At 36.8% G+C, this 288358-nt stretch overlaps 1 non-coding gene across 1 annotated transcript; it reads right to left on the bottom strand.

Moving 5' to 3' along the window:
- Nucleotides 1-103176: 103176 nt before the first annotated feature.
- On the bottom strand, nucleotides 103177-103283 carry LOC138093319 (U6 spliceosomal RNA). The gene has a single exon (XR_011146052.1). It is a non-coding gene; the product is annotated as a U6 spliceosomal RNA (small nuclear RNA).
- Nucleotides 103284-288358: the final 185075 nt, after the last annotated feature.

Below are 288358 nucleotides of genomic sequence, written 5' to 3'. Positions count from 1 at the left end.
ACCCACTCCAGTGTTCTTGCCTGGAAAATCCCATGGACGGAGGAGCCTGGTGGGCTACAGTCCATGGGGTCGCAAAGAGTCGGACACGACTGAGCGACTTCACTTTCACTAATTCTAGCCTTTCTCTACTGAGCATATTGATTAACTTATAAATCCCTCACTGAGTTCCTGTGTTTTCTTCATGATACCCCAAATCAAAAAAAAGACAGTTTAACATCCTCACCACTCATCTATACCCTACAGCTAAAATATCCCCTTCCTTCTTCACTCTGATATCCTATCCACAAACCACAATTTCTGCCTGCCAGCAATTTCAGAATATTGTGTTTTGGAAGAAACCTATCTCCAGGCTTTGGCTATTTCTAGACCTGTCCTTTTACAATGAAGCTACCATATTAGCCCCTATGAAAACTAAGTATAATGAGTCACATTTTATCCACTGCAGCTATTGAGTACAGTAGTGAAATTAAAATGGGTATTTTATTGTAGATCTAGTGTTCTTGCCTGGAGAATCCCAGGGACGGGGGAGCCTGGTGGGCTGCCATCTATGAGGTCGCACAGAGTCAGACACGACTGAAGCGACTTAGCAGCAGCAGAAGTTCAGTTTGGGTATCACTTTTTTTTAAGGACTTATGAAGTGATTTTACTGCAGCCATGAAATTAAAAGACTCTTACTCCTTGGAAGAAAAGTTATGACCTACCTAGATAGCATATTCAAAAGCAGAGACATTACTTTCTTGACTAAGGTTCGTCTAGTCAAGGCTCTGGTTTTTCCAGTGGTCATGTATGGATGTGAGAGTTGGACTGTGAAGAAGGCTGAGTGCTGAAGAATTGATGCTTTTGAACTGTGGTGTTGGAGAAGACTCTTGAGAGTCCCTTGGACTGCAAGGAGATCCAACCAATCCATTCTGAAGGAGATCATCCCAGGGATTTCTTTGGAAGGAATGATGCTGAAGCTGAAACTCCAGTACTTTGGCCACATCATGCTAAGAGTTGACTCATTGGAAAAGACTCTGATGCTGGGAGGGATTGGGGGCAGGAGAAGAAGGGGACGACAGAGGATGAGATGGCTGGATGGCATCACTGACTCGATGGACGTGAGTCTGAGTGAACTCCGGGGGTTGGTGATGGACAGGGAGGCCTGGCATGCTGCGATTCATAGGGTTGCGAAGAGTCGGACACGACTGAGCAACTGAATTGAACTGAACTGAACTGAACTGAAGTGATTTATTTTTACAGTGTATAAACTATTGATACAATGAAATTATTAGGGAAGCCATAACTGAATAAACTATAGCTGAAATAAATCTTAGTTGCAAGCTTACCATATAAAAGTAGATGTCAGAAATTATTATTCTGTTTCCTGCATGAAAGATTTAAAAAAGCAAAGATACATTTTCAGAAAAATATTCATTATTTGCAACAACTTAAAATTAATAACAGAATATGATTGCAAAAAGTCACATATTGATTGCTGAAAAGGATTTTATTCCAGTAAGAATGAAGTGGAATATGATACAAGCTTATCCATTGAGATATCATCCAGAGAGTAAATGAGGTTAATTGCCACAGCGGGTGTAATTTCCACCTGACAATACAGTAATCAACAAGGGACAGATAAATTTGTGACACTGGAATACTAAACTATTTCAATAAATTATAAATACAACATGTGACTGACAGCTATTTTAAAATTTAACATAACATTACCTCTTATTCCAGGTGAAATCAACCACATTAGTATGAAAATTCCCTTGGGTTTAATTATCCACTTATCACTTTAGGGTTAGTGGCTTTTGAAAAATGTGTATCCCAGAAGTTAAAATTGGATGGAGACCTGGGTTTGATCCCTGGATTGGGAAGATTCCCTGGAGGAAGGGAATGGCAACCTACTCTAGTACTCCTGCCTGGAGAATTCCATAGACAGAGGAACCTGTCAGGTTACAGTCCATGGAGTGGCAGAGAGTCAGATATCACTGAATGACTAACACTTTCACGTTTGATAAGATTCTAACCAGTGTGAGACAGAAAGAGACAGAGTGAGTGAATAGGAGAAAGTGGTAAGGAAGGGGAGATAGTAAAGGGTCAAATGGAAGTGGGGACCAGGAGAATAAAGGGGATAAGGAACCTTTAGAATGTCTTTTGACTTTGCCAAATGTATCTTTTCCTCCAGAAAGTGAAAGTAAAGTGTAAGTCACTCAGGTGTGTCCAACTCTTTGAGACCCTATGGACTGTAGCCTGCCAGTCTCCTCTGTCCAGGGGACCCTCCAGGCAAGAAAACTGGAGTGGATCACCATTCCCTTTTCCAGGGGATCTTTCTGACCCAGGTATTGAAACCCAGTCTCTGGAATTACAGACAGATTCTTTACAGTCTGAGCCACCAGACAGCTCTCAGTGATTTCTACTGGCTCAACGAAGATCAACTTTTTCTTAATTTCAAAGGCACGATGACCAGCTTTCTCACACCCACAGCAGGGTCATGACTTCTCAAGGATCCTTATTTGAGCCTAGTTCCCACATGAATGGGAAACTTTGGAATTTGGCATTTCTTGGCTATTAGATCTATTATGTCAGAGGCTTTGTTCAATTCTCACTGGCTCACATCATATTTTAATCTCATTTTCCTGTACTACATTTGTGTTCCAAACACAGAATCTAGTCATAAATTGTAATTATTGATGCCTTTCCTAAGAGATGAAAGCGTATTTATTATCTTGTCATTTTCTAGAAGTATTACACTTTTTTACTCCTAGAGGGGACAGACTGCATTAGAGTGGTTCCATTTTGTTTTTCATGAAAGTGTAAAAATCAGCCTTTTCTGAAATCAATAGTGTTCTATTTGTATCACTCCATGCTGTGGAAGGAACCCATAGTTCTTTAAGGAAAAAGAAGAGAGAGAAATGGGTCAAAAGGAAAAGTGGCACAGAAGGAAGCAGGCTCTAGTTAAACACTGTGTAAGTGTAGTTTTAGAAAAAAAGAATATGTCATTTGAGTAACTAATGACACCATCCTTATGGCACAAAGTGAAGAAGAACTAAAGAGTCTCTTGATAAAAATGAAAGAGGAGAGTGAAAAAGTTGGCTTAAACCTCAACATTCAGAAAACTAAGATCATGGCATCCAATACCATCACTTCATGGCAAATAGATGGGGAAACAGTGGAAACAGTGGTATACTTCATATTTGGGGTCTCCAAAATCACTGCAGATGGTGATTGCAGCCATGAAATTAAAAGACGCTTACTCCTTGGAAGAAAATTTATGACCAACCTAGACAGCATATTCAAAAGCAGAGACATTACTTTGCCAACAAAGGTCCATCTAGTCAAGGCTATGGATTTTCCAGAAGTCATGTATGGATGTGAGAGTTGGACTGTGGAGAAAGCTGAGCACTGAAGAATTGATGCTTTTGAACTGTGATGTTGGAAAAGACTCTTGAGAGTCCCTTGGACTTCAAGGAGATCCAGCCAGTCCAGCCTAAAGGAAATCAGTCTTGAATATTCACTGGAAGGACTGATGCTGAAGCTGAAACTCCAATCCTTTGGCCACTTGATGTGAAGAACTGACTCATTTGAAAATACCCTGATGCTGGGAAAGATTGAAGGCAAGAGAAGGGGATGACAGAGGATAAGATGGTTGGATGGCATCACCGACTCAATGGACATGAGTTTGGGTAAACTCTGGGAGTTGGTGATGGACAGGGAGGCCTGGCATGCTAGAGTCCATGGGGTCCCAAAGAGTCAGACATGATTGAGCAACTGAACTGAACTGAATAACTAATATTTTTTTAAAAATACCACTGAATTTGGAACAATAGAAACCAAGAATATACAATGTATCTGAGGCTGTCCCCAAGGCCATTTTAAGGGTATGTGTTTCTATCACCAAGTTTCATTCCTGCCTCAAGTTAAAATGTCTTTGACTAAGTTCCAACTATTAAAACCCATTGCTGGAAAATTTACTGGGAAAAAAGGAGATATAAAGATTATTCTGAAAGGCAGAAAGGCTGAAAAACATTAGTAAAACACCAGCTGGCAGACAAGATAGAGGGGTACAAGAAGAAAAAGGCAGGTGATGGAGACAGATGGAGAAACCAGGATGGAAAATGGTGTTAGTACAAATATGTCAGGGGCACAAATCCTGTAATGTATAAGGAGGACTTGCAAGTTAGGTATGGGAGGTTTTAAAATTATTACAATGCAATGAAGATTATATTGCCAAGTAACTGACAGTGAAAAGAGAAGCAGACAGGTATTAGCAAATATATGAAATGTAGATAAAAACAGAATGGAGGAAAATTGCATAAAAGCAGAAAGAGAAAACAGAACGATGCATAGGCTTCATCTTTCTTTACTAAGGGAGCCATATCTAAGACAGGATAAATAAAATCTGATGCATGATGATTCTCCTCGTGTAACAGCATTCAGATAGATAGTCCTATTCCATTTAGATAGGGCTGCATATTTTCCATTACTTAGAAAGGAACTGAGATCAGATCCGTTTTAAACCTATCAAGGAACAATTCCGTTCTGTTTAAACTTCAGCTGAATCTTTAGTCAGTGCGCTCTTCTCATTATGGAAATCTATTTATAAGCCCCTACATTTCAAGTTGCTACTAAAGACATCATCGCACATGCCAACAAGAAGCTGAAGAAATATTGCTGAGTAATTACTATGGGTCTGACATGGAAAGTCAGATTTTTGCCCGTATTTATTGATCATTAATAGTTCTGCTTTTTGTAAGTAGCTGTTAAGTCTGTTGCCCACTTTTCTATTGGGTTTCCTGTTATCTTCCTAACATGTATACATAATTTATGCAGATCAATTTATATATTATTGATATTTCTTCACTAACACATATGTCGGAAACATCTTCCAGTCTTAACTTGGATTTTAATTATTCTAATGGTGTTATTTGAAGAGATAAATCTTTATTTTTTAATCAAATTTATCAAACTTTTCTTTATGGATAGTACTTCCTTGTTTTGCTTAATGAAGATGTTTTCTTATAAAATATTACATTTCTGCCTTTTACACTAAGGTTTGCTTACATAATCTTATCATCTATAATTAGTGACGGAAGTAATATTTATGTATTCTTTTACTAGAATAAGAAAGTTCTATTCTATGACTAGTTGCTATAAGATTGTTTTCCATTTGCTAGCTATGTTCACATGATTTAGTATTCTTTATTCTGTTTATGTGGGCTCCCCAGCTGACTCAGTGGTAAAGAATACAGCTGCCAAGCAGGAGATGTGAGTTCAATCCCCGGGTGGGAAGATCCCCTGGAGAAAGAAATGGCAATCCAGTCCAATGACTGAGAAATCCCATGGACCAAGGGGCCTGGAGGCTTACAGTATATGGTGTCACAAATAGATGGACACCAACAGCAACTAAACAGCAGCAGCATATATTTATGTAGTGAATTAAATGCATTGCTTCCCTAACACTAAATAAACACTTGTGTACCTGTGATAGCCCTAACTTTGTCTCAATGCATTTTCTTTTATATATTTATCATATTTACTCTGTGATATTTGAGCTAAGATTTTTGTATCTAATTTTATGAGTAAATTTAGTGTGTATTTGTGTGTGTGTGTTTTATAGTCTTTGTGAGTTTTAGGATCAAGGTTATGTTAGCTCATAAATGATGGGAGAATATATATTGCTTCTCTTCTCTCTGAAAGAGTTTGTAAAAAGCAGTATCATTGGCATTGTTTATTCCTTAAATATTAGGTAGAACTTGGCAGTGAGGCTCTGAGTTTTTATTGTGACAAGATTTTTAGTTATAGATAATTATAAAAATATTTCTAGGACTATTTTATTGTGTATACTTTTTTATTGTGGTGAAACTTTATAACATAAAAATTGCTACATTAGCCTTTTAAGTGTACAAGTCAGTGGCATTAAATTACATTCACAATGGTGTGCAAGCATCAAGACTATGTCTAAAAGATTTTCATCAATAACTTTGAGTGGGCTTTGGGTTTCATTTGCAGAAGTATGGGGAAGGCTCTGGTCCCATACTGGGAAGGCAGAGGGCTATGACGGCACCAGGAGCACCCTGGCTGCAGCCTGCTTTGGTACACTAGGGGTGTAGGCCTGTCCAGAGACCTGGCAGCACGTGCCCTTGGCCCTTAGCCAACAGCAGGAGCAAGACAGGCAGAGCCTGAGCATCTGATGTGGGCAGGTCAGAAGGGTTGCCAAGTTCCCTCCAGACAGCCCCAATGTCCTGCAAGGCAGGGGGTAAGACTAGGTCAGGCAGCACAGACTCTACCTGGCCACATCTGAGGGCCTTGTCTGAACCTTCAGGGAACACAAAGTGCCCTCCCACACAGGCAGCCTCTCCTCTGGATCCTACACAGGCTGTGGCTTCAGTGCAAAACTGCTTTCCAGCTGGACGGGTCCCTGAGTACTGCCTCTGTATCTGACTGAAACTCCTCAGTGTCAAAGGACTCCTGCCCAGAACTGAGGAGGGGCCTGATTTTGGTTTTCTCTAGTTTTCTTTTGATAGTTTATGTATAGGTTTCTTTGTGTTCACCCTGCTTAGCATCATAAAACTTCTTGAAACAATGGACTAATACAATTCAGGAATTTTGGAACATTCTCAAACGCTACCTCCTATACTACTTCTGCCTCATTAGCATGCATCTTTACTTCTGAAACTCTAATTAAACATATGTTATTGATTGTTTGGTACCTTCTCTGTTTTTTTTTTTTTTTTCCTCTCCTATATAAAATTTTCCAGTTTCTGTCTCCAACTGCTGCATTCAGCTTTTGTTTGTTCTGGCAAAATTTCCAATTCATGATTTCTCTTTCATCTTGAATAATCTGTTATTAAGCATGTTCATTGAGCCCTTCTTTTAGATTATTATATTATTCACAGAAATAAATCCTATAAAGGTTTTTCTTCAATGTGCTTAAGTTCCTTTTTACTGTTTATGGTACTCTGCCCAGTTGTCGAAGCTTTGCTTTTATCTCCTTTAATGCATAAATACATTTTTTTATCTTCAGTCTGAGTCTGATATTTCCAGTATTTATAATTTCTATATATCACTTTGTTCTTACTTCTAAAGGTTTAGTTCATGTTGTCTTGCCACCTCTTTATGTGGTTACATTTGATCTTGTATATAACATGTAATTGAAAAATATTTGTAGAAGTAATTTGAGGATTAGAATGATGTCATTTGTGATCATTGTTTTACTCTAGAAAAGCATTCTTATTTAACTTCTTGTCATCTGTAGATTTTAGAAACTTTGTTTAACCTAATGCAGCCACATGATTTGAGATTTGTCTGGGATATTCATATTTTTTTCAAAATAGACTTTACTGGATAAAAGCCCTGTTCTCAGATAACTGTAAGATACTGATGAAAGAAATCAAAGATGACAGAAACAGAAGGAGATACATATCATGTTCTTGGATTGGAAAAATCTATATTATAAAAATGCCTATACTTTCCAAAGCAATCCACAGAGTCAATGAAACCCCTATAAAATTACCAATGACATTTCCCACAGAACTAGAATGTTAAAAAACTAAAACTATAACTATCATATGACCCATCAATCCCACTCCTGGGCATATTCCCAGAGAAAAACATAATTCGAAAAGATATGTGCACCTCAATATTCATGCAGCATTACATATAGCTCCAACATGGAAGCAACCTAAATGCTTATCAACAGAAGAATGGATAAAGCAAAGGTAGTGACAAGTGAAAGTGAAGCCACTCAGTCCCGTCTGACTCTTTGCAACCCCATGGACTGTAGCCTAATAGGCTCCTCCCTCCATGGGATTTTCCAGGCAAGAATACTGGAGTGGGTTGCCATTTCCCTCTCCAGGAGATCTTCCCAACCCAGGGATTGAACCCGGGTCTCCCGCGTAGTAGGCAGATGCTTTACCATAATATATACAATGAAATATTACTTAGTAATAATTTTAAAAAAAAGGACAAGACAATACTATTTACAAGAACATGAATGGACCTAGAGATTGTCACACTGAGTGAAGTAAGTCAGACACACAAAGACAAATGTCATATGATATCACTTATATGTGGAACCCAATAAAAGAGGGGTACAGATGAACTTATTTACAAAACAGAATTAGAGTCACAGATGTAGAAAACAAATTTATGGCTACCATGGGATAAGTGGGGAGGGATAAACTGGAAGATTGGGATTGACATGTACACACTACTATATATAAAATTGATAACTAATAAGAACCTGCCACATAGCACAAGCAACTCTACTCAATACTCTGTAATGGCCTGTATGGGAAAAGAATATTTAAAAAAAGGGGGAGTGTATATGTATACTTATAATTGTTTCATTTTGCTGTGGCACTACCATAACACTGTAAATCAACTATACTCCAATTTTTTTTTCTTTAAAGATGACTACTAATCACAAAGGAAAACAAAAAAAAAAGACTTTACTTTATATGAAGGCTGATTTTATTCCATTCAACTTTACACTTAGAGTCAAGACTTTTTGGAGTGTAGAGGAAAATGGTCTACCAAGATCTGTTTTTTAAATTTGCTTCATTCTGTTTGCTCTGTCTTAGCTCTATGGTGCTGTATATTGTAGAATTAAAGTTTGTATCTCCCCCCAAATTTACATGATGAAATCCTAACTCAAATGTGATGATATTCAGAAGTTAGTGATAACTAGATCATGAAGGTAGGTAGGTAGAGCCTCAGTGAATGGGATTAGTGCCCTTGCAAAAAGCCATGAGCACTTGCTTTCTCTTCCTCTGCTCTTTGCCAGGTGAAGACACAGGCAGAGGATGGCCACCCATGAACAAGGAGGCAGACTCGCACCAGACACTGGATCTACCAAAACCTTAATCTTCAGTTTCCCAGCCTTCAGAATTGTGAGAAATAAATGCATATTGTTTAAGCCACCCAGTCTGGGTAATTTGTATGGTGGCCCAAATGAAACGACACTGTCAAAAACAGGGTTCAATCTCTCAATCTTCTCTTACAAGCTGGCAATATCATGTTTCTTAAATAACATCAAGAATATATTTAAGATTTTTTGATCCAAAATGTTCTTCTCAAAAATATTATAGAGCACACTTTCTGGAAACTAAAGCTCTTTAAAATTTTTGCTGCATAATTATGTGTCAGCATTAACATTATTGACTCACTGCACAGACACATCAAATGATATGACTTATGTTTATAGAGAGTCAAAAAACTCAGATGGATTTATTTTCTTCTTCAAGGTCAGAATTTGAGTACTAATTTTATTTGAATTACTAAATACTATCACTTTGTAGATCTAAAATAAACTAAAACAGAGAAAAAAGAAAAGGACAATCCTTCATTTACTGACTCTGCATCAATTTTTAAATTATTTAGATGCATTATCTCAATTAAATTGCACAATCAACATTTCATTCATTTTATAATCTTTTGTTCCTCAATGCAGCTTAGAGATGTTTTAAAAATTGCCCAGCATCACAGCGTTATAAGAACCAGTTATCCCATTCCCCAACTCTACCATTTTGGCTCTCAAATACAGACCACACAGCTTGTTCAAAAAGCAAAAATAAAAATATACTGTTTAAGGTAGCAAAAGCATTGGTTTTCTGTACTCTCTTTACCATTGTTGTGCAATTATTAATTATACCACACATATCATGATTTTTTTGTCTTATCTTCAACACTATTAAATGGGATTTCTATTTAATGTAAATTATAAAAGTGGCAAGCTTACTTTCTACATTTTATATAGAAACAGTTTCTCAAAGAGATGAAATTATTTATAGCTAGTAAAACAAGAGCAACAATTAGAGTCCAGATCTCTAAGACCTGTTATTTTCCTGCCTTATATATTAATAGATCATGGTGGTTATCAAGATAAGGTTGATTCTTGATATGACACAGAAACATGTATGATGGATATGGAGCTCCTGGGCAGAACTGTATATCTTTTATTCAACGAATAATTGTTACTAAAAATCCCAAATATATTTCATTAGGAAGAAAATGCAATCATACAATTCAAGCCAATCATACAACACCTCTTTAACCTTCTGATATAAGTACCCTTCTGGGTTACCAACTGCAAAGCATATTTAGCATTTATTCTGTTAATTCATAGAAGAAATATTTTATATAAATAACTAAGTGAACTTTCTTTTAGCATGTCAGAATGATTATAGTTATTGGAAAGGACATGAATACTTTGTGTGTTGGAATATCATAGTCAATCTTAGAGAAGGGTACAGTGCTGCTGAACAAATATTTATCTTTTACTTTGTGCCATGTGCTGAGGATACAATGAAGTGGATGCAGTCTTCATCCTTTAGGATGTCTTACTCTGTTAGAGAGACTTTCATTATTTAAAAATTCTAAAAAGGATGGTAATAATTTTTATATTAGAAAGAAGGTTTACTTTATTAAACAAATATATAACTATGCTAAAGAGGGAATTTCATTAATTTGTCAGTTTTTATTTGCTGCTGTGAACATTAAAAACAGCATAAACAAAAGTGTATACAAGGTAGAATTAATTTTTAATGCTAAATCATATCTCAGAGCTATATAATTGAAAGCATACTGCCTAGGATTCAAGAGTCCTAACGTTTTGCCTTAGCTTAGCCAGTTAATAACTGGCTGTGTGATGTAGAAAGTTATTGGGTCCCATCTCACATTAAAAACTGAGGAATATAAACTAGATACTACTTAAACATTTGTAAGGAATTCAAAAGGTAACGATAAAATATTACAAGTCATCAGTTAAACATGTATGAACATCTAAAGACTCTATCATTACAAGGCAGTCTCTATGGTATTTCCATAAATTAATTCTATTTTTTAGAGAAAGATGTCATGTTTTACATGCTTTTTCTATGGTATTTCTGCATTCTTTATGTATTCCTGCATACCCTATGGTTATTCCTGCAAATGAATACTCTTTCTTACAGGGTGGTATTATGTCATATGTTTTTTGGTTATTCAGTACTATCTAGTGCCTAAAGCATTGCTGACTGCAGAAATATGAACAGAATAGAACTACACCCTCTTTCTCTATGATAGGAAAAACTTTGATATCTTCAAAGAAAGATCAAAAGATGTTTGACATAATTTTCTCCAAATTTAATGACTTTATTATTAAAATTTGAAAAAACATGACATCCAAATAAGCATTTCACATGATTGGTTGCAAGTGTTAGTAATAATGAGGTTGCTGGTTTTCTCTTAATCATTATTGAAATATACTTTGCCCTAGTTGAAAATTTCATAAGTTTAATATCTTATCTAAATGATCACCAATATTTGTGGATATGGAAAACGTATTTTATGTGTGTGCATATATATGTCAGTTCAGTTCAGTTCAGCCACTCAGTAATGTCTGACTCTTTGCGACCCCATGAATTGAAGCACCCCAGGCCTCCCTGTCCAACTCCAACTCCCAGAGATCACTCAAACTCACGTCCATCGGGTTGATGATGCCATCCAGACGTCTCATCTTCTGTCGTCTCCCATTCCTCCTGCCCTCAATCCCTCCCAGCATCAGAATCTTTTCCAATGAGTCAACTCTTCGCTTGAGGTGGCCAAAGTACTGGAGTTTCAGCTTCAGCATCATTCCTTCCAAAGAAATCCCAGGGCTGATCTCCTTTAGAATGGACTGGTTGGATCTCTTTGCAGTCCAAGGGACTCTCAAGAGTCTTCTCCAACACCACAGTTCAAAAGCATCAATTCTTTGCTTCTCAGCTTTCTTCACAGTCCAACTCTCACATCCACACATGACCACTGGAAAAACCATAGCCTTGACTAGACGGAGGACTTTTGTTGGCAAAGTAATATCTCTGCTTTTCAATATGCTATCTAGGTTGGTCATAACTTTCCTTTTCAGGAGTAAGCATCTTTTAATTTCATGGCTGCAGTCACAATCTGCAGTGATTTTGGAGCCCTCAAAAATAAAGTCGGACACTGTTTCCACTGTTTCCCCATCTATTGCCCATGAAGTGATGGGACCAGATGCCATGATCTTTGTTTTCTGAATGTTGAGCTTTAAGCCAACTTTTTCACTCTACTCTTTCACTCTCATCACGAGGCTTTTTAATTCCTCTTCACTTTCTGCTGTAAGGGTGGTATCATCTACATATAAGAGGTTATTGCTATTTCTCCCTGCAATCTTGATTCCAGCTTGTGCTTCTTCCAGCCCAGTGTTTCTCATGATGTACTCTGCATATAAATTAAATAAGCAGGGTAACAATATACAGCCTTGACGTACTCCTTTTCCTATTTGGTACCAGTCTGTTGGTCCATGTCCAGTTCTAACTGTTGCTTCCCGACCTGCATATAGGTTTCTCAAGAGGCAGGTCAGGTGGTCTGGTATTCCCATCTCTTTCAGAATTTTCCAGTTTATTGTGATCCACACAGTCAAAGGCTTTCGCATAGTCAATAAAGCAGAAATAAATGTTTTTCTGGAACTCTTTACTTTTTCCATGATCCAGCGGATGTTGGCAATTTGATCTCTGGTTCCTCTGCCTTTTCTAAAACCAGCTTGAACACCTGGAAGTTCATGGTTCATGTATTGCTGAAGCCTGGCTTGGAGAATATTGAGCATTACCTTGCTAGCGTGTGAGATGAGTGCAATTGTGTGGTAGTTTGAACATTCTTTGGGATTGCCTTTCTTTGGGATTGGAATGAAAACTGACCTTTCCCAGTCCTGTGGATAGCATATTCAAAAGCAGAGACATTACTTTGCCAACTAAATTCTGTCTAGTCAAGGCTATGGTTTTTCCTGTGGTCATGTATGGATGTGAGAGTTGGACTTTGAAGAAGTCTGAGGGCTGAAGAATTGATACTTTTGAACTGTGGTGTTGGAGAAGACTCTTGAGAGTCCTTTGGACTGCAAGGAGATCCAACCAGTCCATTCTGAAGGAGATCAGCCCTGGGATTTCTTTGGAGGGAATGATGCTGAAGCTGAAACTCCAGTACTTTGGCCACCTCATGCGAAGAGTTGACTCATCGGAACAGACTCTGATGTTAGGAGGGATTGGGGGCAGGAAGAGAAGGGAAAGACAGAGGGTGAGATGGCTGGATGGCATCACTGACTCGATGGACATGAGTCTGAGTGAACTCCAGGAGTTGGAGATGGACAGGGAGGCCTGGTGTACTGAGATTCATGGGGTCACAAAGAGTCGGACATGACTGAGCAACTGAACTGAACTGAATTGTACTAAATATTCAGTACATCACATTTACTGTGAAGAACTTGCCTTCAAAAATAAAAAGGAGATTGTATTATTTCTATCTTACATGGAGAAATTTTATTTTGAAAAACTGTCTTATTTTCTTTAAAAATATCTATTATGAGTTGAAAAAAGTGATAGAAACTGTATATGCATTTTATAGTAAGATAATCACTAAATGATGTAGCAGTAAACCAAACATCAATAATATTTTATCACTAAGTTTAATTGGAAGATTTTATATAATAACCAAGTGCATCTCTCATTTTGAAATGTAATACATTTGATGTGAGGTTAGATGGATAAGTCCCTGTAATACTTATTATTATATTATCAATTTGTGAATGTTATTTTTTTCAATAAATGATTTTCATGTCAAATGCTGTTTTTTAAAAACTCTTCCAAAGTCTTTTTTTTCCTCTGAAAGTATTTATTTCTCAATAGAAAGCCAACTTTATATTATTTTCCTACAATATATGAACATTTATATCAAGTAATAAATGGAGCATTATTCCAAAACCAGACTTTGATTTGTATGACACTGTGAAAATTAGGAGGAAAAAATAATTGGATCTTTAAAATATGCAGGTCAGGAAGCAACAGAGAACTGAACATGGAACAACAGGCTGGTTCCAAATAGGCAAAGGAGTATGTCAAGGCTGTATATTGTCATCTTGCTTATTTAACTTCTATGCAGAGTACATCATGAGAAACGCTGGGCTGCAAGAAGCACAAGCTGGAATCAAAATTGCTGGGAGAAGTATCAAAAGCCTCAGATATGCAGATGATACCACCCTTGTGGCAGAAAGTGAAGAAGAACTAAAAAGCCTCCTGATGAAAGTGAAAGAGGAGAGTGAAAAAGTTGGCTTAAAGCTCAACATTCAGAAAATGAAGATCATGGCATCTGGTCCCATCACTTCACGGGAAATAGATGGGGAAACAGTGGAAACAGTGTCAGACTTTATTTTGGGGGGCTCTAATCACTACAGATGGAGATTGCAGCCATGAAATTAAAAGACGCTTACTCCTTGGAAGAAAAGTTATGACCAACCTAGACAGCACATTCAAAAGTAGAGACATTCCTTTGCAAACAGAGGTCTGTCTAGTCAAAGCTATGGTTTTTCCAGCAGTCATGTATGGATGTGAGAGTTGGACTGTGAAGGAAGCTGAGCGCTGAAGAATTGATGCTTTTGAACTGTGGTGTTGGAGAAGACTCTTAAGAGTCCTTTGGACTGCAAGGAGATTCAACCAGTCTATTCTAAAGGAGATCAACCCTGGGTGTTCTTTGGAAGGAATGATGCTAAAGCTGAAAATCCAGTCCTTTGGCCACCTCATGCAAAGAGTTGACTCATTGGAAAAGACTTTGATGCTAGGAGGGATTGGGGGCAGGAGGTGAAGGGGACGACAGAGGATGAAATGGCTGGATGGCATCACCGACTCGATGGACATGAGTTTGAGTGAACTCCAGGAGTTGGAGATGGTAAGGCATGCCTGACGTGCTGCAATCATGGGGTCGCAAAGAGTTGGACACGACTGAGTGACTGAACTGAACTGAGAGCCAATTTAACTGAAAATTTCTACATTTCTTTATAATTTTGGACTCATATTTTTAGAGACATTGTAAAGCTGGCATGCTTCTTCTTTTAAGAAACAGCAATCTCGCTGCTGGGAATATACCCAGACAAAACTATAATTCAAAAAGTTACATGTACCCTTATATTTGAAGCAGCACTGTTCACAATAGTTAAGACATGGACACAACCTAAATGTCCACTGACAGTTGAATGGATAACGAAGATGTACAATATATAAAATAGAATGCTATGGAAAATGTACAAATTATAAAATGGAATGGAATACTACTTAGCAAAAAACAGAACAAAATAATGCCCTGGAGAGCAACATGGATGAAACTAGAGGTTATCATACTAAGTGAAGTAAGTCAGAAAGAGAAAGACAGTTATCATATGATATCAGTTACATATGAAATCTAAAATATGTCATAAATGAACCTATCTAGAGAACGAAACAAACTCATCAGCATAGAGAAAAGTCTTGTTGCCAAGGGAGAGGAGTAGACGGAGAGGATGGACTGGGTGTTTGGGTTTGGTGGATGCAAGCTATTACAGTTAGAATGGATAAACAACAATGTCCTAATGTATAACACAGGGGGCAATATTCAATATCCTGTGATAAACCATATAGAAAAGAATATTTACAGAAGAATATATATATGTATTTGAGTCTCTTCGCTATACAGCAGAGATTACACAACATTGCAAATTAACTGTATTCAGTAAAACAGTTGCAAGAATACTACAATGAGCATTTATGTATTTATCATTCATACATTTATCTCTTTCTTATCAAGATTTTGTTATTTTTGCTCTCTTTTTTCTCCCTCTTTCTCTTCATAAATGTGTGAGTGTGAGTGTGTGTATATGTGTGCAAACAAACATCTTTCATGGAATGGGAGTGCATAGTGGTTAATATCAAAGCATATATTATCAACAATCAAGAATATCCTCCAACATAAAACAATACAATGTGCACAATCAGCAAATTTAACATGGATGCAATACTCTTGCTCAATATAAAACCCAAATTCTAATTTCTCTAATTCTCTTAATAATACCACATACTCATTACATTTTATGACCAAAGACTTAAGCTAGAATCATTTATTAATTTTACTTGTCATGAATTTAATTCTTCTCTAATCTAGAATAATTTCCCCAAGAATTTTTTGTCTTTCATGACACTGAAGCCATAAAAAATATGTAATTGAAGTTTTAGAATCTATTCCTCCCACAAAAGCATGCTTGTTTATTTGTTTAATATAAAGGGGAATCTGTATGTAAATTTAGTGTATAAAAATTTAGAATGATAGAAGCCAGTTCTTTCCAGTTTCTGCTCAATTCATTGGGATAGCTACATTTAAAATGATAATATTTTTCCCCTAAAAATCCCATTTGTGATCACATAAACATGATAGGTTTATGCACAGTGATATTTAAAGAGAAAACATAAATTCCTATCATACAATCTGTCTGCACTATTCACTTTCCCACAAAAATTAAGCTGTTTTCTTTCATGAGAAAATAAAGGATTTGGCTTGAAGCAATTTCACTAATATGTATGAATACTAAAACCTGATTAGTGTGATTTAGTGTATGCTTTCCTTTTAAATGCGATGAAATATAATTATTGGATTTTCTATACTGCGCTTTAGTATGTAAAAATCAGCATGCATTTATCTACCCTATAATTTCACGGTGTTACAATGTTATTACTCAATAATGACTTAGGAATTACTCTATAATTGCTCTATCACTGAATAGTAATTATCCCATAATTAGGGGATCAATTTCCAAAGATTGGAAAAAATACAGCAATTTATGCCCGGTAAACAATGATCATAAACTTAAATATATTTATAAGATCATTGCTTGCATGTAAAATGAAACCAATAAACATAATTTATAATCCAATAACTAGATTGTAAGGCAAGTTGAGGATTAAGTTCCTGAGAAATAAATAGTAGTGTGCTTATATTTATAGGGGCACTTCCCTGGTGGCTCAGACGGTAAAGTGTCTGCCTACAATGGGAGAGACCCGGGTTCAATCTCTGGGTTGGGAAGATCTCCTGGAGTAGGAAGTGGCAACCCACTCCAGTATTCTTGCCTGGAAAATCCAATGGATGGAGGAACCTGGTAGGCTACGGTCCATGAGGTCGCAAAGAGTCAGACATGACTGAGCGACTTCACTTTCTTTATAATAATGGAGTAATTATTTACTTTTCATTAAAAACTTATTAGTAAAACACTTTTTGTTATTTATAATAAGTAATGATGTACAGGCTTAAGAAATAGTTGGCATTAGAAATTAATGTGATAGCTTTTATTAGTAGGAACGCAATAAATAAAACACAGCTGAAGAGGATTCCTCCATATGTCATTTTACTAAAATAGTACTTACAAGCATTAAATAAGGTGGTAATTTGAATAAAAACTGAAGTAGCTTAAAAGAAAGAATTTGAGTTGCACTGCTTTTGTTGCTATTCTGCTTATGCATCATGCTACTGTTGCTACTATGTGTCTACTGATGTGATTTCCTTCTAAATTAAAATTGTGAAGTAAATAAAGTTTTATGTCATTCTACTCAAAATCCTATTGCTCCTTCAGAATAATTATGAATTCTAGAATTGCACACTTTTACTTTGCACTTGAAATCTCCTTGATTATCTATAAAGTGCTTTCTTTTTTCTTGAGGAAGTGAATATATTTGGTAATGAAAATGTCTTACAATTCAATAATAAAATGATGGGGAAAATCTAGTAAAAAATAGACAATAATTTAAATAGTCAATTGACAAAAGACGGTGTAAGTATGGGCAATAAGCACCAGAAAAAGTGTTCAATATTATTATTATGATAGAAAAGTGAATAAAACCATGATGAGATACTACTAAACACCTCCTAGGATTTCAGATGGACGGATTTTAAAATACAATAATAACACCAAACATGGAGCAAGTGAAACTCTTATACATTGTTCATGCAAATATTAAAAAATACAACTGCTTTGAAAAAAGTTCTGTCAAGTTTCTTACAGAATTAAAAATCTACCTGTTCTATGACCAGAAATACAAAATTGAGTTGTTTATCCAAAATAAATAAAGACACATAAAAGTTGCCCAAAGTAATTATAGCAGCCTAAAAAAACAAAACCTGAAATATCCTAAGTTTCCATTTAGATAGAAAGATATTCACAGAAGGAAACATTTTTCATCATTATGAAGGCACAGATGATTGATCTGTGAATCTCAAAGTCATTTATCAATCTAAGTGGGAAAAACATTACACAAAACAGCGCATAGTCTCTTTTTTTCATTAATTTTTGTAAGGGTTTGGAATAGGGTATTAGGAAATGTTTTGTGGTTACGGAAATGTTACATATCTTTTGTGGTGATAGCTAACCGATCATATGTATTTGTAAAATCTATTTAACACCACACTTTAAATGGGACAATTTTATTATGTAGAGTATAAAAATATAATGATTAAAATGAAAAGAAAATGCTAAAAAATATTTAATTGGCATTGGCACAGCAGGGGGATCGGAATCTTGCTCCAGGTCTATGCACGTCTCCTGCTCTGTCATAATGCAGAAATATGGAAATCACGTTGAACTGTTAAATAAATGACACATGATAACTGGACAGGATGAGCAGCTTTGGTGACAAAAATGGACCACAGAGAGTGGATGTATCCTATGATTATTTAGGCACCTGAAACATAAGTAAGGTCTTAGGAGTCCAGCTGTAGAGTATCCACTATAAATTAAGGAAAAAAAAAAAAAATCCTGAATTATGTGTTCTTTGCCCCAATAAGGGAAGCAAAATCCTTGGTATGCACACATAAATTCCAGAAGCATATATATGTGTGTGTGTGTGTTTTGACTCTTGTGAGGCCATGGACTGTAGCCCACCAGGCTCCCCTGTCCATGGGATTTCCCAGGCAAGAATACTGGAGTGGGTTGCTGTTTCTTTCTTCTTTACCACTAAGCCATCAGGGAAGCCCATTTATATAACATTATATCTGGGTATTCTGTTCCAGCTTGTGCTGGAACACAAGGAAAGAATTTTGCATAAGATCCAGGCAGAAGTGAAAAGAATTTTGCCACCTGAATCAGGAGATCTAATACATTTTTTTGGATTTAATCCTATCTTGCTACCTGTTTTGCAGAACATCTAACTTGATACAGCATGGCTTCACTAAGTTGAAATAGTGTCAGATCTATATTTTAGTCTGAGGCCCACCCTGCCCAGTTTTGTTTTATTTCTCTTTAAAAGTTCTGGTACAGGGAGGGAGGAGGGAGGGGGGTTCAGGATGGGGAACACATGTATATCTGTGGCAGATTCTTGTTGATGTATGGCAAAACCAATACAATATTGTAAAGTAATTAACCTCCAATGAAAATAAATAAATTTATATTAAAAAAAAAATTTCTGCAGTCCAAAGTTTCCCCCTCCATAAATCTCACCATCTGCAGAACCCTTTATATTTTCATAGGTACTATCTCCCAACAAAGTGCTCACACCTCTAACTGTCTCAGTAACCACTCACTGGAAATATGCAAACTGCAAAACCACATCTGTATAAAATTTATATGGTGTGTGTGCATGCTCAATTATGTCCAACTCTTTGCGACCCCATGAACTGCAATTTGCCTGCTCCTCTGTCCATGGGACTCTCCAGGCAAGAATGCTGGATTGGGTTGCCATTTCCTCCTCCAGAAGACCTTCCTGACCCAGGGATAGGACCATAACTCTCCTGCATCTCCTGCACTGTCAGGTGGATTCTTTACCACTGAGCCACCTGGTAAGCCCAAGATTTAGACATGATTATTCAAAGCAGTTTTCTTCATAATATCCTAAGACTGGAAACAAAGTACATGTCCTTTATCATTGAAAGCATAAATAAAGGTAAAATACTGGCACCCTGGAACACTACTAAACAATACAAAGTAATGGATTACATATACAAAAAAATGTGGATAGTGTACCAGAATGTTAGGCCTGATTGAAAGAAATTGGACCTAGAAGAATGCACACTGTATGATTCCATTTATATGACTTTCTGTAAAAGAAAAATATCATCCATAGAGTCAAGAGATCAATGGTTGCGTGAAACCAGGTATAGAGTAGGGAATGACTGGGAAGAGCCTCAAGGGAGCATTATGAAGTAATGAAAATAGCTTATTTATTGATTATGGTGATGGATAAATGAGTATATGAAATTTTTTGAACTCGTTAAAAAGTTCACTTAGAGTGGGAACATTTTCTAATATGTAGATTATACCTAAATAAATGTTTCACTTTTTGATAGCATATGTCAAGCCAGATTTTAGTTCACAGTGGCAAATAAATACATGCAAGCATACCAATACAGGAAACGTAAAAGACACGGGTTTGATCCCTGGGTTGGGAAGATCCCCTGGAGGAGGGCACGGCAACCCACTCCAGGACTCTTGCCTGGGAAATCCCATGGACAGAGTAGCCTAGCAGGCTACAGTCCATAGATTTGCAAAGAGCCAACATGACTCAAACGATTTAGCAAGCAGCAAGCATGTATACATATATACAAAAATATATAAATAAATGATGTATCTATCCCTAAGTCCTCCAATATTGAATAATTATTTGTGAAAATATGATTATGTGATATAAATTTTTGAGCATCTACTTTGTTTCAGACAATTTCCTAGGTACAAGGAATATATTGATATGCTAGAGAGATAAATCCTTTATCCTCAAAATCTCCACTTTAAATGATAACTAGAGTTTAGTATCAGAATAGAGAATAGTGGGGTGTCATTTAAAATGGGCTACTTATGGGAGGTCACTACAGAAAGAAACTGTTAGAGAAAACACATTTTTAAGTCAGGAAATTAGAACTGAAAATACTTGGGAAAATGTTGGAGGCAGGGGAGACAAGCAGAAAAGCTGAAGTTGTAATGTATTGAAATGTTCTAGGAACAGTAGGAGTAAAGAAAAAAAGTGGTAAAAATTCAAAGAGGAGATTATGTCAGCCATGGCAGGATGCAGAAAGTACTTTAGACTGGGAACCCCAACGCCTGGTCCATCACCTGTTAGGAACCAGGCTGCACAGCAGGAGCTGAGCAGCAGGCAAGTGAGCAAAGCTTCATCTGTCTTTACAGGAATTCCCCATCACTCTCCCATCACCCCAAGATGGGATGTCTAGTTGCAGGAAAACAAGCTCAGGGCTCCCACCGATTCTGCATTACGGTGAGTTGAATAAGTCTTTCTTTATATATCACAGTGTAATAATAAGAGAAACAAAGTACACAATAAATATAATGTGCTTGAAGCATCCTGAAACCATCCCCTTCCCCTCAACACACACAACTGCAGCTCATGGAAAAATTGTCTTCCCTGACAATGGTCCCTGGTGCCAAAAAGATGGGATCGCTTCTTTAAATCATGCATGTAATAAGAGTTCCTTGAGCCAAAGATTTCCACTGACCTTCTTCAGGAACCATCTTAAAAACAAAAGTGAGGTCAGCAACTGGGTATCTTTATAATTCACCTCTGTTTTCTTAACTGACTGCCCAGAAGATCTCTGCTTGTTTTTTATTTAGGGATTTGATATAACATTTCATCAAAGTAAAAAATTACAAACGTGAGATTAATAGTTCATGTTTGTGAAATAAATATCAGGGGCAAGCCAGTATACCAGAACTTTGCTTATCATTTTAACAAGTGTATGAGATAAATGCTGTTATTCATATTTTTAAAAAGAAGATGGCTGAACTCAGAAAACCTAAGTTAATATATTCAAGGTCATACAACTATTAAGAACCAAGTGAGTGAGTGAGTGAAGTTGCTCAGTCATGTCTGACTCTTTGCGACCCTATGGACTGTAGCCTAACAGGCTCCTCCATCCATGGGATTTTCCAGGCAAGAATACTGGAGTGGGTTGCTATTTTCTTCTCCAATCAAGAGCCAAGGAAGGGTTCAAATCCAGGACAGCCTGATTTTGAGACTATTAATATATTGATTCCATTGTAATGACATTATTTCTGTCACTCTCTAGTTTAGACTTTCCCAAACCTGGCCACATTAGTAAAAGTGAAAATGTTCTGGCCAGTGATAATCATTAACAAAATCTTTTGAAATTATTCTTAACAGATGTCTTGACCAGAACATGGTTTTTAGTTAGGAGGTTATTTACCCACCAACACACATCCAGATAGTGCAGGACAAGTCCTGATGGCTAGTGAAAGATATATATATGAGGGAAGGTATCTTTTATCAAAACGAAACATACAAAAATAAAAAAAAAAAAATCACCCACTCTTACAGAAAAGATATAGGATTCAGTACCCCTTTGTCACAGGACGTTATTAAGAATTTTTTTCATGTGTGTGTGTTTGTGATATAGAAGTTAGGTGAGCTTCCCTGATAACTTGACTGGTAAAGAATCTGCCTGCAATGCAGGACCCAGGAGAAAGGAGCAATGGCGCAACAAGAGACTGACCCAGACATGCCTGTGAGTCTCCAGGAGTCTCTGGTGGAGGCATGGGTTGGCAGTGGCCTGCTGCAGGGTCAAGGGCACTGAGTGCAGCAGTGCGAGCACGGGGCCTGTTGAAGGAGGTCACCATTATCTTCATTACCTCCAATGTAGTCTTGTATCAGGTCAACAATGACAGAGGATGAGATGGTTGGATGGCATCACTGACTCAATGGGCACAAGTTTGAGTAAGCTCTGGGAGTGGGTGATGGATAGGGAAGCCTGGCATGCTGGAGTCCATGGAGTCTCAAAGAGTCAGACAGGACTGAGCTACTGAAATGAACAACAGGGAGGGAACAGAGCCCCACCCATCAACAGAAAATTGGATTAAAGATTTACTGAGCATGGCCCCGCCCATCAGAAAAATAACAAATTTCCCCCACAGGCAGTCTCTCCCATTATGCTTCCATAAGCCTCTTATCTTTGTCATTCAGAGGAAGAACAAAATGAAAAACCACAATCACAGAAAATGAATCAAACTGATCACATGGACCACAACCTTGTCTAAATCAATATAATTATGCCCTGTAGGGCCACCCAAGACAGACGGGTCATGATATCTGACAAAACGTGGTCCACTGGAGAAGGGAATAGCAAACCACTTTAGTACTTTTGCTTTGAGAACCCCATGAAAAGTATGAAAAGGCAAAAAGATATGACACTGAAAGATGAACTCCCCAGGTCAGTAGGTGCCCAATATGCTCCTGCAGAAGAGTGTAGAAATAACTCTGGAAAGAATGAAGAGACGGAGCCAAAGCAAAAACAACGCCCAGCTGTAGATGTGACTGGTGATGGAAGTAAATCCAATGCAGTAAAGAAAATACTGTATAATAATCTGGAATGTCACGTCCATGAATCAGGGTAAATTAGAAGTGGTCAAACAGGAGATGGCAAGAGTGAACATCGGCATTGTAGGAATCAATGAACTAAAATGGACTGGAATGGGTAAATTTCACTCAGATGACCATAATTATATCTACTACTGTGGGCAGGAATCCAAAGAATAGCAAGGAGAGATAAGAAAACCTTCCTCAGTGATCAATGCAAAGAAATATGGGAAAACAATAGAATGGGAAAGACTAGAAAATTAGAGATACCAAGGGAACATTGCATGCAAAGAAGGGCACAATAAAGGAGAGAAATGGTATAGACCTAACAGAAGCAGAAGATGTTAAGAAGTGGTGACAAGAATATTCAGAACTATACAAAAAAGATCTTAAATGACCCAGATAACTACAATGGTGTGATCACTGGACTAGAGGCAGACATTTTTGAATGCAAAGTCAAGTGGGCCTTAGAAAGCATCACTACGAACACAGCTAGTGGAAGTGATGGAATTCCAGTTGAGCTATTTCAAATCCTCAAATATGATGCTGTGAAAGTACTGCACTCAATATGCCAGCAAATTTGGAAAATTCAGCAGTGGCCACAGGACTGGAAAAGGTCAGTTTTCATTCCAATCCCAAAGAAAGGCAATCCCAAAGAATATTCAAACTACTCTACAATTGCTCTCATCTCACATGTCAGCAAAGTAATGCTCAAAATTCTCTAAGGCAGGCTTCAAAGGTACCTGAACCATGAACTTCCTGATTTTCAAGCTGGAATAAGAGAAAAGGCAGAGGAGCCAGAGATCAAATTGCCAACATCCATCAGATCATCAAAAAGCAAAAGAGTTCCAGAAAAACATCTACTTCTGCCTTATCAACTACACCAAAGGATTTGACTGTGTGGATCACAACAAACTGTGGAAATTTCTGAGAGATGGGAATACCAGACCACCTTCCCTCCCTCTTGAGAAATCTGTATACATGTCAAGAAGCAACAGTTAGAACCAGACATGGAACAACAGACTGATTTCAAATTGGGAAAGGAGTATGTCAAGGATGTGTACTGTCACTGTGCTTATTTAACTTATATGCAGAGTACAGCATGAGAAATGTCAGGCTGGATGAAGCACAAGCTGGAATCAAGATTGCTGGGAGAAATATAAATAAACTCAGATATGCAGATGACACCATCCTTATGTCAGAAAGTGAAGAACAAAAGTACCTCTTGATGAAAGAGGAGAGTGAAAAAGTTGGCTTAAAACTCAACATTCACAAAACTAAAATCATGGCCCCCAGTCCCATCACTTCATGGCAACTATATGGGGAAACAATGGAAACTGACAGAATTTATTTTTTGGAGGGCTCCAAAATCACTGCAGATGGTGACTGCAGCCAAGAAATTAAAAGATGTTTGCTCCTTGGGAGAAAAGTTATGACCAAACTAGACAGATTATTAAAAAAACAGAGACATTACTTTGCCAACAAAGGTCCATCTAATCAAAGCTATGTTTTTCCCAGTAGTCATGTAAGGATGAAATAATTGGACTATAAAGAAACCTGAGCACCAAAGAATTGATGCTTTTGAAGTGTAGTGTTGGAGAAGACTCATGCGAGTCCTTTGGACTGCAAGGACATCAAATGAGTCAATCCTAAAGGAAATCAGCCCTGAATATGCATTGGAAGGACTGATACTGAAGCTGTAAACTCCAATACTTTGGCCACCTGATGCAAAGAACTGACTCATTGGAGAAGACCCTGAAGCTGAGAAAGATTGAAGGTGGGAGGAGAAGGGGGCAACAGAGGATGAGATGGTTGGATGGCATCACTGACACAGTAGATATGAGTTTGAGCAAGCTCCGGGAGTTGGTGATGGACAGGGAAGCCTGGAGTGCTGCAGTCCATGGGGTAGCAAAACGTCGGACAGAACTGAGTGACTGACATGAACTGAACTGAGAATATAGGTATCAACAAATATCTCAAGACATCTTTCCATGTAAAATAAAATTTACAGATCTCATTATAGAGCTCCATTAATTACTACATAAGCTTACCTGTTGTATTTGCCCCTCAGTTTCTTGAGAATCATTAGCCATGGAATCCAGTGCTCAAGCATGAAACATGCAAATAGTCATTATCTCTGACAGGTATTACAGCAGTCTTATAAACCTGAAGTTTATTGATCTTGCTCAAATATGATGGACATGGACGCTTCATTAATTCCTGAGAGGCAAGGAAATACTAGTGAGCTCCAGAATATATTTCAAGACAAAAATCAGTCTTTCAGGTTAATCTCTGTTACAGTTACCGTGGTGAGTGTTTAGCAAATGCGCCCTCAAATTTCCCAGTTCAGACTAAAAAGCATTGCATTCAGTCTGTTCAACTCTCTCACGAGAGTTAAATTATAGATTGTATTGAATTTAGGTCTGAAATGAGAGCAGCAAAATTGATTAGATGGCTGTCCTATCAGGAAAGATGAAAGGGAATACATATTTACAGCTAAGCTGAAGGATGTGTGTGTTTAGTCACTAAGTCACATCCTACTCTTGTGGTCACATGGATTGCAACTTGCTAGGCTCCTCTGTCCATGGGATTCAGGCAAGAATACTGGAAAAGAAAATGAAGTTGCTCAGTCGTGTCCAACTCTTTGCAACCCTATGGACTGTAGCCTACCAGGCTCTTCTGTCCATGGAATTTTCCAGGCAAGAGTACTGGAGTGGGTTGCCTTTTTCTTCTCCAGGGGATCTTCCTGACCCAGGGATTAAACCCAGGTCTTCAGCATTGCAGGCAAATGCTATACCATCTGAGCCACCAGGGAAGCCCAGAATACTAGAATGGGATGCCATTTCTTTCTCCACGGGATCTTCTAGACCCAGGGATTAAACCCATTTCTGCCACAATGCAGGCAGATTCTTTACCATCTGAGACCCCAGGGAAGTCCCACATTTTTCCATATTCTAAGTTATTTTAGTGTTAAAAATAAGCAACTTTTATATCACACAATCTTTAAATACAAGCTAAGGGTTGTATCTGGTACTTGTTTGAGGAATAAAGATGTGATTTTTTCAATGGAGGAAATGGGGGCTGTCTCGGTCATATAGTCATGACTAAGTAATTTGCTTACTTGGGACAATGAACTGTTCAAAACTGGGAAAGCAGAACAACAAGACTGTATATTGTCACTCTGCTCATTTTACTTATATGCAGATTAGTGAAACTGAAAGTGAAGTCGCTCAGGCGTGTTGACTCTTTGTTGCCCCATGGGCTGTAGCCTACTAGGTTCCTTTATCCATGGGATTTTCCAGGCAAGAGTACTGGAGTGGGTTGCCATTTCCTTCTCCAGGGGATCTTCCCAATCCAGGGATCGAACCCTGGTCTCCCACATCATGGATAGATGCTTTTAACCTCTGAGCTACCAGGGAAGCCCATATATGCAGATTATATCATGCAAAATGCTGGGCTGATGAATCTCAAGCTGGAATCAACAATGCTGGGAGAAATATCAACAACCTGAAGATATGCAGATGACACCACCCTTATGGCAGAAAGCAAAGAGGAACTAAAGAGCCTCTTCATGAAAGTGAAAGAGGAGAGTGAAAAGCTGAATTGAAACTCAACATTCAAAACACAAAGATCATGGCATCCAGTCTCATTACTTCATGGCATTTACTATTGCTAAATTTTTGATGAAAATAACAATATGCTGAATAAGAAGCAAATTAAATGAGCAATTTTTAATAAAAACATGTAATAAACAAAAGTAAAAAAAAAGTAATAAACAAAAATTATATTGGGCACTGTCTCCTTTTTTGAAATGTAAACAGGATGTTTGGTTCTCAAGATGGTAGATGGAGAGAGATACAGAGGTATGCTGCTGCTAAGTCACTTCAGTCATGTCCAACTCTGTGCAACCCCATAGACGGAAGCCTACCAGATTCCCTCATCCCTGGGATTCTCCAGGCAAGAACACTGGAGTGGGTTGCCATTTCCTTCTCCAATGCATGAAAGTGAAAAGTGAAAGTGAAGTAGCTCAGTCATGTCCAACTCTTTGCGACCCCTTGGACTGCAGCCTACCAGGTTCCTCCGTCCATGGGATTTTCCAGGCAAGAGTACTGGAGTGGGATGTCATTGCCTGCTCCTATACAGAGGAATAGGTATAAATAAATCTATAAATATAGGCATAGATATAGGTAAGATTCAGGCATAGATATAGAGATATCTAACTGCATATGTACGTGTGTGTATATCTATGTGGGTCAGTCTCCCAGTTATGTCCAACTCTTTGTGGCTCTATGGACCTACCAGGCTCCTTGGTCCATAGAATTCCAGGCAAGGTATTGAAATGATTAGCCATTCCCTTCTCCAGGGAATCTTCCCAACCCAGGGATCAAACATGGGTTTCCTGCATTGCAGGCAGATGCTTTACCTTCTGAGCCACCAGGGAAGCCCTGTCTGTATGTACACCCACATCTGCATCTGTGTCTGTGTCTGTATCTCTAACCTTCAAACTAGACTTCAAGAGTGTGTGAAAGAAGAACTTCCAGATTTACAAGGTGGATTTAGAAAAGGCAGAGGAAACGGAGATCAAATTGTTAACATTTGTTCGATCATAAAAAAAGCTAGAGAAATCCAGTAAAACATCTACTTCTATTTCATAGACTATGCTAAAGCCTTTGACTGTGTGGATCACAACAAATAATGGAAAATTGTTCAAGAGATGGAAATACCAGACCACCTTACCTGCCTCCTACGTAACCTGTATGCAGGGCAAGAAGCAACAGGTAGAACCAGACATGGGGCAACAGACTGATTCAAAACTGAGAAAGGAATACGTCAAGGGTGTATATTGTTACTCTGCTTATTTAACTTATATGTAGAGTACATCATGCAAAATGCTGGCAAGATTGCAGGGAGAAACATCAGTAACTTCAGATACACAGATGGCACCACCCAGTCCCATCACGTCAGGGCAAATAGATGGGGTAACAATGAAAACAGTGACAGACTTCATTTTCTTGGGCTGTAAAATCACTGTGGATGGTGACTGGAGCCATGAAATTAAAAGATACCTGCTCCTTGAAAGAAAGGTTATGATAAACCTATACAGCATATTAAAAAGCAGAGACATTACTTTGCCAACAAAGGTCTGCATAGTCAAAGCTATGGTTTTTCCAGTATTTCTGTACAGGTGTGAGAACTGAACAATAAAAAAGACTGAGTGCTGAAGAATTGATGCCTTCGAAATGGAGTGCTGGAGAAGATTTTTGAGATTTTGCTGTATATATTTCTTTCTATAGAGAGATATATATCTCTATATCTCAGATTTTGCTGTCCCTTGGACAGCAAGGAGATCAAATCAGTAAATCATAAATGAAATCAACCCTGAATATTCATTGGAAGGACTGATGCTGGAGCTCCAATATTTTGGCCACCAGATGGAAGAGCAAGCTCTTCAGAAAAGACTCTAGTGCTGGAAAATATTGAAGGCAGGAGGAGAAGCGGGGTGGGGACAGAAGATGAGATGGTTGCATGGTATCACCAACTCAATGGACATGAGTTTGAGCAAACTCCAGGAGATGGTGAAGGACAGGGAAGCCTTGAGTGTTGCAGTCCTTGGGGTTGCAAAAATTTGACATGATTGAGGACTGAACAACAATATCAACAACATCTATATCTATAGAGAGAAGAGAAATGATTGTATATTTAAAAGACAAAATATTTAGGGTAAGCATTTTGCATCTTATTTTATGTTCATTAAGGTTACCATATCATCATACTTTAGGAAGTGATATGCACACAAGCAATATACACTGTACAGGCAAACATGGTGGCTCTGCTATATATTTTTGAGATAGAATTATTGGAACTGGAAATTGAAGTTGGTTTATAATTATTAAAACACATATGTGTCAAAATACATTTTTAATGTTAAACTTAACACACTTATTTTCAGAGTCACAAAATGATGTTTACCACACACTTTTCAGATTCATGCTTATTGTTACATAATGGATATCATCACAAGGATTCAACCATGGGACATTGGGACTATGGTCTAATTTGAAATTTGCATACCTTTACTGTCTATTTGTTTTCTTCTTGTAGTAGGTTTTATAGACTCTCTCCTTTAAGGGTTGCTAAGTGGATCCTTCTTTTCAGAAATAATGAATCTTCAGAAAACTTGATGAAATGTTTGAAGATTTCATGGTCAATTCACGGTTAACACTTCTTTGAGCTTCACCGATTAACTGCCTGCATTGAAAGCCATCACAAAACATTTAAGCTTCTTTTGGTGACAAGAGATGAATAAAATATCTTAGCTTTTGATTCCAAATGCACAACATGATACAATTTGGAAAGGATGGCAGACTCATTGCTTTTTGGCTCCAAACCCCTTCATTGCTGGCTGCTGTGGAAGAAGTATGTTTTCAGCAGGCAGAAATTGACAGGAATACATAAGCCGCTTTGGCAAGCACTTCTGCATTTGGCCTTTTCCAGTTGATGCACCAAGATGATGAAAGGCCTCAAATAAATTAACAATCTCCTTTTTTTTATTTCCTTGCCACATTAAAGTCTATGGAAATATAGTACAAATTGAAAAAAGATTTTAAAATGGAAGCAAATGATGACTAAACAGGAAAACTGAGATAATGAGTGGAACATTGAAGTAAATTAATTTCTACCTGATAGAGTGGAAAAATAATTCAACATCTGTTTATTAAATGCTTACTATATGCTGGGCATTTGGCTGATAAAAGTTTATACTATAGCTTTTGTTTTAATGGAGAGACAGGGCATATTAACCAGTACTTATAGTGTGACAAATGGTATTTTTGGAGTATGAGCAAAAAACAAAGAGCAGATAGAACCATGTTAGTCCCTACTCTGTGTGGACATGCTCAGTCATATCTGACTCTTGCAACCCCATAGCCCATTAGTTTCCTCTGTCTATGGGATTGTCCAGGCAAGAATACTGGAGTGGGCTGTCATTTCCTCCTTCAGGGGAGCTTCCCAACCCAGGGATCAAACCCAGATCTCCTACACTGACAGGCAGATTCTTTACCAATGAGCCACCTGGGAAGCCCACTTTGCTGCGTATCTATGGGCAAAACATTTCTTCACTTTAAGACCCATTTATTTCTATCTCTGTCACACTGACTGATGACGTGAAGAAGTGCAAAACCCTATCTATCTCTAAGTTTAGTTGAGTGATAAAAATATTTCCTTTCTGTATGCTAAGGAATGGGTATAGAACGGAGTCTTCAAACTTAAGTAACTGCAGTGGTCAGAAGGAAAATAAATGAAATAAGTAAAAGCCAATGGAGGTATTAAGGATTCTGCTCAAATGGAGAGCGTTGTGCCCCTTGTGAATTAATGTAAGATAAATGCACTCTCCATGTACAAAAGCAGGAGATTAACATGTACCAAAACAAACAAGTGAAAAGAGCTGTTTTCCACAAAGCCTCACATGAATTTTATAAAATAAATAACATAAGGAGGAAGAAGAGTTACTACTGACTGAATAGTCAAGAAAGGTGTCGTAGAGGAGGAAGAGCGTAGTTCAGCTTTGACAGATTAGTGTTTAGAAGGTCCTACAGGAACAGGAATATTTTAAGTGAAAGATATGACTGAAAGACACACTAGTTCAGAAACTGAAATATTTGTGTTTTCTTTTTCCAGAAGAGTTTGAGTAGACTGAACAAAAAGGATGTGGATAAAGTTGGTTTGAAATGAGTTAAAAATATAGATCTTGTTGAAACTTCATTGAAACTAGCAACAGGAACTTTAAATTGTCAGGGAATATTGAAGATGTGGGAGATGGAGGAGATGGAGTTTTATAAAAGTGACAGCTTGGATGTAAAGAAGTATTATTTATCCGGATCTTCTCCTTAGGCTAAATTTACTATTTCATTTTTTGAATTAAACATTTTTTAAAAAATCAAAGTTAGTTAAGGAGACTTAGTATTCTTTTATTCTGTACATGACTATTATTATAAACATTACAGAACTTGAACTAAAGAAGGAAACTGTTTAGAATGACTTGAAGAAAGTTCTGCCTCAAAGAAGGGAGCTAAAGTAGATAAAGACTTGAAGCTGATTTTAGCACTCCAAATACAAGAATTTTGGTCTTCTGCATGAAAATATATATTGTACCTGCATAGACCATTTTCCTTTCATACATAATGTGAATTTCCATCTTTTAATATTAAAAGTTAAAAAGGGACCATTGATGTACATTATAAAAAAGTGGAATTATGTATAGTAATACTGACATATAAAATGTATTCTACTAAAACTATCTTTTGTTACATAGAGTTTTAAAAGAAGCATTTGGAAATCTTTGTTAAAGGAAAAAACTAAAAAATCGCAAATAATTGTCTTAGCTTATATGTAAAATTATAGTCAGTTTGTCAAAAGAACTTATTGAGCTGCCAAACTCACCATATTTAATTTATATGAAAGATAATTGTATCTTTAAAAAAATTGCATTCCTCCTCTTCTATTGTCATGCTTAGAAGTTAAAGTAACAGTAGTCTCAGATTTACTGTTTTATTAAGCTCCAGATATGTTTTTCCCAACCTGTAAATATTGTCAAGAACAAATGAAAATCAAATAAGCTGTATTAATTAGAAACCAAAACCAAATGAAGGGATACACTAGAATCTAGAAATGTAATATCAATAGCAAATACTTGCAGAGGTTCAATTTAATTAAAGACTTAAAAGTCAACAAATGAATCTGCTCTGCATATCAACTGCTCTGCTCTATCTCTACCATTACTGCCTAATCCATGTGCCATCATTTTCACCTAGACTGTGCCAAGAGCTCCCTAAATCGTCTGCCTGCTGCCTTTCTTGTTCTTGCATAATCCATTTTCCATGTAGCTGTGCTATTTGCAAATGTATTTCCATACATTTCCCACACTCTCTGTGCTACAGCCAGTGGTGCTTGCTTTCTGTTACTCGAACACGCAAATTCCTTTGAGTGCCCCCAGATTGCGGTGCCTTGCCACCACATACTCTCATGCTTGGCTTCTTGCCAGTCTGGTCTCTGCTCATAGCTCACCATTTAAGAAAGGCTTCCCTGACCATTCCATTTAAGTTAGCCCCGACCCAACTCACATTCTCTCACATTATCCTTGTTACAGTCTTCCTAACAATTCTTTATGTCTATTTTGTCTTGAGTGGACATAAGCTCTATGAGAGCAGGGCTTTCCCTACATTATTTACTGCTAGAGTTTGAGTCGAAAACTTTAGTGACATATAGCAGACTCTCACAAATATTTTCTAAACTAAGGAACAAGCTTTTTGAGGAGACTCTTAGAAAAGTAGGGCTTCCCTGATAGCTCAGTTGGGAAAGAATAAGCCTGCAATTCAGGAGACCCTGGTTCGATTCCTGGGTCAGGAAGATCCGTTGGAGAAGGGGTAGGCTACCCACTCCAATATTCTTGGGCTTCCCTTGTGGCTCAGCTGGTAAAGTATCCACCTGCAGTGTGGGAGACCTGGTTTGATCCCTGGGTTGGGAAGATACCCTGGAGAAGGGAAAGGCTACTGTTCCAATATACTGGCCTGGGGATTGACTATAGAATCCATGGGGTTGCAAAGAGTCCAACATGACTGAGTGCCTTTTACTTTCACTTAGAAAAGTGGATATTTTCATGAGATTTAATTTGCTGATTCTGAGTATTAAACACAATTGCGGGATTGGGACTGACGTATATACACTAGCATATGTAAAATCGATAATTAATAAGGACCTGCTGTATAACACAGGGAACCTTTCTCAGTATCCAAGAATGACCTATGTGGGAAAAGAATCTAAAAAAGAGTGGAGATAGGTATATGAATAACTGATTCACTTTGCTACATAGCAAAAACTAATATTATAAATCAACTGTGTACTCCAATAAAAACATAGTTTTTTTTGGGTTTAGAAGAAACAAAGCACACCTGGACTGTCTTTCATCTCTATTTTTGACCTTTGGAGGTAAAGAAGCATAGAAAATATTAATGATGATTATGATTAACACATCACATGACTTAAAAAACACAATTAGAGTGCTATGAATAGTTTTAAATAAGATTTTAATCATTTGTCATGTTTAAATATCCCTGCATATTTAAAATCTGGATAACTATAAAAACAGTAAAATGATCTCACTCTCACTGATTTTTTCTTAAATTTATCTTTTTTTTGGTTAAATTTATTTTTCTTAAATTTCTGTTCTTATAATTACACTTTGCCTATTTGTATTTTATTTTTATTTACGTGTATAACATAGTGACCCTTATTCATTTGATTATATATTTCCAATTTAACTTTTTAATGAAATATATTTTAAATAAAATACATTTTAAATGACATAAGAATATGTAATGAATATAACCGATATAAGTAAAAAAAAATCTTTCACAAGCATTTTTCCGAGAGCATCAATATTCTTTTTAGATTAATGGTTCTTACTGGGTAATTTGTTAAAAAATTGAAAGTGAGTAGATACTTTTAGGAAGTCAACAAAATACAAGGTATATATTATGGCTCCAAGGGATATAAAATATGATTCTTTGAATGAGACCTGGAAGGTTTAAGCGTCTATTCCCCCCGCAATCTCAAACCTTAGTTACATAGTTTGTTACTTGTAGTAGCTCTCTGCATTTTTTAAATTAGGTCCTAATTTTAAACACTGTGATGAAATATTCCAAATACTAACATTTTCAGAGCATAAAATGTAAAAATAAACATTATTTCTTTTGTCAGGGCTTTTTAATTTTCAGAAGTGTAAACTGAAAGTCGAGGATGCTAAGAACCTAGAAGAGACTGTCACTACTTATCTCAGCATAGTTACAGTCCACGTGTTTTCAAAAGAACTCTACTTGTTTTTAAAGAAATCTAGTGTTTTGCATTTCACATGCTGCATCAGTGTTGTTGTTGCTATTTGGCCACTAAATTGTGTCCAATGCAGGAACTCCACGTCTCCTACGTCGGTAGGCGAATTCTGGGAAGCCCCATGCTGCATCAATATTAGCTCACTAATATTCTAACAAGTCATGGAAAAGTGAGCTTATGCCTAGTACAAAAATCCACAGGAAAAATTGGTATCAGTTTAGTATTAAGTTGTAGCAATTAGAATATGTTAAATAATATTGTAGATGGCAAAATGAAAAATATAGATCAATGCCATTTCCCTTTCCCCATCCTAAACTAATATGCAGTAAATGTAGCCAAGATTTTACTTTCATAGGAATACTTCCTCCTAGACAGAGAAAAATGAAGGAAAACTTTGATATGATAAGTCAGAAAGTAATGAGGCTGCAAGGAATGGTCTGCATCAGCATCCCTCACATTCAGTTTCTCATCTGCCAAATATTTTTGCTTTCTTTCATCACCCTATCGAAACATCTTTTTGGCACCCCACTCCAGTACTCTTGCCTGGAAAATCCCATGGACTCAGAAGCATGGTAGGCTGCAGTCCATGGGGTCGCTGAGAGTCGGACACAGCTGAGCAACTTCACTTTGACTCTTCACTTTCATGCGCTGGAGAAGGAAATGGCAACCTACTCCAGTGTTCTTGCCTGGAGAATCCCAGGGATGGGGGAGCCTGGTGGGCTGCTATCTGTGGGGTCACACAGAGTCGGACACAACTGAAGCAACTTAGCAGCAGCAGCACACTCCTGGATGGTAAAGAATATGCTTGCAACACAGGAGACATGGGTTTGATCCTTGGGTTGGGAAGATCACCTAGAGAAGGGAATGGCTACACTCCAGTACTCTTGCCTGAATAATTCCATGGACAGAGGAGCCTGGCTGGCTACAGTCCATGGGGTTGCAAAGAGTCAGACAGAACTGAGCAACTAACGCACACATACTAAAGAGATTAAGAGTTGATATTGACTATTCACTAAATATATGACCTGAAGCAACTTTATCGTTTGTGCTTTAGTTTCTCATCTGCAAACTGGAGACTGTTGTAGTTTTCTCTTAATAAGACTGCAGTATAAATCAAATATATTAAAATATTAAAAGTTTAATAATCATGCTGAATTCATTGTGTGTGTCCAATAATTATTAACTGATAATTTCAATGGTATAAATAATAGTAGTAATAGTAGTACAAGCATTAATAGTAAGTACTAGTAATAAGTACTAGTAATATTAAAAGTAGTAGTATGCCTACCATGTTAAAAAATTATACTAGTTGTTATATTTATAGTGGTGAATCAAGCAAGACAATCTTTTTTTCAGTTGGGATATTATCTTTTAAACTGTCCTCCTTATCACTAAATCTCTGTTCAGTTGTGCCCATTGTAGTCTTGTTATTTATGGCATGATTTGTTTTCAAAAACAAAAGACAAGTAAAGGTGGTGTAAAAATGACACATTAATAAATCCCATATAACAAGAAGGCTGCTGAAGGTAGATGATGCAAGGATTTGTTAAATTGCTCAGCAATATCAAGCAGGCTTTCTATAACATTCCACTCTGCCTGCTAGTCATAAAATATCAGCTATATCTCTCCATAGAGTAGAGATGCCTGAGACAGCTCCAAGCATCACATCCTTACATGACTGCATCAAATATTAGAGCAAAATGAGCTTTCCCTTCAGTCCTCAAAATGAGTGATGAGGCACCATTGTAGATACTGAGAGTGCCACAATGAACAAAATAGACCAAAACCCCATTCTCAAGGTATATATATTTGAGGTTGGAAGAAATATATGCATAAAAAGAGAGAACTAAATGAAGCACAGAGCCTTCTAGTTAGTGAAAATGTCAACAAGAAAAAGAAGAGAATGGAATTATAAATAATAGTGTGTATATATATATATATATATATATATATATATTCAGAATATATAAAACATTTAATCCAGAAAGAATGGAATTGGATCAATATGATGTTCTAAACAAGTAATTTTACTGTCTCTCCTGCTTCACATTCAATGAGGTGAAAGAGAGAATAGCATGGGAAAGATGCTACAATGAGACAAATGTTTAGTCTCAGAATATAAAAAGCATATGAAACACAGTCTTCAGAAACACAGAGGAAGAAGAAATGGCAACAGAACACATGGAGAAAATACTGTTGCACAATTACAAGTAATTCTAGGAGTCAATCTGAGGACTTCTCCTTAAGGAGAAAGTGAAGAATTATTGTCTCTGATACTGGAAAAGTGAACTGCCAATGAAAATGAGTGTTATCAATAGACTTGAACAATCACGTATGCCAAATTTGTAGTCATAAATGTAAAGGCAGGCAAGTCAGCATCTTTGCTTGTTTCTGTAAATTACGTATAGTTTTGAAAGTAATTATAGTTGAGGTTTTGCCAATTAAGAAACATGGAAGGAGAGTGAGTTATTTATTTGAGCGTATTAAGCAAGAAATTCTTAGTCATAAGAACCAAGAAATATAAGCTGTGTGCACGAATAAAGAATAAAGCTGTATACAGACCTGCGGACAGTAGTAGAATATTTTTTAAAAGCTGGTAAAGTCCCTGGGTTATGATGCAAGGAATTAAAAGAATTTTTTTAAATGTGTGCAAAATGAATTGAAATGTTAGAAGGAGATAGTAGAAGTCTCTTTTAAATAAAGATTCTGAATGCCATATATTTAAAGAAGTCTAGGAAATGACTATGAAATGAGATGGATACATGGCATGGAGCAAAAACTTATTTCAAGTAAGCCAGAAAGAAAAACACCGAAACAGTATACTAACGCATATATATGGAATTTAGAAAGATGGTAACAATAACCCTGTATGCAAAACAGCAAAAGAGACACAGATGTATAGAACAGTCTTTTGGACTCTGTGGGAGAGGGAGAGGGTGGGACGACTTGGGAGAATGGCATTGAAATGTGTATAATATCATATAAGAAATGAATCGTCAGTCTAGGTTTGAAGCATGATACTGGATGCTTGGGGCTGGTGCACTGGGATGACCCAGAGGGATGGTATGGTGAGAGAGGTGGGAGGGGGGTTCAGGATTGGGAACATGTATATACCCGTGGTGGATTCATGTTGATGTATGGCAAAACCAATACAATATTGTAAAGTAAAAATAAAAAAAAAAAATAAAAAAATAAAAACAAATGAGGACACCAAGGACGCAAAGTTCCCAGTGGCATGTACCTTTAACCAACCAGATGTTAAAGACCACATAATAAGAAACACCTATAAGCAGTAAAGAGAAAGATGACAAGTTTTAAAATGTAAGTGAATGTTTTATATTGATGACAAAATTTAGAAATAGAATGGAGTGTATTCTGATAACATGAGTTTCAAGTGTGTTAGTTGCTCAGTTGTGTCTGTCTTTTTGTGACCCCATGGACTATTGTCCACCAGGGACTCCTTCCTAGCCAGGGATTGAACCCTAGGTCTCCTGCATTGCAGGCTTATTCTTTACCCTCTGAGCCACCAGGGAAGTCCATGATTTTCAAAAAAAAATTTGTGATTTAAGAGGGTGTTATGGATTTAATGTGTGTCTGTTCCCCAAAATGTATTTGTTGAAGTCCTGACTGCCACTGAGATGGTATTTAGAGAGTGGAGGCCTTTGGAAGTTAATTATGATTAGATGAGATGGTGATAGCCTTAGTGCCTTTATAAATTAGAGAAGAGAAAGAGACAATGGAGCCCTGTCTTGCCTTGAGTGCACAAGCAAGAGATCATATGAGCACACAGTGAGATGGCGGCCATCTGAAAGCAAAGCAGAAGGTCCTCACTAAGAACCAAATCTGCTGGCACCAAGCTTCCCAGACCCCAAAGCTGTGAGAAGTAAATGTCTATTGTTTATGCCAGCTAGTCTATGATGCTATGTCATAGCATGCTGTGTGTTGCCTGCATGTGAAGTTGTTTCAGTCATGTCTGATTCTTCATGACCCCCATGGACTGTGAGCTATCTGGCTCCTCTGTCCGTGGGATTCTCCAGGCAAGAGTACTGGAGTGGGTTGCCATGCCCTCCTCCAGAGAATCTTCTTGACCCAGGGATCAAACCCAAGTTTCTTACATCTCCTGCACTGGCAGGTGGATTCTTTATCACTAGCACTCCTGGGAAATCTGGTGTGAGTGAAATATACCTCCTAAGAGAGGTATAGGGGCAACATTCCTCAGGTTTCGCTTAGAGTTGTTATGAGAAAGGACATTTGGAGAGGAGCTGTAACAGGTAGACAGTCTGACTGGTGAAGACCATATACATTAGAGGGCATCACGGAACAGTCCTGGGGGTGAAGAAGCATCTCAGACTAAGAGATGTAAAGAGGGAACAAAAGTCCAGGGGAGGGATTAGAGCATTGAGTCAGGACTGGGTTACATAAGTATGTGCACCAAGACTATCTTAATTGTCTTGCAATTAAGTGGTAGGGATATGTTATTCTATTTATAGCAGACGGGACACAGTGTGGAGGTCTGGTACTGGGAGGTGGCTCAGTAGCTGGCCCTACCATGGAGGATATGAAGCTCTGTTGGCCTCTCTTCTATGCCACCAAGGGTGATGACACAGGTGGAAATGGTGGTTGCACGATGGCGCTCAGAGCTCAGTGACTTCACATAACTTCAGAACATCTGGAACTTGGTAGTTTGCCCTTAAATATATGTTTGGGCTGATGGTTTCTGGTGCACATTGGCATTTTGTGTATTTAGTTACTAATGATTGTCTCAATACGAGCATGGGCTTCATTTGCTTTTCTTAGCATGCCTATTAGTAAAGTGGTATTTGCTTCTGATAAAATTTTACATGAACTTAATTTTTCTCAGTTAGCTATTTGAAACTTCTTATAAATGTAAAAGAATGTATTTTGGGCTATGTGTAAATACCTGAGGACATTTGTATAAAACAATCTGATGAGAAGTATTGATACATCTCTGCAGAGCTTCACAGGTGGCACAGTGGTTAAGAATCTGCCTGCCAATGCAGGAGACACAAGAGACAGAGGTTTGATCTTTCAGTGGAGAAGATCCCCTGAAGAAGGAAATGGAAACCCACTCCAATATTCTTGCCTGGAAGACTCCATGGACAGAAGAGCCTGGTGGGCTGTAGAGTCCATGGGGTCTCATGAGTGAGACATGACTTAGCGATTAAGCAACAACAATGATGTATCCATACACATATATACACACATATATGCATGCATGTGTGCATGCTAAGACACTTCATTCATGTCTGACTTTGTGTGACACTATGGACTGTAGCCCACTAGCCTCCTCCTGTCCATGGGATCTTCCAAGCAAGAATGCTAGAATGAGTTGCCATGCCCTCCTCCAGGGGATTTTCCTGACCCAGGGATTGAACCTGCATTTCTTATATATTCATATATTACATATATGTGTGCTGAGGTTATCTATGTAATGTAGAGTATGAAGACTTCAAGTAGCAGTACCAGAATTCACACACACAAAAAGTATATATTTGCAGAAGGGCAAGTAGATAAATTAGCTAAAGAGCTGGTATACATGAAAAGGAGTAATGGTCAATATGAATAGAAAAATAAATAGAGATATCATTGAAGACTAGGATAATATGCTAATTTTAGAGTATTTAATATAAAATGGAAATCTGAAAATATTTTATCAGAGAAGTTCTGTTTTGAGAGTAGTTGTATTTTGGGAAGAATAATCTGGAAGAGATTAATTATATGAATCAGCACAAGAATTACTCAATTTTAAAATCATTAACAGGCATTCCTATAATAAATATTGGAAAAGTAAGGAGGATCTTTTTATACTTTGCTCAACTTTAAACAGTAAATTCTGTAGCTTTAATTTTACAATGACATGATCTTAGTTGGGAATTACTTATCTGATAATTCAAATACTTAAAACTTCTTGCAGAAATTTAAAGACAAAAATTAAACCTGAACTAATATTAAGTGCTAATGTACTAAATATATAAAATATTCTTAGAATGTATTCCTCAGTTTAATGTTTCCCATAGGTCTCTCTTTGTGTACTTCCAGGAGGGTTATAGCATGTGATGAATATCACTTTGCTTACATTCTGAAAGAGGCATCATATATAATAATGAGGAACTCAATATATTTCTTTTCTTTCTTCACTTCACCTTTAACTTGAATAAATACTTGTTTAACAAGACAGACATAATATGACTAAACAGCATGTTCTGCAAGGGTAGCTAAAGATCTTTCCAATCAAAACTGGTCATGTAAGGAGAGATTTTGTTGTTATTTTTCAGTTGCTAAGTCATGTCTGACTCTTTGTGACACCATGGACTGTAGCTTGCCAGGCTCCTCTGACCATGGAATTTTCCAGGCAAGAATGCTGGGGTGGGTTGCCATTTCCTTCTCCAGGGGATCTTCATGACCCAGGGATGGAACCCGAGTCTCCTGCATTGCAGGCAGATTTTTTATCACTGAACCACTTGGGAAGCCAAATTCAGATCTAGCAACACCTATATCCATTCACTATTTTCAAAAATTTTATTAAAACTTCCATTTTTATCAAGTTAATGATTTATATACAAGAAATGAGAAATTTTGACATTATTGACAAATCACAAATAGACTAATACCCGTGAGATTCAATGATTCATGACACCAATAATTTGACATAATTTGTTGCACTATATGTTAGGTAACTCTACATCACCTAAGACTATATTGACCTCAAAATATGTATAATCATTTACAAAATCTTTCAAAATTAATAACAGCTTGAAAAGTAAAGCAAGTCAATTCACTTCTTTTGAAGGAAATGAAAAGCCACTTCAGGTCAGAACTGAACATTTCTTTCTCACATTAGTGAGCAAGCTTTTATTTTTGGTCCATTTATTATCCCCAAACTTTTCCAGATCATTCCTGTGGTTCAAGATATTGCTGTAATAAAAATTAGTCATAAGAAGATTCACTGTACCTTTAAAACAATCCTGGCAAACAAAAATTACTTTGCTTTATAATATTCCATGAGTATGCAAGCATGGAGCATAACAGAACTTGCAGAATTTATAGAAAAACAAAGTAGTAGACCTCCACCTGATAACTGAACTATATGCGCCCCTCTACATCTGTATCCCCTTCTCTCTCTGGGGTGAAAGTGATGAGACATTCACTGTGTCTTATCATTTCTGTGCTTAAGTGTGTAATTTTGAAGTAAGAACACATTGTAAATACGGCTAAACAAAACCTTCCTTCTGTATGGAGAGGGGGTAGTTAGGCATATGCTGCAGACAATTCCGAAAGCCCAGAAGAGGGGTTTCTTTCCCAGGAATCTAAACTTGTCAAATATATTTTTTAAAGAAATGTTTCCCTGCTTCCCTTGTTTTGGAATTCAGAAAGTTGTTTGCATATATTAAGTCCAAATATCTAAACGTGTTGAAAATGATGTTTGCAGTATCTAAAAATATTTGTTTTTAAGGCAAGCAGCATACATATTTAAATAAATCAGTTATCCACTCCTTTTTTAACAGGTCTGTTTCTAGATACAACAACTAAATCAGTCTCTTCTTTAAGCAACAATCTTCAGCTGGAGCAGGGTATTCTCTGAATGCCCTGAATGTCAGGATTCTTTTTGGCTCAGTGTAACTGAACAGTTTTCATAACAAAGTCTAGGGTTTTGCCAATTTTCTGAACTATTGTATAATCTTTTCCTAGGAGTAATCTATAGACCTTTTAAATCCCCACCAAGCTACTTGATGCTGCTAATATTTTGGGAATGCATAGTGTCCAGTTGTTCAATTATGTTCAACTCTTTGCGGCCCCATGGACTGTAGCTCACAAGGCTCCTCTGTCCATGGAATTTTCCAGGTAAGAGTATTGGAGTGGTTGCCATATCCAGGGGATCTTCCCAACCTAGGGCTCAAACCCACGTTTCTTGCATTGCTGGCAGATTCTTTACCTCTGTGCCACCTGGGAAGCCCTTTTCTGAAGATAAGATTTCCTGCAAAATTAGCCAGCCAACTAAGACCCAATGTCTGCGGAGATTCCCCAACCATTCAATCTTATTCTTCTTTTTTTTTTTTTTTTCACCAAAACCCACCTGCTTTATTCTAGAAGACTCTTGCCTCTCACTCCAACCTTAATTTCATGACTCTATTGGAATCATCTTACCGCACTTCTTTTGAAATATTCTCTTCCACAGAATACTATAGAGAATGAATTAGAAGAATTGGCAGAAAGTTACACTGAGTACTAAAGATCCTAGGCCCAGCAGATGAAACGGGTGGCATCCTGATCAAAGGAACAAAAAGTAAAGACCATACACCAAGAGCATTTAGCACCATAGCAGCTGGCTTCTCACTTTCATCACTGCTGACAAGATCATAGCATGTATTAAGGCCTCAGTCACTTTTGTTTCTCATAACCATGAGTCATTAGAGAAAAGTGAAGTTAGGGTCCATATATTATCTTTAAAGAGACATGGCAGTGTGTCAAACATTAGAGATTAATATCTCCCAGGAGAGAAATAAGCTATTCTTTCAAGCTTCATGGCTTAAATGTGTCTTTAGGGAACTGTTGCACAGGTTAAAACAAAGAAAATCATCTCTCAAAGATGCAGCAGTAAAGTGGTGTTTGTGGGGTGAATATGCCATTTATTCAAAATTGAAATTGGAATGATTTATTACTAATCATGCTAGCCAGCAGTCAGCGTTTGCATTTTGAAAACTGTTAGAAGACATTGATTGCATTTGATGACTCTGAAGTGTTTGTTCAGATTTTACTCACAGGGAAACTGATGATCAAAGGGATGAAGGCAATCACAAAAATTCCAGAGCTGATAAACGGTAAAATATGACCTTAGATTCAAGTGTTGTGAAACTAAATGTGTTAGCACTTCCTTTAAAACCTGCCACTTCCTATTTCTCCAGATACTATGCATATCAGTATGAATATCTCACATTATAGATTAGATAACATCCAGCAGTTAAATGAAAGTCACAGCTTACTACAGTAAATTGTATTATTCCTTTGAATTTTAAGATGAAACTGAAAATACTTTCCCATGGGAAAGACAATCTGCATTATTCTGAGTTTCCAACTTTTGTTCGAGAAGCTTAGACTGAATTTAAGTCATATTCCTTTCAGCTAATGCAGTACAAGTGGGACTTTTTTCCAGTTTCTAGGAATATAAAGAATGACACCACTCCTGACTTTTTCAAATGGCTTCAATATCATTGCATATTCCTACAAAGAGAGCATGGAGAGGTAGTGTGAGTAAGTGGTTAAGAGTTTTCTAGAACCCAGATTCTCTAGTGCAAATCTAGTCCTTTCCATTCCTTAGATTTGTGACCTTGAACAAATTATTTTCTCACTCAGAGCCTCCTGTTTTCATATGCAAAAAGGATAATAATATTGCTTACCTTAGAGTTCAGTGTGAAGAATAACCATGTGTAAGCTTATTTACATAAGGTTTAAGCTTTGTATAAAATGTACTTTCTGGGCTTCACAACAACCCTAAGATATAGGTGTTTTTAATCCTTAGTGTAGAGATGAGTTCACTGAGGCTTAGAAAGTTAATTAACTTACCCAATGTCAAACAGGTGTGTGTGTGGCAGAGCAGGAAATGAAACACAAGTGATTATAAAGACTGCTTTAACCAACATGATACATTTTAACCTGGAACTAGCCAATGTGTAAAATATCATATTCCCTAAAGTACTTCAGTGGTCATGTATGGATGTGAGAGTTGGACTGTGAAGAAGGCTGAGCACCGAAGAATTGATGCTTTTGAACTGTGGTGTTGGAGAAGACTCTTGAGGGTTCCTTGGACTGCAAGGAGATCCAACCTGTCCATTCTAAAGGAGATCAGCCCTGGGATTTCTTTGGAGGGAATGATGCTAAAGCTGAAACTCCAGTACTTTGGCCACCTCATGCGAAGAGTTGACTCATTGGAAAAGACTCTGATGCAGGGAGGGATTAGGGGCAGAAGGAAAAGGGGATGACAGAGGATGAGATGGCTGGATGGCATCACCGACTCGATGGACGTGAGTCTGAGTGAACACTGGGAGATGGTGATGAAGGAGGCCTGGCGTGCTGCGGTTCACGGGGTCGCAAAGAGCTGGACTCGACTGAGCGACCGAACTGAACTGAACTGAAAGTACTGCAATATTCAAACAGTTCTGAAAAATGTAGAATTATATTAAAGGAGTTTTTTTTTTTTTCTTTCAAATTAGACATTCCACTGATTTCATTATTTTTTTTTTTTTTAAGTTTGTTTTCAAGGGGGATCATAGAGTTCAAGGCTAGGTGGTTTACCAAAGACAGCAGAGTATTAGCAAAGATCGCCCTCATCAAATAAATAAGGACCTGTTATATTTTAGCACATTTCATACATTATATCAAGACCTTATGACAACAATATAACATAAATGCCTATGTTTGCAGATGAGAACACTGAGGCTTTTATAGGCTAAAAAGTGAACTTACTGTTATCTAGATATAAAATTGCAGACCTGTGAAATGAAATCAATTGAGTTAGTTTCCAAGCTTATACTTTTTCTTCTATGTATAACTACTTCTTATTATAAACTTACGCCAGCAGCCAAAATAGTACCCTTACTATGTTCCTGCCTATCTCAGGGTCCTGTTCTTATTCACATAAGACAGTGTAGCCTGCATGTCTCAACATTGTTCCTCGCTTATTTTAAACTCAATAATATATATGTGTGTCTATGTGTATGTATATATTTTACTTTCCACTTATGTTCCTACTTTATTTTTTTTCATTTTTTATTGAAGGATAATTGCTTTACAGAATTTTTTTGTTTTCTGTCAAACCTCATCATGAATCAACCATAGGTATACATATATCCCCTCCCTTTTGAACGTCCCACCAATCTCTTGCCCCATCTCACCTCTCTAGATTGATACAGACCCCCTGTTTGAGTTTCCTGAGACATACAGCAATAACAATTTAATGTAGTGCCTTCTGTTTGTCACTGATACATCCATCCACATTTACTCATCTTTTATTTCACCATCCATTCAAGAAATGGTTATTGAGCATCTTCTTTGTGGTAGTGGCATTCTGCTTAATGTTTAGGAAGGAGATATTATTTCAGTGTTGTGTGCATGCATGTATGTATGTGTTTCTATCTGATGGACTGGTTCTTCTAAAATCTGAATCTCTTTGAATATATTTTGCAAGTACAATCACATTCTCTTGAGTACATTTGTTTCAGATTCTTTCTTTTACACATGAAACATTTTTACAAATATATATTCTACCATATGATCTACTCATATATTCTTAAAGAGATATTCATCATGCACCTATCATCTATAGATGCTAATCAGATGCCTGGTTACAGAACAAAGCAAAACAAAAAACGTTGTCTTCATGGAACTCATATTCTTCATAGAAAAGACAGAAAATCAACCAGTAAGTACGTTTGCTTTGTCAGGTGGCACTATGGAGATAATTAAGTCCAGGTAAAGAAAATGTGATCACAGGACAAGTTACTAGTGTAAATAAACGACCAGAAGAGATTTCTCTAAAGCGTAGCATTTAACTGCTGCCTGAAAGAAGTGAGTCATACAGCAAATGCCTTCAAAGCAGACAAAGAGCAAGTGCAAAGGTTCTGAGGTGGGAGCTTGTTTGGTACATACAGGAATATGTTCATGTTGGCTGGGAAAAGGAGAAGAGAGGTAACAAGGTAGATAGTGGGATGATAAAAAAGTAGGGATATGGAGGGTGTAAGTCTAATCCTTTTAAACCATTATGTGCCATTTCAAGAACTTTGATTTTCAACCTAAATAAGTTGAGAAGATGGCAGACTGATTTAAGAAAAGAAGTGACTTGATCAGACTTATATTTTTAAAACATCATCTTAATGGCTGTATTGAGAACAAACTGTATAGAAAGGAATACAGCTACAGAAGAGGTGGGGGAAGGGTGGACCAGGGTAACTGTAGTAGATACAGCAAAATGCAGAGAAAGTGAAACTTGTTTCCTATGGGGATGGTATATGATATATGAGATTGACAGGAGTCAATATTCCAGGTTTGGGCTGACTAACTGGAGGAATTCAATTGCCATTTACTAAACTCAGAAAGACCTTCTAAAGGGAAAAATCAGGAAAATTAGAAGCAACATCCTTATTATATGCCAACACTTTTTATATATTACCCACTTTAGTCCTTACGTAAAAATTTATAACTCTATTATTATCAGTTGCCTTTTATAACAGAGGAAATCAAGAATAAATGAGCTTAATAATCTAAGTTTGCACAATTAAGACAGTGAACAAGAATTTCAATTCATGTCTGTTTCATTATCATGCCATTTCTGTGTGGATTATAGCTTTATCCCCCCTATTTGGCATTCTGTGTTTACCTGACTTTATGATCAAACATTACTATTGGAATATATGCCATAAATATATATACTGGGGTTCTTTGGCTTTTTGGGGAGTGCTATGTTCAAAATAGATACCCAGTAAAAAGAGTTTTAAACAGAGTATACTATGATTGACCAAGAAAAATAAACCCTATCATATGCTGCAAGCAAGGTGACCAATGTTGTCTTGATGTGGCATGATGTGATATTTAATTGTCTAGAATAGACATTTGAACCTTTTTATTTTATTTTATCCTTACTTTTACAAGGCACCATTTTTTGGTTCTGAATGCCTTGATTATCCCAAGCTTGATGGCACAAATTTTCCCTTAAAGTAGAAGTCATATAAAGTCAGGTTTAATTAACAAATGCATATCTTTTCTACAGAGCAAATAAGTCATTTATTATAAATTATCCACAAAGGGCATTTAGAAAGTCACAAAAATTAATCATTATGTTTACATTTGTGTTTATGTGTGTATAAATCTTTATTTCCTTCACTGACTAAAGCTCTGAAGGTTAAAATACTGTTAGTGGTTTTTTTTTTTTTTTAATTTGTAAGAAAAGTTATTATGACTACTGGAATATATTGAGTACAAACACTGCAATTTTATTCTAGCAGCATTAAGCTTACTGGAGTCAGACTGCCTGGGCTTGAACGCTGACACAAATATTTGCTAGTTTAGAATTTTTCATATTCATAAATTGCTTCTTTTTCCCAAAATGTTAAATGAAGTCGAGAACAGTACTATGTCATAAGGTGGTTGTCATTATGTAAATAACTAATGCATATGAAGTCATTAGAACATACATCTATAGTTGTAACACTTATGCAAATGTATTGAATAAATCACTGACAGCATTTTTTTATTGGTTTTGACATTATTTTCTTGGACTTTCCTAAAGAATATCTGATTTGACCCTATTAGATTCTCTTATGTTAAATTGTAACTCTTCTATTTGGTGTCTAAAATATTTTGTGTATTTATAAAATACATATTTACTGTGCAAATTTTGGAAATAAATTTATCAATAAGGAAAGAACAGAGTCTCAAAAATTAAAAAAAAATCATCATTATTCAAATTTGGTAATTTTGTTGATTTCTTGTCATTCATAGTTTTCATCAATATTTCATGTTTTAAGTCATTCTATATACAAGCTTTTATAATATAATTATTCACTTAATATTTTTTTAAAAGCATTTTGGAAAAAAGATGTAAGGCAAAACCAATACAATATTGTAAAGTAATTAGCCTCCAATTAAATAAATTTATTAAAAAAAGCATTTTGGTATATCATCACACTAAAGAAATATCTCAATGAGTGCACAATATTTCATCTAGCAATCAAAGCATAGTTTGACTAATCATATTCCTATTGTTGGTCATTTAATCTGTTTCCATTTTATCATTGTAAGTAACATATGTTATTAATTTGTTAAATTAACATTTGTTAGGTCATGCCCCGAGGTGCAGAATGTTAACAGCTAGTGCAACAAAAGATCAGGAGATAAATTCAAAGAGAAAGATGTATCACTCACTGGTCCTGGAAGAAGTACTAGATATGGCTTGAGGGACAACACAGAGGGTCATGACAGGTACAGCCAGAGAGAGCTAGGACCCAGGGTGCATGCCTTAGGGCTCATGAGTAGAATGCTGTGGAGTTCCTGAGCTAAGGCCTGTTTGGTCAAGTCAAACCAAAAAGTGGGGTTTCGTTAAGCTCCAAGGGGGTCTTATCTAAGTGATATATGGGAAAGTTGAAGAATCTATTTATCAGAGGGCAATTGGGGAAGTCATAGCAAGTGACATTTGCAGGTGAGTCGGCAGGCTGTTATCGAGACTATATACTTGGATGAGGGCAGGTATTACTTTAAGACTCCCTGAAGTCCACTTGACCAAACAAAATAAGGCACCAAGGAAGCAATATCATGGAGTTGCTTAGCTAAACTCTTGACACCCTTATAATGGTGGCAATACTCATAAACATTTGTTTCTTCTTGTGCATTTTTCTTTATGTCAGATTTCTGAAAGAATTAGGGTTTCTTCCATTGTAGGCATATTTTTAACCAACTGAGCTATTAGGGAAGCCCAATTATTAGGACAACTGATAAAAATACATTGAGGCCTTCAGTTTTCCATATAAAACTGAACCAAATTTTAATACTACAAATGAAATCTCATTGATATTCCCACTTTTAGTGTAGTCAATTCTTAGAAAACAGTTATAATCTAAATCAAATAGTAATTATCCATTTTACTATTTTAAAAATTATGCATATGCTAAAGTAGAAATATGTATATTGTATAAAGAGATGCTATAGAAATATTCTGGAAGATAGTGAAGGACAGGGAAGCCTGGCATGCTGCAGTCCACAGAGTTATAAAGATATGGACACAACTTATCAACTGAACAACAAAAACAATAGAAATATTCAATAAAAAAGTGTCTATCATCCATGAGATGCAGCCAGAACCACATCCCATGGTTAACCACAAGCAAAGAAAATTAGTTCTCAATCTTTAATGGTCAATATCCTCAATTCCTCTCCACTTTTCTTTTGTCCATCCCCTTGCGTGGCCTGCAAGCCAGTCAAGGAGATGGTAAGAGAACTGGCAGCAAATAATAGGCTTCATCCTTGGCATACCATTGCTGGCAACTGAAAAGTAGTGGACCCTAACTCCACACCACACCAAAGCAACTCAGAGTTGTTGTTTAGTCACTAAGTCATGTCTGACTCATTGTGACTCCATGGACAACAGCACACCAAGCTTCACTGTCTTTTATTATCTCTGGAGTTTGCTCAAATTCATGTCCATTGAGTCAATGATGCTATCTAACAATCTCATCCTCTGCCACCCCTCCTCCTTTTGTCTTTAATCTTTCCCAGCCTCAGGGGCCTTTCCAGTAAGTTGGTTCTTTGCATCAGGTAACCGTAGTACTGGAGCTCCAGCTTCAGCATCAGTCCCTCCAATGAATATTCCGGGTTGATTTCCATTGGGATTGACTGGTTTGATCTCCTTGTTGTCCTAGGGACTCTCAAGAGTCTTGTCCAGCATCACAACTTGAAAGCATCAATTCTTTGGCACTCAGACTTCTTTATGGTCCAACTCTCACATACATAATCACTACTGGAAAAACCATTGCCTTGATTATATGGACGTTTGTTGGCAAAATGATGTCTCCGCCTTTGTCTAGGTTTATCATAGCTTTCCTTTCAAGGAACAGCATATTTTAATTTCATGGGGTAGCTTTTATTATCCCCATTTTATAAGAAAGCACTCATCATCATCAACAACAGCAACATTAAATTGTTTGTCCATCATCACATAGTTGGAAAATATAGGGCTTAACTTTATTAGTTTGACTCCCAAGGTCCTGCTTTGTGAAAAATGTAATCATTCTTCACAATAATTTTTTTTTTTTAATAAAAACTTTACCAATCAGTTTGGATTTGAATTTAATTAGTCAGCATTACTATTGGGCTTCCCTGGTGGCTCAGACGGTAAAGAGTGTGCCTGCAATGCAAGAGACACGGGCTCAATCCCTGGGTTGGGAAGATCCCCTGGAGGAGGAAATGGCAACCCACTCCAGGATTCTTGCCTGGAGAATTCCATGAACACAGGAGCCAGGCAAGCTACAGTCCATGGGGTCACAAAAAGTTGGGACATGACTGAGTGACTGATACTTTCAGTTTCATTCACTACTATGCTTGATAACCATGTATATTTCCTCTTGTTTCTGTTAAATTTTCAATACCAGCTTTATTTACATACACTCCTCATAATAAATTTCCACTATATAATTCCAGAAAACTTTCTTAACCACAAAAAGAAGAAAGACCATACTCCCTAGCAGTCAGTCCTCATTCTCCCTTCCACTCAGCATCTAGTAATCTCTCATCTGCTTTCTATCTCTGTGTATTATTTCTCTATTCTGGAGATTTGATACAAAAGGGATCATACAACATATGGCCTTTTGCGTCTAGCTCCTTCCATCTAACATAATATTTTCAATCACATCTATGTTGTACCAAGTATTAGTATTCCAATCATGATTATAATAAATAGTTTTTTAAGTCAGGTAACTGTGATGTAACATTGTTTTCCACCATTTTCCTTAGAAAAATTGTTTTATTGGGGTATTAATTGGTGAAAGGACTTGGAGTAAAACATGTTAGAAATTCCGTTGGTTAAGCAAAGTTAAGTTTGTCATTGTGGAAATTCTTGGAACCTTAATAACAGTCCTATGTTGTGTACATATCCAAGAGGATGAGTTTCTATGCAGCATTTCTAAGATATATTTGATTATGGAACTCTTGGGGAGTGTGGAATACTCAGTAGTACCACTAATGTACGAGTATACTTTTTAATACCTTTAACTGAGAAGGACGTTGTTTTTAGTAAGATAGTCTTTGAATCATTGCCAGTTCTTCAGTGTATTAGTTAAGAAATCTGGGCAAGTTGCTGAAACTTTAAGGCAGTCTTTCATCATTTGAAAAATTAATAATAAACTGTATTTAATAAAAGTAAAATAAAAATGTGATAACATATTGTCATATACTGACTATTTATATATATTCATATATTGTCATATAATGACTGCTATAGATTTTTAATTTACTATTTTGTGAAATATCAATTTAATAACAATATGATAAAAATAGCATATTATTTTGATCCAAAGAGTAACTAGATAAATTTAGAAAAGTAACCAAAATTTAATTAATATTTAGTCTTGAATTTACCAAGAATTCATAATTTTAGAAAATATGTGTACATTTTGTTACTGTTGTTCAGTCACTAAGTCATATCTTTGTAACCCCGTGGACTGTAGAGTCACTTTGCAACCCCGTGGACTGTAGCATGCCAGGTCTTCCAATCCCTCATTGTCTCCCAGAGTTTGCCCAAGTTCATGTCCATTGAGTTGGTTATGCCATCCAACCATCATATCCTCTGCCACCCTCTTCTCCTTCTGACTTCAATCTTTCCCAGCATTAGGATCTTTTTCAATGAGTTGGTTCTTTGCATTATGTAGCCAAATTACTGGAGCTTCAGTTTCAGCATAGTCCCTCCAATGAGAATTCAGGATTGATTCCTTTAGGATGGACTGGTTTGATCTCCTTGCTGTCCAAGGGATTGCTAAGTCTTCTTCAGCATCACAATTCAAAAGTATTAATTCTTAGGATCTCAGCCTTCTTTATGGTCCCCTCTCACATCAATAAAAGACTACTGGAAAAACCATATCTTTGACTAGAAAGACCTCTGTTGCCAAAGTAATGTCTCTGTAGTTTTATTTTTAATTTTTTGAGAAACGTTCATACTATTTATCACTTTTAATTAAACAGCTCCTCATTGCTTTAAAGATGCTACTACTGATAAGTGATTGGATAAACTTGGATGTTTAATGATGATATTCATGTTAAAATAATAAATATGGAGATATTAGAGAAAATAACAAAGGTATCAATACTATCTGCATTGTGGAACAAGCAATCATATACACTTCAGCAGTTATCAAAATTTGCTTTTACTATATTGTTAAATAAAGACAAGATTACTATTATACTGTGGAACAATATCCAACTGAATTAATTAATGCTTAGGCAATAGGTGGTAAAAAATGGAAAACTGAATTTATATTACTAGAAAAATAAAAGTGCTTCACATCTTAAACTCATGACAAAAAATAAATTCAAAGTCACCTAATTTCTAGAAGGACTAAAAAGATGAAGATATTTACTGAGAGACACATTTTTAATAAATGAGTGAGAGTATTTCATTTGGTAATAATTCATTTGTTAAATATATGATTAGTGTTTAGCATTCAACATTCTATGCACTTCCATCTAAATATGCATAAATGTAAGAGCCAGATGGATTGTGCTAATGCCAAGATTGCAAAACATTATCTCAAGCAGAAGCACTCTATAATAACTATATTAATCATTAATAGCTTTGGTGTTCATCAAAATATCATTAATCCTTATGAATTAAATTGTTATTAATGCACATGAAATATGGATTTAAAAGAAAAAAATCTTTGTAATTATTGCCTTTATTGTTGTTCTCTGGATCTAAGAGTCATTTTAAAGAGAGAGATATAACATTCGCAAAGTCTTTAAAACATGCATACTTAAAATCAGAGTACATCCATTGTTGATTTTAATTTCTGATCCCTTTCTCTGTAGCACAACCTGTCGTCTCTAAATGGCTTTGGCATTTTTTTCTCACAAGACCCTAAATTCATCTTTATTCCAAGTGACACCTCTTTTGTTTTGCAACAGAGGCAAATCCCATAATATTCAGTGACAGCAAGGCATACCACCTTGTTCTAGATTTTCTAATTCCCATTTTTTCCTATTTTTACCTAATGCATTCTATTTTTAAGTTGAACTATCACATGTACAAAGTGCACAAGTTTAAGCCTACTATCACTGACATAAATACATTCATGTAAATATCACCAAAGTTGAGAAATAAACCACTGCCAACACCCAAGAAGATAGACAAGCCTCCTCTAAGCACATGCTTATTTTATGCCCCAAAGGAAACATTCTCTTGATTCCTAACAAAATATATAAGCTTTGCTTATCTTTGAACTTTCCGTGCATGCATGTGAGAGCTGGACCATAAAGAAGAGTTGATGCTTTTGAACTGTGGTCCTGGAGAAGACGTTTGTGAGTCTCATACAGTGGAAGAGGGGCTTCCCAGGTGGCACTAGTGGTAAAGAACCCACCTGACAATGCAGACAGGAGACATAAGAGATGCTGGTTCAATCCCTGGGTCGGGAAGATTCCCTGGAAGAGGAAATAGCAACCCACTCCAGTAATCTTGCCTGGAAAATCCCATGGACAGAGGAACCTGGGAGGCTATCATCCATAGCATCACACAGAGGTGGACATGACTGAAGTGACTTTGCACATAGACTGGAAGGAGATTAAAGCAGTCAGTCCTAAAGGAAATCAACCCTGAATATTCACTGAAAGGTCTGTTTCTGAAGCTGAAGCTCCAATACTTTGGACACCTGATGTGAACAGCTGACTTATTGGAAAAAATCCTGATGCTGGGAAAGATTGAAGGTAAAAGGAGAAGAGGGAAGCAGAGAATAAGATGGTTATATAGCACCACTGACTCAGTGGACATGAATTTGAGTAAACTCCAGGAGATAGTGGAGGATAGAAGATGCTGGTGTGCTGCAGTCCATGGGGTTTCAGAGTCAGACTTGACTTGGCAACTGAACAACACTAGCAATCTTTGAAGTTTAAGTGGAATCATAATATGTTTTGTTTAAAGCCTGCACAGCTTGATTATTGTTTTCATCACAGTTTAGTATTATTATATGACTATAACATGATCAATTTCTCCATGCTATTCTTAACGAATGCTTAGCTTGTTTCCCACACAGGGTATTAAGCCTACTATGACCATTCCTGTACATATCTGTTGGTCACAGGTTCAATCATTTCTACAAGATACATTCCTAAGTATGTTTAGTAGGTTATGCTAACAATTTTTCACAGTAGTGATTAAGAATGCCTGTTGCTCCACATACTCACCACTACATATGTTTTTAGTCTTTCAAACTTTAACCATTCTGATCCTCATGTAACAGTAGGTCATTGTGATTTTAATTTTTATTTACTTGATAACTCACAAAGTAGAGGAAGTTTTCATGTCATATATATTTTATTGCTTGGTATCCTTGTTACACATACATATATATGCAGTATCCATATATATATGTAAAACTTTACAAACACAAACATTGATATCTATTTATCTATTAGGTATATCAGGGGAAAAAAAGCAAAAAAAAAAAAAAAACCCAAAAAACACTAAATAATGTTGACACTATTTCCCTATAAAGACTTTATTTATAAGAATGGAATATGGGGAAACTAAATTTTGAAAATATATCTATATCTATAGTTAGAAGTTGGGGGAAACAAATATTTTAATCAGATAATAATTTCTCCAGGATTGCTTTAGAAACTCAATGTAATCCCCTCATCTATATACGCCCTGTGGAGTGGTCAGTGATCTCAGGCTAAGAGGACGAGCAGGTCTAGACAGCACTAATGTGATAGATCTTCAATCTGATTAGTTCTATCAATGACCCAGGGCATTCACTGATGTTAGAAGAATTTGACACAGTAGAGCAAGTCTACATTCAGGCGAGAAACCCCGAGAGCACAGTGGCCGTGGCATTCACAACCACTGTTCTGCACTGCAGCATGGCCGCCGTTATTGGCCAGTCATGGTTCATTCATTCATTTCCTCAGCATTTCAGGATGGACATGCACATTATAACAGGGACTCGTGACTCAAAGCATGCAGTGACCAAGCACCCTGGGAATAATGAGCAGATAGCAGCTGCCCTAGGGAACCCACCAGCTGGGGTCTGTGACAGGCTCTCTCTTCAGGCTGGCTTTTAACCCCCAGCTCCAGCCAGGGCTCTTAGCCTTGTTATCTTGAATCATTGGCAGTGGGAAACTAATATTTTGTGCTTTGTAATAAACCCTTAAATTGTATTTTTCAAAAATTAAAGTTTCATGACCAGTTTTCTTTTTGATTATTGTCTTAAATGTTACTGCTTTGCCAGAGTTCTTTCTGTAGTCTGAATACAAAGTCATTGCTGCTGCTGCTGCTGCTAAGTCGCTTCAGTCGTGTCCCACTCTGTGTGACCCCATAGACGGCAGCTCACCAGGCTACCCCATCCCTGGGATTCTCTAGGCAAGAATACTGGAGTGGGTTGCCATTTCCTTCTCCATACAAAGTCACTACCAGATGTTTATGGAAGACTATTAGTCTTTTTAATAAATTATTCTAGGTTAATTAGAAATCCACATAAAGATACAATCTGAATCATAAATCATGATGTACACAAATAACAAAATCAGAAATATTTAAAATCAAAATGTAAGTAAGTATGGAAAATAAAATAACATGCATTAAAAGATAGTCATAGTGTAAGAATCATGGATTTCTTATCATGGGTGAGAGATTTATTAAACAGAGCATTAAAAAGTTAAAATTCAGGATATCCCTGGTAGCATAGTGGATGCAAATCCACCTGCCAATGCCGGGGACACAGGTCTCATCCCTAGTCCAGGAGGATTCCACGCGGTGCAGAGCAAGTGAGCCCATGTGCCACAATTACTGAGCCTAAGCTCTAGAGCCCACCCGCCACAACTACTGAGGCCACATGCTACAATTACCAAAGCCTGCACATCTATCAGGGACCCAGGGCATCCACTGATTGTACAGGCTGTGCTCTACAATAAGAGAAACTGCTGCAACTAGAAACCCGCACACCACAACTAAGAGTAGACCCTCCTCGCTGCAACCAGAGAAAGTCTGCGCACGGCTATCAAGACCCAGTGCAACCTAAACAAAAAGTTAAATCTTGCACATTAAAAGTATAAAATGCTGTTAATGCAGTTCAGTTTCAGTTCAGTTGCTCAGTCATGTCCGACTATTTGCAACCCCATGGACTGCAGCATGCCAGGCCTCCCTGTTCATCGCCAGCTCCCAGAGCTTGCTCAGACTCATGTCCATCAAGTTGGTGAGGCCATCCAACCGTCTCATCCTCTGTCGTCCGCTTCACCTTCTGACCTCAGTCTTTTCCAGCATCAGGGTCTTTCCAGTGAGTCAGCTCTTCATATCAGGTGGCCAAAGTACTAGAGTTTCAGCATCAGTGCTTGCAATGAATATTCAGAGTTGATTTCCTTTAGGATTGACTGGTTTGATCTTGCAGTCCAAGGGACCCTCAATAATCTTCTCCAACACCATAGTTCAAAAGAGTAAATTCTTCAGGGCTCAGCTATCCTTACAGTCCAACCCTCATATACATATATGACTACTGGAAAAACCATAACTTAGACTAGACAGACCTTAGTCATCAAAGTGATGTCTCTGCTTTTTAATATGCTGTCTAGGTTGGTAATTGCTTTTCTTCAAAGGAGCAAGCATCTTTTAATTTCATGGCTGTAGTCACCATCTGCAGTGATTTTGTAGCCCAAGAAAACGAAGTCTCTCACTGTTACCAGTATTAATTAATTAATTATGTTAACTAAAATTCTCAAAAAATTTAATAGTTTCTTGCTCTGCCTAAAGCAACTAGTGATACATCCCAGGAGCAATAATTACAACCAGTGCCCAGATACTGGTTTCTAATATCATTCTTCAATACAAGGAAATACAGTTCTTTGGAGAGATAGTGAATTCTTGGGCTAGGATAAGGGATGTATAAGATAGGCCTGGGACATCTTTTAGTTCCAGAAAACAACACATTCAAAAATACAAACAAAATAGTATGTCAAAGGGCACAGGAATCAGTTGAAAGGTTTCTCAGTGACCAAAGCTGTAACAATCTAAGCAACAAAATAAATAATGTATTGGATGGTCACCCAAAGTTAATATCCATGCATTCATAAGAGATAAATAAATGATTAAATACATAAATAATTTAATGTTGGTATCTTAGTTTATTCAGACTGCTGTAACAAAATGGGATTCTCAGGTGGCACAGTGGTAAAGAATTTGCCTGCCAATGCAGAAGACGGAAGAGAGGCAGATTTGATTCTTATGTCCAGAGAAACCCCTGGAGTAAGAAATGACAGTATTCTTGTAATCCAGTAATCCCAGTATTCTTGCCTGGGTAATTCCATGGGCAGAGGAATCTGGCAGGCTACAGTTCATGGAATCACAAAGAGTCAGAAACGACTGACCAACTCAACACACACATAACAGATACACTATAAACTACAGTGTTCTTGACTGAAGAATTCCAGGGACGGGGGAGCCTGGGGGGCTTCCATCTATGGGGTCGCACAGAGTCGGACATGACTGAAGCTACTTAGCAGCAGCAGCAGCAGCAGGCAGCTCAAAAATAACAAACATATATTGTTATACTCCTGAAGGCTGGGAAGTCCAGGATGAAGATGCCAGCAGAATCACTGTTAGGACTTGGTGCTTTACAGATATCTATATATCTTTTCAGTTCTGAATGTTCATTGGAAGGACTGATGCTGAAGCTGAAATTCCAATACTTTGGACACCTGATGTGAAGAACTGACTCACTGGAAAAGACCCTGATGCTGGGAAAGATTGAAGATGGAAGAAAAGGACGACAGAGGATGAGATGGTATGATGTCATCACCAACACAATGGACATGAATGTGAGCCATCTTTGGGAGTTGGTGATGGACAGGGAAGCCTGGTGTGCTGCAGTCCATGGGGTCATAAAGAGTCGGACACGATGGAGTGACTGAACTGAACTGATATATCTTTTCATCGTGTCCTCACACAGCAGAAGAGGCTAGAGAGCACTGTGTGGTTTCTTTAATAAGACACAAATCCCATTCACGAAGGTTCCACTCTCATGACCTAAGCACTGCCTAAAGGTACCACCTTCTATCCACCATATTGAGCATTAAGATTTCAACATATGAATTTTGAGGAGACACAAATATTCAGATTATAGCACAGTTGCAGACAAGACAGATTTCTTATTGAAAATAATTCCAAAACATTTATCTATATAGTTATTCTGCCCCCAAGGATTTTGAGCATATGAGTGTAATTCCACACTCTTTGAAATATGCTGCTTATAGTGATTTTCTTCCAAAGAGTACAGTTTGGAAAGACAGGAAAAACAATGACTCTACAATGGAGAGACCTGAGAAATATTCTCTCAGCCAGATGATAAGTGTCAACATCAACAGGATAAATCATGTTGATAGTATATACCGTTGATATAATGCAAAAAGAATGGGACTTTACCTCTACAGTTTTCCTCCAAAGAATACATAATCTCAGAAAAAAGGAAAACATCAGAGACATCTCAATTGAGGGACATGCTACAAAATACTGACCAGCACTCCTCAAAACTGATATGGTCATCAAAAGCAAGGTCCGAGGAACATCATGGCCAAGAGGAGCCTAAGGGAATATGACAGCTAAATGCACTATGGCATACTGGATTCTAGAACAGGAAAGGGCATCAGATAAAACTCTAATGAAATATGAGTAAAGTACGCAGTTTGTATAATGATAATATATAAACATTAGTTCATTAGTTGTGACAAATGTACCATACTAATGTAAGATAGTAATAGGGAAAACAACCTGTTAGATGTATAGAAACTCTCTTTGCAACTTTTCTGTTTCTAAAATTATCCTCCAATAAGAAGCTTACTAAAAATATTCCCAGAAAGTGAAAAGTCCAGTCATTGAATGTGAGGCTATCTTAAAATACACATAAACAACAAAAGCCTTATATTTGGCATAATGTAAATAAATAACTTTTAAAGTACACATTTTGGTGAATAAAGTGTAGGATATAGTTTAGATTTATTTTAGGATATGTTTAGTTTAGGATACATTTGTTTTTAGGATACAGTCTGTTTAGCTTTTGACAAAGGTATGTAACATTGAGCAATATTTTAATCACTCCCATGTCCCCTTGTAATCAAGTACATTTGCCATCCTGATTATTCCATTGGTTTCTTTGGTTTTTTGTTTTACTTTTATTAGTACCTATTCTTATCTTTACTATTTTGTTTCCACTGCTCACTTTGAAATTAGTTTGCTCGCTTTTCTAGTTTCCTAAGGTAGAAGCTTATATAATTAATTTTGATTCTTTTTTCTTTTTTCATATCAACACTACTATATATTTCTCTTAAGCTGTGCTTTAGCTAAATACCACAAGTTTAACAGTGTGTGGTTTCATTTTCATTTAGTTCAAAACATTTTCTAATTGTTTATGATTTTTTTTCTCCAAAGCATATCTAATTTTAAAAAAGGTGATGTTTAATTTTAAAATGTATTTCAATTTTGCCAGTCATCTTTCTGCTATTGATTTACACTTTGATTTATTGTGGTTGGAGAACACAATTTCCGTGGTTTTAATTCTTTTAAATGTATTAAGACTTACTTTTATGCCATAGGATATGGTTTGTTTTGGTAAATATTCCATGTGCACTAGAGGAAACTATGCGTTCTCTCATGAGCAGCTGAAGTGTTTTTTGCTGATATTTTTCAAGTGTGTTATGATTATTGATTTTTCATCAACTTGATCTTTCAATTACTGAGAGAGGAGTGATGAGATTATATACTGAATTGTGTATTTTCTATGTCTTCTTTCAAGTAATATCAGTGTTTGATATTTTCATATATTTTGAACCAATGTTTCTAGGGTTATGCACATTTAGGACTGCTATGTTCTCTTGATGAACTGACTCTTTTATGAACATAAAGTAGTCCTCTTTTTCATCAGTAATATTCATCGATGCATTATTATGTCACTGTTTAAATATATAGAATTGGACCATAGTTCAGCATATCTATTTATAGTTAAAACAATCATTATTTGTCATCCAAATCACAACAATAGCCTTCTAATTAGTCTCGACACTTTCACTTCTCCTATTTCAGGGTAGGTGGAAGTTTATGGAATAATGAGGAATGGATCTGGAGAGACAGTAGAAGATAACTAAAATATTCATTGCTATATCCCTAATTAAAATTTAATGTATTTGTCTTTTTAAAAATCTCAATGGAAAAAAAGACATAGAATATATGTGTGTGTGTGTGTGTGTGTGTGTTTGAGACATATTAACTTCAAGTGTACTACATAATAATTTGACATTTACAATACTATGCAATGATGTCCATGATAAACTCAGTAATCATCTATATAAAGTTATTATAATATTATTGACCATGTTCCTTATGCTGTATGTTATAGACCTATGGCTTATAAGGGCTTCTATGGTAGCTCAGATGGTAAAGAATCTGCCTGCAATGCGGGAGACCTGGGTTCAATTCCTGGGTTGGGAAGATCCCCTGGAGGAGGGCAAAGCAACCTATTCCAGTACTCTTGCCTGGAGAGTCCCCATGGCAGAGGAGCCTGGCGGGCTATAATCCATGGGGTTGCAAAGAGTTGGCACAACTGAGTGTTAAACACACAGGGTTTATAAACTGAAGCTCTGTACATTTTAATCCCCTTCGTTTATTTTGTACCCTCAAGAACCTCCCCTCTGGCAACCACTCATTTGATCTCAGTATCAATAAATCTGTTTTTGTTTTGTTTATTCATTTTCATTGTTTTTTATATTCTCTATAGAAGTAAAATCAAAGGATATTTGTCTTTCTCTGGCCTGCTTCACTTAGCCTAATACTCTCTAGATCTGTAAACACTGTCACAAATGACTAGATTTCATTTTATTTTTTATGACTATATATATATATGTGTATATATATATATATATATATATATATACAAACACACACACATATATGTATTCTTTATCCATCCATCTATTGATAGATGCTGAAATTTCTTCTATGTCTTGACTATTGTAGATAATGCTTCAGTGAACATTGATATACATGTATCTTTTCAAATTACTGTCTTGTTTTCTTTAGATAAATACCCAAAGTGAATTGCTGGACCACAGAGCAATTTTGTTTTTAATTTGGGGGGGAACCTCTATACCGTTTTAGAGGCAATAATTTACCATCCAACCAGCAGTGCATGAGGGTTCCCTTTTCTCCACATCCTCACCAACACTTTATATTTGTTACCATTTTTTATAATAGCCAATCTGACCGGGGTGAGATAGTTTTGATTTCTATCTCCCTAAACATCTTTTAATGTGTGTTTCTTAATTTTGGCATCTTTTCATGTGTCTGAGATGCAGAATATTTTTGTGAAATCAACCTTTGCCTTGAGTTAGAAACAGGAAGTATATTAGGTCTGTATTTCATTTGTTAGCATAAACTTAAAAAAAAACAAAAAAGCCATGGTTTATTATATTACTAACTGTGCAACTTGAACAAACTTCATTTGTCTTATTCCTTTGTTTCTTACACAGTTCTAGAAAGTAATTCTAGGCCTTAGATTTTATATTAGCCCCCTAAAGGGACAGGGAGGCCTGGTGTGCTGCGATTCATGGGGTCACAAAGAGTCGGACATGACTGAGAGATTAAACTGTATAACAGTAAACTGGAAAAGTTGGCTTACAGCTCAACAGTCAGAAAACTAAGATTATGGCATCCAGTCCCATCACTTTATGGCAAATAGATGGGGAAACAGCAGCTGACTTTATTTTGGGGGGCTCCAAAATCACGGCAGATGGTGATTGCAGCCATGAAATTAAAAGATGCTTGCTCCTTGGAAGGAAAGTTATGACCAACCTAGACAACATATTAAAAACCAGAGACATTACTTTGTCAACAAAGGTCCATCTAGTCAAGGCTATGGTTTTTCCAGTAGTTATGTATGGATGTGAGAGTTGGATTATAAAGAAGGCTGAGCATCGAAGAATTGATGCTTTTGAACTGTGGTGTTGGAGAAGACTCTTGAGAGTCCCTTGGACTGCAAGGAGATCCAACCAGTCCATCCTAAAGGAGATCAGTCCTGAGTTTTCTTTGGAAGGACTGATGTTGATCCTGAAACTCCAATACTTTGGCCACCTGATGCTAACAGCTGACTCATTTGAAAAGACCCTGATGCTGGGAAAGATTAAGGTCAGGAGGAAGAGGGGACAACAGAGGATGAGATGGTTGGATGGCATCCCTGACTCAGTGGACTTGAGTTTGGGTAACCTCCAGGAGTTGATGATGGACAGGGAAGCCTGGCGTGCTGCAGTCCATTGCGTCACAAACAGTCGGACACTGAGATGACCGAGTGACTGAACTGAACTGAACTGACATGAAAGTGTTGGGGCTTCCCTGGTGGCTCAGCAGTAAAGAGTCTGACTGCCAATGCAGGCAGGAGATGTGAGTTCAGTCACTGGATCAAGAAGATCCCCTGATGAAGGAAATTGAACCAACTTCAGTATTCTTGCCTGGAAAATCCCATGAAGAGAGGAGAAAGGCAGGCTACAATCCATGAAGTCACAGAGAGTAGGACATGGCACAGCAAATAAACAACAGCATGCGGTTTGGAGGGCTTAAACAAATAAATCACAGTCACAATCAGGACTATATCTTTAAAATATGTATGATTTCCATTATACCATCTTGTCTTGCTAGTGGCAGGACATTTTTGCAATAATTCAGATTTTAAATAATGAGGAGGCTAGTTGCTGGCTATGGGAATGGGAAATTTCTGTAATTAGAGGATCAAATTGAAGGAAGAATCTATAGAACTTGATGAACATACACAACAGATAATGAATTTAGAGAAGGCAAGACTGATGGTGGTGATTGTCTTGGCCCTGGGAGATGTATGCCCAGTTTATCATAGAGGCACCTAAGATTGTACATCATTATTCCAGGTTTAGTTCAATTATTGATTTGAGGAGTCTGTGCAATTACTCTCCTAATTATAATTCACCTGCTGCTGGTTCTATGCTGAAAAATACCTACTGCATTCCTTAACCCAATGGAAGATGAGAACTACCCTGATATATTTGCTGATTTTGTTGTTGTTGTTGTTGTTGTTGTTGTTTTTTCTGTTGCTTTGTTATTTTCATTTTTCTTTGCAGACTCCAGCTGTCCCTAGGTCCATCTGTTTTTACTGCATTCACCATATACTGTGCAGCATGAAGCTTATGGAAGCACAGTCATGTAAATCTGCAGGTGCAACTTTGACACATTCGGCACCTGCCAACATTTGCAAAATTCACCAAGAGGCCTCTTCAGCCATTAGAGGATGGAGAAAAAAAAAAACCAATTAGTGGATAACATAAACCCTTAATATTGTTACTCTTATTATTTTTTCAAAACCAAATGTCTTCTAATATGTCTCCTAGAGGAACAAATCTAAGCCAAGTTTGAATTAAAAATAAAATAATAACTTGTTTTGGGTTCTCCAAGCACATTAAACCACTGGAAATTCTCTTAGCTGCCTGCAAAAGAAAACCATTCTTCTTAATGGTCATATAATTAAAATTGGAAAAATACATTTTTACAGAGCTCTTTGTAAGTGAAAATTACCTGTGGGGAAACAATATGAGGTATTTCCATCTGAAACGTTTTTCTTCAAGTAAAGTTCATTCTCTCTTTCAATTCCTTCATCAACCAGCATTGAAAAGCATTTGACCAACCACTTATTAAAAGATAAGCAGTAAAAAAGTAAAAATTAGAATTTCTCATCCCTTTTACTTTTAATTAACCATGGATCATTCTAGTGTGTATTCATCCTTTCATACATAGTGTTGTGCTAGCCTGTGCTAAGTTGCTTTATTCACGTCTGACTCTGTGTGATCCTATGGACTGTAGCCTGCTAGGCTCTCTGTCCATGGGATTCTCCAGGCAAGAATACTAGAGTGGGTTGCCATGCCCTTCTCCAGGAGATCTTCTGGACCCAGGCATTAAACCCAGGTCTCCTGTATTGCCAGCAGATTCTTTACCATCCTAGCCACATACAATTATACCTGACCTTTTAAAGTGTACAGAAATTAAGAAACACACAGCTACAACTCATTTAGCAATCAAGAAAATTGACTCATTTTTTTCATTTATTTCATCTCTAATGTCCATATACATGAATCAAATAAGTGGAGAGAACATCAAGCATTTTGATTGAGCTGACATTCCAGGAAATACTTTGGAATTGATACTTGGCCCCTTATGGCTGAACTGAAACAATGTTAAGAGTCTAATAAAAAATCTACCAATATTTGCCTTATTATAGGAGAAGGCAATGACACCCCATTCCAGTACTCTTGCCTGGAAAATACCATGGATGGAGGAGCCTAGCGGGCTGCAGTCCATGGGGTCGCGAAGAGTCGGACACGACTGAGCAACTTCACTTTCACTTTCATGCGTTGGAGAAGGAAATGGCAACCCACTCCAGTGTTCTTGCCTGGAGAATCCCAGGGACGGGGGAGCCTGGTGGGCTGCCGTCTATGGGGTCACACAGAGTTGGACACGAGTGAAGTGACGCAGCAGCAGCAGCAGCAGCAGGCTGAATCGCCTTTACAATCAAAGACAATATAGATCATTGTGCATCACTATTTCTTCATATGGATAAGACTTTCACTAACCCGCCACAAAAATATAAGTTGAGAAACTTTTTATTATATATTATTATTCTTACAATGGAAATGGCAGAGTAAGAAAAGATATGTTTCACCTATTGGAAACATCACAGACCATGTACTTTATTCAATTCTACACAAGTATCCAGAACATGAAATCATTGACTATATTTTGCATATAAAAAAAGACTCATAATACTATGTCCTTAGTACCTATTACATACTCTAAATCACTTACATATATTATTTTTTAGCATGCTTAATTATTTTCCCTTTTATGAATGAGGATGCCAAGGCATAAAGGAGTTATGCAACTTAGCCAAAGTCACACATCTAGTATGTGGTAGAGATGGAATCTGAAACCAGGGCCCCTTCATCAGCATTTCCATACTTAGTCAAAGAGTGATAGCACTTACGACCCTGGTGCATCAGTCAATTAAATTTACAGAAAATGCAATAGATGGCATTTAAAAAATCAAGGTAATACCACTTAGTGGTTCTGTTCACATGCATACTAGGGAACCACAGTATGTTCATTCAGAGCAGTAGGGGGCTGTAGCATTGTCTAAACCTGGAAAAGCTGCATCACCAAAACACTTCAGAATAATTTCCCTACTTCTTGATATAATCTAAATTCAGCATGTAATCAACATGTAATCCAAAATATAACCTAGCAGGAAGGGCCCAAATTGAGAAGTTAAGTATAGGATCCTTCAGTGAGTACAAATGACAAGTCTTCAAGTGTAAAACAACTGTAAAAATATTAACTCATCACTTCACTGTTTTTTTTTTTTTTTTTTTCAATTTTGCTAAAATCTAGGGCCTGGAAAATCCCATGGACAGAGGAGCCTGATGGGCTGCAGTCCGTGGGGTTGCTAGGAGTCGGACACGACTGAGCAACTTCACTTTCACTTTTCACTTTCATGCATTGGAGAAGGAAATGGCAACCCTCTCCAGTGTTCTTGCCTGGAGAACCCCAGGGACGGGGGAGCCTGGTGGGCTGCCGTCTATGGGGTCGCACAGAGTCGGACACGACATAAGTGACTTAGCAGCAGCAGCAGCAGCAGGGTCTGTTTAGTTCAAGAGAAGAAGGATTCAAACAAAAAATGCAGGAATTCATTGATCTTTGAAAGATGGATTTATCTCCCTTTATTTCTAATAAGGTCAGAAGTTTATCTTTGAATTCAACTTACTTTATTTTGTTTTAAAATGGCAAAGATAAAAAATATATTTACATCATTAGTCATAGGGAAAAGCAAATTAATATCACAATAAAATACAACTATTCCTTCACTAACATGGCTAAAATTAAAAAGACTATCCATACACTGAATTGTCAAGAATGTGGAAAAACTGGAACTTACTGAGGGAAAGATTGAAGGCTGGAAGAGAAGGGGCGGGACAGAGGATGAGATGTCTGGGTGGCATCATTAACTCAGTGGACATGAGTTTGAGCGAACTCTGGAAGATAGTGGAGGATACGGAAGACTGGTGTATTGCAGTCCATAGGATAGCAAAGAGTCAGATACAGTTGATCAGCTGAACAACACTGCATAATGCAGTTGGGGATATTAAATTATATCACCAAAACTCAGCAGTGGCAACAGGACTGGAAAAGGTCAGCTTTCATTCCAATCCCAAAGAAAGACAATGCCAAAGAATGTTCAAACTACCACACAATTGCACTCATCTCACACACTAGCAAAGTAATGTGCAAAATTCTCTAAGCGAGGCTTCAACATCTGTTGGATCATCAATAAAGCAAGTGAATTCCAGAAAAACGTTTACTTCTAGTTGATTGACTATGCCAAAGTCTTTGACTGTGTGGATCACAACCTGTGGAAAATTCTTAAACAGACAAGAATACCAGAGCATCTCACCTGCCTTCTGAGAAATCTGTATGCAGGTCAACAGGCAACAGTTAGAACCGGACATGGAATAACAGACTGTTCCAAACTGGGAAAGGAGTATGTCAAGGCTGTATATTGTCATCCTGCTTGTTTAACTTATACGCAGAATATAGCATGAGAAATGCTGAGCTGGATGAAGCACAAGCTGGAATCAAGATTGCCGGGAGAAATATCAATAACTTCAGATACGCAGGTGATACCACCCTTATAGCAGAAAGCAAAGAAGAACTAAAGAGCCTCTAGATGAAATTGAGAGAGTGAAAAAGCTGGCTTAAGACCCAACATTCAAAAAAGGAAGATCATGCCATCTGGTCCCATCACTTTATAGCAAATAGATGGGGAAACAATGGAAACAGTGACAGACTTTATTTTCTTGGACTCCAAAATTACTGCAGATGGTGACAGCAACCATGAAATTAAAAGATGCTTGCTCCCTGGAAGAAAAACTTTGACCAACCTAGACAGCATATTAAAAAGCAGAGACATTATTTTGCCAACAAAGGTCCAAATAGTCAAAGCTATGGTGTTTCCAGTAGTCACATATGAATGTGAGAGTTGGACCATAAAGAAAGCTGAGCATCAGAGGATTGATGCTTTTGAACTGAGGTGTTAGAGAAGACTCTTGAAAGTCCCTTGGACTGCAAGGAGATCCAACCAGTCCATCCTAAAGGAAATCCATCCTGAATATTCACTGGAATGACTCAAGATGAAGCCAAAGTTCCAATACTTTGGCCACCTGAGGCGAAGAACCAACTCATTTGAAAAGACCCTGATGCTGGGAAAGATTGAAGGCAAGAGGAGAAGGGGACAAGAGAGGATGAGATGGCTGGATTGCATCACTGACTCAATGGACATGAGTTTGAGTAAACTCCAGTAGTTGGTGATGGTCAGGGAGGCCTGGTGTGCTGCAGTCCATGGGGTCTCAAAGAGTCAGACATGACTGAGCACCTTACTGAACTGAACTGTAAATAAAGTCATATTCTAAGTATCTGAGTGTACATAAATTTTCAGAACATGCTATTCAACCCTATAGGGTCCACCCCGTGGCCACCAAAATTCACATCCATTCTACATGCAAGATACGTTCATTCAGTTCCAAAATCCCCAGAGTCTTAATCTCTTTGAGCTTTAACTCTATACCAAAATCTCACATACATATCAAATTTAAAAGTTTCAAACTTCATCATATAAGTAATTGAAATTTTAAGAAAAATTAATGATAGTCTAAATTATCTACAGGTGAGATTCTGTTTATGATCAATCTTGGAGCAAAATTTAATACCACCTCTGGACCTGTGAAACTGGAAATACTATCTGATTCTAAAGTACAAGTAGTGGGACAGGCATAGAGAGACATTTATATTTTAATGGGAGAACTTAAACAAATGAAGGGATTACTGATATACATAATATAGAATCCAGCAAGATAAATTTCATTAGGTTACACAGTTTGAGAATAATTCCCTTGTTCTATCCCCCTTGGATTCCTGGAGAGTCTGTCTTCTGGGTACAAGGAGGTCTCAACAATTCATCCTCTGGAATTACAGAACTAAGTCCATTATCTTATGTTTCTGGGTCACCAATCCTGGCTTTTACCTCTTTCCTCAAAGTAATTTTTCTTTTTCTTGAAGAGTAGCACATATTTGCACCTGGGCAATTTTCCCAACTTATTTCTTGCCTATAGACCAACAGCCTTCCTTCATTTCATGCTGTCTTTGCCCCCATTCAGTTCAAGCTACAGTGCCTCTGCTGATAAAACCTTCTCAAATATCTTTTCAGTTTTCCATGTATATTGCGGCAATCCATACCATACTACAAGAAGCTTCTCTACAGATTCTGTAGCGCATAATTGATCTCTATTCCTAGCTTCTTTTGAGTTGAATGATTGTATCCATATGTCACATAATCTCCTCAGCAAAGTTATTAATGCCACAATCATGAACATGTCTCCATAGCATTCTATCTGGATAGGGTGAAATTTTTCCAAAATATCAAGGACTGGTTCATTTTTGCTTAATGAGTCCTTCCTCAGTTTCTCTTCTTCTTTTTGCATTTTGCTATAAACTGAAAGAAGAAAAAAGCTACCCATTTCAGACACTGGTGGGAATCTCTTTTGCTAAATATTGAAGTACATAGCTTACAAGTTATACTTGCAACACAATACTGCAACTCAATTCAGTCAAGTTTTCTGCCCCTCTATCAAAGATCACTTGTCATCTAAGGTTCAGTAATTTTCTTCTTTCCTTATGAGACCTCATTAGAAACATCTTTAATGTTCATATTTCTATCTGCTGATTTTGTTGATGATGATATATGTGATTCTTTAAGATAATAAAGTATTTCTTTTACTTCTTTTTGATCTCTTACCAGATTTGCCTTTATATTCATATTTCTATAAACTGTCTCCTCAAAGCAATCTAAAAGGTTTTTAAATCACACATCTCAAAAATTTTCCAGCCTTTCTACCCATTACCCAAACTCAAGCTACTTTCACATTTTTAGGTGTTTGTGTATAGCTATACAGCTTCTGTTACCAAGATTTGTATTAGTTTCTGAGAGCTACTGTCAAAAATTACCTAAAATTAGTAGACTTAACACAAGAGAAATTTATTCTCTCACAGTGCTGGAATCTAGAAGTATGAAATTTGGATCTAATCAAGGCCAGGCTCTCTACAAAAGCTCTAGGGAAGAAGTTCTTGCCTCTTCCAGTTTCTACAGACCCCAGACATTCCTTTACTTGGGACACCATCACTTCAATTTCTACCTCCTTCTTCAAAGGTTCTCTTTCTGTATTCAAATTTCCCCCTTCATAATAAAGACATAACTTCTCAAGTTTAGAGTGTATCCTTATCCAATATCACCTCATCTTAACCATATTTGCAGAAACTCTAAGTAAGGTCACAATTTTGAGTTTCCAAATAAATGTGAATTGGAGGGAAGGTAAGGGGAAACATGCAACCCAGGACAAACACCAAACAGAATCAGCTCCCCTCATTTGAATGTTCTCATAATATCCTACATGAAATTTTGCTATACAATGCATATCATATAATTGTTTAACTATCTACTCTATAAAACAATAACACCCACTAATGAGATTTTAATTTTTACTTCATTGCATCCCCATTGTGTAGCATAAAGTCTAAGACATAATCAATAAATGATTATTTAATGACTTACAAGTGAAGGAATGCTCCATATATTTTAGAGCTAAAGTTTAATTAAACAAATGGTTTACAGTCACTACAAAGGTTATATTGAATACATTTTAGTATCAAAGCCCTTGTTGGCTTTAGACATAAAGGCTTAAAAGACTGTTTTAAAAAATAAACACGAATGCTGCATCTAAAGTAAGTGAAATTATAATAAAAATAGACAGGTTTTATTTTGCAGTAACATCATTTTATTTCTGTCAAGTGCTTTTCTGTGAAAGAATATTTCTTCAGAAACATATTAAAGGTCATTTTTTTAAAGAGCAAAATTTCAGTATTAACAATACCTCAAACTAATTTCACTTTTGTAAAATATATCTCCAATTCATAAATTTTAAAGATTTGGTTTTTTATTGCCTTTTTCTGTCTATAATGACCTTTTGCAGGAAGAAGTTTTCACCATATAAATCATGTTCACTTATGTCTTTGACTAATAATTGGCTTGTTCATGTAAAAAAAACAATAACAACAAAACAAAAACAAAATCTAAAACTCTAACAAAAGCCAAAAAATCTTAATAAAAAACTTACAGGTTGTCTCTTAATTTTTTTTTTTTTTCAGTGAGAAATGAAGGTTTAAGGAGTAGCAGTCTTTTTACTCAGCAGTTCATAGAATTGATTCTCCTAAGAATTGTATACTCATAATGTGAGTTTTAAAGACATTTTCCAATATGCCAAGGGCTAATGGAAAGAGTATGATTATCTGTGGAAAATCTGTACAAGTCTATGTATCTTAGTAAAGTGCAGGGTCCTGTCATCAAATTGCAAAGGATTTAAGCTTATAGCACATTCACTACATCTGGAATCTTACAAGATATGTTCTCTAAGCCTCAGTTTCTTCAACTCTAAAATCTCTACAAAAGCAGTGAAAGTGTTAGTTGCCCAGTCATGTCTGACTCTTTGTGTCCCCATGGATTGCAGCCCACCAGGCTCCTGTGTCCACGGGGTTTCCCAGGCAGGAATACTGAAGTGCGTTTCCATTTCCTTTTCCTGGGACCTTTTCCAGGGATCGAACCTGGGTATCCTGCACCACCCAGGAGAAGGAAATGGCAACCCACTCTAGTGTTCTTGCCTGGAGAATCCCAGGGATGGGGGAGCCTGTTGGGCTGCCATCTATGGGGTCACACAGAGCTGGACACAATTGAAGTGACTTAACATCCTGCATTACAGGCAGATTCTTTACCGTCTGAGCCACCAGGGAAGTCAGAATGTGAACGTGAACATTGCTCAGTCATGTCCAATTCTTTGTGAGTCCATGGGTAGTCCATGGAATTCTCCAGGCCATAATACTGGAGTGGGTAGCCTTTCCCTTCTCCAGGGGATCTTTCCAACCCAGGAAAATCAGTACTCAGTTCAACTGGTTGATGGCATGACTCAATGAAATCATCACTTACACTGCCTGTTACACAGAAGAGCTATTTTTCAGTTCCTTTTATTTCTCTCTTTCATGACTTACTAAAATATTGCATTTATACTTGTAATTAGTAAGATTCTTATCAGCTGGTTTTATTACTCTTGATGGTAGAGTTTATTGAGGTGGCAAAAGTGGTGATCTCATTCTAACCAAGTACTGAGATTGACAGATGTATAAGGCTTTGACAAAGAGAAAATAAGAAACAAAGTTGAATGTTACTTAATGATTGTATTTTAGTAGACTACATTTTTCTGATAATAACCTGAAAAGAAACAAAAATAAATACATCATTGGAAAAATTGGGAGTGGTAAAAACTTTTAAAATTTAATTCCTCAACATTATTCATGCATGAGAAAGTAACATCTAATTTTTCTCTCTCTTCCTCTTTTTGACACATCTCTCACTTCTTGTGCAGAGACATATACAGTGGAGACACCTGTTGTTGAATAATGACATTAATTACAGTGGAGAGCTTGATCCAACATGAAATGATGAAAGCAGAGGCATTGATAAGTGTGTCTTCGCTTGTCATAGAGAATGTTACCTTGCTTGACTATATTTTAAATCCAATGGCTACTTCTCCAAACCTCAATTAATGTAGTTATATATAATAACAAAACACAATTTTGCTTGAATATTAGCATTACGTTAATATGAATTCTGTTATCTGAGTCTGTGAATTTTTTCTTAGCTATTGAACTTGTTACTCAAATCAGAAGTGTTTATCAGGAATTCAAATAGATTTTTAAAGACATTTCCTCTAATTGGCTCTGTAGAGTATGCCAGTTGTGAACATGCTTTTACAAATAGAAATATGTATTTCTTACCTGTAGGGGAGCCATTGGTTTTGTCCTAATTACTAGGTAAGACTTAGAATGAAATTTGAACTAGGTATTCCAGCAGTCTGTATTTAATTTCAAACTATCAGAAAAGATTTCCATACAATCTCTATTGTAACATAAATAAGAAAGTGATAACTTGAAAAACATTCTAGTGTCTTCCCATTCTTCAAAAAAATAGTTTAGACTAAAAGACTGGTTCTTTCTTAAGACGTACCAAGAGGGAGATGAAAATTACCACTCAAGATCTTTAATAAAAATGTGTTTATATTTGCTAAGAATGGAATTATTGCAAGATGATGTTCCAGTTGGGCTTCTCAGGTGGTGCTAGTGGTAAAGAACCCACCTGGCAATGAAGGAGACTTAAGAAATGTGGCTTCAATCCCTAGATCCAGAAGATCCCCTAGAGGAGGCCATGGAAACCCACTCCAGTATTCTTGCCTAGAGAGTCTCACAGACAGAAGAGCCTGGTGAGCTACAGTTGATAAGGTCACAGAGTCATACAGGACTGCAGTGACTCAACGGGCACGTAATGTTTCAATTCTAGTTTCTAACTTTTAATTATATCAACACAATTACTATAAGGATAATATTCTACATACTTACTTTAAAATTTTGTTGGATAGAAATGGAAGAAAAGCCTATAAGTGAGAGTTTCCTGTAATACTGAATTGCTATTTCGGAAACCTTGTTTTGTTGTTGCTTTTTGTTTTGTTTTGCTGGGGAGACAGGAAAAGTTTACTGTGCATTCAGGAAATTTAAATTTCCCTACAAATAAAACAAGAAGATTTGCTCCAGTGAAACTATTGTAGGACTGCATGCTCTTTCAACGCAGGGAATAAATCACCTTTCTATTTCACCTCCAGTAGTTCTCCTAACTGAAATGCAATGGAGAGCCTTCAGGTACACAAACAGTAGCTGAGTTATGTAGCTTTCAAATCCCTTTATTTCACCCCTCTGATAATTTGTTTCCCTCTGGAAAAAAGTTCATAAAGACTCAGATTAAGAAAAGTAAATTTTATTTAATTTTCCCACAAATCTCACAAATACTTCCCCTAGTGAAGACCACATTTACAAGAAAATATTACGGATGTATGGTAATGTAGATTACAGAGACCAAACAGGCAATAAGCCAAAACAATGAAAAAAGTAACTTGACTGGATTGATCAGGAAATTTAATTCATATTTGGGGATGGAGGTTATATTATACTTGTTTTTGACAATAATAGGTTATTATCAACTTTTTAATTATATAACCATACTCTTTTAATTTTGTCTCCCTACTTTGAAGACATGGCAAGGACTTAACAGAAGCAGAAAAGATTAAGAAGAGGTGACAAGAATACAGAGAAAAAATTATGTTAAAAAGGTTTAATGACCTGAATAACCATGATGGGGTGGTCATTCAACTAGAGCCAGACATCCTGGAGTGTGAAGTTAAGTGGGCCTGGGGAAGCATTACCACAAACAAAACTAGTGGAAGTGATGGAATTCCAGCTGAGCTATTTCAAATCCTAAAGGCAACGTTGTAAAAGTACTGTACTCAATATGCCGGCAAATATGGAAAACTTTTCAGTGGCCATAGGACTGTCAGAGGTAAGTTTTCATCCCTATCCCAAAGAAAGGCAATGCCAAAGAATGCTCAAACTACATTACAACTGTGCTTATTTCATATGCTAGTAAGGTAATGCTCAACATTTTTCAAGCTAGGTTTCAGCAGTACATGAACTGAGAACTTCCAGACGTACAAGCAGGACTTAGAAAAGTCAGAGGAATCAGAGATCAAATTTCCAACATCCATGGGATCACAGAAAAAGCAAGAGAATTCCAAATAAAAAATCTACTTCTGATTTATTGACTACGCTAAAGCCTTGGACTGTGTAGATCACAACAAAATGTGGAAAATTTTTAAAGAGATGGGAATACCGAACCACCTTATCTGCCTCCTGTGAAATTGGTATGCAAGTTAAGAAGTAACCATTAGAACCAGACATGGAGCAACAGACTGGTTCAAAACTGGGAAAGGAGTACATCAAGGCTATATATTGTCACACTGCTTATTTAATTTATATGCAGAGTACATCATGTGAAATGCCAAGCTGGATGAATCACAAGCTGGAATCTAGAGTGCAGGGAGAAATGTTAATAACCTCAGATATGCAGATGACAGCACTCTTATGGAAGAAGGTGAAGAAACATTAAACTGCCTCTTGATAAAGGTGAAAGTAAAGAGTGAAAAAAGCTGGCTTAAAACTCAACATTCAAAAAAGGAAGGTCATGGCATCTGGCCCCATCACTTCATGGCAAATAGATGGGGAAACCATAGAAATGGTAATATACTTTATTTTCCCAGGCTTCAAAATCACAGTGGATGATGACTGCAGCTATGAAGTTAAAAAACACTTGCTTGTTGGAGGAAAACAATGACAAACCTATACAGCATATTAAGAAACAGAGATATTACTTTGCTTACAAAGATCCTTTAGAGTCAAAGCTATGGTTTTTCCAGTAGTCATGTACAGATGTGAGAGCTAGAGAATAAATATTGCTGAGCACCAAAAACTTGATATCTTCAAACTGGTGCTGAAGAAGACACTTGAGAACAAGGAGACAGCAAGGAGATCAAACCAGTCTATCTTCAAAGAAATCAGCCCTGCATATTCATTGGAAGGACTGATTGTGAAGCTGAAGCTTCAATACTTTGGCCACCTGATGCAAAGAGCTGTGTCACTGGAAAAAGATCTTCATGCTGGGAATGATTGAGGGTAGATGAAGGGGATGACAGGGGATGAGATTGGATGGCATCACTAACTCAATGGACATGTGTATGAACAAACTCAGGGAGATAGTTCACACAGGGAAGCCTGGTGTTAATGAGTTTGCAAAGAGTCAGACACAATTTAGTGACCGAACAATTTTTAGAAGATGAAACTGGGACTGCTCTTAAGAATGAGATGTTTTGGAAAATTTGGGAGCATTGGGGTCCAGGGAAGTTCACCCCCAAATATGCCTCAATGACATAGTGATTCAGTTCAGTTCAATCTCTCAGTCGTGTGGAGCCCATGGACTGAAGCACGCTAGGCCTCCCTGTCCGGTGCCAATTCCTGGAGTTTACTCAAACTCAAGTCCATTGAGTCAGTGATGTCATCCAACCATTTCATCCTCTGTTGTCCCCTTCTCCTTCTGCCTTCAATCTTTCCCAGCATCAGGATCTTTTCTAATGAGTCAGTTCTTTGTATCAGATGGCTAAAGTATTGGAGTTTCAGCTTCAGCATCAGTCCTTCCAACAAATATTCAGGACTAATTTCCTTTAGGATGAACTGGTTGGATCTCCCTGCAGTCCAAGGGACTCTCAAGAGTCTTCTCCAACAATTTTCCTTTATGCCTCCCTGAAAAGAGGAATTAAATCTCCCATGTGAAAGGTGCATCCCTATATCTGAGGCACCACCTTGGAAGCCCAGACTACACATTTCTTACCAATGATAGGGAATTGGGTGTCAGAAGCCTCTATAAAACACCTTGTTACTTCATTAATTTACCACCTGATAAACAAAGTCTGTTCAGATTCTTCATTAATTGGACACCCAAAACCTAGATTTCTTTTTTCCTGTTAAATGCTCACAAATTTATTGTTTCTTTATCTAAAAGGTATAAAAGCTGCTTGCTTTGGTCACTTCTTATGACCTATTTCTTGGGACCTCCATGAATATGAATTAAAATGTGTGTTTTTTTTTTTTTTTTCTCCTGTTAATCTGTCTTGTGTCAAATGTATTATTAGTCCAGTCACAAAGACTCAAGATGGGTTGGGGGGAAATTTCCCCCTCCGTGACAGAGAGTTAATGTTACATGACTGTTCTAAATTTCTTGGTTTAAGTCATGAGTTCCCTTTCTTTGAAAATTAGCCTTTAATTTACATATTTTTTTATTTTTTGCAACTAAGCCTCTTTATAAAATTGATGTGAAATTAAAGCAGGGTTTTCAAATATGAAAATAAATATTTTCACTTAGCTATGCTTTTATATGCTCATTTTAAATTGTACTTGGAAAAAAATATTGCATACTGTTGTCTTTTAATTGACTTGAAAGGTTCAAATCCCCCAGGTTTCAGTTTTTGATGAGCTGTGAAGAAGGCTTTTTAATGAGTTGGTGAGTGACATTGATTACCATTAAATCACATTAAGTAGAGGAAACGATGCTATTAGCTTTAGTTCTCTGGATTCCATTACAGCTGGGCAGTCTTAAAGATTAGCAACACCGTCCCCCCCTCCCCACCCTGCCCCAGGATACAGCAAAGTAGTAACTCACTCTAAAGAGTGATAGAAAAAATATTCTTAGACACGATTTACTGATATCCTCAAACTTGGTTATAATCTGGAAAAAAAGTTAGATATAATTAAAATGTTGGGGTGATTATGATGAAATGATAGTTCTCATTTCATTATCAAAGGAAATGTTACCAAATAGAGCATGTTTTGTAGATTTTCTACACCCCATGCAGAGTTGGATCTAGCTTGTTGTAGCTTTTATAGACATTCCCTTCCATTTTATTCCTTCAGCCATCTCTTCTATTTAAGCTAATAGTACTTGCTCTCAAAGACAATATTGTAATGGAACACCTTGTCTTTGGTTTCTCCATTATCTTAGCTTACACATTATATTTAGCTTCATAGATTAATCTTAAAGCACAGTTCGGGTAGACTGTCTCCTTGCTTGATTGTATTTCCTACTGCTTAGTAGAAAGAATTTAATTTTCTTTGTCATGCATTCAAGAAACTTTACAACCTGATCCCTTTTTATTATTATTCAAACTTCTACTACTCCACTTCATATACACTCAACCATTCAGCTTCTGAAAGGTTTCAGATGAACTGAACTTCTCAGCATGCATTAAATATAGTACAGTGTTTCTTCATCACTGAGCAGCAATTTTTCAGATGTATGCAGTGAAATTTTGATCCACTTAAAAATTTATTTTGGTATAACAAAAAATATGCACTGCTATGATTTGGCCTGTTTAGTAGCGGTCATGCAATGCAGGATAGAAGAGAATGTGATTAGCTATAAGGAAGAGATAAGAAAATGTCGAATTACGGTAAGATGAACCCTTGCTCCTTGGGATCAATAATAACTGCATTATAAGTATATAAGAAAGCTTGGTCAGGGTAATTAACAGTTCAATTCAAAGAGCAGTACAATACTGAAAGACCACCAATTCAACAGCGCAGTGACTGTGGATACCTTCATAGACAATTTGGGATGCTGTTATAGTGTATGGTGATTGTGTTCTGTTTGTTATTCTCTCATAATATGTTTTTACGAGACTTTTAATCACTTTATGCATGCTAATAAAAAAGTATCTTGTATTTTAAAACGTGCTATAAGTGCAAAGTTTCTGCACGAATGCTTTTAATTAACTCCTTTTTCATGGAAATTCTTACCTCTACTCTCCTACCTCCAATCCCTCCCTTGACTTCTCATCCTCCAAAGTGTTCTGCCTCAAAATTGCTTTCTTCATTAGCTACTCATCATCTAAGTTTCTAAAGTACTGTTGTAGAGACTCTCTTATGGGGGGTACTTCTCTCAATTTTCCTGCTTTGTTTTATAATCTTCTGCTTTTATTTCCTTCTTTAATAAAGTTGAAACTTCTTAGGGGTATGGTTTTGTCATAATATGTACTTCTGTATTTTCAATATTCTTCATGTTTCATGGCACCTATTGGGTTTTTGAAAAAGGGCTGAATTAAGTATGAATGAGTGGATATCTTTTTAAAAAATAAAAATAAATACATAATGTTTATTTCAAAAAGACTAACTTTTTGAAAGGTAGAAAATGCAGGAGACATACAATGCACAAGTAAACAAATAATAAAGAATCATGCACAGGAATGAAAGTAATAGAAGGTAAAACAGAATTGCTTTGCTCTGGATTAAGTGGGTGAGAAGGGCTCACTGAAAAAAAGATATTTGTGTTCAACCAGTAATGAGATTAAGAAGAGAGACACATGAAACTCTGATTATAGAGCACTGTAGGCAGGGGGTAAGGTGTATAAGCCTTAAGTGAAAATTAATTTAAAGCATCTAAGGAATAAACAAACAATCAGGACATTTTGTGTGGGTGGAGCACAGTAAGGGTCTGAGCTTCATTTTGGGTGTAAATGGAAGTATCTAAGATTTTATAATAAAGAGTATTTGTGAACTAACAAAGTAAGGAAGTACTGAGGAAGAAAAAGGAATCTTTTGGGTGCTGGACAGCATTGAAGGAAGGTCTTGAAGAGCTCAAAATAAAGAATGTCCAAAAGATGATAATAATGGCTTATGGTTGACTGAGATGCCTGACACAATTAGGGAATTTTCTTGTCTTGCCTCCAAAATTGAATCCTTTATGGCCATATGAACAAAGATCATTCTGTCCTTGTTGACATGATCTCTGTTCATTACCAAAGTATAACCATTCAATATCACAGTAATCCAAGTCTATGCTGCAACCAGTAATGCTGAAGAAGTTGAAGTAGAATGGTTCTATGAAGACCTACAAGACTTCTAGAACAAACACCCCCAAAGATTTGTCATTTTCATAAAAGGTATTGGAATACAAAAGCAGGAAATCAAGAGATGCCTGGAGTAACAGGCAAATTTGACCTTGGAGTACAAAATGAAGCAGGGCAAATGTTAACAGAGTTTGGCCAAGAGAACACATTTGTCATAGCAAGCACCCTCTTCCAACAACACAAGAGAAGACTCTACACATGGACATCACCAAATGGTCAATATCAAAATCAGATTGATTATATTCTTTGCAGCCAAAGATGGAGAAGCTCTATACAGTCAGCAAAAACAAGACCAGGAGCTGACTGTGGCTCAGATCATGAACTCTTTATTGCCAAATTCAGACTTAAATTGAAAAAAGTGGGGAAAACCACTATGGCATTCAGATATGACCTAAATCAAATTCCTTACAATTACATAGTGGAAGTAACAAATATATTCAAGGGATTAGATCTGATAGACAGAGTGCCTGAAAAACAAGGACAGAGGTCTGTGAAACCATACAGGAGACAGTGATCAAGACCATCCCCCCGAAAAAGAAATGCAAAAGGCAAACTGGTTGTCTGAGAAAGCTTTACAAACAGCTGAGAAAAGAAGAGATGTTAAAAGCAAAGGAGAAAAGAAAAGATATACTCATTAGAATGCAGAATTCCAAACAATAGCACAGAGAGATAAGAAAGCCTTCCTCAGTGATCGATGCAAAAAATAGAGGAAAACAATAGAGTGGGAAAAACTAGAGATCTCTTCAAGAAAACTAGTGATAACAAGGGAATGTTTCATGCAAAGATGGGCAGAGTAAAGGATAGAAATGGTATGGAGCTAACAGAAGAGGATATTAAGAGAGATGGCAAGAATACACAGAAGAACTATACAAAAAAGTTCTTCATGACTCAGATAACCACGATGCTGTGATCACTCACCCAGAGCCAAACATCCTAGAAGGCAAAGCTAAGTGGTTAACAGAAGCATCACTACAAACAAAGTGAGTGGAAGCGATGAAATTCCAGTTGAGCTAATTTGAACGCTTAATGATGCTGTGAAAGTGTTGCACTCAATATGCCAGCAAATTTGGAAAACTCAGTAGTGGCCACAGGACTGGAAAAAGTCAGTTTTCATTCCAAATCCAAAGAAAGGCAATGTCAAAGAATATTCGAACTATTGCACAATTGCACTCATTTTACATGCTAGCAAAATAATGCTCAAAATTCTCCAAGCCAGGCTTCAACCATAAGTGAACTGTGAACTTTAAGATGTTCAAGCAGGAGTTAGAAAAGGCAGAGGAATCAGAGATCAAAGTGCCAACATCTGTTGTATCATCAAAAAACCAAGGGAGTTCCAGAAAAACATCTACTTATGCTTTAACAGCTATAGCAAAGCCTTTGACTGTGTGGATCACAATAAACTGTGAAGAATTCTGAAAGAGATGAGAATACCAGGCCACCTGAACTGTCTCTTGAGAAATCTATATTCAGGTAAAGGAGCAACAGTTAAAACTGGACATGGAACAACAGACTGGTTCCAACTTGGGAAAAGAGTACCTCAAGGTTATATATTGTCACTCTTCTTATTTAACTTATATGCAGAGTCAGTTCAGTTCAGTCAGTTCAGTCACTCAGTCATGTCCGACTCTTTGCGACCCCATGAATCGCAGCACGCCAGGCCTCCCTGTCCATCACCATGTCCCAGAGTTCACTCAGACTCACGTCCATAGAGTCCGTGATGCCATCCAGCCATCTCATCCTCTGTCGTCCCCTTCTCCTCCTGCCCCCAATCCCTCCTAGCATCCGAGTCTTTTCCAATGAGTCAACTCTTCGCATGAGGTGGCCAAAGTACTGGAGCTTCAGCTTTAGCATCATTCCTTCCAAAGAAATCCCAGGGCTGATCTCCTTCAGAATGGATTGGTTGGATCTCCTTGGAGTCCAAGGGACTCTCAAGAGTCTTCTCCAACACCACACTGCAAAAGCACCAATTCTTCAGTACTCAGCCTTCTTCACAGTCCAACTCTCACATCCATACATGACCACAGGAAAAACCATAGCCTTGACTAGACAGACATTAGTTGGCAAAGTAATGTCTCTGCTTTTGAATATACTATTGAGGTTGGTCATAACTTTTCTTCCAAGGAGTAAGCGTCTTTTAATTTCATGGCTGCGATCACCATCTGCAGTGATTTTGGAGCCCCAAAAAATAAAGTCTGACACTGTTTCCACTGTTTCCCCATCTATTTGCCATGAAGTGATGGGACTGGGTGCCATGATCTTCGTTTTCTGAATGTTGAGCTTTAAGGCAACGTTTTCACTCTCCTCTTTCACTTTCATCAAGAGGCTTTTTAGTTCCTCTTCACTTTCTGCCATAAGGGTGGTGTCATCTGCATATCTGAGGTGATTGATATTTCTCCAGGCAAACTTTATTCCAGCTTGTGCTTCTTCCAGCCCAGCATTTCCCATGATGTACTCTGCATATAAGTTAAATAAGCAGGGTGACAATATACAGCCTTGACGTACTCCTTTTCCTATTTGGAACCAGTCTGTTGTTCCATGCCCAGTTTTAACTGTGGCTTCCTGGCCTGGATACAGATTTCTCAAGAGGCAGGTCAGGTGGTCTGGTATTCTCATCTCTTTCAAAATTTTCCACAGTTTATTGTATTGTGATCCTCACAGTCAAAGGCTTTGGCGTAGTCAATAAAGCAGAAATAGATGTATCATGTGAAATGTTGGGCTGAATTAAGCACAAGCTGGAATCACCATTGTTGGGAGAAATATCGATAACTTCAGATACATAGATGACACCACCCTTATGGTGAAAAGCTAAGAAGAACTAATGGGCCTCTTGATGACACTGAAAGAGGAGAGTGAAGAAGTTGGCTTAAACCTCAACATTCAGAAAACTAAGGTCATGGCATCTTAGTCCCATCACTTCAAGGCAAATAGATGGGGAAACAATGGAAATAGTGACAAAATTTATTTTCCAAGGCTCCAAAATTACTGCAGATGGTGACTGCAGCCATGAAAATAAAAGACACTTGCACCTTGGAAGGAAAGCTATGATCAACCTAGACAGCATATTAAAAAGCAGAAACGTTACTTTGCCAACTAATGTATGTCTAGTCAAAGCTTTGGTTTTTCCAGTAGTCATGAATGTATGTTAGAGTTGGACTATAAAGAAAGCTGAGACACTAAGAATTGATGTTTTTGAACTCTGGTGTTGGAGAGAACTCTTGAGAGTCCCTTGGACTGCAATGAGATCCAACCAGTCCATCCTAAAGGAAATCAGTCCTGAATATTCTTTGGAAGGACTGAAGCTGAAGCTGAAGGTCCAATCCTTTGGCCACCTAATGCAAAGGACTGACTCATTGGAAATGATCCTTACACTGGGAAAGACTGAAGGCAGGAGGAGAAGAGGATGGCAGAGAATGAGATGGTTGGATGGCATCACCAAATCAATGGACATGAGTTTGAGCATGCTTCAGGAATTGGGGATGGATAGGGAAACCTGGCATGCTGCAGTCCATGGTTTGCAAGTGTCAGACATGACTGAGCAACTGAACTGACTGATGGCTATCCAAAAATTGTTTCCTTTATAAATCCAGTCTGAATATATTTCCACCTTCATGAAACTTGGACCTATCTTTAGACTGATGTAAATATTCAAAATGTGTCAAGATAAGGTGAGGAGTAGACCATGGCTGGGTAGTTATCTGGATGCAATGCTTCTAAACTTATTGAAAATAAGTATTATAAGTATTATAAAAGTTCTACTACAATATTTATATTATAATATTATACTTAATAATATATTATTAGAATAAATTAATCTATAGTAAAAAATATACTATAAGATCCATTAAGTGAATGTAATACATCATTATTTCAACTAAAAAAATTTGTAAAATAAATCAGGGTACATGACATGTGCAGACAAAATGGGAAATAATAGTAAAATAGGGGAAAAAAAACACTTGATTTAGAATCTGAAAACCTGTTATCAAGGTCTGCTCTGCCTTGTATGGATCTGAGGGATCTTTAAATCATTTACTCTGTGATCTTAGTTTCTTTACATGACAAGTGAAAATAATAATGCAGCCCAAATTCAGTTTTAAAACTGTATAACAGAAGTCTACTTAGAATATACTTCCAAGGTATGTGGAGGTCTGCAAGAATCCCTCTCAAGATTTGTTATTTAATCAAAAGAAAAAAAAATATTAGCATCAGATCAGTTCAGTTCAGTCACTCAGTCGTTTCTGACTTTGTGACCCCTTGGACTTCAGCATGCCTGGCCTCCCTGTCCATCACCAACTCCCGGAGTTTATGCAAACTCATGTCCATTGAGTCGGTCATGCCATCCAACCATCTCATCCTCTGTCATCCCCTTCTCCTCCCACCCTCAATCTTTCCCAGCATGAGGGTCTTTTGAAGTGAGTCGGTTCTTCACATCAGGTGGCCAAAGTATTGGAGTTTCAGCTTCAACATCAGTCCTTCCAATAAACACTCAGGGCTGATCTCGTTAGGATGGACCGGTTGGATCTCCTTGCAGTTTAGGGGACTCTCAAGAATCTTCTCCAACTCCACAGTTCAAAAGCATCAATGCTTTGGCACTCAGCTTTCTTTATAGTTCAACTCTAACATCCATACATGACTACTGGGAAAATCATAGCCTTGACTAGATGGAACTTTGTTGGAAAGAAATGTCTCTGATTTTTAATATGCTGTCTAGGTTGGTCATAACTTTCCTGCCAAAGAGTGTCTTTTAATTTCATGGCTCCAGTCAACATCTGCAGTGATTTGGGGTATCAGATATTTTTATCTAGATGAGACTTATCAGGTAATATGACAAGATTCCCTGATTTTACATACGAGAGGTGGAGAGTACACCAAAGTAATAAACTGCCCCCTCAAACTGCTCACATTATAGTCAGAGACTGAGGCTAAGTCTTTGAAATAGTTTCAGACAACGTTTGTGTCTAATGTCTCATGATGTAAAGAAAACTAGAAGGTATGTGATGCTACAGAAGCAAAGAAAAGGCCTCCTTTTAGTATAATATGAGAGGAAGCTGAAGATGACCAGGTCTCCATAGATGGAGAAGATTCAACATGCACACCCTGCCTACATAGATAATCTCTTGCCAGACAGATACCCGGAATGGATGCATTGGATTATTTTCCTGGTTGTGTTTTAATGTTAGATGCTGTGAATTTCACTTTTATAAAATCTTTTTACTCTATGATAACTCAAGCATTAGTCACAAATTATGTTACAGTAAATACTTCACTTTTGATATGTCCTTGCCTCTGATATGTACGGGAAAATAAAACTAAAGACAAAAACCATTTCATATTCTGTCTGAGACATGTTGAAAGTCTCTGAAACAATGTACCAAGAACACATTTCGAAAAGAGGTGTAGAATTAGAGATGTAATGAGGAGGAAGCCCCCAAAGAATAACTATCAACCCTTTATGACCCCAATTACAGTAGCTTCAATAATATTGTTTCAAGAAGCAAAGAAAGCTCATTTTTACTAGCTTCCCTGGAGACAATATCTCCAATCAAAATTGATTACTTTTCCATGCTATATATAATGCAGAACTGTTAACAGGAAAACTACTACTCACTCATTCCCTTAGCCTACTTCTTGGCAGTTACTTTACACTGTACTTAATTTTCAAGTAAATAACATATTAAAAATTAATCAGAGGAAAGAGTAATTTAGAATTTAGAAATGAAATAAAAGTAAAATGATGCAACCTAAGTTGTAAGAAATTCTGCCCTGGTATAGGTTTAAATTTTAGGCCTTAAAGGGAGGGAAGCATTCAGAAAATCCCGCTTAGGGCATTTAACATTTCAATACAATGGCTCTCTGGTTCAAATTCTGAGGCTCAGGCCAAGATTTCCTTAGTGGACTTAAAGAATTCTTTCTAATATTTCTGCTCCAGACATTTATAGGCCAACATTAGTGTGTGCATGTACACACTAGATCATTTCAGTCATGTCAAACTCTGCAACCCTGTGGACCACAGTTCACCAGGCTCCTCTGTCCAGGGGATTCTCTAGGCAAGAATGCTGGAGTGGGTTGCCATGTCCTCTTCCAGTGGGTCTTCCCGACCCAGGGATTGAACTCATTTCTCTTACTTTTCCTGTATTGGCAGGCAGGTTCTTTACCACTAGTGCCACCTGGGAAGCCCAGTGTGTGTTTATATACATACACATATCTATATATCTATATCTATATATTTATACACACACATATATATATATATATATATATTTATACACACACTCATATATGTATATATTTATACACACACTCATATATGTAGAGAGACCTGAGTTTGAGCAAACTCCAGGAGGTAATGAAGGACAGGGACCTTTGCAGCCTCATGAACTGGCATGCTGCAGTTCATAGGGTTGCACAGTCAGACACAACTTAGCTACTGAATAACAGCAATACACTTATATATAAAATTGATGTATATAAAATATACATTAGGTGAATATTCTTCTCTGTAATCTTAACTCTTATCTTAATCTTAAGATATTTTAGAAATTCATCTTAGTATACTATGTATGGCTTCATTGTTCACCTGAAACTACCACAACATTGCTAACCAGGTAAATCCCAATGCAAAATAAAATGCTAAAAAAAAAAAAGTACATCTTAAAAATAACTTGAAAAGCCCAAGATTAGAATTCTCAAGTCTTTTGTAAGTAATCCAAAGACGGCAAACTTAGCCACTCACTCCAAAGCCCCTCTCTGTCTCTTCATGAACTACATTCAATACTGCAAATGGCTTCAGGTACGTGCATGGATACCATAGTCCACTCATCCAAGCTCACATATTCTGCAAATAACTAACTGCTCCTTTGCCACTTCTTGGGCCTAGTATTAGATGACTTACTGTCTCAGAAGAGAGGCTCTGGGAAGTAGGCCAAGGACTCTTTAGGCTGGGAATTCTGGGGTTATTTCAAAGGACAGAAGTAGCAGTCATGTGACAATATGATCATGGTTCTTTGACTCCATGGACAATTTACCATGGGGCAGCTATGGTCATAGGAAATCCAGGAAGGAATTCTCTATACCAGGGCTTAGAAACAGACTTTTCTTGCCAGTGGCACTGTTCTCTGACCACCAGCATTTCCAAGGGGTAAAGGAGCCCTTCTAAATGCATGGAATCATGTAGGAAGCAATCTAACTTGCCCTCACAAACTTTACCACCCTAGTCTATGTGGGACCTGGGTGCATATGTAATGGTTTGAGAGCATCATTAAGGCACCTCTATGACTAATATATCTACAGTTATCATGCTGCTGCTGCTAAATCACTTCAGTCGTGTCTGACTCTGTGCAACCCCATAGACGGCAGCCCACCAGGCTCCCCCATCCCTGGGATTCTCCAGGCAAGAACACTGGAGTGGGTTGCCATTTCCTTCTCCAATGCATGAAAGTGAACGATGAAAGTGAAGTCACTCAGTTGTGTCTGACTCTTAGTGACCCCATGGACTGCAGCCCACCAGGCTCCTCCATCCATGGGATTTTCCAAGCAAGAGTACTGGAGTGGGGTGCCATTGCCTTCTCCGACAGTTATCATAGTCACTGACAATTCTCCATGATCCTGTTTTAAAATACATATTCATTAAGGAGAATTATATAGAACCATGCTATTCTCCCCCATCACTGAGTTTATCAAACTATTTTCCCATATTTCATCTCTGCATTCCCAAGGCACTTCACAATTTCTTCATGAAAAACAATATGTAGCATGAGAAAGAGCACTAAAATTTAGAATTCAACAACCCTTTTGGTAAAGCTATTTCCAATACTTGATAACCTAGGTGAAAATGAAATAACTTATCTAACCCTCAGTTTCCTTAGCTGTAAAACAGAGTATTAACTCCCAATCACATGGGCTTAATGTGTGAATTTGAAGAGATAAATATCCAAAAGCAGTGTGCAGCACACAAAAACTGCTTGGTAAATTACTGTTCTCATGAATATTTTTAATACTACATTTAGTACAATTTCTGTATGACAGGAATCCAAACTTTCTAAGGTTAAAAAAAAAAGTGCTTGTTACTCTTCTCTGTATCTTTAGTTCTTGACACAGTATCTAAAATATAATAATTTAAATAAAATAAGACCAGAGTATAGGCAGCATAAAAGCACAGGATAAACTATTCCCCTCATATCTGTCTTTCTGAAGCTTGGAATTATTTCTAGTATTTTTGAAAATGGCTTCTCTGCCTGGCTTAATCTGCAGATAAGTGGACCTGGCATGCATTCATTAACCAGATTATTTACATTCAGCCAGTCAATTCGGTGAAGTCAAATTTACTAAGAGCTTACCCTGTGTCAGGCTCTTGGAAAATAATGATAAGTAAGACATTCGTGCTCATAATCTAGTATGAAAGAGAAACATTAAAGAATAACTAAATTTCAATATGACAATTATTCCTTAAGACCCATGCCTCTCTTCCAACTCATATAGATTCACCATTCATGTTTCATATTCTTTGCTCATGTATAAGCAATGTTTTTGTTGACTGCTCTCCATTTTATTCATTTTGGTCAGATATATTCTATCCACCAACTTTCATAGCTAATATGGTTTATGAAGCTACTTTTTAATTGTCAAAATGCAGTTTTAGAACTCTTATCTCATTTTAATAACCTCCAAATTTGATAAAGTCAGTATCACTATATTCTTATGTGAAAGATGATGAAACTGGAGACTTGAAGGGTTCTTATGAACTTCTCAGTCACATAACTAGTAGATGCAGGATTTGTTTTCAAGCTTATATCTTTGTGAACAAAAGATTTACTAGATTATTATAATTTTTATGAATTCTTGTAACATTTGTTGGCTGTGGTTCTATATTTTTATTTTTCATATTGACTATAGACTCTAACAGTGGGATTTCAAAGTGGACTTCCAAAAAAAAAGTGGCCCACTTTCTTGCATAAGTTCTGAGTCAACTGAAAACTAACACTGATATTTAAGAATGTAACATTTGGTCTAAAGCCAAGTTCTATTAATATAGAAGCAAGTAATAATGAGGCAATCACTTATTCACTCGTGAAGGGCTTCCCCAAGGAGTAACTTTCTAATAAAACTCACAGCTTGGAGGAACAGAGCAGATCTTGATTTCTGTAGGCACATCTGTTTCTAAAAGGAAGGATAAAAAAGAGGCATGGGCTGCTATACATAGTATCTCCTTCCAAACCCAATAATCAGCTAAGTTACTCATCTTCTCAGGTGTAATGAAAATTGGTTAAAACGGGGGCCAGATGTTTCCCACAAATAGAAATTCCTCCATATAGAAGAAAATATCATGAGTTGGGAAGTTTGGTTCAGTTCAGTTCAGTCGCTCAGTCCTGTCCAACTCTTTGCGACCCCATGGAGTGCAGAATGCCGGGCTTCCCTGTCCATCATCAACTCCCGGAGCCTACTCAAACTCATGTGCATTGAGTTGGTGATGCCATCCAACTATCTAGCCTTTGTCATCCCCTTCTCCCCGCCAAATAACATTCTTAAGATTAGATTCTGCTGATCCAGTGTTGGTAACCTCAAGGCAATTGTTGACCACCTAAATGGTCAGCCTTTCAATGGAAGATATAGGCATGCCTATGTGTGGGTCCTGCTGACATCTGTATAAGTTTAATCCCTAATATCAACCACTCTTTTAAGCTATTTTCCTTGGTCTAATGTTGAAGTGATAATCACTCGACTGATATACATTTTTCTCTCAGAAAATTACAAAATATATCCAAAAGAGTATACTAATAATATCAGTTTTAAGGCAATTCTGTACTGAGATCTGAAATATTTACTCTGATTTTTATATTGCACGGTGTCTTATTTTGGCCACAAGTTTCTTATCAGAGGTTCACTCCAGTGAGCTCAAAAGACATCATGAAGTTTCTTAAATAATAATGAGTCACATAGAAACAAATCCAAACTAAAATTCTAGCAACATTGGTCAGAAGCACTTCCAGAATGGCAGAATTCAAAAGTCTGCTGCTTCATAAAAGCAATGAAAACACTGGAGGAATTTTCAAAATCAGCTTTTTTCAAAAATGAACCAAAACCTGAAAAGTTTGTTCAAGGGAAAAAAAAAAAAAAGTTGAATTGCAGTAAAATCATCCTGCTCAGCAGTGGTCTTGAAAACCAACAGCCTCAGACCAGGCTATCTGTAAAAAGAACAACCTTGAATCCACTTTTAGGAGCCAAATAGGTCAATTGCCCATCAAGTCTTATTCCAAGATATTAAAATGATTTAATCTTTCAGACTAGTCCTTTAAAAGGACACATTCACAGATCCTGTCTTGATTTCATCTAATTCAGAGAAAAACAGTTTCTGGGGTGTTTGTCTAAAACAATGAGCAAAGATTGTTTAACACTGCAGCTATGCAGCGTGTGACAGAAGCCATGGTAAGCAAGAGGCTGGCCAAAAAACTTAAAAGGAAAATCTGGGAAATGATATGTTTATTGCAGGTTTTGAAAAGCTCTGAAATACTCCTGGAGTAAAGAAGTCTGCACACATCTCAGGAGTGTATGTGTGCACCTGTGTGTATATGTAGAGAGAGTTCGTTGGTAAAGGGTGTGAGGCATACTGGCTTAAAATATTTCAGGGAAGCTCTGTCACCAATAATTAGCTGACACGAAGCTAAATCAGCAAATATTCTGTGTCCACATATGGCAGAGTTAAGACTTCTGTTCAGTTCAGTTCAATTCAGTCGCTCAGTCGTGTCCGACTCTTTGCGATCCCGTGAATCGCAGCACGCCAGGCCTCCCTGTCCATCACCAACTCCCGGAGTTCACTCAAACTCACACCCATTGAGTCGGTGATGCCATCCAGCCATCTCATCCTCTGTCGTACCCTTCTCCTCCTGCACCCAATCCCTCCTAGCATCCGAGTCTTTTCCAATGAGTCAACTCTTCGCATGAGGTGGCCAAAGTTCTGGAGTTTCAGCTTTAGCATCATTCCTTCCAAAGAAATCCTAGAAATACACCTTATTAAAGTCACAAAACAAACAACAATGATAAACTTGAATAAGCAAAATACCCAGGAAGGGTGGGTGCTTGAAGGTGAGTCAATACACTATGTTATTTAAAATATCCAATTTCACAAAAAAAAAAAAAAAGAGATATACATAGAAACAGGAAGTTTGACCCCAAAATAATTAAAATAGCCAAATGAAAGTGTCCCTGATGAAACCCAGAATTTACGTTTTACTGTACAAGGACAGTAAATCAGTTATTTTAAGTATTTCCAAAAAACTAATGGGAACTAGAGAGATCATCTAAAGAAGTAAAGGAAAGTCTGAAAAAATGTATTAGGAAAAACAGAATATCAATAAATATCAATAAAGAGACAGAAATTATTTTTAAAAGAATCAAAGAAATATCATAGAGTTGCAATATATAATAACTGAAATGAAAAAAAAAATTACTAGAGTAGCCCCTCAAAAGATTTAAACTGACAGAAGAAAGAACTGGTGAACTCAAATATAGTTCAACTGAGATTAGTTAGCCTCAAAAAATAAAGAAAAATGAACAGAGATGCAGACTTGTGGGACACCCAAAGGACACCAACGTAAATATGATAAGAAGTCCATAAATAAAGAAGAGAGAGAAAAGATGAGAATTAAGAAATATTGTTTAAAAAACTTTCAAACTTTTAAAACTTTTAAATTTGACTTAAAAACCAATGTTAGAGACTGCTTGGCATTTCAGTGGTTGAGACCACTTGTGTTCAATGCAGGGGACATGGGTTTGATCCCTGGTTGGATAACTATTTTTGAAATAATAATACATATAATATATGTATTTCACATAACATAAAAAGAAAATAATTTATAACATACAGTAAATTAAACAAGGGGAAAATTAAAATGGTATGCAAGAAATGTATGCATTTAATATTAAAAAAATCCAGAAATGTAATTAAGGAAAAATAAAGATATAAGAAAATAAATAGCCATGGAAAATGTGAATCATATTTTATCAGTAACCTCATTAAATGTAAATAGAGTGGCTTAAACAATCCAATAGGAGGACACGGTTACACAATGAATTTTAAAAACTTGTCTATATAATATCTATAAGAAACACACTTTATATTCAAAGACACATTGATATTAAGTAAAAAAAAAAATGTATACAGTGTAAACAGCAAACCAAAGAAATATTCACCTATATTAATACTAAAAGATAAATAAGGGGAAAAAAAAGCTAAAACTAACAAAATAGAGATGCACTCATCTCACATGCTAATAAAGTAATGCTCAAAGTACTCCAAGCCAGGCTTCAGCAATACGTGAACCATGAACTTCCAGATGTTCAAGCTGGTTTTAGAAAAGGCAGAGGAACCAGAGATCAAATTGCCAACATCTGCTGGATCATGGAAAAAGCAAGAGAGTTCCAGAAAAACATATATTTCTGCTTTATTGACTATGCCAAAGCCTTGGACTGTGTGGATCACAAGAAACTTTGGAAAATTCTGAAAGAGATGGGAATACCAGACCACCTAACCTACTTCTTGAGAAATCTGTATGCAGGTTAGGAAGCAACAATTAGAACTGGACATGGAACAACAGACTGGTTCCAAATAGGAAAAGGAGTACGTCAAGGCTGTACATTGTCACCCTGCTCATTTAACTTATATGCAGAGTACATCATGAGAAACACTGGGCTGGAAGAAGCACAAGCTGGAATAAAGATTTCTGGGAGAAATATCAATCACCTCAGATATGCAGATGACACCACCCTTAGGGCAGAAAGTGAAGAAGAACTAAGGAGTCCCTTGATGAAAGTCAAAGAGGAGAGTGAAAAAGTTGGCTTAAAGCTCAACATTCAGAAAACGAAGATCATGGCATCTGGTCCTATCACTTCATGACAAATAGATGGGGAAACAGTGGAAATAGTGGCTGACATTTTTCTGGGCTCCAAAAGCACTGCAGACTGTGATTGCAGCCATGATATTATAAGATGCTTACTCCTTGGCAGGAAAGTTATGACCAACATAGACAGCATATTAAAAAGCAGAGACATTACTTTGTCAACAAAGGTCCGTCTAGTCAAGGCTATGGTTTTTCCAGTGGTCATGTATGGAGGTGAAAGTTGTACTATAAAGAGGGCTGAGTGCAGAATTGATGCTTTTGCAGTGTGGTGTTGGAGAAGACTCTTGAGAGTCCCTTGGACTGCAAGGAGATCCAATCAGTCCATCCTAGGAGAAATCCATCCTGGTTGTACATTGGAAGGACTGATGTTAAAGCTTAAACTCCAGTATTTTGGCCACCTGATACGAAAAGTTGACTCATTTGAAAAGACTCTGATGTTTGGAGAGATTGAAGGCAGGAGGAGAAGGGGATCACAGGGATGAGATGGTTGGATGTCATCACCGACTTAATGGACACGAGTTTGGGTAAAGTCCGGTTTTTGGTGATGGACAAGGAGGCCTGACCTGCTGCAGTTCATGGGGTCACAAAGAGTCGGACACAATTTAGTGACTGAACTGAGCAAAATAGATTCTAAGACATGTTGCTGATAGAGATAAAGAAGAGGTTTTTTTTTTGTTTGTTTGTTTGTTTTGTGATGAAGGATTAACCCATCAGTTAGACATAGCAACTATAATAATTTATGCACATAAAAACAGAGCTCAAAGATACATAAAACATAAATGAAGAACTGAAAAGAGAATAAATAATTAAAAATAATATAGATATCTATACTTTCAATGGATAAAACAACTGGGGAAAAGAGCAATAAGGAAATAAAAGGCTTAGAGAACACTAGAAGAACAAGTCAGTCAATGTCAGCAGAATATATATTCTTCTCAAACATACATGAATTTTTCCAAGACACATGAATATGTTAGGTTATAGAACAAGCCTCTATTAATTTAAAAAGTATTGAAATCATAAAGAATGTGTTTTCTCACCACAATGGAATTGGAAATTAGAGGAAAATTTAGGAAACTCACAAATATGTGCAAATCAAACAATATGATACTTAACAGCCAAATAGTTGCAGCTCCTTAATAGCAAATGTATCAAGAAAGAAATCACAAGGGCAAATGGGAAATAACTTTGAGATGAGTGAAAATGATAATATAAAATCCAAAACTGATGACATATAGCAAAAACAATGTCTAGAATTCTATTCATTAATGTAAATTAGATTTCAAATTAATAACCTACAATATACTTTAAGAAACAAAAAAAGAAGAGAATACAAAACCTAGTGCAATCAGAATTAAAGAAAAAATTAAGACCAGGGTGGACACAGTGAAATGGAGAAGAGGAGAACTATAGAAAAAAATCGATGAAGCCAACAATTTGTTCTTTGAAACGATTAAGGCAATTGGTAAAGTTTTTGCTAGATTGCATGTGCTTGCGTGCTTAGTTGCTTCAGTCATGTCTGACTCTCTGCAACCCCATGGTCCACGGCTTGCCAGGCTCCTCTGTCCATAGGATTCTCCAGGCAAGAATACTGGAGTGGGTGGTCATTTCCTTCTCCAAATCTGACTTGAGACAAGTCAAAACTAGATTAACCAAGAAGAAAATATATAAATTAAATAACTAAAACCAATAATTCAGCAGAGAAAATCAATACGAACAATAAAGGAATCAAAAAGTATTATGTGGAATTTTAAGCCAAAAATTCAGATTGTTTTTGTTCAGTCACTAAGTCATGTCTGATCTTCACAACCCTATGGACTGCAGCATGCCAGTCTCCACTGTCCTCCACTATCTCCTGGATTTGTTCAAATTCATACCTATTGAGTGGGTGATGCTACATAACCAACTTATCATCTGCCGTCCCCTTCTCCTCTTGCCCTCAATCTTTCCCACCATCAGAGTATTTTGCAAATTTGGCTCTTCACACCATGGGGTAAAGTACTGAAGCTTCAATTTCAGCATCAGTCCTTCCAATGAATATTCAGGGCCGATTTCCTTTAGGACTGACTGATTAGACCTCCTTGCAGTCCAAGGGACTCTCAAGAATCTTTTCCAGCACCACAGTTCAAAAGCACTCAGCCTTCTTTATGATTCAACTTTCAAATCCGTACATGACTACTGGAAAAACCATAGCTTTAACAAATACAGACCTTTGTTGGCAAACTGATTACTCTGCTTTTTAATTTACCATCTTGGTTTGTCACAGCTTTCCTTCCAAGCAGCAAGTATCTTTTATTTTCATGGCTGCAGTCACTGTCTGTAGTGATTTTGGAGCCCAAGAAAAGGAAATCTGTCACTACTTCCACTTTTTTCCTTCTATTTGCCATTAAGTGATGGGACCAGATACCATCTTCTTGGTTGTTTGAAAACTGAGTTTCAAGCCAGATTTTTCACTCTTTCACCTTCATGAAGAGGCCCTTCAGTTCCTCTTCACTTTCTGCCATTAGAGTGGTATCATCTGCGTATCTGAGGCTGTTGATATTTTTCCCAGCAATCTTGATTCCAGCTTGTGATTCATCCAGCCCTGCCTTTCTCATGATGTACTTTGCATATAAGTTAAATAAGCAGGGTGACAATATACAGTCTTGACATTCCCCTCTCCCAATTTTGAATTTTGCCCATTGTTCCATGTCTGATTCTAGCTGTTGCTTCTTGACCTGCATACATGCGTTTCAGGAGACAGGTAAGGTGGTCTGGTACTCTCCTCTATTTAAGAATTTTCCACAGTTTGCTGTGATCCACCCAGTCAAAGGTTTCAGTGTAGTCAGTGAAGCAGAAGTAGACATTTCTCTGTAATCTAATCCCTGCTTTTCTTTACTTTCGATCAGTCCCACTTTTGATGAGGCATCTGCCCCTGATTTTTCTGATGTCCGTGTGTCTCTGTTAAATGTTCTTTACGAAGAACCTTGGACCATTTATGTAAGACTTAGGGCTGACTTTGCCTCCCTCTTAGATGTCATCTGAAGATCAGAAGTAGGAAACATTTCATTTGGAAGATTGGAAGACATGTCTAGCTTATTCAGAGACTGAAATTTGTATACAATTTGTCTTCCTTGGACATTAATAACCTGAATTAGCAAACCACAATCACCTTGACATCTTCTTTAGGGTTTCACTGCAACATTCAAACAATATGATTGATATTTGATAGTAAATGCAGTGGGTATTTTCTGCTAGTTGAATTGGAAGTAATACTACTTGTTCAATATATTAGATTGCATACACCACCCAGACTGCAGGAAGAGGGCAATGTGCCACAAGAAATATGTCAGGATAACAATTACCTAAGGAAATTCATTTTTAAATGAGCATGTTTCAGATGTTTTGTGCATGCCTCTCATAATTTTTCTGAGGAGCATGTCCTATGGTTTGCTCCCTCATATTAGCAATGGCGATCCAGAGAATCGCCATTAATATTGTATGATAAATATTTACTCATTGATTGAAACAAGAATTCTTCAACAACCACAAACTCTTATAATTAGATTTAAGGCCCCACATGCCTTAGAATAATAAGAAACATATGCACTAAGATTCTTAACATACATAAGCATCTCAACCTGGAAATACAAGCAAAGTTTTAGATTCTGATTTAGTTTCCTAGAGCTCCCATAACAAAGTATCACAAACTGAATAGTTTAAAACAAACAAACAAAAAAAAGGTTCATTCAATCAAAGTTCTGGAGATAAGAAGTTCAAGTTCTTAGCAGGATCCTCCTCCTTTTGAAGGGTCTGTGGGAGGATACTTCCTTGTCTCTTCTACTTTTCGGTAGTCCTGTCTATTCCTTGGTTTGTGGCAACATAACTTCAGTCTCTGCCTCCATCTCCAGAGAAGCATCTTCCCTTTGTGTCTCTATGTCTTCACATAGATTTCACCTCTGTCTCTGTTTTCTCTTCTTCTAAGAGGACCAGTCATTTTGGATTAGGGCCCACACTAGTGGAATAGAGCCTTATCTTAACTATATCAGCGAAACTCCCTTTCCAAAAAAGGTCATAATCAGAGGACTTAGGACTTTAATATTTATTTTGTGGGGACATAATTCATCCCACATCAGATGTTTCTTTTATATGATAAATTTCCAACTAAGAATTCATAATATTCAGGAAGTGAGGCATTTGACAAACTGCATGCAGCTTTTCTGAGGGTAGGCTTAAGCATACAGAGTTCACATTTTCTTCAAGGCAACAAGACTAAAAATCTTTCCTTGCTTTAGTAAAAATATGCATATATATATATAATATATTTTCATTTCAGTGTTTATAAACTGATGAATTAGTACCATTCATGGAGGTAACAACAAAGAATAGAAGCAACTGAGCAATTATCTCCCACTTCAATGAAAACCAGAGCGAGTGTCACTGTTTTGGTATACTCAAAACTTACTGATTTAAAAGAATGCTGCATTAAAAAAGATTTAATGAGCCATGAGAACATAAAAGAAATCCATTGTTTTATAATCCATTTGAGCATTCTTAGAAGAAAAGCTCTTCCTGCTTGGTGAGTAGTTTATGGGTCTTAGAGGCCCTTAAAAATGTTTGTGTTGATTTCTGTACTTTAGGAAACAGCTGCTTTCATTAGGAAAAAGTTGTTTTGGGGTAACAGATACTATGACATAAAGTCAGTTTTTGTTTCCATTTTAAAATGCAGTTTTACACATTGCAGCCAAAATGATTTTTTAAAGAAATATTATCATATAAAGATTCTGCAATGCTATGTGTATTCATTCATTCAACAAGTATTTATAGACTGCTTAAATGTGCCTAACATTTGTTAAAAATTAAATGTGGCAATGCATTTAAACATGCTTCAGTTAAAAAGAATATTTAACTGCATCTTGAAAATCTTACTTCAAATGGAGTGTTACTATAGGAACTCTGAGTTTTGGAACAACAGAGACCAGAATATGAGTCCATGCTCTGCCTCTTGCTGATTTTCTGAAATTATTTTAAACACTTTAAGTCTCAATTTGGTTGATTGAAAAGTGAAAACAATAGCTTCTTCCCTACCTGATAATGTTACCTTTAAATAACATTCATGTGTAAAAGTACTTAACAAACCACTTGGTATGTTTAATATTTATTAACTATTAACTGCTATTGCTAATCAGCATTATTAACAATTAAAAAAAAATAATGTTCAAAAAAGTCACAGAAGGTTAAACTTGAGACATATAGGAGACTGTTTAATGGCAACCCTCTCCAGTATTCTTGCCTAGACAATCCTGTGGATGGAGGAGCCTGGTAGGCTGCTGTCCATAGGGTTGCACAGAATTAGACATGGCTGAAGTGACTTAGCATGCATGCATCTATCCATATAGCTAGTTTACACATGTGTATATAATTATTTATCTATATCTAGCTGAAACTCCAGTACTTTGGCCACGTCATGAGAGGAGTTGACTCATTGGAAAAGACTCTGATGCTGGGAGGGATTGGGGAAAGGAGAAGCGGACGACCGAGAATGAGATGGCTGGATGGCATCATGGACTCGATGGACATGAGTCTGAGTGAATTCCAGGAGTTGGTGATGGACAGGGAGGCCTGGCATGCTGTGATTATGGGGTCGCAAAGAGTTGGACAAGACTGAGCGACTGAACTGAACTGAAGTGAATTGAGATTATAGATACAATTACTTTACTAGAACTGCCATAATAACTACTACAAATTGGAAGGCTTAAAACAACAGAAAATGTATTTCCTCAATGTTGGAGGCTTAAAGTCTTCTACCAAGGTGTTAACGAGGCCATATTTCCTCTAAAGACTCTAGGAAAATATCTTCCTTGCCTTTCCTATTTGCTGGTGGTTTCCTGGCAATCCTTGGCATTCCTGGGCTTGAAAACACATCACTCCAACCCAGTCTCTGGCCCCTCTTCACATGATTTGCTGTCCTGAGAGTCTGTGTTTCTGTACTCAAATTTCCCTCTTATAAGAGCATCATCTACACTGAGTTTTGCCCCAACCCCAATTCAGTATAACCTCATTTTATCTTATCTAAATACATCTGCAAAATTTTATTTCCAAATAAAGTCACATTCACAGGTTCAAGGTGGATATCTAAATACAAGATCAGGTCAGCCAAATATATTTTTCTGTAGGTCAGCATAAAGAAGACTGTAGATGTAAAATGGGAGTTGTCAGCATAATCATTAAAGACAATTAGCAGAATGGATCAGACTATCTCGGCAAGAACTGATACATGGAAAAAAATTCTGAAGAATGAGCTCTCTGGCTGTCTAGGTAGTTGAAACCAAGAAAGCAGGCTGAGAAAGACCAGCCAGAGAGGTAGGAAGAGAACCAAGGATTCAAGGAAGAGAGACTATCATAAGAGAAAATGATCAGGTCTTACAAGTGTGGATGAGAAATTAGAAAATAAGACTGAAACAAACCTTAAATACACTAAAATGGAGATTATCAGTAACTCTTTAAAAAGTGATTCTATCATGTATACTATCATGTAAGAATTGAATCGCCAGTCTATGTCTGACGCAGGATACAGCATGCTTGGGGCTGGTGCATGGGGATGACCCACAGAGATGTTATGGGGAGGGAGGTGGGAGGGGGTTTCATGTTTGGGAACACATGTAAGAATTAAAGATTTTAAAATTAAAAAAAAAAAAAAAGTGATTCTAGTAGAATGCTGGGAGTAAGAATCAGATCATAGTGTTTTCAAGATTGACCTGGGGGGGTGCAAGCACATTTCAAACCTCTAGAAGTCAGACTGTAGACAGGGAAAGAGTCAGGTAGTAGTAACTGGATGGTGATGTGAGGTTAAATGAGTATTTTTATAGTATAGAAATTAACAGTGTGATGATAGATATGACCCAGTAGGAATGGGAAAAAAAAAAGTTAACATAAGAAACAATCAACCATTTAAAAAATAAAGTCTTGGAGTGAATGGAGGGAAGAGAGGAAGAAGCAGCCATAGAATCAGGAGGTGAGGCATGGGACACACATTCAGATGCAGGGAGGTGAGCTAGTTATTTCTGAAGGCATGTGGGACATCCCTTCCAATTGTTCATATTTTCAAGAATCAACATCAACAGCTAAGAACAGGGAAGATGGAAATGGCAGGTAGCTTTGGATGTTTGAGGAGTAAACAGAAAGTACGAACTGATCACCTCTAGAGTGTGGAATAACTGACTAAGGAAACTAAGATTGTCAGGAATCATTGAGGGGAGAATTTAAACGTAAGGAAACACACTTAAAGGAAGATGGGTAAACACAAGTATGTTGCATGCTTATAGTAGCAACGACTCAAGTTAAAAAGACAGCTTAAACTTTGTGAAGCTGCGTATAACTGAAGGAGAAAGTTGTATGTGAATTATACGTGGGTGCAAAAGAGAGGTGAGGCCATGAAACTGCTAATGGACAGGGAAAGTTTACAATATTTTCTCTGCTGTGCTGTGCTGGGTTTAGCTGCTCAATCATGTTCTACTCTTTGCAACCCCATGGATTGTATAGCCCTCCAGGCTCCTCTGTCCATGGAGATTCTTCAAGCAAGAATACTGGAGTGGATTGCCATATCTTCCTGCAGGGGCTCATCCCAACCCAGGGATCAAATCCAAGTCTCCCGCACTGCAGACAAATTCTTTACCATCTGAGCCACCAGGGAAGCCTAAGAATACTGGAGTGGGTAGCCTATCCTTTCTCCAGGGGATTTTCCTGACCCAGGAATCAAACTGGGGTTTCCTGCATTGCAGGTGGATTCTTTACCAGCTGAGCTACCAGGGAAGCCCAGTATTGGCTGTATACTTTCTTAAATAGGGTGGTTTCAAATCATTTTTAGTAATAGAAGAGAAGAACAGGAAATCAGAAGGTGGTGGTCAGAGTGAGGAATTTGGAATCTTGCTTGTAGAGGAGGTGCCATTCACTATTATTAAGGTGCCATTTTTAAGATACATAATATGAATATAATTATGGCTAAGTTCGTATTATGGCTAAGGTGGCATGAAGGACAAGATCATTAGTCATGAGGAATTTAAAGAACATAAAGGAATCTTTTTGATGAATATGGGTTTGGCATTCAGTTCTGCCAATTACTAGCTATGGAGTTGTGGATAGGGTCTTAATTGCTAATCTTCAGCTTTATCATCTATAAAATGAAAAAAAAAATAATGATAATTACTGCCGAGTCATTTTGAGAGTTAAGAAATGATGGCCATGATGTGATAATTGAAATGTATCACTTTGTTGCAAGCTATTTACATGTAATGAATTACTTTAATGAAATTCCCATATCACTAACACCAGTGATATTTTCACTGTTCAGTCCCTAAGTCACATACAACTCTTTGTAACCCCATGAACGGCACCATGCCAAGTTTCCCTGTCCTTCAGTATCTCCCAGAGTTTGCTCAAATGTATGTCCATTGAGTTGGTTATGCTGTCTAACCATCTCATCATTTGCTGCCCCCTTTCTCTTTTGCCTTTTACCTTTCCAAGCATCAGGGTCTTTTTCAGTAAGTCAGCTCTTCATATCAGGTGGCCAAAGTATTGGCGTTTCAGCTTCAGCATCAGTCCTTCCAATGAATATCAAGGGCTGATTTCCTTTAGGATTGACTGGTCAGATCTTCTTGCAGTCTAAGGGATTCTCAAGAGTCTTCTCCAAAATCACAATTGGAAAGCGTCAATTTTTTGGCGCTCAGCCTTCCTTATGGTCCAACTCTCACATCTGTACACGACTACTGGAAAAACCATAGCTTTGACTATATCGACCTTTGTCGGCAGAATGATGTCTCTGATTTTTAATATGCTCGCTAGGTTTGTTATAGCTTGCTTTCCAAGGAATGTCTTTTAATTTCATGGTTGCAGTCACTGTTCACAGTAATTTTGGAGCCCAAGAAAATAAAATCTGTCTCTGCTTCCACTTCTCATATATACATATATTTATACATATGCATATATACGTATGTGTGTGTGTATGTATGTGAATATATACCTATGGGTGCAGGTGTGCTAAGTCGCATCAATCATGTCTGACTCTCTGTGTGACCCTGTAGACTGTAGTCCAGCAGGCTCCTGTCTATGGGATTCTCCAGGCAATAATACTGGAGTGGATTGCCATGCCCTCCTTCAGGGGATCTTTCTGACCCAGGGATTGAACCAGCTTCTCTTATGTCTTCTGAATTGGCAGGCAGTTCCTTTACCACTAGTGCCACCTGGGAAGCATATCTATCTATGTATCTATCTACCTATCTATATGGATATATAGACTAGTTATATATATATATATATATATATATATATATATATATATATATATAGACTAGTTTGATCTGCTTGCTGTCCAAGGGACTCTCAGGGGTCTTCTCCAGCATCAAAGTTTGAAGGCATCAATTCTTTGGCACTCTGTCTTCTCTAAAATTCAGCTCTCACAGCCATACATGACCACAGCTGACTCACTGGAAAAGTCCCTAATGCTGGAAAGATGAGGACAGAAGGAGAAGAGGGCATCAGAGCATGAGACGGCTGGATGGCATAACCGATACAATGGACATGAACTTGTGCAAACTTCAGGACACGGTAAGGAACAGGGAGGCTTGGCATGCTGTTGTCCTTGGGGTTACAGATAGTCAGACACGAAGCTTAATCATTTCGAAAGATATCATCAGACATCTTTCCTCCAAAGGATGATTTACTGTAATGCTGAAAGGGATTCGGTTGACACATCATGTGAGATTAGGTACTTTCTTAAACTCTTCCTTCTAGTTGCTTGTTCTTTACATTTTTCTAGTGAAATTGACTGCAAATTAAGTAGTGGAAGATTCTCTGAAGTAAAGGATATTTTACTTTCAGTTAAAATCATGAATTTCAAGGCGTGGAGGGTAAAAAAATTTTCTCAATGTTTTAATTTTGTTTTAACATAATTGTATGCCAATTTTAGTTATAATTTAGTCATAAAGACTTTTTTCTGTGTTCAATTATATTTTATCTTTTACGGTAATATATACAGCATTCATAAAACTACTGCAATGAGAATGCAATTAAATTTGTTTTAAATTGCAAAATATCTGTTTAAATCATTTTCTTTTCTTGACAAGCACCTGTTCAAGGAAATAGCAACTCCAAATGAAAATGAAACGTGGAAAAAAAAGATATTCATTCGTGTGTGAAATTCTAACACTCTTATGTTAGTTTTTTAATAGTGATATTGCATCAACTTTTATTTTTCTTATATCAAAACTGAACATAGAGTAGCTTTCAGATAATAGTATTCATCGCTAAAGGAGTATTTCATCTCTTTGACGATATAATTAAATGACATTTACCAAAACACTTTTACTCTGCTGGATTCTGACTTTTAAGAATAAAGTGGGAATTTACTGTCCTACTGATCTGTGGAACATGCCAAAAGTTAAACTGGCGCATAATAAGTTCATCTGATATTTTAGAAAACAAACTCCATGGCTACTAATGGATTCAGAGTACACTTAACTTCTGTGAACTTTTGCTCAAAGGAAGATCTTTATGGTATTTCTGCAAACCATCCTGAGATATAAGGATAATACTAGTTAGATGGTCTCTGTTGGTGAGTGTGATATACTCACCAACGAATAAAATGAAACTCAATATCACCAGGATTTGTTGAATAACAGAAACTTGGACTTGAGGTGAAGAACACTACTTCAAGTTCATAACCTCATAATCTAACTAATCTCTATTAATTAATGAAGAAGAAAAAGAGATGAATTTGAAGATAAGGAATGATAGTAGTTAAATTCAATATAAAACATCCAAGAGAACCAGGGTAAATCACTTTTAGCTTAAAAAGTTTATATTTAGATGTCCAATAAAGTAAATTTTATTCTGAGTATTTTTCTAAGTAATTTCTTTGTTTATGATGAGCTATTTTCTTGACAAATCTTTACTTTTTCATCCTTAATGAAATATTATATAAATAGTTTTTGTATGGGATTCATTTCACTTTCTTTAGCATAAGATTTACCATGAAAAATGCCAAGGCTATTTGGCTCAGATGGTAAAGAAACTGCCTGTAATGCAGGAGAGCTGGGTTTGATCCCTCAGTGGGGAAGATCCCTTGGAAAATAAAATGGCGACCCACTCCACTGTTTTTGCCTAGAGAATTCCATGGGCAGAGGAGCCTGGTGGGCTACAATGTATGGGGTCACAGTCAGATGGGACTAAACAACTTAAAACTTTAACATGAAAAAGCTGATGAAGATCAAAAGATTTCATTTGTTTAAATTCTCATTACTCATCAATGTATTTACCCATACATGATAAATAGAAATAAGCCAGAGGACTTTTTTACTGATACTTTTTAAGAGGATAAAGCTTCAGAAAGTAACATGAAATTGTAAGATTAAACAATTAAAAAAAAAAAAAGAACATGAGTCTAAAAAGATAAATGATAGGAGAAAATGTTCTGCAAATTGGTTCTATCAAAAAGGAAAAATGTATACAAGTCCATTTATTTAGAACTTCTTGGAATGGCATCATTGTTGCAGTTAAAACATAATACATGCCTTAATTTCCTTTAGCTTCCATAGTAAAGTCAATATACAGAAAAATGAAAAATCTGTTTGCAGAGATTAAAAGTGAAATTATAATGTGTTGTTATTTAGAAAGAGATAAAGATAATTTAACATTCAAGTCATATTGTTTTTAATCACATAAATTTCTATAATTTATTAGCAATATCTCTAATGGAAAAATCAATTATTACATGTATTATAAGCAGTTTAATAAAAACTTTAAAACAGTAATAACAAAATTCTTCTCAAATAATCATAGGAAAGTAGATTAGACAAGTCTCTGATTTATAATTTTTTTTTAAATCTCCCTAGTTGTGAGCATTTTATTTTATTTTATTTTTTATTTTTACTTTATTTTACTTTACAATACTGTATTGGTTTTGCCATATATTGACAAAAAATATGGAACAGTTCACGAATTTGCATGTCATCCTTGCGCAGGGGCCATGCTAATCTTCTCTGTATCGTTACAGTTTTAGTATTTGTGCTGCCGAAGTGAGCACTGATTTATAATTTTTTAATCATTGATAAGTTATCCAAATAGAAAGTAAAGCTTTCAAATAGTATTATCAATAGTTTATGTGATAGTAATTTTATGATTTAACTCTTTAGTTAGCCTATTAATTATTTCACTTCACCTATGATAATATTACAAACATATAATATTAAAACAATATGTACTGGTATCAATTATTGCTAGAAACTATACCTATGTTTGTACATATTTTCTAAGATAAAAATTGGAGATGGTGTCTTTACTAATGATTTTAATTAAAGATCATCAAAAGGTTGATATGTTAAAAAAGCTTGTAAAGTATAATAATATGGTTATTTGAAGTTTCAATATTTTTCCTGTTATTCACAGAACATATTTTAACTGTATATAAATTATGATAATAGTATAAAATCAGTTTTAATTACTGTTTTCCTTACTAGATATTGAAAATCATATGGTCAGGGACTATGTCACTCTTTTCTTAATACCCACAGTGTCAGTATCAGCACAGGACACACAATACATGCTCAACATAAATATGTTTTTCAAAAATAAATGAATTAATCATTAACTGGATGCATTTATATTAACTAATGATTGACTGCATGAATGGATTTGAATAAACAGTTATACTGAGATTACTGCCTTTAAGTGAATCTTTGTCTGTTTTCTCATTTCTGGGCTGACCTAGTGGCACAGATGGTAAAGAATTTGCCTGCAGTGCAGGAGACCCAGGCTCAATACTTGGGTCAGGAAGATCCCCCAGAGAAGGGAATGGCTACCCACTCCAGTATTCTTGCCTGGAGAATTCCATGCACAGTGGAGCCTGGTGGGCTATAATCCATGGGATTGCAAGGAGTTGGACATAACTAAAGTGATTTAGCACTCAGTACTGTAACTCTCTAAACATCTTTTAATCAATATAAAAAGAAGGAGAAAAAAATAAGCAAATATAAAGGATCTATCCACAAAGAAAATGTACTCTTTTCAACATACACTGTTTGGACAACAACAAGACCATACATGTAAATAACACATTATAAGTCAAAAGGAATTAGAGAAAATGGTTCTGAGGTAGGTTAGAAATATGTTTAAGAAGGATGGAGAATAGATAAAAATTTCAAGAGCTGAAATTGTTGGATATAGGTGACGGGAGGACATTTCAGATTTGAAAACAGTGCATGAAACAGAACAGTGGAAAGCAAAAGATAAATCTGAGAAAGCAACTAAAAGATTTGATGAGATTTACCATTAGTAGAAAGGAGGAAAAAAAGGGGGGGGAAGGCAATTGAGTCAAGGAATTATGATTTTTGAAGAAACAAAAGAGTATAGCATATAGCAGAAGCTGAAAAACAGAGAACGATTTCATGAGAGGAAACAATTAGAATTATTTCATTGTTGTGCAAAAAAAAAAAGAAAAAAGATTCTTGACAATATTCCAAACACAATTAGAAATAATTGACTTGATCAAAGTCAGACATGTGAATGTGGTAGCCTTTCTTCAGAGGTGATGACTGGAGCAAGAGAAGACTAATTTTCATAAAGGAAAAAAATGACTATGGCCTGGGTTGCAGAAATTTTACTTTCTAGTAGAGGGAGAAAATGAAGACAAATAAAAACTTCAGGAAATATTAGGCAGAAGGGAAGAGGGACCACTGGCAATCTGACAGGCTGCAAGAGGATGGAGAATAGGTATGAGGAGAAATGATGAGTTATAGTCAATACAGTGTTACATTTAGCATGGCGCAAAGATTCGCTGATCTCAGTCCTATCTCTAATCTTAATGCTGCTACTGAAGGTATTGATTTTGCTTTGAAGTTGTCAACACTGTTTCTCTTGTGGGCCATCTTTCCTCTTGCACTTTGGCTTACCTTAGGCTCCCCAACGCAAGGCATTGGCTTCTGAGAACAGATGCTGACTGTCCTAGCTCTCAGACAATAGTCGAGCTGGCTCTGCCATCAGTGCCCGCCTTCCATGTGTAATATTATTTGCTACATTTCAGTATGCTGCTGCTGCTGCTAAGTCACTTCAGTCGTGTCCGACTCTGTGCGACCCCATAGACGGCAGCCCACCAGGCTCCGCCGTCCCTGGGATTCTCCAGGCAAGAACACTGGAATGAGTTGCCATTTTCTTCTCCACGTCTTGTCCTATAATTTCTTTCCTGGCCTTCGAGCGAAAAGTGTTCCTTGCTCTCCAGCGATTTCACGCAATAGTCTATACTCATTATCCTTCTGATAGAACAAAGGAAGATGGTGTCTTTGGGTTTTTAGGGAAGACATTTATGATACTCTTACCAGGAAAATAAATACGATGGATAAAGAAGCTAAACATGAGGAGTAAGGGTACAAAGATGAGGAAATAAAGCTTATCTTATAATCAATTGAAAGTATAGAAACTTAAGGTCTTACCTATAGCTCAGACGGTAAAGAATCTGCCTGCTATGCAGGAGGCCCAGGTTCAATCCCTGGGTTGGGAAGATCCTTTGGAGAAGGGAATGGCAACCCACTCCAGTATTCTTGCCTGGAAAATTCCGTGGACAGAGAACCCCGGCAGGCTACAGTCCAAGGGGTCACAAAGAGTTGGACATGACTGAGCGACTAACACTACTATGACTATAGAGCCTTAAGCAAAGTCCAATTGCTGTTTCATTCAGATGCTTGTAGTTCCAAATGTTTAAAAGCCATAGATATTCTGGTGTAAAAATAAAATAATATTTTGATCATAGGGGTTTTTTATATTTATCTAAAATGGAGAAATGCAGAAGGGTCATAGGAAAGTACTCATACTATGGAAAAGAAAATCATCTAAATATTTTCTCAAGTTCTCTCATCTTCTCTCAATCTATTGAGAATTTTTAAGTGAAATAAGAATGAGTTTCTTACAATAAAAATACTCGCATTTAATATAAATTTATAATGAATCAGGTGATTTTCTGAGCATGATGATGACTGAACCATTAATATTCAGAATAAACTTTTTAGGCAGTACTAACATCAAGAAAGAAGGTGAGAAACTGAGATGCTAGAAGCCTGAGGAATGTGTCCAATGCCCCTGCTAGGAAGCTGTGGAATACTAGAAGCAGTTTGGCTTTAGTGCCCATGTCATGAACTCTATTTTAAAAATTGATAAGAAGAGATTTAAGGACATTAAATGAGGGGGAATATTATATGAATGTCATTATGTTTAGGAAATTGGAATTCATCATATACATTGAATTTAGACTGAGTAAATCTGTAGATTCTATTAGAAGTAAAAAGTAGATAATCTTTGATAGACTCACAGAAATAAAAATGAGGGTCAATAAGAGAACATGAGAATATTTATTCATTCATTCAACATTTTCTTTTAATATTCATTATAGGTGAAATCTTCTCCTTGACCCTGGAAATAGAGCAGTAAACCCAATAGGGAAGCTTTCTGCACTCATTAAGTTGATATGTAGACAGAAAAGCCAAATACAAAGAAATGCAAAATTAATAACAGCACAAATTATGGAAAATGATAAGTGCTGGAACAATAATAATTTGACAGTGTGCTATGGTATTGATAACTGGAGAAGAAGCAACACTTCAGATAAAATATGATAGAGCACAACAGAACTTGGGTTCAAATTGCAAAATTTGGACTACAGACTTAGGAAGATAGAACCAAGATAACAAAGGACGGAGTGGGGAGGGGGTGCTAATACAAGACGGATGGACATAGGCTCATCTGTTTTCTGCAGACAGTGAGGTGGAGAGCTTTACCGTGTAGCTCCTGCCTTTCCATGAAGGGAGAGTCCCCTGCCCTCCCTTCCTTCATCCTGCAGGCAAAGGTACTAACCAGGGCCTGTCTTTTCCTCGCCCTACATTCCCTTTCTCTCCACATTCTATCAGCCTCATTCTACTGGGTCATCAAGTGTATAAATTGGAGTTAGTGACTTTGTAGGCCTCCTTGGTGGCCCCCACACCTCATGAATCCCTAGGTAGCCTGATTATATCTCCTTTTCAGGAAAATTCATGCTAAAGTGCTAATAGGACAATCAAGGATTTTTTACGAACAACATTTTTTTTTTTTTTTTTAAGCCCTGAAAAAATTTGGCCTTGCCATGATCCAGGACACAGTTACTTTGCAAAAGGTAGGTGAGGATCTGGTGACTGAGAAAAATAATATAAACAATGCTAAAATAGATATAGTGGTAATGACCCATGTTATATCCCAGATTAAGGAAGTATTGCCTAACAGAGACGAGGGTTAACCAAAATCAAAGTTGATTTGTTGTGTTTTAAGGGTTAGGGTTAACAATACCTAACTTGAAACCTTAAGAGATGAAAATCACATATGAATATCAGTGAAATAAAAACAGAAATGCTATTTTAAATAAAAATATTAAATTTATTAAACATAATAGAGTAAAATTCCAGTCATTTCAAGAGGAAATGAATAATACCATGGAGATGCAAGGATTTGGTGGAAGGAAAGAAGGAAACAATAGTCTTAAATATTTAACATTGCCTTTTGGGAGATAACCTTCTTAGAGTGCTATTATATATTACGATGAATTTGAAGATTTAGACTCTTGAAAGCACTGAAACATTATTTGTATTCATCAACAGAAATAACTGGAAATGTTACATAACTTCAAAGTGTGGAGAACTTCAGGGACTCAGTTCACTATGGGATATTATTCATTTCAAATGACAGTAAACATCATTTCAGTCTAGTGTGGGATTATGCCACGATCAACACTGAAATTAATCAAACTTCCTTGATTAATCAAAATTATATATTATCATCCTGATTGCAATCACCTATAAAAGAATCATTTTCCACAGTAATTTGTATAAAACATAATCAGTTGCAATGAACCAAAAGCTGTGCATCTAAAAAAGAACTAGTTGATAATTTCTTGTTACCCTCACTTCCTCTAAAGCACCCCCTCAAGAAAAAATAAACACCACTGGGATGGACAGGAGTAGATTAGTTCAGGATTTATAATTGTGCTTTACCCCACAGTGAAACCCATATAAACACTTTATCATATAAAACAGATGGTAATTGCATTGGACAACATATGCTTATTCAATTCATCATCGGATGCTATTGTCATTTTAAACTGTTACATGTGCAAGAACAAAGTTGATTTTATCATAATTTTTGAGTGGCTTTAATATTATACTGTTCATATCTCATTAAAAAGAGGTGAAACAAAAGAAATAATCTTATATATTAGAAAACACTGGAATTAAGAGGCCCTTTCTGGTCTAAAGTTTTCATTAGAGCATAGTCCAAGACAGCTAAAAGTTCCCTGATGTGGATCACATAGGGTCTGCTTGTCTAAGGATATCATATAGCTTCATGTTGCTTATTTCATGCTTCATCTATTCACTTGAGTTAAATTAGTTTTTCTAAGAATTGACCTCATTTTAATTAAAGCAAAACAATGCAGTGGAAAGTGTTCTTGCCCAGCTGGAGAAAACGCAAATCAAGCTCAAGCCCTGCCATCAACTAGCTCCATGATTTTTGTCAAGTAATGTTATTTCTTTGGTTTCAGCTTAGTTATAGACAAAAATGGGATACAAACAAAAATGTATGAAATGATAAACTCCATAATCACTAGAGAACCTTTTAGCACACAACATGAAAATGCAAGATAATAAGTTATATTAATACTAGATTGTTTTTAAAAAATCAAATATATAAATTTCTTTAAGGTCCTTCCACCCATGCATCACGATTGGTAACATTTTGGTTGTTTCTTTGAAGACTAGCAATCTACTGTGGGCGGTCATCTCCCCCCACTGAATGCTGCCCTGTAGAAATTAGAGAAGTGAAACAATTATAGATCCCAGGACCTCACAGATTGAACAGATTGAAGTCTATCCTGAATTTGCTGTGTGTCTTCAGTTTGTGGAGACAGGTGGGTAATTCCTGCTACTTGGAGCAGACGGAAGCTGAAGGGAGAACAGATGAATTGAAATAAAATTATTACATTTTGCTCCCTTGCTTTTCAATGCTGCTACTTTGAGACAATCATTGCATGCTTCTTCATCAGAGAGATCACCTGCAACAGCCCAGTTGCTTTCCTTGTAAGGGCAGAATGTTATCAGGGCAACATAAAAGCCTTGCTGAAGAAAGAAATGATGAAGACTGCTGGGGGCTGACTGGTCTCCCCAACACAGACAATTCTCAATGCTTTCACTCTCCAAATCTTTAGGATTGATAGTTTAACCTGAGGAGATTGCCTCCTCCAGATAGTTATTCTTATGAGTGAGTGAGTCTGTGTGTGTGTATGTGTGTTTGTGTGTGTGTGTGTACATGTGTGTGTGTACGTGTGTGTGTGTGTGAGAGAGAGAGAGTAGGGTAAGACACGTAGAAAGATTTACCTGGTTCTGTCTCTTTTCCCTCTCTGCATAGAATAAAAGCTGTATCTTAAGCTCAATTTGGAGAAGGTAATGGCACCCCACTCCAGTACTCTTGGCTGGAAAATCCCATGGATGGAGGAGCCTGGTGGACTACAGTCCATGCGGTCGCCAAGAGTCGGAGACGACTGAGCGACTTCACTTTGACTTTTCACTTTCAAGCACTGGAGAAGTAAATGGCAACCCACTGCAGTATTCTTGCCTGGAGAATCCCAGGGACAGCGGAGCCTGGTGGGCTGCCATCTATGGGGTCACACAGAGTCGGACACGACTGAAGTGACTTAGTAGTAGTAGTAGTAGTAAGCTCAATTATATGCCTTATAAAACCTATAAGGATCGACATACTTTCTTTATGGGAGACCGACATAGGCAGACACAAAAGCTAAAGCTACTACTAAGATGTGTTCATTCATTTATTGGTAAAGAATCTGCCTACAATGTGGGAGACCTGGGTTCAATCCCTGGGTTGGGAAGATCCCTTGGAGAAGGGAAAGGCTACCCACTCCAGTATTCTGGCCTGGAGGAAAAAAATAAAAAAGGAGAGGGAAAAAAAAAAAAAAGAGAGAGAGAGAGAGAATAGGAAAAAAAAAAAGGTATCTGATAGACTGGTCACTAAGTTAGATACCTGCAATAACAAGAGAAAATATAGAGTTTTCAACTTACAGAAATTCACAGAAGTCAGAAAGCATAATTGTAACACAATGTGCTTTGCAATACTGGAGAAAAGCAGAATTATGATGGAGTCCATAAAATAGAGTAATTAACTCAGTATAAGGAAGTCAGGAAAAAGTCAATAAAAAGAAGACACATTTGAAGCCTTGATGGTGGCATAGGGGGAATATTTCTGGCAAAAAGAACAGTATCAAAGTCATGAAAACAGAAACAAAAAGATATATATAGCCCCTAAGGAACTGACACCAATTTACCTATGGCCAATACAGGAGAGTAGCAGGAGATAAATATTTGGAAATGAGGTGGCAGAGGTATAGAAAATGTAGGAAGGGTTTGAAAGCCTTCAGATGCAATACTGAGGAGTCTGATCCAGATCTTATCAAAAGATGCTTTCTAAATCCTTAGGCTGTATTCCTAAATACAATTATATCTGTCTTTTAGAAAAGTGATCGAGGATAGGAAGTTTAAAATTGGGAGGATACTGGAGAGTTAAAAAGTAGGGAGTTATAATGATCTATACAAGAGATAATGAAGGATTAGACAGTGACTGAAATGACAGCAATGGATAAAGGTAGGACGGATACGAATGCCTATCTGACCAGATAAAAGGGCTGTGGAAAAAGTGTTCTGGTGAACGTGGACCTCTATTATCTAACGCAATGCTTAGCACATCATAGATTGTCAGCATTTGTTGTTGGAAGACTGAATTGGGATTTCCATATGGAAGACAGAACTTTTCTAGCAACTCTTGCCTATTCTCCAACCCCCTCATCCTTGGCTAGCCCAAATATAAAAGATTTCTGTCTCTTCTTTGGGTTTCACTTCCTATTAAGATACTATTCTTTCTTTCTTTTCCTGCCAGGATTGCATGACTGTATGACTCTGTATAGTCCATATACTTTACTCTCAAAAGGCAACCTCTTCAACAAGTGGTCCTGGGAAAGCTGGTCAGCCACATGTAAAAGAATGAACCTCGAACTCTTTCTAACACCATACAAAAAAATACACTCAAAATGGATTAAAGATCTAAATGTAAGACTAGAAACTATAAAACTCTTAGAGGAAAACATAGGCAGAACACTCTCTGATATAAATCACAGCAAGATCTTCATCTAAAGAGATCTTCTCTTCCATTCTAGAGTAATGGAAATAAAAACAAAAATAAACAAATAAGACCTAATTAAACTTAAAAGCTTTTGCACAACAACAACAACAACAACAAAAACTATAAGCAAAGTGAAAAGGCAGCCTTCAGAATGGGAGAAAATAATACCAAATGGAACAACTGAAAAATAATTAATCTCCAAAATATATAAGCAACTCATATAGCTCAACACTAGAAAAGTGAACAACCCAATCAAAAAGTGAGCCAAATAACTAAGCAGACATGTCTCCAAAGAATACATACAGATGGCTAATAAACACATGAAAAGATGCTAAACATCACTCATTATTAGAGAAATGCAAATAAAAACCTTAATGAAGTATCTTCTCACGCTGGTCAGAATGGCTGCCATCAAAAAGTCTACAAACATTATACACGGGAGAGGGTGTGCAGAAAAGGAAACCCTCTTACACTGTTGATGGGAATGCAAACTGGTATAGCCACTCATAGAACAGTGTGGAGATTCCTTTAAAACTGGAAATAGAACTGCCATAGTGAGTGGATAGTGAAAGTCATTCAGTCGGGTCTGACTCTTTCATCCCGATGGTCTATAAAGTCCATGGAATTATCCAGGCCAGAATACTGGAGTGGGTAGCCTTTTCTTTCTTCAGGGGTTTTTTTCAACCCAGGGATTGAACCCAGGTCTACCATATTGAAGGCAGATTCTTTACCAGCTGAGCCACAAGGGAAGCTTTTGTTCTTCCTTTGGGTTTAGCCCTTGTGCTTTCTTTGTTTATTTAACTTATATGCAGAGTACATCTAGAGAAATGCTGGTCTAGATGAAGCATAAGCTGGAATCAAGATTGCTGAGAGAAATATCAGTAACCTCAGATATGCAGATGACACAACCCTTATGGCAGAGAGCAAAGAAGAACTAAAGAGCCTCTTGATGAAAGTGAAAGAGGAGAGTGATAAAGTTGCCTTAAAACTCAACATTCAAAAAAGTATGATCATGGCATCTGGTCTCTTCCCTTCATGGCAAATAGATGGGGAAGCAATGGAAACATTGACAGACTTTTTTTTTTTTTTTTTTTGGCTCCAAAATCACTGCAGATGGTGACTGCAGCCATGAAATTAAAACACACTTGTTCCTTGGAAGAAAGTTTATGACCAACCTAGACAACATATTAAAAAGCAAAGACAACTTTGCCAACAAAGGTCCATCTGGTAAAGACTATGGTTTTTCCAGTAGTCGTGTATGGATGTGAGAGTTGGACTATAAAGAAAGCTGAGTGCTGAAGAATTGATACTTTTGAACTGTGGTGTTGGAGGAGACACTTGAGAGTCCCTTGGACTGCATGGAGATCCAGCCAGTCCATCCTGGAGGAAATCAGTCCTCAATATTCATTGGAAGGACTGATCCTGAAGCTGAAACTCCAATACTTTGGCCACCTGATGCGAAGAAATGACTCATTGGAAAAGATCCTGATGCTGGGAAAGATTGAAGGTGGGAGGAGAAGGGGATGACAGAGGATGAGATGGTTGGATGGCATTATTGACTCAATGGGCATGAATTTGAGTAAACTCCAGGAGTTCAGGATGGATAGGGAGGTCTTACGTGCTACAGTCCATGGGGTCATAAAGAGTCGGACAGGACTAAGCAACTGAACTGAAATGATCCATGACTTTCCACGTGGAAGGGATAAGGGTAAGGATTTGAATCAATTGACTATATCTCAGTGGGAAAACGCACTCACAGACTTTATACATAAAACATCCCATCATTATTCTCTACTTGTTGGAAATGTATCTTAAGGGCTGACATATTAATCATAAAATATGCAATAGGTTTTTATAGCTATGGATAGCTAACATGTTGGTAATGTTGATTTCAATGCAGTTCATCAAACTGGTATAGTTATGAGAGAAAGAATGACATGGCAATAGGACATTTAGTAGGCAAGGAAAATGATTAGAGCTTACATCAAAATTTTTAAAATGTAACACAGTCAATGACTATCAGAAATATCATAAATCATGAGATACCTAAAGCAAAAGTTCCCCCACAAAATTTCAAAAACACAATATAGATTTTACTGACTTCAATCAAATCATTTATGCTTCTGAGTTACTTTCTGAACACATGCAATACCTTTTTTCAAGATTCATTCAAAAATGATATCAGTGAAAGTAAAAAATAAGCCAGAGTTTTGTGAATTATTTTGTAATTAAACATTTCTAAATTCTCTTATAAATTTTTATGAGTTCCCAATTAACCTTTAAACAAAAGTTATTATATCCTATTATTATTTATTTTGGCAGAAATGCTAGATTTTATGCCTTTACATATTTTCTGATAAATTACAAGCTATTTCCAAAATAATATGCTCTTGACTTGTCAAAAATCTTGAAACATCCCTGAATTTATTCAGGTTACAGTTTTCTAACTTGTGAAGTAAAGACATCAAAACAACAACAACCTAAAAAGTGAAACATAACATGTAATTTGGTCTGTCACAGTCTTCTGATTGACCAAATATCTATAGCTGACTGAATATTTAGAATATCTTTAGAAGGAATGCTTTGTGACTAAAAGCAAGACGCCTTGAGAAAAGCTATAAGAATGTAAAAGATAATGGTTAAGTTTAGTCAAATTAGTCTACACATTTTTGAATAGCAGAACTATTATATGGCAAAACACCTGCCATATATCCTGAATTTGGAAGGAGAGGGGATAAGAAAATATATATATATATATATATTCTATATCTCCTTGCAGATTATTACAGGACAAGTACACTGCAAAATTTGGTATGTGGAGTCCTGATTTTTTGATTCATACTGATAATTCATTTTCCTCATCTATGAAATGGAAATAATGACTCTCTTAGTTGCCTGTTATTTGTAGGAAATGAGAAAAAACCAACACGAACTTTATTCCAAACTGTAATAAAGCATAGAAATGAAATTTATTTTTATAATTTTGCATTTCTTCTTACAGAGTCTAGGAAAACCAGATCATTCAAAAAGCCTTTCTTACATCCTTATCCTAAGGATAAGCTCAACAATGAGATCAAACACCTCTAACAACCTCCCTAAAAGTGCTTTCTGCCCAAGAAAAACAGTTTTTCAACCCTCTCAGCTCTAATACAGATGTTCCATCACTTTCCCTGACCCTCTCAGCTCACTTTTATAGTTGTTGTTGTTCACTCACCCAGTCATGTCCAACTCTTTGGGGCCCCACGGACTGCAACAAGCCAGGCTACTGTGTCCCTTACCATCTCCCGGAATTTATCAACATACCCAATTTCATGTCCATTACATCAGTGATGCCATCCAGCCAATTCATCCTATGATGACCCATTCTCCTTCTGCCCTCAATCTTTTCCAGCATCAGGAACTTTTCCAATGTGTCAGCTGTTCACATCAAGTTACCAAAACGCTGGAGCTTCAGCCTCAACATCAGTCCTTCCAATGAGTATTCAGGGTTGATTTCCTTTAAGATTGATTGGTTTGATCTACTGCTGTCCAAGGGACTCTCAGGAGTCTTCTCCAGCACCACAGTCTGAAAGCATCAATTGTTTGGTACTCTGCCTTCTTTACAGTTCAGCTGTCACAACCTTTTACAGTCATTATAGAATATGTTAGAGTAATTATAGAATATTTCCTTAGTCCTGATATTACTTATTTTCCTAATTTTTTCAAGAGCATATTTTGAAACTTTTCAAAGTCCCTAGAGCTCAGCACATTTTTACAGATGGATGAGAGGTCACTTGCATATTTCAAACACCCTGATTTCCAGGGTCATCTCAAAGAGTATTTAATGTTGTCCCTAAGGGGAATCCTCTCTGCTTTCCTCACCCATTCTTTTCTCCCCTGGGAAAAACTACTTTGTTGAGAAGCTGCAAATAATTCAGTGTGTACCACTCCCAGGAAAAATGTGTGTTTTACCCTCAGAATTAGCAAATAAATACAATATTTCCCATGGTTTCCTTCAGTCAGGAAGAAAATCAAAACAAGTCTCTTGGGCTGTGTTATAGTTTCTAGCTTCCCAGCAAACATACCCAGTAATAATAAGTAACTTCTGCTGGCTCATGGGTGAACTAAGTCCATAGTTACTGGCATTTTCTGTCCCTTAGGCAATAATTTCCATAATCACAGAGAAAGCTGAACTGTGTGCTTCCTTGAGAAGACAAGGCTATGGGGAATGAAACCAAATAAATATTTAAGCAGTCATTGGTGAGAACCTACCAACCTGGAATTCTCAAATCTCAGGACAAGTGCTGCTCAAACTACTCAGTAAAGGGCCATTTAAAAGATACACTCTATCTTTAATAGACTAAAAAACAGTCTCCAACTTGAGATGGCCACATATGCCTCATCTGATGGGTTCTACAGTTGAATTATTCTATACTCTGCTCTACAATAAAATGTATCTGATAATACTCTTGGAAGTTTCAACAAATACAGATTGTTATACATTTTCTATATACATTCTTCCAATTTCTGTGCTTGTTTTGTATATACCAGCAACATAAAGGTCACAAAGAAACATTATACTAAGGACCATACTATGAAGTAGCATTGTTAAAGAGGAGCTTTTAGGAATATTCCTACCTCTAGGAATACTTCAAAAACTTCACTGCCCTGAAAAGCAGTCTTATTTCCATCGAAATAAAAGTTGATGCATAAAGAGTTAGTTAATAAAGAAGTCCATTTGGTGTTGTGATATATATATACATATACATGCACACACACACATATATAGCCCACCAGGCTCCTCCATCCTTGGGATTCTCCAGGCAAGAATACTGAAGTGGGTTGCCATTTCCTTCTCCAGGGGATCTTCCTGACCCAGGGATCACACCCAGGTCTCCTGCATTGCAGGCAGACGCTTTACCCTCTGAGCCACCAGGGAAGCCATATATATATATATAGGTAAATCTTGCTGCCTTTTTCCAGGCTTCTGTATTTGTTTCATACAAACAAAGGGTTAAGTTTGCTGGATGACTGAAACACAAATAAACATTCAAAGTGGCCTTAATTGCAATGCTGCCAGTAATCTCGGTAAAAAGTTCATGGCCAAAAGCCCTGGAGGAAAAAATCACAGAAGGTTATGGATTCTCCTGTTTTACTCAATAATAGGTAGTCTTTAACCATCACTTAACCTCACTGGACTCACTTTCTCATTTATAAAATAAGCTAATAGATCAGACTATCTTTTCATGTCAAAAATTATAGATTCATTGCCCTTTTAAAATGTATAATCTCCCAATATTCAATTATGATAAGGAAGGTCCCATGTCAAAAATAAATCAGTCACAGTTCCTACATGTCTTACTGGAGTTTTCCCAGAATAACCTACCATTGATGGAAACATTACTGAAGGTAATAATATAAAGTAGAAAATACTGTCCATTATTGTAACAAAAGGAATTTACCAAAATGTTAGTTTCTTGATTAGAATTATGAATCACATTTGAGTTGCTTAAACTCAAATCAGTGAGACAGTCCTCTTCAAAAGTTATAATTTTGTTCTTGATATGTTTAAACCTCTAGATTTGGCTTCATGTTTCATTAGATAATTACAGTACAATAAATGGGGCTGTAGAAACAAGTAAATACCTTTTACTCTAATTACTTGTATGACAAGGGCTGAATTCTATGACTTGCCTTTATAAAGAAATACTAAATGAAACAGGAGAAAAATCCAGTTAAAAATAACTCCAAGAAACTTTGAAGGATGACGGTACTGATATAAACTACAGTCTAAACTGGGAGAGAAAATAAAGACTTCCTGTGAACACCAAAGCCATTAGGGACTCCCAGGCATTTTATTTTGAGCCAAGAGTAAGTGAAGGAGAAAATACTTTGGAAGAGCTGTTGGAAACTGTCCAAAAAACATTGGAAGAGAATTTTGTGACTATCCATGGAAAGTGATGGAGTTGAAAAACAGAGATGGAAAAATTCAATGGGAGTGAAGAAAGATTATTTCTCAAGCATTTTGTTGGCATAAAAGATATGTCCAGCAGAATCATCATGGTCTAAAAATATGTTTCAAGCTGAGTTTCAACCCAAGAATATTCGTTGTTCTTGAAATGGATGATTCTAAACACCCTAAGAGGATGAGATATAAAATGCCTTGCATGTATTTCTGAACAGCATGGTCATCTGCAATCTTACCCACTCCTATGTGTATTTTTCTGTTGGTAAGCTCAACAGTTTAAGCTTGTAGACAATTCCAGTAGAGCATTCTATCAGTAAGTGTATGAGGTTTTACAGCGTCAACAATTTCTCTGAGAGAAATCTATGGAAATAATGGCTGTTTGCTTACTGAAAAAAAATGTTACATGTGTCATGGACTATGTGAATCATCTACTTATTCCTTAGAATTTCTAAGATAAAAAATACTGTCAGAGTTCTCTAAATAAGCCATTTAGATGTCATAATTGAATTTCCAATAGAATACCTTATTATATGCATGTACTGTATAATATGATATCATAAAATATATATACCTTAAAATGGCACATAAACACAGTTCTTGTTAATGTAGATGCATTATTTATATGACTTATTCTTTTAATCAACTGCAACTTACATGATTAAGATTTATGAATTGCTAATTTATTATTAATAATCATAATTACTTATGATTTAAGCACTGTTTGCTGTATCTGTTCCCTTTTTCAGTTATTACTATGTCAGCTTTCCAGTGTTTTCCTGCCTTTTACCTTGATCAAATTCATTGTACTCAAAACTAACAGAAAAAAAAATCTTTAAACTGCATTTTCCACATAGGCATTTAGCTATTCAACACCAAAAATACATTAAAACTTAAAGTTATATTAAATCCAAGTTCAAATTTAATTCAATAATAAATATGCATATAAGTATGATCTACATGCTTAGACTTATCTGTGCTCCCTTGTTATTTTGAAATTGAAGTACCCCACCTTCCAAGATTTCAATTTTTTCAATGTTGGCAATGCACACCAGTCAAACCTACCAAAATGCTCTTTGTCAAGAAATTAAACTATGTTTAACTACAACTTACTCAGAATTATTTAGCCTTTGTTTTGTGAAGAAATGAGCATGAAATATGTTAAATGGTAAATCTTTACATATGTTTAAAATGATTGAATTTAAAAATAAAAATCTGGCATCCAGACAGGGAACACAAAACCAAGCACCTTCTCTTAATGCTTTACTAACAAGGGGGAGGGTAGTCAACTGCTGTTTTTTAAGCATTTTCTGTGCAACAAGCTCTAGCTGACGCTTTAGTGTTATTTTCTCCTTTAATCATCATAAACATCTATAAGACAGAATTAGTATTCATTATTTGAAATAAATGACAAATTCAGAATTTAAACCATTATCTACTTTGTTGTAAAGACAATACTGCTCTTAGTAAAGTACCACACACACCAACCTCTCAAAAATCTGTGCTGAGCATATTCCAAAGTGTCCTATGCACACTGTATCAGGTTAATATGCTTGCAGTTGTCATTAAGAAAATCCTTTTAAGTGTAGGGAATGGTAGAACATATTTGAGAACAGAAATAATTACTTTTATTTGTCTCCATAGGTTCCAGTGGAAAATAATCCTTAGCTGGTATACTTTGTGCAAAAATTATAGTAACCAGAAACCCTGCTTCAGTCATTTTGCCTCCCATCAACCACTACTACCTACATATACGGCAACTCCCCATTTGAATGCCTGTGTGATTTACCACCCGTCTCCTTCCTATATTGGGGCTTCCCAGGTGGCTCACTGTTAGAGAACCCACTTGACAATGTAGGAAACACAGGAGATGCAAGTACGATCTCTGGGTCAGGAAGATCTCCTGGAGGAGGAACCTGGCAACCCGCTTCAGTATTCTTGCCTGGAAAATCCCATGGACAGAGGAGCCTGGTGGGCTACAGTCCACTGGGTTGCAAAGAGTGGGACACAGCTGAGCATGCTTGGACATGCACACAAAATAGTCCTTCCTATATTAAGAGCATCTAATCTGTACCATAAAAGAGATGATGAGAGGACTCTCTATAGAGAATTACAGACATGAATTACAGACCCTTATGGTGGACCAAGCTGCTCCTGCTTCCTGGTATTCATGTACATTTGTAATGTCTTCCCTTCAGTTCAGTTCAGTCGCTCAGTTGTGTCCGACTCTTTGTGACCCCATGAATCGCAGCACGCCAGACCTCCCTGTCCATCACCAACTCCCGGAGTTCACTCACATTCACATCCATCGAGTCAGTGATGACATCCAGCCATCTCATCCCCGGTCATCCCCTTCTCCTGCCCCCAATCCCTCCCAGCATCAAAGTCTTTTCCAATGAGTCAACTCTTTGCATGAGGTGGCCAAAGTGCTGGAGTTTCAACTTTAGCATCATTCCTTCCAAAGAAATCCCAGGGCTGATCTCCTTCGGAATAGACTGGTTGGATCTCTTTGCAGTCCAAGGGACTCTCAAGAGTCTTCTCCAACACCACAGTTCAAAAGCATCAATTCTTCAGCACTCAGCCTTCTTCACAGTCCAACTCTCACATCCATACATGACCACTGGAAAAACCATAGCCTTGACTAGACGGACCTTAGTCGGCAAAGTAATGTCTCTGCTTTTGAATATACCATCTAGGTTGGTCATAACTTTTCTTCCAAGGAGTAAGCGTCTTTTAATTTCATGGCTGCAGTCACCATCTGCCATGATTTTGGAGCCCCCCCCCCCCCGAAAAATAAAGTCTGACATTGTTTCCACTGTTTCCCCATCTATTTCCCATGAAGTTATGGGACCGGATGCCATGATTTTCGTTTTCTGAATGTTGAGCTTTAAGCCAATTTTTTCACTCTCCTCTTTCACTTTCATCAAGAGGCTTTTTAGTTCCTCTTCACTTTCTGCCATAAGGGTGGTGTCATCTCCATGTCTGAGGTTATTGATATTTCTCCCAGCAATCTTGATTCCAGCTTGTGTTTCTTTCAGTCCAGTGCTTCTCATGATGTACTCTGCATATAAGTTAAATAAGCAGGCTGACAATATACAGCTTTGACGTACTCCTTTTCCTATTTGTCTTGCCTTGGGTTGACTTAATTACTCATATCTGACACACAGAGTAGGGAAGAAGTCCCAGGAAGCTCTGTTGCTATTCATTTACAACAGACAATGGCTTTCTTCTTGAACACTCTTTCAGTCACTCTGCTTAGTGGTTTTGGGGAAGCCAGCAGTCACATCACAAAGGAGCCCTGTGCAGAGATGCACATGAGTGAGCTTGGAAGCAGACCTTCTGAAGATTGCCAGTCACCCAAAAGGAGAGCTGGAGACAATCCTTTGGCCTCCTCTGTGTCGTGAGGTGTCCTTCCCTCAGTCAACAGATCTACTTCAATCACAGCAGAAAGCCTGAGTCACAGATACCCAGAAACCTAGATCTAGACTCTTAATCACAGAAACTGTGAGATAATTAATATTTGCTATTTTAAGCTACTAAATATGGAAGCAATTTGTTTTACAGAAATAGATAATTAACACAGATTTTGGTTCCAGGAATGGTGTACCATTACAACAATTACCTAAAAATGTGGAAATAACTTGGGAACCAGGAAGAAAAAGAGGCTAGGAGGATTCTGATTACCTTGTTGGACGAATTTTAAATTGCATTAAGCAGATTTTTGGCAGAAATCTGGACGTTAAGGATGCTAAGTGCAAAGGTTCGAAAGCAAGAACGGGTAGGTAACTGTTTTAAAAAGCAGACATTTAGCAATATTCTTGCCTGCTATTATGCAAAAAGTAGAGAAAGTGCTGAAGGAAGAGGCTGAACAATGAACAACTTATTTTTAGTTGTACCTTTCAAATGCAAAGCAATCAATCCAGAGCTCACAACCCTAGAATGTCCATTAGAGAGCTTTTATATTCTGGACTACGACTCCCTGCTCTAATTACTGCAGACCAGCTACCACACAACTAAAGATGGCCCAGATAATTCAAAACCACAGAAATTATTTAAACTAGCCACAAGTCTACCTATCCTCTGCTACCACTTCTTTCCCATAGAAAGCACAATAAAAGCTTTAGCCCAAGAGTTTCCCTGCTCACTCTACCTTTTCACTGACTCCAGTGTTTTCTAATGTGGTGTGCTGTGCTTCCTATTTCTAGGCAACTGTGAGTATAAACTTCTTTATGATACTCATTTCCATTTTTGTATGTCTTACCATACCTGATTATATCAAATCTTTTTGTTCTGTCATTGTGTCTGACTTTTTGCAACCCCATGGACTGCAGCATTCCAGGCTCCCCTGTCTCCTGGAGTTTGTTCAGATTCATGTCCATTGAGTTGGTGATGCTATCTAAACATCTCATCCTCTGCTGTCCACTTTCTCCTTTTTCTTCAATGTTTCCCAGCATCAGGGTCTTTTCCAATGTGTTGGCTATGCATATCAAGTGGCCGAAGTACTTGAGCTTCAGTTTCAGCATCAGTCTGTGCATGCTCAGTCACTTCAGTCATGTCTGATACTTTAGGACCCCGTGTACTGTAGTCTACAAGGCTCTTTTTTTTTTCCATAGGATTTTCCTGGAAAGAATACTGGAGTGGGTTACCATGCCCTCCTCCAGGGAATCTTCCTGACCCAGAGACTGAACCCACATCTCCTGTGTCTCCTGCACTGCAGGCAGATTCTTTTATCACTGAGCCACCAGGGAAACCCTCAGCATCAGTCCTTTCAAAGAGTATTCAGTGTTGATTTATTTTAGGACAGACTGGTTTAGTCACCTTGCAGTCCAAGGGACTCTCAAAAGTCTTTTCTAGCACCACAATTCGAAAGCATCAATTCTTTGGTGCTCCAGACTTATTTGTGGTCCCAACTCTCATATCCATATGTGACTACTGGAAAAAACATAGTTTTGACTCTACAGACCTTTGTTGGCAAAGTGATATCTTTGCTTTCTAATATGTTGTCTTGGTTTGTCATAGCTTTTCTTCTAAGAAGCAAGAGTCTTCTAATTCCATGGCTGCAGTCACCATCTGCAGTGAGTTTGGAGCCTAAGAAAATAAAATCTCTCACTGCTACTTTTCCCCCTTAAATTTGCAGGAAGTGATGGGACCAGATGCCATGATGTTAGTGTTTTTGGATGTTGAGTTTTAAGTCAGCTTTTTCACTCTCCTCTTTCAATTAGGGTGGTATCATCTGCATATCTGGGGTTGCTGATGTTTCTGTTGGCAATCTTGATTCCAGCGTGTGATTCATCCAGCCTAGCATTTCACATGATCCACTCTGCACATAAGTTATATAAGCAGGGTGACAATATACACCCTTGACATACTCCTTTCCCAGATTTGAACCAGTTGTTCCATGTAAGGTTCTAAGTATTGCTTCCTGACCTGCATACAGGGTTCTCAGGAGAAAGGTCAGGTGGTCTGGTATTTGATGGTATTCCCATCAAATCTTAGGCACCCTCAAGACCATTCTATTTAACTCTTTTTGAACAGGATATCTATAATATTTATCCTATGCCATTTGGCCACTGAGGACTGGGTGTTCATGGAGTCAATAATTGTTATTTATTATCTCAGATATACATTTAAAATGTGGTTTAATATGAGAACCTGTATGTGAGGAACTATTAACAAGGGACCTCCTCCACAGCTAGACCTGATTTAGAAAATGGGATTCTAGATTTTGAGCTGATGCTATAGTGATTTGAGACTTTGGAGAACTTAGGAAGAAGTCAGTGTATGTTGCATGCAGGCTGGATGTGAATCACTAGTGGTCAGAGGGAACATTGCAATAAGCAGTCTATAAATAAACCCTGAATGATCCCCACTTCTTTGCATTTAAGTACATAATAGGTCCTTTCTCTTGAACTTGGGTTGGATTTGCTTCTGATGAACAGAATATGGGACATGTAAAAGGATGCAGGTTCTGAGGTAAGGCTATAAAAAGACTTCTGACTTCCTTTTTGGCCACTATCTCACTCTCTCTTGGATCACTGACTCTACAGGAAACCAGCTACCATGCTGTGAGACAGCCCTGTGAAAACATGAAGTTAATGAGTTTGGAAGCAGATCTTCTGACGTTTGCCAACAAACATGTGAAGGAGCTTGGAAGCATATTTTTTATCCCCAGTTGAGTCCTGAGATGACTAACATCCCAGCCAACAAATTGATCATAATTTCAATGGAGGCTTAAGCACTATACACCCAGTAAGGGATACCTATATTCCAAACCCATAGAAAATGTGAGATAATAAAAGTATATTTCAAGCCAATAAATTTTGAGTTTTATTTTTTTAATGAGCCATAGATAACATAAATTTCTACAATAACTCCCCCACTCCCCGGTTGCATGCTGAAGTACACACACATTCAGTCTGGAGAAAAAATGTGCTAGGATAGATGAAGCTGTGCTTAGAAAATCCTTATCGAGACAAAGGTAATTGACTTGCAGTTAACTAGTTGATAGTTTGACTCTGAAAATTTTATTTTGGGTTAAAAAATGAGGTATTCTTTATTTGTGGTTAGAAATTTTATTTCATAAATTATAAGTATAGAACTGGAAAACTTCAAACAATTTTAGTTTTAATTAGAATACTAAAGTACTGATATGAGTTTATTTTGATTTATAATGAAAAGTAACTTTTATTTTGCTTCTTTGTATATCTTCCTGAGATTTTTTTATCTTTGTATGCTATGGAAATTTCATTAGAAAAAGGGATTATTATGTCATCTTCTTCCATTTATTTTCACTTTGTAGTACATTGCCATGCACATACAAAGTCTTTGACTTAATTTCTGTACCTGTTATTATCATCATTTGATGAGCAAATTAATTAACAAAGAAAAATACAGAAAGAGAGGTGATAAAACTAACACTGAGAACTTTTTCTCAATAACCTGGCAGGAATTAGTGAGATTAACTCATGATTTCAGACTGAAATCCCATTGAGTAATCTCCCCATGGACAAAAGAAAATGAATTCAACATCTTTAATGACTTTATGAATGTTTTGCTTATTTATGGATCAGATGGGGTTTCCCTCATAGCTCAGAGGCAAAGTATTCACCTGCAGTGCAGGAGTCACAGGAGACTTGGCTTCAGTCTCTGGGTTGGGAAAATCCCCTGGAAGAGGGCAGTGAAACTCACTTCAGTATTCTTACTGGAGAATCCCATGGACAGAGGAATCTGGTGGGCCACAGTCCAGAGGGTTGCAAAGAGTCAGGCATGACTGAAGCGACTGAGTGTGCATGCATGGATCAGATAAAATTTTTTCTTTAGTTGAACATTTAAATTCTGGTACACAGAAACATACAAATATCATTTTTAAATCTTAAATTACATTAAATGTAATATATTCACTATGCAAATATGAGAAAATAAACTTACACTTCATTAAATTAAGAAAATGAGAAGACAATGATTTGTGGGTTTTCATATAAATCATGTGCCTGAGAAGTAGTTCACTATCTCTTCTTTTCTCTCATATTGAGGATGAATGGTTATTTGTATGCAATGGATCCTCTACCAAAGGTAGAACTCTTGACTCACAGGGCTCTATAATTTGAGTTACCTTCTATGCATGTCCTTCTTTATGAAGCACATCTTGGCCATGTTTGCTAACACAGAATTCTCTCCTTGCTCAAATAGCATGTGTATGTGAATTTCTTATATCTCTTTATGTTGGAACTTACTTTGTTCTATTTGTGGTCTTTATCCTCTATTACACTGCTAAGTATCTGAGAGCAAGAATTGGGTTCAACAAAAGCATCAGCACTCCTGCCTGAATATGTTGACAAGCACTCTGTGAAATGGTCACTGAATTTGTTCTTTGGGGAAAATAGAAAAAACAACCCAGGGGCCATTTTCTCACTATAAAATTAGGAGCTCATTCCAAACAGTTCAGAGAACCCTGCTTTTCACTAAAATCTTAGAATTAACTCATTATATTGTTCTTGTGATACAATGAATTCACAACAAAAAGTATGAATTATATTCTAACAGAATATATTAAGTAGGAAATTAATTATACTCTATTAAAAAGCTAACTCCATTTTTTGATATTTGACCACTCATAGTTTTTAGCCTAATCACTCTTTATCTTTCTGTTCTACATGTAGGCAAGCTGGCAAGAAAGCCTGGATGCTCCCCACTTTGGCACCAGCAAGAGATTCAAACTTCAAGTCCCTGTTTATGTGAAAATCTTCATGATCTCCACCCACAAAGGACAACTAAGGCTCCAAGTCAGCCTCCTTTCCCTGTTCTCTCAAGTCAGTTTTCACCCATCTTTGGAAACCTGCCTTATTCTCCCCAGAAACCCTCCATTATGTAAGTAAAAAATTTATTCTCTATCTTCTTGGTTATATGTATGGTGCCACCGGTCCTGGAACTGAGACTAAGCTTTATGAGGGTAAATAAAAACAGAACAAAATTTTGTACTTATTTTTCTGAATATGATTAGGTTAAAGATATTTTGAGCCTTATACTTAAAATTTGTGAAATCAGTAGAAAATGTTGAAAAGTTTTGAAAATTTAAGAAACATTTAGTGGAACTCCAATTTTATAACTGCAATTTGACTCCCAAGATGAATTAAGACCATGAAGGTTGCTAATTAGTGGGCTTCCTGGTGGCTCAGATGGTAAAGCATCTATCTACAATGTGGGAGACCTGGGTTCGATCCCTGGGTCAGGAAGATCCCCTGGAGAAGGAAATGGCAATCCACTCCAGTACTATTGCCTGGAAATTCCCATGGACAGAGGAGCCTGGTAGGCTACAGTCCATGGGGTCACAAAGAGTCAGACACGACAATTTAGCAACATTATGATGGACGTGAGTTTGAGTGAACTCCAGGAGTTGGTGATGGACAGGGAGGCCTTGCGTGCTGTGACTCATGGGGTGGCAAAGAGTTGGACACGACTGAACTGAACTGAACTGAACTGAACTGAATGCTATATTTTTACCCACTAAGACCTCCCTAGACAATATTATTGAAATGCCTGTCATTCGATCAGAAACCAAAAAATACTAACAAAGGAGCTCATAGAAAGAAGACAGCCATTGCTCTATACATACTACAAGACCCCAAGACCATAATTAGATTTCCAGAAATTATCTGGTAAAATGAGAGCTTCACCCCAACACTGCTAAGAAGCAGCACTGATTATCTATTGACTCAGCATCCACAACTACTTTTAGGCAATTCTGTTTTGAAAGGTGACATATTTCTCATTAACGAATTTGTCTTTAGCCTATTTGAACAGTTACTTTACAAACTGACTCATTTTGAATGGGTCTTCCTTCAACTAAAGTCTCTAGAATCTGACTAAACTGCAGTACAAGAAGCATTCCATTAATAACCTTAGATATCGCTGTCTGTAGATGCTTTAGCAACATCCTCTCATGCTTCCTGGAATCTCTAGACAATTTATGAGGACCATAAGTTGCCCACTGACTTCTGATACAAGAAACCGTCATCCTCAGCCCTGGGCCATACACAATAAATGCAGCAATTGCTAAACAGATAAGTAGATTCTCCTGGAAACAGGCTCTCATGGATTCTGAATCTGTGGCACTCTGTACCCAGTCTATTATTCTTTGGGTCATGAAAGCAGTGCCCACAGATCCAGTAAGGCTACCAAGATTTCCTTGCTAGAAGATGTAGTAGAAGATAAGCCCTCTGGTATATCCCACTTGCAAAAGGGGGAAACCTTGCTTATTCTTAGTCCCTTGCCAGATGCCTTGGTCCTGGATAGGGTCAGCTTCTTCCAAACCCATTGACCACCTGGGAACCTCTTAGGATCAAGTGAGTCAAGGGCTGTGAGTTCATCTACTTTATAGAAGGATTCATCACCATCACACAGGATGGAGTCCAATGGAGAGTTACTGCTTTTAATTATTTAACAATAGTCTCAATCATGGATGGAGGAGCCAAGCGGGCTACAGTCCATGGGGTCTCAAACAGTCAGACATGACTGAGAAACTTCATTTTCTTTTCTTTTCTCAATATCTGAACCAAATTTATGCTGAGGATTCATCCTTTTTTTTTTTTTAAGCATGATTATTACATACACAATTGCGTCTAAATATTCTATCTTATTCACTTATTATTAAGCATTTTCGTGTATTTTGGTTAAAAATAAAATTAAAGCTATGACTAGTGTCTCTTTAAGGCACTATTCAGTTCTGTTCAGTCACTCAGTTGTGTCCGACTCTTTGTGACCTCATGAACTCCAGCATGCCAGGCCTCCAGTTTCTCACCAACTCCCAGAGTTTACTCAAACTCATGTCCATTGAGTCAGTGATGCCTTCCAACCATCTCATCCTCTGTCGTCCCCTTCTTCTCCTGCCTTCAATCCTTCCCAGCATCAGGATCTTTTCCAATGAGTCAGCTTTTCTCATCAAGTGGCCAAAGTATTGGAGTTTCAGCTTCAGCATCAGTCCTTCCAATGAACATTCAGGACTGATTCCCTCCAGGATGAACTGGTTGGATCTCCTTGCAGTCCAAGGGACTCAGTCCAATACCACGGTTCAAAAGCTCAATTCTTCAGCACTCAGCTTTCTTCATATTCCAAATCTTACATCCATACATGACTACTGGAAAAAGGTCCTTGACTAGATGGACCTTTGTTGATAAAGTAATAGCTCTGCTTTTAAATATGCTGTCTAAGTTGGTCATAACTTTCCTTCCAAGAAGTAAGCATCTTTTAGTTTCATGGCTGTAGTCACCATCCGCAGTGATTTTGGAGCCCAAGAAAATAAAGCCTGCCACTGTTTCCATTGTTTCCCCATCTATTTGCCATGAAGTGATGGGACCGGATGCCATGATCTTAGTTTTCTGAATGTTGAGCTTTAAGTCAACTTTTTCAGTCTCCTCTTTCACTTTCATCAAGAGGCTCTTTAGTTCTTCTTCACTTTCTGCCATAAGGGTGGTGTCATTTGCATATCTGAGGTTATTGATAGTTCTTCCAGCAATCTTGATTCCAGCTTGTGCTTCTTCCCACCCAGCGTTTCTCATTATGTACTCTGCGTATAAGTTAAATAATCAGGGTGACAATATACAGCCTTGACGTACTCCTTTTCCTATTTGAAACCAGTCTGTTGTTCCATGTCCAGTTCTAACTGTTGTTTCCTGACCTGCATACAGATTTCTCAAGAGGCAGGTCAGGTGGTCTAGTATCTCCACCTCTTTCAGAATTTTCCACCGTTTATTGTGATCCACACAGTCAAAGGCTTTAGCATAGTCGATAAAGCTGAAATAGATGTTTTTCTGGAACTCTCTTGCTTTTTTCATGATCCAGCAGATGTTGGCAATTTGATCTCTGGTTCCTCTACCTTTTCTAAAACCAGCTTGAATATTGAAAGTTCACAGTTCATGTACTGTTGAAGCCTGGCTTGGAGAATTTTGTGCATTACTTTACTACAGTGTGAGACTTATTTATTTTAAACACTATATGTTCTCACATTTATAATTAATCAGTTTTGATTTTGTTTTCCCCTGGAAAGCATTGTACATCATTTATGTTACTTTGTCTATTTTGTCTTTTAAAACAGTAAATATAATGAGATACCATTACACATCTATTAGAATAGTTAAAATCTAGAAACACAATACCAAATGCTGAAAAACTGTGGAGCAGCAGGAACTCTCATTCAATGCGGGTGAAAAAGCAAAATGGTACAGCCACCCTGGAGGACTGCTCTTCCTACAGAGATACCCTTAGTATATGATCTAGCAACTGTGCTCTTTGGTATTTACCCAAAGTAGTAAAAAACTCACACCGACACAAAATCCACACATGGATGATCATGTGTGGCTTTATTCGCAGTTGCCCAAACTTGGAAATAACCAAGATGTCTTTCAGTAGGTGAATGGATAAATAAATTGTGGTACTCCAAACAAAATATTATTCAACACTAAAAAGAAATAAGCTATAAAGCCACAGGAAGATATTGAGAAAACTTAAATGCACACTCCTAAGTGAAAGAAGATAATCATAAAAGGTATTTCTGTCAGTTGCATTTCTATTTTTAGCATAATATATTGAAAAAATCTAAATTTTATTTTAAATGTAAATATGTTTGTATATTTTGAAATAGCTTCAAACCTACAAAAAAGTTGCAATGAAATAAAATTATTATTTGTCCTGAACTATCTGAATATATGTAGCAATCATGATGCTATAGTATCAAGACTATCTCTTATATAATTACAATGTACAGTCAATATACTAAAACTAAACCTATCAGATAATTCACAGAATTATTTCAAGTTTACCCAATAATATCCATTATAGCAAAATAACCTATTTCAAAATGTGTCATATTTAGTTCTCATATTCTTTTGCTCTATTTCAATCTGAAACACTTAACATTCCCTCGGTTTTCAGGATTGATACTATTTTAAGAATTTTAGACCAATTATTTTGCAGAACATCTCTAGTTTGTCTAATGTTTCTACATGATGATGTTCAAGCAAGCAACACTGTATTTTACCATGTGGCATATATTGTAATTTTTATTTACACCAAATTCCATTTTGTTTTTTCCCATATTAACTTTGATTAATTAAATAAGAAATGCTTTCAGTGCTTCTCCTTTAAAAGTTACACTTTTTGCTATTATAATTAGTAGACGTTTTATGGGAAAATGTTTTATGACTGTGTAAATATCCAATAGCTTATCAAACTTCCATATGCTTCTTTTGGCATTCATTGAAATTACCAGGATAAATTAGTTATTTTGATAATTGTCAAAATCTGATCATAACTCTGATTATTTGTTTTTCATTTTTTTAATGATATTTTACTCCAAGGAAAAAACTCTTTCAGAAAACATACACTTACACATGTATATCAGAATTAATTTTAATATCTATTTATATATACTACAAATTTTGAACATTTATTTCAGTTCAGTTCAGTCGCTCAGTCATATCCGTCTCTTTGAGACCCCATGAATCACAGCACGCCAGGCCTCCCTGTCCATCACCAACTCCCGGAGTTCACTCAAACTCACGTCCATCGAGTCAGTGATGCCATCCAGCCATCTCATCCTCTGTTGTCCCCTTCTCCTCCTGCCCCCAATCCCTGCCAGCATCAGGGTCTTTTCCAATGAGTCAACTCTTTGTATGAGGCGGCCAAAGCATATACTTTCTATTTCAATCTTCTATACAGGATTCACTGTCATTTTCTCCCTTTGCATATTTGCAACTTCCTTTCATGGCAGGCAGAAAATCGGCTTCTATTATTCTTATGGGCATCCTTGGTGGCTCAGTGGTAAAGAATCCATCTGCCAATGCAGGAGAAACAGGTTTGATCTCTGGGTTGGGAGGATACTTTGAAGAAGGAAATGTCAACCTGCTCCAGTATTCTTGCTTGGAAAACCCCATGGACAGAAGAGCCTGGGAGGCTACAAAGACACAGGAGACAGAGGACAGAGGAGCCATGGGGTTGCAAAAGAGTCAAACAAGGCTTTGCAACAAAACCACAACAACATTATCTTTAGTATATTTACCTATTTGATTTTCCACATACGTGGAAATAATGTACCACCACTGTGACCTTCTGACCGTCTACCATCTCCATCACCAGAGGTGAGCCCTCTATACCTGCTCAAACTCCAACATCCTACACCCACAATACACATGACTCTGGACTGCTGCTGCCACTACCTCTCATAGGAATATGTATGCCCCCAACCCTGAGCACACTGCATTACTCAGCCAGACAGCTGCTACCATGCCCACGCACAGCATCTGCTTCAGCCTATGGGACATGGTACCAGACCATAACCACCATTAGGCCGCAACTGCATACGGTGCCTTTCTAACCCTACTCCCTTCCCCAAACCCATCCTTCTCAACCTCTCTGGCTTCAGCATGCAATACAATGCCCCTCGTCACCCCCCTCCTCTCCACCCTCCTTACTCTGCTTGCTCTCTGACCCCCCTAATTGTTGTTGCACCCAAAGTCCCCTACAGTGGCATACACTTCACTCCATTTGATTTTATTTGAGTTCATTTGAATCCAGATCAGAATTTGGGCTACAATCATGGGTCAAACTGTAACAGTTCTCTGTAGCCCTCAATTTCCATATCTGTATAAATGAAATATTCTTGAAATTTTATCTCTGTTCAAATCCTGAATCTAGAACTTCATTATTAGAGGAAAATATTACAATATTTTTTAAGAGGGATGAAGTTTAAAAAAAAAAAAAACTAAAAGAAAGGGAAATCATTTACTTATTTTGAACTTATTTTTAAAAATACATCATAATTTCTCAGCTTCTGTGTAGTCCTCAGGCATTGTTAATGCCCACGAATGCTAATTAACATGGAACTGCTTACTACAATGTTTTTTTAGTATGCAGCCTCAAAATGTCCCATTATCATGAATAAATATTTATTGAACTTGAGGTGTTTCCTCAACAATGCAAAGAAGATACAGGAAAAGTTTCTACTTCAAAGACATTCTTGAGCTCAGAAGTACATCAGGATAAGATTATGTATCCAGGATTTTTTTTCCTTAAATTCTATCATACCCTATCTTGTGTTTATTTATGAATTTTGTCATTAAATAAGTACATAAGAAATTAAAATAGCATCTATTGGTAAAGCCTTTTTTGACAGAAATTTGGCAGTAGCCAGCAATTACATAAAATCTGCCCATATTCTTTGATCTCTTTTATAGAAATCTGCCTTATTATTTGAGAGTTAATTACTATTTATACCATCCACATAAAGGATTTTCTCATATCAGTATAATTGTTGTTTGAGCTGGAGTATTCCTTGTTCTGGGGGCTGTCTCATACTTTGTAGATTGTTCAGCAGCATCCTTGGTTTCTATCACAAGATTCTAATATAATCATCCACCAACCCCCCTCTCCCCGCCCCCCCCCCCCCCCCACCGCCCGAACAGCACACAGACAACAATGCTCCAGCATGGTCAGATGTTCCCTAGCAAGGCAATTTCCCCAACCCACGTGAGAACCGCAGCTTTATATATAGATTGGTCTCAGACATTATTGTATATTATACATTATTGTCATGACCATATTTCACTTTATAGAAACCTGTGAATAACAGGAATCACAGACAGAACTCTATGGGACAGGATGTTAAAGTGTAAGTCAGTGGAAATCACCAGTGGAGACTGGGATAAACCAGGGAACTCACAGAATGTACTCCAACCAGCAGGGGCTGCAGCCCTTACATTACTATTGTCAGTTAATGCAAGAATTGAATTCTGATCCAGTATTGCTAGTTTTATTCTTCAAGAAAATACACGTATCTGGAAACTTCTCTATTATGTTAAATATCAGAAACTATTTTAATTTTTAAAATACTATGCTAACCATATTCCTTTAAAACTCAGGTTCTTGGCTTGAAACCTCTGTTACACTATTAAGTGATAAACACCAAATTACACATACATTTTTATAACATTCACCTGAGTTATGTAAAACATATAAATACTGGAAGGATATAACCAAGTGTTTATTGTGTTTACCCATTGATAGCTACTATTTTTTATGACATTAATAATAACTGCCAACCTATTTTTTACATTGATAGTAGAGCATTCACAATGATCTCCCTAAAGAGAAAAAACAAGTACCAATGCAGAAAAAATTGAAAACTTGAGAATCTGGAAAGCAGAGAAAGGACAGAGAGGGGAATTGCTCAGGTTTCATGAGAGCTCAGTAGATCATGAGAGCCCAAATTTTGCCGGCAATATGGGTGTTGTCTGTCATCTGACAGTTGAACTCTGGCAAATGGAGAGAACAGGAATTGTCACTGACCTGAAGGAAGCTGAACAGGGATAATAGCTGCCTATGATTCATCTTTATATGACCAAGCATAAGCAGGGATGTAATCCTGGCTTGTGTGTCCCAGAGTTTGAGAGAAGAACGGAACTCCGAGGAAGAAAAGGCTGAAACAAAAAACTTGGAGAACCAGCCCATATTATGTGCCCCAAATCAAATTCTTAAATAACACAGCCTTGTGCAAAACTATAACACCTTCTGCTTGTGCTAAAATTTTAGCTTCCTGGGAAAAGCAGCCAGACTATGGAGGGAGAGAAATTACCCAGAGGAGTCAATATTTTAGAAGATGAGGGCAAAAAAAGACATCTAAAACTCAGAATAGCAAAAGACCCCAGGAGCCTGGGGACTATACCAGCCACAGAGACAAGCTCCACTTTACTTGGGTGTTATCACCACCATAAAGAAGCCCATGGGATTCACGAAGCAGGTCCCTCCTTCACCCAGGTCCCACTTCATGACATAACTGAGGCAGTAAAAACTGGAGTGAAAAGAAAATGTTCTTGTTGAACAAATAAGGTAGTGACATAACTGAGGCAGTAAAAACTGGAGTGAAAAGAAAATGTTCTTGTTGAACAAATAAGGTAGGTGCTGTTGCAGGATCTGAATGATCCATCTATTTTAATATGGAAATTTAACTTTTTCACTTTTTTGCTGTTGTCAATTTAGTGATAATTACAAGTCGACTCTCCTTTCCTTAGTCTGGAAAGAAAACAATCAATAATATATTTGGAAATGGAAGTCAATAAACCATTGAAGTTTGCTGTAGAAGAATAACAATGAAGAGGTTTTCTGAGGAGATTGAGAAGAGTCCTGGAGAAGAGAGAAGAAAAAAATTCCCCAATCTGAAGGGACATTCGAAGATTTGAAGCACCAGAATTTGTGGAGAAGAGAGAGTAGGTATATCAGCAAGACCTGTTACCTGATTTCCCTTCAGTGATGGATGAGACTCTGGGAAGGACACCTAGTCTCAATAAGACAGGACTGGAAGCAGCCATGTAGACAATTACCTTGTTCAGTGATTGCAGAGAATGAGCAACAGAGTGCTGGGTGTAACCTGACTTGTTCCTTGGGCTAATGACTGTCTCAGTGGTTTAACTTGAATGGACAAATTACAGTTTGCAAGAGCTACCCTTGATCTCACCTTATAAGTGAAGTTGCTCAGTCGTGTCTGACTCTTTGCGACCCCATAGACTGTAGCCTACCAGGCTCCTCTGTCCATGGGATTTTCCAGCCAATAGTACTGTAGTGGATTGCCATTTCCTTCTCCAGGGAATCTTCCCGACCCAGGGATCGAACCCGGGTCTCCCACATCGTAGACAGATGCTTTACCGTCTGAGCCACTAAATTGTGGTGCCATCCAGAAGAAAGTAAAGTTTTCCATTGGTGTGCTGAGCTGTGGAGCTAGATGTTGTTTTCCAATGTGTGTGCTAAGTCGCTTCAGTCATGTCTGACTTTGTGAAACCCTGTGGACTGTAGCCCGCCAGGCTTCTCTGTCTAGGAGATTCTCCAGGCCAGAATACTGAAGTGGGTTACCATGCCTGCCTCCAGGGGATCGTCCTGATCCAGGAAGCGAACTGGAGTCTCTTAAGTCCTCCTGCACTTTGCAGGTGAGTTCTTGACCCCTAGCTCCACCTGGGAAGCCCTGCTTTCTAATACCTAAAGAAACAGAATATTTCTTGCTCAAGTCTATGTACTGATGCTTAAACACCCACTGTCTGACTTGTCACACTTTCCTACATGCTCTGCATTTTCTAGCATATGCATATAATATTTTTGAAATTCTAAAAAAATCTATGAGATTTTTATCTACTTCAATGAGAAAAATTCAAATGTATATAAATTGTGATGTCCTTATTTCTTTGTTTTTAAAAAGAACTATCTATTAGCAGTGAAAATTTTAGAATACTAACGTGTACAAAATTGATGACACAGAAGCCAATGTCTGTTTTCTCATTGATCCATGACTTTTCGTAGACCTCATAGAAAATAAAAGAGTGACTAATAAATCTTGCCTTGAGATAGAGAAGGTTTAAAATAATGAAAAAATCTATTTCTCATTTTATAATATAGAGACTGTCTCACTTAATTGTATTCTGCTCTATAGTTTTGACATGGGCATTACTTTTCCCTTGGCATTAATGTTAGTGGGTTATTCTGCAAGAAATTCCCTTTGAGAGACTGTCAAGCACTACATTTTGGAGAGGTTAACATTTGGCAAATGGTAGAAAACAGAGCCATTTCCAATGAAAATGAAAAACAAGAAAGAAATGTACAATGCTTTATTTATACAGCAAATCAGTGCTTTGACAGCAAACATTTCAAAGCTTATGATTTACATCTGATCTTTAGAAAGTGTTCAGCTTCCTCTTTTTTCTTTCCCAATGAGGGCATCTGAGATCTTCCCTGTTTTTCTTAAAAAATAAGACAAAAAAAAAAAAAAAAACCCTGATCCTTAAAATATTTCTGCACACACACTGTTCTAAATAGATTTGAAATAGTATCTATTCCTGAATTGTTCCACCTCAGCTCTAATCAGAGATTAATTAAAATGTGCTCCATTGTGAACTAAATTATATGTAGCTCAATGTACATCCTTTGGGATTAGAAACAAAATATTGTACTCCTACAAATAAAGAGTCACATGTTTATTTGTGTATAGACATGTACACATAATTATATGTGTATAGTATGCTTGTGAGTCAAATAACAATGATGAGTATTTGTTGTTTCTAGGTTACTCATAATTTCTTGTTATCATTCTCCCCTACTTACACATGTAGGAAGAAATATTTATATTTATCATATCAATTTGATAGGGAAAAAAACCCAAGAAGATCCATATTTATCTACATTATATTCATTTGGTTTACATACTTGTATTAAGGGCCAACTTTATGTCAACCCACCATTACTCTGAAAGTATTAACATAAGGAACTCTCATCGGCTAATAACATTACAGAGCAAATTAAGTTTATTTATTTAACAAACCTGTGTTGTTAAACGGCTATCCTGGAATCTGGATCATACTTAGCTTGACAACATGAACCATCCTGTTGGGGAGGGACTCAACTGTAAAAATCACTAATTATAATGGAAAAAATATGTGATATGTATTTGTACAAAGAGCCACAGAGAGTAAACTCTGCAGAGGAGAGTTAAAGGAGAAGTTATGTTAGACCTTTCTTTCCTTTCTCACTAGCATAATATTAATATGTTATGGAATTTGCTAAAGAGAAAAAGATTTCCCCTATAGAATGAAATGGGTGTTACCTAGATTGAAGGAACTAAGTGAACAGGGATGGAGTCTGGCCCTCAGGTGTTCTCAAAACTGATGAAGTCATACTACATCTCACAATGATAAGCATGATCTAATTTTCTCAAGTGGAATAGGGGGCATAGAAAAGTACATTTTTATGGTGTGTTCAGGAAGATATTACTACCTTTTTTGCATAAGACTAATTCTATCATAGCTGGCCTTTTTGTTTTCAGTATCACTCAATTTATAGTTCCTCAGTATGTCTCTATTTGCTCAGTCTTCATATGGAGTCGTGAAAAATTAAATGCTGAAAGTAACTCTGCTTCCAGTTGTAAACTGTCCTTTACACTCCTTTCCAGCTAGTCAATGACATTAAGAGTGACAGTATGCACGGATTCACAAGAACAATTTTAACAGTCAATAACTAATCATTCTGTGACCTTAACTGTATTAGGTTCTGGGGGAAAAAACATAGTTTATAATTTTTGCCTATAATTATTTCTTGTCTTAAGCCGATGACTTTCCATCTTATTTTAATGAGTGAGAATTTGTAGTAGGTATCTCATATTGATGAATGAAAGATTACCTAGAATTCTCTATCACAGGATTTATCCAGTATGCTTCATCTCCATATTTAGATTTCAGCTTAAATATTACTTTCCCACCCAGGTCTTCCTTAAGTATATCATCAAAAGTGGTCCCCTAAATGCTAATTATCCTTTATCTTGTTGCTTTGCATTATATTGTTTTCCTATATCATTTAGTATCTGAACTTCAGGGAATGCTATATAAATACAAGGTAATTGAGGATATGGAATAAAGTATGACTTGTAATATTAGTGAAATTAATATTCTGTTAAATTAGTATTGAGCAGAACCTGCCTTAATGCAGACAGACTTGTCTCAATTCAATTAGAGGGGTGCACTTTTGCTTACTATAGGTATTGAGAGTACATATCAGTTTCATTCTCAAAAGAGAATAATGCTTTTAAAAATAAATTGAAAAATTAATGCTTTGACCTGAAGCATCAAACACTCTGAGATATTGTAATATTAGTTGCATGAGCTTTTTTTGGTTTGTATACTCTGATTTTTATAGCTATTATTTTTTGTGCTACCACAAACTTCTGTTTAAAAAAAAAAAAAATCTGTATCTGGTCTCAAAGTTGTTTAGGTCAAAAGGCTAGTGGGCTCCACTGGGTTAAATGTTTAGCACTGAACCCAGTGGTTCAAATCAAGGTGTTGGCCAGGTTGAATTCTCATCTAGAAACTCTGGGGGGAAATCTCCCAACCTAATTCTTGGTGTTAAGCAGATTCAGTTCCTTTGAATTAAATGAAGAGCTCATTCCCTCTGTTGAACTAATAACTGTCAGCCAAGGATTGCTCTCAGGTCCTAGAGGGCACCCACAGTCCTTCTCACCTGACCTCCTACATCTCCAGTCAGCAATGGCATATTGAACCCTTCTTAGGCAGTGAATCTCTGACTTCCTTTTCTGCTTCTACTCAGAGGAAATTTTTTTCTGCTTCTAACAGGTAAAACTTCCTGCTCTTTAAAGGACTTGTGATTAAGCTTGGACCACCTGGACAAACTTTTTGGTCAACAGTGTCATGTAATCTAATCATGGAAGTAAAATCTGTTCATATTTACCCCCCTACAGATTTCTATGACATGGACGTCAGAGGGCTCAGAATGTTGGGAGCTATTTTAGAATTCTCTTTCTCATGTGAGCTAATATAGGCCATGGAGTCAACGAAACAGTGGCATCAATACAGATATTTTGGAAATCTGAAATTTCAAAAAAACAAATTTATCTTTATGGAAAATACCAAGATTTCACTGAACTTTGCTGCATTTATTTTATGTGTGTGTATTGGTTTACTTTGATTTTCTTTTCATTTGTTTTGACTTAGCTTTGGGTATCTATTTTTTAAAATTTCATGGAGAGGAAACAAATAATATAATTTCTGACACCACTGGCAGACCAGTAGATAAGGTATTTATTTTCAACCTTCCAAAATACATAGAATTTTCTCTTTTTTTTTCACTTATATACAAAAGTACATAAGGTTGTCAATATAACCTGCTCTAGAAGACATACTTTATAAGGTCAAAATATTAAATATACTATAAAGTTGATAAGGTATAGAGTTTACAGATAGTGAAAAGCATTCAAAATACTTCCAATGACCTATGGAAGAATGATTTCAATTTCTTCTAATGTTCTATACTGCAAGGAATTTAGAGGCATTTGTCAAAAATATTGAGTAATAGCAATTCACCAGCTATGACTTTAAAGTACACTGATTTGATTATTTTCAGTCTAAGTTAAAAACAGACTGAAAGAAATTTTTCTTAAATTAAAATATCTATAAATATCCCTTATAGGTTATGTGATATGATTTAATTTTACTTATTTTCTAATAATAACCTGATACCAGAGACCAAAGGTTTAGATGAAAACACCCATAAATTATCAGTTGTGTACAGAACAAGATAGAGCAAGACTAAACATGAGAGCCTAAAATTTATGTTTATTCATAAACAGAGTCACAAAATAGATGCAGGAGATTGCACCTGTTTAAGGTACATACTCTCCTGGATTGCAATTAACTCAGTTTCATCATCCCTCTAGATGAGATTTCTGCAGTGGGATAGAGTTAATTAAGTACATTCTATGAAAATAATTAGTGTTTTTGGAATATGTAAATGAAACTGCTACAGTAGGTGTACATGAAGATATTATATGGAGATTATTGCATAGTCCTTCAGATTTCAGACATTATCAAGTGTAACAAGCATAAAACATTCACAGGCATGCATACAACAATCTCCCTTTGTAGGCACAATATTATCAACTTATCCAAGTTCATTAAAGCTTCAGTTGCAAAGCAGGAGTGCAATATTCAAGTGACTCTGTGTTTCTACAAGTAAAATTGAAAATAAAATAGCTTTTTCCCAAGTTACCTGAAATGTCAAGTAAAAGTGGTTTGCAAATTAAATTAACTAGAAAATTGCCTCAGCTTTTCCACAGACACAATCTTATTGTTTTCCCTGAATGATTATGAAATTAAAAAACTGGTCTTATCATTATCTCTTACTTTATCATACTGAAACTGGTAGGAAACCGTATTATGTTGTAAAAGATAAAATGGTTGTAATCAGTCAAAGAGAAATTTCTGAATGGAACCAAATGTATAATTTCTAGCAAAATATAACAGTTTTGAAGCTAAGAGTCAACTCACTTCTGAAATACTTTTACTAGTTTATGTTAATCACGCTGTAACTTACAGAAAACAAGACTATTAACTTCAGCAAATCATAGAAAATCAAATTCAAGTTATATGGACCCACTTATGGAGGCTATCTTAACATAGAATCTCTTCTTTAGCAGACTCCAATCTTTCCATCTTTGGACAGTTAGTTGCATTTAGATAGCAGTACTGTTTGCAAATTTAACTAAACAGAGATTAGGCCAGGTTTCTCTTATGCATGATAGAGTTTCAGATATTTGAAGATGGCTCACATATATTTATGTATCCAAGTTAAGTATATCACATTCTGTATTTTTTATGCAACATCTTTGCTACATTTTTCAGTTTAATTGCTTATCTGTAATTCCACATGGAGCTTCCCTGGTGGCTCAAATGGTAGAATCTCCTTGCAATGCAGGAGACCCAGGTTCCATCCCTGGGTTAGGAAGATTCCCTGAAGAAGGGAATGGCTAACCCCCCGACTCCCCAGTATTCTTACCTGGAAAATTCCATGAACCGAGGATCCTAACAAGCTAGAGTCCACGGGGTCACAAAGAATCAGACATGACTGAGTGACTAACACATAACTCTACATTAACTTGCAACTCTTGTTCTTAGAATATTGAAACTAACATTAATAAAACATTCCCTTCTAAGCATTAGGGTTCAGAATCTAAAAGGACATTGTTTACTGATACCTGTAAGTTACATGAATTTTCAAGGTCAGACTGAAGGAATTTGACCAACATAGTGGAAATGGTACTTTGTTTCAGCTTGACTTTCTGACCCTTTATTAATCCATTTTATTCTACTAGGAATTTCATGACAGAATATAAACTCTCTATTTTCCTGAACTTTATAATTAACTTTCAACAGGGCACCTAATCAAAACACCCCTTTCTCATTAGTTCATTTCTGACAGTATCATCATCAAGTGGCAAGTGTTCCAGAAAATTGTGTTGATATCCTATCAGATATGTCAAGAACTTGATCTTCCTTTCCATTAAGTCAGATTAGGGACAGGAACCAATTTCCATTATGAAAATGTGACTGAAAACAAGTGATACTTTTCTAACAAAATCCTCTAATAGAAAATGGATTAAGCTTACACTCTTCTTCCTATATATTTACCTAAGCCATTATTTTTAAATACTAACTGAATCATTTACTATTGATGAAGTAATGTAAAAATTAAGGACAGTTATTTGAAATCAATCAGCTATCTGATAAAGGTTTTGAAATATTGTAAAGAAACACAAACTAAATCTTAGAATTTGTCCATGACTAAGAGTGGCATGATTGTTTTGGCAGTTATGAGAAATGGTTTTTATTTGCTTTTCCATTTATTACATCATGTATAATTTTATCTTTATTGCTCTCTGGATTTTTTATCATAAGCATATAAAAACTACCAGTAATATCCATTTTATCATTAATCAATGAAGTTGCACTTTAAGTTATATTTCAAATTATTAATATATTTAATTTCTTTATCATTAAATACTGTCATAAGATACTTAATGATGACTTTTTTTCTGGTTTACTGTCATTTTATACTCTATATCTTCACTGTTGATTACATTTTCAATACCTTGCCTGATCTTCAACCCTGTTTCTAACACTTGCACCATATATTGACAGAAGTCACCTAATGACACAGTGCCAATGCTTTTAAACTGTGGTGTTGGAGAATATTTCTGAGTCCTTTGGACTATAAGGAGATTGAACCAATCAATCCTAAAGGAAATCAACCCTGAATATTCATTGCAAAGACTGATGCTGAAGCTGAAGCTCCGATACTTTGGCCACCTGATGTGAAGAGTTAATTCATTAGAAAAGACCCTGATGCTGGGAAAGGTTGAGGGGAGCAGGAGAAAAGGAAGGCAGAGGATGAGATGTCTGGATGGCATTGCTGACTCAATGGACATGAATCTAAGCAAACTCCAGGAGACAGTGAAGGACAGGGGAGCCTGGTGTGCTACAGTCCATGGGATTGCAAAGAGTGGGACATGACTTAGTAACCGAACAGTAAAACAACAAAATTACTAGAGATGTGACACTCTTCAGAGAATATATAAACAATAAGTTTGCAAAGAAAAAAAGAAAACGTTCATCATGTTTATGGCCCTCTACATTAAAAGGTTTTCCTCTACTGTAGTAATATAATGCATCTAGATATCAACTGACCCAGATGAAACGGATGAAGAAGTAAATGAGATATCCCCAATTAAAAGAGACTCAAGAGCTTCTGTGCTCATTGTGTTCATGGTTTAAAAAGTTCACAAAACTGTCTTCTGATAATTTTATCTAGAAACAAATGGGGACTACCATTAAAAATATAAGGGTCTGGGAAGATCTTTATTTTGAAAAGTTAATTGCAGTCACATGGATTAGTTAGCCGTTGGACAATAACAAAGGAGGGAGCCTGGAAAGTTCAGGTACAGTTTTACTGGTGTAGAAATTCTGAACTGATCTTAAAATTTTAAGAATGGCTGCTGTAAACACTTTGAGTATAAACTGGAATATGCCGTATGAATTACTTTATTCAGAGTTTTTTACTTTTTCAATTCTCCAGTATAAACTCGTAAGCAGTGGCTTTATACTTTTAAAGCTTTTTATGAAAAATTTTAAAAACATGCAAAAAGATAGTAGAATAATATATTCACATTTCCATCTTCCTGTTTCAACAATAAAACACTTCATTTCTTGCTATATTTCCTGTTTATCAAAATAAACATTAGCAATAATTCCCTAATGACTTCTATTGCAGAATTTATATGTAAATATTCTGAAATATCTTTTGTAATAATGTGCCAAGTATCTTTTGTAAAGTTTTCCTTTTCTTTTTTACCATTACCTAATCAGGATACTCAAAACTATTCTTTTGGTTTCTTACCATTATAGCAGTCCCTGCTTTTAAAACTGACATTAAGTAAATAAATGTATACACTCAAAACGGTAGTTTTAAAAGCAGAGACTGTTTTAAAAGCAGGGACTGTTTTTAAATGTCTTCATTTAAAAATGTTATTCATTTTTAACATTGTTTTTAAATGTCTTAATTTAAAAATGTCATTCATTATAACAGTCCCTGCTTTTAAACCTTCATTCAGGGATCATACCAGTAGTCTTATAGAATGTCTCATATGTTATTCATTGCCTTATTGGGTTTTGAAGGGGTTGGCTTGTTCTTTCTTCTGTATTTTCTCTAAACTAAGTGTTAGATCAAAAACCACATTGGAGACTGGTGGTGGTGGCTCAGATGGTAAAGAATCTTCCTGAAATAAGGGAGACCCAGGTTTGATTCCTGGGTCAGGAAGATTCCCCAGAGAACGGAATGGCAATCCAATCCAGTGTCCTTGCCTGGAGAATTCTGTGGACAGAGGAGCCTGGCAAGCTACAGTCCATGGAGTCACAAAGAGTTGGACAGGACTGAGTGACTAACACAAACATATTATGTAAATAAATATATATACTCAAAATGGTAGTGAAAAAGACACATGATTACATTAGCCAGATGGAACATAGTGAAATCCCTATTCCTAGGAGCAGAGGGTCTAAGAACAAAATAATTATGTAAAAAACGTTTTATATTGTTCTCATCTATTTTTTTCTTTCCATTCTCAAAAGTAGTGTGTAGAAAATCCAAAACTATAAACCTAGCATAAAGTTCTTTATTGTTTTTCAGAATAATAGTCACCTAGGAAATTCAGTTCAGTTCAGTCGCTCAGTTGTGTCCGACTGTTTGCAACCCCATGGACTTTAGCCTATCAGGCTCCTCCATCCATGGGATTTTCCAGGCAAGAGTGCTGGAGTGGATTGCCATTTCCTTCTCCAGGGTATCTTCCCGACCCAGGGATCGAACCCGGGTCTCCCACATTGCAGGCAGACACTTTACCATCTGAGCCACCAAATTGGTGACATCCAAAGAAAACTGACAAGGTTTAATCAAATGAACAATTTTTCTACAAAAAAAAGAGAAAAACTAAAGTGACATATGGGATTATGAGTCCTATGCCATTCTCTCAACTTTAGAAAAAGAATTTATTTACCTGATTGTATACCCAAACATAAAAATTCAATACACCTACAAAAAAATACATTCTTATAGCTTATATTTTGCATTTATTTATTTTGAAAAGGATATTCATTTGCATTTTTCTCATTATTTTAAAATGGCACTTACACCATCTTTCTATAATCAGTAGGGATATACTAGAGAAAGCAGAACCTGATATACCACTATATGTCTGCAACTTTATGCTCACTGCACTCCTTGTCAATTCAGATGACTTTTCAATATACTAACATATTTTTACTATTTCAATTTCCTGCTTCAAAAAGCACATTTGTTCTCCTAAAAGCAACACTCAGTCTCTGCTACTTAACACTGGGCTTGTTTAGACAAAATATGAGTTCAATATTTCCTAGGACAGAAAGTTGACAGAAATCAGGATTGCTCCATTTAATTGCCTAAATATCTAAGGTTGTATAGATTTTTTTATTGGGTTATATGTTTGAAGGACGATTCAATAATTAATGGGACTTCCCTGGTGGCTCAGATGGTAAAGCGTCTTTCTACAATGAGGAAGACCTGGGTTCGATCCCTGGGTTGGGAAGATTCCCTGGAGAAGGAAAGGACAACGCACTCCAGTACTCTTGCCTAGACAATCCCATGGATGGAGGAGCTTGGTGCAGGCTACTGTCCATGGGGTTGCAAAGAGTCGGGTACAACTGAGCCACTTCACTTCTTCTTCAATAATTAATTAAAGAGCTATTGGTTCCATAATACTTTTATCAGTTTAGATAGAGATATCAATATTTACTCTACAACCTAAAGACAGAAACCTTAGACTCAAATTCATGAAGTTGTGAATGTTTGCTCAAAAAGGTCAGAAAATATATTAGCTATGGTAAGTCAGACATATCAAAAGATCTCTATAGATTTAATACAACTTTTTCTCTCCCTTTACACAAGTGCCCCATGTCGGTGAAAGCCAGATGATGTTCCACGTCATTTAAGGATCAAGGGACCTTGCATAATCAGGCTCTGCTGCTTTCAACAGATAGTTTCTAGGCAACAATGGAAAGGGAAAGAGAGGGTAAAGAGAGATACAACTGCTCCTTAATAATTCTAATTCTGAAAAAAAATTCACCCATCACTTTAGCTCACAATGTTTGGGGAGAAAATTGGTTCAAAGATACCCTATAAGTGTACCATAACATAGCCGCAGTTTGGGTAGATGCTTCTCAGAAATCCATCCATGAAAAAAGTAGATGGATATGAATCTTTGATGAACATGTACAAGTCTCTGCTGCAGGTGAAAATTTGAAGAGGTTCATTACAATGTGTCCTTTCTTCTGTGGGATAACCCTGTATGGGACTCTCAACTCTGCCTGGGTGTAGGCAATTGTCTCCTTTCCCATGTTACAGAAGTTTTCAGCTATTGTCTTTTCAAATACATTCTCAGGCCCTTTCTGTTCCTCTTCTCCTTCTGGGACTCCTATTAGATGAATATTAGTGAGTCTGATGTCTCATAAAAGTTCTCATTTTTTTTTTGTTTGTTTGTTTGGCAACAGTGATTTCCACTCTCTTGTCTTCCAAATCAGTGATCTCTTTCTGCTTGATTTAGTCTCCTACAGGCTTCCCTCAGGCTCAGTTGGTAAAGAATCTACCTGTGATGTAGGAGACCCCGGTTCAATTCCTGGGTTGGGAAGATCTGCTGGAGAAGGGGTAGGCTACCCACTCCAGTATTCTTGGGCTTCCCTTGTGGCTCAGCTGGTAACGAATCTGCCTGTAATGTGTGAGACCTGGGTTTGACCTGTGGATTGGGAAGATCCCCTGGAGAAGGGAATGATTACCCACTCCAGTATTCTGGCCTGGAGAATTTCATGGACTAAGTCTATGGGGTTGCAAAGAGTCAAACATGACTGAGCAACTTTCACTAAGGGCTTCCCTGATAGCTCAGTTGGTAAAGAATCTGCCTGCAATTTGGGAGACCCAGATTCAATTCCTGGGTCAGGAAGATCCCCTGGAGAAGGGATAGGCTACCCACATCAGTGTTTTTGGGCTTTCCTTGTGGCTCAGCTGGTAAAGAATACACCTGCAATGAGGGAGACTTGGGTTCAATTCCTGAGTTGGGAAGATCCCCTGGAAGGAAAAAGCTACCCTCTCCAATATTCTGGCCTGGAGAATTCCATGGACAGTCCATGGGGTTGCAAAGAGTTGGGCATGACTGAGAAACTTTCACTTTCACTTAGTTTCCTACTAATTCCTTCTCATGTATTTTTCATTTCAGTTATTGTATTCTTCAGTTTTATTTGGTTGTTCTTTACACTTTCCAATTATTTATAAGTTCTTTGACGATCTTTACTATCATAATTCTGAACACTTGTTCAGTAGAGTGTCTATCTCCATGTCACTAAGTTCTTTTTCTGGGGTTTTGTCTTATTCTTTCACTTGAAAAATATTTCCTTGTCATTTCATTTTGTTTAAATTGCTATTTGCATTTTCATATATGTGACAGGTTAGTTATGCTTCTTGACTTGGAGAAGTGACCTTCTGTAGGAGATATCCTATGAGTCTCAGCAGTGCATTCCCTTCTTATCCAAGAGCCAGAGGCCAGCTGGTCCCAGGGTAGTGTCTGGCCTGCATTTGCAGATTTTGTCTGCAAGCTGCAGGATGGTAGTTTTCTTCTTTCTGGTGTCTCTCCCTTCTTGGGTAAGGCTGGTCTAGAAGATTATGCAAGCTTCCTAGTGATAGGGGCCAATGTCTGCCTTCTGGTAGGCCTGGCCATGTCAAAGCGTATGTCTAGAGAAAGCTTTGGGCTCAGTAAGTCTTTACGTAATCTGTCTGTTGACACCTACTCAGTTAGTTGTTTGAGCTGGACCATAAAGAGGGCTGAGCATGCAAGAATTAGGGCTTTCACACTGTGGTACTAGAGATTACTGAGAGTCCCTTGGACAGCAAGGAGATCCAATCAGTCAATCCTAAAGGAATCAACTCTGAATATTCATTGTAAGGACTGATTGATGCTAAAGCTGATGCTCCAATATTTTGGTCACATGATAAAAAAGCTGACTCACTGAAGAAGACCCTGATGCTAGGAGAGATTGAAGGGGGCAGCAGAGGATGAGATGTGTGGATGGCATCACCAACTCAATGGACATGAATATGAACAAATTCCAGAAGACAGTAAAAGACAGAGGAGACTGGTGTGCTGTAGTCCACGGGGTCTCAAAGAGTCAGGCAAGACTTACCAACTGCACAACAACAACATCCTAGCACTAAAGCCTACTGACAGTTGACTGGGGCCAGGTCTTGGTGTTAATGACCGAAGAAAGATGTCAGCTTCTAGGAGAGTTCAGGCAGAATGCTCCCAGATATGTCTACCACCAGTGTCTATGTCTCCAGGGTGAGTCAAAGCCACCACACATCTCCTCTTCAAGGAGACCCTCTAAGACCAGCAGGTAGGTTTGGTCTAGTCTCCTATCAAATTACAGCTTTTGCCCTTGGTCCTGGTGCACTTGAGATTCATGTGCACCCTTTAAGAGTGAAGGCTCTTAAAGTCTATGGGGTTCTAAAGTCCCTCAGTCCTGAGGGGTTCTTGCAATCAAGCCCCACATGCCTTCAAAGCCAAATGTTCTGGGTGTTCCTCTTCTTGGTGTTGGACCCCCAGGCTGAGGGGGCCTGATATGGGGCTCAGAACTCTCACTCCTATGGGAGAAGCTCTGAAATGTAATCATTCTCCAGCTTGTGGGTTGCCTAATGGGAGACTACAGGATTTGATAATACTGCAAGTCCACCCCTCCTACCATTCTCCTTTACATGGTCCCGTTTTTTTTTTTTTTTTTTCTTCCTTTAATTAAAACATTTATTTATTTAGTTTTGGCTGTGTTGGATCTTTGTTGCTGTGTGGGCTTTTCTCTATTTGCAGCAAGTGTGGGCTGCTCTACATTGTGGTGCAGCGGCTTCTCTTACCGTGTGCACCCTCTCTACGGTACTTGGGCTTCAGTCCTTGAGGCACATGGGCTCAGGAGTTGTGGCTTCCAGGCTCTAGAACCCTGGCTCTACAGTGGTGACACACGGTAGCTTAGCTGCTCCGTGACATGTGGGATTTTCCCAGATCAGGGATTGAACCTGTGTTTTCTGCATTGGCAGGCAGATTCTTTACCATTGAGCCATCTGAGAAGCCCTATGTAGTTCTTGTTTTATGTCTTTAGTGGTAGATCTGTTCTGGTAGGTTTCGTAAATTTGTCAACTTTGATTTTTCTGTAGATTTTTGTGATTTTGGTGAGAAGGTGAGTTTAGAGTCCTTCTACTCCACCATCTTGGCCACTCTTCAAAGAGGTTCATAAAGTGCCAATCTACCTAAATAAAATGATCTCCCCACTCCCACCACCATGATGTAGACAATTATTTCCTGAAAATATGCTCACCTTCATGCCTTATCCACTTCCTACATATAATCTTCCACTTACATTCTATTAGTGAAATTTCACAGGAACGACTTTAAATTTATTCAGTAAATATATCATCATTATTAATTTATGGAGATTTACTGTTTCTTATGTGTCAGGCATTATACGTAAAAGTTCATTTATGTTATTTCATTAAATCTTCAAAAATTCTTAAAAAGTAAATGCTGATTTTCTGATTTGCAGATAGCAAAACCAAAGCTAGAGATGTTAGGCCCAAGGTCAGAGTATGTGTACTCATGTGATGGAGGACACGGAAGTCAGGCTGCAAAAAGGGAAAGAGGAGCACAACATGAGCAGAAGAGGTAGGGAGTATGAACCATCACTTGAAGTATTTAGATTTGACCAGATATAGAGACAAATGATATAATCACAACATAGGTAAGGGAAGGAGTCATTTTTAATGTGAGAAAGACTTCATAATGATTAGCAGAATATGGAAAGGCACATGGAAAAGGAGAATTTAAAGCAACATGACAAAAGGAAAGAGAAGAAAGGTTGATTTTTTTTTTTTTTGGAGACTGGGAGGGGACTGGAATCAATGCACTTATGAAGAATTCAACTTGGTCTAAGAGAGACTATTCTTATTAAAATGTAAAAGAAGGGAAATTTGGGGAACAAATTAGGGCAGGTGATGTCTTTGAGCAGAGAAGACTGAAAGTTAAGATACCTTATACCTGACTGAGTATTAATATTAAAGCTTGTGCTATAAGTATGTGCTTGATCACTTGCCTGCTATTATTTGCATATTTTGTTGATGCTATTGTTAAACACATGTAAGGTGTTATCCCATAAGACTTGTAGAAAATACATCCCTCTCATTTACTTCATCCACATTCTTTGCTCATATATTTGCAAATATCAATGACGGTGAATATTAAAACAGGGAAAAAAGTGAAAGTCACTCAGTCGGAAAACAAGAAAGCATATTTAAAATGGAATGCTTTAATAATGAGCTTCAGATTTTAAAAAGTAAATTGTTGAGCTATAATTTCTCTTCACATTTTAGACAAGAAAGTCAAATCTTAGTCCACAAAGTTGGCATAATTATTATATATTTTATTGATTGTTTTCATTCAAACTGTCTTTTTTTAATTGTGCTAAACATCTTCATGTTTTAATTGCAGTTTTTTTCACTAGAAAAATCTCTCTTGAAAGAAGAAACAGAGGATGCACAAAGTATTCTATAGGTTTTGAAAAATATCTTTGTTTATAAAAAAAAATTACAGCTAACTTTTTCATAGTAGTAATTTTTATTAGTACATTACATATGCCAATTCATTCAGTTTTCACAAACACCCTATAAGGCAAAATGCTAATATTTTTCCCATTTTGAAGATGAAAAAAAAAGGTAGAGAAAATATAATCAATGGCCTTGGAGTTTACCTTTCCTGACCTTAGACTAGAAAATAATGAATCACTATATTTTTCCTTGCATAAACTAGTCTGAATGTTATTCTGTAATTTCTAATTTTAAAAATGCTGATGGAGCTCTTCTTCAGTAGTTCAGATCACTAGGTAAAGCTGCCTGTTCTCTCACTGTTACTCATGCCTCTCGGGGATATGCAAATTATCCCCTGTGGTAAACTCTTTTCCTCCCTTATTCCCTTGACTCCCACATGGTACAATGACTCTTCAGAGCTCTGCTGTGCTATGCTGTGCTTAGTCCCTCAATCACGTCCGACTCTTTGCAACCCAATGGACTGTAGCCCATCCGGCTCCTCTGTCCACGGGGATTCTCCAGACAAGATTGCTGGAGTGGGTTGTCATGTCTACCTCCAGGCGATCTTCCCAACCCAGGGATTGAACCCAGGTCTCCTGCACTGCAGGCAGATTCTTTACCATCTAAGCCACTAAGAAACGTCAAAGAATACTGCAGTGAATATCCTATCCCTTCTCCAAGAGAACTTCCTGACCCAGGAATCAAACTAGGGTCTCCTGCATTGCAGGTGGATTCTTTACCAGCTGAACTACCTGGGAAGTCCTGAGCTGATTGTTATTTTCCCAGGACAGCCTAACCATAGTCAAACTGCTACAGCTATATCCTGTCTCTCCAATCCCCATCAATACGCATAACTACTAGTTAATATCCAATTCTTCACCACCAACACCACCACCAAAATTATCTAATTTCTACTCTGGACTTCAACTGCTCTTACAAAAAGATAAGTTTTATTTTCTCACTTGGAAAAAACCTATTCCAACCAAAGTTGGAGGGGTAGGCAGATGGGGAGAAAGAAAAAAGTTTTCGATCTTGGCAATTAATGTATCAGCAATGATGGAACTTGTATTCTATGAGTTTACATTATGGTTAGCTTATTTTATTACATGTAAATTCAAACATGAGAAAGCATTTTAGAGTCTCTGTACCATAGTAATGCTATAATATGGGGCTTCCCAGGTGGCACAGTGGTAAAAAATCCACCTGCCAGAGCAAAAGACACAAGAGACATGGGTTTGATCCCTGGGTTGGGAAGATGCCTTGGAGTAGGAAACGTAAACCTATTCCATTAAAAATTCCATGGACAGAGGAGCTTGGAGGGCTGCAGTCCATGGGGTCATAAAGAGTTGGACATGACTGAGCACACATACACACAAAATGCTGTAATATGATGAGTCAATTATCTATGCATCATGTATCTTATTTTCAGAATTTTGTGATGGAATTTTAAAAATTAAGTTCCTTTCAAAGAAATCAACTTTGACATGTTGAGAAAAAGGAACATTACAAAGAAAAATGAGGAGAACAGAGGCTAGCTCTGGCTTGACTCAAAACTGATTTGATGGATAAAGAACTTGAGTAGAATTTTCTCCAAAGACTATAAACATGAAAACACAGATCAAACAACAATAAAATATCATTTTAGATATATGATCGTACTATTATTAAAAAAGACAGATAAAACAAATATTGACATAGTATGAAAAAAGTTCACCCTATATATTGTGGATGAGAATGCAGCATGGATGTAGAAAGGTGCAGCTGCTATGGAAAACAGTACGGAGGTACCTCAAAAAGAGTTAAAGTAAGGACTACGATTGCTGATTCAGCAATCCCACTTCAAGATATATAGCCAAAAGAACTGAAATCAGCATCTCAAAGAGATAAATGTGCCTTTTTGTTCAATGTACCAATATTCACAATACCCAAGGTATGGAAACAAAACAGATATTGATAAGAAGATTGGTGGATAAAGAAAATGTGATATACATATAAAACAAAATATTACTTTGCCTTAAACAAAGAAAATCCTGCAATTTGTGCTAACATGGATAGACCTAGAAGGAACTACATTATGCTAAGTTAAATAAGCTAGTCAGAAAAGGAAAAATACATCATGATTCCAGTTATATGAGGCATTTAAAACAGTGAAACACATAGAAACAGAGAATAGAATGGTAGTTGCATGAGGCTGGGGAGAGGGAGAAATGGGCAACTATTGCTCAATGAATATAAAATTTTAGTTATGCAAGATGATAAAATTCTAGATTTGCTGTTATATATAATACAATATATTTATATATAATTTGTCTAAATCATATATAATTTATTGTCTAAGTTATATACAACTATCTTATATCAATAAGATATTCATTAAATATATGCAATTTTATACATAAATTATGTATTAATAGAGCTTAAAAAACTGATGTGTCTCTTTAGAGTTCAGTTGATCCTGTGACATAAGCTGTATCAGCTTTTTAATTTTCACAGCATTCGCTAGAAAATACAGGATTCCTTTTGGTATTTTTGACTATTCCTTTGCAATTCCACTGTCATAAGTATGCAATGTAAGTAGTGGGAACAACTGGGTCCAGAAATTCTGGACTATCATCACTCATATTGCCCACTCAGAGAAGCATTGTACAATCCTGCTTGTCATCATGGGCAATGCTTCCAAAAGAGTCAAGTCTTGTCATTCAGGTGCTCTTGGCGGCAGTGAATTGTGACAGTTTACGGAATCCATTGTATGGGAGGGAGCATCTGTTTTCACCATGTTCTGTACATAATTAGGCTCTCTGCCACTTTCAGAGGTTTGGGGTTTAACAACATTCAAATCTAGTAAAGTGATGTGCTCTACATTGTATGATGATTTTCTTTACCACACAGCAAAACTGGAATCAAGGCTTCAAGGCATCTCTCCTGTCTCAGTGTCTATCACTGCTATGCTGAGAAAGTTGAATGTCTTATAGCTTTTCATTTTGGGGATGTACAAACAGAGCTATTGGATTTTCAGAATCTAAGTTTTTCATGTAGTATCTATGCTTTCTATTGAAAAATCAAGTTAAAATTTAACTTATATAAAAATAGCAGACTACATTCATGAAATAGGTGTTTGATGATTTTCTGTCATAATGCAAATCTTCACCCCAAAGTTCCGAGCAAAATGGTACATGAAGCAAGAAAGATTTCCAGTGGAGGAGATGTCGACAATGAACAAGGAGGATACTAATTTCAGACAGTTACATATACTATGTATGAAATGAAACAAGGTGATATAGTAAAGAAATTGACTGCCCTGTGGGTGTTGATGATAGATGAAGTCAAATAATTCTCTGAAGTGTTAACACTTGAGAAAGAACCTGAAAGAGACTATCTGGGAGAAAAGCATCCTCTTTAGGGGGAAAAGAAAGGGCAAAAATGAGAATGAGTTGTATATGTTCAAGAAAGAGAAAGAACACCAGTGTGGCTGGCCCGACTGTTGCTGGTGAGAGGTTGACAGAAGCGAGGTCAAACAGATGGGCAAGACCCATGTCATAGTCACTCCTTGGTTGGCTTCAATAAGAGGATTTTAATTATATCTTAAGCGTATTAAGAAGCCAATAGAGGATACTATGTGGAAGCATTTGGTGGCATTCATTTACAAAGGAAACTATTATATGAGGGCAAGAGAGGCTTACTGGGTGCGGGCAAGAGAGGCTCACTGGAAGCAGCCAAGAGTCTGTTACCGCTGGGTGGGAGATGTTAAGAGCCTTTGTTAAAGTTGGAGCCGTGAACATGAATAGGGGCCATGAGGTACAGTGTATGCAGCAGGAGGTAGAACAGCAACTTACTAGCAGATTAAATGTGGTATGTGAAGCAAAGTGAAAATGAAAGACGACGCCAGGTTTTTGGTTTGAGCAAGTGGGTGGGTGCAGTTAATCTTGACTATGATGAAGAAACAAAGGCAAGAAGGGTTTAAGGGTGAATACAAGAAAAGTGGAGTCACTGATGTTTCAAATGGTACTTTAGTAAGATCAGTTCAATATTTAATTCTCCAAACTTACATCTGAGGGAAACTAAATTTAAACTATCCCAACTGCCACAGGTTTATGAACTTAATTATAGTGTTGGTCGAGAATAACAAGAAAATCATTTAATACTTTGGCAATAAAGATAACCTTTTTCAGGTGACATATCACTCTGATAGATCTATTGATTTTCTCTGTCCTAATGTTAACAGAGACACAGGAGTTGGCCTTATTCCTAAAATTAAATATTTAAAATCTGGCATTTTAAATAGTACAATTTCCTTCTTAATGATAATAATAAAGTGTTTCCAAGCATTTTAATACTCTTAAACTGAAAAGACGTAATTATCACCCATGGATCAAAATGAATGTTTCTTTTATCTTACAGACTTAGAGATGCCTTTGCAATACCTTTAAAACTCATGGAAATTCCACCTCCAATTTCACCTACACTTTGTCTTAAAATCATACAATTAAAATTATGCATAACAAGAATATAAGGTAAGTAGTATAATAATAATTTAAGCAGCAGAGACTGGGAATTACCACATTATCCTTTCTTGAGATAAAAGAATGAAGACAGAGGTCATGATTAGATAAACATCACAAACGATCCACCAACGTTAATGAACAATTTAGCATATAGTAGATAATGCTTAAAGGAATATGTCAGGCATGGTTTATTTTATTATGTTTTTCATGAATTTACTACCTACGTTACATAATTTATTCATGTTACAAATATACATTAAACAGAGTTTCATCTATTTGGCAAGAAAAATATGCCTGTATTCTTCATTATGTTTCTGAAAAGGTGGGATGTAGTATGGCCAATCTTCCAAATAATCAGAGTTTACTTCAGTGGGAGGCATAATTTGGGGAGCTGCTTGTACCTTGGAAGAAAGCTAAACTGTTGAGTCCTAGGAGGAGATATAGAAGGGTGAATTTTTAATATAAATTAATAAAATCATAGGTTAAAAGAGAAGGCTCAGCATGGATATGAGGAAGAATCTCAGCAACAGAAATTATATTGTGCATGTGTGCGTGTGTGAATTAGAAAATAATTCTAAATTTGGGAGCAGGGTAGGTTCTAAAAATACAAAGTCAACACGGGGATAAGGGAAAATTTTGTAAAAGTTAGTTGCTTTATTCAATTGAGCAACAATTTTAAGGAACTATTTCTATTTAAACACAGTACGAATTATCAGGTAAATTAGTTATTGGAGTAGTATTTCTATCACATCACTTGTAGTGGTATAGAGCACAGTCTTATTTTTTTTTCTTTTAAAGAGAGAGGAATATTTCCATAAAGGGTTTCCCAGGTGGCACAGTGGTAAAGAATCCACCTGCCAATGCAGGAGAGGCAAGAGATGTGGATTCAGTCCCTGGGTCAGGAAGATTCTTTGGAGTAGAAAATGCGTACTCTAGTATTCTTGCCTGGAAAATTCCATGGGCAGAGAAGCATGTGTGGGGCGGAGGAGGCTCTACAGTTCATGGGCTAGCAAAAGGTAAGACGCTGAGAGCCTGCACATGCACTCATTTCCATGAAGGTGAATCACAATACAGTGTATAAAAGAGTAGGAGTAACCTAGAATATTTCCAACGGTGGGATCTGAAAGGATAAAGTCAGAGAAGCCTGAAATTGCATGTGATGCTATGGAACTATAAACTTTTTAAAAATTTGCTTGAATATTTAAATCAAAATGAACTGGAAAGAAAAACTTTTAGAGAAGTAGGTAGTGAACAGTTCACAGAAGTATTTTAAAACCATAATGGTAACTGATTTTTTGTAAATTATTTTCTGAAAACTTTACTAAGTATTCCAAATATATTACCTTATAATCTTAACAATAGCCTATGACCAACCTAGATAGCATATTCAAAAGCAGAGATATTACTTTGCCGACTAATGTCCGTCTAGTCAAGGCTATGGTTTTTCCAGTAGTCATGTATGGATGTGAGAGTTGGACTGTAAAGAAGGCTGAGCACCGAAGAACTGATGCGTTTGAACTGTGGTGTTGGAGAAGACTCTTGAGAGTCCCTCGGATTGCAAGGAGATCCAACCAGTCTATTCAGAAGATCAGCCCTGGGATTTCTTTGGAAGGAATGATGCTAAAGCTGAAACTCCAGTACTTTGGCCACTTCATGCGAAGAGTTGACTCATTGGAAAAGACTCTGATGCTGGGAGGGATTGGGGGCAGGAGGAGAAGGGGAGAACAGAGGATGAGATGGCTGGATGCCGTCGCTAACTCGATGGACGTGAGTCTGAGTGAACTCTGGGAGTTGGTGATGGACAGGGAGGCCTGGTGTGTTGCGAATCATGGGGTTGTAAACAGTCGGAAACGACTGAGCAACTGAACTGAACTGAATGTCTATAGCTGCGGGATACAGTTTATCTTTTGAAAACTGCATATAGTTGGGTTTTGATTTGTGATAATCTTTATACTTTAATCAGAAGATGTAACCTGCTTACAGTTAATATAATTTCTCAAATATTTTTGATAAGTATCAAGATGTACCATGCTTTTTCTCTACTTGTTTTTTCTCTCCTTTTCACCTTCTTTTTTGTTGATTAGACATTTTTAACATTCATCTTCTCCCTACCCACAGATTAGAATATATTTACTCTATCTATGTTGGCTATCTGAGAAATTATAATGTGCATAGTCCCTGAGCTAAATGTAATACAATCATTCATTTTGACTTATTGCTCTACTAAAGAACAACCTCAAAAAAACACATAACTGTTATAACATGTTTTAATTCTTATTTTCCTTTTTAATCATACAAGAAAATTTTATTGTGAACTTTTATAGTCAATATTCATTTAAATTTTCCCTCATGATTACTACATTTTTTTGTTAGGTTTCCTGGTAATCAGGTTAAAGCTCTTTTCATTACACCATTCTCTTTAATTCACGGATTAGATTTTGCTCTCAGATTTAGAGGAAGAAAAGCTTGTTCACTGAAACGTGTGTTCTTTTACACTCCTGTCTATATCTGAGTTGTTACTGAACGATGTTGACTGCACGTCCAGTAGGCCTACTGCTGTGGAAAACCATAAGAAAGCTGGGCATGCAAGAAGTTAAGTAATTAGCTCATGATTTGCAGAGTCAATTCTATTAGTAATTTTAGCCTCTATTACATTATAGAATTTCATAATTCACCAATGTCACTTAATGAAAAATAAAAAAAAAATAATTAAAAAAATGTTTGTTGAAGATGGTGAAAGCTATTTTTCATGATATTCTGGAATAATATGATACCACATACAGTGCAATTAGAGGAATAACAGCAATCTCTGGACTCTGAAAATAAAAAAGAAGAAAGTGAGTGCAGGCTGCATGGCTGCTAGGTCCCTTTCAAAACCTAATCAGTCATAACTATTTCCACTCCACTTTTCCTAATACTGCCTTTACAAAAATGATAATGATAACATTTGCAGAGCTGCTTCATGTACCTCATCTCACTCCAACCACAAGACAGTCTTTTGAGAAAGGCTTCATAGCCCCATAATATTGAAGAGAAAACACTTTGAAACAAGTGTAGAAATAAAATGATATTTAAGCTCAATTTTTCTGTCTCCTCCCTCAGCGAATTTTCAGTATGTTAAGCCACCTGGAGACTGGAGTTTTAGTACCTTTGGATAGGAAGAACATCTTGGAGGTGATGTGACTTATCATTGTGAACTTCTCTAGAAGAATGTCAGTGATAAAATCAATCTCTTTATCAAACAATTGGTTGATAAAAACCAATCTCTTGTATAACTTACATATGTATAACTTACATATGTTCAGCCAAATACTGAGAGTGTTAAGACCACAGTGGAATATTTTGTGGAACTAAAAATATACATTTAAAACACTAAAAAGTACTTAACTTCCATCTTTATAAGTAAATGGAGCCCAAATTTTTAATACAGTAAAGTGTAGGGTAAATATTAACTTCTTACTAATTCTTAGCTATTGGGCTATTGTCAAATTGGTTCTCTCTCTCGCCTTAATTTAGAATTGGGGCTTCCTTGGTGCTTCAGACTGCAAAGAATTTGCCTGCAATGCAAGAGACTTGGGGTTGATCCCTGGGTCAGAAAGAGCCCTGGGAGAAGGGAATGGCTACCCACTCCATTATTTTTGCCTGTAAAATCCCATGGATAGCAAAGCCTGGCTGGTTACAGTTCATGGGGTCTTAAGGAGCCAGACATGACTGAGTGAACACTCATAACTTAGAATCATATATAAAACAAATGAATGAATTACATGTAAAATTGTGTGTGTGTCTATGAATTGAGTCCTAACTCAATAGATTTCATGCTGTTTTGTGTGCTAAATTTGTTTTTGAATAGTAGGATATCTTGACTGTTTAAGAAAGAGTAATTAGTGAATTCATAAGATGCATTTTTTCCAACTTTTTACACCAAAAAACTTGGGGCTGTTAAAGTGAACTGGAAAAAAATACAAGAATCTTAAATCATAGTAATCCAAATATTGATTTAAAGTATTGTTTAATACTTTCACATATGCCAGCGGTATCTATCTGAAACCAATATAAAAGATTAGTAGAACAGATTCACTTATCCCCTCTACTTTATAGAAGAGGATTTAAAACACAGATAGTTAAAATATATTCTAAAGAAAATCTCAAGAATGTTAAAGAGGAAATGTGTGTGTCTATCTCAATTTAAGTAAAAAGGAAAGGATATCAGGTAAAATATATTAAAAGCAAAGTCACAGGGAAATTGATGGATTGTGACTGACAATTTCAATGGAAAAGATTCATATAGTGCTTTAGATATTCATTTAGAATGTAGTTCCACTATTTGTTAACACTTTAAAAAATATAATCTAAGAAGAAAAGATTTGCAAGTTAGTGTTCTAAGCTGATTTGCAAATATTTGTTTTTCTTTTAACCTCTGTTCTAGCATCTCCAATAGTAAAATTTTTGTAATTGAGACATCCATGGAGATACACTCATTAATTTTTCTGTGTATGACAGATCTTAAATGTAAAGTGAATATAACAGAAGTAAAGATAATCTTTGATCCATCTCTTACTAGTTGTAATTATCTTGGGTTATTTTTTAACCCTTAATGGGTCTTTTTTCCTTGAAATTGATACAAAAGTAGTATCTGACATATTAGGATTTTTGAGAATAAAATGAGGTAGTAATGTAAATCATTTACTATTTTACTTTGTACTTTAATATTCAATTTTGTGATTTTTGCTACAATGATTAATATTATCAGTTCTTTAGCAGAGTTTTAAAAAGCTTCTGTTCTATTCTTCATTAAGAATACTTTAGTTTTCAGGGGATGATGTCAGTTATAATCTGAAATTAGTTCAGTCACTCAGTCTTGTCCAATTCTTTGCGACCCCATGGACTGCAGCATGCCAGGATTCCCAGTCCAACACCAACTCTTGTAGCTTGCTCAAACTCATGTCCATCAAATTGGTGATAACATCCAACCACCTCATCCTCCATTGTTCCCTTCTCCTCCCGCCTTCAGTCTTTCCCAGGGTCTTTTCCAATGAGTCAGTTCTTCACATCAAGTGGCCAAAGTATTGGAGTTTCAGCTTCAACATCAGTCCTTCCAATGAATATTCAAGACTGACTTCCTTTAGGATGGACTGGTTGGATCTCTTTGAAGTCCAAGGGACTCTCAAGAGTCTTCTCCAACACCACAGCTCAAAAGCATCATTTTTTTTGGCTCTCAGCTTTCTTTATAGTCCAGCTCTCACATCCATACATGACTACAGGAAAAACCATACCTTTGACTAGATGGACCACTGTCAGCAAAGTAATGTCTCTGCTTTTTTAATATGTGGTCTAGGTTGGCCATAGTTTTTTTTTAATCCAAGTGACAAGCATCTTTTAATTTCATGGCTGCAGTCACCATCTGCAGTGATTTTGGAGCTCGCTCCAAAATAAAGTCTGTCATTGTTTCCATTGTTTGCCCATCTATTTGCCATGAAGTAAGGGGACTTCATGAAATCTGAAATTAAGGTCTTATATCTACGGCTCTATCTTTAGGTGACAACACTGGGTAATTAAGCTTCTATGCTGTGCTCTACTTAGTCGCTCAGTCAAGTCTGACTCTTCGTGACACCATGGACTGCAGACTGCCAAGCTCGTCTGTCCATGGGGATTCTCCAGGCAAGAATACTGGAGTTGGTTGTTACACCCTCCTCCAACGGATCACACCAACCCAGGGATGAAACCCAGTTTTCCCGCATTGCAGGTGGATTCTTTATTGACCGAACCATCAGGGAAACAGCTGAGCTTCTACTAATCCTCAAACAAACAAACAAAAATTACATTGAAACAATTCCCACACTTTTCCAAACTCAGCTTAGCAAACTATATTATGAATGATTGTCTGAAGAGGGTAGGCTTTTAATATATTTATCCTTTTGAATAAAATTTCATTGAATTTTCTAAAGAACAACAAATCCAGATAAAATTAAGAATGACTACTCTAGATAATCAAGGCATGCTGTCCAAAAAACTGTGTGCAATGAAGGAAGTGTTTTATATCTGTGTTCAGCATAATATCCCTTAGCACCTGAAAGGTGGCTAAGGTTACTGAGAAATAGAATTTTACATTTTACTTAATTTTAACTCATTTAAATAGCCACACGGCCCTAGTGGCTACCATACAGAAAGGCATATGTTGAGGGTTCTATCCCTAAATGAACCAATGCTTGCCATCATGTCCTCTTGCAATCTAAAGAAATCAATTTGAATGAGTTGTGAATCTATTAATATGTGAATCCAGAGATCTATCTTGAGGAATAACCTAAAAAAATCAGTCTTTGCTCTCTATTTTACTGATAAGGTTCTCAGATTTTTGCACATTCCCCTCTCTGTGACAGTCCACAGATGATGTTTCTTCCTGGGCACAGTATCAGGAGAACATGTGCTTTCTCTGAGAAACTAGTTTATTTAAACTTACGAACACTATCATGATTTCAATTTTATGTTTCCGTTTTGTCACAGCCTGATACATATCTCAAAAATAAGATTCTTCTAATGATAGAAATAAAGAGATAATAAAAGTCTCATAGTATTTAAACCGAATAGCATTGATATCTAAAGATATATTTATTTTAAAAATTAACAATGTTTACTGTTAATATATAGTTTAGAGAATGAAAATGAAGGATTTTAAGGAAAGGAGGAACTAAATGATGCAATCAAACTAAAGCAACCCTAAGAAATCTCATAGAGCTTCACCTCCCATTAAGCCTTATCAAATTTAGCATTTTTTAAAGAAGCAACATTGTACCTGTAGAAAATGGTTGTTTCAGTTTAAGACTACAGAATAACACTGAATGCCTCTTTACTAGACAATATGAATTGTAAGGATATTGTGACAATAAAATAGTAAAATGATAAAAAATTATAATTAATTTATTGAATAAAATCTAATTAGGGCAAAAAAGGAGCATATTTAAAAGACAATGTATAGAAATGCCATGTGGCACATAGGAAAGTTTAAGTCATCATTAGTATTATCAATGTAAGAATCAACGTGTAGGATTTTAAGAAAATCATAATAGAGAAGAAAACCATGGATTGCGTTAAACTTGCTTTATTGTAATATCGTGGAAAAGGCAAATAGTGCATAATCAGAAAAATTAGTTGAAGACTAACATCCATTAAGTGCTAATTTCATGACCTACAAAATTCAATGGGCTTCCCTAGTGCCTCAGTGGTAAAGAATCTGCCTGCCAATCCGGGAGACATGGGTTTGATTTCTGGGTCAGGAGAATACCCTGGAGAAGGAAATGGCAATGCACTCTAGTATTCTTGCCTGCGAAGTCCCACAGACAGAGAAGCCTGGCAGGCTGTAGTCCATGGTGTTGCAAAAGTGTCAGACACTACTTAGCAACTAAAAAACGACACCACCACAATTCAACGTTATCCCTGAATCTGAGTTTATAAGGCATTAAAAAATATAACCACTGCTTTTTAATCTTAGAGTTCTTTAAAAAAAATTTATTTTTAATTGGAGGATAATTGCAATCTTTTGTTTGTTTCGGCTATACAACAACACAGATCAGCCATAATTATATATATGCCGGCTCCCTCTTGAAATACCCTCCCACCTCCCACTCCATTCCACCCTTCTAGGTTGTCACAGAGTGCTGATTCAAATCTCAAGAGTTTTTTTTATGGAAATGTGTATGTGTCCTTAGTCACTCAGTTGTGCCCAACTCTTTGAGACCCCATGGACTGTAGCTTGCCAGGCTCCTCTGTCAACGGAATCTCCCAGGCAAGAATATCAGAGTGAATTGCCACTTCTAACTCCAGGGGATCTTCCTGACCCAGGGATCCAACATCTCTTGAGTAAGCAGCTGGATTCTTTACCACTAGTCCCACCTGGGAAGCCCATGGAAACAGCTATTAAGTTAGGTAGTAAAGAAGTGAAAAATACTCTTATCATTTGTTACATATTTGTTAGACGTGGTGTTGCATTTTATATGCCCTTGTTTCTGTCAAATGTGCAAAATGTGCTTAGTTGCTCAGTTGTGTCCGACTCTTTGGAACCCCAGGGACTGTCACATAGCAGGCTCCTCTGTCCATGGAATTTTACAGGGGCGAATACTAGAGTGGGTTGCTATTCCCTTCTGCAGAGAAGCTTCATGATCCAGCGATCAAACACAGTCTCTTGCATCTCGAGCATTGCCAAGTGGATTATTTACCACTAGTGCTACCTGAAAGTGAAAGTCGCTCAGTCGTGTCTGTCTCTTTGTGACCCCATGGAATATACAGTCCATGAGATTCTCCAGGCCAGAATACTGGAGTGGGTAGCCATTCCCTTCTCCAGGGGATCTTCCCAACCCAGGGACTGAACCCAGGTCTCCTGCTTTGCAAGATGATTCTTTACCAGATAAGCCACCAGGGAAGCTGGGAAGCTCAAATAACAGCTTTATTGAGACATACTTAATTTATCATGTAATCCACTGTTTCAAGTATATAAGTCAATGATTTTAAGTATATTCATAGAATTCTGGAACCATCAACATAAACAATCTAAGAACATTTTCATTATCTCTCCTCTTTCCAACTCTCATAACCTTTAGCCTTCATTCTTCTTTTTTTTTTTTAATTCCACTCCCATCCCCGACCCCTGGGAAATAACTAATCTATCCTCTGTTTCTATAGATTAGCCTATTTAGAACATTTCACATAAATGAATCATATATGTGGTCTTTTGTGACCAGCTTATTTCATTGCCAAGTTTTCAAATTTCATCCATGTTGCAGCATATATCGGTGCTTCATTTATTTTTACTGCTTAATAAAATTCCATTGGGCTGAATATACTACACTTTATCTATTCATCATTGATGGTAATATAAGTTGTTTCCACTTTGGGGCTACAACAAATGATGCTTTTATGAACAACTGTCTATAAGCTTTTTTTTATGGACATATGTGTAATTTCTCTTGGTTATATACCTAAGAGTAGAATTACTGTGTTATTACAATGACTCTATGTTTAACCTTTCAAGGAACATCCATGCTGTTTTCTAAAGTGGCTGTATCATTTTACATTTCAACCAGGAGTATATAAAAGTTTTAATTTTTTTACATCCCCCCAAAATTTGCTATTATATTATTGATTAAAGTTGTATTAATAGATATTAAGTGGTGTCTCATTCTGAATTTTACTTGATTTCTGATGACTGATGCAATCCAGCACATTTTCATGTGCTTATTGACTATTTGTACATCTTTTGCTTATTTGGGGGACCCTTTACTCAACTTTTTAAGCATTATCAATGTTTTTTGAAAAGAAGAAAACAGGATCAGAAACAGTAAGTCACTTGCTCAAGTTCTGACAGTTAATTAATCAAGTATGACCCATCGGAGGCTCTTCTGTCACTAGAGTCTATTTCTTTTTTTTTTTTTTTTAATTTAAATTTATTTATTTTAATTGCAGGCTAATTACTTTACAATATTGTATTGGTTCTGCCACATATCAACATGAATCCTCCACGGGCATACACGTGTTCCCCATCCTGAACCCCCCTCCCACCTTCCTCACCATACTTAAGGACCTAATACATTATCAGTCATCTGAAAAAGCTGGCTTAAAGCTCAACATTCAGAAAACAAAGGTCATGGCATCTTGTCCCATCACATCATGGCAAACAGATGGGGAAAAATTGGAAATAGTGGCAGATTTTATTTTCTTGGTCTCCAAAATCACTGTGGTTGGTGACTGCAGCCATGAAATTAAAAGACACTTGTTTTTTGGAAGAAAAACTATAGTAAACCTAGACAGTATATTAAAAAGCAGATATATCACTTTGCCACCAAGATCTATTTAGTCAAATATATGGTTTTTCCAGTTTTCATGTATGGGTGGGAAAGTTAGACCATAAGGATGGTTGGGAGAACTGGACCATAAAGATGGTTGGGCATCAAGAATTGATATCTTCAAATTATGATGCTGGAGAAGATGCTTGAGAGTCCCTTGGACAGCAAGGAGATCAAACCAGTCAATCTTAAAGTAAATCAATCCTGGATATACACAGAGGGACTAATGCTGAAGCTCCAACACTTTGGCCACCTGATGAGAATAGCCGACTCACTGGAAAAGATACTGATGGTTAGGAAAGATTGAGGGCAGGAGGAGAAAGGGATGACAGTGGATGAGATGGTTGAATGGCATCACAGACTCAATGGACATGAGTCTGAGCAAATCCCAGGAGATAGTAAAGGATAGGAGAGCCTGGTGTGTCCATGGGGTAGCAGAGTCGGACAGAATTGGAGACTGAACAACAAAAACAAATAAATCACCTCTAATTATTAGTAAGTTTGAGAAGACTATCTATTCTTGAAATATTTCCTACACTTAAAAACTATTTCTTTGTGTTTAATGGCAGCAAATACAATATTTCTAAGTACAACAACAAATTTTAGCAAAGTTAATTCTCCAAATAATAAAGTGAATATTATAATGTTCTTATCAGATTTCCAATATCACACAAGAACCGATAGGATAATGATCTGTTTATATCAGTGAAAAAGGTCAAGTACAAATAGGGTAGTTATAAAGGCTTCAAGTTTTCCCTTTTAAATTCCCATTTCCTTAGAGAATGGAGGATTAATGGAAGTTAATGGAGAATTGAAACAGAGAATAGGGCTATAGATAAACAAGAATGTTAAAAAGGGGAACGAGAAAACCTTGCCTTTTCACTCTGAACTAATTTCTATCAAGATGTTTTCCAACCTTTGGTAATTTCAACTTTCAGTAATCTTTCTGAAAATCAACTTGTTGAGTTGTAAGGTTTTAGGAATAAGAAAAATTGTCCTCCAAGCAAGCGCTGTAACAGCTGGAGTCAGGGAGAGGAAGCAGGGTGCAAAGCAATAATGGAAAGTGGTTAGATAACAGAGGCAGGTCCTGGAAGATTTACTCATGGAAGAGAGCATGAGGTGTCTGTGACAAACAAGCATCATCTGTCCCAGCGTTAGTTTGTTAATATTCTGCCATAGAACACACAGCATTGTGCTGCTCATTACACCCACTGGCAGCAAATTTTGCTCTGTGTCATTTTGGATTGCTATGAAAATGTGATCCTTCCCATGATAAATCTAAGCATGTCAATCATATTTTATTAAACTTAGCAGCAGTAATATTTTCTAGCATCCTATCAGTCCATCTCTATTTAGGATTATTATTTTTTTAGCCACAGGTTTTGAATGATCAGAAAGCATTAGAGCTCTATATATGTGTGATACTTCTAGAACCTCATATTTCCAAAATGTAATATGCTGTGTCATGCGAAGGAAAGTTAAATAGGAATGAATTTATTCATGAGGAAAAAGAGGTTGGGGCAACTTGCACAGTTCATGCAATCAAGAATTAAAGAAAGATATAAAGGATCCAAATCCATGATAAAGTGTTTATTGATGTTTTGTGGTCAGGTTATGAAGAATATTAGTTTTGCATTTCAGCATTAAAGAGATTCACATGAATTATAGCAAACTCTTGAGTTTTTAACTTTTACCTTCCAGATATTGCATATAGCTATGTAAAACATTTTCTATTGAACACTAATTCCTCTTTCCTTAGCTTTGCTCAATTGTAGCTAATTATACTAGTAATTCTTATTAAACAGTAATCCCAATAAACTTTGCCCAGTTAAACTATTTCAAGCACTCTGCTAATCCCTCTCAATGCAAACATATACTTATTATCATTACTCATTTTATAAACAGGATAATGCAAGGTTAGAGCATTAAGCAATTTATCCACTGAAGTAAATCAGACCATTACTATACCTTGGCCGTGGATGTAAAAAGTGCTTTAGGAGTTTCCACTTCACCATGGAAGAGATCGTATACTATTAGTACTCCCAATATCAAGAATCAGTATACATAACATTCTATTTGTTTCCCTCTAATAGATGTACACTTAAGGTAGGCCAGTTAAGCAATCTGTAGAACTGAGTACAGTGATGATGTTCATGAAATATTCACTGACAAAACAATGAAGAAGGACATGAACCAATCCTTGTCAATTCTATCACAATCTGTTCCCTCCCTACCGTAATATTCTTTCTTGTCCCTCTAATGTTTATCTATGGAAAACTAGATGGATTCACTTGCTCCATTTATATATCTAGTGGTATTTCTGGCTACCATAAGTTGGTAGTTCATTCCATTTCCAGTTTGATTTCTTAGCTTTGACCTTATCAGGCTCATTTCTACTATCACCAAAGTTCCCAAATGTGGTCTCAGTACTCATACAAAGGACAGCAGTGATATACATTTTCAAGTAAATTTAGTCTCTGTGCTGAAAATGAACTAGTGTAAATTGAAATAATCTGACTAAACATGATAAAACTTTAGAAACAAAGTGACTTTTACACTTTATTTTCATTTTACAACCTTTAATTGAATTCAAAATGTTAAGCTCAAAAATAGTAAATTTAATTTTCTAAAAGTCTTTAATGGGTAAATAACTTATGACTAAACTGAAAGAAGTCAACATAATAAGTTAATATTCAGTTCACTGTGTTTGTTTCAATTGTTTGGTTTAACTTCATTTTTTTATCCCTGGATTGAATTTTACATTATACTTAACACCAGTCCAGTCTGCTGATATAATGAATGAGATGATGGATCTATTGATACTTACAACTAATAATTCTGCATACATTCTTAGGATTTATTCAAGATAGTTAGGGAGTAAATAATCAGAAAAAAAATAAAAGGAAAATTTCAAGAACTAATTTTCAGGTAAGCTAATTTATAGTTGCATGTATTTGTGTCTTTGTGTAGGATATATTTGTTTGAATAAAAATTGTTGCTGTGAGTTAGTTGTGAAAATTGAAGGCTAATATAACATTTTAGAACTATTTCACTGCCTGTTATTTTAGAGAAAATTTGCAACTCACTTCAAATAAAAGAATAGAGCTTAAAGTGATTTAGAGCATTCTGTTATAATTTACTGTACATGTCAGAATTTACTGTTCCAGGAGATGACAATATGTTTTATCATATTAATTGTTATAGAAACTAATTTAATAACCATAACATAGAAACCAGTTAGAAAACTGATGATTTAAGTGTATGTAACATATTTAGTGTCATTTCAGAGCCTCTATGCCTTTTACAGTTCAGCTCAATACTAAGCTATTAAGACACAGAAAATAGATGATAGAATGTAACCTCTTAATATTATATAAACTAGAATGTATAAACAATAATGATCTGTGGAGTGAACGACTGGATATAACTGTGGTGGACAAGATTACGTTACAGTTCTTCATATCTTTCCAGTAATGGGATTAGACGTCTATACATTTCCTCCTGTAGCTTTATAGTGTTCTCCTACTTTGGGGATGAGGTAAAGGGACTTTCTATTCCTTAAAAAAAAAAATATATATATATATATATATATAATATACAAAATTTTTATTAGATCATGACAAATTTTGTAGCAAACAATATAAAGCATAGAAAGGGGATGAGGACATTATGGTGATAATATTTTAAGTAGGGAGATAAAAGAAAGACACAGAGAAGAGAAAATTAACTAAGGAACCTAAAGGAGACAAGGGTGCTATCTATATAGAATAGAGATAAACTAGAATTTCAGCTAGTATTCAAAATCAAGAAAGCAGTAAATGCAAAGACCCCAAAACAAAGTCAAGTTATTCAAAGAAGAGGAGTAACTACTAAGATATGATATCAGAGTGAATGGGGAAAAAAATCACATGCACATTTATAAACCAATGCAAAGGTTTTTGACTTTTACTCTCAGTGAGAACAAATAATCAAAGTTTTTGTGACACGATCAAATGCAAGTACTAATAGGCTCATTTTGCCTGTTTCATTAAGAATAAGAGAAGGCAGGCAGAGGAGGAAGTGGAGAGGCTATTGCAATAATTTGTATGAGGTAGGAAGGCAACTTGGAGCCTTAGGCCAGGGCTATAGTGGTGATGGTGGTAAGAGGCTGCTCAAATTTGGATTTATTTTAAGAGAGAATTGACAGGGTCTGTAGAGGAAAGATTGGATGAAGGATGGAGGAAGAATTTACTTTCTAAATTTTTGATCTGAACAACTGCCATGTAGAAGCAACCATTATCATTGTTGGAAAACTGTGGAAATGGTTAGGTTTTTGGTGATAACCAGAAGCATGGCTGTGGATATTTATTAAAGTGGAGATATCAGTTGGGAAGTCATGTATACAAGCCTAAGCTTCAAGCGGAGAAGTATGAGCTAAAGCTATAAATAGATGAGTCACAGCATGAATGATAATTAAAGGTATAGCCACACAAATCCTGGTTTTCAAAAACAATTTTACCACAGTACTCTATGCATCCATTAAATTTAAATAAATATGTATTGTTCATCAGCTGTTTTAAAGACTCTGCTAGGTTCAGAGTATCTATAACATCTAGCATACTTCCTTACAGTTCTTAGACAGCTTGTAAGTTATTTATGATTTTGTTTCAACCAAAGGATTTGGGGTTAAGGATGGATTTCTGTTAAAATGGGCTTCCCTGGTGGCTCAGCTGAAAAGAATCTGCCTGCAATGCCAGAGACCTGAGTTTGATTCCTGGACTGGGAAGATCCCCTGGAGAAGGGAACTGCTACTCCAGTATTCCGGCCTGGAGAATTCCATGAACTATATAGTCCTTGAGGTTACAAAGAATCGTTCATGACTGAGTGACTTTCACTTAAAACAGCAGAAATTGAGCTTAAGAGCAATAACATTACAGAAGCGAAATAAGAGGAGCTGAGAAAGGATAATGATGGCCTGATGAATAACTAACTTACTGAGCATGGAGATGCCCAAGGCTCACCCCAATTCAAATGATTCCAGGCATATGTTTGAAGGTCCAGAGTCTACAGCTCTAAGTCGTTTGAAAATAGTCAAACTTCAGTCTAGAGTCTGCATAAAATGGCCTATGTTGGGACAGGACTGGGGATATGCAAATCTGACAAGGACAGGCAAGGCACAGAAGGAGCAGGGACTGATTTGGCACATAGTTCCAGAAGGCCCCATTAGAGTCACTTGAGAGACATCTTGAAGTCAGTCTCAAAAATATTCCATTCTTCTTAAAGTTCAGTCTCTGAAACACAGGATTTCCCTCTGATTGGCCTTTCTCTAATTCCAGAGTGCTATAATCTTTCATTATTATTTAAAAGGCTATAATGCTTTTTTGTTCCCATCTTAACACACAAGTCAGGGAAACAGGGGCCATTAACTTGGTATGCGTTTTACAGATAAACAAAGATTTTTAACTAACTTGTATGTGGTAAAGCCTGGGGATTTAATTGAACTTGGTATTCATTTACAATGTTTGTTTTGTTTATGCTCTTATATCATTAGCAAACTTATTAAAAAGGGGATACAAATAAACTTTGTGCCAATTACATAAGAAAATAATTGGATTTTATTAATCCAGGAACTCAAGCAATCAATTAAGGCAAGGGTACTCTGGTCTCAGTCCCCTCGTCATTCTTCACGCTAATTAATCGCAAATACTAATGGATTCCTTAGAAATAGAATGCTTTAGTCCTTTTGGCACATATTAAAGCTCTTAAAGTGGCAATGTTTGTATCTTTGAAAAAATACTTGTTTTTACTGAAGTGTTTGTCTTAAAGTAGAAAATTCCATTCTCTGCTATGATAGTGAATCCTTTATTAATTATTAGAGTAATAGATTTCATATATGAATGAATGACCTTTCAAGTTTCAAATCTAATGACAACATGAAGTCTATGAGGAGTGAAAAAGAATATATAGATTATACATAGGCTCAAACTCTATTAAACTAATGACCTATATAGTAATATGTAGGATATGTAACTTTCTCTAAGCCTCAGTTTCCTTCCTCCCTGTAAAATGGCTTAGTAATATTATCATTTATGATAAAAAATTATGGTAATAGAAAAGGAAATAATGTATACAAAATTCTTGATATATATTTGACCCTTAATAAATGTTATTTTTGTCCTTTTTCCAGTCAGTTTATTTCAGGAGTTTAGGATATAGCCCGCCAAGTCATATTCAAACTCATGGTTAGTAGTATATTCTTTCTAGATTTCATGACTTTAAAATAAAATTGTTCCATACAGCTTCAGCCAATCTATATGTGTTTAAAAAAAAAAAAAAAAAAAAAAAAAAAAAAAAAAAACCTGACAATGAGTTCACTTTTATTTGGGTAGAAAAGATATACCAACCTGCTTGCTCTTGCTTTGGAGGCAATATTTCATCAGTCTTACATGATGAGGCTGGGGAAGGAAATGGCAAACCACTCCAGTATTCGTGCTGGGAAATTCCATGGATAGTAGACCCTATCAGGCTATAGTCCATGTAACACAAAAGTTGTCCTGGAATCCACATGACGAGGAGAGTTTATCATACTTTTGAAAAATCCTTCAGCCTAACTTACATTAGACTGAAACAAAATTTTAATACCTCTAAAAGTTTGGTAGAACTTATGACCAACCTAGATAGCGTATTAAAAAGCAGAGACATTACTTTGCCAACAAAGGTCTGTCTAGTCAAAGCTACGGTTTTTCCAGTGGTCATGCATGGATGTGAGAGTTGGACTGTCAAGAAAGTTGAACACCGAAGAATTGATGCTTTTGAACTGTGGTATTGGAGAAGACTCTTGAGAGTCCCTTGGACTGCAAGGAGATCCAACCAGTCCATCCTAAAGGAGATCAGTCCTGGGTGTTCATTGGAAGGACTGATGCTGAAGCTGAAACTCCAATACTTTGGCCACCCCCTGTGAAGAGTTGACTCATTGGAAAAGACCCTAATGCTGGGAGGGATTGGGGGCAGGAGGAGAAGTGGATGGCAGAGGATGAGATGGTTGGATGGCATCACCAACTTGATGAACATGAGTTTGTGTGAACTCTGGGAGTTGGTGATGGACAGGGAGGCCTGGTGTGCTCTGATTCAGGTGGTCACAAAGAGTCAGACACGACTGGGTGACTGAACTGAATTGAACTGTAAAGTGTGCAGTGTTTAGTTATACAAGTTATTTATTATTGTGTCATTTTGATATTTTATCAGTGATTTCAATTTTGTTTTGAAAATACTAACATTTGTTTCTGATATTATAGAAGTTTTAAACTTCTTATGTTTGGATTATGTCCTTTATCAAGTTCTGTTTTCTTTTGCATTTCTTTCTTATTAATCTTACTAGATCAATCTGCAACTTGTTTTTACTATTAATCGCTCCAAAGTGAAAGTGAAAGTGAAGTTGTGTCAGACACTTTGCGACCCCGTGGCCTGTAGCCTACCAGGCTTCTTGGTCCATGGGATTTTCCAGGCAAGAATACTGGAGTGGGTTATCATTTCCTTCTCCAGGAGATCTTCCCAACCAAGGGATTGAATCAAGGTCTCCCACATTGTAGGCAGACACTTTACCGTCTGAGCCACCAGGGAAGTCCAATCACTCCAAGAACCACATTTTTAAAAAATTATCTTTGTCTATTTTTTGCTTAACTCAGCTTTTACTATTTTTTTAACTTTTGATTTGCTCTATTGATCTTTTCTTAACCTCTTTTGAAAAATATTTTATTGTGCAATTAAAAAACAGGTAAACAAATGTATAGCCTAATTAATTATTGTAAGCTGAATCCCTCTGTGATAAGCAATAACTAGAACTTTACCAGTCACTTCAAGTATTTCAGTGTACCCTCTCCCAAACAAAGGTCTCACCCTCCTTCCAAAATTACTCACTATCCTGAACTTTATAGTTAACATGACTTTAACTCTCGATATTTCCTTTACTCATGCTATAGATTTGTCCTGATTATTAAATATAAGATTAAGTCTCTTTCAATCTACAGTTTCTAGTTTCACCACATTATTTTCCTTAGTAGTCATAATGGGAAAACCCTGGAGTGTTTGCCATCTCTAGAGTGTGATTTAGTCAAACTATACAACCATAAGAATATTTACATCACCCCAAAAAGGAAGATATAATTTTTTAAAAATTATTTGTTTTTTTCGGCACTTTAAAAATGTTATTTATCGATTTCTGTTTTGTCAATAAAAGCACTGACATAGTTATTCTTCTGTATATATGTAATGTGTCTTTTACGTCTGAAAGATTTCAAAATTTTTTCTTAGTACTGATTTTCAGCAATCTGTTAATAATGTGTCTCACAATAGTGTTATGTTTCTTATGTGTGGGTTTTGATAAACATATCTAAGTGCTTGTAATTTGAAGAAATTTGGAAAACTTTCCATCATTATATTCTCATATATTCTATACCTTTTGCACTTTTGGAGGAAAAATTACTCTTATGTTAGAGTAAATATCCTGTAATACAGATCACTATTTCTTTAACAATATTTTTGATATTTTATCTGTGATTTAGTTTTCATATGTTTTATTCTTTTTTCAATTTTATTGATTTTTTTCTATAGCTATCAATTTTCTGATCATTCTTTTCAGCATGTTTAGAATTTTCAGTTTTATATCTCCAATTTTGTACCTGATGAAGTTCATATTTTCCTTTACATTCTTGAGTATATACTTAGACTTACAATAACTATTTTGAAGTCAAGGTCTTCTAGTTCCATCGTATCTGTCATTTCTAGATATATTTTGAATGACTGATATTCTTCATAACGGGTCACATTTCCTTGTCTGTTTGCTTGAAATTTCTGACTGAATAATAACCTTTGAAAATGTAATTTGTTGAGTGTTGTATATCATAGTATTCTTTAAAGAGTGATGATCTTTTTTTCTGATACATAGTTAAGTTACTTGAAGATCAGTTTAAATACCCTAACATTTGTGTTTAAACTTTTCTATCTACGGTGAGTGCAGAAAAGAATTCTCATACTGGCCTACTGGTAAGGTGAAAGTCTTCTAAAGGTTATATCCAATGATCAATATATTATGAAATATATTCACTCAGATTGGCAGAAACATGAACTATTTCTGCTCTATGTACACCCCCGGAATTTTCCAGCCCGTTGCTTTTTAATGATTCCTTACCTTACTTTGACTATATTCCTTTCTTGTATGTGCTTCTCATTACTCCACCAAAAACTTAAGGGAGTTCAATGAAGATCTGTGGGTCCCCTGCCTCTCTCTCTGTCTCCCATATCTGTTTATTCAGCATCACAAAATCTAGCCAGCTATTCTTTCTCAACCTGAATACCAACTCTGCTTAAGTCAGTAAGACCAATGGAGTTTTTTAGACTCTCAGTCCCTGGTCTGACCAGGAACTTAATATATTCAGTAAGCCAGAAAAAGTGAAGGGCTTAACTTTAAATATTTCCCTTATTTTAAGCATTGAAGAAATTCAGTGCCTATCATCAAAGTCTATTCCACGTATTTTATTCTGTTTTTTACAAGGTTACATTAAGAGGGAAATGCCTGTGGAAGTCAATGCTTCACAGGTAAAAGTGAAAGCAATGTATTTAATATTAGACAGAAAATATTATATACACACAACCTTTTAATGTTTACATATAACACATCTTATTCATCCATTCATCTGTTAATAGGCAGTTAGGTTTTCTTCATACCTTGGTTATAGTTAATAATGCTGTGATGAACATGGGGGTGCATGTATGTTTTTGAATTAGTATTTTCATATTTTTGGATAAACATCCAGAGGTGGAATAGCTGGGTCACCTGGTAGTGCTATTCTTAGTTTTTGAGGACTCTCTCTATACTGTCTTCCACAGTGGTGGCATCATTTCACATTCCCACCAACAGTCTCTGAGGGCTTCCTTTTCCCCATACACTTGCCAACATTCGCTATTTCTTGCCTTTTTGATGATAGCCATTCTGACAGGTTTGAGGTGATATCTCAAAGTGATTTGATTTGCATTTACCCATTAATTAGTGATGGTAAACATTGTTTCATTTATTTGCTTGCCATCCATTTGTCTTTCTCGGAAAAATATCTGTTCAGTCCCTCTGCTCCTTTCTTCAGTGGGTTTTGTTTTTGTTTTTTGTTTTTGCTGTTGAGTGGTATGAGTTCTTTACATATTTCTTTCTGCTCTGACTTGTTATCATCTCCTTCCTTCTGCTGATTCTGGGCTTCATTTTGCCTTTTTTGTTTAGTTCTTTGAGATGTAAGGTTAATCTGTGTATTTGAGATTTTTATTGTTTCTTGAGGTAGGCCTGTACTTCTATAAACTATCCTCTTAGAACTACTTTTGCTGTATCCCATAGATTCTGGTACATCATATTTTTATTTTCATTTGTCTTCAGGTAAATTCTGATTTCTCTTTTGATTTCCTTGTTGACCCAACATGTTCAGTAGCATGCTGCTCTGTCTCCACATATCTGTGATTTTTCCAGTTTTCTTTCTTGTAATTGATTTCTAGTTTCATTCCATTTTGGCTGGAAAACATGCATGAGATGATTTCAATCTTCTTGAATTTATTAAATCTTGTTTTGTGTCCCTGCTTATAGTCTATTTTTGAGAAAGTTCCATGGTCACTTGAGATGAATGTATATTCTACTACATTTGGATTGAATGTGCATTACAAATCTATCAAGTCTATGTGGTGTTATATTTCATTTGAGGTCACTGTTTCCTTGTTTATTTTCTGTCTGATCTATCCATTAACATAAGTAGGGTGTTAAAGTCCCCTACTATTATTATGCTGCTGTCAATTTCTCCCTTTATGTCTGGTAAATAATTGTTATATATATTTTGGTGCACCTATGTTAAGTCACATATATAAGTCACTGTTAGGCCTTCTTAATAACTTGTCCTCTTTATTTTCTATACCATTTATTGTTGTCTCTTGTTAAAACTTTCAGATTAAAGTCTATTTTATCTAATATAAATATGGCTGCATATACCTTCTTTTGGCTGCTATTTGCTAATAGCATCATATTCTATCCCTTCACTTTTAATCTTTCTCTTTAGAGGTGACATGTGTCTCTTGGAAGCAGCATACTGTTGAGTTTTTATTTTAATTTATCCAGCCACTCAGTGTCTTCTGACTGATGAATACAAGTACACTTACATTTAAGGTGACTTGATAGAATAGGACTTTGCACTGCTATTTTATCTTTCATTTTCTTGTTGCTCTCTCTGTATCTCTATTGTTTCTTTTTCCTCGTGTTTCTATCATTCTGGACTTCCCTGGTGGCTCAGCTGGGAGAGAATCCACCTGCAATGCAAGAGACCTCAATTAGATTTCTGGCTTGGGAAGATCTGCTGGAGAAGGGATAGGCTACCCACTCCAGTATTCTTGGGCTTCCCTTGTGGCTCAGCTGGTAAAGAATCCACATGCAATGCAGGAGACCTGGGTTTGATCCCTGAGTTGGGAAGATCTCCTGAGAAGTGAATGGTTACCCATTTCAGTATTCTGGTTTGGAGAATTCCATGAACTGTACAGTCCATGGGGTTGCAAGGAGTCAGACATGACGGAGCGACTCTCTTCCATGTCTATCATTTTGGCTTGGTGGTATTCTATGACATTTTTCTCAGTTTCCTCTTTTTTTCTTTATATTTTGAAGTTTGCATAAAGCATCTCATAGATAAAATAGTTTTCTTTCTCCTGCTAATAGCATCTTATCTTCATTTACCTATGTAAGCTTCATCCTTTTCTTCTTCCCCTTCTAAGCTGTTGTTGTCTTAAATGAGCTCTTTTAATTTTATGAGTTTGTTACCAAACTGGGACAGCTATAGTTACATTTCTGGGTTCTAATTTTCTCTCTTTAAACTTTATGCTATAATAATGTGTCTTAAAACCTAATCTGATAAGGAGTTAAAATTTAATGGTTCTATTTACTTATTATCTTGCAAAAAGTTTTACATATTTTTGTCATTTTCCTTTGGTAAAAGAACTCCTTTCAACATTTCTTATAAGATGAACTTACTGATGAACTCCTTCAGTTTTTGCTTTTTCTGGGAAACTCCTTATTTCTTTTTAATATCTGAATGATAATTTTGCTGGAAAGAGTATTCTTGGGTGACAGTTATTTTCTTTCAATATTTTGAGAAAACCATTCTACTCCTTCCTGGCCGGCAGGGTTTATGCTGAGAAATCTAATGATAGCCTAGTGGGAGTTGCTTGTGGATTACCATCCCTTCCCATCCCACCCCCCAGGCTGCCTTTAAAATTCTTTGCCATTGACTTTTGACCGTTTTAATATTATATATGTTGGAGAATGTCTTTTTGCATTAAGGTAATTATGGTTTTTCCAGTAGTCATGTATGGATGTGAGAGTAGGACTATCAAGAAAACTGAACACTGAAGAATTGATGCTTTTGAACTCTGATATTGAAGAAGACTCTTGAGAGTCCCTTGGACTTCAAGGAGATCCAACCAGTCCATTCTAAAGGAGATCAGCCCTGGGTGTTCTTTGGAAGGAATGATGCTAAAGCTGAAACTCCAGTACTTTGGCCACCTCATGTGAAGAGTTGACTCATTGGAAAAGACTCTGATGCTGGGAGGGATTGAGGACAGGAGAAGGGGCTGACAGAGGATGAGATGGCTGGATGGCATCACCGACTCGATGGACAAGACTTTGGGTGAACTCTGGGAGTTGGTGATGGACAGGGAGGCCTGGCGTGCTGTGATTCATGGGGTTGCAAAGAGTTGGACATGACTGAGCGACTGAACTGAACTGAATATCTCTGCTCCATTCTCCCTCTCTTCTCTTTTTGGGATATCATTATCCTAATGTTGCCTTCCTAAAAGAATCATATCATTCTTATCTGATTTCCTTATTTTTTTTTTATGCTTTACTTCTATATTTTTAGATTTCTATCTTTAAGCTCAACAATTCTCTCTTCCATATAGTCTGCTCTATTCCGAATGCTTTCTAATGCATTATTAGCTACAGAATTCAGTTCAGTTCAGTTCAGTTCAGTCACTCAGTTGTGTCCAACTCTTTGCCATCCCATGAATCGCAGCACACCAGGCCTCCCTGTCCATCACCAACTCCCAGAGTTCACTCAGACTCACATCCATCGAGTCAGTGATGGCATCCAGCCATCTCATCCTCTGTTGTCCCCTTCTCCTCCTGCCCCCAATCCCCCCCCCCCAGCATTGGAGTCTTTTCCAATGAGTCAACTCTTCGCATGAGGTGGCCAAAGTACTGGAGTTTCAGCTTTAGCATCATTCCTTCCAAAGAAATCCCAGGGTTGATCTCCTTCAGAATGGACTGGTTGGATCTCCTTGCAGTCCAAGGGACTCTCAAGAGTCTTCTCCAACCCCACAGTTCAAAAGCATCAATTCTTTGGCACTCACCCTTCTTCACAGTCCAACTCTCACATCCATACAGGACCACAGGAAAAACCATAGCCTTGACTAGCCTGATTATTTTTCAGAGTTTCAATCTCTTTGGTAAAGTATACCTTTTGTTCATGAATTTTATTCCTAAACTCATGAAACTCTCAGTTTTCTCATATCTCACTGAGATTTTTCATGACAGCTGTTTTGAATTTTTTCATCAGTTAGATTGCATACTATGACTTTACATTTGGTTTCTGGAGAATTATATTTTTCTTTTTGAGCTATAGTGTTACTGAGGCTCTTCGTGTTTCTTGATGAAGTGTTTCTCTGCTGGCTCATTTGAAACTAAGTGGCAGGTTAGGATTCGAGTCCTCTTTCATTTTCCCGTAGTTGGCACCATCACACAAGTTTTTTTTTGTTTGTTTTGTTTTTTTTTGTTTTTGTTTGTTTTCCTTTCTCTTCCGACTTGTCTCTGGTTATATTTGAGAGTGAGATTTTCTAACCCTCATTTTTCTCTGTAACATATACTGTTCTGAGCCTTTGTTTTGGTTTTTTATGCCACTGGGATCCTTGCTATCTTCCTTCTGCCAAAGTCACTGCCATCACCAGGTTTGGGAGTTTTTTTCTTGCATTAAAGATCCGCTAAAACAGACTCATACGTTATTGTAAAGTTTGGGGGCTCTATTTCTGCAGATGGTGGGAGAGGGTGGAAGCCAGTACTGTGGGCACCTCAGCACCCAGAGGGACAGGTCCCAGGCCCCACGGCTACTGGTGTCCAGTCACCTATATCTTCTGGCACCAGTACACTGCAGGTCTGTGTGGCCGGAGCCAAGTGTGTACCTTTCCTGCTCCCTGATGCTATTCGGTTCTCTGAAGCTGTGGGCTCTGCTACCAAGGTCAGAGAAATTGGATTGCAGGATTTGTCTCAGCTGTTTCCTCAATTCTGCCTCCTCTGTGTTCCAGCCCATTCTCCTGCAGATGTACAGATGTGTGAAATCCTTCGTGTCCTGTTTTGCTAGGCAGAGGCACCTTTTCTGAGCTGTGGATGTTTTACCATTTGCAGACTGAAGGGGAAGAACAAAGGTAGTTCATCACTCTGCATGTTTCTGACATCATTCCTGTTTTTTTTTTTTTTTTAACATGATTCTGTTATGAATTTTTGCATTATGCTTATTATGACCATATATGCATATTTTGTTGACTTTGTTTCTAGTTGTTGATTTTGTTTCTAGAAGTTATTTCAAATAATTTTTAAATAAATAAAACATTGCAAATAAAAGCACAGTCCCCTTTTTTTTCCCCCTCTTGGCTCCCTTCATATAAGTGCCTATTATTGTGAACTTTAGAAACTTCCTGGGTATGTTTTAGGATATTCACCTATACATGCAGTATTTACACAAAGTGTTATATAATATTTTTGAATATGATAATTCAAAATAATATCTATGATAAATATCTACATAATGTTCTATATTTTTGTATATGATTTTTATCTAGGAAATAGCTAAATAAACATCTAGATAATATTTATGACTTTGCTCTCGGTATCATATTTATTTGTACTCTTAGGTATAGGTTTTGCAGTTATGATTCTGGTGACTTCACAATAACAGTTTGGGAGCATTGCTTTCCTTGCTCTTTCCTGGAATAGATTAAATAGATTTAGAATTATCCACTCATTGAAAAACTTGTAAGCATTTACTAACAAAATCTTTTGGGTATTTTCCTTTTATTTTGGCAGAGGATAGATTATAAATTTGAAATAGTAAGTAAAGTTAGTGAGGAATTTTTCAAATACTATTTTTAAATGTTCTTATGGTAATAGTCTGTAGAGATTTTTCTAAATTATATTGAGTCAGTCAACAGTTTACATAGCCAATATACCAATCTTTAAGGTATTAAACTCCATTAATATAAATTGAGCAAAGTTATAACTTTTGCTTTTTAAATTTACTCTGAGTTTATAGTCCCAGATTCTTTCCTAATGTTGTTAAATTTTGCTTTTTCCATATTTTTTCCTTTTGAAATTAAATATGTATATGTTATTCAGTGCAAAGTTATTCAAAATAGTAGCAGATTGTAAAGAAACAAAATATTCACAAAAACAATGACAAATAAACTATGATACTTTCACACATTGTAATGTATAGCCACCCCCTACACCATTCCCCAAATAAGAATGATGTTGATCGGTTTGGAAAAAAAAAAAAAAAGATTATTGTAGACAATATATGTAGCATGCTACCATAAGTATAAGACAGGAGTTAATTTGTTATATACATGACTATATTACATGTAAATAATTATATATGCACATATACACACATGTGTCTTCATATGATTTTTTAGAGGGATAGGATGCAAAGAGGCAGAAATACACATTCATATCCTTCTAAAAATTTTAAAAAGCAATAACAGCATTAGTAGCCTTCAGAAGGAGACACTGAGAGAGTACCAAAGAAAAACAGTGTGAGACAAGCTTTTCACTATCAGTCCTCTGTATCTTTTGAATTTGGATCTGAATGTATTACTTTTCCAAATAGAAAAAATGAAAAATATTTTTGCCCAATAAGCAAAAATATTTGTAGCTCAGTCGGTAAGAAACTACATGCAATGCAGGTGACCTGGGTTTGATTCCTGGGTCAGGAAAATATCCTGGAGAGGGAAATGGCAACACACTGCAGTACTCAACACACTCCAAGAATAGAGGAGTCTGGTAGGCTACAGTCCATGGGGTCTCAAGAGACAGACACAAGTTAGCAGCTGAACAGCCACCCTAATCTGTGATAGCAGTTTAGTTTGCCAGTAATTCATAAGACTACCTGTTTCACTAAACACTATTCACTCTCCATACTTTTATTCTTAGTTGTCATTTTAAAGAGTGAAATGTAATAAATAAATAAATAAATAAAGAGTGAAATGAATTATATCATTGCTATGATTTTATATTGTTTACTAGTGGTGTTAAATATCCTTTCATATGTTTATTATCCATTTGCATTACCTCCTTTGCAAATTGTCTTTTTATATGTGGGAATTGTTTTGTGCAATTTGCAGAGAGTTCTTTGTATATTAAAGTTATTAGCCTTACACAATCCCACATTTCTTGGAATGAACATATATAGCTTTTACAATAAAATAGATATAATTTTAAATTTCTATTGCCTAAACATTAAAAAAAGTTTCACAGCTAGGTAGTACCTAATAGCAATAAAATAAGAAATGAATTCCTACATTTGCATAGTACTGTATAATTAAAAAAAAGCTTTATCACTACAGTTTACTTATTCAGTTCAGTTCAATTCAATTCATTTCCTTAGTCATGTCTGACTCTTTGTGACCCCATGGACTGCAGCATGCCAGGCTTCCCTGTCCACCACCAACTCCCGGAGCTTACTCAAACTCATGTCCATTGAGTCGGTGATGCCATCCAACCATCTCATCCTCTGTCATCTCCTTCTCCTCCAGCCTTCAATCTTTCCCAGCATCAGGGTCTTTTCAAGTGAGTCAGTTCTTCAAATCAGGTGGCCAAAGTATTGGAGTTTCAGCTTCAGCATCAGCCCTTCCAATGAATATTCAGGACTGATTTCCTTTAGGATGGACTGGCTGGATCTCCTTGTAGTCCAAGGGACTCTCAAGAGTCTTCTCCAACACTACAGTTCAAAAGCATCAATTCTTTGATGCTCAGCTTTCTTTATAGTCCAACTCTCACATCCATACATGACTACTGGAAAAACTATATCTTTGACAAGATGGACCTTTGCTGACAACGCATGTAATGTCTCTGCTTTCTAATATGCTGTCTAGGTTGTTCGTAACTTTTCTTCCAAAGAGCAAGCATCTTTTAATTTCATGGCTCCAGTCATCATCTGCAGTGATTTTGGAGCCCCCCAAAATAAAGTCTGTCGCTGTTTCCATTGTTTGCCCATCAATTTCCCATGAAGTGATGGGACCAGATGTCATGATCTTAGTTTTCTGAATGTTGAGCTTTAAGCGAATTTTTTCATGCTCCTCTTTCACTTTCATCAGGAGGCTCTTTAGTTCCTCTTTGCTTTCTGCCATAAGGGTGGTGTCATCTGCATATCTGAGGTTATTGATATTTCTCTCAGCAATCTTGATTCCAGCTTGTGCTTCATCCAGCCCAGTGTTTCTCTTGATGTACTCTGCATGTAAGTTAAGTAAACAGGGTGACACTATACAGCATTGGAATACTCCTTTTCCTATTTGGAATCAGTCTGTTCCATGTCCAGTTCTAACTGTTGCTTCCTTACCAGAATACAGATTTCCCAGGAGGCAGGTAGGTGGTCTTGCATTTCCATCTCATTCAGAATTTTCCACAGTTTCTGGTAATCCACACGGTCAAAGGCTTTGGCATAGTCAATAAAGCAGAAATAATGTTTTTCTGGAACTCTTGCCTTTTCAATAATCCAATCACTGTTGGCAATTTGATCTCTGGTTCCTCTGTCTTTTCTAAAACAAGCCTTAACATCTAGAAGTTCACAATTCACATACTATTCAAGCCTTTCTTGGAGAATTTTGAGCATTACTTTACTAGCATGTGAGATGAGTGCAATTGTTTGGCAGTTTGACCATTCTTTGACATTGCCTTTCTTTGGGACTGGAATGAAAATTGACACTGCTGTTACCACCGCTGAGTTTTCCAAATTTGCTGGCATATTGAGTGCAGCACTTTCACAGCATCACCTTTAAGCATTGAATTAGTTCAACTGGAATTCCATCACCTCCACTAGCTTTGTTCATAATGATGCTTTCTAAGGCCCAATTGACTTTGCATTCCAGGATGTCTGGCTCTAGGTGAGTGATCACACCATCTTGATTATCTTCGTGAAGATCTTTTTGGTACAGTTCTGCGTATTCCTGCCACCTCTCCTTAATATCGTCTGCTTCTGTTAGGTCCATACCATTTCTGTCCTTTGTTGAACATATATTTGCATGAAATGCTCCCTTGGTATATCTAATTTTCTTGAAGAGATCTCTAGTCTTTTCCATTTTATTGTTTTCCTCTATTTCTTTACACTGATCATTGAGGAAGGCTTTCTTATCTCTCCTTGCTATTTTTGGAACTCTGCATTTAAATGGGTATATCTTTTCTTTTCTCCTTTGCTTTTTGCTTCTCTTTTTTTCAGTTATTTGTAAGGCCTCCTCAGATAGCCATATTGCTTTTTTTGCATTTCTTATTCTTGGAGATGGTCTTGCTCCCTGTCTCCTGTACAATGTCATGGACCTCCATTCACAGTTTATCAGGCATTCTGTCTATCAGATCTAATTGCTTGAATCTATTTCTCACTTTTACTGTATCATCGTAAGTGATTTGATTTAGGTCATACCTGAATGGTCTAGTGGTTTCCCCTACTTTCTTCAATTTAAGTCTGAATTTGGCAATAAGGAGTTCATGAGCTGAGTCACAGTTAGCTACCAGTCTTGTTTTGCTGACTGTATAGAGCTTCTCCATCTTTAGCCACAAACAACATAATCAGTCTGAATTTGGTATTGATCATCTAGTGATGTCCATGTGTAGAGTCTTGTCTTGTTTTGCTGGAAGAGAGTGTTTGCTATGACCAGTGCATTCTCTTGGCAAAACTCTATTAGCCTTTGCCCTGCTTCATTCTGTACTACAAGGCCAAATTTGCCTGTTATTCCAGGTGTTTCTTGACTTCATATTTTTGCATTCCAGTCCCCTATAATGAACAGGACATCTTTTTTTGCGTGTTAGTTCTAGAAGGTCTTGTAGGTCTTCATAGAACCATTCACCTTCAGCTTCTTCAGCATTATTGGTTAGGGTAGAGACCTGAATTTCCATGATATTGAACAGTTTGCTTGGAAATGAACAGAGATCATAATGTCTTTTTTGAGAGTGCATCCAAGTACTGAATTTTGGACTCTTTTGTTGACTATGCTGGCTACTCCATTTCTTCTGAGGGATTCTTGCCCACAGTAGTAGATATAATGGTCATCTGAGTTAAATTCACCCATTTCAGTCCATTTTAGTTCCCTGATTCCTAAAATGCTGACGTTCACTCTTGCCATCACCTGTTTGACCACTTCCAATTTGCCTTGATTCATGGGCTTGCTATTCCAGGTTCCTATCCAATATTGCTCTGTAAAGCATCGGACTTTGGTTCTATCAGCAGTCACGTCCACATATGGGTGTTCCTTTGTTTTGGCTCTGGCTCTTCATTCTTTCTGGAGTTATTTCTCCACTGATCTCCAGTAGGATATCGGGCACCTACTCACCTAGAGAGTTCATCTCTCAGTGTCCTATCTTTTTGCCTTATATTAATTATATCACTGCAACCTTACAATATGTGTGTATATTCTGGTAGTATGGGTCTCACCTTATTGCCTTACATTTTCAGAGTTTTGGGGACTATTTTGTGTTGTTGTTGTTGTTTCCTATATGAACTTGTCTAAATACCATCTCCCACTCACAAATATCTTGATATTCGTGAACAGGAGAATAAATGTATATATTATTATAAAATCACACAGTGTAGTACTGGACAACAGTAAACAAAGAACACCATTGCTAATACGGAAAAACCAGTTGCTACTAACATGAGTGATGCAGAGTGGAGTGATGCTGATCTTACAAAAGTTACAGGGGAGTTCTCTAGGGTGATGGGAAATTTCATGGTAGTTGCTCGTCAAAATGCTTCTTTCTATCACATACAGGTGAAATTACAAAATAATGGTCCATATGCAAGATTTGCTTCCCTCATGGGTCAGTCAGTAAAGAATCTGCCTGCAATGCAGGAGATGCAGGTTCAATCCCTGGGTCAAGATGATCCCCTTGAGAAGGAAACGGCAACCCATGCCAGTATTCTTGCCTGGGAAATCCCATGGATAGAGGAGCCTAGTGAGCTACAGTCTATAGAGTTGCAGAGAGTCAGACACGACTTGGTGCCTAAACCACCACAACCACCACAATGCAGGATTTTGCTCAGTGAAATAATCTGCATTGCTTTCACCAGTTTTTGTTGTTGTTGCTGTTTGTTTGTTTTAATTAACTACTGGAATTTAACTTCTAAATGATTTCTTATAACCATCTGTATTTCAGCTCTATTATAGTATCACAAATTTTTCAACATGGGTCCAAATACTCACAAGGATGTTTAAACTATTTTTGTATTGATTCATTTGGACAGGACACATAATCTCCAATTCTGCCTGCTTCTCTGCAATCACTAGTATCTTGCCCCTCTCCCTCAACTCTTGCAATTATTCTTTCTCCTGAATTTGAACTTTATACTGTCATTTATTTCACTGAACTGGGTGTGTATATTTATTCTTGAATTATCATTTGTAGTTGTATTACTGATAGTTGGTTATAAAGTACATCCCACTTGGAATGCCCATAAAATTCTCTTTTTCTCCTTAAATTTTCAAGTTACAGTTGACTCTTCAACAACTTGGGGGTTAGGGGAACCAGGCTTCTGCAAAGTTTAAAATCCATGTATAACTTAATAGTTGATCCTTCCTATCTACACTTCTGCTATATCCAAAATTCTGAATTCTTAGATTCAACCAACTGCAGGTCATATAGTAGTATGGCAATTACTAGTGAAAAAAATTCACAGATCAAACCTGTATTGGTCACAGGTCAACTGTATAGCCTCATCTTTGAATGCTTCTTCAACCATTACAATCTTCAAATATGTATTTCTTGGATGCCATTATAATTATCTTTAATCTGGCTATCAATTAGTATGTAAAATATCTATTACTTATTATTTTTAATTGAAATATATCTGCTATCTCCTGAATGGATTTAGCACTATTAAGGAGTGACTTGTGATGCAGATTATCTGCTTTTTTAAGGCTAACATAAAATGACATCTAATTAACTATTTCTTAATTGTCTGAACATAACACATATCAGAATGACCACACAGAAAGTCAAATATTTATCAGCATGTTGTCAATGGAAAATTTATGACTGGATGTTAGCAAAAATGCTCCATTTTGGAAAGAAAAATGTTTTATACAGTTATATATATAGTTATAGCATTATTCCAATAAAGATATTTTTAAGTAATAAAAAAATTAAAATATAACCAACAAGGATCTACCATAGAATTCAAGGAACTCTGCTCAATATTCTGTAATAATGTAAATGGGAAAACAATTTGAAAAAGAATACATACAAATATATGTATACTTCGCTGTATATCTGAAACACAACATTGCTATCAACTATACTTCAATTTAAAATAAAAATTTAAAAAATAACAAAGAAAAAAAAATAGAGATTGAAACGAGGACTTTTACTTTGGTGGGGGGGGTGTGGAAAGGACACCCTGAGACCTGCAGGACAGACAGAAGTTTGCTCAAGAGGCAAAAAAGCAGTCCAGGTGGAAGGAATGGCATGTGCAAAGGTCCTGGCATGGGAATCAGGCACTTTGGAGAATTTGAACATAGGCCAGTGAGATAGAAATGGTACGGGAGGAAGGGCAGACATGGTCAGAGAATGGGGAGGGAAGTGCAGACATGGTCACGGCCAGTCACATCATCAGGAAGAACAGCACCGCTGTGCATAGTAGAGAACATATTCATCCCTGCATTTGACAAATAGTTTCTGCACTGCCTATCACCCCAGACCCTGCAGGATGGATGCAGTGGTGAATGAGTTCAGACAGTCCCTGTGGTCACAATGCTCACACTCCAGTACTGGGTTCTTAATCAGTGTGGCATCGACTCTGAGTTTCACATTTTCTTATGGAAAATGTTCATACATATCTGCCTCCCAGAGAAGGATGGAGCCATCTAATGCACATGAAAGGCTTAGTGTAAAACATCCCAGAAACAATGAATAAAACCCAACTAGCCAGTGTGGTCAGTTTCAGAAGCCTAACCCTCAGCAACAGGTCAGCATAACTTGGCCTGACTCCAAGCAGGGATGTGGCTGTGGGCATGAGTCCAGGGTGTGGTGCCGTTGGTTGGAGCTCAGCTCTTGGGTTGATCATCTAGTGCAGAAAGGATACTGCAGGCCCAGGAAGGACCTGGAGAAAGTGGGAACAGGGAATACTCAGGACCGTGATGGAGGGCCTATCCACTCCAGTGCAGCTCTATTTTAAAAACAGGGTCTCTGAGGACTTCCCTGGTTGTCCAGTGGCTAAAACTTCCTGCTTCCAATGCAGGGGCCTGGGTTCAATTCGGGATCAGGGAACTAAATCCCACATGTCACAACCAAGAGTTCACATGCCTCAGCAAAGAACAAAGATCCCACATGCCAAAAAGAAGGGCTTCCCTGGTGGCTCAGATGGTAAAGATGAAACTAAGACTCGGTGCAAACAAATAAATGAACAGATTTTTTTTTAAGAGGGTCTTTGGAGTACTGGGGAGGGGGCTGGGGTACTTTCCAAGGGTTGTCCACACTCCCACACTCCAAACCCATCCATGCACCATTTTGTGCCAGATGCCACATTTACTATGGCCGGCTCTCTGAATGCTGTGAACTCAGAGGTGGCCCTAAACCAAGTATGTAAGTTTGTGCCAGGGAACACAGATGACATACCCTCCCAATGCCCAGCTGCCCAAGGGGGTCTCAAGGAGACTCCCCCACTTTCCCTGCACAGACAGGTTTCCCTGCTCCCTGTAAACCCACACATCAACCACCTGGGAGGCAGAGGAACACAATCTCAGGCAAACCATCCGTTAACCGGTGACACATTCTTGGTCTTATAGCTTTGCCTGCATTTCACCTACACCTTTTCTCTATTTTCAGGGAGTAAGGGCTATCCTCAAGTGATGGTGTGTGGATTTCTCATTGAGGTGCCTTCTTTTGTTGTAGAGCACACTTACACCCATCTCACATGGTGGCAAAGCAAAGCTCAAAATTCTCCAAGCCAGGATTCAAGAGTAAATGAACCAAGAACTCCCGGATGTTCAAGCTAGATTTAGAAAAGGCAGAGGAATCAGAAATCAAATTGCCAACATCAATTGGATCATAGAAAAAGCAAGAGAATTCCAGAAAAAACTACTTCTGCTTGGCTGACTATGCTAAGGTCTTTGTGTGGATCAAAACAAAGTGTGAAAAATCTTAAAGAGATGGGAATAGCAGACTACCTGATCTGCCTCCTGAATTTCAATGCAGGTCAAGAGGCAACAGCTAGAACTGTTAGAACAGTAAGAACATGGAACAATGGACTGGTTCCAAAGTGGGGAAGAAGGACGTCAAGGCTGTATACTGTCATCCTACTTATTAAACTTAATGCAGAATACATCATGAGAAATGTTGGGCTGGATGAAGCACAAATTGGAATCAACATTGTCAGGAGAAATATCAATAATCTCAGATACACACATGACACCACCCTTATGCCAGAAAGTGAAGGAACTAAAGAGTCTCTTGATGAAGGTGAAAGAGGAGAGTGAAAAAAGCCAGCTTAAAACTTAACATTCAAAAAACAAAGATCATGGCATCCGGTCCCATCACTTCATGGCAAATAGATTGAGAAATAATGGAAACAGTGACAGTTGAGTTTTATTTTCTTGTGTTCCAAAATCACTGCAGATGGTGATTGCAGCCATTAAATTAAACGACGCTTGCTACTTGGAAGAAAAGCTATGACAAATCTAGACAGATTATTAAAAAGCAGACATCACTTTGCTGACAAAGGTCCTTAAAGTCAAAGTTATGTTTTTTTCCAGTAGTCATGTATGGATATGAGAGTTGGACCATAAAGCTGAGCGCAGAATTGATGCTTTTAAACTGGTATTGGAGAAGACTCTTGAGAGTCCCTTTGACTAGAAGGAGATCAAACAAGTCAGTCTTAAATGTAAGCAACACCTGTATGTTCATTGGAAAGACTGAGGCTGAAGCTGAAGCTCCAATATTTGGCCACCTGTTCCAAAGAGCCCAACTCATTAGAAAAGACCCTGATGTTGGACATGATTAAGAGCAGCAGCAGAAGGGGACGACAGAGGACAAGGACATACAACCAAGGTGGTTGTATGACATCAGCAAGTCAATGGGCATGAGTTTGAGCAACCTCATGGAGATGGTGAAGGATAAGGAAGGCTGGTGTGTGGCACTCCATGGCCTCTTAGCAACTTAGCACATAGTATTGAGTGAGTAAGTGAAGTCTCTCAGTTGTGTCCGACTCTGGGACCCCGTGGACTGTAGCCCACCAAGCTCCTCCGTCCATGGGATTCTCCAGGCAAGAATACTGAAGTGGGTTGCCATTTCCTTCTCCAGGGGATCTTCCCAACCCAGGGATCAAACCCAGGTCTCCTGCATTGCAGGTAGATGCTTTAACCTCTGAGCCACCAGGGAAGCCCAACACATAGTATTACTAGATTACTATAGAATCTATGGGATTCCTAGGCCAGAATACTGGAGTGGGTAGCCTTTCCTTTCTGCAGGGGATCTTCCCATCCCAGGGATCAAACCCAGGTCTTCCTCATTGCAGGCAGATACTTTACCAACTGAGCTATTAGGGAAGCCCATCTATAGATATAACAGTTAATATAAACTGACGGATCTAAATGTAGTAAGATTAAGATATCAACATTTTTGGGATATGTACTTAGAAAAAAAAATAATGTTGTAAGAAGCTGCTGAAGAATTTTCTAAAGGAGAATGATGTGAGACTATTTTTTTAAGTTTCATAGGGAAAATCAATATGTTTATAGAATAAAAATAAAAACAAATTGATGCTCCCACTGTCTTCCATTATAGAATTACAGTGTAAAGGATGGCATTACATTCAAAGTGGTTTATTTTTCATATTAAATCAATCCCCACAAGGATTTAGTGTTCATTTTGACTGATATTTTATTTTTCACTATATATTTCTGGAAGGTCCATCATCACCAGGTAAGCCCCTTTCAGTCTTGTATATTTTCTTTCATTGATATGATGCTGAAGGTGGTCATTTACATTTTCCGATTCAGATGGAATCCAAAACTGTTAAGCCCTTGCCCTCATTTCTGTGAAATAAGAGTGATGGCAGAACTAAAGCTTCTTTGTGGCACTCGTCCCAAATGACAATCTTTCCTGTCTGAGGCATTCATGACAGACGCAATCACAGACAGCTGTACCCCATGGCTCTAAGAAATTAAAAGATAAGGTGAATGATATAACACCAGAAAAACCATTACACTGATAAACAGAAAAAGACAATTTAACCGAAGTCTTTGAGCCATCTAAAATAACACTCAACACAGTGAAAGGTGTAACTTGCCTGTGGGAAAGTCAATGAAATCATTCCTAGATAAAAATCAACATGCACAGAAGAGGGACTGCATAGTGAGGTGCCTGAGTGTGACAGTGACCTTTGGCATGTTATTTGGTGGGAGGAGCTAACTTCCTTAAAGTTTTATTAATGTCAAGATGAGATCAAAGCCATCTGTCATCTGTCTCTGGGTGTTAAAAATAAGTTACTGCAGTGTGGTTTATTGTCTTTCCTTGAATGCATATTCACTATTCTTTTATTTTTCAAAATGCAGACTTCTGCCAGCAACTAGTTTTTCTAAAATATTTTGAAGAAGTTGAGGTACTATGCTATCCATGTTAAAAGAAAATAATTAACTTTTTGTATGAAAATGCAATTCAGTTATCTATATGACTCTGTGATCTCAGAGGACTGTATTTATTAGCTTCCTTTGACATTTGATCATTTACCTTATTAGGGAAAATAATTAAATTTGAGGCATTTTTGATTCTATTCATCTATACACAAGATACTACACATGATCATAATAAAGTACACTATTATTACATATGATACAGTGTCATAAATTTCCCAAATTTTTGGTTCAAACATATATAAAAGAAATTAAGCATGGCCAATTAAAGTCACTACTATGAATAAGGAATGAAAAATAATATTAACTTATACTGTATTATTTTTGTATTTACAGGCTCAAAGATAATTGTTTTGAAGTGGTTTAACATCTCCTCGGAAAACTATAAAAAATCAATTTTTCTCAGAAAAGTGATCTCATCAATAGCCACTAAACTAAACAGGCAGAGCTATGATTAGCTTTCTCATTACTATGTCTGGTCCAAATTGAAAGGGACTGTCAGTGACCCTGGACTGAATCAGTATGAAGAGAAGAAGGGTCTGGGTGTAGACAGGAAAAGAGGAGAGAATTAGCAATATCCACAAAGTACCCAAGGATTCAGTTCAGTTCAGTCACTCAGTCGTGTCCGACTCTTTGCGACCCCATGAATCGCAGCACGCCAGGCCTCCCTGTCCATCACCATCTCCCGGAGTTCACTCAGACTCACGTCCATCGAGTCCGTGATGCCATCCAGCCATCTCATCCTCTGTTGTCCCCTTCTCCTCCTGCCCCCAATCTCTCCCAACATCAGAGTTTTTTCCAATGAGTCAACTCTTTGCATGAGGTGGCCAAAGTACTGCAGCTTCAGCTTTAGCATCATTCCTTCCAAAGAAATCCCAGGGTTGATCTCCTTCAGAATGGACTGGTTGGATCCTCTTGCAGTCCAAGGGACCCTCAAGAGTCTTCTCCAACACCACAGTTCAAAAGCATCAATTCTTCGGTGCTCAGCCTTCTTCACAGTCCAACTCTCACATCCATACATGACCACTGGAAAAACCATAGCCTTGACTAGACGGACCTTAGTCGGCAAAGTAATGTCTCTGCTTTTGAATATACTATCTAGGTTGGTCATAACTTTTCTTCCAAGGAGTAAGCGTCTTTTAATTTCATGGCTGCAGTCACCATCTTCAGTGATTTTGGAGCCCCAAAAAATAAAATCTGACACTCTTTCTACTCTTTCCCCATCTATTGCCCATGAAATGATGGGACCAGATGCCATGATCTTCGTTTTCTGAATGTTGAGCTTTAAGCCAACTTTTTCACTCTCCTCTTTCACTTTCATCAAGAGGCTTTTTAGTTCCTCTTCACTTTCTGCCATAAGGGTAGTGTCATCTGCATATCTGAGGTTATTGATATTTCTCCCAAGGATTAACCCCAAGGAAATATGCTGAAGATGCTCCAACTCTCCAACCATGGTTTCCAAGTTTTCATTATCTTTCTAATATGTCTTCTCCCTCTAGACTGGTACTCAGTGCTGATGGAAAACTAATGTCGCATACATACGAATATATTCAGCTGAATCACAGTACACTATGTAGTGTTCCCAAGGTCCTATACCCACTCTGGAAAATCAACATCAAGCAAACTTTTAAACTACGTGTGCCAGGAAGGATTACAAAATCAGAAATTATAAACATTATAAAGAAATTATAAAAATCAGAAATTTATAAAAATATTTAAAAAAATTCAAGTATATCAGATTTCTATATCAATGTTCATTTTTTTTGGTCATTTTTGAAAGATTTTTTCAGAATGTATAAACTTTTTTGTATCTCCATCAAATAAAGGCAGAAGATAAACACATTCCACGTCTGCAGGATATTTACAGTCTTTACCTTTCTATTTCCCCATAGCCCTTTGTCCAGCTAACTGCAGTCAACAAATATTTGTTGAACTAATTGAACACCAATGTAATTATTTGTTTTGGATAATCTATGACTTTAATGAGTTATTAATAGTCTTCAAAACATAAATGCTTGCATCTGTTTATATATTTCCATAATGTCTTTCAACATATGCTTTTGGAATATGTCCTCTAACTGGCCCAACAATACAAATGGAAGAAACATAGCTAATTTAGAAATAAATTCACTTGAATTTCTGAAAGTTTTCTTGGATTATGTGACATTGCCACACAATGTTCTGCCCAGCTTCCTACCTCACAGTACTTAAACCATGGAAGGTGATCATATGTATACATGTTTGGAGCCAGTTCTGGCAACTGAACTATGGTACCAAACCCATGGGAGAAGGGAATGGCAAACCACTTCAGTATTCTTGCCTTGAGAGCCCCATGAACAGTATGAAAAGGCAAAATGATAGGATACTGAAAGAGGAACTTTGATTTGTCAGAAGTTTGATTTGATGACTTTTGCACACACATGTGTCCATCAAACATTGTCTGGTCTACAACCAGAACTGGCTTCATGGGCATATGAGCTCTACAGAAACACAGGGCCCCGACTCAGAAGGAGTTTAATGCCCTGTTGTCATTCTCTTGACATTCCTACTATCTTTGACTTTTGAGTTTAATAAGGGAATATCAAGGGTATAACTGAACATGATTGGAAGGGTAGGGGAGGCATGGAGTCTCAATTCATATACAGTCTTGCCTCCTAGCCATCCTATGTAGGTTTTCAGTTGCCCAACCTTCTGCTTTCTGGGATCTCACCTGGAATAAAAGGATTTCTATTCTGCTCTGGTACAGGTGGGGATTGGAAGAGTCCACATTCTACCTTGGCTCTTCCCTCATTCCTTAGTGGGGGCCTAGGTATGATGGCAACTCAGGGGACCATGGTCAGAGTCCAGAGTTGAGCAGCTGTGTTTTGAGTGTCTTTAGAGGAAAACTAGCTGGCGTCACTTCTACCCAAGGTTGGCAACTCCAAGGGCATCTAGTCAATAGCCAGAGGCCAGGCATTGAGGGTGGGAGGGGTGAGCCCTTCTGAGGCCTGTAGGGGCTCTAGAAAGGGGAACAACTGCCTTAAATTTCTCAATGTCCACCCTAGTAGAGGTTGGGCATCAGTGTAGCTGGTAACTCTCAGAAGGGGGAAGCTGGTACTATCAGCACCTTCCTGGGGCTTCCAGGGACCTTTTAATCACAGACTGGGTGTCAGGAACAACAGTGAGGATCAGCATTCCCTGGTATTTCCAACCCTAAAGCAGTAGTCCTTACAATGTCTACATGGGTGGCCAAAAAACCTTTTTCTTCCTCTGCTGCTGCTAAGTCGCTTCGGTCATGTCTGACTCTGTGCGACCCCACAGATGGCAGCCCACCAGGAGCCCCCGCCCCTGGGATTCTCCAGGCAAGAACACTGGAGTGGGTTGCCATTTCCTTCTCCAATGCATGAAAGTAAAGAGTGAAAGTGAAGTCGCTCAGTTGTGTCCGACTTCTAGCGACCCCATGGACTGCAGCCTACCAGGCTCCTCCATCCATGGGGTTTGCCAGGCAAGAGTACTGGAGTGGGTTGCCATTCCCTTCTCCATTTCCTTCCTCTACCCTCCCCTATACAACTTGGACCAGCCAGAGACGTCTTCTAAGAATTAGCTGTAAGATACAAACTGTGTCATTTCGGTGTTTCCACAAATGAATTGAATGCACTTGTATTTATATTTAGAACTGACATTGTATACTATAAACAATAATGCTAATAATTTAAAAATTACTTAGAATAATACCAAATTGGTTTCCCCAGTGGCTCAGCAGTAAAGAATCTACCTGCAAGACAGGAGACTTGAGACAGAGGTTCAGTCTCTGGGTCAGGAAAATCCCCAGGAGAAGGAAATGGCAACTGACTTCAGTGTTTCTGCCTGAAAAGTCCCATGGACAAAGGAGCCTGGCAGGCTAGTCTATGGGATTGCAAAAGAGTCGGCTGTGACAAACAACAAAATAACAAATTAAACCATTACGATAAATCAAGGGAGAGACCACGGGCAGGGGGAGCTTTACTTTTTAGTACCTTTACAGTACTTTTTCCTCCAACTGCATTTTCATTTTGCTCTGAGTCCCATAAATTATGTAGCTAGTCCTACTTGCACTTAATGTATTGGCATCTGTCTCAATGTCAGGTGATATCTGCTTCTTTTTTTGCCTTTCTTTTCTTTCTTTCTTTTTTTTTTTAATTTTCTTTTCTTCTTAATTTAAATTACTGATATGGATTTACTGTTTAGACATATACACCCCATGTACCTTTCTGTGTCAGCGTCCTTCTGGTCCATTCATGGGACACTTGACAACCTCCATGCAGTTAGAAGTTTCTTCCTGGATTGTATTCTTGGTGCTGAATTTTCCTGTCTAGACTTTCTCACTGATAGATTGTGTAGACGTATGTGGTTGGCAGACATAGCTATCATTGGATATGAATGAAGTTGCAGCAGAAATTTCAATAAGAAGTTAACTTGGAAATATGGAATGGATTACTTCAGATTGTGATTTCAGCATTGGTGGTAAGGACAGGAATACCATGTGAGAAATCAAATATTTGATTTGCAACAGGCTTAGAGAAACTATAATGTCCTTTTTATCTCTAAATTTTATTATTTCAAAGATGAAGAGCTATTATTGGTATTAGAAAAATAAATTATTTCCAATGTGTTTTTCACAATTATGAAATTATCACTGACAACTGTCCTGAAAATCTATACTGATTATAGCAGTTCTATAATTCTGGTTGAGGCAACTGGATAAGAGATGTTTAGGCTCATCATGCTCATAAAGTCTGCTGACATTTTAGAAGAAAGGCAGTGCAATGCCATATTAAAACATGAAAGAAATAAAGGAATTAAATTAATAGTCCAATCTGATACAATCATTCCTCTTACTAATTTTTAACATCAGTAATTTGTATCCATATTGAAAATACTTTGTAAACACTGGCCATTCATTTAACAACCCCTAGTCTATATCATTACCTTTGATGACATCTCATTTTGTGATCTGATGCAGTAACCTATGGAAAGTTTCCAGCGTTATATACCAAATAAAATTTAATTCCATTTCTGTTTGGAACATCTTAACCACAGTTTAACTACAGTTTCATACTGTACTACTCACATGACAGAAGCAATGAACCTCACCAAATGTCTTTGTAAAGATGGGCACTTGGAAACTTAGGAGAGTACTATATAAAAAATGTAAAACATTAATTAATTTAAAATACAAGGATAGTTACATTAATTGATTGATGACGTAAATATCCTTTGTATTTTCTTGATGTCTACAATCGGATAAAGTATATAAGAGCTAAGTTTTGAATTATCCACCTAAAAAGGTCTTGAGCAAATTGTTCCAATTATTTAGAAAAATATTTATCCTGACATATGATAGATTTTGTTCAGTTAACAAGTCGTGTCCACCTTTTGTGACCCCATGGACTACAGAACATCAGGATTCCCTGTCCCTCACCATCTCCCAGAATTTGCCCAAGTTCATATCCACTGAATTGGTAATGCCATGTAACCATCTCATCCTTTGTTGCCCTCTTCTCCTTCTGCCTTAAATTTTTTCCAGTGATAGATAATGCTTACATGATATTACTTGATGTTCAAACTTAAACTGCAACATTAGCACAGGGTTATTGGGTAATCTTTGCTTTCTTCTCTAAATCTCTTTACATATAATGAAGATGACACATAACAAAATAACTACTTGCTTTACATTTTTTAATTAGGAAATGTAAGACAAAAGATAATATGATTAAAATACAAAAGCATTTAAATACTCATGTAATTTTTAAAGAATATGGATTTAGATACTCAGCCATATGTATTTATTCATATCTTCTACTCAAGCATATCCCCTTAAATAACCCATTCGATGGAAAATTTGGATTTATAAAGCAAACACTTCCCTAGTGGTTCAAGCAGTAAAGAATCTGCCTACAATGTGGGAGACCTCGGTTCAAACCCTGGATTAGGAAGATCCCTTGGAGAAGGGAATGGCAACCCACTCCACTATTCTTGCCTGGACAATTCCATGGACAGAGGAGCCTGGCAGGCTATAGTCCAAGGGGTTGCAAAGAGTCAGACACAACTGAGCAGCTAATACTTTTAATTTCACTCAAGCACATCCCCTTGAATATCCCATTCAATAGAAAGATTGGATTTATACAGCAAACACAATTCACTATAGCTGCTGACTTTTAAAGCTGAACCGGGTATGGGAGGGTTGTGGTGGGGTAAACTGAGTATATCTTTAGAGTTAACAGACTATATGTAACAATCAACCCATATCAATCTTTTAAAAATCAAATCCTGTTACCAATCTTGTAATCCATGGGCGATATGACAGGTCTCTGCCTCTACCATAAGACCCAATGAAATGATATCTCTGTGAGCAATTAATACCAACCCTCTACCTAAAATCCTTCTATGATTGTTTAAACAATAATATTGAATTATCTTTCCCAGCCTTCAAACCCTTTCCAGTCCCTTTCATGGGACTGGAAAAGTTCAGTTTTCATTCCAAATCCCAAAGAAAGACAATGCCAAAGAATGCTCAAACTACATTTGCACTCATCTCACAATTGCACTCATCTCACACGCTAGTAAAGTAATGCTCACAATTCTTCAAACCAGGCTTCATCAATACGTGAACCGTGAACTTCCTGATGTTCAAGCTTGTTTTAGAAAAGGCAGAGGAACCAGAGATCAAATTGCCAACATCCGCTGGATCATGGGAAAAACAAGAGAATTCCCGAAAAACATCAATTTCTGCTTTATTGACTATGCCAAAGCCTTTTACTGTGTGGATCACAATAAACTGTGGAAAATTCTGAAAGAAGTGGGAATACCAGACCACCTGACCTGCCTCTTGAGAAACCTGTATGCAGGTCAGGAAGCAACAGTTAGAAGTGGACATGGACCAACAGACTGGTTCCAAATAAGAAAAGGAGTACATCAAAGTTGTATATTGTCACCCTGCTTATTTAACTTATATGCAGAGTACATCATGACAAATGCTGGGCTGGAAGAAACGCAAGCTGGAATCAAGATTGCCGGGAGAAATATCAATAACCTCAGATATGCAGATGACACCACCCTGTGGCAGAAAGTGAAGAAGACTAAAAAGTCTCTTGATGAAAGTGAAAGTGGGGAGTGAGAAAGTTGGCTTAAAGCTCAACATTCTGAAAACAAAAATCATGGCATCTGGTTCCATCACTTCATGGGCAATAGATGGGGAAACAGTGGAAACAGCATCAAACTTTATTTCTTTGGGCTCCAAAATCACTGCAGATGGTGATTGCAGCCATGAAATTAAAAGACGCTTACTCCTTGGAAGAAAAGTTATGACCAACCTAGATAGTATATTCAAAAGCAGAGACATTACTTTGCTGACTAAGGTCTGTCCAGTCAAGGCTATGGTTTTTCCAGTGGTCATGTATGGATGTTAGAGTTGGACTGTGAAGAAAGCTGAGTGCCGAAGAATTGATGCTTTTGAACTGTGGTGTTGGAGAAGACTCTTGAGAGTCCCTTGAACTGCAAGGAAATCCAACCAGTCCATTCTGAAGGAGATCAGCCCTGGGATTTCTTTGGAAGGAATGATGCTGAAGCTGAAACTCCACTACTTTGGCCACCTCATGGGAAGAGTTGACTCATTGGAAAAGACTCTGATGCTGGGAGGGATTGGGGGCAGGAGGAGAAGGGGACGACCGAGGATGAGATGGTTGGATGGCATCATGGACTCAATGGACGTGAGTCTGAGTGAACTCCGGGAGATGGTGATGGACAGGGAGGCCTGGCGTGCTGTGATTCATGGGTTCTCAAAGAGTCGGACACGACTGAGCGACTGAACTGAACAGTACTGAACTAAGCCTTTTACCTGGATTATTCTATCAAACTTGAACTCATCCTTCAAGTTTAGATGAGATTATGACTCTTACAAAGACAGTTCTCTAATCATCTAGGTGAAACTAGTATCCCCCTCTGCTGGGTCCTAGAGTTGTCCACCTATTCATTTAGTGTGACATTTTCAGTCAGATAACATTCTAGAGTAGAAAGATCACTAATTTGATGAAAATGTGAGTTCCACCTCTGTTGCTAACCAGTTGTAAATTTCTGGATTAGTTAAAATTATTCTGATATCATTTCTTAAACCATAAAATGTTGATGATAATGTCAAATACATAGGAGATTTCTCAAGACAAATAAGAGGAGGTAGGTTAAAATCACTTTGGAGTAGTACAGCTCAACATATTTGCTTCATATTTTCTTTTATCTCTTTCTACACTATTTTTGTATATATTAAGTTCATATATATGGAAGTTTCTTTTTAATTATAATAACTGTGAATTTTAAAAATATTAATATGTATTGAGATATTCTAAATGTACTTTACATAGCATATAGCATCTGTTTCATTTTATTATTCAATGGGTAAATTCAAAAGAGAGTAGTTTTTTTTTTTTTTTATGTTAAGACTATTTATTTAGATTCTTCCAAAAAATACTGATATTCTGATAACCAATTAAAAAAAATGTCTCAGTGCATTCAAGACATTGTGGCTTTCATAAAAATATAAGAAATATTTCGATTTTCATAATATATAATATTAGAATTTTATTTCAAATGGCAAAAATTATCTGACAATGAAGTGTTCAAGGTAGAGAAACCATGCATCATAAAAATGACAGATATTTTGAGGTCGTAAGATATCATTTACTGATTTTAAAGCAAGAATTTAATATTGCCAAGCTGAACATGATAGAGTGTGATACATAGTGAGTAAATTAAGATGTATACTTGAGGAAAGGCATCTGGCTAGCAAATGGGGTCCCTTCTGGTAGTCACTCTCCTGATGGATATACCACGATTTACAGCCTGGTCCTATAAAATTCTACCCACACAATTTGTTTTTCACCTTTTATACTGAGGACATTGAGGCTTACAAAGAACATCTTGGTGTTATAATAGTCATTAACACTGTGTATCTTCTGATTTTTTTTTTTTTTTGAGAGAGAGCTTATCTTTTTATTGCTCTAAGAGACCTGAAAACAGTGTAGTATGTTATTCTAAACACTAAATAATATTGAAAAAATGAATTATCAATGACCTTCCCTGTATATATATGCTCATTTTGTTATAAAATATGTATCATTTATATAATTAAAATTTAATTTTATAGACCCTATAGATTTGTGAACAGTATTCTTTAAATTCAAGTCATCTAAGAGACTTAGGGTTTATTGGTGGAAAGCGATGGACTGAGGTCACTGTCTGTCTTAGTTCCTTAAGACTGCAATAACAGAACACCATAGACTGGGTGGCTTACAAAAAACAGAAATCAATTTCTCATGCTTCTGGAGACTGGGAAGTCCAAGATCAAGGGTATATTGATTTGGTATCTGGTGCTTCCTGGTACATAGATGCCATGTTCTCAGAGTGTTTTCATGTGGAATAAAGGGTGAAGGAGTTCTCTGGAGTCTATTGGGCATTAATCTAATTTGTGACAATCAAATACAGAAGTCCACACTTCCTCATACCATAACACCAGGATTCAGGATTTCAATAAAATAAAATCAGGGGGTGCAAACATTCAGTTGATAGCACTGTACTTCATATACCAGCCAGAACTGAGGTCTTCAGTTTTACCTGTAAAATATGGTGAGATTTCTGTGCTGTTCCCACATGATAGTATAAAATGTCAGCTCTTTAACTTTCTGGTGACGGATAAAAAGTATTGGAAGACACCAACATGGCATTAAAGATCTAGCTTACATTCAAAATTGCCATCGGTCTATATACCTCTAACGGTGACAGTTTAGTCACTAAGTTGTGTCTGACTCTTGCGACTCCATGGGCTGTAGTCTGCCAGACTCCCCTGTCCATGGGATTCTCCACTTCAATACAATATTGTAAAGTAATTAACCTCCAATTAAAATAAATAAATTTATATTAAAAAAATACTGGAGTGCGTTGCCATTTCCTTCTTCAATATTTCTAATGCATACATCTAAAACATTTAGACTTCTATTTTTTTCTATGCATTTGTAATAATATTCTTTACACCTGATAGAGGCTATTTCTTGCAAAACAGGCATTTGCCCATGAAAATTAGTAATTGAGCATGGAATTAGTTATTTATTTTATCTGTGCATAAGATGACCACAAAATTATAGCACAGTACTTTGCTGAGGAAAAAGTTGGGTGTCAAAATGTTTTCAACGTCAGCTTTAAAGGAGTATTCAGTTGAAAAGCAGCATTCAGATCCTTTAGGATAACTTTTTTTCTTAGAATAATCTGTAATATGACAACCAGAATCATGCATCAGGCTTTAGAGTTTCACACAGATACTTTCTTAATATCTAGGGGGGCACTGCTACAGCTGCTTCCGTCTGTCTGGCTTTGCTTCCATTCCATTTTCTGTTGAAGGTCTGCTATGACTTTTCTATACTGATTCCATGCCACTCAGAACTCTACTTGAGCCTATAATAAAGTAGAAGAGAGTTAGAAACAAGCAAAGAGACATGCTACAAAGTTGAAAAATTAAGATAAAAACTTTTGTCTTGTTTCACTTTACCTCCTTCCAGAGGTGAATCTGGCATGAAGTTTTGCCAAAACAGTTAAGTTTCCATGCACTGGTAATGATTCATTCTAGACAAACCTTGCTGTGTGCCTTCTGGGACACATCACCCTGTGTGTAGATAGTGGCCCCCATTTTCTAGGTGCGCTCCTCTTCCATATTAGGAAATAGCAGATTTTTGCTAAGGATCCTCATAAGACTGTATTTATTTTAAGTTCTTCAAATGGATAACTTATTTGAGGCAAGGAAAAAAAAAATTATACTATTTACTACATTAAATTTAATGTTAAATGTGAATAGTATTGCAGAATAGTGATTAAGGACACAGAAATTAATAACACGTTTTTTCTGATTACAGACCCTGCCTTAGCCATTTAGTATCTTCTAAATTTCATCAAAAGCTGACTATATTTCAGAATGAGATAATAATGTGCCATCTCCAAAGTAGTGTTGGGAAAGTGAAGAAGATACATAAAACCCTTAGCAAAATGCCAGGCAAATGCCTGTAAGTACACCATGTATTTAGTTATTTCCAGGTATTATAACTCAGAGCAAACACAGTGACACTTTGGAGCTAACTGGATTTACTCTACATATTTCCTCAGTTAACCACTAATGTCTAATGCTATGCAAAGATAATCACTGTAGTATTTAAGAAGTGCTCATCAGCAATTGTGAGGAATTTATGCTTTTACTTTCAAAAACACAATCATCTTAGCTAGTTTAAGAAACTCTTCTTGGTTCAAGTGCCCAAAACTAGCCCTAATTCATGAATTAATCAAGCCAAGTTTTCTTCCATTTACTGAAATCAATTATCTGAATGAAGTGCTCCAAGCTGCATAAAAGCAATGAATTAAAATTCTTCCATTTATTGAGTTTTAAAGTAAAATGCTCAGATGTACTTGGGCCAGACTTTTAAACAGTCAAGTGCCTAAGCATTCTAAATCTGATTATTTTCACTGTTCTTAAAACCCAATTACACCAAATGATAGAAGACTATTTACCTTAAATATTGATCTGCTATGGCTTATTTCATTTTGCAACAATGTTCTCCAACTATCTTAGAAGCTTTAGAAAAATCTATATTTTAAACAACGAAACTATGGCATAATTTTTATTATGGCTGACTTTTTCATTCTAGACTATAACCATTATAATTTGACTGTAAAACTTTTATTGACTTTCTTGCTAACAGATATCTTTGGGAATGCGTACAATTAAACAGGCACAAATATGCCTTAAAAAACAATTAGAAGATGTGCAGACAGCTGCTGCCTAATGTTTTCAGTAAGAGTGATAAAAATTAAAAGGACAAAATTAAATATTTTAAATAAATTTTATACAACTGCCATTGAAACACTTATAAATAAGTACTGGGCTTCTATTATAGATATGTTTTCACTCTGTAGTAGAGATATTTTCAAAGACCAAACATACTATGTAAAATGTCTATATTTTTACCATATAAACATGCATGTTCTTTGATTATACTATGTATACTTAATTACCTTTATGTTCTTAAGTGAGACACAAAACTTAATTCACTCAAGATTTTTTTTTTTTTTAATTTCTAAGTGATAAAGATAGAGTTGGACTTTAAAGAAAGCTGAGCACTGAAGAATTGATGCTTTTGAACTGTGGTGTTGGAGAAGACTCTTGACAGTCCCTTGGACTGTAAGAAAATCAGACCAGTCAATCCTAAAGGAAATTAGTCTTGAATATTCATTGGAAGGACTGATGCTGAAGCTGAAACTCCAATACTTTGGTACCCTGAGGCGAAAAATTGAGTCACTGGAAAATATCCTGATGCTGGGAAAGATTGAGGGCAGGAGGAGAAGGGATGACAGAGGATGAGATGGTTGGATGGCATCACTGACTTGATAGACATGAGTTTGAGCAAGCTCCAGAAGCTGGGGATAGACAGGGAAGCCTGGCGTGCTGCAGTCCATGGGGTCACAAAGTCAGATAAGACTGAGCGACTGAACTGAACTGAAAGATGAAGAAATATCCAATATATTTGTCTTCAAATACATGAGTATGCATGTGTTTGCAACTATGGTTCTACATAAAGAATGATTTTTCTGACATCTGGTTTATTTATATATGAGTCCCTTGTTTTAAGGTTAATAGTCTATTTATAATTTATTCTTTGAATAATTTCTTATTTAAATGAATATTGTCATGTGTACTAAAAACAGCTAAAATATATTTAAATATGAAAAATGTTGTGGTCATTCCTTATTAAAATAATTAAATAAATATGGAATATCCTTGATTTGTTACAATAATTTCATGCTTTGAAATAACCTGATATTTCAGTAGAGGAACAAAATGAAATTGGTAAATTGTATACAACAAATTCAAAATTTAGGGATTACATGAATTATACTTTAAAAATATGGATGTTTCAAAGGTGTTTAACATGTTTCAAAGTTTCAAGATTATTAAAGAATATATATGCTTGCAAGCTAAGTTGCTTCAGTCATGTCTGACTGCTTGTGACACTATGGACCATAGCCCGCCAGGATTCTCTGTCCATGGAATTCTCCAGGCACGAATACTGGAGTGGGTTGCCATGCTCTCCTCCAGGGGATCTTCCCAACCCAGGAATTAAACCCATGTATCCTGTGGCTCCTCCATTGCAGGAGGATTCTCTACAACTAAGCCATCAGGGAAGCCCAAGGAATATATATATCCCACATCATGAACTAATATTTGTGACTTAGATTTCTTTTACTTAGAAAGCTAATCTATTAATATTTAATATTATTAATAAAAACCATGAATTCTAACATACATAAAATGTATAGAAGATTTTCTTTGTTAATCTCAAGAAATTACTTGATAACAGACTATTAATACAAACATCTCACTCCAAGAAGAAAAATAAAATAATTCACTTTCCATCCAAGGAGTTATCTAAATTCTCAACCAGCTAAAACATCCAGCTTCTGAGCTAGATATCAACATGGTGGATATGTTTTTCCATCAAATCTCACTCCTCATGATGGATATATTTTTCTATCAAGTCTCATTCCTCATGATTGGCCAACACATGGCAACTTGAAAAACACTACAATAATGTATATTAAAATTTTAATTTTTTTCAATAATTTATCAAAGCATAAATGATACAAGAAATTGCACACTTTACTGTGTACATCTTGATGAGTTTGAACACAGGCATATAGCTGAGATTGTGGTGATGGTATTACATGTGTATATATACATTAAATATTTAGTCAAGAGGGATTTTAGTTTCCTATTCCTCCTGTGGCATACTATCACAAACTGGGGTCTTTCAATACTCATAGTTCTTGAGGTCAGAACTCTGAAATCCAAAGATTGACAGAGCCATGCGCCTCTGTCTCTGGGTCTCTATTCCTATAAGGAACAGAGTCATATTTGATTAAGGTCCCACTCATTCTAGTATGACATCATTTTAATTTAATTACATCTTCAATGATGCTGTTGATATTTCTAAATATGGTCACAATACAGTACCAATGCTAAGATTTCAATGTATTTATAGGGGGACATAATTCAGCCTATAACAAAGAAAAAGTGAAAAAATTTCAGCATCATCTTCACTATTTGTGCATAGGGTTCTGAGAAAAAGGAAGCAATTAGTAAAGGGACACAAACTATAGATATTACATTCAAATGTAAATGCTAGATCACACAGAGAATTGGAAAAGACAGTTTAAATTAAAAAAAAAAAAAACAAATCTATTATAACACTCTAAACCTCCTGATTCAGAGGCTTTTGAGCAAACTCTCTTCCATCTCTAGACAGAGTTTGGTCTTATCACCACATGGAAAACCCATGTTTCCTGATAACCTCAAGCTTTTAAGGTAGTCTTTAAGGTTACTCAAAAGCTGTGCAACATACTCAACTGAAATCTAAACATCTGAGAAATCAAAGGGGAAGCAACTGACTGGCCAGTTACTCCACTGGTAGAACAAAAGGAAGATGGTTACTTTACTGAGAAATGTTTTAGAGAAGAGAAGGGAGCCGTGTTTCTCATGGGTAGAAAGTGTGCACCCATGAGAGGCAGGACTGCTATAGAAGCATTTTAGATTTTCTCTAAGAAGGCCTCTTGAGAGCAAATGAAACTAAGCACATTTCAAAGGGAATCCTTGCAGCTGAGCAAGAGGTGGTGATGAACTGAAATAGATTCATTTACCCTAGGCATTTGTAATGTTAGAGATCCCGAACCATGAAGGGGTCTTCAAAGAAGCCATGAAAGATTTCTCCAAAGAGAATCTTTTTTAAATATCCAAAGAGCTGTGTGGCAAAGTTAGCTTTTCACAGAGAATGGTGGCATCAATAATTCTTTCTTGTATCCTTCCTATCTCAGTCTTTTTAAAACACTATAACAAAATAACATTAAAAAAAAAAACAGAAATTTATTCCTGATAGTTCTGGAGAATGGGAAATCTGAGATCAAAGGCCAACATGGTTATCTTCTTACAAGAACTCTCTACTGGATTCATGTAGCTCAGCTGATAAAGAACCTGCCTGCAATGCAGGGGGCCTGGGTTTGATTCCTGAGTTGGAAAAATCCCCTGGAGAAGGAAATGGCAACCCACTCCAGTATTCTTGCCTGGGGAATCCCATGGACAGAGCAGCCTGGCAGGCAACAGTCCATGGAGTCCCAAGAGTTGGACATGACTGAGCGGTTAAACCATAACCAACAACTGGGTTCACTGTCAGAGACTCCCAGTTTTGCTTTCATATAATGAAAAAAGCTGGGAAGCCCTATGGGGTCCCTTTACTAAGAACATTAATCCCATTCCTGAGGGCTCCACCCTCATGATCTAAGTATCTCCAAAGTCTCCACCTGCTAATACTATGGCAGTGGGCCTTAGGATTTCTATTAGGATGTGAATATTGGACCAATGTAAACGTTGAGGTCCTTGCAACCCCCCTATGCCTACCCCCAGTTTTTGATGAGTCGTGAACTACAGTGAGTGAAGCAGGCTTCATATCCAAGCCTGAGTCAAGGGAGAAGAAAAGGAAAAGATCAGAGATTTGATCCCTACATGGAGATTAATTTGGTTATTACTAGTTTAAGATATTATTACATAAATATGCCCCAAAAAATCAAATGAAATTTTCTGAGTTCACATGTAAGGTCAAGGAAAGAGCTAACATCATCAAATCAATGTTAAAGAATGATGGGAAATTAAAGTATAGATGCTTATAAATACCCCCTAGGAGTTTTACCTATTTAACAAAATGGTTTTGATAGCATATCTTATATTCTGTAGAATCAAGATAGAAAGATTCCCTGCTCTGGTTTGGTGAACAACCATCCAGGAGCATCCCCAGGACCACTAAGTGGGATTGGGGGATTCACTCTTTTCAAAGCTACTTCTTACTGACTAATGAGAAACCAAAGATTGTGTTATGGCAGCCAGACAAAGAAGATCCTCTTGGCTTGCAAATGTCATTAAACTTTAGGACCTATTTGATTGATTTGTATCCTAGGGATCTTTTCCCAAAGCAATAATCTATGTGGTGCACCTATGCTATTGATCTGAGAATACAAAATATTAAATAGAAACCAGTAGACAGAGTGGAGAAGGCAGTGGCACCCCACTCCAGTACTTTTGCCTGGAAAATCCCATGGACGGAGGAGCCTGGTAGCCTGCTGTTCATGGGGTCACAAAGAATCAGGTACGACTGAGTGACTTTACTTTCACTTTTCACTTTCATGCATTGAAGAGGGAAATGGCAACCCACTCCAGTGTCCTTGCCTGGAGAATCCCAGGGATGGCGGAGCCTGGTGGGCTGCTGTCTATGGGGTCACACAGCATCAGACACGACTGAAGCGACTTAGCAGCAGCAGCAGTAACAGAGAAATTTTGCACATCACCACTAAAGGAAACAGTTTATACACAAAATAGAGAATTTTAAATCAATATATCAATTATCCCTTTGAAAATAAAAATTCTCAAGCAAAAAAATCATTTTTTACTTCAGACTTCCCTCTGATTTAGTGTGATCAACAGAGCTAAAATCTCAAACACTCAATAAGATTTATTATAAATTTATTAAGTTTCACTGAAAGAATTTTGACTAATGTTGACGCAGGAAGCATGAACAAACACCTAGAGACATTTATTAAAGATTTAAATGTATATTTTAAAAAATTTAAAGGAAATATTATTACATCAGAAATTCTCTTTTTGTTAGAGATCATAATTGAGGTTTAAATTATATATATGTATGCAATTTATTTATGAAGGTAAAACAATGCTATGATATAAATAACTACACCAAAATTAGTTAAAAAATTCTTATGAGTTCGTAAAACTATACAATGAAACTATGTATTTACAACTCATAGGTATGTATATTTCAAAACCCTAAAAGAAGACTGAATTTTTGTCTATTAATATTTTAACTGATCCAATTCAATAATTACAAAATATATCAAATAAATATATGAACTTTTTTCTGTCTGTGAACATGTACTTTAGGTAAGAGGAATATGGCTATTCAAAATATAAGAAAACAGAACTGTGTTGTATATCTTTTTCAATAATGAGATTAATTCACTTTGCTAAAATAATTCTGAATAGCTGAAGAAAGGTAGTAGAGAGGAAAGTAACAAACTCAATTATTTTGCTGGAGAGAAAAAGACAATCAGATGTAATAATGTGCTATTGTTGCCTGTGCAGATGCTTTCATTGTAGCAAGTCTCACAGTCCATCAAGCTTTTAAACTCAGCACAGTCACGTTTCCAAGAATCTACAGAAATATGGAACTCATTTTCAGTCCCTTTGATTCTTACTCTTCTTCATTTACCCTGGTGGCTCAGACAGTAGAGAATCTTCCTGAAATGTGGGAAATCAAGGTTTGATCCCTGGGTCAGGAAAATCCCCTGGAGAAGGGAATGGCTACCCACTCCATTATTCTTGCCGGGAGAATTCCGTGGACAGAGGAGCCTGCTGGGCTACGGTCCATGGGGTCGTAAAGACTCAGACACGACTGAGCAACTATCACTAGCTAGCTTCAGATCTTAATTGGAAAACAGACTTCTGTGGTTTGAGTGGTTAATAATATATATGTGGAGATCAGGGCAGAGTTCAGATGACCTACTGATTTATTTGCAGTTTCTTTATACCCTACAGAAATAATTTAACAAGATTTCTCATGGGAGGTTAATAAATTTTGAAACAGGAAGGGGGACACTTTAGAAAACCAATGTGTGAATTATGTTATTGTTTCCACTTTATCCTTCAACTATGATTGAAATGCTTATTTATAAATAAAGAAATTTATGAAATTTTAGCAGATGCTAAATTTTTAGGAGGATAATGAAAACTATATTCTGACTATAAAACTGACATTTTGTGGGTTTAAAAATATAAGTCATTGAATGTCATTTTTGGTTGCTTTGAGACTACATACTATTAAGAGACAGAACAAAACAATTGTCATATATTACAAAGCAATGATAATAACAAGCATGTATTTTTTCAACACTTATTTTTCCATTATCCCATATTTACACAGTACTGGAAAAGGTGTTTTCATTCCAATCCCAAAGAAAGGCAATGCCAAAGAATGCTCAAACAACTGCACAATTGCACTCATCTCACACACTAGTAAAGTAATGCTCAAAATTCTCCAAGCCAGACTTCAGCAATATGTGAACCGTGAACTTCCAGATGTTCAAGCTGGTTTTAGAAAAGGCAGAGGAACCAGAGATCAAATTGCCAACATCCGCTGGAACATGGAAAAAGCAAGAGAGTTCCAGAAAAACATCTATTTCTGCTTTATTGACTATGCCAAAGCCTTTGACTGTGTGGATCACAATAAACTATGGACAATTCTGAAAGAGATGGGAATACCAGACCACCTGCCCTGCCTTTTGAGAAATCTGTATGCAGGTCAAGAAGCAACAGTTAGAACTGGACATGGAACAACAGACTGGTTCCAAATAGGAAAAGGAGTATGTCAAGGCTGTATATTGTCTCCCTGCTTATTTAACTTATATGCAGAGTCCATCATGAGAAACGCTGGGCTGGAAGAATCACAAGCTGGAATCAAGATTGCCGGGAGAAATATCAATAACCTCAGATATGCAGATGCTGCTGCTGCTGCTACTGCTAAGTTGCTTCAGTCGTGTCCAACTCTGAGCGACTCCATAGACGGCAGCCCACGAGGCTCCCCCATTCCTGGGATTCTCCAGGCAAGAACACTGGACTGGGTTGCCATTTACTTCTCCAATGCATGAAAATGAAAAGTGAAAGTGAAGACACTCAGTTGTATCCCACTCTTAGCAACCCCATGGACTGCAGCCTACCAGCCTCCTCCATCCATGGGATTTTTCAGATGACATCACCCTTATGGCAGAAAGTGAAGAGGAACTAAAAAGCCTCTTGATGAAAATGAAAGAGGAGAGTGAAAGAAGTTGGCTTAAAGCTCAACATTTAGAAAACTAAGATCATGGCATCTGGTCCCATCACTTCATGGCAAATAGATGGGGAAACAGTGGAAACAGTGTCAGACTTTGTGTTTTGGGCTCCAGCATCACTGCAGATGGTGATTGCAGCCATGAAATTAAAAGACGCTTACTCCTTGGAAGGAAAGTTATGACCAACCTAGATAGCATATTCAAAAGCAGAGACATTACTTTGTCAACAAAGGTCTGTCTAGTCAAGGCTATGGTTTTTCCAGTAGTCATGTATGGATGTGAGAGTTGGACTGTGAAGAAAGCTGAGCACCGAAGAATTGATGCTTTTGCAGTGTGGTGTTGGAGAAGACTCTTGAGAGTCCCTTGGACTGCAAGGAGATCCAACCAGTCCATTCTCAAGGAGATCAGTCCTGAGTGTTCTTTGGAAGGAATGATACTAAAGCTGAAACTCCAATACTTTGGCCATCTCATGGAAGAGTTGACTCATTGGAAAAGACTCTGGTGCTGGGAGGGATTGGAGGCAGGAGGAGAAGGGGATGACAGAGGATGAGATGCCTGGATGGCATCACTGACTCAATGGACGTGAGTTTGAGCGAACTCTGGGTGTTGGTGATGGACAGGGAGGCCTGGCATGCTGTGATTCATGGGGTGGGGTCACAAAGAGTTGGACATGACTGAGCAACTAACTGAAAACAATCTGATCTGGGGACATGGATATGCTACATGCAACTGTCTATGTATAACTAAAAAAAAATAAACAAACCCTGGGTTTTAGATTAAAACTGTGAAAAGTTATTTTCTTGCATGTGCTACGTCTTCTGATCCCTATCATAAGTTTTAAGTTTTAATACCTACCATATTCAAGGTACATGAAAAGAAGAATGACCCTGAATCAATATATTGTGTGATAAATTGGTCAACACGGCAAATGAACTTTTTTTTCAAATAAATAAAAATTCAAGGATAGACAGAAATCTGGCCTATTACTGTTTTAAGAAATTCTGCATGATCTAAATGAATTATATATGTACTCAATCACTTAATTTGTGTCCAACTGTCTGCAACTCTATGGGCTGTAGCCCCCGAGGCTTTTCTGTCCTTGGGATTTTCTAGGCAAGAATACTGGAGTGGGTTAACATTTTCTCCTCCAGGAAATCTTCCAAACCCAGGGATTGAACCTGCATTTCTTATGTCTCCTGAATTGGCAAGCAGGTTCTTTACCACTAGCAAGTTTTATATATGGAGAAAGAAATGACAAACCATGGGAAATCCCATGGACAGAGGATCTTGGAAGGCTATAGTCCACATAGTCGAAAAGAGTCACACAGGACTGAGCCACTTTTTGTTGTTCAATTGCTCAGTCAGGTACAACTCTTTGCAACCCCACAGACTGCAGCATGCCAGGCTTCCCTGTCTATCATCAACTCCCAGAGCTTACTCAAACTCATGTCCATAGAGTTGGTGATGCCATCCAGTCATCTCATCCTCTGTTATCCCTTTCTCCTGCCTTCAATCTGTCCCAGCATCAGGGTCTTTTCTAATGAGTCAGCTCTTTGCATAAAATGGCCAAGGTATTGGATCTTCAGCATCAGTCCTTCCAATGAATATTCAGGGTTGATTTCCTTTAAGATTGACTGGTTGGATCTCCGTGCAGTCCAAGGGACTCTGAAGAGTCTTCTCCAATCAGTTCAGTTCAGTTGCTCAGTCGTGTTCAACTCTTTGCAACCCATGGAATGAAGCACACCAGGCTTCCTTGTCCATCATCATCACCAACTCCCGGAGTTACTAAAATGCCGTGTCCATTGAATCAGTGATGCCATCCAATCATCTCACCCTCTGTTGTCCCCTTTTCCTCCCGTCGTCAATCTTTCCCAGCATCAGGGTCTTTTCAAATGAGTCAGTTCTTCGCATCACATGGCCAAATATTGGAATTTCAGCCTCAGCGTCAATCCTTCTAATGAATATTCAGGACAGATTTCCTTTAGGCTAGACTGGTTGGAACTCCTTGCAGTCCAAGGGACTCTCAAGAGTTTTCTCCAACACCACAGTTCAAAAGCATAGATTCTTTCACGCTCAGCTTTCTTTATAGTCCAACTCTCACATTCATACATGACTACCTGAAAAACCATAGCCTTGACTAGACAGACCTTTGTTGCCAAAATAATTTCTCTGCTTTTTAATGTGCTGTCTAGGTGGGTCATAGCTTTTCTTCCAAGGAGTAAGTGTCATTTAATTTCATGGCTGCAATCAGCATCTGCAGTGATTTTGGAGCCCAAAAAAACAAAGTCTGACACTGTTTCCACTGTTTCCCCATCTATTTGCCAAAAAGTGATGAGACTGGATGCTATGACCTTAGTTTTCTGAATGTTGAGCTTTAATCAACTTTTTCACTCTCCTCTTTCACTTTCATCAATAGGCTCTTTAGTTCTTTTTCACTTTCTGCCATAAAGATGGTGTCATCTCCATATCTGAGGTTATTGATATTTCTCCTCACAATCTTGATTCCAGCTTGTGCTTCATCCTGCCCAAGCATTTCTCATGCTGTACTTCTGCGTATATGTTAAATCAGCAGGGTGACAATATACAGCCTTGACATACTCCTTTTACTATTTGGAACCAGTCTGTTTTCTCCAATACCACAGTTCAAAAGTATCAATTCTTCGGGGGTCAGCCTTATTATGGTCCAACTCTCCCATCCTACATGACTACTGGAACTGGAAAAACCATAGCTTTGACTATATGGACTTCTGTCAGAAAAGATTGAGTGATTAAGCATACATAAACAAACAAACAAATATATATATATATATATATATATGTTAGTATCACACATACATATATACATAGTATATGATTAAATAAATATATATGTGAATTGAAAGCATAGATAATAGTAATAAAACAAAAAATCAAACCATAACTAACTCCGTCTCTTAGAAAAAAACTACAATGTATTCTAAAGATTTTAGCAAATATAGCCTTTCTGTTCAGGAAAGGAAAACACAAATGAACCAGAAAAGGTGGAGTTCCCTTCATCTAGCATAGAATTGAGAATGATGTATATTTGCAAATTGATAACACCTGCTCCATGCATGTTAGATCAGACAACAATTAAAAATCAATGATTGTGATATCAGGATTCTGAGAGTTCAGGTCTATTTTCTCTTTGGTTAATCATTCCTTTTTTCAAGTCTTTGCTGATTTGCATACTATTTTTAAATAAATACAGTGAAGAGTAACTCACAGCTTTGTGACAAGGCAAGTAATTCCTGAGAGCACTATTCACTAGAGTATCTCATCATTAACCACCTTCCCTCTATCAGTTTACTATGTATTCTACTCTAGTTTCTGGAGCAACACAGAGAAATTCTACTTTCGTATCAGGACTAATATTTATAGTGTCAATGCCATAGAGGTATTGTCTTGTCTTCAGATCATGTACGAAAGTGAAAATGAAAGTTGCTCAGTCGTGTCCGACTCTTTGCGACCCCATGAATTGCAGCACCCCAGGCCTCCCTGTCCATCACCAACTCCCGGAGTTCACTCAGACTCATGTGCATCAAGTCAGTGATGCCCTCCAGTCATCTCATCCTCTGCCGTCCCCTTCTCCTCCTGCCTCCAATCCCTCCCAGCATCAGTCTTTTCCAGTGAGTCAACACTTCGCATGAGATAGCCAAAGTATTGCAGTTTCAGCCTCAGCATCAGTCCTTCCAATGAACACCCAGGACTAATCTCCTTTAGGATGGACTGGTTGGATCTCCTTGCAGTCCAATGGACTCTCAAGAGTCTTCTCCAACACCACACTGCAAAAGCATCAATTCTTCGGCGCTCATCTTTCTTCACAGTCCAACTCTCACATCCATACATGATCACTGGAAAAACCATAGCCTTGACTAGACAGACCTTTGCTGACAAAGTAATGCCTCTGCTTTTCAATATGCTATCTAGATTGGTCATAACTTTCCTTCCAAGGAGTAAGTGTCTTTTAATTTCATGGCTGCAGTCACCATCTGCAGTGATGCTGGAGCCCAAAAAACAAAGTCTGACACTGTTTCCACTGTTTCCCCATCTATTTGCCAAAAAGTGATGAGACTGGATGCTATGACCTTAGTTTTCTGAATGTTGAGCTTTAATCAACTTTTTCACTCTCCTCTTTCACTTTCATCAATAGGCTCTTTAGTTCTTTTTCACTTTCTGCCATAAAGATGGTGTCATCTCCATATCTGAGGTTATTGATATTTCTCCTCACAATCTTGATTCCAGCTTGTGCTTCATCCTGCCCAAGCATTTCTCATGCTGTACTTCTGCGTATATGTTAAATCAGCAGGGTGACAATATACAGCCTTGACATACTCCTTTTACTATTTGGAACCAGTCTGTTTTCTCCAATACCACAGTTCAAAAGTATCAATTCTTCGGGGGTCAGCCTTATTATGGTCCAACTCTCCCATCCTACATGACTACTGGAACTGGAAAAACCATAGCTTTGACTATATGGACTTCTGTCAGAAAAGATTGAGTGATTAAGCATACATAAACAAACAAACAAATATATATATATATATATATATATATATATATGTTAGTATCACACATACATATATACATAGTATATGATTAAATAAATATATATGTGAATTGAAAGCATAGATAATAGTAATAAAACAAAAAATCAAACCATAACTAACTCCGTCTCTTAGAAAAAAACTACAATGTATTCTAAAGATTTTAGCAAATATAGCCTTTCTGTTCAGGAAAGGAAAACACAAATGAACCAGAAAAGGTGGAGTTCCCTTCATCTAGCATAGAATTGAGAATGATGTATATTTGCAAATTGATAACACCTGCTCCATGCATGTTAGATCAGACAACAATTAAAAATCAATGATTGTGATATCAGGATTCTGAGAGTTCAGGTCTATTTTCTCTTTGGTTAATCATTCCTTTTTTCAAGTCTTTGCTGATTTGCATACTATTTTTAAATAAATACAGTGAAGAGTAACTCACAGCTTTGTGACAAGGCAAGTAATTCCTGAGAGCACTATTCACTAGAGTATCTCATCATTAACCACCTTCCCTCTATCAGTTTACTATGTATTCTACTCTAGTTTCTGGAGCAACACAGAGAAATTCTACTTTCGTATCAGGACTAATATTTATAGTGTCAATGCCATAGAGGTATTGTCTTGTCTTCAGATCATGTACGAAAGTGAAAATGAAAGTTGCTCAGTCGTGTCCGACTCTTTGCGACCCCATGAATTGCAGCACCCCAGGCCTCCCTGTCCATCACCAACTCCCGGAGTTCACTCAGACTCATGTGCATCAAGTCAGTGATGCCCTCCAGTCATCTCATCCTCTGCCGTCCCCTTCTCCTCCTGCCTCCAATCCCTCCCAGCATCAGTCTTTTCCAGTGAGTCAACACTTCGCATGAGATAGCCAAAGTATTGCAGTTTCAGCCTCAGCATCAGTCCTTCCAATGAACACCCAGGACTAATCTCCTTTAGGATGGACTGGTTGGATCTCCTTGCAGTCCAATGGACTCTCAAGAGTCTTCTCCAACACCACACTGCAAAAGCATCAATTCTTCGGCGCTCATCTTTCTTCACAGTCCAACTCTCACATCCATACATGATCACTGGAAAAACCATAGCCTTGACTAGACAGACCTTTGCTGACAAAGTAATGCCTCTGCTTTTCAATATGCTATCTAGATTGGTCATAACTTTCCTTCCAAGGAGTAAGTGTCTTTTAATTTCATGGCTGCAGTCACCATCTGCAGTGATGCTGGAGCCCAAAAAACAAAGTCTGACACTGTTTCCACTGTTTCCCCATCTATTTGCCAAAAAGTGATGAGACTGGATGCTATGACCTTAGTTTTCTGAATGTTGAGCTTTAATCAACTTTTTCACTCTCCTCTTTCACTTTCATCAATAGGCTCTTTAGTTCTTTTTCACTTTCTGCCATAAAGATGGTGTCATCTCCATATCTGAGGTTATTGATATTTCTCCTCACAATCTTGATTCCAGCTTGTGCTTCATCCTGCCCAAGCATTTCTCATGCTGTACTTCTGCGTATATGTTAAATCAGCAGGGTGACAATATACAGCCTTGACATACTCCTTTTACTATTTGGAACCAGTCTGTTTTCTCCAATACCACAGTTCAAAAGTATCAATTCTTCGGGGGTCAGCCTTATTATGGTCCAACTCTCCCATCCTACATGACTACTGGAACTGGAAAAACCATAGCTTTGACTATATGGACTTCTGTCAGAAAAGATTGAGTGATTAAGCATACATAAACAAACAAACAAATATATATATATATATATATATATATATGTTAGTATCACACATACATATATACATAGTATATGATTAAATAAATATATATGTGAATTGAAAGCATAGATAATAGTAATAAAACAAAAAATCAAACCATAACTAACTCCGTCTCTTAGAAAAAAACTACAATGTATTCTAAAGATTTTAGCAAATATAGCCTTTCTGTTCAGGAAAGGAAAACACAAATGAACCAGAAAAGGTGGAGTTCCCTTCATCTAGCATAGAATTGAGAATGATGTATATTTGCAAATTGATAACACCTGCTCCATGCATGTTAGATCAGACAACAATTAAAAATCAATGATTGTGATATCAGGATTCTGAGAGTTCAGGTCTATTTTCTCTTTGGTTAATCATTCCTTTTTTCAAGTCTTTGCTGATTTGCATACTATTTTTAAATAAATACAGTGAAGAGTAACTCACAGCTTTGTGACAAGGCAAGTAATTCCTGAGAGCACTATTCACTAGAGTATCTCATCATTAACCACCTTCCCTCTATCAGTTTACTATGTATTCTACTCTAGTTTCTGGAGCAACACAGAGAAATTCTACTTTCGTATCAGGACTAATATTTATAGTGTCAATGCCATAGAGGTATTGTCTTGTCTTCAGATCATGTACGAAAGTGAAAATGAAAGTTGCTCAGTCGTGTCCGACTCTTTGCGACCCCATGAATTGCAGCACCCCAGGCCTCCCTGTCCATCACCAACTCCCGGAGTTCACTCAGACTCATGTGCATCAAGTCAGTGATGCCCTCCAGTCATCTCATCCTCTGCCGTCCCCTTCTCCTCCTGCCTCCAATCCCTCCCAGCATCAGTCTTTTCCAGTGAGTCAACACTTCGCATGAGATAGCCAAAGTATTGCAGTTTCAGCCTCAGCATCAGTCCTTCCAATGAACACCCAGGACTAATCTCCTTTAGGATGGACTGGTTGGATCTCCTTGCAGTCCAATGGACTCTCAAGAGTCTTCTCCAACACCACACTGCAAAAGCATCAATTCTTCGGCGCTCATCTTTCTTCACAGTCCAACTCTCACATCCATACATGATCACTGGAAAAACCATAGCCTTGACTAGACAGACCTTTGCTGACAAAGTAATGCCTCTGCTTTTCAATATGCTATCTAGATTGGTCATAACTTTCCTTCCAAGGAGTAAGTGTCTTTTAATTTCATGGCTGCAGTCACCATCTGCAGTGATGCTGGAGCCCAAAAAACAAAGTCTGACACTGTTTCCACTGTTTCCCCATCTATTTGCCATGAAGTGATGGGACCAGATGCCATGATCTTAGTTTTCTAAATGTTGAGCTTTAAGCCAACTTTTTTCACTCTCCTCTTTCATTTTCATCAAGAGGCTTTTTAGTTCCTCTTCACTTTCTGCCATAAGGGTGGTGTCATCTGCATATCTGAGGTTATCGATATTTGTCCCAGCAATCTTGATTCCAACTTGTGCTTCCTCCAGCCAAGCATTTCTCATGATGTACTCTGAAAATGCTCATTTTTCCTGTCTTAACGCTTCTCTATCCTCCTATAGAAAAATACGCTCATTTAGAGTTAGGTTCTCTATTGATTCATTTTCAAATCTGCATAAAGACTAGCGATTGCCCTGGGCAAATAACTATACTTTGATTCAGTTAGTTGAAAGCTGCCCATACCTCCCAAGTTATTCTTCATTAGCAAGAACCCAGTCTCAAGACCACAAACAGCTGCAAGGGAAGCTGGAAGATGTGGTCTTATCTGGATGGCTACAGGCTAAGGAAGAGTAGGAGAATCAATTCCAGAAGAGAAGGTCAACCTGCACTCAGTCAAATTTCCCCATCCAAAATACAAAGCAACAGTAACCATCCTTTATTGCACATCTATCCTCCTAGTCCTGTCCTGGTTCCATTTGCTTTGGATGCTATCCCCAAGTGAAGGGTTAATAGGGTAGCAGAGATGTGCCTGCAAACGGGTCTCTCTGCTTGGGCTGAGCGTCCTTGCATACGAGGCATTGTGCCAAAGAGTCTGGACACAGCCTTGAGTTTAATGGTCCCTTGCAAATGAGGGAGCATTCCCTTCTTGAGATAAGAAGGAGATGAGGGCTTTGGGCAGACTATTCAGTAGACAGGGATTTAACTCCCCTTTGCTATATGATAACATGTATGCACCTGCGCTGTGCTGAAAAGGCTTATTCATGCAGTGTAGAATTCTGCCTAGGGGGCTTATATAATAAACGGCAATTAGTTTTTTGCCCAGTTCTGTTCTTCTGGCCAGAGTGGTGTCCTGTCTGTCTCTAGTGTGTCTCGTGTGTTTTGTGTCATTTCACTCGTAATCACCAGTAATCTACACCCAAGCCTTGCACCAACCAGGCAGGAGAGACATCAATTCACTGTTGATGAAAAAAATCAAACTCAATAACTTAAAATAACCTATCAAAGCTCACAGATGTGGTAGTGAGTGAGACTGATAGTCTCGGTGTAAAGTAGTAGCAATGTTTAATACAACAAGCCCACAACATTTCGTTACCCTGGTTTTCATTATGTTTTCATATAATGGAAGGAGACTGGAGTACCTTAAAATTTACATCAACGTGATATCAAACACTTTTATTAACTGCCATGAACAATGAGCTCAGTGAGGAATATGTATAAGGTCTGCCCTCAGTATGCTTTGATTGTGTGTGTGCATGCTAAGCTGCTTCAGCCATGTCCATCGCTTTGTGATCCAATGGATTGTAGCACACCAGGCTCCTCTGTCCATGGTTTTTTCCAGGCAAGAATACTGGAGTGGGTTGCTATTTCCTTCTCCAGGGAATATTCCCAACCCAAGGATCTAACGCACATCTCTTATGTCTTCTGCATTGATAGGCAGGTTCCTAACCACGAGTCCCACCTGGGGAGCCCATTGCCTGATCAGAATTTTTAACAAATAGAATAGTAACAGATATTTGATTTACCTCTATTTCATATTTGCTCACTGTGATGCTTGGTTTTTAATGTGTCAACTCAAATGACCATAGGGTGCTTAGGTTAAACATTGATTCTGGGTTTGCATGTTAAAGTGTTTCTGGATGAGACTAGCATCTGAATCAGCAGACTCAGTAAATTGCCCTCCACAGTGTGGATGGAAATCATGCAATCAATTAGGGCCTAGATTAAAAAAAAAAAAAAAAAAAGGAAGAGGAAGGAGGAAGCTACCCGTTTTCACTTTCTTCCTGACTACACGAGCTGAAACATCTCATCTCTTGTCTTCAGACTATAATTTACACCATCAGCTCCTCAGATTCTTTGGCCTTTGTACCCAGGGTACATCATTTTCATTCCTCAGTCTCTAGTCAGCAGGTCTCAAAGCTTCTCAGCTTCCATCACTCCTGGTTCCATTTCTCTGTAGAACACAGACTAACAGATTTCCTTAGTTCATGACTGTAAAGTATCTCAAGCTTTAGCTCTCTGGTCTTTATAGACTGATGTTTGCAATCAGAAGCTTGTTTGATTGCACCCAGTGTTGAGCAGAAGAAAATATTCATTCTATATAGTTATAATCAGTTATTCTGGATGTCAATCTACACTAAACTGTAAAGTCTTTGGACATTCCTTCCAATTAATAGCCAGCTCCTTTCATGACTCTTTCAATCACTGGTCATGTAAGCATATGCTGAGGCCTGGTTGCTTTTCACAGATGCACAAAAAATGTTTGAATGTGCTTAAAAAAACGTATTGGTTCAGGACTAGAAATGCATTATAAAATTAAATTTCATAAACATATAATTGCATGCCTATGAAATGTAATACTTATATCTATCAGACATTTGTATCACAAACTAAATCTTACATAATTACACATAAGTGTTCTTTCATGAGCCATATGATTGCACTTTAATATGATATGAGGTGAGGCTATAAAATCCAGTAAATAAAGCCCACAAAAATCTTTAATGGCCCTGCCACCTCCCACTACTGGCAAGGAGAAGTCTTTTCTTCAATCTATGGGACAGAGGGGCTTCCCTGATTGCTCAATCAATAAAGAATCTGCCTGCAATGCAGGAGACCCAGGTTTAATCTCTGGGTCAAGAAGATCCCCTGGAGAAGGAAATAACAACCCACTCCAGTACTTTTTCCTGGGAAATCCCATAGACAGGGGAACCTGGCATACTACAGTCTATGGTGTCACAAGAGTTTGACATGATTTAGTGATTAAACCACCACATGAAACAAAGATGAATACAATAATTAAGTGCCTCATGTTCAGGATATTCTGGCCAGTTAGGTGTTATTGCTCAGCTTAAAGGAGAATGATGTATGACATCAAAATTATCCTAAGTGATCAATAAAAAAAATTATCATATTTGTTTTAGGTCACAAGTAGACCTGAATGACTACTGCTACTAGGACATCCTAAGAATTATTTTACTAAGTTACTTTTCATCTTTAAAAGAAAGGAAGAGAAAATGGTATGGCAGAAAGGGCAACAAACTGAATCTCATGGATTTTGGGCTCATACCCCAGACATGTTAATTTATCCCAGTAGCTTAACAAAGCCATTGCTTCATTCTGAGAAGTAAGGATATTTTACTAAATTAAGAGACGTTATCTTGGGTTCTATTGCTGATGAATAGTTTCTAAGAAATTTGTGAGCTATATGTACACTTTCTTTTTTTATAAACAGTATCTATACCATTGCCTTCCCTGGTGGCTCAGTGGTAAAGAATCTGCCTGCCAATTCAGGAGATGCAGGTTCAATCCCTGGGCTGGGAAGACCTCCTGCAGAAGGAAATGGTAACCTACTCCTATATTCTTGCCTGGGAAATCTCATGGACAGTGGAGCCTGGCAGGCTACAGTCCACAGGTCACAAAGAGTAGGACATAACTTAGCAACTAAAGAACAACAATCCATACCATTATTAATAAAGCATATTATTCAAAGGGTTTTGACCCAGAAGAAGTAAGGAGTAGGTGAATATACAACATTCTATATGTGACACTGTATTTGAGTCATTATATACAGAATTCTTTCAATAACATATATTTAGTAACTACTATGTTCAAGGAAAATAGGCTTACCTGTGTTATATTTATGATACAGATATCCAGAACAGAACATTGCAATGGAATAATTTAATGTTTATTTTCCAATGTTCTCTTTCTGAGATATCTAATTTCATGTGCTACTAGGGGTAGATTCACAACTGAACCTAAAATGGCATCCCAGAAATTGTGTGCATGTGAAGCTGACCATGAGCATTTATTCGTACTGTTTGCTGTTCATGATTTCAGGGACGTGTGAGCAGGTGGGCCATGGATTCACAGGGGGCAGGGGGCATTAGGGGTTTTCTCCTACCCCCATTAGTCTTAAAGATGTATACATGTACTTTTAATGTATGTTCTCATTTGTGGAACATGAGGGGCTGAGGAAAGAACAGAAGGAGATGGCCTTACTACTTAATTAGTGAGAAACAGAGACTGAAGCACTGATTGCTACACTGAGGACTTGACAAACTAAGAGGTACACAAAAGGGACACCAAGGGGAGCAGAATATGCGCCCCCCCCCCATATGCATCTTTAGCATAAGGATTAGTTTGAGCTAAAGACACTGGAAAAACAGCAGATGCAAGAAGGATATTCTGACCTTCCTTTTCTTTAGGAAAGTAGGAGATAAAAAAAAAAAAAAAAAACTCCCACGTGAAAGATGCTTTCTTTTTACCAGGAGCAAAGAAACATTCTTATCACCAGAGACACAAAGTCAAGACTGAGAGAAATCTGTTCAAACAGACCTTGTTAAAAGTAACTCTTATCTGCCTGAGGTCTTCCAATATATTTCAGTTACTTTTCCATATTGCCTCTCTTTGTTCGGCCTAGTATATAAACAATTAGGTCCAGCCACTTTCTGGGTCTTTATTTTGTTATGAAAACTCCTATATACAGGTACATTTTTCCCTGTTAATCTTTCTTATGTCAATTTAATTCGCAGGTCCAAATGGAGATCCTAAAAGAGTAGAGATAAAGATCTGCCTCCCTTATAGACACAAACAAATACAATTTCTGCTACTACTCTTAATGCAACTTGACTTGTACCTATCTGCTGCTAAATAGAGAGAACTTAGAGTTACATGTTTCGTGTTTTTTCTCTGCCTTAAGATCTTTCCATTTCAGTATCAACTAACCTTGATCTTCTGAGTCTGATAAAATCAAGCGATGCAACCATGAGAAAATCATATTTCACCTGCATTTTTTCATTTAGTGGATGAAACTTTGCTAGTGCAAGAAATGATGCTGAAACTACTAAGCCCCCACAGAAAGATAAACCCACAAGTTGTTGTTAAAAAAAAAAAAAAAAGGTTAAAGTAATTTAAACTCAATACTCAGAGATTAACTTCAGAAAGAGGACTTTCAGCCTTAAAGCATGCGTTTGATAAGGAAAATTCAAAAGAAGTGGTCACAGGAATTCATGATATGTCCCTCCTAGGTGCTACTCTGTGCTAGGACACAGGATTTAAACATGAAAATAATGGGGCCTCAATCTAGCCATAAGAAACAAAGAATCAAGCACATAACCAACACAGCCACCACCTTACCATGTCCTGTTCTCACCAGGCAATATCCAAAGAGCAAAAACGATTCCACTACCCCATCTTATACCCAGGTTCTCATTGTCTCATGCCTACTTTCCTTCACTTTGTTAAGCATTAGAAAAGAGACTGGAGAAGGAAATGGCAACCCACTCCAGTGTTCTTGCCTGGAGAATCCTAGGCACGGGGGAGCCTGGTGGGCTGGTCGCACAGAGTCAGACATGACTGAAGCGACTTAGCAGCAGCAGCAGCAGAAAAGAGACCCACTGAATCTGCACTATAGGCTTTTCTTCTCTCTTATTTGCAAGCAAAAAAATAAGCCCCTTCTGTGTCATCAATTAAGATTTCAAATGTTCCTGTTTTCTCTTAATTGTATTAATTTGTATGTCACCGCCTACTGCCCTGCGTAAAATCTCTGTTAGTTATATAATCAGAGCAATGTCACTGTAGGTTTTCCTATCAATGTTTGCTGCCTGATTTAATTCAGAAGTCTACCCAAGAGCAGGGATAAGTGACAACTACAAAATAGCCTGTGCCTCTGGTAGCCACTGCTATGGAACAAGTCTCTAACAGCAAAAAAAAAAAAAGTAGCTCAGGGTAACAATATCTCAGGTAATGGTAAAGCATGGGTGGAGAGATCTTCTAGTCTGCCTGAGGACAAATACACTATGAAATGAAAAAGTATTCATTAATGTGACTTGATTTTTTTTTAACAAATAATTCTGAATATCTTTTAAGTACTCCTTTGGTGTCACAGCCAGGGCTAGGCTTGTGTATCTCAGCCAGGCAATTGATTTATCAAACCTCTAAAGTCTTTTGGTGAAATCAATGCCCACTATCAATAAAGAGATGTTTGTACCAGAAATACTTCATATATTATTCTCACTATTTTTATTCCATTTAAATAACTTGGACAGTACAAGTGAAAACAATTCTTTTGTACACAGCAGTCAGCGCCATTGTATTTCATCAAATCTCTGAAGCTTACTGTTGTGCTGGTTCATAGAACCATTATAACTCATAAGCTCTATGTTAGAACAATTTGTTTTAGGTAGGAAATATCACTATTGTTGAGAAACTTGGGTATCAACAAAAAGTAGCCAACTGCATTCTAGTTTGTATGGTCAGAGTATTTTATAGCACAATTCCATAGATTTATGTTTATCTATCAGTGACAGTACAAAAGTTCTGACAACAAATTACCTGCCAAGAATTCAACTTAGAAAAAGAGGAAATTGATGTTGCTCCTCCATTCTCCAACCAATTTGACAATTATCCCTTCTTCTCCATTTCTCTCAATACTTATAATTTATGTTCAAAACAAATCCACAAAACATATCTGAATAACTATTTACTTATCATTCTCAAATACTCTTAAATACAAAAAAGTAGAGATACTAAGCAATAAGCTAAAATTATGTTCAATAAGCATAAGTGCTGAATTAGTGAAAAAAATTTCAAAACCCTCCAGATACAATAAAATCCATTAGATATAATTCTAGTTTTTGAACTTGTTTTCTTGAACATTTCCAATTATTTTAAGTATTGATAATTTGTGATTTTGTGTATGTGTGCTATTCCAAAGAACACCAAAAATGTACTTGTTTCTCAACTGAATAAGCCTCATTTTATTTCTGAACTACTGAGTTGACTATTCTTTTACAAATCTGAAAATCATTAAAAGGTCAGAGTGAGCTTGTTTTTCTATCTTAAAACATTTTGCCATTTAATCACTTTAGGAAGTATTTCATTATTGTTCATCAGTTATTTCCACTAAGCCAGAAAATATTAAAAACAACCAACAGGTAGACTGATGGGATTGCCTAGAATAATGATGAAATACTGAAACACCCTTAAGACAGGAGATCAAAACAGGACAAAGGAAAAAGCCATCTCCTTTGAAGAAATATTCTTCTGGGAGTGGACTAAGAAGGTAGGTTTGGGCACATGAAAATAAAGGTTTTATGGGGAAAGAGACATTGAGGAAGGAGATAGGCATAGAAACATGAAAACCTCAAAGGCATGTATAAGGCTTCACAGGAATTCGAATTGCCTGGGAAAACTTCAAAAGAAGCCCTGTTCTGTATAAATATTTACAAGTCTATTTTTTCTATTAACAAAGTTTTAGGTTAGTGAATAAGACATGGGGATTTCCTGTTTATGAATCATCATTAAATTGTTTTCCATCTATTGAGGGAAGATTCATAAAATAGTAGATGTGCTGAGTTGTTTAAGTGAAAAAAAAAGTGCAAAGAGAAGTTATGGTGAAGAAAAAGTCAAGTATACACAGAAAAAAGCACAAGAAAGAGTTAAAGTTGTGTATGCCTCCTGAAAGGTTGGCAGTGCCAACATTTTTATGAAATGACTATGAATGAGAACCTGATGTCATGAATCAATAGTGAAAAATTATACCTGAAGCTAAACTTTACAAAATTCTATTAGCATTTACTTGCTATTACGTTCTAATAAATAGCAGTTATACTTTGGTATAATACATTGTTAAGAATCTGTGTAAGTAAAGGGTTTTATATTTATGGTTGACATTCTAATTATGGATATTTAAGGTCACTTAAATTATTCAATTGTTTTTCTTATTTTTTGTCTTGTTCATATTATGATTATTAATTTTCACCAGAAACAAACCACCATTACCTTTCTTAAACTTCAATGCATCATAATTTAGACAAAAAAGAATTTAAATTCGATACACTATTGCTATCTGTAATTTGTTCTTGATTTCTAAAAACATATTGTACAATTAAATAGTAAAATATAGTGGGCATAGGATAGGAGGATGCTTTATATTTGGTTGTCAGAGCAGCCATGAAAAACTCCAAGTAGGTTTAGTAAAATTTAATTATTAATACATTAAAATTGGACTATTTAATGATTCATTCAATCAAATCAAAAACAAAGATTCAACTGGCAACCATCATATATTCTATGTGCCCACCTTCAGTTTGGAGTTTGATTTAGTTCAAAGTTGCTGTTCCAGAAAAAGAAAAAAGTTATCAAGAAACTGTCATTAAGGTTGGACTTCTAATGTTCTAGTGGTAGCAAGAAAATTGACATATTAAATTCTTAAAGTATCCTCTGTGCTCTAACCTGGATTACAAAGCTTTGGAGTTCTTTGGAATATGAGTCTAGCTTTGGAACTATCTTAACTTTGCTGGCTTTATGAAAGGATTTTTTAGCAGCAATTATATATGCTTTGGGTTTCACTGTTGTTGTTTTTTTCCCCTTCTTTTTTACTTTAAACTTCCATCATGCATCCTGAAAGAAGCCTCAAGGTTTTGCAAGGTTTGCATCTAATTCTATGATATACAAGCATCAGTTCAGTTCACTCGCTCAGTCATGTCCAACTCTTTGCTACTTCATGGACTGCAGCACACCAGGATTCCCTGTTCATTACCAGTTCTAGAGCTTGTTCAAACTCGTGTCCATTGAATCAGTGATGCTATCCAATCTTCTCATCCTCTGTCGTCCCCTTCTCCTCCTGGAGTCAATTTTTCCTAGCTTCAGGGTCTTTTCTAATGAATCAGCTCCTCACATCAGGTGGCCAAAGTAGTAGAGCTTAGGCTTTATCATCAGTCCTTCCAATGACTATTCAGGATTGATTTCCTTTAGGATTAACTGGCTTGATCTCCATGCAGTTCAAGGGACGCACAAGAGTCTTGTTCAACACCACAGTTTAAAAGCATCAGTTCTTCAGCACTCATCTTTCTTTATGGTCCAACTCTCCCATCCATACATGACTACTAGAAAAACCATAGCTTTGACTAGACATACCTTTGTCTGCAAAGTAATGTTTCTGCTTTTTAATATGCTGTCTGGGTTGGTCATAGTATTTCTTCCAAGCAGCAAGTGTTTTAATTTCATGATTGCAGTCACCATCTGCAGTGATTTTGGAGTCCAAGAAAAGAAAGTCTGTCCTATTTCCATCATTTCCCCATCTATTTGCCATGAAGTAATGGGACCAGATGCCATGATCTTCATTTTCTGAATGTCTAGTTTTAAGCTGGGAGAAGGAAATGGCAACCCACTCCAGTATTCTTGCCTGGAGCATGCTGGGGACAGAGAAGCCTGGTGGGCTCTCATCTATGGGTTCGCACAGAGTCGAACACAACTGAAGCGACTTAGCAGCAGCAGCAGCAGTTTGAAGCCAGCTTTTTCATTCTCCTCTTTCATTTTCAATAAAAGGCTCTTTAGTTTCTCCTCACTTTCTTCCATAAGAGTGGTGTCATCTGCGTATCTGAGGTTATTTATATTTCTCCCAGCAGTCTTCATTCAAGCTTGTGCTTCATCCAGCCCGGCTTTTCACATGATGTACTCTGCATTAAGTTAAATAAGCACGGTGAAAATATACTGTCTTGATAAACTCCTTTCCCAATTTGGAACCAGTCTGTCTTTCCATGTCCAGCTCTAATTGTTGCTTCTTGACCTGCATTCATGTTTTTCAGGAGGCAGGTAAGGTGGTCTGGTATTCCCATCTCTTTAAGAATTGTCCACAGTTTTTTGTGATCCACACAGTCAAAGGCTTTAGCATAGTCAGTAAAGCAGAAGTAGATGTATTTCCGGAATTCTCTTGCTTTTTCTATGATCCAGCACATGTTGGCAATTTGATCTCTGGTTCTTCTGCTTTTTTATAAATCCAGCTTGAACATATGGAAGTGCTCAGTTCACATCCTACTGAAGTGTGGCTTGGAAAATTTTGCATTACCTTGTTAGCATATGAAATAAGTACAATTGTGAGGTAGTTTGAACATTCTTTGGCATTGCCTTTCTTTGGGATTGGAATGAAAATTGACCTTTTCCAGTCCTTTGGCCACTGCTGAGTTTTCCAAATTTGCTGGCATATTAAATGCAGCACTTTCACAGCATCATCTACTGGGATTTGAAACAGCTCAGCTGGAATTCCATCACCTCCACTAGCTTTGTTTGTAGTGATGATTCCTAAGGCCCACTTGACATCACATTCCAGGATATCTGGCTCTAGGTGAGTGGTCACACCATTATGGTTATCTGGGTCATGAAGATAATCTTCAACTTCTTCAGCATTAATGATTGGGGCATAGACTTGAATTACTGTGATACAGAATGGTTTGCTTTGGAAATGAACAGAGATCACGCTGTCGTTTTTGAGATTGCAACCAAGTACTGCATTTTGGACTCTCTTGTTGACTATGAGGGCTACTCCATTTCTTTTAAGGGAGTCTTGCCCACAGGGGTGGATATAATGGTCATTTGAATTAATTTCACCCATTCTGGTCCATTTTAGTTCACTGATTCCTAAAATGTTGGTGCTCACACTTGCCATCTCCTGTTTGACCACTCCAATTCACCTTGACTCATGTAGCTAACATTCCAGGTTCCTATGCAATATTGATCTTTGCAGTACTGGACTTTCATCACCAGTCACATCCACAGGTGGGCACTGTTTTCAGTTTGACTCTATCTCTTTATTCTTTCTGGAGTTATCCACTCTTCTCCAGTAGCATATCAGGCACTTACTGACCTAGTGAGTTCATCTTTCAGTGTCATATAATTTTGCCTTTTCATACTTCATGGGGTTCTCAAGGCAAGAATACAGAAGTATAGGTGAAATATCAAAGAGTAATATTCTAGTTTACCATCATCTTGTTTGTAGGTACGTTTTCAAATATATCATTTTAATGCTAAAGACAAATCTCTTTTGCTCCAGCACTTTTTCAATTGTGTCCCCTATACTGCAGAGAGAGGAATACCAGACCACCTGACCTGCCTCTTGAGAAACCTATATGCAGGTCAGGAAGCAACGGTTAGAAGTGGACATGGAAAAACAGACTGGTTCCAAATAGGAAAAGGAGTACGTCAAGGATGTATATTGTCACCCTGCTTATTTAACTTCTATGCAGAGTACATCATGAGAAACACTGGGCTGGAAGAAGCACAAGCTGGAGTCAAGATTGCTGGGAGAAATATCAATAATCTCAGATATGCAGATGACACCACCCTTATGGCAGTGAAGAAGAACTAAAAAGCCTCTTGATGAAAGTGAAAGAGGAGAGCGAAAAAGTTGGCTTAAAGCTCAACATTCAGAAAACGAAGGTCATGGCATCTGGTCCCATCACTTAATGGGAAATAATGGGGAAACAGTGGAAACAGTGTCAGACTTTATTTTTTGGGCTCCAAAATCACTGCAGATGGTGATTGCAGTCATGAAATTAAGAGACGCTTACTCCTTAGAAGGAAAGTTATGACTAACCTAGAAAGCATATTAAAAAGAAGAGACATTACTTTACTGACAAAGGTCCGTCTAGTCAAGGCTATGGTTTTTCCTGTGGTCATGTATGGATGTGAGAGTTGGACTGTGAAGAAAGCTGAGAGCTGAAGAACTGATGCTTTTGAGTTGTGGTGTTGGAGAAGACTCTTGAGGGTCCCTTGGACTGCAAGGAGATCCAACCAGTCCATTCTGAAGGAGATCAGTCCTGGGTGTTCTTTGGAAGGAATGATGCTGAAGCTGAAACTCCAGTACTTTGGCCACCTCATGTGAAGAGTTGACTCATTGGAAAAGACTCTGATGCTGGGAGAGATTGGGGGCAGGAGGAGAAGGGGACGACCGAGGATGAGATGGCTGGATAGCATCACAGACTTGATGGAAGTGAATCTGAGTGAACTCCGGGAGTTGATGATGGACAGGGAAGCCTGGCGTGCTGCCATTCATGGGGTCGCAAACAGTCGTATATGACTGAGAGACTGAACTGAACTGATACTGCAGTTAAATCAATTTCATTATTTCAGCGACTAAAATCTGTCCCCTTAGAATTTGATAACATTCCTTTTATTTTATGTATCCTTTTCAAACTCTCATAGTTTTTATGAAATCACTCTTGCATCAGATTCTAATGTGACACATTTCTACGCTACATACATGTTAGCTTGGTACCTATAAAATCACTTTATCAGTGTAAGCTTTAAGTATGCATTTCTAATATATTGATATAATATATATGATACATTAAATTATTATTTTAAATACATAATATGATATATACATGTACTTATATAAATTTAACAACATAGGGTTTTCTCTGATGTTTAAACTATACTGAAATCTTAATATAAAGCATGTAAAATAAGCACTCAATGCATATTAATGATTCTTCTCTTTCTTCTTTTCTACGGACACTCCTCCCACCCCCATTTTCAATCTCTTTTTCTAGCCATCAAAGCTAATATTTCTTAATAAACACTATATAGAGATATTCTTTAATCACTGGGCCAATACTAAGTTCATATCCCATTTTGCAAATTGTGCTTAAGGGAATATAAATGGGATTTCCACGGTGGGAGCTGAAGAAGATAACTGGGCCTGCAAGATCCTTGAAGTCTAGATTACCTAGAATAGACAGAGAAATAAAAGAAAATGGATACAAAACTGAGGCAGCCTATGTTCACGAGAAGGTTTACAAACAGGGATTAAGAAGAGCAATGAGCTCAACAGGCTTGAGAAGTGACAGGAGATTGAAGTCTGTTAGTCCTACAAGCTGTCTGAATATTAACTTACCAATAGTTTCCCTAGATCTTTCCCCAGGTATGGATAAACAGCATCAGAATTATCTGGGGATGTTTGTTAAATTTTGGATTATCAGACACCAACCCAGACATACAGGCTTAAAATCTGTATTTTCAAGAGTTTTCCATGAAGATTCTCCTGGAAACCAATCTCTGAGAACCTCATCTCCAGACACATTTCTTAGTTGAAATGTTGATGCTTCTATGGAATAAGAGAGGAGTCAACAGCTGTTCCTCATTAGGCTGAACTGGGCTCTATGATTAACTATATGGTCATATGCCACTCTCTCCTTAAAGAAGTGTGTTTGTTTCCTAAATTGCTAGTTGAAGAAATAATATTGTCTTTCTTAAACAACTATACATATTTAATCTCATCATGTAGAAGTCGCTCAATTACAGGTCTTGGGTGGGAATGTATAAGTATTCCACTATTTCCCAGTGAGCAAAATATTCCAAAAATAGTAATTGCAATTGATTGCAGCATGCTAGATTTTATAAAAGTTCATGCATTCCTGAAAATACTCAAGAAAAGAGAGCAACTACTGTGATATATATGTGAAATCTTCCCAGGTGGCTCAGTGGTAAAGAATCTGCCTGCCAATGCAGGAGATGCAAAGAGAAGAGGGTGTTATCACTGGGTCAGGAAGATATCCTGGAGCAGGAAATGGTAACCCACTCCAGTATTCCCACCTGGAAAAACACAGACAGACGTCTGGCGGGCTACAGTCCATGGGGTCGCAGAGTCAGACATGACTGAGTAATTGAGCACGCACACACACATATCATGTCTATGTATGTCTGCTTGGGTACTTGCGCCAGCCATAAGGTTGAGGAAGAAAATTTAAATAGCAAGTTTCAACACGATCATCCCTTTAAACTTGATCATGTTTTTAACTTAATATGCAGTTTCAATTCCTGGGCCGGGAAGATTCCCAGGAGAAGGGAATGTCACCTCACTCTGGATTTCCTGCCTGGAGAACCCTGTGGACAGAGGAGCATCGTAGGTTGCATTCCATAGATTTGGAAAGAGTCAAACACACAGCTGAAGCAACTGAGCACAACAGTAAATTTTAGTTCTAGCTAATTTTTTTTGGTGGGGGAAGGAGGGTAGTGTTCTTTCTGTTTTTAATCATTTACAAAATGAATAATTTTAATCTCATTTTCAATAATTTCTAACTCACTTTTCTGCTTTTCAAATTGCTACCAGTATCACTCCAAAGCAAGCTGTGCCTCTTTTCTACATGGCCTGACAGTTTCTATATGGTGACTGATACAAACTGCAGCAGGAACAGACCATGTTACCACATGTAATTATTGCATAACACTATATCCTCTTACATTCTAAGTATGTCTCTAACACGTTCCATCTTCTGTTCAGTTCAGTTCAGTCACTCAGTCATGTCTGACTCTTTGCAACCCCATGAACTGCAGCACACCAGGCCTCCCTGTCCATCACCAACTCCTGGAGTTCACTCAAACTCATGTCCATCGAGTCGGTGATGCCATCCAGCCCTATCATCCTCTGTCATCCCCTTCTCCTCTTGCTCCCAATCCCTCCCAGCATCAGAGTCTTTTCCAATGAGTCAACGCTTCTCATGAGGTGGCCAAAGTACTGGAGTTTCAGCTTTAGCATCATTCCTTCCAAAGAACACCCAGGACTGATCTCCTTTAGAATGGACTGGTTGGATCTCCTTGCAGTCCAAAGGACTCTCAAGAGTCTTCTCCAACACCACAGTTCAAAAGCATCAATTCTTTGACACTCAGCTTTCTTTACAGTCCAACTCCCACATCCATACATGACTACTGGAAAGTAATATAAATATAGAATTCATGTCATTTTAAAATTTCTGTTATTGTTCAGTTACTAAGTCATGTCCGACTCTGCGATTCCATAGGCTGCAGCACGCCAGGCTTCCCTGTCTTTCACTATCACCCAGAGTTGGCTCAGACTCACGTCCATTGAGTGGGTTATGCCACAAAACCATCTAATCCTCTGTCAGCCCCTTTGCCTTCTGCCTTCAATTTTTCCCAGCATCAGGGTCTTTTCCAGTGAATTGGCTTTTCCCATCAGGTAGTCAAAGTAGTGGAGCTTCAAGTTCACCATTCATTTAGGACTGACTGGTTTGTTCTTGCAGTCCAAGGGACTCTCAAGAGTTTTCTCCAACACTACAGTTCAAAAGCATCTATTCTTCAGTGCTCAGGCTTCTTTATGGTCCGACTCTCACACCCATACATGACTACTGGAAGAACCATAGCTTTGACTAGATGGACCTTTGTCAGCAAAGTATGTCTCTGCTTTTTAATATGCTGTCTAGGTTGATCATAGCTTTTCTTTCAAGAAGGAAGCAGCTTTTAATTTCATGGCTGCAGTCACTCTCTACAGTGATTTTGGAGCCTAGGAAAATAAAATGTGCCATTGTTTTCATTTTTTTCCCCATCCATTTGCCATGAAATAATGGGACTGGATACCATGATCTTAGGTTTTTTGAATGTTGAGTTTTAAGCCAATTTTTTCACTCTCCTTTTTCACCTTCATCAACAGGCTCTTTAGTTCTTCTTCACTTTCTGTCATAAGGGTGTATCATCTACATATCTGAGCTTGCTGATTCCAGCTTGTGACTCATCCAGCCTGGCATTTTGTATCATGTACTCTGTACATAAGTTAAATACACCAAGTGACAATATATAGCCTGACGTTACAAAATAGTTTCTGTCTTAACCCTATTAAAATGTTACATAAGAGTGAAATTTACTTATGTATTTTTATGCCATTGCCTTGTTTTTCTTATTTTGGACCTGAAAACAGGGCATGCACCCTTTCTGTAGTGGATGGATCATTCAGTAAAAAGGAGGTTAATGTTACCTAATTACATTAAGAGAGTGTTTAGTTTCCTTAAATAATTTATGTATTATACATAATTTCAATATAATCATAAAATTACATTTTAATAATTAAGAAGGTGACAATAATATTAATTCTAGGTGATGTTTATTGAGTGTTTTGTATGTGCTAGTAACTATTAAATGCTTTAATAAAAAACTTCAGGAATAGGTACAGCAATCCTATGATGGGTTATTATCAACTTCATTTTTGAAAGAAGAATTGATAGAAAAGTAAATTAATATACAGAATTCACACAGCTAGTAAGTGGCAGGCCCAGGGTCCTGAAATCACCTAAGTGAAAGTGAAAGATGCTCAGTTGTGTCTGACTCACTGTGACCCCACGGACTATACAGTCCATGAAATTCTCCAGGCCAGAATACTGGAGAGGGTAGCCTTTCCCTTCTCCAGGGGATCTTCCCAACCCAGGGATCGAACCCCCGTTTCCCACATTGAAGGCAGATTCTTTACCAGTGGAACCACCATGGAAGCCCCTGAAATCACCTAAAGTCTAATTATCACAAATTACTAATTTTAATTAAAATGTATAAGAGTAAGCGATCTATGTATGCATGATAATATATGAAAGAAAATGAACATTCAGATCATCAGGAACCCAAATTTACTTCTTATGAAAAAGCTAATGCTAGAGGCTGAACTTTTCTGCATGCATTGGTGCAAAACCTATAAATATTAAGTAAATTATTTCAAATATACTGTGAGTGACTTTATGGAGTTAATTTTTATCAACATTATTGTTTCTTCCTAGGAAAAATTAAATAAGCTTAGAAAGGCTTGTATTTTCTTGGCAAATATATTACCAAAAACAAAGTTTCAAAAGAGGCAGGAAAAAGAAGGGAGTGCTAGAAACTGGATCTTAAAGAAACAAAACTATTAAGCATTTTTTATTTCAGAAAACATATAATGTATGATTGACAACTATAAGTCTAAATCAGTGTATCTCAAAATGTGGTCCTCTTCTTTTAAGGTTTTTGATCCTAAGCCCTACTAAATCAAAATCACTGAGTTTGAGACCTAGAAGTAAAGATTAATAACCAGCACCTCAAGAGACACTAAAGTATTTGTTTGAGAACAAATGATGTAAACTTCTAAGATAAAATTAACATTCAACTAGATTAAACTATCATAAAATGTAACAACTGGCAAATACTTAACAGGCACCTTATTAAAGGAAGCTTTCAGTTTCAGACAATGAAGACTTGTAATCCATTAACCCCCATCTGTGTTCACTCAATTCACATCTAAACTTAAATATAAAAACAACACTTAGATAGAAGACCCTCAGGCCAGAAACAAAGCTCACTAGAGCTTAACTGTATCTTAGGGTCCAAAATATATGACATTGAATTAAAAAGCAAAAATATAAGGGTTGAAAGATGGAGGAAAAGGAACCATTTCCTCTTTTTCTTTTATCACAGAAGTATTAATAGCAATAAAATAAAAGAGCCAGGCTATTTACTTTGAACTTTTGAATGTAGTACCATACAGTGAATATGTACAGTTTGATATCCACCAAAAATGGGCCATTTAATTGCTTTGACTTTTGCTTCCTAGAGAGAATGAATTCTTTAATAATAACTTTTAGAAAGCTATAATTTTATTGTTGATCTCTGAATGTTTCCCACTAAGCCTATTTCATGCTCATGCAGGCCAGCCGCCCTCCCCCTTATTATCATTAATGAGGCTAAGGCATTCAGTAATGGGAGAATGACCTTGTTTAAAGAGTAGTTAGTTATTCATCCAATTGACTCTGATGGAAACGTGTATGATCATTAATAGAATAGATGATCACACAACAGATACAAATGATGGACCAATGTTTATAATGAGGGTTGATAAAATCTTGGCACCTTTTCTCTTTAGAGTGTGGAGTCTGGAATGAATAAATAGTCACTCAATTTATGCTTAAATGAAACAGCTACTTGGCATTTTGGCAAGAGGGTTATGTCAGAGCACTGTTAATGACTGTCCAAGCTTTAAAAAGTGCAGTAGGTTTGCTGCATGAGCAAGCATCGTATACACAGATGAGCTGACTATATTGCCTATAATGAGACTTGTTATGGTCTGTAGCATGGGTTGTACATACATAACCCAAGTTCATCATTCTCAAAGATAATAAATGTAAGTTACTCTGTCTGTGAACAACTGTTTTACACTTCATTGTTTACAAGTGCATTCTGATATTAAATATTTGGATAATTTGCTCAATACTTTGGGAACACATAACAGAAACAGAGAGATTAAGTAAGAAGAGAATCATAAAAGAACTATGCAATTAAAAGGTCTTAATGACCCAGATATAAATGATGTTGTGGTCACTCGACTGCAGTCAGGAATCCTAGAATGTGAAAAGTGGGCCTTAGGAACTATTCAGTTCAGTTCAGTTCATTTCAGTTCAATTCAGTCACTCAGTCGTGTCCGACTCTTTGCAACCCCATGAATCGCAGCACGCCAGGCCTTCCCGTCCATCACCATCTCCCGGAGTTCACTCAGACTCATGTCCATTAAGTCCGTGATGCCATCCAGCCATCTCATCCTGGGTTGTCCCCTTCTCCTCCTGCCCCCAATCCCTCCCAGCATCAGAGTTTTCTCCAATGAGTCAACTCTTCGCATGAGGTGTCCAAAGTACTGGAGTTTCAGCTTTACCATCATCCCTTCCAAAGAAATCCCAGGGTTGATCTCCTTCAGAATGGACTGGTTGGATCTCCTTGCAGTCCAAGGGACTCTCAAGAGGCTTCTCCAACACCACAGTTCGAATGCATCCATTCTTCGGCGTTCAGCCTTCTTCACAGTCCAACTCTGACATCCATACATGACCACAGGAAAAACCATAGCCTTGACTAGACAGACCTTAGTCGGCAAAGTAATGTCTCTGCTTTTGAATATGCTATCTAGGTTGGTCATAACTTTTCTTCCAAGGAGTAAGCGTCTTTTAATTTCATGGCTGCAGTCACCATCTGCAGTGATTTTGGAGCCCAAAAAAATAAAGTCTGACACTGTTTCCACTCTTTCCCCATCCATTTCCCATGAAGTGATGGGACCAGATGCCATGATCTTCGTTTTCTGAATGTTGAGCTTTAAGCCAACTTTTTCACTCTCCTCTTTCACTTTCATCAAGAGGCTTTTTAGCTCCTCTTCACTTTCTGCCATAAGGGTGGTGTCATCTGCATATCTGAGGTGATTGGTATTTCTCCTGGCAATCTTGATTCCAGCTTGTGTTTCTTCCAGTTCAGCGTTTCTCATGATGTCCTCTGCATATAATTTAAATAAGCAGGGTGACAATATACAGCCTTGACGTACTCCTTTTCCTATTTGGAACCAGTCTGTTGTTCCATGTCCAGTTCTAACTGTTGCTTCCTGACCTGCACACAGATTTCTCAAGAGGCAGGTTAGGTGGTCTGGTATTCCCATCTCTTTCAGAATTTTCCACAGTTTATTGTTATCCACACAGTCAAAGGCTTTGGCATAGTCAATGAAGCAAAAATAAATGTTTTTCTGGAACTCTCTTGCTTTCTCCATGATCCAGCGGATGTTGGCAATTTGATCTCTGGTTCCTCTGCCTTTTCTAAAACCAGCTTGAACATCAGGGAGTTCACGGTTCACGTATTGCTGAAGCCTGGTTTGGAGAATTTTGAGCATTACTTTACTAGCATGTGAGATGAGTGCAATTGTGGGGTAGTCTGAGCATTCTTTTGCATTGCCTTTCTTTGGAATTGGAATGAAAACTGACCTTTTCCAGTCCTGTGGCCACTGCTGAGTTTTCCAAATTTGCTGGCATATTGAGTGCAGCACTTTCACAGCAGCATCTTTCAGGATTTGAAACAGCTCAACTGGAATTCCATCACCTCCACAAACTTTGTTCATAGTGATGCTTTCTAAGGCCCACTTGACTTCACATTCCAAGATATCTGGTTCTAGATTAGTGATCACATCATCATGATTATCCGGGTCATGAAGATCTTTTTTTGTACAGTTCTTCCATGTATTCTTGCCACCTCTTCTTAATATCTTCTCCTTCTGTTAGGTCCAGACCATTTCTGTCCTTTATCGAGCCCATCTTTGCATGAAATGTTCCCTTGGTATCTCTAATTTTCTTGAAGAGATCTCTGGTCTTTCCCATTCTGTTGTTTTCCTCTCTTTCTTTGCATTGATCACTGAAGAAGGCTTTCTTATCTCTTCTTGCTATTCTTTGAAACTCTGCATTCAGATGTTTATATATTTCCTTTTCTCCTTTGCTTTTCAATTCTCTTCTTTCACAGCTATTTGTAAGGCCTCCCCAGACAGCCATTTTGCTTTTTTGGATTTCTTTTCCATGGGGAAGGTCTTAATCCCTGTCTCCTGTACAATGTCATGAACCTCATTCCATAGTTCATCAGGCACTCTATCTATCAGATCTAGACCCTTAAATCTATGACTCACTTTCACTGTATAATCATAAGGGATTTGATTTAGGTCTGTGAACAAAGCTAGTGGAGGTGATGGAATTCTAGTTGAGCTATTTAAATTCCAGAGGATGCTGTTAAAGTGCTGTACTTAATATGTTAGGAAATTTGGAAAATTCAACAGTGGCCACAGGACTAGAAACGGTCAGTTTTCATTTCAATCCTGAAGAATGGCAATGCAAAGAGTGTTCAAACTACCATACAATCACACTTATTTCAAATGCTAGCAAGGTTATGCTCAAAATCCTTCCAGCTAAGATTCAGCAGTACATTAACCGAGAACTTCCAGATGGACAAGATAGGTTTAGAAAAGGCAAAGGAACCAGAGATCAAATTGCCAGTATTCATTGGGCCATGGATTAAAAAGTGGAAGCAGTGACAGAAATTTTATTGGGCACCAAAATCACTTTGGACAGTGACTGCAGCCATGAAATTAAAAGATACTTACTCCTTGGAAGGAAAATTATAACAAATATGCTGCTGCTAAGTCGCTTCAGTCATGTCCAACTCTGTGTGACCCAACAGATGGCAGCCCACCAGGCTCCCTAGCCCCTGGGATTCTGCAGGTAAGAACACTGGAGTGGGTTGCTATTTCCTTCTCCAAGACATGAAAGTGAAAAGTGAAAGTGAAGTCGCTCAGTCGTGCCTGACTCTTAGCAACCCCGACTGCAGCCCACCAGGCTCCTCTGTCCATGGGATTTTCCAGGCAAGAGTACTGGAGTGGGGTGCCATTGCCTTCTCTGATGACAAACATTGACAGCATATTAAAAAGGAAAGCTATCATTTTGCCAACAAAGTTCTGTACAGTCAAGGCTCTGGTTTTTACTCTCACATACAGTAGAGTATGTGAGAGTTGGACCATAAAGAAGACTGAACACAGAACTGATGCTTTTGAATTGCAGTGATGGAGAAGACTCTTGAGAGTCCTGTGGACTGAAAGGGTATCAGACTAATTAATCCTAAAGGAAATCAACCCTGAATATTCATTGGAAGGACTGATGCTGAAACTGGAGCTCCAATACTTTGACCACCTGATGGTCAAAGCCACCTGATAGTCAAAGCCAATTCACTAGAAAAGACCCTGATGAGGGGAAGGACTGAAGGCAACAGGAGAAGGACCGACAGAGGATGAGATGGTTAGATAGCATCACAGATGCAATACACACGAATTTGATAAAACTGTGAGATAATGGAGGACAAAGGTGCCCGATGTGCTCAAGTCTATGGAGTTCCAAAGAGTCGAACACGACTTAGCGACTGATTTTATTCTATATTGTTTCTTTCATATTAAAAATGGTAAATTATTTGATAGATTTAATGCATATTACAATAATTCAAGGGATATAGAAAAGTAAAAAGAAAATCACCCTAATTCTCCCTGATTAAAACTAGCATTTTTAATTTTGGGTAGTATTGTTCAATCTGTCTATTGAGATACAAAGACAAAGTGAAAGACAGACAGGTACGTTTTTATAACATCCTCTACTGTACATTCAGTTTCTAAATGCAGAGTGATGCATTTATCTTTATTTGAAATCATACAATTGGGAAGTTGAAAATATCACTCTATTTCAATTGACTATTTCTTCAACAACACAACTATTTTATAAAGAATAGCTTCTGGGCTATGAAAAGAAATTATTTTAAATTTTAACATGCTGGAATCATTGTTTCTTTTTGGACTATGTCTGTAAAACATTCAGAGTTCTTGGAAATCCATCTAAATTGTAATTTCATATTTCAGTGATATTTTACCTTCTAGGTGATTTTTTACTTGAGAGATAAAAGTATGTCCATGGTTTAAAATGTTTATGCTAATAATCTTTTTCTGAATTAAAAACAAAATTATACTTATGTACTACAAGTAGGGATTTTTCACAGTTTTATACGTCATTAAATCATCTGATTCAGCAACTTATGAAGATTTTTTCTTTATTGCCAGTTTTTCACTGTCAATGTTTGTAATAATTATTAGTTTTGGAGCATAATATCCAGTCATTTAATCTACATTTTGTTATTTAAATGTTTCAATCATCCTTACCATTACAATGACCTATTTTTTCTTGACAAAGTTTCCTAGATTTCACAGTTTCTTTAAGAAATGATTCTGTCTCTCCAAGTCAGAGGCACAAGTGCTATATTTTCTGAGTTAAATGTAAGAGGTTACATTCCAAAACAAAAAAAAGAAGTTACATTTCTTATTTTACTTGAATGATTCAAAAAGTTCAGTAAATTCAAGAAATATGGTTCCATATATATTTCTCTGTATCAAACTCTGTGTACTTGTTTCCTGAAATAAAATATACTCAATTTATTCTTTCAGTTCTTTTCCCCTTAGAGCAATCTTTAATACTTTTGGCTTCTGAATATTTTTTCTGTTCTTTTAAAGTTTATTTTTCTCTATAAGAATACTTGTCAAGTTTTCTTTTTCATACACATATATAAGCATCTCTCAAGCATTTTCAGTTTCTGTTTTCATTCATATTCCTTGTGATTCCTCAGTAGCTATTTTATTTTTGCCACGTGTTCTGTTTTGTGTGACTTTTAGAATAATTATTAGTTTTATCATAATGGAATTTTTTGGTCCTCTATTGCTTTATTAGATCTTGGTTTCTTTAAAATTTCTTTGTTGATTTATAGTTAAATTGTACATGTTTTTTATTTTATTTTTTATTTTTAAATATAAATTTATTTATTTTAATTGGAGGTTAATTACTTTGCAATATTGTATTGGTTTTGCCGTACATCAACATGAATCCACCACAGGTATACACGTGTTCCCCATCCTGAACCCCCCTCCCTCCTCCCTCCCCGTACCATCCCTCTGGGTCATCTCAGTGCACTTTTATGACTGTCCCAAGTAACATTTCTGCTAATGTTAAAACAAAAACCAGTTAACTTGTTTATAAATTTGTAGAACCTAATGTAAAAATTCACTTATATCTTATTTCTCTGGCCAGTTAGGAAAAAGGTCCTTCAACATTGCTTATATTTTTAATATCTACTTTATTCATTTACTTATTAAAATCTTATGAGGTTTGGGACTTGTAAAAGCATGAATTTCTTGTTAATGAAAAATATGATAACAGTAGAACATAGCATAAAAATTCTTGTTTTTAAAGTTTCAGATCCTAAACAACTTATTTTCCTTTGTATATATTTTATTGGTATAATGTTACATGTTCGGATATTAGGAAATTAGTTGCCCCAGGAGTCTATATTTATTTGTACTCTTTATCTCCTATCAATTAGTTCTTCTCCTTCTCCCCCAGAAATGGATATTTTCTTTAACATTGACTATTTTATGAATTTTTAAGATTTATTCGCAAGAATCATTTCTAGGAAAAAGTATTACACATATAAAATTTTAAAGTTAATATAATTAAAACAAATAATAACAAACAAGCTCTTTAGATATGAGACATTATACTGTAATATCTAGTCAAGATCGCAGGCCCTTCTGTGCCATGTGACTCCAGTCTAGCTTCGCCACATACTCTTAAGAATTGAAGCAATATTAAAATTCCTTTTCAGCTTTATCTTACTCATTTATAAATGAGGCATGAAAATATTACCTACCATATGGCAAAATATCTGCCATATGGGGTTTATCTGAGGTTTATATGAAATAATGCTTCACAAAGCCTAGTCTATGAAGACTCAAAAATTATTAACTAAAATGTTTTTCTCAATATAAAAAACTATCAAGTCTCAAAGGCAATTATCCTTACTTTTTTTTTTTTTTTTTCAGTCACTCAATCATGTCTGACTCTTTACTGCCCCACAAACTTGCAGCATGCCAGGATTTCCTGTCCATCACCAACTCCCAGAGCTTATTCAAGTTCATGTCCATAATAATACTTACATTATTTCTGGTGCTGTTTAAATGTACTAGTCAAGTTCTTCTATATAAAGTCAATGTCATTTTTAACTTTATGATGTACTTATGATTTTGAAAATTATTATTATGTTTATGTTTTTGGGTGGACTTTATTGGCATCATCAAAAAAAATAGTTTTTAACACTTCACACTATTGTAGTCTACTGGTGTCCTCTTTGCGTTTATCAAGTTAATGAAAGCATCTTACTTTTGGATATATAGTTCAGTTGCACTGTGTCTTTTTTGAAATATTTTCATGGTGTTTCACATTTCTGCTCTATATCACTCTAAAAATAAGTTGAAATTTAGACAACTGCCCATTGACTCTGGTAAAGGAAAAGATTAGACCTCAATCTCATGAAGATCAAGTAACTAAATTCCAATTTTCTTCAGTGGCTTCTCTTTTGATGTCTGCATGGGCAAGTCTGTCCTGAGTCGTAATCTCTTCAGTTCAGTAACTAAGAAGGTTAGGCCAGGTCAGTGATTGACTTGAAAGCCGTGAGGAAATGTCTGGGATTTATAAGAAATGTTCAGAATGCATCATTGGTTGATATTTTTCTACTGTGAATTTCAGAGACAAAGATTGTATCAGAGGCAGTAGACAAATTGATTTTTTTGGCAATTGGGTATGTTCAAGAACTTCGCAAGTTGAACATATATTTCAAAAATACCCACATGTCCATACAATTCACTTTATGCTTTGGCTATAAAAAGACATATTTCTGTACAACTCACTTCCCTGGTTTGACTGTTGTTTATGTTTCAAAACTTTCCTGTTCCCAAAGAGATTTTTAATACCATTGAGGAAAATCTTTTTTATTCTCTGAATCTCAACTTCTTTAAATATAAACAAAGAATTAATAAATCCCATTCACATATTTGGGCTTGCCTGGTAGTTCAGTGGTAAACAATCTGTCTGCCAACACAGGAGACACAGGTTCAATTCTTGGGTCGGGAGGAGAAAATGGCAACTCACTCCAGTATTCTTCTCTGGGAAATTCCATGAACAGAGGGGCCTGATGGACTAGAGTCCATGGGGTCACTAAAGAGTCAGACATGACTTAGCAATGAAAACAACAAATTCACATAATTACAAAAATTGTAAAAATTTAAAGAAACATGAAAGCCACACCAATTTTATTTATTAATTGTGGTGCTTTAAATGTTTATAAAATTGCTCAAAGGATTAGCATTGATACTAAAACTTTAATATTTTAAATTTGTTCATTTAGTGTGTATTTATTTGTAACCTGCATTTCTGAAAATACTGTTTAGTGCTAAATATGTTTAAATGGTTCATTTTAATTGATGATTATCTACAAGAGTTACAGGGAATCAAAGCAAAGTTTCTGATTGCTGTGTGTATAAATCCAGACAATCATCAATAAACATAAGAACTAAAACCTTCCTGCCAACTGTTTTGAGGAGTATTTTAATGTATTTAATACTTGAGGTAGATTTCATTTGTTGCTAGTTTAGTGCCAGGGTCCAGCCCCGGTGGATCCAGGGAATTCAAAGGTTGGGGACGGCGTCAGCGTCCTTGGAAAAATACATATTTAATTACAGATATATAGAGAGATTAGAAACGGATAGTGTAGTAGGAAAATTAGTGGAGAAAAAGAGGCTGAATAACTTGGTTTACGTGGAGTAGCATCCATGCTCCACATGGGAATTCAGCCAGAAAAATGAGGAGCACGAAAGAACGACATGGGGGTATCAGTCTTTCCGGAAACTGATCCAATTTCTTTATTTTTGGGTTTGCTTATGTACCTTTTGTTACACATAGGGATGAATACAGAGTCATGCGGGGGTCAGCAGTCCTGACCTTTATCAAAATCAGGTGCTTCACATAAAAAGGTCTTAGGGATTTTATGATCCTTTCTTTCTGATAACCAAAAAACTTATTTTTTCCAAGGATATTTTTTCTTAAACCAGGCACCACCCTCCAAATAAAGTTACATTCCTATAGGATGAGGGTGTAGTGAGTTACAATCAAGAAAGGAATTTATTTAATGATTTATTTAATGATTAATCTTAAAGGTTAATACTTCTTTCTCCTATATGCCAGTTATATTCATTATAAGGGCGGGGAACATGGAGATTTAGCAGCAAACATCAACCCAACAAATGCAAATCCTTTCACCAATGTTCCCCTTAAGATCTATTTAGTCTTAAGATAGTGATAAAGTTACATTTTTACATAGCAAGGACACAGTGATTTATAACAAAGTACAGTGATCTATTACAAAAGAGAAAATTCATTAACTCAAAAAGTCTAGTATTCCTAACCTGAAAAACTACTATATTTCCTTTTCTATATTCCAAATACAGTGATTAATATATTCCCAGGTGCCTAAGGATATGGAGGCCTGGCGGCAATCATTGACTCAACAATGAGAAAAGCCCTATGCTAATTAAGACTTTAAAATACTCCAAAACTTTCTGTGCTGTTTATGGTTGAGAGGTAGTAAACAGTCATGTGCATAGTGGCAGGAGTATGGATAATCCTGTCACACAAGCTAGTTTGCCAGCAGAGAGGTGTGACCTGAGACACCCTTGTCCCACCCAGGGCAGGGAATTAGCAGCAATTATTGGCACAACAAATGAAAAAACCTTCACCGATATAATTCCTAACCAACCCACTATACTAATAATTTCCAACTCCCCAAAAGAATTTGCCTTTAGTAAGTCTAAAACATCTCATGCCTCTCAGATTGGGAGGCTGTAAACAATCACATGTGGCCAGACGAACCTATACAGGCGGGCTAGAAAACCTTCAGAGGAGTCCGTAAGCTGAAACACTCTTGTCACGCCCAGGAATTTTTGTTGCCTTGGAGCTGCACATTTACTCCTTCTCCGAGAGAAACGGTTATGGGGGAGAGCCCCCCGTAAAGTCAAAGGTGTAGGTGAGAGCATAAAACAGACTCTGGTTTTGGGTTGGATGCTCGGGGGGTTCCCTGAGGCTTGATCACGCCTTTGGGTATGCCAAGCCTCCTTCCTCATGACCTTTGCCATGGGCGGAGTTCCTCACGCTGGTCCCCGGCAGTTTAGTATATTTACTGTATTTTATTTCCTAATTTCTTTTTCTGTTAATGGTTTACCTACAGGGGAAGACCTGGCTGCTCCCATGTTTGGCCGTTTAATTCAGTCACTAACAGATTAATAGAAAAAAGGAATCATCCCAATTCCTCTGCTATTTTCCCTTCAGAAAGAAGATGTAAACAATATTAGTGTTATGCCCAGAGTCCGAGTCCCCAAAACTGAGAGAATAAGACATCCACAGCAATGCAAAAGCATGAAGGGGTTTTATTTCTAGCTCGAGCTAGGGCTCCCGCCACATCCAACGCAGTGGAGTGGAGCAAGGAGCCCCGAGCCCAGATTTACAGCAGTATTTATAGGTTTTAGAACAGAGAGTTGGCAAGGGCTGATTGGCTGCAGGAGTTTCCTAGTATTTATTAATTGGCTAATCTTTATTGTCTGCAGGGGTCTCCTGGTATTTACTAATTGGCTATTGGCTACAGGGGGATGTCTTTTATGTCCTGATAAACTCAAACCAGGTTATGGAGAGTATGCTGATTAGACAAGTCCTGGCATCCGTGGGGATGACCTCACTGGGCAATGACTCAGCCTTTCCCATGAGTCCTACCTTAGTCCCTGAAGTATCATGGTGCTTGTTAGGTCCCAACAATTAGGAATTGTGTATGCTGGTGAAACAAACTTTTCCATTTTTATTTAACCTTATTCAAAATCTTTTGGCTTTAAGCAATCTACAAATATCTTCAGAATGAAGCTGGGCCATAGGAATCCTAACTTTTAATATCCAATATTTGATTAAAACAATTAAATTATTATTGTAATGCATTCTTTTAGAGTTTTATTGAGACACAGTTAATGGAGTGCCCTGTATATGCTTAAGATATAAAGCATATTGACTTGACTTAATATATTATTTATTGATTACCACGTTAAGTTTGGTTAACATTCATAACCTCATATAGAAACAAACAAACAAAAAAACTGAAAAAAATATTTTTCTTTGCAAAGAGAACTTTCAGGATTTACTTTTTTAGCAACTTTCAAATATACCATGTAGCATGTTGTACACTATAATCACAATGTATATTATATCCCTGACATTTATTTATCTTCTGAGTGGAAGTTTGTTCCTTCTGACCCTCTTTATCAATTCCCCCATACACACCCTACCTTTTATAACCACAAATTTGATCTCTTTTTCTGTGAGTTTGAGTGGGGCTGGGTGGTCGTTTTGTTTTAGATTTCACACATAGTGAAAGACCATATAGTATCAGTCATTTTATGACATTTCATTGAGCATAAAGTCCTAAGGTCCATCCATATCATTGCAAATAGCAGGGTTTCCTTTTTTGACAGTTGAATAGTATTTATATATATATATATATATTCATATATTTATCATCTATCAATGGACTCTTAGAAGGTTTCCTTATCTTGCTTATTTTAAATAACATTGCTATGAACATGGATATACCATATCTTTTTGATTTAGTGTTTTCATTTCCTTCAGAAAAAAAATCTTACCATAGCATTTAACTTTCACAACTTCTCTTTCTTTTACTAACATATTAGGCATGTGTGTAAACACTCATACCGATTAGTTGGTTTTTTCTCATTCAAATGTTTGCTTTCATGGTAATAGTCATGCTCATAATTAAAAGTTCAGTTCAAATTCATGTCAGACCTACAGGTATCATTTTTAAATATCTATATTATATGGAAATGCATGTGACAGCCAAACTGCTAGGTTATATGTTATGTTTCTGTTCAAATTCTAGCTCTTTGGATGCTTCACTCCAGGAATCCTGGTGAGCCTAATCCGTGGTATGTAATTAACAATTAACAATCTTAGGGGAATTCTCTTGACAGTCCAGTGATTAGGACTTGGTGCATTCACTTCTGCAGGCTTGGGGTTCAATCCCTGGTTGGGGAACTAAGATCCCAAAAACTACATGGCATGACCAAAAATAAAATTAATAACCTTAGTACTGTACCTCTCTGTACCCTAAGAAAGCAGTGCTTGGTAGAATCACAATTTTTCAAGTCTTCTGTTTTTACAATTGTTTCCAGAATAATATGCTAATTATTTTTCTTAAGTTATTTCATGTTGGGTGCCTGTCTTTCACAACCAAACACAGTTGGCATTAGACAGAAGACAAAATAAAAATTGTAAATGCGTTTTCCTCAAACCCTACTAAATAGTATCCAGATCCTTTAAAATCTCTTTCTAACCGATTAAACTCACAATCAAGTGGTTATCATGTAGTCATAATTAGTTGCCAAACCTGGGGATAGTCTTTCTCTTAACATAGTTTATTTCTACCGCCAAAACAGAAGTATGGCCTGAACAAGTTGCTTACATTAATCATGAGTGATTAAATAGAGAGTAAGTATGGAGCAAACATTATTAATAGATAAGTATGTGATATCCAGTATTTAAATGAAAACAAACATGTATTTATTTAGCCATTCTCCTCATTTTTAGCTTTACATCTAAGTATGTATATAAAATTATAAAATTACTACCATATTTGTCAACATTACCTAGAAGCAATTTCTACTTTTAAAAGTACAGGAATTAGAAAATTTACCTAAATGCAATCAATTTGCTATAAAGAAGAAATTTTTTAGCCACTAGATTTAACATTGGCTCAACGTGATGAAAATAGTTACTGAATACTATTTTTTCTAAAATAGTAATTTTGAACCTTTAGGTAATTTATATTTACATTTAAAGATACAGAAGGATGTTTATTTAATAAGTGGAATGCTAATAATATAAAACTTACTTTGCAGAAATGCAAAGTTTTCAGACTGTATCTTCATTAGTTAAGTGATATGCATGATTATTTTTAAACTTTAGGCAAAGCAGCATATCCTCTGTGATGTGTAAATATGCTAATGAGATTTCCAGGGTTTCCTAAAAGAATCTTTTTCTGTCCTACAAATGGTGTAGTCACAGTCTCAAGAGGAAAAGGAAGATGTGGAGCATGTCAAAGGAGGTAAATGAGGAAAATTTATTGTAAGCACATGTAACTCGGGAGGTAGAATGCAGGTTGTCTTGTTCAAAAACCACCACCTATTGGATATGTTACTTTATTAATTCCTTTATGAATGTATAAATAGTATATATGCCATATTGACTCATATCCTTAAAATTAGGTGTCTGTCTTTGTGACATACATATATATGTATAAGTGTATACATATATGTACATGTGTATACATATGTATATGATTATTATTAGTATGGCACACTCATTACTGATTTCTTATTGTTAGCCAGCTGAACTCAATGTAGAGACACAGATAGAGGTAGATATAGATATTGATATATGCATAAAGTAGGAAATCAGTAACTAGGATGTGATAATCGTGACACAAGCTTACTATTACTATCACCATCATCATCATTTTTATCACCATTACAGGTTTCCCCCTCTATCTGAAAGAAGAGCATTCCTGTAATATATTCAGTGAACCAAAATAGCATGAAGGGAACACATCTTAGAACACACCTTACTAAAGAATGGGATGAAAATAATAAGTCAAGATAAAACACAGGTGCTCACAGAGTTCAAAGCTATGGTGGCTTGGTGCTGAGATGTTGAGCATAGGCCTCTGGGAGGGGCTTGGTAATGCCAGGCTCAGGTTTACGGTGTGCACTACCTGTATTACAGATCAAATAACAAACACTGAAGGCAATTTTTACTTCTTTTTTCCTAAAAGTGAAAATCCTGTTACAATTTCTTCCAGATGGCAAAAACAGGTACCAATTTAAGTCTTTCATAAAACTGAAGTGGCATGAAGCTAACTTCTAAAAAGGGGGATATTTGTATTGTCACTTAATATAGAAAGTCAGCAAGACTGGGTTGATGCCTCAACATGAGCTTATAAATCATTTACTGCGGAGAAAGAATACAAGGAAATGCTTCAATGTAATAAACACTCATACTTTTTATCAAAATCTTTAATGCCTGCTTTGAGATTTAAACTTGTTCTTGACAATTTATTTTTTAATTATATGCAAAGATAAATGATTAGTTTTTTACAAAGGAAGGGGAAATTATTATTTTAACAGCATCTGTCCTTTACTCGAAGCCTTCCAACAGTCTCCCATCTTACTAAGAGTAAAAGCAAAAATAAAATAAAGTGTAGAAGCTTCTGCATGCTATGATCCTTATTATTTATTTTCAAATTTCCACTACTTCTCTCATCCTGGCTTACTCTGTTCCTGCCACAAAGACTACCTGCTTAAAACACACTTAGGACTGCTCCCATCTCAGGATCCATGTGGTGTGTCATGCTTTTTCTCCAGACAACTTAATGATTTATTTCTTTAAATCATTCAAGGCTTTGCCCAAATGTCACTCTTTCAGTGAGGCCTTAACCTTACAATGTGTATTGGGTTAAATGCTGCTTTATCATTTGCTTCTAAGTTAGCCTCAGCATGGCCCAAGAAACAAAAGAACTACATTGTAAAGAATTACCTTCCCCAGAGCTATTGGATTAAAATTTTATCAATGAGAACTCATATGAGATTTAGAAGACAGAAAAAGGAAATGCTATTAACCTTGAGAAAGTTGCATTTAGAATACTGGACACAGAGAAATTCAGAGTAATTGTAATTTTTTCAAATTAATGTGTTTAAATGTGTATTAATACACTTTAAAAAGAGAATTTTGATAAAAGAAAAAATCACTTTCAGATAAGCAAATTTAAAAAGATCATCACAAGCAGATTCTATGACAATAGAATCTAAGCAATTCATTTCATGAAAAAAGGGGAAAATTCCAGGACAGTCTGAAAGAAAATAAGAAATATTAAATAAAAAGGGGAAAGTTAAAATTACTTGGTCAGTCACGTCTGACTCTGTGCAACCCAATGGATTGTAGCTCACCAGGCTCCTCTCCCCATGGAATTGTCCAGGCAAGAATACTGGAGCGGGTTGCCATGCCCTTCTCCAGGCGATCAACACAACCCAGGGATCAAACTCAGGTTTCCCATATTGCAGGTAGATTCTTTACCACTTGAGCTACCTGGGAAGCCCTAATAAGAAGGTAAACATAGAAAAATAATGACTGGTATAAAATGATAATAATTATAAAGTTCATATATAACATTCAAAAAATCAGAGCATTATATGAGAATTGAAATGCAAACCACAGCCTGGAAGAAAATATTAGTAAAACATATGTCTGAATGGACTATTACCAAAAATAGACAAAGAGCTCTTAAAATTCAACAATAAAAAAAATCTAATTCAAAATTATAAATGGATCAAAGATCTAAACAGATATCTGATTAAAAAAAAAACAAAAAAACAAAACCCTGCTGATTGCAAGCATGCATATGAAAAAAAGAGCAACATCATATATCAGTAGGAAACTGCGGATTAAAACAAGATACCACTATAGACCTGTTGGGCTTGTTAGATGAATAAAATCCAAAACACTGCCAGTATCAAATGCTGGTTAGCATGTAGAATCACAGGAATTCTTAATCACTGCTTGTGGGAATGCAAAATGGTATATAGCTCCTTTGGAAGACAGTTTGACACTTTCCTACAAAACTAAACATACTCATCAAATGATCCAGTAATTAGGCTTCTTGGTATTTACCCCAATTAGCCAAAAACTAACATACCCCAGAAACATACTTTCTAATGTTTTTAGCTTTATTTATAGTTGCCAAAACATGGAAGCAACCAAGATGTCCACTGGTAGGTGAATAGGCAAACTGTGGCATATCCCTACAATAAGATATTCAGCAATAAAAAAGTGACATGGTAGAATGAAAGCCACAGCAGACACTTAAAATGCTTCTAGTTGATAAGTCAAAGAAGCCAAATTTGAAAAGGTTACCTTCTGAATGAGTCCCATTATATGACTTTCTATAAAAGGTAATAATTAAAAGATCAGGGTTTTGTGAAGGATTCAGAAAGAAGTGGGGGAAGGATGGAGCATAGGAGCTTTCTCAGGCAGTGGAACTATTCTATATGATACTTCAGTGGAGAAGGAAATGGCAACCCACTCCAGTGTTCCTACCTGGAGAATCCCAGGGACGGGGGAGCCTGGTGGGCTGCCATCTATGGGGTCGCACAGAGTCGGACACAACTGAAGTGACTTAGCAGCAGCAGCAGCAGCAGTGATGGATTAATACCATTATATCTTTGTCAAAACCCAGGGTATGTATTAATAAAACACAAAGAGTGAACTGGAATGTAAACTTTTGATGTCAGTTAAATGTAACAATTTTGGCTCATCAACTTTATAACAAATGCACCTCATCCTAATTCAAGTTGTTAACAACATGAAATAATGAATACGTATGCAAGGCTATTCAAGATAATTGTTTTAAGACATGCAGATGGGTACTTAAAACACTAGATAAATTTTCAAGTGACAGCATCACATAGGAATTTAAACACCTCAGTATATCAAACATCTCCAATGGAGGACCACAGAATGTACTTTGTAATACTTTTACTATTCAAAAAGTAGCTGATGTAATGCTGAAGACACTGATGGGTTTAGTAAGAGACTGAAAAATATTTTTTCATAAATTGTGAAAATGGGCCAATGTAATACGATAAACATATTGGTATACAAAACTCATAATTATGGGTGTGTTACTATAAATAAAGCATGTAAAATTGTAGCACTAATATATTAAAATGTAATCTAATTATTTAAGGATAATATTTTTATACAGATAAATGTATATAAAATTAATACAAATTTTTAAGAGATAACAGTTTTATAAGGCAGCTGGTCTAAGATCAATAAGGATAAAGTTAGGGCTGCATCAAACAACTAGAAAATGTCATTTGAAAGAAGAAATAATTTAAATAGCCTCCAAGAATATAAAGTGCTTTGGATTAAATCATAAAAAAATTCTCTAAGACTTCTATGTCTTAGAGAAAACTATAAAATATTATTAGGATATGGTAAGTAAGATGCCAGTGATAAGAGTCAGATCATGTTGATGAGTATAAAGATTAAATGTTATAACATTGTTATTATTTACAGATTGATCTACAGTTTTAATGTGATTCCAAATAATATTCTTCAGGACTTTATGGTTTTACAAGTTGATTCTCAAAAGTATATTGAAGTCAAATCTTCCACTTTTTGAAAAAGTTGGATAGCTTATTCATGATGGATTTTTCCACTGAAGATGAGTAGAAAAATTCAATAAATTGAAATAATGAGCACTTTACGGCATCAGAGAACTAAGAAGGCAAGGACCTGATAGGCAAACATCCTCAGGGGAAGGGACGCATACTGAGTTGATCTCTGTACATTCTGGCTTCTCTCTTTGTATTTGCTAATATTTAAACAGCAGCTGAGAGGTTAGAAGCTGGGTAGTAGGTTGCAAATCTGAGAACTGACAGGGCTTTTGACCTTCTGTTAATGCTTGATGAATAAAAATGTCATTATTTAGGAGACCTAGTAAACATTTTCAAGCTTTCCTTTGGGACTCTTGAAAGCAAACAACATATGCATAAATGCTAACAACTCAGAGAGCCTAAAAACCTGCTTGGAAGCAGACCAAACTCAGATTGAGAGAGGCAACTGCTATAATTCATCTGCCAAAATCAAAAGTTCTACTAGGTCAAACAGAACTCCATTCAGGGCTTTAAATGTTCCCTTCAGTTTCATAGCCCAGTATCCACTAATCAATCAATATTTGTCAATCAAGCATACCAAGATGCAGGAGCAATTTACAAAGGGAAAAACCAGCAATAGAATAAATTGTGAAAATGTTAAAATCTCAGAGACTCTAAGCAGAGATTTGCAAAAAAAGGAAGTAAATGGGACTTCTATAGCTAAAACCTCAATCACCGAAATTAAGAACTAAACGATTTAATGTTGGTAAAATACAGCAGGGTAGAAGATACATATCCCGGAAGATAGAACAACAGAGAACTATCTGAAGCATGAAAGGGAAAAAAAAAATGATTAAAACATAAAAGAAGCAAGTGATATATGAAACGTGAAAAAAATATTAACATAAATGCAGCCAGATCCAAGAAGAGGAGAAAAAGAATGAGCCAGAAAAGTATTTGAAGGTAAAATGAAGAATTTTTCAATACTGTCAAAATACTATGCCAGAGATTTAAAAGCACTATGAAGGCTAAACATAATATAAACAAAGAAAATCACACCTAGGCTTATCGTGGCAAATCTGCTGAAAAGAAAAGACAAAAAGAAATTCTTAAAAGTAGCCACAGAAAAAGACACAGTACTTAAAGGATCAACAATAAGATTTACGGCAATGGAAATAATGGAAGCCAGAATGCAAAGTGATAACATCCTTGAAAATCTGAAAGAAAATAAATCATAACGTAGAATTCTATATACTATGAAAATATCCCTCAAAAGTATGGCAAAATAATGATATGCCTAGGCTGACAAAAAAAAAAAAAAAAGAGGAAAAAATTTGTTGTCAGCAGCCTTACATTAAAAAATCTAATGAACACAAAGTAACACTAAAGCAATAAGGATGCACCCAACAGTCATGCGTACATGCATGTACCGAAAGCCGTGTTTAAAACTGCTCATGGAAGCACTGTATGCCGTAGCTCGAAACTCAGTGCAGCCCAAATGTCTATGAATGACATGCTGTTTATGCTCTTCTATTTATTAAGTACTGTGCAGTCATATGGAGAAAGTCTACTCCTACATGCAACATGACTAAGTCTCATAAACATAACTCTGAGGAAGTAATCTGTACACAGTTGTAAATATTTATCAAACATACTTGGCTTTCAAAATCAGATGGATTAATTTATGTTGTTAGAAGCTAAGATAATGGTTGTTTCTGAAGATACACACAGATTAATAAAGGAAGTGGATGAAAGGATACAGAGAAAGGTCAGTTACACATGGAAATCTAGAATTTAATATAGAAGACATCACATATTACTGGGTCAAGGAGTATATATATGCTCAGTAAATGAAGATGAGAAAATTATTTATTTCAATAGGAAAAAATAGGGTTTTACATCCTACCAGACCACTTTCAAGAAAAAGTAAGACTGCTTAAAGACTTAAATGTAAAACTAATAGTTTATAATTTAGTAGAACTTACAGAGGTATGATTTTACCTTATTTGACAACAAGTTCTTTTTAACAAGACACTAAATGCTAACCACAACAATGTTGGTCAATCCAATTTAATAAAAATTGATATTTTATCATACTTCAATAATAAAGGAAGTGAAAAGACTGGGTAAAATATGGGGAAAGATATTTTTAACACTATTAACTAACAAAAATGTAACAAACTAAACACATAATGAATATAAATCACAAAGTAAAAGACAAAGCACTTAATATTTATTTTAAAAAAATAAATAAAAGAACCAGATGAAAAATTTTTTAAAAGGCAGCAAGAATAATTAACTAATTGCTAAAAAACCTTTTCAACTACATATGTTATAAAGGAAATGCAAATAAAGACTATAATAAGGACCATTTTATACCAACTTAGGTCATCAATGAGGAAACCTAATTCCAATTATAGAGAACGTTGTAAATGAATGGGAACTATTACACAACATGGACGATAGGTAGATTAGAAGAATACTTTGGAAAATACTATGACATCATCTTGAAAAATAGAGGAGTAACATATCCTATAATTCATCACTAAGCTAGAATCAAGATTACCAGGAGAAATATCAACAACCTCAGATATGCAGATGATACCCCTCAAACAGCAGAAAGTGAAGAGGAACTAAACAGCCTCTTGATGAGGGTGAAAGAGGAGAGTGAAAACACTGGCTTAAAACTCAACATTCAAAAAACTAAGATCATGGCATCTGGTCCCATCACTTCATGGCAAATAGAAGGGGAAAAAGTAAAACCAGTGACAGATTTTATTATCTTTTGGCTCCAAAATCACTGTGGATGATGACTGAAGCCATGAAATTCAAAGATGCTTGCTCTTTGGGAAAAAAAAAAGCTATGACAAAACTAGACAGTGTATTAAATGACAGAGACATTACTTTTCAGACAAAAGTGTGCATAGTCAAAGCTACGATTTTTCCAGTAGTCATATACAGGTATAAGAGTTGGACCATAAAGAAGGCTGAGTTATGAAGAATTGATGCTTTCGAATTGTGGTGCTGCAGAAGGCTCTTGAGAGTCCCTTGAACTGCAAGGAGATCAAATCAGTCAGTCCTAAATGAAATCAATCCTGAATATTTATTGGAAGGACTAATGCTGAAGCTGAAGCTCAGGATTCTATTCTGAATATTCAGGATTTATTTCCTTTAGGATTGATTTCCTTTAGGATGCTGAAGCTGAAGTCCCAATACTTTGGCCACCTGATGCAAAGAGCCAGGTCACTGGAAAATATCCTGATGCTGGGTAAGATTGAATGCAAAAGGAGAAGGGGACAGCAGACGATGACAGTTAGATGGCATCATCAACTCAATGGGCATGTATTTGAGGAAAAACTCGGGGACATACTGAAGGACAGGGGAGCCTGGCATGTTGCAGTCCATGGGGTAGAGAAGAGTCAGACATAGCAACTGAAAAACAAGGATAAAGGGGATTGGGAGTTTGGGACTGGGATGAGGGTATAGGTTTCAGTCCTGAGCTCTTACCAAATATGCTCTTACCAGACGTCTTTCCCGGTTGCCTAGTTACAACTGTTGTCTCTGCCTTCACACTGCTCCTTCCCACTCTGGGGACACAACTTAGCAACTAAATAAGAACAGTCTCTTCTTACATATGTATTGTAGGAATTCTTGCATGTGAATACCAACAAACATGCATTGGACAGGTTTTAGAAGCACTATTTATTAAAGCATATAATTGTAATAACTGAAACATCATAAGCAAAATTCAAAAGTAAATTAAGGCAAGTCATTTGGTGGAATATTGCATACTAAAGAAAAATGAATTGCACCCAGACACACATAACAGATATCATATAAAGATATTCTTGGAGAAAAAGTCACAGAATATAACCACAATATGATGCCATTTACATAAAAATCTAATACAAGTAAAAACAAACAGCATCTTATTTAAGATTAAGGGATAATCACAATGTTTTAAGAGGAAGGTGGTAACTATAAAATTTAAGGAATATGAAGGTCTTTAGGAGACACAGGCTATTGGAAAGGAAATAGGTCACGCATGGATAGTTGAAATCGTATTGACCATACTCTAGTAAGAGCTAGGCAAAAAAAAGAGAATGGTGATAGTATGCTTATGTTATATACATACTAAACAATTCTAGTGTATATACTTTTATTTTATATAAAAGATAATGGAAAATCTACTACTTTTACATTCTGTTAATTTTTCTTATTTTTGTAGTATGTGACCTTTCCCAAACTGTTTGGCACACTGAAAACAGTACTACATATTCTTAAAGGGCTTACTTAGACCTCTTCATGCCTAACAGCACAGTGCTGCAGGGGATGAGGTTCTTGCCAGACACAAAGAACACACTGCCAAGCATAAGAAAAGATTAAAACATAAAACTGAAACTATGAACTCTGGATCTTCCTTTCTGATGCTCTTTATCTCTGAATATTCAGGTTTAATATGAGTTAAATATATAAATTTTTGGTATTAACAGCCATTAGTATTTTATTTACCTCTTGATTTTTTCAAATACTTATGGATTAGTCAATTATTTGTTAACAAATGGTAAATCCACATCCTTAGTTGAAAATTATTGGACTCTGTTCTTTCTCTTTTGAAATAATGTTTAGGGAAGATGGTAATGGCTACAAGTTTATGTTGTTCCATATTATACTGTTATCAGTCATTATGTTACATATATAATTAATGTCAGGATATGTCTACCCAAAACAGGTATTGACACACAACCAATCTAAAAAAAGTAGCAGTGTTTGATACCCTCTATAAATATCTCAGATATATTTAAACCATATTGGTGTTCCACTCTTTATCCCACAGACTTCTGTGGTTTTCAGAAAATGACTTAATTTTGTGCTTCTCTCTTAAAGCGCAAAAATTGGCTCTCTTTTTTAAAATAAGTTTTTTTCTTCTCTTTGGCTAGGGCTAGTCAATATAAATGAAGCCACAATACTAATATGTATTTATTATGTGTTGAAATAGTGATAACAAGATGGATTCTGAATTAAAGCTATGGGTGACATGGCTCATTTGGAACTTGAGGCCTGATGATTCAAACTTACCACCAGTCATTTTCATGTGCGTGGTAAGTTTTCCATTTGTCTTGGGTCAAAATTGGCTAATTTGCCCCAAACTTGGTTATTAATAAGAACACGGATTTTATATGCTGAAAACCGTTATTCTAATTCTATCCTCATTTCGTTCTGAAATACTGCCTGACATCAGAAAAGAGATAAGCTTAAGCTTGTACACAGGATACATAATAAAGTAGATCAGAGTTCCTGTTAGAGGTGCCCTCTAAGGGTGCCCTCTTAGAAAAACTTAACTGCACTTAACTTTTTTTTTCTTTTCGTAATTGACTTAACTGAGAATGTTTCTGAAAGTTAGACTGATCACATCCATTTCATATTTCTTGGGAAAGACTTCAACTATTCACATACCTTTGCTAGTCTGCTAAATTTCTACTAGAATTGTTCTACTAAAATTTCCTTAAGACTTATGGAGCACAAGTATCAACATTAATTTGATTTTAATGCCTTAGAATCTCACATATACTATATAGATGGCATTTGACCACATTATGTAATTATTAACTACAGACCTCTAAGTAAAGTGGTTCCACTACACTTTCAATGAATTTACTCCAACTTCTAGGAGTTATTATTATTATTATTATTATTATTATTATTATTTTTACCAATAGTGCTTAATAAAACCCCAAATTATGTCCCATATCTTTTACAGTCTATATATTCAGGAGATGAGAACATAGCATGCATCCTAAATACACCACAGAGGTAAAAAGAATAAATTCAGGAAATTTTTACTCTACTTGCTTAAACCTAATAACTAATTTGCTTTCTTTCTCTGTCCTTAATTGGAGCAGCACAGGCAAGCTATTTTCCTCATGTAGGCAAAGCTTTGGTCGTTTTGAAGAAAAGAATATAAACAAATGATGAAAAAATATTCAGATACCATTTTTTTTGTCCTTACGACTTTCTAAAAAAGGGTCCAAAAAAAAAAAAAAAAACTCTTCTCGAGAAATATGATTTGGAATTTTGGTAAAAGTCAATCCATTAAAAATGTCTTTTAATACAATTCTATAGTTACATGAAGTGAAAGTCAGTCGTGTCCGACTTTTTGCGACCCCGTGGACCGTATTCCACCAGGCCCCCTCCGTCCCTGGGATTCTCCAGGCAAGAGTACTGGAGTGGGTTGCCATTTCCTTCTCCAACAGAAAAAACCTAAAACACTTTAATACTTAAATGAGTATTTTAACCAAACATGATTTGTGTATCAACAGAGTTAGGATGAATGGAATTGAAATTTTTTATATGGTTGTTTCCATTGTGTACATTCAAATCTGTCCAAATAAGCTCATTAAATAAGTGAAATGTATTCTCTTTGGTTTTTTTTTTTTTTTTTTTTTGAGTAATATCACAATCTACTTCTTTGAATAATAAAAGCTATCCATCTCAATTCTCTAGTCATAGCTACATTTCTGATTTTTGCCCTGAACCTCGAGAAGATGTAACATCTAATTCAATTCTGCAGCAAAACTTATGCAAATATATTCTTTTTCATTCTCTCCTAACCCATCTAGCCAAAGCTTTTCAATCTTGTAGACTTTATTGAGTCATTTATTAAATGGAAAGTTTTAGACTTATTTGGGACTTCTCTTTTAATAGTATCTCCATTTAATTTTTTTTCTGAGTTATAATCTTTACAAATGGATGGTATCAGAAGAAAGAACATGAGAATCCCTTATCTGCCTGACATGCAAGTGATATGCATTGCTACAATCAACAAAATAAGTTTATATGAGGTGTTTTTAAAGGTATTATACATAGACCATTTCCATTTATTTATAACCCCAGGTCAGTGATTATTTCTAAATTACATTTTTTAAAAGATAGAGTTACTTAAAGCTACATTAAAAAATTAATAAATAGAAACTTAAACAGATTTTAAAATCCAGAAGAAGAAGCTCTCACACCCTGAGACTGTAGAGCCCAAGGGGAAGAAGAAAGACTCCTCCTCTTTCTGAGCAAAACTCATCCAGTAAGAAGCCATGGATTCTTTGCTACAGCTTTCTCAACTTCTCTGTCCCTCTGTAAAAGCATTCTCTTTCCCCTGCCTTTCGGAGAGCTGCCTTTAGCTAGTCATGATTGCAGACCCTTGACTGCAGTTCTCCATGGAACCTGAATAAACAAATATTGGTTGAAGAAATATCTGACAGACTATTTGTTACAGATTGACAATTCCCACAGTCATTTTGTCAATGTCAGAGACAATGAACCACATAACTGGGGCTAGAATTTCTATGGAGGAGAAATTTAGTGTCTTAATTTTTGTGGGCATTGTTGTAAAGAAGGGGCATTTGCTGACAAGGTGAGTCAACAAAAGTCCATCTAGTCAAGGCTATGGTTTTTCCAGTGGTCATGTATGGATATGAGAGTTGGACTATAAAGAAAGCTGAGTATAGAAGAATTGATGCTTTTGAACTGTGGTGTTACAGAAGACTCTTGAGAGTCCCTTGGACTGCAAAGAGATCCAACCAGTCCATCCTAAAGGAGATCAGTCCTGGGTGTTCATTGGTAGGACTGATGTTGAAGCTGAAACTCCAATACTTTGGCCACCTGATGCAAAGAGCTGACTCATTTGAAAAGATCCTGATGCTGGGAAAGATTGAGAGGGGGAAGAGAAAGGGACGACAGAGGATGAGATGGCTGGATAGCATCACCGACTCAATGGACATGGGTTTGGGTGGACTCCAAGAGTTGGTGATAAACAGGGAGGCCTGGAGTGCTGTGGTTCTTGGGTCGCAAAGAGTCAGATATGACTGAGCAACTGAACTGAACTGAACTGAGTCTCTAAGACACGGGAACTATCTATAACTCTCTGAAAAATCTGGAATAAATCACTTGGCTTCAGTCCCCACACTTATGAAACCGAGACATTAATCTCATCGTTAATGGGAAAAACAATGAGTTAACACAGTGTTTAAAATTCTGCATTAGCATAATGCCCTCATGAGTTTTGCTATGTTCTCATTTCATATGAATTCTTGTTGCTTATTATTTTTATTTCAACTTAATTTTTTAAAAAATTAAAGGTATTTCATTAAAAAAAATATACTACCATTACAATGGGAAACAAGGATGCTTTCATAAACAGCAGACAACCAAAAATAAACATTTTGAAAATGAAGCAATGCTACAGAGTCCTATCTAAATACCTAAATATCGAGTCAGCTGAAGATTTTGAGCCTGAGGATTTAACTTTGTTAAGAAAGGAAAAAAAAAAAAATTATAAAGAAACTGTGGTACCAAACAGAGATGTTCTCTTTGACTCAATAAGGTCAGAAAAATGGAAAGAAGTACTTTTTCTGTCTGTGTATATCCTATAACAACAACTCTATGTGCCCCATACTTTGTGAAACATTAAAGTGATCAACATAAAATGTTCAACACAGTAGCCACCAATGCATTTTGACAATTACACAAATTTAAAATAGTAGTTTTAGCAAATTAAAAATCTTTATCAGTACAATTAAATAGAGCAATTTCATCTAGGGGCCCATTTTCCCAATAATTATTTTAATAAGTTCTGATTACTTTGATAGGCCAGTTATAGCATCCCTCTCTTAAGCATCTGGTAAAATAAAATAAGTACCAATAGCACAATGATTCTAACAAATGTAGAAATACTATACCTCCTGATACTATACTATACTACTGAGACCATCCACTAAATTTTTATTTTGACTATTGTATTTTTCAGTTCTAAAATTTCCTTCAGATTGGTCTTTATAAATTTTCTTTGCTGATAATTTTTATTTATGTGCTGAAACTTTTTATTCGTATTTATTTATCTTTTGCTTCAAGTATGTTCTTAATTCTCCATTAAAACTTTTCAGGATTACTTTAAAATATGTGTCAATAATTTTAATGTTTCTATTATCTTGTTCCTGGCATTTATTGCCTTTTTTCTCATTCTCTTTATATCTTCATGGTTCATGATATGATGTGTGCTTTTTGCTCTAAACCTAAACATTGTTGTACTATTTTATGAGACAGCATGTTTTAGCCAGTGTTGAAGCAAAGATTACATCAAAGTTCACGGGTATTGCAACAGAGCAGGAAGATCACACTGCAATATACACTCAACCACACTGAAAGGAAAAAGTAAGGGGTCTTCAAGAGCTGGGAATGGGGGGCAGATTTTGGGCCATGTGTGTTTGCTAATTAGCTTCACCCAAAGGCAAAGTAAAATTTCTGGAATCTTGGAGTAGGGTAGCCATAGATTTTGCTCTTGGCTCCAGTTGAGCATTATGGTCTAAAGTCTCTTTCCTAACTTTTTGGCTACAGAGAGCAAGTGTTTGTTGGGGCTACATTTACCTGTGTCCATTGGTGTTGTCAGTCTTTCCTTTGCAAGCCTGTGATATGATGCAAAGAGAAACTTTGGGTCCTGAAGTTTCTATCTGGTCTTCTTTCTTCTCTTCATCTTTCTTCTCTTTTAAAGAAAGAAAAAGTAAAGACCCATGGCTTTTAGTTGAACTAAAACTGAAATCTGTTTAGGAAGAGGAGTGGGGAAAGTACATCTGCTCCATATACCTGGAAGCAGAAATATAATATACTTTTATTTTAAAATGAATAGTTCTTATTAGCTTCAACTGAATATTTTGGCTTGGAAGGGCAAACTTCTCTTCCCTGGCCTAAAATGTGCTGCTGCTGGAGATCTAAGCATTACATAGCATTTTTAAAAAAATCATGAATGACAGATAGTGTTCCTCAACGATCTTTTTATACTCAATTTTACATGACAGAATGTTAAGCTTGGTGAAAAGGTAACTATGTATGACACAGTGTATAAGTTCTTAAGTTCAATGCACCACATATTGGATCTTTAATACTGGTCAACTTGCTTTATCTCATCTAAATGTTATTTCCTCATGTATAAGACTGAAAATTAACATTATACTCACAGGTTGTTGGAAATATTAGATATGATGACACATGAACTTTTATCATGTTATTGCACTGTTGTTCAGTCACTAAGTCATGTCTGACCCTTTGCACACCCATGGCCTGCAGCACTCCAGGTTTTCCTGTGCTTCACTATCTCCCGGAGTTTGCTCAAACTGATGTCCATTGAGTCAGTGATGCCATCCATCCATCTACACAGTGGATATAAATGCTAAATTGTTGTTTTAATATAACTTACCTTGTTCTTTATTCTATTCCTTTTATTTAACTTCTATTTTTATAACATTCATATGCAATTTTTAAAGGTCTCCTTCCTTTTGCAGTTATTACAGAATACTGGCTATATTCCCCATGTAGTACAATACATCCATGTAGCCTATCTTAGAACCCAGAGTTTGCACCTCTCACTCTCCAATACCTATATTGCCTCCCAGCTTCCCAGTGGTCTGGTAATCACTAGCCTGTGCTCTATATCTGTGAGTTTGCCTTTTTGTTATACTTACTAGTTTATTGTATTTTTTTAGATTCCACATAAAAGTTATATCATACAATATTTGTCTGACATTTCGCTTAGCATAATGCCCTCCAAATCTATCCACATTGCTGCAAATGGCTTTATTTCCTTCCTTTTTATAGCTGAGTAGTGTTTCATTGTAAATATGTACAATAGTTTCTTTACCCATCCCTCTGGACATGTAGATTTCTTTTATGCCTTGGCTATTAAATAGTGCAGCTATAAATATTGTGGTGCATGCATCTTTTAACAAGTGCTTTTGATTTTTTATATGTATACATAGAAGTGAAATTGCTGGGTCATTCTTATTTTAGCTTTTTGAGGAATCTCTACATGGTTTTCCACAGAGGCTGCACCAGTTTACATTCCCACCAGTGGTGTATGAGGGTTCCCTTTTTTCTATATCCCTGCCAACATTTGTTATTTGTGTTCTTTTTGATGATATTATTTGTGCCTTTAGTTGTATATGTTTTTGAATTAGCAGCTTGACCTAAGAATGGAAAGGAAAGTTTCAAGAAAATTCAAGTATGTAGTATGAACAGCAGATTTACATCTATATTTGATTAACTAAAAAACATTGGCCTGGTAGAGGTAAATTATTTATAAAGGCAGAAATATATAACATGAACATGAAAATTTTAAAAATATATCTGTCTCAGGGTGAAAATAACTCCATGGATAAAATGGATTGTCAACAATTCCATCCCACAAATAACAAATGAAAAGAAGTATGGGATGACACCCACACTGGAAGGTAAAAATTCACTAACATTGGATAAATTCATTTTCTTACTGATATTTTTCTGTTTGCAAATATAATCTCTTCCAGTAAAAAAATACTAAGATGATGCTGCACATTGATGTGAACCAAGAATGGAGAGAATTTATAATTCTGTATGTTTTAGTATTCTGAACACTGAATTATATTTATTTGTTTGCATGCCCATCTTTATAACATGGAGGGTTAAGTACCTAAAAATTTAGGACTGTTCTCTTTTTTACCAAGTACCATATATGACATAAAGGAAGAACTTTAATATATGTGTTGCCTGAATAAAACACAAGAGCCTTCACATTAGTTTATTTTTTATCATTCCCCAAACTTCTCTTTGCTTTTTTCTTAATCACCATGTATTTTATTTTCAGTAGTTTGGCAGAGTCCACGCCCCACTCCCTTCACATCCTACACTGATCCTTTCCTTTGTGGTTTCTCATATCACTTACATAAACTCAGAGGCTAGTTCATGAAAGTTCCTTTCCTTCCACTGATGTACCTGTAGCCTCATTCTTTGGTTCAGCTTAACTCTACAGGAATGTCCTTTCAGTCTTTGCTCTCCAATAACCTAAAATGCATGATCTATTATCATCATCATTCTAAGCTGCTTCTGATCTATGCACATGAGTTGGATTCACTGAAGACTCCAGTTGACGCATATCACTACCCTTGTCCTTACCCTAGGGTCCCCTTTACTCCTTTCTCTTTCCTCTTCACCTTGTGAACACCATTGTGTAGACTGAGTGACACAAGTGGGGAAAATGACAAAAACACAAAACCCTCTTGCCTGCTCCCTGCAGAGCTTTTGGTGAGCAGAGGGAATCTCTGCTGTCATTCCTGAAAACACATTTTGATGTTCTCTCTCTCTGTATTGCCAACACAGAGCTTTCAAAATACTTTCTGAAATGCCTCTGACATTCATAAAGACAAAAGTGCCTCATCACCTGGTGGCAGAGACCACCCTGCCAGAACCAGTTACTGCCACCACGGCTGACACTGTGCACAGAGTGTCTTTTGTCCTGGCCAACATGTCAGCCTGAGTTTCCTAACCACTGGTGTTTCCGGAACCTTTAAACTCATTCCCTCAAGCTTGACAGCAATAGAACAAGATGTCAATCCTCCTGAATATACTTATCTAGAAATTTCTTAGCCTATAATCTGAAGGAACGTTTAGGAAACAAAGTTAAAGAAAACGAAACTTCCTTGTTTAAAAATGAAAAAAGTATAAAAATCAGGACATATAGAATTAGCTTAAAATTCTGTCTTCTCCTCAAGTGTTGCCTATATCCATATAAAATATAATGATGACTTCATCTCACCTACATCATTATTTAGATGACTCCATCTCACCTACACGGTACATATCTTTATTGGCTGGAACAAGTAACATAATCAAAGAACAAACAAAGAGGGAGTGGGAAGCTCACATAACTTTTAAATTGTTAAATTCAAATTCCTTACATAAAAGTAGATAAAGGTTAGGGAATGGAAAAAGATCGTCTTCACAATAATTCCTTTTCCCAGGATCCTATATTAAGTATTACAGTTTAAGGAGTTTATTCACAGATTCAACCAGCTCTCAGCCTTTGTTACCTCTCAGCATAATGAAAAGGCTCAGGACACATAAAAGGACAAGTGGTACAATGACCTTGTAACTACAAAATCCCAGATCGTCTTTGTAATCAGCATACCACTTAATCTCCCCAAAATCATTTATCATTGAAGATATTTCTTTTTACTTAAAAAAGGAGAACTTTAAAACTGAGTATGATTTTTATAACAAGTAAACAGAGTAAAATTCATTTTCTTTTATAAATTGCTGTTTAATATATATGCTCATTATAGAAGAGGAGTAACACATGCATCACATCGGGGTGTGACTCAGAGGCAACTGACACTTGTTAATCACCAACTATATGTCCAGAATTACACTGGCAAGTGATGACTGGTGTTTAAAGATGACTCCTAAGGATTCCTCACCCTTTGTGTGCACATACCTCAATCTCATCAATAGGTGGATATGGTAATTCCTCCAGAATCTTGCCTTGCCTTGTGCCTATCATTTATCAATAGAATGCAGTGAAGAAGACACTGCCAGATCTGCATTTATATCTCCAGAGAACTAACAGCATCCAGTTTAATTCTTTTGGAATCTGGCTGCCATGTAAAGAAGCTCTCCTTCTGAATACCTATAGACTATGTAGAGACAGCCCCAGTCAATACCAGATATTCCATCTGCCCTAGCTGAAGTACTGCATATGTGATTAAGGTCATCTTACAAATTCCTGCGTCAACCTTCCTCCCAGTTAAATATACCAGTCACTAAGTAGGTAAATGACTACAGCCAACACAAAATTGAGCAGAAGACATACCTATCAGAGTCTTACCCTCAATTATCAGAAATGGCAAATTACAGTGGTTTTCCGTAACCAAGTATTTGGTGGTTATCTCCTCAGTAATATATAAATGAGACAGACTTTGAAACCTAGACATGAAGAGCTGCATAACAGAAACTGCATAACACAGGCCTTGGATCCAGGTGATTGCAAGAAGCTGGATGGGCAATAAGGAGACTGTTGATTGAGACAAGAGAAGCAATAAAGTGGCTGTGCTAGGAGGAAAGAAATCCAGTTCTAAGTATTGACGGGAAACTGGCAAAGTTGCTGACTTAGTATAAATTACAGAAAATGTATCTGATTAAGGACATATCTATGCAGAATGTCAACAGTGCCAATTAATTTGATTACCTGTTTATGAGAAAACATTTTTTAAAAGTTTTATGAGCTAAAGGAGGAAATGTTCAATGTTGAAACAGAATTTAGAGAAAATATTTCATTTTAGGACTTTCTAGGTTAGAAAATAAATATTTTTCTAATCCCCAGCCTCAAAGATAGAAATAGCCTCCAGCAAAGATCAAATGCAGGGCACTGGCAGTAAAAAGATCAAATCAAGGGTTGTTCTGTAAGACCTCTTTTTAAAACCTCAGAAAGACTGAAGGAGTTTTATATTGCATTCTCTCAGAATAAAAAATAGCTTCTTAGAATATTAAGGGCAACATCCCTTAGAAACATGGCTTGCAGCCCAAAGCTGAGCAGGGCTGGTCTTGAAGATGTTGCAGGTATGGCTTTTACCTAATGAAATGAATTATAATTTGATGCATTAACTTAATACAAAGTTATTAGACTACTTGTACTAGCTGCAACTAAAGGAGATTAAGACATCTCAGAATGAAAGGAGGCTTCTAGCATGTAGCCAGCAAGTGTTTAGTATATCAGGAAGAAAACACTACTCAGCAGCAAATTGCAGTTATTTCTTATGATAAAGAAATGAGATCTTAAGAGAGCAAGGCTAATACCTCAGAAGATAAAGCCAAAGGCTGAGGTTGGCCATGGGTCACTAATTCATCCTCACAAACCCAAACTAGGTTTTATTAGAGGAATATTTCCTGCATGCAGGAGGCTCTGAAATCAAGTGATGGCCAGATTTTAGAATTGCTACGGAGCAGAAAGTACTATATGCCACCTACTCTTCCTCTCTTTGAAAAAAGAGTGTCTCTCCTGTTTTTCCCCTGTCTCATGAATAACACTAGGCACAGATGACTAGTGTTTTAAATTATCATTTCTCTAGAGGAACTGGACTTACACCCAGGAAGCCGCATCTAAACCCAGTCCTGATGCAGATAACAAGCTGTGGACTTGTTACAGCAAGCCTAATGTTATAACGAGATAAGTTTTGTGGAGGTGTTGGAAGTAAATAGGTAGGGTCATTTTTATTATTATTATTATTATTATTTTTTGCATGACAAAGACATGGCTTCTTGTGGTAGATCTTCCTGGGATTGGATCCTAGAATTTTGACCCTTCCCCAGACTGCTTGCCTAAGAAAGGTATTTTACTTCTCTTATGAATGACCACTGACCTTAAGACTTATTGAACCAATACAGTACAACAAATGGGACACTCAGAGAGTTCCATCCCTGGGTTTTAAAAGGCCTGAATATGCCATTTTTGTCATTTTGATAGTAAGCCTCCATGTAAAATGTGAAGACCCTTCTTCTGCAGAGGCCACAAAGACACAGAGATTCAGCATGCTCCCACTAATTCCAACAATCCCAACTGTTGTGTCAGACAGGTGAGTGAGGCTATCGCATGTCCTACAATTCAAGTTAACATCCCCCAGCCAATACCACATGGAGTAGAGATGATTCATTCCCTGTGAGCCCTGTCCAAGTGGTGTAATTGTAAGTAATAAATTGTCATGTTTTTAAAAGTCATGAGGCTTTGTCATACTTTGTCACACACAAGTAGATATAGGCATTGCACACGTAGTCTCTCTTGTTATTCTCAGAAAACGTCTCTAATACAGCCTTTCATACTTCAAATCACTTTCTCCTGTTAAACTACACTGCTGTCCAAATGAAAATATTCATATATTCAGAAGATTGAACCAATATGAACATATTATACTTGAATTACCTGAATTATCCCCTCATACTCCATTTGGCTACAAATGTTCATACATTCATGATGCCATTTGACCTTTAAGTTCTTGGACAGACACCTATTTCTCTAAGTTAATTTCAAGGCAGTCTACATGGAGTCAAGAGAATTAACTATGTGACCTTTGGAGTTCCCTTCCAGCTGTATGATTCTATGATTAATGCTGCTCACCAGCTTTCATGGCAGTACCTAATGGTGTTAACTCAACATATGAAAAAATTCATCCTGCAGTGCTCTTTTATAACTACATATCCTTAGAAAAATTAGGAAGTTTAAACCTTCATTTCAAGAATAAAGAATCAGAAATTTCAAAGGCATGGCAAGTCAAAATGTAGCAATAAGAAGCATGTGCTCAAAGTTTCTGAGTAAATAATCAATACATATATGAACATAAATGAACCCATTTCCTTAAGTGAAGTACCACCTTTAAAGTTAGATAAAGGAGGTACCACAGGACAAAGGTTTAGTGAAGTTAGTTAGTATCACATGCCCCAAAATTTGATAATGTCAAATTATCAAAACAGAATCTCTGGTCAGAAACATATGTCTTATTATTTGGAATTTATGAATCATTTAATTTTTTTCTCTAATTAAATTTAATTAAAAGTGCTCTAGCAAAAACTTCAAACTCTAAAAGTTTAGCTGACTGGCCCATCTGGGTATTTGATGACTAAAGAATGATTAAGGATATAATTACAATAATAAGAAAAATAATATTGATTTACATAACTTTACAGTATTTTCACATTTTCAAGGAATTCACATTTTACACTCACCCCTACCCAATGAGGTAAAAGGACAAAAATTGAAGTTTTCAAGATATGAAGAAGAAATACAAAAATGTTTAACTATTTTGGTGTCATGCAGCTAGTTACTGAGAATTATTTATATATATATATTTATGTATATACTGGTTAATTTTAGCATAATTCAATCTCAACACTTTATAACTGTGAATGAAATGTATCCAACTACTCTAATGGTTAAATTTTACAAAAATAAAAATTATTTCCATGGTATAAATATTAACATGTTTTATTATACTACAAATTAGTCTGAAGGTCATTAGGATAGGAATTATTTTCCAAGTGTCACTAAGGTTCCTTGACAACAAGTAGCAGAAAGTGTCCTAATTTATTTAAGCATAAATATAGTGACTTTGTGGAAAGATATGGTACAATCACAGAATAGGAAGAATCACTCAGTCTCTGGGAAACACAGGATAGGATATGTTTAGAGAGCATAGTATCAGAGACTAGTGCACCTTATTCTGCTGCTGCTGCTGCTGCTGCTAAATCGCTTCAGTCGTGTCCGACTCTGTGCGACCCCATAGACGGCAGCCCACCAGGCTCCCCCGTCCCTGGGATTCTCCAGGCAAGAACACTGGAGTGGGTTGCCATTTCCTTCTCCAATGCATGAAAGCGAAAAGTGAAAGTGAAGCTGCTCAGTTGTGTCTGACTCTTAACTACCCCATGGACTGCAGCCCACCAGGCTCCTCCGTCCATGGGATTTTCCAGGCAAGAGTACTGGACTGGGGTGCCATTGCCTTCTCCGGCACCTTATTTTACAGTGCTACAAATTAACTTATTTCTAGCTGTTTTCTTATACTGGGTGTATCCCAACAAATGACATTTCCTAGAAAATTACAAAATGAGTTAAAGATAGAAAAAAATTAGATCACCTTAGTAAATGTTGCAAGATGTAGTGATCTCATCAGTATAAGACCCATCAGAATAAAAAGAAAAAAATATGAAAAATTCCCCCAAAAAATTACTGAACAAATGAAAGTAGGAAAGAATATTTCATGGTTAAATAGAAGAGAATTAGAGATTGAATAAGCTAAGTATTTTGGTAAAAGTTTCATTTGTTGTAGGTAACAGAGCTGGAGCTGGCATATATGGTTTTTTTCATATCCCACTATGCAATTTTGAATATATCTTCAATAGATGCAGATGAGGAGTGTGTTTGTAAATAAGTATAAAATCAAGTAAAACAGATCACATAATTGTTTTCAAGAATAATAGTTTCATACATGTGTTTAGACCACAATATTGTAATTATTATAAACTGGTTTTGAATTTATGACTGAGGAGTTTAAAGTAACACATACAGCATAGTTATCTTAAAGTGACATGTTTTCCTTTGCAAAAATTAACAAATCTATTTGTAAGTCTAGGTTGTACTGGGCCGACTTAGAGAGAAAGCAAACAAAATCTATCCCTGTTCTAGACTGAATGTTTGTGTCCCTCCTAAAATTAGTATGTTGGAACCTAATCTCCAATGGAAGGATACTTGGAGGTAAAGTTTTTGAGAGGTAAATTGTCATGGGGTGGAGTCCTCCTGAATGATACAAAAGCCCTTTTAGAAGAGAGCCCAGAGAGCTTCCTTATCCTTTCTTACACGTGAAAACACAGGATGTGTATCCTCAGCAGACATCAAATATATTGGTGCTTTGATCATGTTTTGTGAGAATTAAATTTCTGTTGATTATTGGTCACCCACTCTGTGGTATTTTTGTTATAGCAGCCTAAAGTAAGACAATCTCTTTGAAACCCAACTTAACTTCTTTGAATCATTTAAAAGTTTATGTTCTTCTTCTATTTCCCAGTGTTCCAATGTTCTATATATGACTTTAAAATCCCCATCTATTAGCTGTGTTTAACTTGATTTCATATGCATGTGACTGATTTTCAGACAGAAGGGGATTGTGTGAGAGGTGGTATAGAACAATGACCAAGGGTCTAGATGTCTAGATAGACTGCCAACCTTCAAATTTTGGCTCCTACAAGCTTTTAGATGAGGCAAGTTCCTTAGTCTGTTGAATGGAGATAATAACAGCTTTACTGAAGAGTTCTTATAAAGAATAAACTCATTAATCTACACTTGTAAATACAAAGTTACATTATCCAAAGTCACATTATTTTTAACAGCGACACTTTGTACTTCTGTAAAGGCACTGACTGCTTAATAGTCAAATTTTCTAAAGTATGTTAACATAAATTTAACCACCATTAGAAGAAAGTAGTTATTATTTTGAGCTCTTTGATTTTTTTTTCAGGCAATGCCATAAAATTCTGTATATTTGTTTCTGAACCGATCTAATAATAAATTGAAAAGTAATGTAGGTGTTGTGAATTCTACTAATGAAAGAAAGAGCTGGAATCCTGTGTGCTGATAGCTGCTTTGGTGTGGAGCTACAGCAGAAGCCTTATTTAAAGATTTCTTTAGCTGCTCACTAGAATATCCCCTTATCTAAAAAAATATATTTATTGAGTACCTTCCAGGTGACAGGTGATATTCTGTTCTCTGGATAAAATACTGCACAAGACAGACATATTTTCTGTTTTCATAGAATTTATATTCATAGAAGAAAGATAATAACCAAATGCAAGGACATGGAAACAACCTAGATGTCCATCAGCAGATGAATGGATAAGAAAGCTGGGGTGCATATACACAATGGAGTATTACTCAGCCATTAAAAAGAATACATTTGAATCAGTTCTAATGAGATGGATGAAACTGGAGCCGATTACACAGAGTGAAGTAAGCCAGAAAGAAAAACACCAATACAGTATACTAACACATATATATGGAATTTAGACAGATGGCAATGATGACCCTGTATGCGAGACAGCAAAAGAGACACAGATGCGTAGAGCAGACTTTTGGACTCTGAGGGAGAGGGTGGGATGATTTGGGAGAATGGCACTGAAACATGTATACTATCATGTAAGAAACGAATCGCCAGTCTATGTCTGACACAGGATACAGCATGCTTGCGGCTGGTGCATGGGGATGACCCACAGAGATGTTATGGGGAGGGAGGTGGGAGGGGGTTCATGTTTGGGAACACATGTAAGAATTAAAGATTTTAAAATTAAAAAAAAAAAATTAAAAAAAATTTTAAAAAAATAAGTACATCTTTTGAGAATTCTCTGAAGAGTTTTAAGTAGGTTCATAGTGTTAATTCATTTATATTTTTATTTTATTTATTATAAAATTATTTATTTATTTAATCAAAATTTATTTGATCTTTTAAAATGACTGAATTTTGTGGCTATATTATAATTCTCTAAATTAGGAAAAGGTCCAAAAAATATATGACATCTCAACAAATCGTTCTGATGCCAAAAGGGACTTGCTGAATCTATAGATCCTATCTTTTCCCTCTAGGCCTTCTAGATTTGGCCATGAATACTAAAACAAACACACACCTTAGCATTGGGTTCATTTTTCACTAATAAAACTAAGGTTACTTATTTTTTGTTATTTATTAAGGACAAAATGCTTAATTTAGACAGCAACATAATAATTTAGACAGAACTACAGTAATACAATAAATAGTAATATATTTATAAAGAATATTGACAATTTTCAAGTATCATCTCTATTTATACATCTATTACATGCATCAAATCAGAAATAGTGGAAGGTAAACATATCAAATCATTGTCTCTCCCTCATAAATATGCAATTTATTAAGAAAATAATATGCTTATGAATAAGTTATCACACAATAGAAATATGCAATGAGAGCCTTTCAGTTCAGCTTAGTCACTCAGTCATGTCCGACTCTTTGCCACCCCATAAATCACAGCATGCCAGGCCTCCCTGTCCATCACCAACTCCTGGAGTATACTCAAACTCACGTCCATCGAGTTGGTGATGCCATTCAGCCATCTCATCCTCTGTCGTCCCCTTCTCCTCCTGCCCTCAATCCCTCCCAGCATCAGTCTTTTCCAATGAGTTAACTCTTCGCATGAGATGGCCAAAATACTGGAGTTTCAGCTTCAGCATTAGTCCCTCCAATAAACACCTAGGACTGATCTCCTTTAGAATGGACTGGTTGGATCTCCTTGCAGTCCAAGGGACTCTCAAGAGTCTTCTCCAACACCACAGTTCAAAAGCATCAATTCTTCTGCACTCAGCCTTCTTCGCAGTCCAACTCTTACATCCATACATGAACACTGGAAAAAGCATAGCCTTGACTAGATGGACCTTTTTCGACAAAGTAATGTCTCTGCTTTTGAATATGCTATCTATGTTGGTCATAACTTTCCTTCCAAGGAGTAAGTGTCTTTTAACTTCATGGTTGCAATCAACATCTGCAGCGATTTTGGAGCCCCCAAAAATAAAGTCTGACACTGCTGGCACTGTTTCCCCATCTATTTGACATGAAGTGATGGGACCAGATGCCATTATCTTAGTTTTCTGAATATTGAGCTTTAAGCCAACTTTTTCACTCTCCTCTTCACTTTCCTCAAGAGGTCTTTAGCTCCTCTTCACTTTCTGCCATAAAGGTGGTGTTATCTGCATATGTGAGGTTATTGATATTTCTCCCAGCAATCTTGATTCCAGCTTGTGCTTCTTCCAGCCCAGCCTTAAGGTGACACAAATTTCTTTATAGTTCAGAATGGCAAGATGATGTTTTTATTTAGCAGTGGAGAGGATAAGCAAGAGCTGGAAGGGACAACAGGAAAGTCCAGAAGGACATTAAAGTAAAAGGTGTTTCCCTGATGGTTCACTGGGTAATGAATCCATCTGTAATGACGGAGGCACAAGAGATGCAGGTTCAGTCCCTGGGTGGGGAAGATCACCTAGAGGAGGAAATGGCAACCCACCCCAGTATTCTTGCCTGGAATATTCCATGAACAGAGGAGACTGATGGGCTTCAGTTCATGGGGGTCTCAAAGAGCTGGACAGGACTGAGCAACTGAGCATACAAAATAAAAGGTGACACAGATGATAACCTTCTTCAGAGAAAGTTTGGCTAGAATATTTAATCAATGCATGCCTGAGTCTCATGGAAAGAAGCTATTTGAAATTAATAATCTAAGTTTGGTTTGTTTTAAATAAAATTCTGACACTAATTATAAAAGTTATTTTCTCTCTCTGACTTTATATTTTTTTTATTAAAAGAGAGTACTTGGCCATGCCAAATGCAAGATTTAAAAAATAATAATTCTGTAACCTTTAATAGAATAAGTTTGTCCACTTCCAACTAATTCTTCAGAGAGTAATCAAGCCAGAGTCCCCTTTTCAAAATGCAAATCCCATCAGGGCACTAGTTGATCATTTCCCTTTTCCCATAACGTAAGACAACAGGTCTTTGCTTGGTATGGTTCTACCTACTTTTCTAGCTATATCTATTGATAGAACCACTACCCCCTTGCTTTCTCTAATTCAAACTACTAACTTTCAATTGCTAATATTCACATCATGCTTTCTCTGACCTCCGGGCCTGGAATACATTTTTTTCCTCCTCTCTTAACTTCTACACTTCACTTAATTCCTTGTTCACATTTATATCAAAATCTCTTTTATAAGCTTTAGAGGCATTGTGTCACTTTCACTCATAGCATCTAACACACAGGCACCTTCCAGTTCGTACAGAACTAAGCTCTACATACTATACTAGATTAAGGACCCATGAAGATAACTGCTAAGGCTGTTTGCTTTCTGTTATTCCAGCACCTTGTTTGTGCCTGAAAAGTGTGCATTGAATGGATGAATGAATGAATCAAACTATGTGCAGAGAAATTAATGAGGTCAGTGAAAATCATAAAAATGGATATAAAGTATATTTATGAGAGTGTCTTCTTCCTGATATGCTAATTCACCACACCATCTGATAATACCAATGTGTTTTTAGCCTCTCTCCAAACAGTGCAGACGCAAGAAAGAACTTGGAAGTGCTATCACAATCAGCATCATTATTCTAATCATTTTCCTCAAAATCATTTTTCTTTATCATCATTATGATCACTGCCATCATCATCATTTTTAGAATTACAAATGTACCTCTGTTCAGTACTTTAATAAAATTGAAATTAAAAGGATACCTGTATAAAGAGTCAAGCATATTTTCCATGAATAAAGAGGATTAATGATCAGATGAAGGGGAAGAAAGTATAAATCTGTAGAATTTATTCATGGTTTGAGATATCATGTAAAAATTTAGCTTTGAAAAGGAGCAATAAAACTTGCATTTTTGAATTTATACCTAGGTTTGACACCCTCTAGACCAAGATAAAAAACAGATGCTGTCAATACAAACTGCACCGCTTATGTAATACTGTGACATACTTGAGTGAATGGTAGTATTTTTCTCAAAGATCTTTCCCTCGCAAAGCAATCACTTTTTAGCAGTTGTTCTTCATTTACAATATATGGCCCTCATCACCTTAGAATTTGACAAAATATCACTGCACCATGCTGATTTTCAATCTGAACTGGTATCCTAGGTATATGAAATTTATCTATTCATGGAACACTTCCTCAAAAATTGAATATACATGAACATCAAACTTATAACGGGTTATTATGGACACCTCTATTTTCTAAATAATTAAAATAATTAGAATTTCTCTTTTGCAAAAAAAGGAGCGCCTGTTCAAAATGTTCCCTAAGATAGTCAAACCAATATCATATATTATGCTTTTGAGTGTAATATTATAATAAATCAAGCAGAGTATCATGCATGCATTTTCCACAACATATAAAGTCCAAAATATTTGTTGGCTGACTGGATGAATACACTCTACAAGCTAATAATTTATTTCTGCAGTTTCTGTTAGTGATTAAAACATTTTCTTCCTAAAAATTCAGTTTGAGGTATACTCATAAAAAATGGACTCATTCCATCTTGTAAAGTATGCTACATTCTTTTAAAGCAAAAGGGTATGTGTATGAATTACTTCTTCACCAATGTCCTAAGAATAATTTCTTCCTGTAGTCAACTATATCAATCTGATACCCAATACATAAATTGAAAATCCTAATCAGACTTCTAACTCTTAAATAAGCAATAGGTAACTTGAAGGAAATCAACACATCTTTATTTTTTGTTATTTTCTATCAATATTAAGTATCTTAATACTACACATTTTAATTATAAGTGGCCACGTAAAGATGGAGCCAGAATGCTCTCTTGAGGAATTTGAGACAGTGATGTATTAAAAATATAGATGAGTACATTATATGGAATCTAATATAACTCCATTCAGAACTTTCAAAACTCAGTTTGAATACAAAGACAATAATCTTTTAATTTCTATCTCTTCAGTATATATTTCATTTTGTTCGTACATTTTCCCCTTGTATAGGTGAAGATTAAATGACAGAAATTTACTATTTTGAAATATTCTAATAAGATATTGGCTTAATTTTTTGAAGCATAACCATCAAATGAAAGCTTGTAAAATACTGATAATTCATATAAAAGTATCTAACTGGTGACTTTCTCAGTGAAAATTAAAACTTGATATTGATTTTCACATTCATGACATTCAATCATCTAGATCAATTCCCATTCTATAAATATTGGAGATGGGATTAAAACTTTATTTCCCAATTTCTTTTCACTTACCTATGTTGCTTCTATGTATGAATCTTGCTGAATGAATGCAATTAATTAAAGGACAAGAGGTTTCCTAAAAATAAGCCAGTATCAGAATGTAGTGGCCATGCACAATTATTTTAGCCACTCAGAAACTGATGCCCCTTCCAATACTGTGGAAATCCCCAGTCACTTAAAACAGAGTCTCCCTCTCACAATGGAAGATGTAAAGCTGGACATCTATTTTACCAAGTTCTCCTGCACCTAAAACAGACACACTCAAATAACCTAACCAATCAGCTGTACCAAGCCCAGACCTGGAATTGTAAGCCTGAGATTCAGATATACAGGAAATACATGTATTCCATTCCAGCCATGTTGAAAGAATCAGTAGTAACTACACTCAGGTTTTCAGAGGAAAGTATGTATGACCATCCTGAGAAGTATCTCATGACAATTACTAGAAAAGTTAGAAAAACAAGCAAACAAAGAACCAAGAAAATAAGTAACATCAGGGACACATACATATGCAGTCAAAGTACAATAATACATTACAATAATGCATATGAATATTCATAAGGAGAAATAAAGAATGAGAAATAAAAGGCCAGTTAACAAGCTCTAAGAAGGAATTTAACAATACTTTTCATGTTTTATTTCTTTTAGAAAATAGCCAACTATTACATTATGGTAAAGTTGAATAGATCGGTGATAGGGTGTTACATTAGTGTCTGCAATTTACTCAATCTTAAAAATATTTCAGAGAACACATATTTTAAGTTCCAGAAAATTGAAAATAATAATAAATAACATAAAGTGTGAACATTTTCATTGAGTACCACTGCTCACATTAGAGAGCCAATCTAAGTTTGGAAGTTCCTCAGCCTGCTGGCAGCAGCAGCTGTTTCCTCTTCAGACTAGTTCACAGCTGTGGTTTTGGATTTGTTGCTAGAAGCTTTGCCTTGAGCAAAACTGGCAAGTCCTCCTATGCATTTTAAAAACAATCCAATATCTATTTAATCTTTTTTCTGTATTATAAACCAGAGTGAACTTTTACAGGGATAAGCTGAAGTGGAAATACAGCTGCTGCCAAAATAAATTTAATGGGTGATAAAGGAAACAGCTTGAAACAGAGTAGGTATGCAGGACACTTAGGGAACTGGAATACAGGAGAAGGAACTTGCAAAATCCAGTAGAGCCAAAGACAGTGGAGGAGTGCTTCTGTCTCCTGAAGCAGGGATGGCAGAGCCTGTGCTCACCTACTCACAGAAGGAGTGCAGTTCAATGGGGAAAACAGGGAGTTTGAAAACATATACGCTTGAATTGGGGGCTCTGATTCAGTCATTTCTGAAGGCAAGACTTTCTACATATCTTTATACACACTCGGAAGACATTAAGACCATTCTCATTTGTGGGTAGAATAATTACAATCGACATCTGGATAAGGTTCACATGATGTTACCACATGTATTTTTATTTTCTCCATGTTCCAGAGTATTCCAATGTGTGGTGGGTCAGGTGCAGGTGCCTCTGTGTGTGTGTGTTGTGTGTGTGTGTATTTTTCCTATTGGCTCTAAATGAGTCAGATCATCACTATTTGATTAAGACCCTGCCTGTATCTAGGTTGACCATAAAATGCAGTTATAAATACTTTTGGAAAAATAACAGAAATTTATTTCATGTCAACATACATTCTGTATAGTACTTTACTCACTTAAGGATGCTCCCTCTAATGAATTTCTATTAATCTTATAATAATTGAGTAAATATAGTAATCTTATAGTAATTTTTCCCATTGTAACATCTTGATTTTTATGTTTTAATGGCTTTTTAAAATTTTCAATTTTTGTCAACTGTAAAATAAAGGACTCAAATTTTCCTTCTGACATTAAGATTCTTGTTCTAGGAACACACTGATCTCTTTTGGCCAGGATAATACTAAAATAAATATTTCTATCATTATAAATCTAACAAAATTTTCCATTTATGAGATGTGAGAGTAAGTACTCTAGTAAGTACACAAAATTAGGAGCACAAAATTTATTATGCAATGATTTGACAACCAGAATTGCCATTTTATAATAGCCATGCTCCAAATATTATATTAGCTGATAAATATGTTCATTCATTTATTCTGTGAATATTCCATGAATATAATTTAAAAAGAAGTTTGGAAAGAATTACTTATTTTCACTATTTCATATGTGTGTATTTTGGTAGTCTTAGGCTTAATTGCAGGCAGATTCTTTACCAACTTAATATTATCCTGTTAGGTGTTCACTTTACAGAAATGTAAAATAATATCTTTACTGGAAAGTTTCAATTAACAACTGTATGTAGATCTTTGTAATGTAAAAACATTTCCCTAGACTTTGAAAAGAAGACTTTACAATCAGACTAATTTAGGTTTAATAGCTATCTCTCATTGGGATATAATAATCACTTAAGACCTTGCTATATGGAGATAATGAGTTAACTTTTACTATAACAACTACATTCTAATCCTTCCAAAGACATTATATGCATTATTTTATTTTTCTCTCTGATATAGCTGTTCTGTGCATATTATGACTATTTTATAGATTAGAAAACTAAGTTCTAAATAAAGAATCAAAGTGTGCTTGAAACAGATATTCTAGGTGACAATATACATTATTATTTAATCTTAAGAACAACCCTTTAAATTTTATTTTTTACTGAAGTACAGTTGATTTCCCTGGAGAAGGGAAAGGCTACCCACTCCAGTATTCTGGTCTGGAGAATTCCATGGACTATATAGTCCATGGGGTTGCAAAGAGTTGGACACAACTGAGTGACTTTCACTTTCACTTCACTTTCACAGTTGACTTACACTAGAATATTAGTTTCAAGTGTAAACATAGTGATTCAATATTTTTATAGATTGCACACCATTTAAAGTTATTTTAAAATATTAACTGTATTTCCTGTGTTATACAATATACATTGCAGCTTATATATTTTACATGTAGAAGTTTGTACCTCTTAATCTCCCATTCCTATCTTAATGCTCCCTCCTTTCTTCTTCCCTCCAGTAACCATTAGTTTCTTATATGTTTCTGTGGGTATATTGCTGTTTTGTTACATTCATTCATGTATTTTAAGATTCCACATATAAGTGATAATATACAGTATTTATCTTTCTCTATCTGACATACTTCACTAAGCTAATACCCTCTTGATCAATTCATGCTGCTGTAAATGGCAGAATTTCATTCTTTTTATGGCCATGTGATCAATTGTGTGTGTGTATACATACATACATACATATATGTCTATATATGTCTGTGCATATATATGTGTGTGTGTGTGTGTGATATTGTTGCTGTCATTGTTCAATAACCCAGTCATGTCTGACTCTTGTGACCCCATGGTCTGCAGCATGCCAGGCCTCCCTGTCCTTCACCATCTAACGAAGTTTGTCCAAGTTCATGTCCATTGCATCGGTGATGCCATCTAGCCATCTCATTCTCTGATGCCCTCTTCTCCTTCTTCCCTCAATCTTTCCCAGCATCAGGGACATCAGGGATTCTCTCTCTCTCTCTTTCTCTCTCTCTCTCTCTATATATATATGTTTATAAAACATCTTTATCTGTTCATCTGTTGATAGACAATTAATTTGCTTCCATATCATGGCTGCTATAAATAAAGTTGCTTCAAATACCGAAGTGCATGTATCTTTCTGAATTAGTCTTTTTTTTTTCATTTTCTTCAGATAGATAAACAAGAATGAAAGATAATGAAATTAGAATATTTTCTCACAACCTACACATAAATAAACTCAAAGTAGATTAAAGACCTAAATGTAAGAGTAAAAATCATAAACCTCCTGGAAGAAAATAAAGACAGAACACTGACATATTGTAGCAATATTTTTTAGACCTATTTTTTAAGACAAAGCAAGGATAAACAAAGGGGACTTAATTAAACTTCAAAGTTTTTGTACAGCAAAGGAAACCATCAGCAAAATGAAAAGACAACATACAGAAGGGGACAAAATATTTGCAAAGGACATGACCAATTGTTAATATTTAAAATATATAAACACCTCATAGAGAACTCAATACAAAAAAATGCTATCTGATTAAAAATAGGCAGAAGGCTTGAACCAACATTTTTTCAGAGAAGATATACAGATGGCCAACAGGTACATGAGAAGATGCTCGACATTGCTAATCATTAGCAAAATGCAAATTACAAGCACAAGACATTACCTCACATCTGTCAGAATGGCTATCATCAAAAAGTCTACAAGGCTTCCCTGGTAGTCCCCATGGTTAACAGTCCACCTTGCAATGAAGAGGATATTGATTCAATCCCTGATCCAGGAGGATCCCACATGTTACAGCAACTGAGTTCATGTGCCACCACTACTGAGACTGTGCTCTGAAACCTGTGAACCACAGCTGTGGATCCCATGCACAGTGAGTGCTGAAGCCCGCATGGCCTAGAGACAGCCTATGATCTGCAACAAGAGAAGCCACCACGATGAGAAATGCACGGACCGCAACTAGAGAAAGTTCATGCATATCAACCAAGACACTGCATAGCCAAAAACTAAAAACAAAAGGTTTCTTTTTTAAAGTCTACAAATACAAATGTTGGTGAAGATGTAGAGAAAAGGGAGCTCTGGTACACTGTTGGTGAGACTAAAAATTGGTGCAGCTACTGTGAAAAACATTATGAAGTTTCTTTAAAAACTAAAAACAGAACTATTATATGATCCAGCAGTAGCAATCCTTTATAGTTAGAGGCCACCCTCTTCCTGTTAGAGATTGAAAAATGATATTTACAGTGAGGGGTTAAGTAAGATGTACAAGGTTACCAAACTTGCAACAATAGGAGGGAGTAAAAGCTAAAATCTTGATCATTTTACTCCACTATGCTTTACAATTACTGTCTTTCCTTTCTTCTTACATCTTGAGTTTTTTTTTTGGCAAGACTGGTGAACAGAAGAAGAATGTCTGAACTATTACAGATAAATATGTTTGTATACGTGTGTATATATGTGTGTGTGTGTATATACATACTTATATATGCGTGTATATATATGTATATATATGTGTGTGTGTCTGTGTGCATATATGATTACCACTAGTGTCAATATACTTATAATGTGTGTATATGTATATACAAGCAGGGGACATAAGAGACGCGGGTTCTGTCCCTAGGTCAGGAAGGTCCCTTGAAGAAGGAAATGGCAACTTCCTCTAGTATTCTTGCCTGGAGAATTCCACGGACAGAGGAGCCTGGCAGACTACAGTCCATGGGTTGCAAAGAGTCAGACACAACTGAAGTGACTTAGCAAACACACACGCATGCAAAAGTGTCACAGGAATTGGAGAAATTCCACTGTAAGTAGTGCAAGATAAGGAGCTTACCATCACGGAGCCAGACTCCATATAGGGAGAGTATCCAGCAGTTCAGTTCAGTTGCTCAGTTGTGTCCGACTCTTTGCGACTCCATGAATCACAACATGCCAGGCCTCCCTGTCCATCACCAACTCCCAGAGTTCACTCAGACTCACGTCCATCAAGTCAGTGATGTCATCCAGCCATCTCATCCTCTGTCGTCCTCTTCTCCTCCTACCCTCAATCCCTCCCAGCATCAGAATCTTTTCCAATGAGTCAACTCTTCACGTGAGGTGCCCAAAGTACTGGAGTTTCAGCTTTAGCATCATTCCTTCCAACAATCCATGGGATCGCAAAGAGTCGGACACCACTGAGCGACTTCACTTTCACTTTCACTTTTCCAAAGAAATCCCAGGGCTGATCTCCTTCAGAATGGACTGGCTGGGTCTCCTTGCAGTCCAAGGGACTCTCAAGAGTCTTCTCCAACACCACAGTTCAAAAGCATCAATTCTTCGGCGCTCAGCCTTCTTCACAGTCCAACTCTCACATCCATACATGACCACAGGAAAAACCATAGCCTTGACTAGACGGAACTTTGTTGGCAAAATAATGTCTCTGCTTTTTAATGTGCTGTCTAGGTTGGTCATAGCTTTTCTTTCAAGGAGTAAGTGTCATTTAATTTCATGGCTGCAATCACCATCTGCAGTGATTTTGGAGCCCCCAAAAATAAAGTCTGACAACTGTTTCCACTGTTTCCCCATCTATTTGCCAAAAGGTGATGGGACTGGATGCCATGATCTTCATTTTCTGAATGTTGAGCTTTAGGTCAACTTTTTCACTCTCCTCTTTCACTTTCATCAAGAGGCTTTTTAGTTCCTTTTCACTTTCTGCCATAAGGGTGGCGTCATCTGCATATCTGAGGTTATTGATATTTCTCCCGGCAATCTTGATTCCAGCTTGTGTTTCTTCCAGTCCAGCGTTTCTCATGATGTATGCATTAATACAGATCTCAAGAAGGTGACAATGCGTCAGAAATGAGTAACTTAGAAAGCATATGCTTCCATAGTTCTGCACAAACTACATGAGCATCAGTACCTGATTAGTCCATTGTGGATCCAGAGCCTAGACTGACCAATCAGTATCCTTCAGTGAGCCACACACATCTGGACTGTGTTTGAAAGAGTCAAAAAGGACCCTGAATGGAAGGCAAGTGTAACGCCACCTTAACCACTATATGTTAGTTGTATGGAAACATGTGATAACAGGGCAGAAGCCCTAACAGGAGTCAGAGAACACACGGTGCAAATCTGAGAGCTCCGAAAAGCATCTACTTCTGCTTTTTTGACTATACCAAAGCATTTGACTGTGTGGAGCACAACAAACTGTTGAAAATTCTTAAAAGGATGGGAAGACCAGACACCTTTGCTGCCTCCTGAGAAATCTGTATGCAGGTCAAGAAGCAACAGTTAGAACTGGACAGGGGACAATGGACTGATTCCAAATTGGGACAGGAGTATGTTAAGGCTTTATGTTGTTACCCTACTTATTTAACTCACATGAAGAGTACATCATGCCAAAGGCAGGGCTGGATGAAGCACAAGCTGGAATGAAGATTGCCAGCAGAAAAATCAATATCCTCAGATTTGCAGATGACACCACCTTTATGCGAGAAATTGAAGAACTAAAAGAGCCTCTTGATGAAAGTGAAAGAAGAGAGTGGAAAAGCTGGGTTAAAACTCAACATTCATAAAAGAAAGATCATGACATCCAGTCCTATCACTTCATGGCAAATAGATGGGTAAACAATGGAAAGAGTGATAGACTTTATTTTCTTAGGTCCCAAAATCACTGCAGATTGTGACTGCAGCCAGGAAATTAAAAGACATTTGCTTCTTGGAAGAAAAGCTATGACCAACCTAGACAGCATATTAAAAAGTAGAGACGTTAACTTGCTGACAAAGGTCCGACTAGTCAAGGCTATGGTTTTTCCAGTAGTCATGTATGGATGTGAGAGTTGGACTATAAAGAAAGCTGAGCACCAAAGAATTTATGCTTTTGAAATGTGGTGTTGGGAAAGACTCATGAGAGTCCCTCAGACTGCAAGGAATTCCAACCAGTCCATCCTAAAGGAGATCAGTCCTGGGTGTTCACTGGAAGGACTGATGCTGAAGCTGAAGCTCCAAAACTTTGACCAACTGACTCTTTGCAAAAGACCCTGATGCTGGGAAAGATTGAAGGCAGGATGAGATGGAGACGAAAGTGATGAGATGGTTGGATGGCATCGCTGACTCAATGGACATGAGTTTGAGCAAGCTCAAGTTGGTGATGGACTGGGAAGCCTGGTGTGCTATAGTCCATGGGGTCACAAATAGTTGGACATAGCTGAGTGACTGAACTGAACTGAAGACACTGAAACCCATGTGGATAGACTGAATAATCTAATTTTCAAGGTGTAAGAGTATGCTTTGCACACATAATTATAATATTCTTCAATCTGAAAGCCTTAAAGGAGGCTCAGTGGTAGAGATTCCACTGCGATGCAGAAGCTGCAGGAGATGAGGGTTCGATCCCTGGGTGGGAAGATCCCCTGGATTAGGAAATGTCAACCCAGTCCAATCGTCTTGCCTAGAGAATTTCACAGGCTGAAAATCCTGGAAGACTACAGTTCATATGGTTGCAAAGAGTCAGACACAACTGAGGCAGCTGAGTATGAATGTATTTTGTTTTCTCCAGTTCTCCTTCAGCTTCTTTCTCTCACCATATGTGTATATGTGTATATATATGTGTGTGTGTTTGTATATATATATATATATATATATATATGAGTGAGTGAAAGTTGCTCAGTCCTGTCTGACACTTGCAACCCAATAGATTATACAGTCCTTGGAATTCTCTAGGCCAGAATACTGGAGCAGGTAGCCTTTCCCTTCTCCAGGCGATCTTCCCAACCCAGGGATTGACCCCAGGTCTACTCCACTGCAAGTGGATTCTTTACCAGCTGAGCCACAAGGGAAGCCCTATATATAAAAATACATAAACATATTTGATATCTCAGATACTTACATTTCCAATATGGGAATATATTTTTCTGCTGGGTAATGCAAGTATTTGAGTTAACAATTCTTAATGTAAACTGTAAAATATTATCTTCAATAATATTTAGATGAAAAATGCCCAAGAATTTAGCTGGTCAACAAAGTAAATAATTTACTGATAAATAAGAGTCAAGTATTCAATTCCAGAATATTTGAATATTTTACAAAAATTAGGTCTTTGTTTCAAATTCCTCTTCCTGAAGAGGCTAACATACAAAGAATATTAGACTGAAATTGAGTCAAACACCTAGAGAGAGCTTAGCCATCTTTGACCAAAGTATGTTCTGTCATAAAGGATGCATAATGGATACTACTGGTTATAAAATTCATATGCAAATGTTGTCATTTCTTTTTTGGTGAAAAACGTATTAGAAATAACATTGTTGTCTAGCTAAGGTAATCTTTCAAAATATTGGTTATATATGAATATTATAGTTGAAATATTAAGAACAGTCTGAAATGCAAATGGTATATGCCGACTAAGTCTATCAAATCTGGAGTAGATAAATACATGTATCAGATTTCCCCAAGAAAAAAAAATGGGATAAGGAAGTGTCAGAAACAAGGTTCAGTTCAGTGCAGTTCAGTCGTTCAGTCGTGTCCGACTCTTTGCGACCCCATGAATCACAGGACACCAGGCCTCCCTGTCCATCATCAACTCCCGGAGTTCACTCAAACTCATGTGCATCGAGTCAGTGATGCCATCCAAACATCTCATTCTCTGTCGTCCCCTTCTCCTCCTGCCCTCAATCCCCCCAGCATCAGAGTCTTTTCCAATGAGTCAACTCTTTGCATGAAGTGGCCAAAGTACTGGAGTTTCAGCTTCAGCATCAGTCCCTCCAATGAGCACTCAGGACTCATCTCCTTTAGTATGGATTGGTTGGATCTCCTTGCAGTCCAAGGGACTCTCAAGAGTCTTCTCCAATACCACAGTTGAAAAGCATCCATTCTTCGGTACTCAGCTTTCTTCACAGTCCAACTCTCACATCCATACATGACCACTGGAAAAACCACAGCCTTAACTAGACAGACCTTTGTTGGCAAAGTAATATCTCTGCTTTTGAATATGCTATCCAGGTTGGTCATAACTTTCCTTCCCAGGAGTAAGTGTCTTTTAATTGCAGGGCTGCTATCACCATCTGCAGTGATTCTGGAGCCCAGAAAAATAAAGTCTGACACTGCTGGCACTGTTTCCCCATTTATTTCCCATGAAGTGATGGGACCAGAAGCCATGATCTTCATTTTTTGAATCTTGAGCTTTAGGCCAACTTTTTCACTCTCCTCTTTCATTTTCATCACTAGGCTCTTTAGTTCCTCTTCATTTTCTGCCATAAGGGTGGTGTCATCTGCATATCTGAGGTTATTGATATTTATCCCGGCAATCTTGATTTCAGCTTGTGTTTCTTCCAGTCCAGCATTTCTCATGATGTAATCTGCATATAAGTTAAATAAGCGGGGTGACAATATACAGCCTTGATGTACTCCTTTTGCTATTTGGAACCAGTCTGTTGTCCCATGTCCAGTTCTAACTGTTGCTTCCTGACCTGCATACAGATTTCTCAAGAGGCAGGTCAGGTGGTCTGGTATTCCCACTTCTTTCAGATTTTCCACAGTTTATTGTGATCCACACAGTCAAAGGCTTTGGCATAGTCAATAAAGCAGAAATAGATGTTTTTCTGGAACTCTCTTGCTTTTTCCATGATCCAGCAGATGTTGGCCATTTGATCTCTGGTTCCTCTGCCTTTTCTAAAACCAGCTTGAACATCAGGGAGTTCATGGTTCAGGTATTACTGAAGCCTGGTTTGGAGAATTTTGAGCACTACTTTACTAGACTGTGAGATGAGTGCAATTGTGAGGTAGTTTGAGCATTTATTGGCATTGCCGTTCTTTGGGATTGGAATGAAAACTGACCTTTCCAGTCCTGTGGCCACTTTTGAGTTTTCCAAATTTGTGGCATATTGAGTGCAGCACTTTCACAGCATCATCTTTCAGAATGTGAAATAGTTCAACTGGGATTCCATCACCTCCACCAGCTTTGTTCGTAGTGATGCTTTCTAAGGCCCACTTGACTTCACTTTTCAGGATGTCTGGCTCTAGGTGAGTTATCACACCATCGTGATTATCTTGGTCATGAAGATCTTTTCTGTACAGTTCTGTGTATTCTTGCCACCTCTTCTTAATGTCTTCTGCTTCTGTTAGGTCCATACCATATCTGTACATCTATAAATAACAGAAATGCATATATAATTTCTAAAATGACATAGATTAAAAAGTGAAAACACATTAAAAATTTCATTTTCCTAGAGGAGACTATGTCTAAAATAAATGATGGAGAGTACACATAAGACAGAGAACATATATAACCTCATAATCTATCTTACAGTAGTCATTTATGGACATGAGTGTCACCCTATAAGGAAGGCTGAGCACTAAAGAATTGATGCTTTCATACTGTGGTGCTAGAGGAGACTCTTGAGAGTCCTCTGTACTGCAAGAAGATCACGCCAGTCTATCCTGAAGGAAATCAGTCCTGAATACTCATTGGAAGGACTGATGCTAAAGCTGAAGCACTAATACTTTGGCCACCTAACGTGAGGAGCTGACTCATTGGAAAAGACCCTGATGCTTGGAAAGATTGAGGGCAGGAGGAGATGGGGATGACAGAGGATGAGATGGTTGGATGATATCATCAAGTTGATGGATATGAGTTTGAGCAAGCTTCAGGAGATAGTGAAGGACAAAGAAGCCTGGGGGGCTGCAATCCATGAGGCCACAAAGAGTCAGACATGACTGAGCAACTGAAGAACAAAAACTAAGCTGTCTTATTTGAAATTTATAAAACTCAGTACATGTGTAACTTCCTCTCAAACAGTCTTTAGAACACATTGCACATGCTGTTCATTTTAACTACTATATCTCTGGCAATACTTATAAAATTCATTGCCCATTTATGAACATTACAGAGGTAATCAGTTTCAGTTCAGTTCAGTCACTCAGTCATGTCGGACCCTTTGTGACCCCATGAACCGCAGCACGCCAGGCTTCCCTGTCCATCACCAACTCCTGTAGTCCACCCAAACTCATGCCCATCGAGGCAGTGATGCCATCCAACCGTCTCATCCTCTGTCTTCCCCTTCTCCTCCAGCCCTCAATCTTTCCCAGCATCTGGGGCTTTTCAAATGAGTCAGCTTTTCACATCAGGTGGCTGAAGTATAGGAGCTTCAGCTTCAACATCAGTCCTTCCAATGAACACAGAGGACTGATGTCCTTTAGGATGGTATGGTTGGATCTCCTTGCAGTCCAAGCGACTCTCAAGAGTCTTCTCCAACACCACAGTTCAAAAGCATCAATTCTTTGGTGCTCAGCTTTCTTTATAGTCCAACTCTTTGCTCAAAATAAAAGAAAGGAAGAGTGAACAAACAGATGTATTTTATGCAAGACATCTGTAAAGTTAGGGTTTATTTTATAATTGAGGTTTAGATATGTTAAGTCAATGTTCAAGGTCTTTATGCCAGTAAGTGGCAGAATCATTAATAGGCACTTCCTGGTGTCCACATCAACTTTTTTTTTTCCCATTTATTAAATCATCTCCTACATTTAAGCTTAATAAAACAAACACAGACTTTTTAAAATTCTGCTTTGTAATTGCAACATAAGTATTATTGGAAAATATTGAAAAATAAATAATTCTAACAGAAACGAAACAAAGGTTACTAATATATCCACTACTTGTAATATGCAGCTTCTACTATGGGGTTTTTAAGGATATATTTATTTAATTTTACCTACTAGGAAACATTCTATAGATACCTCTTTAAAACACGTATTTCCCTTTTTTAGACAATTTCAAATGCAATAGTATTATTCCACCTCAATATTTTAATGGATTCATTTATTTATTTAAATGCATATTATTGGATAGTTGTGATTTCTAACTTTTATTAACAACAATGCTATGATAAACGCACTCTCAGCCACTCCTTTGTGAATATCTCTAATTAATTTCTCATATAAATTCAGAGAGGATTTGTTCAGTTGAAAAGAGAAACATTTCCCTAACTACTGACATATTGCTAAATTAATACCTTCTCATTAGCCTCACAGACTCAATGGACATGAATCTGAGCAAACTCTGAGAGATAGTGAAGGGTAGGGAAGCCTAGTATGCTGCACTCCCTGGGTCACAAACAGTCAGCTATGACTTAGCAACTGAACAACAGCAAACAACCTTCTCAATGTTTTTACCCATTTAGATTCTCAAAAAAACGATATGAAAGCATCCATAGCCCATTAGAAATTATTGCTAAAACTAAATAAGAACTTTACCAACAACAAATGATAAGCTTTTCCAGTCTTACGTGAAAAACAAACTACCCCAGAAATTGAACTGGCATGTGTTTGATTACTAGTGATGATGGGAATGTTTTCACTGATTTATTGATTTTTTGTGTGTGTATCTTCCTTATAATAGAATAATTTAAGCCTATTTATCTATTGGTGTTTTCAGCTTATTCATAAAATAGAACTTTCAGATATGAAAAGCCTTTTTACGGTGTGTTTGCTCCCTTTTCCAGTTTTAGCTTTTTATCTTGGTAATTAATTTTAAAATCAGATGACTTATGTTTAATGTAGTTAAATGTGCAAACATTTTGAACTTTTCATGTATGTTTGGCAAAGACTTCACCAGAATTTAATTAAATATCTCTATCTTTTTCTACATTTTCTATTTCTTTTTTGTTTACATTTTTAGATTCAAATATTTAACAAGGTTGGAAAAGGCAACCAACTCCAGGATTCTTGCCTGGAAATCTCCATGGACAGAGGAGCTTGGTGGGCTGCAGTCCACAGCGTCACAAAGAGTCAGACACAATTTAGAGACTGTTGATGATGATGATGATGTTTGTCATAATGAATTTTTGTTTTGTTTTGTTTTACTCCTGATATTGTTAGGCAATATCCCAATTGTGTAGGCTCACTGAAAGCTCATCATAATATATTGTTTATCTTATTTAATTTTCTATCACTATGTGTTAGGAAGGCTTGTGACAGAATTATGCTTATTACACAAAATCATTAATGATTCATTTCAGAACTTTGTGAAGGACAGAAAAAACTCAGACTATAAGAGAAACTAAATAAGGCTAGTGCTAACTGTCCTAATAAAATGTGTAGACGCCCCTGCACATATTATGTGACAAGCTTGTTCTAAACTTCAGTTCAGTTCCGTCGCT

This window comes from Capricornis sumatraensis, chromosome 16, assembly GCF_032405125.1.
Source record: "Capricornis sumatraensis isolate serow.1 chromosome 16, serow.2, whole genome shotgun sequence".
Taxonomy (NCBI): Eukaryota; Metazoa; Chordata; class Mammalia; order Artiodactyla; family Bovidae; genus Capricornis; species Capricornis sumatraensis.
This window is presented reverse-complemented; position numbering and strand designations above follow the sequence as displayed.